The 249,245-nt window shown below is 40.5% G+C and overlaps 2 protein-coding genes, 2 long non-coding RNA genes and 1 pseudogene across 16 annotated transcripts; 2 read left to right on the top strand and 3 right to left on the bottom strand.

The window, feature by feature from the left end:
• Nucleotides 1–30,463: 30,463 nt before the first annotated feature.
• Nucleotides 30,464–127,476, bottom strand: DENND5A (DENN domain containing 5A). 11 transcript variants are annotated; one of them, XM_081540714.1, is made up of 24 exons: nt 127,034–127,476; nt 91,697–91,786; nt 82,326–82,397; nt 81,449–81,558; nt 78,668–79,325; nt 72,936–73,123; nt 63,305–63,622; nt 61,793–62,008; nt 61,061–61,295; nt 58,111–58,261; nt 56,226–56,319; nt 52,822–52,953; nt 50,668–50,820; nt 43,999–44,083; nt 42,350–42,434; nt 41,469–41,597; nt 37,773–37,894; nt 36,446–36,591; nt 35,755–35,873; nt 35,203–35,384; nt 34,507–34,589; nt 33,902–34,025; nt 33,143–33,311; nt 30,464–31,482 (listed from the first exon to the last, which is right to left on the bottom strand). In XM_081540714.1, the coding sequence occupies exons 1-24, from the start codon at nt 127,143–127,145 to the stop codon at nt 31,299–31,301; spliced, it is 3,957 nt and encodes a 1,318-aa protein (XP_081396840.1). In that variant the 5' UTR covers nt 127,146–127,476; the 3' UTR covers nt 30,464–31,298. The 11 variants fall into 11 exon arrangements, with proteins under 11 accessions (XP_081396840.1, XP_081396842.1, XP_081396849.1 ...); XM_081540716.1 differs by having other exon boundaries at nt 33,177–33,311; nt 127,034–127,394; XM_081540723.1 differs by lacking the exon at nt 127,034–127,476 and adding an exon at nt 126,688–126,937.
• LOC145526063 (uncharacterized) lies at nt 106,785–110,904 on the bottom strand. The gene is made up of 2 exons (XR_014068658.1): nt 110,706–110,904; nt 106,785–110,142 (listed from the first exon to the last, which is right to left on the bottom strand). It is a non-coding gene; the product is annotated as an uncharacterized LOC145526063 (long non-coding RNA).
• Nucleotides 127,473–131,570, top strand: LOC145526062 (uncharacterized). The gene is made up of 2 exons (XR_014068657.1): nt 127,473–127,688; nt 131,414–131,570. It is a non-coding gene; the product is annotated as an uncharacterized LOC145526062 (long non-coding RNA).
• Nucleotides 131,571–143,354: 11,784 nt separating this feature from the next.
• LOC145525252 (G2/mitotic-specific cyclin-B1-like) lies at nt 143,355–144,752 on the top strand (annotated as a pseudogene).
• Nucleotides 144,753–158,503: 13,751 nt separating this feature from the next.
• On the bottom strand, nt 158,504–197,529 carry TMEM41B (transmembrane protein 41B). Of its 3 annotated transcripts, XM_081540712.1 has the most exons (8): nt 185,073–185,381; nt 175,969–176,092; nt 173,210–173,327; nt 170,940–171,068; nt 164,598–164,691; nt 163,861–163,965; nt 162,577–162,715; nt 158,504–160,871 (listed from the first exon to the last, which is right to left on the bottom strand). In XM_081540712.1, the coding sequence occupies exons 2-8, from the start codon at nt 176,006–176,008 to the stop codon at nt 160,702–160,704; spliced, it is 795 nt and encodes a 264-aa protein (XP_081396838.1). In that variant the 5' UTR covers nt 176,009–176,092; nt 185,073–185,381; the 3' UTR covers nt 158,504–160,701. The 3 variants fall into 3 exon arrangements, with proteins under 3 accessions (XP_081396838.1, XP_081396836.1, XP_081396837.1); XM_081540710.1 differs by lacking the exons at nt 175,969–176,092; nt 185,073–185,381 and adding an exon at nt 196,791–197,529; XM_081540711.1 differs by lacking the exon at nt 175,969–176,092.
• Between the last annotated feature and the right edge of the window lie 51,716 nt (nt 197,530–249,245).

Below are 249,245 nucleotides of genomic sequence, written 5' to 3'. Positions count from 1 at the left end.
CGGAAAGTGTCCTGAGCTGCACAGTCCTACAGTCCCCAAACCCCGACGCCACCTACGGGACTTGACCTTCTCTCCGCTTAGGAGGGGAATGTGGATGGAAGGAAAGTGATTCCGCGTCCTTCGGAGCCTCAGAAGGCTCACTGGAGAGTGGGACCCTAGCGTCTCTGCTCACCTCAGCAGGCGCTCTGTCTACACCCTTCTCCGTGCTGCCCAAGCCAGGACTTCCCTGATTCCCTGGCCCAAAGTACTTGGATGACAGTGGCCCACTTGTCCCCTCCCCACCCCACCCCCCACAGACACTGCTGAGACTGTCCCTCTCCTAACAGAAAATGTTCATTTCATTGAAAACTGGTTAAATGTATTTTCGGAGCCTAAAGTGAAGGGAAAGGGGGACCAGAAGGTCAAGGATGAGCCACCAGGAACGAGAGACAGCCCAACAGGGGTACAAGTGGTGTGTGCGACCACCTGAGCTAATAAACATCAGGTCTGGCCAGCTGCATATACAAGGCAGTACTTGTCACCTGGCCCTCCAAGCAAGACATCCTTACAAGAGAACACACCTGCACAGGGCCCTCCCACACCGTCCTAGGCACAGGTGACTGGAGCTCATGATGAGCAGCATCTGCATGGCTCCAGGAGCAAAGGTAACAGCAGTTCCCAGATGCAACAAAACACGGTACTCAGGGATTTCAATGTTCTTTGAGCTTCTCTGTATTTATTAAATTTTCTCCTTTGAATATATGCGTACATACATATGTGTATGTCTGTGTGTGTATATATTCATTCCTTTGATAATCAGAAAAAAATAAACATCACAAAAATCCCCACCTAGCTCTGGCACAAAAACATGTCTCCCCCGACTCAGCACCTCTCCTCTTCTGCCTCTGCCCCGCCCATCCCCACAACTCCCAGGATGAGACTGCCTCTTCACCTCTTCGCTCCTAGTTCCTAGAGCTGCTCTCCGATGGAGAATCTGAGAAAATAACTTTTCTGTGGTTGTTTTTCTTTTGAACTTTTCATCCCCAGCTAAGGCAAGCAGGTTGCATCCCTTCTTCTATCTTTCCCCCATCCTTCCCACCCCCTTTTGTTTGGTGCTGAGACACTCAGCTATTTCTAGTCATAAGGGTGGGTTTTTACACATTTGTAAATCTTCACTTAGTGAAACATTCTCTCCGCCTTTGTCTTTGTGTCCTTAAGGGTAGCCATAAATTACCGCCTTCTTTTTCTCTCCAGCTGCATCAGGCTTCATTGCTTTTGAAATGATCAAAGTTATCTTCTTTGAAAATCCAACTAGAAACTGCCCATTGTGTGGCACAGATCTCGTTAGCTCCAGTCAAAGCATATAAATAAATAAAGCTGCCCGTTAAACTCTATGGGAGCCTCCTCCAGTCCTTGTGACTGGTAAGAAATAAGACGCACTGTTCTTTCCCTTCACCATTTCCCCAAGTTTATATGTCAGTAAGAATACATATTAATTGTAAGACCCAATGCTTCTTTGCCTAAGAGAGTCAGTTTTCCGTCCTGTTTCCTGGAAAAGTTTACCACTGGCACAGATTGCCAAAAATGTTGTGAATCCTATTTTGTTTGCCCAAACTTCCATACAAACGTTCTTTCAGCTGGTCGGCTCCCAGATTCCTGGGCAACCTTTCTGACGCTTCAGATTAAAGTCAATATGGTTTGCAACCGGGAATTTCCATAGGGGAAAGGCTTCAGGGGAAATTTGTGCTCAAATATCAATGTTTTCAGTGTTCCAAAGTCAGGGGGTACTTGGTGGGCCCTGAGGTAGCTGCTGTCTGCCCTCCATTGTCTCACTGAGGTCCCCACACTGTCCTTGGACTAAGGCTGTACCACCCTCTCACCTCCCTCAGGCTAAGAGGCTGTGAACCAGACCGGAGGGGAGAGAGAATCCAGCCAGCCTTGTCTCACTGGTGTGGGCTTCTGGCACTAAGAAGACTGTGGAAGCAAAAACTGCGAGTGCCCCTGAACTGCATACGGCTGAGGTAAATTCTGTATTCGCTGGACACTTTTTTGCCCACTTTTTTGACTCTTCAGCAGTTTTTGGAAACTCCTTTTAGAAATTCTCCCTCCCTTGGGTTTTCATGGCAACAGGCAAGCTCCTGATTTTCCAACCTCTCAGGAATTACCTTCTCAGTCATCTTTTTGAGATCCCCTTTCAACACCCTCTCCCTCATGGTCCATTCATTCTCTTGTTTGTATAATAGAAATCTCCCTTTAGCTTCAGTTCTGTGCATTGTCTCCAGCTGTCTACTGGATACCCTCACCTTGATCACCCACAAGTCCCTCAGATTCAAGATGTTCAAAACGGAGTTCATCTTCTTCCTCAAACATGCTCCTTATCAAGTGCTTCCTCTTGATAGTACTTGATAGAAAGGCACCATCATTCTGCCAACACTAGGTCAGAGACCTGTCAGTCACACCAGAGTCCATCTTCTCTCTTCCCACAACATACAAAATACAAATCCCCATGTCAACCCAACCTTCTTAACATCTCTCAAAATCATCCTCTTCCTCCATGCAAGCTTCCAGAGCTCAGGACCTCATCATCCCTCACTTGGTCTGTTGCTCCTAGTCTGTGGTTCTTTATTGATCTCCCTGTTTAGAATCTTACCTTCAGTGCATCTTCACAGTGGCTTTGGGAGTAAAATGTAAATTTTGTCACACCAATCCCAGTCTCTCTCAGGCTAAAGTCCAAATTCCCTTAATTCAATCACTCTGGAAAATGTTTGTGCAGTGTCTACTCAAGCAAAACATGACTACCTGCTTTTAGGTACATACCCAAGAGAAATGAGTGTCTACCAAAAAAAACACATACAAGAATGTTCATAATGAATGTATTCACACTAGCACAAAACTAGAAATAACTCAAATCTCCATCAAATAGAGGATGCATAAACAAATTGTGAGATATTCATTCAGTAGAATACTGTAGGGCAATAAAATGAACAAACTCTAACACATTCAGTGACACAGAGGCATCTCATGATTACTTATATTGAGTGAAAGAAGCCAAATACAAAAGAGTACATATTGTACAATTCCACTTCTATGAAGGTTAAGAACAGACAGAACTAATGAATTGTGATAGAGGCCAGGATAGTAATTCCCTCTGGGAATGGGTATTGACTGGGAAGAAGCATGAAGGAACTTTCTGGAACACTAGAAATGTTTTAGATCTTGATCTGGGTGATGGATGTATACATATGTAAAAATTCACTGAGACATTGGCTTACACTGAAAACACTTTATGAACCTTATTGTATGTGTTTTACCTCAAAAAGTAAGTTAAAACAAGAACTGCCTAGCCAAAGACCTTTGTGGTCTGCCTGACACCCTCTGCCTTTCCAACTTCTCTCCTACCCACAAGCTATGCTCCAGCGACATTGAACTACTTGTATCAGGAGTTTGTCATTTCCCACCTCATATATCTTTTCTTTTGCTCACACTCTTCCCTTTGCCTAAAAGACACAAAGTGGGTCTCAATAAATAAAATGCAATGTCTTGATTAACAAATGATACTACACCCCAGGGGAAAGGTGTTTGCTGAGATGTCCCCCAGACAGCAATGAGATATGGATGAAAGTACTAGAGTCTGCAGGTTAGCAGGTCCTAATGAGAACTAATGCAGAAAAGAAAACCCATCAGCTCTCACACACACATTCATTTCTCCTCCATGGATGGCTTTCATATCTCCTGAAAAACCTTTCCAGTATGTTTGATCTGGGCCCATCTCCATTTGCTCTTTCGTCCTTCGCAACAGATGTTTTCCCCTGCCCCAGACAGCCCTCGTTCCTCGGAGGGAAGCTGCCCCACCTTCAACTTCAGGCTCAGGAGATGGTTTAAGAAGATCAGTACTTTCATTCCATTCCCCCTGTGACAATCATTGGTTCAGGGATAAACACATGACAGTGTTCCAATCAGAAGCAATTTCAGTCTCTTTGCTTGCAAGGTGGGAATGGAAGAGTCCTCTTTTCTTGCTATGATATGGGTGTGGTGAATGAGAGACTGTGGCAGCCATCTTGATACCAACCCAAAGAGGGTAAATCAAGAGGAACATTGAAGCCAACCCACAGGTATGCCCCACCTCAGATCTCCAAGTATGTGTGCCAGTACACTTCCTTATTGTTGTTGTTAATTTTATTTATTTATTTTTGGCCGTGCTGGGTCTTTGTTGCTGTGCGGGCTTTCTCTAGTTGCAGAGACGAAGGGCTACTCTCTAGTTGTGGTACACCAGCTTCTCATTGCAGTGTCATCTCTTCCTGCAGAACATGGGCTCTAGGGCACTCTGGCCTCAGTAGTTGCAGCATATGGGCTCAGTATTTGTGGCTCCTGGGCTCCAGAGCACAGGCTCAGTAGTTGTGGCATGCAGGCTTAGTTGCTCCACAGCAAGTGAGATCCTCCGGATCAGGGATCAAACCCTTGTTTCCTGCACTGGCAGATGGAGTTACCAGGTAAGCCCCATTCTTATTGTTTGAATTGATTTTTAAAGTTATTCTTTATTTTTTAATTGTAAAAAATATGTAACATAACGTTTACAATTTGAACCATTTTAAAGTACACAGTTTAATGTCATTGAGTATATTTACACTGTTGCACAACCATCACTACCATCCAGATCTTTTCTCATCTTGCCAAACTGACACTCTGTACTCATTCAACAGTAATTATTCACTCCTCCACCCAGCCCCAGTTCCTGGCAACCACCGTTCTACTTTCTGTTTCTATGGATTTGACTACTCCAATCAAGATTGCCGGGAGAAATATCAATAACCTCAGATATGCAGATGACACCACCCTTATGGCAGAAAGTGAAGAAAAACTAACGAGCATCTTGATGAAAGTGAAAGAGGAGAGAGAAAAAGTTGACTTAAAGCTCAACATTCAGAAACCTAAGATCATGGCTTCTGGTCCCATCACTTCATGGCAGATAGATAGGGAAAAGTGGGAACTGTCAGACTTTATTTTTGGGGGCTCCAAAATCACTGCAGATGGTGACAGTAGCCATGAAATTAAAAGACGCTTACTCCTTGGAAGAAAAGTTATGACCAACCTAGACAGCATATTAAAAAGCAGAGACATTACTTTGCCAACAAAAGTCCATCTAGTCAAGGCTATGGTTTTTCCAGTAGTCATGTATGGATGTGAGAGTTGGACGGTGAAGAAAGCTGAGGGCTAAAGAATTGATGCTTTTGAACTGTGGTGCTGGCGAAGACTCTTGAGAGTCCCTTGGACTGCAAGGAAATCCAATCAGTCCATCCTAAAGGAAATCAGTACTGAATATGCATTGGAAGGACTGATGTTGAAGCTGTAACTCCAATACTTTGGCCACCTGATGTGAAGAACTGACTCATTGGAAAAGACCCTGATGCTGGGAAAGATTGAAGGTGGGAGGAGAAGGGGACGACAGAGGATGAGATGTTTGGATGGCATCACCGACTTGATGGACATGAGTTTGGGTAAACTCCAGGAGTTGGTGATGGACAGGGAGGCCTGGCGTGCTGCAGTCCATGGGGTTGCAAAGAGTCAGATATGACTGAGCGACTGAACTGAACTGAACTGAAGTACCTCATATGAATAAAATCATACAGTATTAGTGACTGTCTTATTACATGTAGCATAAATTCTAAGGCTGAATTCCATTGTATGTGTATACCACACTTTGCCTATCCATTCATCTGTCAATGAACAATTGGGATGCTTCTGCTTTGGGGATATTTTAGTAATATAGCTGTGAATGTGGGTGTACAAATATCTATTTGTATGCCTGCTTTCAATACTTTTGAGCAGATATCCATAAGTGGAATTGCTGGATCACATGATGTTTCTATTTTTAATTTTTTAGGAACCGCAATAATAATGACCATAGCAGCTAAACCATTTTACATTCCCACCAGCAATGCACAAGGATTCCAGTTTCTCCACATCCTTACCAAAACTTACTTTCTGTTTTGTGTTGTTTTAAACAATAGCCATCATAATGATTGTGAAGCAGTAGCTCATTGAAGTTTTTGAATTAGATTTTCTGTTAGTTATAGGCAAAAAATATTCCTATTCGGCTCCAGATAAGCTTCCATTAGGAAACTTGGCTGGGTAGCAGGTGACCCTGTGAGTAAGATGGGAGAAAGATAGTTGGGTAGGGTTGAATCCTCTTGGGAGCCTAAGTAACAAATGATTGTTTTATTCACAAAGTTGATGCTGCTGCTGCTGCTGCTAAATTGTTTTAGTCGTGTCCAACTCTGTGCGACCCCATAGATGGCAGCCCACCAGGCTCCCCTGTCCCTGGGATTCTCCAGGCAAGAACAGTGGAGTGGGTTGCCGTTTCCTTCTCCAATACATGAAAGTGAAAAGTGAAAGTGAAGTCGCTCAGTCGTGTCTGACTCTTAGCGACCCCATGGACTGTAGCCTATCAGGCCCCTCCATCCATGGGATTTTCCAGGCAAGAGTACTTTTTGCCTTCTCCAAAAGTTGACGCTTTCTTGGTCTAAATACCAGGACTCTGTTTCTACAATGGCTCTGAAACTTCACCAACGTTCTCTTTCGCTTACAGAGGATTAAAAATTCTTCCAATAAATTTTTCCTTAAAAGTGGTAATATTTGGGACTTCTTTAATGGTCCAGTGGTTAAGACTCATACTCCCAGCCTGGGGGCCTGGGGTTGATCCCTGGTTGGGAAACTGGATCCCACATACTGTAACTAAGACCCGGCACAGCCAAGTAAGTAAATAAATTTTTTTTTAAGCGATAGTAGTTAACATTTAAGTGAATACTAAATGTCAGATACTAACTACTTCACATGCATTAGCTCATTTAATCCTCAAGGAAACTCTACAAAGTAGATATCATCATTATCCTTATTCCACAGATACAGAAACTGAAGTGAAGAGAGCTTCAGTAGTTTGCTAGGAGGTGGCAGAACAGGCCTCGGTGCCAAGATACCTGGCATCAGATCTTCCTTCCTAACCACTTCCCGGTGCAGCCTGAATGTGCGCCAGGTGTTGTGCTAGGCACTCTGGGAGTTACAACGATGAATGAGAGGCAAGCCCTGCTGTCAGAGAGCTTCCAGTCCAACAGGAAAGAGACATAATGAGTATTTATCCTCAACAGTTCTGTCAAAATCTAAACATGATCATTCTTTTTAAAAAAATATTTATTTATGATCTACGTATTTATTTGGCTTTGCTGGGTCTTAGTTTTGGTGCTCAGGATCTTTGATCTTCATTGTGGTGTGTGGCATTTTGTTTTGGCGTGTGAATTCTTAGTTGTGGCATGCGGGATCTAGTTCCCCAACCGGGAATCGAACCCAGGGCCTCTGCATTGGGAGCACAGAGTCTTAGCCACTGGATCACCAGGGAAGTCCCTAAGATAATTCTTATTTAAAAAACTTTGATGCTCCCCTGCCTGCATTATTTGTACCATAGACCAAACACGTGGGCAGAACCAGCTCATAATTTGCCGTTGTTGTTTTCTTTCACATTTCCTGTAATTTGTGAGGGTCATTTAAGAAACCAAAAATGGCTTCATGATTTGTGTACAATTCAAAATACATGTTTATATATTCATTGCTATATCTTTAATTACAAGGAAAATTAATTTTAAAATTGTCTTCCTTGTTAATAATTGGTTGAGCAGAAGCCTCGTATGTAAAAATTGTTCTTTTTATCTACTGGAATGATTTTTATATTTGATTTCTATTTCTAAGCTTGTGACCATTTGCCTCACAATGTTGCAGTAGTTTTAAAAACCAGAGACTCTAAACTTGAACAAGTAGAAATATTACATGCTCTTGGACAGGAATATGAAACATCATAAAAATGTCAGTTCTCCATAACTTAATTCAAAATTTTAATGTGATCTATTAGGCTTTTAAAAAATTAGATAAGTTGATTCTAAAGTTATATAGAACAAGAAAGGAGCAAGAACAGTGATAAAAAGTGTGAAAACGAAGAGCCATGGCAGGGGAGGAAGATCAGCAGTACTAGTCCTAGTAAAAGATATTATCAAATCTCAGCAATCAGCACAGTGTAATGCTGGCTTATACAAAGACAGGTAGGCTAATGGAGGAGAACATAATATCCAGAAATAGTCACAAAATCATACATAGACACAATGTAATAAAGCTGACATTCAAATCATTGGAAAAAATATGGACCACTAAATAAATGGTATTGGGACAAATAGGTAGCCACTTAAACAAAATGAAGTTGAATACATTCCTCATGCCTCACTGAATTAACTTCAAAAGAATACAAAATTTAACTTTTGGGGAGTTCCTGGTTGCCTAGTGGTTAGGATTCTGGGCTTTCACTGCCATGGCCTGGGTTCAATCCCTGTTTGGGGAACTGAGATACTGCAAGACATGTGGAAAAAAAGAAAAAGTTAACTTTTTAAAAACCTCAACAGTTTTAAAAGAAAAATGGGAAAATACCTTTCATCTTATAGTAAGGAAAGTCTTTTTTGTCACCCCAAACCCAGAAGCCATAAACAATTAATAAGATCAACCATACAAAAAAAAAAAAATACTCTAATGTTTAACATTATAAGTTAAAGAATAAATAAGAAATTGGGAGAAATGTTTTCATATCAGATCACAAAAGAGTAATCTCTTTCATATGTAAAGAGCCCCTAGGTGTCAATAAGTAAAGACCAGTTACACAATAGAAAAATGGCTAATTAGAGAAATGTAAATAAATCTTAAACATATGACACAAAAGATCCAAAGTTTAACAACATTCTCATGGCAAGTCTAGGGAAACAGGTACTTTAAATATTAGTGGTGAGGGTATACACTGACATAAGTTCTACAAAAAGCAGTCTTAACATATCTATTTAAATTAAATAAACATTTAATCAATCTGATTTTGGTATTGACCATCTGGTGATGTCCACGTGTAGAGTCTTCTCTTGTGTTGTTCAAAGAGGGTGTTTGCTATGACCAGTGCATTCCCTTGGCAAAACTCCATTAACCTTTGACCTGCTTCATTCTGTACTGTATACCTTCTTCATTCTGTACCTGTCTCTTGAGAAATCTATATGCAGGTCAGGAAGCAACAGTTAAAACTGGACATGGAACAACAGACTGGGTCCAAATAGGAAAAGGAGTACGTCAAGGCTGTATGTTGTCACTGTGCTTATTTAACTTATATGCAGAGTACATCATGAGAAATGCTGGGCTGGAGGAAGCATAAGCTGGAATCAAGTTGCAGGGAGAAATATCAATAACCTCAGATATGCAGATGACACCACCCTTATGGCAGAAAGTGAAGAAGAACTAAAGAGCTTCTTGATGAAAATGAAAGAGGAGAGTGAAAAAGTTGGCTTAAAACTCAACATTCAGAAAACTAAGATCATGGCATCTGGTCCCATTATTTCATGGCAAATAATTGGGGTAACAGTGGCAGACTTTATTTTTGGGGGCTCCAGAATCACTGCAGATGGTGACTGCAGCCATGAAATTAAAAGACACTTACTCCTTGGAAGAAAAGTTATGACCAACCTAGACAGCATATTAAAAAGCAGAGACATTACTTTACCAACAAAGGTCCATCTAGTCAAGGCTATGGTTTTTCCAGTAGTCATGTATGGATGTGAGAGTTGGACTATTAAGAAAGCTGAGCACTGAAGAATTGATGCTTTTGAACTGTGGTGCTGGCGAAGACTCTTGAGAGTCCCTTGGACTGCAAGGAGATTCAACCAGTCCATCCTAAAGGAAATCAGTACTGAATATTCATTGGAAGGACTGATGCTGAAGCTGAAACTCCAATACTTTGGCCACCTGATGCGAAGAACTGACTCACTGGAAAAGACCCTGATGCTGGGAAAGATGGAAGGCACAAGAAGGGGACCACAGAGGATGAGATGGCTGGATAGCATCACCGACTCAATGGACATGAGTTTGAGTAAGCTCCAGGAGTTGGTGATGGATAGGGAGGTCTGGCATGCTGCAGTCCATGGGGTCCCAAAGGGTTGGACACAAATGAGTGACTGAACTGAACTGAATTCAGTTGCTCAGTCATGTCCGACTCTTTGTGACCCCATGAACCGCAGCACGCCAGGCCTCCCTGTCCATCACCAACTCCCGGAGTTTACCCAAACTCATGTCCATTGAGTCGATGATGCCATCCAGCCATCTCATCCTCTGTCACCCCCTTTTCCTCCTGCCCTCAATCTTTCCCAGCATCAGGGTCTTTTCCAATGAGTCAGCTCTTTGTATCACGTGGCCAAAGTATTGGAGTTTCAGCTTCAACATCAGTCCTTCCAGTGAACACCCAGGACTGATCTCCTTTAGGATGGATTGGTTGGATCTCCTTGCAGTCCAGGGGACTCTCAAGAGTCTTCTCCAATACCACAGTTCAAAAGCATCAATTCTTCCGCGCTCAGCTTTCTTTATAGTCCAACTCTCACATCCATACTTGACTACTGGTAAAACCATAGCCTTGACTAGACGGACCTTTGTTGGCAAAGCAATGTCTCTGCTTTTTAATATGCTGTCTAGGTTGGTCATAACTTTTCTTCCAAGGAGTAAGCGTCTTTTAATTTCATGGCTGCAGTCACTATCAGCAGTGATTTTGGAGCCCAGAAAAATAAAGTCAGCCACTGTTTCCACTGTTTCCCCATCTATCTGCCTTGAATTGATGGGACCAGATGCCATGATCTTAGTTTTCTGAATGTTGAGCTTTAAGCCAACTTTTTCACTCTCCTCTTTCATTTTCATCAAGAGGCTCTTTAGGTCTTCTTCACTTTCTGCCATAAGGGTGGTGTCATCTGCATATCTGAGGTTATTGCTATTTCTCCTGGCAATCTTGATTCCAGCTTGTGCTTCCTCCAGTCCAGTGTTTCTCATGATGTACTCTGCATATAAGTTAAATAAGCAGGGGAACAATATACAGCCTTGACGTACTCCTTTTCCTATTTGGAACCAGTCTGTTGCTCTATGTCCTATTCTAACTGTTGCTTCCTGACCTGCATACAGGTTTCTCAAGAGGCAGGTCAGGTGGTCTGGTATTCCCATCTCTTTCAGAATTTTCCACCGTTTATTGTGATCCACACAGTCAAAGAACTGAAATACTTAATACATGTTAATTCTCACATGTACGAAATGACATTATGTACAAAGATATGCATCACAGCATTGTTTGTAGCAGCAAAAATTAAAAGCAACTAAATGGCCAAAAATCCCAGGCAGAAATCTAAATTATATGACATACATAAAATAGAACATTAACATAGCTATAAAAAGGAAGGAGGAAACTATGTTTGCATATGAAAAGATCTCCAAGATATTCTTTTAAATGAAAAAAAAAACAAACTATGAAACAATGTGTATATATTTTTTTTACCTTTTGTGGGGGAAAACAGAAAGAAAAACAAGAATCTATATTTGTTTGTTCTTGTATATACATAAAGAATTTATAGAAAGATATATTAGAAATTAGGAAGATGGCTGGGTAGGTGGAGGTAAAGGATGGAAGGGAAGTTTCAGAGATTGTCTTTATACTTTTTAGTTGTTGAACCATTTAACTATTAATATATTGCAATAGAAGGAGGAGGAGGAAGAGGAGGACTGGAGCAGAAGTAGTTTTTATTGTCATGACCACAAAAGTAACTTAAAATTGAATGAAATCTAGATTCCAGCCATTTTTGAAGCTCATAGCACTTTTCAATGGGAGTCTTATTTGTAGTTCATTTTCAGTCGCAGAGTATACATGCATTTCTTATGCTGCCTGAAAAACGTGGACACCTGATTATAGTGAGTTATCATCCTGGACCAATTTAGTCTAGACAGGCAACAGATAACATCTTCTAAATTCTTGTGGCCACATTTTTAACTATTGCCTAAAGCCTGTGGGAAGAGAAAGGGCAACCAAAACACACACACACACACACACACACACACACACACACACACACTGTTCAGTCATTAACATCATCACATAAGATTACTGATATGAGAGATGCTGTAAAATCCTTTTAAATTAGCTCATAGAGCCTATTAATAAGATAATAAATTAAGATGTGATCTGTGATTCCTTTCAATTATCTATTTTACTGCAATTTTACTGCAGATAACTAGCTCTGCCCTTTCATATATTAAGAGGTCAACACAAACCAGTTTGTCAATTATTTCTCATTTCTGAAATATTGTTCATGCCATTCAATTTTTTAAAAAGAGAAAAAGAAAGAAAATAGAGTTCATATGTCTTATATCAAAAACTGGGCAGCGTATATAATAGAAGAAGCAAAGACTTTACAATTATGTAAATACACATGTAGAAAAAGTGGCCCCTGCTTCCATCCTGCTACCATGACACCAAAGGGATGATGACAAAGTTTCTACAATGAACATACATTACTTTTGTAATTAGGAGAAGAACATTTATAACTGTAAATGTATATATGCCAAGTGCGCAGACAACTCTAAGCATCTTGATCAGGTCCTGTTAACCTCTCAGATCCTCAGTTTCCCCGTATGTAAACTGAAGGTAATTATACCTGCCTTGCAGGGTTACACCAAATCGTGGATGTGGTACGACTTTTGAAGCAAAGAACACAAGTGCTGGCAGAATGGGCACACAGTACAAGCAATTCTCATCCCACCACACACCCACTGGACCCATGTAAGCCACACCTGGCTGGTGTCCTATTTGCTGACTTCCTCTATCAGGGCTCTTCTACAGCTGTGCCAAAGCACAGGTACTTGCCCCTGCTTGTTGGGAGAAACTTGGCTATTATTCCATACCCATAGCATCATTGTAATTAGGAAACCTGGAATTTGGGGAGATAGGTTGTTTCCCTTATTATGTTAGTGAGAAGGTTTCAGTGCAGGAAACTGAAGTAGCTCTGAAAGTATATAAGAAAAAACTAAGCACTTACAACATGTTTGGAAGCAGTGAATGGGGTGAGGTCTAGGCTGGGTCTTTAGGATCAGTACCCAGACCTAACCTGCCAGGGAAGCAACAACTGTGCAACTGTGGCAAACCTTGAGAACTCTCCAAATAGCTATGAATTCAGACACCTGAGCTTGAACTCTGTCACTTTTTGTCTATGTACATTTAACAAGTTAATTCAACTCTCAAGAATCAAGATGAGAAGGTTGCCATCATAGCAACTGCTTCTCAATACCTGGAAATTGGTTGTCAGGTTTATCTCCATAGACTTATTCATGACCAAAGCCAAACAAACAAAACCAGAAGCAGTTGGAAAATAGCCTCTGAATCACTCCTACTTTTCAATCTCATGTAAGTACATTTCACTGGCAGGACATAAGTCACATCCAGGATCCTAGCTGCAAGGGAGCCTAGAAATGCTGTTTATGATGAGATTTTTTAGCTTGTCAGCTTACACAGTGCAGAAAGGCATTCTAGAAGGACTTGGAAGTCAGTGCTGACTACCAAACAGACAAATTCATCACAGAGAGAGTTATTTAGTTCCTGCAAAATTGAGAACTAATTTCCCTGCCAAAACCTGTTTGTGCTGCAGGGGCTCCAAGAGTATTCAAAGCTTAAATTCATTGGAAAATGTAGTGGATATTTTTTGTTGCCCTTCAAGCATCCATTACCCATGATCTCTTCCTAACAATGCATGGACTTTCATTCATTCTTTTCATTCAGGTATCCACTTCTCCCCTAAGCCACCTGTGTGCTTTGGAAAAACGACCCCAACCCCATCTCCAGGAGTGTGCCTTCATTGTTTTTGACAAATTAGCACATTCCATCTTCTTGGCCATAGTCATCGGTACAAAGGCAAGTCTCTTAAAAGGAGGTAACTTAAGTCTCACATTCTCTCTCCACACATTCCCTCTTCATAGGATCCAAATGGTGAGAGTACAGTTTACAATTTATCTTTTTCAACTGTAGATTTCTTTGCTATTGCTAGCTCTTCATCCATTCCTACATCCACTTCTTCATAGTCTTGCTCTGTGTCTTCCTTATACATGTATATAATGTTATATTATTCAGCCTTAAGAAATAAGGAGATTCTGCCATTTATGGAAATGTTGGTGAACCTGGAGGATATTACATTAAGTGAAATAAATCAGGTAGGGAAAGAAAACTACTGCATGATCTCACTTATATGTGGAATCTAAAAAGGTTAAATATATAGAAGCAGAGAGTAGAATGGTGGTTACTAAGGGCAGAGATGTGGAAGAAATGGGGAGATGTTGGTCAAAGAGTACAAAGTTACAGTGATGCAGGATGAATAAGCCCAGAAATCTAATATACAATGTGATGACTACAGTTATATAATACTGTATAATATACTGGAAATTTGCTTTAAAAATGGATTTCAGGTGCTCTCACTACATACATAAAACTCAAAAGTTTGTATTTATAAAAATTCACCATTAATAGAGTAAACTATAGAATGGAAGAAATTATTGCAATATATATTAGCAACTAATAGTCATATCCAGAATATATAAAGAATCACTACAAGTCAATAAGAAAAAGATAGTTAAATCAATGGAAACATGAGCAAGAAGCTTGAATGGGTACTTCATCCAAAAGGATATCCAAGTAACCAATACACTTATGAAAAAGCAATCAATATCAGTCATCATGAAAATGTAAAACCATTTTGCATGAGATAAACCACAGTGAGATACCACTGCACTCCTAGCAGAATGGCTAGAAATAAAAAGATTGATGACATCAAGTGTTGTGTAGGATGCAGAGCATGGAGAGCACTCAGACCCTGCTGTTGGCAGTAAAAATTGGTACAACTGCTTTGGAAAAGAGCTTGACTCATACTGTGTACCAGCAATTCCTCTCCTACATGTACAAACCCTGCAGAAATGTGTGCACATTTTCACCAAGATACTCCAAAAGAATGTTCGTAGCACCATTAATCATAATAACTAAACACTGGTAATAGCACAAATGACCATCAACAGTAAAATGGATAAATAACTTCATACTATAGGATACAGTCATACTATTCAGTAGTTTAAATGAATGAACTTCAGCTACATGTTTTTTAAAAAAGGATAAAGTTAATTTTGAACAAAAGAAACCATATACCAAAGAGGAAACACTGTATGATTCCATTTGTTTTCAGTTAAGGAATAGGCCAGTAGTTCTCACCACCATCAGCATCACCTGGGAACTTGTTAGAAATGAAAATTTTTAGACTCCAACATAGACTTACTGAATCAGAAACTCTGAAAGTGAGTGCCAGAAATCTGTTTTAACAAATCTTCCAGGTGATTCTGATGTCAGCTAAAGCTTGAAAACAACAAAATTGATTTATGGTGTTAGAAGTTAGGGTCATGATTGTTTGGGGGAGGAGAGTGACTTGAGATAAGGTGCTGAGATAAGTGCATGAGAGAGATGCAGGTAATAGTCATCATCTACTCTTGCCCTGGGTTGGAGCTATGTAAGTGTTTTCAGTTTCTGATGAGTCACTGAGCTAAATGCACACTTGTGATTTTTACACTTTGCTGTTTATGTGTCAGGTTTCCTTTTAAAATTGTACTAGAAAAGTGCTAGATGATAAAACTGAGGAAATTTTCCAAAAATAAAAGCAAAAAACCAAAAGATGGAAAAATGAGTGAGTGGTAAGATGAAGTACAGAACATACAGTGTCTTAATCATAGACATTCCAGGAAAAATATAAAATGAAAGAGAAAAAAGAGAGGAAAATATCCAAGAAAAAGAATTTAAGAAAATTTCCTGGGAATGAAGCCCATGAATTTCCAAATAAATTGAAAGGGTCCCTCATGTGCCTACAATGGATGAAAGAAAATATGCACAGAGGCAAATTTTATCATCAGAAACAGAAAAGATTCTACAAGTTCTCAGAAAGGAAAAACAGGGCTCAGAAAAAGGTCAGATATCAGGGTGGTTTTAGACTTCTCAGTAGCAATGCTGGAAGCTAGAAAGCACGAGGCAATGCATTTAAAACTGAAAAAAAAAAAAAAAAAGTATTTCCAAGCCAGAAGTCTTTTTCCAAACTAGGAATCTGTAAGCAAAGAATGACAACATTTTCATATATTTAAGATCTCAAAAAAAAAAAAATGTAGCCCATTATTCTACTTTCTGTGGATGTGACTGGAAGATATGCTCCATTAAAACAACAGAATAAACTAAGAAAGAAGAAGGCATGGAACACAGGAAAACAGAATATCCAATACAGGGGAGTACAGTGAACCAGAAACATCTGTACAATGGGATGCCCTGAAGCCCAGGGTGATGTTGAAACAAGAGCCCGGAATGACAAAAGCCCCAGCAGGGGCTGGAGTGCAGTGTAGTGCAGCCGGGAGTACCAGTGCAGCCTGCAGTAGGTTCAAGGGTCCAGGAGAGACTTCTTTGAGAAGATAGGAATTCATTGAAAATCTGGTGCAAACTAATGCATTGAGAGGAGATTTTGCCAACTGACCAAGGGTTAGGGGTTAAATGAGTGACTAATGCATGAAAATGAACACTGAAGGGACCATTCCTAAGTTACCCTCTGGCTCCAGAGCTCCCAGGGCACTAGTCAAGGCTGTGCTCAGCCTGCATGGCAGTCTGACTTCTTTCTCCCCTAAAACCTCAATTCTGTCTGCTCGCCCTTTATCCACAGGTGTTGATCCTCAGGGCATTCTTGTAATAAACATCCTACACCGAGATCCATCTCAGAGTTTTGTCTCCGGAAACACCAACCTGCAACACAAGGCAATCCAGAGAAAAGAAAATCTATGGGGGAAGAGACAATTCATCATATTTTACTACTCCATGCAGCCATCAACAGTGTTTATATAACCATAATAATGTAAACTCTACACATTGATCTAGCCAAAACTACCTTATCATTTTACCAGGACATAGGGAGATGTCTCCTGGGAATATAGGAGGAACGTGAGATAAGTCCTCAATTTCCACATCAAGAAGTGAAGAAATCATACCTAAGATGAAAAATCAACAAACAGCAATTCGAGGCTGTTGTTCAGAGGTGCAGAAGTAAATACCAAAGTAATTAGCTTAATAGGATGGACGTGAAAGTGGTTGCTCTGCTCCTGGGCAAAGAGGGAGAATGTGTAAGGGATTGCTATCTTTCATAGCAAGATTTATAGAATTATTTGACTCTTCAAACTATAAGCATTTCTAACTTTCATAAAAATACAACTAAAATCAAAACATTAAGGCTTGATTGTCAACTCTAGTATCTTCATACAAGCTATTACCCAGCCCCTAGAAAGATACAAGATGAATATTTATTGAAACAGAAGGATGTTCATAATACTATGTTAAGAGGAAAAAAGCAGACTTCAAAATTATGTGCACATAAAATTGACTTTTAAAATTAGATTCATAACTGCAAGGAGATCAAATCAGTCAATCCTAAGGAAATCAACCGTGAATATTCATTGGAAGGACTGACGCTGAAGTTGAGGCACCAATACTTTGGCCACCTGATGCAAAGAGCTGACTCATTGCAAAAGACCCTAATGTTGGGAAAGACTGAAGGCAGGAGGAGAAGGGGATGACAGAGGATGAGATGGTTGGATGGCATCGCCTTTTCGATGGACATGAGTTTGAGCAAGCTCCGAGAGAAGTGAAGGACAGCAAAGCCTGGAGTGCTGTAGTCTATGAGGTTGCAAAGAGTCAGATGAGACTGAGCAACTGAACAACAGAACTACATATGTGCAAAGAAAAAAGTCTGAAATATATCTGCCAAAATGTTTGGAGTTATTCTCTTTACCTGGTGGAGAGGGATTTTTATTTTCCTCCACTTGTTTATCTTGTATATCTCTGTATCCTGCAGTCTTCCAGCCTCACAGAATCATCCTTTCTTCTAACATTTAAATAAAAATGGCTGAAACCATCACCCTCTATACTAAGGAAAGTATATAGCAAATGTATGTAAGCAAGTATACGTATGTGCAAATTCCAACGCCCTCCTCCACACTGGTGTGAATTTCCAGATGCCTAGTTCTCCTGTTTGGGCTTCCCTGGTGGTTTAAGTGGTAAAGAATCTGCCTTCCAGTGCAGAAGACGTGGGTTCAATCGCTGGTTCAAGAAGATCCCCTGGAGAAAGAAATGGCAACCCCCTCCAGTATTCTTGCCTGAGAAATCCCATGGACAGAGGAGCCTGGAGGGCTATCATCAATGGAGTTGGAAAAGAGTCAGACACAACTGAGCAACTAAACAACCACAACAAGTTCTCCTGTTTACTCTCATTTCCTCTTCCTGCCAGTCTCAGTTTCCCAGACATCTCACTTTTCACAGCTGTTCCTGTCTCTGCCCATAATTAACACAAATATGAAACATTGTCCCTTCTCCTTGATTTCTCTGAAGAATATCTTGCAGGAGGCACTGCTGAGGGGCTACTGCTCTGCATGGTGTGGTAGACAACTTAAAATCAGCAGGAGTGTCTGTGTTCTAGGGTGTCCAGGCTGATCCTGCTTCTGGTGGGTTCTCACTGGACATTCTTCTTCTCTGACCCCTGCCTCTCGCAGGTGGCTGGGTCCCTCTCTGGATACTCTCACTTCTGCCCTGGGGTCCCACTTTGTGTCCTTACCTTTCACTGAGCCACTAAATTCTTTAAGTCTTTTGTTTTCCTATACAGAGTATGAGGCCTCCCTGTGGAATGTGCTTTTTCTGGCAGGAATATCCTGACCTTTCATATCCTAAAGACCATCAAGTACCCTTTAAAAAGTCCCCTCCTCCAGGCTGAATTTGCAGCTAGAACCAGCTCTTCTGCTTGTCTTTCCATTACGTGTGTAATGGCTGTGCATTTTCTATAATGATGCTATTGGTTTTGTAATCACACTTTCAGGAGGAGAAGCACCATGGAAGTTAAGAGTTCAGGCCATGAGCAAGTGGAAAAGTCAAGCTCTTGGACCCCAGCAACAACTCACAAGCTCCTGCTCTGTGCTAGGCTGAGGAGATGCTCATTAGGGCAGTGTGGGACTTGGAGGCCATGGCAGGCCCAGAGTTCCATGGGGCTGCTGAATCCAGTTTAGGCAGGTCAGCAACAGGATTCCAAGGAGACCTGTGGCCACTGTAGTCAAGGTCACCTTGCCCCAGCTGACTACGATGCCTGCCCCTTTTCTCTCTATTGATATCATCAGCCAAGTCCTGGCACAGGTACAGCCCTTCCCCTGCAAGTTTTCCCCACCCACTCTCTCAGATGCCCTACTGTTTATCAGCTGTGTGGCAAGTTAGTCCATCTCTGCCTCAGTTTCCTCATCTATGAAATGGGGTTAATATTTGTAAGAATCAAATGAGTAATACTTATAAAATGGTTGGAATGGTGCTTGACTCAGAGTTAGCACTCCATAGTGTTAGCGATCACCATCATCATTCTTGTCACCAGGTCTACGGACTCTGCCCTCAGTGAAGACGTCACATGGGCAGGTGTGGGAGGCTGCCCAGGGGAGAGCCTGGTTATGATTTATCTGTTATCATAGCCACCACAGGCACCAGGTGGGATTTATGCTCAATGCCTATTTGACTAAAACTTTGGAGAGAAGAAACAGCCTGGCTGAGAAACCACACATGAGCATTACCTTCCCTGAAGCCCATTTTGAGTTCGTTTTTGTATGTGGTGCTAGGTAGGGGGTCCAACTTTATTCTGCATGTGGCTATCCAGTTATCCCAGCACATTTGTTGAAGAAGACTATTCTTTCCCCTTTGAATTATTTTGGCAGCCATGTCAAAACTTAATTGACTGTAAATGTGAGAATTTATTTCTGAATTCAATTCTATTCTACTGATCTATATATGTCTATCCTTATGCCAGTACCATAGTCTTGATTACTGTAGCTTTGTAATAAATTTTGAAATCAGTAAGTGTGAGTCCTCCAACTTTGTTCTTCTTTTTCAAGCTTTTTTTGGCTATTCTAGGTCTCTTGAATTTCCACATGAATTTTCAATTAGGATCAGTTTATCAATTTCTGTGAAGTCAGATGGAATTTCGGTAGGAGCATTCAACTGTGGAGCTTCCCAGGTGGCGCTAGTGGTAAAGAACCCATCTGCCAGTGCAGCAGACATAAGAGACACAGGTTCAACCCTGGGTCAGAAGATCCCCTGGAGGAGGAAAAGGCAAGGCAATCACTCCAGTATTCTTGCCTGGACAATCCCATGGACATAGAGCCTGGTGGGCTACAGTCCATAGGGTCACACAGAGTCAGACATGACTGAAGCGACTTAGCAAGCACGCACACATTCAACTATAAAGATCAGTTTAGGGAGTATTGCCATCTTACCAATATTAAGTCTTCTGATCCATCAACATATTCTATTTATTTCCATCTTCTTTAATTTCCTTCAGTGATGTCTGGTATTTTGCATAATATACATCTTTTGTTAAAGATTCTTAAGTATTTTATTCTTTTTGATACTGTTATAAATTGTTTTAATAATTCACTTTGTTTATTGCTCCTGTAGAGAAACACAATTCATTTTTATATTGATCTTGTATCCTGAAACCTTACTAAGCTCATTTATTAGTTTTCATAGTTTTTAGTAGACTCCTTAGAATTTTCTGTATACAAGATCATGTCATTTGCAAATAGAGACAGTTTTCAATTCCAGTTTCTGATATGAATGCTTTTTATTGCATTTTCTTTCTTAATTGCTATGGACTTGTTTTCAAAAGGCATTTATTTGCTAGATCCTTTCCTCTTTAGCACACAGGAATAACACAAGGCTAAACTGCTCATTTTATATACAAGGAGCAGGAAGGCACACTATCTGGGTATGTGGGACCCACAGTATTCTAAGACTAAAACCTACCTACTTCAGCTTCCCAAATTAAATCCTGCCTTTGGGGTTCAGCAACCTTATTCAAAGTAAAGCATTATCCATGAGCATCACCCACAATTGTGAATTCAGCACACTGAATCTGTTGCAAATAAAACCAGGCACCAATTTTAATTCAATTTTATGATTACTTTTTCCTACAGTCTATAAACCCATGTGTTCTCATGATACTAGAGGGTTAAGCTTAGCAAATCACACAGCCTGATGAGTAACAATGGTGGGCTGAGGTCACAGAATTCCAGCTCTTGCCAGAGGTGCCTCCAAATGCCAAAACCAAAATAATGAAGCACAACCACAAAACTAGGAAGCTTTTACACAATCTTGCACGATCTGGGCTAAAGGTTTCTTTACTGGAAAGCTTGAGCCTACTGTGTTCTGTGTTTTGGTTCTCCGGTGTAACTAACATTTTCAACAAGTGAAGCATCATGATTCAAAGAGCTGCCTGGCCCATGGCTGCCTTTAGAGGTAGGGATGGTATTACCTGTCCCCCAAGGCCAGAACTTACTAAGGCAGAGCAGGAGATCAGGAATCAAGAGTTTGAACCAAGATAGAAAATAACAGTTTGGTCCAGGGATGCCCTTGGACTAGCTCTGGGGTCAACATTCAAGCTATCAAAACCAGGTTCTCAGCAATTAATCCTGCAGTTCTGAGATTGCTGGAACTGTCCAGCTTGTGAAGCTCAAGTTAAAGGTCAGACCCTATAATAAGCCTCTTTCGGAAGTTGAGATCACTGAGACCCAAATCTAAACAGAAGTGTTCAGGGACTGCCCCACCCCGGAGGAAACAGCAGAGTCAAGGCAAGGGCAGGAAGGGACCTCAAGCTCAAAAATTCTGTTGTGCCCAGGCAGTCCCACCTCCTACAGAGTTAGTACGAGTCAAGGAAGCTCAAAACAGATCAAGTTGTCCCACAGGTGAGTGAAGCACAGGTAGGTGTACTCACCATTACCCCACAAATTTTAGCTTGACTAACAGAACAAGTCTGGGTGTAGACGCTGCACCCCTAAAGCCTAGGAGACAACCTTGATCATTCCTCAGCTGTCAGTGATCAAGTCCTGTCAGTCTTGCCTCTGAGGCAACTGTAAAATCCTTTCCTTTCCCTCTAATTCTACCACCATTAGTTCAAGCTGCTCTCATCTCTCTTGTCTCCTCTTTGGCCACTAGCTGGGAGGTTTACATCACTTCCTCAAAATGCAAATCTGAATGCATCATCCACCTCCAGGAAACCCTTGCATGACCTCTCAGGGCTCCAATCAGTTCAGTTCAGTTCAGTCTCTCAGTTGTGTCCGACTCTTTGTGACCCCGTGGACTGCAGCACGCCAGGCTTCTCTGTCCATCACCAACTCCCAGAACTTGCTCAAACTCATGTCCATTGAATCAGTGATGCCATCCAACCATCTCACCCTCTGTTGTCCCCTTCTCTTCCCACCTTCAATTTTTTCCAGCATCAGGGTCTTTTTCAATGGGTCTGTTCTTCGCATCAGGTGGCCAAAGTATTGGCACCTCAGCTTCAGCATCAGTCCTTCCAATGAATATTCAGGACTGATTTCCTTTAGGATTGACTGGGTTTGATCTCCTTACAATCCAAGGGACTCTCAAGAGTCTTTTCCAACACCACAGTTCAAAAGCATCAATTCTTTCCAATGGTAAAGACAAAACTCCCTCAAGGTGGTCTCCATGGCCCCGCATAGCTGGGCTCCAGCAGTCACTCAGCCTCATTCCCACCACGTTCCCTACCAGCCTCTGCTTCAACTGAACAAACCTCCTTTGGGGTCCTGTGTGCTCTGTGCTCCTTCCCACCACAGAAGGAGACACTTGGCAGAAGGTTGCTCCTTCTCCCTGTAAGTTTCTCTCCTCCTTCCCCATCTGCCTAGTTAACTTTGACCTTCAACCTCAGGGAAATCCTCTTGACTCCTCATGTAGGCTCTTATAGCACTGGATATCTTCAAGGGAATTATCAGAGTTGCAGCTTGACATTTATGTGATTTTTAAAAATTAGTATCTAACTCTTCATTAGACTGCAAACTGCCTAAAGGCAAGAACCATATGTATTTTTTAATCTTTTTATTATGGGAAGTTTCAAACATACAGAAGTAGAGAAATTGGTATAATGAACCTCCCTGTTCCTCACCCAGCTTCAACAATTAGAAACTCATGGCCAGCCTTATTTTCCCTATACTCTCACCCACTCCCCTTACCTTAGATGATTTCAAAGAAATGTATTTCACTATATAGTATCTGCTCACAATTTCTTCCTAAGTCCCTTGAACAGTGGCTGACACATCTAACAAATATCTGTTGGAAAAGGGAGTGAAAATACTCTTGGTGTTTTAATAGTCAGGCTAGAAGACTGGACTATGCTGACCTACTGGACCACCTATGAACAAGACCTTTCAGTGTGCAGAGTGGCAGTAGGCCCATATGGAACTACAGGAATTCTGATCAGCAGAGAAGATGCCAACATGGTGTCTAAAATTTTAAGTTGGATTCAAACCATGAAAGGTATGACCTGTGTCAGAGTACTTGTTTCCTCCAAGATGGGTGTTACAATCACAATGAAAGGAAAGCTACCCAAGGCCCTCACATTGGAAATGCAAGTGCACACTATGTACCTGAGACCACTACCTAGGGCAACCAACACCAAGATGTAGTTTAGTAAAATTACTCAACTTTAAAGAAAAAGGAAAAAATATTTTGAGCATTTAGGGAAAAAAAAAAAAAAAACCCAGCAGACTCTATAGTGTTGGAAGTGGCAATGATGGGGAAAGATGCAATCTAGAGCTCATGGCAAAACCCGGCAACAGAATCATAAAGTTGGCCCCTGTGAGTCTGGAGCAAAGTCATGTCATCTACAGCAGAGAATTACATACCTTTTGAGAAGCAGCTCCTGGCATATGACTGGGCCCTGGTTTAGATGAAATGCTTATCCATGAGCATCAAGTGAAAAATACGTCAAGAACTTCCTGTTATAAACTGGGTTCAATCAAGCTGGCCAAGACGAAGTGCAGCCAGCAGTAGTTAATTGTACGATGGAAACGGTAACCTCACTTGGTTTGCAGATGGGTCAGCTTGGTATGTGGGTGGAAGTCAAAAAAGACAGGGGCTGTGTGACAGTCATATCCAGGAGTTGCCTCGAAAGACAGTGGGAAGCAAGGGAAAATCTTCCCAAAGCTGCAAATGGTAATGATCAAGCAGACTCTATAGTCTTCCCAATTAGCTGTCCCTGGTAATGGAAGTAGAAGTGTATACAGGAGGCTAGATACACATTCTTGGGCAGTGGTCAATGGTATAGCAGGCTTGTCAAGGGACTGGAAGGGTCTGGAAGACTGGGGACAAGAAGGTTTGGGGTACAGACATGTGACTGGACATTTAGAAGGAGGCAGGCAGTATGATTTTGGTGTCACTCGTCACCACTCACCAGAGAGCATCCATCACAGAAGAGGACTGAACTAAGCAGATTAAATGACTCAGCCACTTTGTCACTGGCTATCCTGGAACTGGCACAATAAGCAGATGAATGGAGTTGTCTATCACAAGATAGACATGAAGGCTATGCATAGGCCCACCAGCATGGATGCCCAAGTACCAAAGCTCATCTGGCTGCTGCTGCCTTCTGCCAGTGAAAGAAACCAATGCTGAGCCCCAGATATGGCATTATTCCTTGAGGAGACCAGCAAGTCCCTTGATGGCAAATCAACTAATCTCAGGTCCCTTCCATCCAGGGAGGGTCAGCAGTTCATCCTTGCAGGGATAGAGATCTGCTCTGGAAATAAGTTTGCCTTTTCTGCCCAGAGCCAGTCAGCACCAATACCCAGAAGCTTAGAGAGTACCTGAACCCCAGCTATGGAATTCCATCGCATCCAACCAGCACACCCAGTTTGTAGGGAAGGAAGTTAGGAAGCGGGCCTATGACATTAGGATCTACTGGTGATTGACAGATACACAGTCATAGTTTTTTTGATTGTGCCATCCAGAAGATACCAGCCCCAAAGAGCCCTGGAATGGCCTTCTGAAGGCACCTGAGGCAATAATCTGCAAGAATGCTATGTCATCCTTCAGGATCCAGCATATGCATTAAATCAGAGAAGTTCAAGTGCTGCTCTGTCCCTATGGAAGAATACCTGGTTTCAGGAACCAAAGGGCGTAAGAAGTGGCCACACTTACCCTCACTTCCAAGAGTCCAAAGGGAGCACATGCTTGCCAGGGGACACAGTACTACATTCTACAGGTCTCAGTCCATGGAACTACAGGTTCCAGCTGCCACCAGGGCACTTTGCATTGCATGTTTCTCAGGACCCATAGACAAGAAAGGAGTCACCACCTTGGTGGAGATAACTGAGGCTCAACAGGGGGCATGGCAGGACTGCCTTTGTACGTGGGGGCAAAGCACATGTGAAACCAGGGCTTCTTAGCGAGAGAGCTGATTCCAAGTTTAGGATAGAAAACATACAAGAGGAATTTAGGAAATGCCAGAAAGCAACCACTAGAGTCATGGCAAACAACTCAGGAGCCAAACTGAAGGGACTCCCAACAGCCAAGATGGGACAATAAAGACAATAATTGTCATGAACTGAAACCCATCAGGTAGCTTTTAATTTCTAAGTTCATAACGATTGTTTTAAATAGCCACTTTCTGAGGATAGCAGGGAACCAGTCCAGTTCATTATCTTCAAAGTTGAGTAAATAAAAGGAAAGAATTAAATATTTATCCTACCTTTCTTATACAAACTCTATTCAGAAATCAAACAGATGAGAGGGTAGCATCTCCTTGTAAAACTACTCCCTTTAATAAATGAAAACAAAATGATAGCTTAGAATATATCCATATTGCAACCTCCAATGCATTGGGTACCGGATATAGGTGTTGAACATCAGTGGCTGCCAACACTACTAGAAGTGAACACCAGACATGATGTACCACCTGGTAAATGAACACACACTGCCTAGAGTCTCATTAGTTCAGTTCACTTCAGTCGCTCAGTTGTGTCCGACTCTTTGCGATCCCATGAAATGCAGCACACCAGGCCTCCCTGTCCATCACCAACTCCCAGAGTTTACCCAAACTCATGTCCATTGAGTCAGTGATGCCATCCAACCATCTCATCCTTTGTCGTCCCCTTCTCCTCCTGCCCCCAATCCTTCCCAGCATCAGGGTCTTTTCCAATGAGTCAGCTCTTCGCATCAGGTGGCCAAAGTATTGGAGTTTCAGCTTCAACATCAGTCCTTCCCATGAACACCCAGGACTGATCTCCTTTAGGATGGACTGGTTGGATCTCCTTGCAGTCCAAGGGACTCTCAAGAGTCTTCTCCAACACCACAGTTCAAAAGCATCAGTTCTTCTGCACTCAGCTTTCTTCATAGTCCAACTCTCACATCCATACATGACCACTGGAAAAACCATAGCCTTGACTAGACAGACCTTTGTTGACAACATCTCTGCTTTTTAACGTGTTGTCTAGGTTGGCCATAATCTTCCTTCCAAGGAGTAAGCGTCTTTTAATTTCATGGCTGCAATCACCATCTGCAGTGATTTTGGAGCCCAGAAAAATAAAGTCTGACACTGTTTCCCCACCTGTTTGCCATGAAGTGACGGGACCGGATGCTATGACCTTAGTTTTCTGAATGTTGAGCTTTAAGCCAACTTTTTCACTCTCCTCTTTTCACTTTCATCAAGAGGCTCTTTAGTTCTTCTTCACTTTCTGCCATAAGGGTGGTGTCATCTGCATATCTGAGGTTATTGATATTTCTCCCAGCAATTTTGATTCCAGCTTGTGCTTCTTCCAGCCCAGCATTTCTCATGATATACTCTGCATATAAGTTAAATAAGCACGGTGACAATATACAGCCTTGACGTACTCCTTTTCCTATTTGGAACCAGTCTGTTGTTCCATGTCCAGTTCTAACTGTTGCTTCCTGACCTGCATACAGGTTTCTCAAGCGGGATCCAACCTGAGGTGAATCAGGTCTCTGGCTCTAGCTGCTGATTTGCAGGAAATGCAGAGAATAAAAGTTCAGCAAACTGAACTGTACCCTCAGCGTAAAACTTACAAAATCCAGGCTGTGGAAAAACTACAGGTCAAACAGCCCAGGTTCCTCAACAGATAAACTGTAAGGAAAAGACAGGGATAGAGGAGACTCTTCAGATTAAAAGAGCTGCATCAAGTTAAAAAACAAAAACAAACAAATAGTAAAACTAACGAGTTCCCTGGTGGGCTAGTGGTTAGGACTCCGCGGATTTCACTGTCGGGGGCCCAGGTTTAATCCCTAGTTGGGGAATTAAGATCCCATAAGCCGAGAGGTGAGGCCAAAAATATAAATAAATAATAAATTGGGTTTGTTTTTAAAAAAAAAATAGTAAAACTACCCTATAGAGTATAGGGATGCACATGTGGGTGATAAAATAATAAAAGAAACTCAAGGAAGTGGTTTCGGTGTAAGTCAAGAAGTTGGAAGGAGGGGAGTGGGGAACCTGGGGATGTGGGTAAAGCTTTATTCCTGGCCTGGTGGTGGTTACAAGGGTGCTCACATTCTAACAATTCACTGAGTTCATCTGCTTGTTTATTGACCAGTCCCTGAAATCTCAGAGTCTGGGAAGCACTGATTTATTAGCACAGGTGCAGAAGCCGAGGCAGGAAGGGCTGCTTGCCGAGCAAACTGAATGCATTTGACCTCCCCGGAGCTGCTGGAGAGGCAGTTGACTTTGGTTCCTTGAAACACGGAGCTAGCGAGCGTGTCTGTTCTTTTCTACCATGTCATTAGAAAAGGATTTGCAGATTATAAAACAAAACACAGTAGAAAGTGAGACACTCACAGTACAATCAGCTGTTAGAAGGGGCAGAGAGATGGATGGTTCCAGGAGAGCCCTGATTTGTAAAATGTGATTCACACTTACCTTCTCAGCAGCATCTGCTAGAAAGGGTGTTGTTTCTCCACTGCTTTTGGCTGACTGAGGCCACCAGCATCCTCTGCTGAAGCACATAACCAGGAGCAGGGTGCCGTGCACCCACCACACATAGCCAAGACCCACCGGACCGTTTCGCAAGTCAGACACATCACCACATCCAGGAAGGTCATTTATCTCCAACTGGCTTGAGCACTGGCTCAGGTAATCAGCACCCACAAGCTGGAAGGAGGCAGAGGAGAGATACTCCCAGGTTACCTACACGATACTGCCCCCTCTTGCTGCTCTGAGATGTGGTCCTGTCATGGGTGAGTCTCCCCTGAGTTAGACCATATACGTAGTTATGAGCACATACTGCAGGTGACCTGTTCAGACTGCACACTGCACTGGGGACATGCAGTTGTCATGTCTTAGCCCAGTAGTTTCGCTCTGACCCCAGGTTTCCATCCACGTATCAGACAAGGAGGGCTCGGAGCAGCAGCAACATTCTTCACAGGTGTACATGTGCACAAGGAGGGCCATGTACAGGTGGCATGGCTTTGGTTTTTGGTGTCTGTAGCGCGCGTTCGTTCGTTCATTCAGTCCACATCTACTGAGCGCCAGCAACATTCAAGGCCCTGGGATACCTGTCAGCCTTTTGTCTCCCATTTTGTGGGCCCACACATCTGCTCTCCTCCCTGTCTGACTCTAGTACTAGGCTTCCCCAAGCATCCCAGTCGGGAGGGCACATTGACATCGCCATGCCTTCACCCATGCAGTTCACTCTACATGCAATCTCCATTCATCCGAAAATCCTCCATCCTAAGCAGATATGGTCATGGTGAGCAGTATCTCTCCTGATGTCATACTCCCCCCGAATACTTGAGCCTCTGAGGTCTCTGAGGACAGGGGGTCTGGGTCATAGGAACCAGGACAGGGCTTGATACAATACAGTAATAACAATGACCAGCATTTACCCACACTTGACCTGTTCTAGGTATACATGCAGAGTTATTTAGTCCTCACAACAAGCCTATGACACAGCCACTATTACTATTCCCATTTCATCGACAGTGAGTAAACAGCTTGCTTTCTCAGTCCCAGTAGCAGAGCAAGGATTCAACCAAAGGACTTTGGCCCACAGTTTGTGATGTTAACAACTGCCATTGAATTCATGTATTCCACAGACACCTATTAGGTACAAAACAGGTGCCAGTTAGTACATCATGAACAAGTTGATCGGGTTCTTCCCTCATAAAGCTTATGTTTAAAATTAGCAAATAACTAGTATTTGCAGGTTACAGGTGTTAGGAAGGAATATAAAGCAGAACAGGCAATAAAAAGTGACTTGGTATTTTAGAGTGGTAAGGACATCTGAGCAGAGATCTGAATCCAGTAAGGGAGCAGCTCCAAAGCCACAAGCTTGCAGTAAACAGTTCTGGTAACTGCAGACAACTTACGTGATGTGTGGCCTTGGGCAAGTGACTAAACTTCTCCAAGCTTCAATTTCCTCACCTATAAACAGAGAATAATCTACATTTGCCTTGCGAGTTGTGAGGAAAAGGGAGAGGTGTGTGTGCAAAGCATCTGGCTTAATGTCATCTCTGGTTGAGCGCCCACAACACATATATATGCTCTGAGGCACTTTCCCTCCCATTCCCCCAGCCCCAGCTTCCAAAAACAGCTGGACTCCCGTGACCCGCTCACACCCCCTGCTGGCAGGACGGTGCACTGCGGCTGCCTTGAAACCTCCAGTTGCTTCACCTCTTCAAAAAGCCTCACCTGAAGAATGCCTGTCACCAGGGAGGGAGATCAACCATTGACCCTCTCCACCCTGTAGAAACTCGGTCTAAAAAGTGGGCCCAATGTGAAAGCAGACAATGCCAACCCAGAAAGGAAGTCCTAGCATCTAAGAAACTACAGGAGCACAACGAAAGAATGATTAATGGTGCCCAAGGAGTCACTAGGTGATTCCTAAAGTAAACCCTGAACAAAGAACACAAGCGGACATGAGGGTAGGCATTCCAGGCAGAGGGAACAGAACATGCCAAGTCAGGGAAGCATAAAAGAGGACACTGATTGGCTTGAGGGGCTGTACATGATTGTGCTACACCTCTGGAGCTTCCTGCCAAAGCAGCTTGGTTGAAAAATAAAACCAAATCAAGCTGACTTACGGGGCTTCCCCGATGGCTCAGCAGGTAAATAACCCACCTGCCAATGCAGGAAACAAAGGAGACACAGGTTTGATCCCTGGGTCAGGAAGATTCCTTTGAGGAGGCAATGGCAATGCACTCCAGTATTCTTCTCTGGAGAATCCTATGGACAGAGGATTAGCACACCAGACTGTAGCCTGATGGGCTACAGTCCATGGGGTCACAAAGAGTCAGACATAACTGAGCACACCACACACAAGCTGATTTCTGGGAATCTAACAAAGCTCTATCACCTGCCACACTGGGAAAAAGCTTTCTTTCCCGAGAGCAGACAGGATCTCATGTGCCCAGTGTTCCCACATTTGGTCTTTCTTACCGTCAAGAAATGGCCCATCCTGTCTCAGTCAAGTGACCACCTTTGCAACTTAGGTCTTTTTCCCCCTGCCTCAGCCTCCTCCTCTGGAAGGTGGGAAAATAACCCTTGTCTGCCTTCCTCTCAAACAGCCATGGAAGCTCCTGGCACCACAGTGGGTAGGACCCAGGACCCAACGCCCCTCACCCCTCTGGGCAGGCCTAGTAGGGAAGGGAGTGCTACAGCTCCTTCCCCTCAGATCAAACTGTGCTCTCCACCACCACTCCTCACAGCCCCCATGCCAAAGTCAGGGGCCCACACAGTTTCGTTTCAGGTGTTTTATTAAGTGGGCCATACTGCAGCTGGTTTCTAAGTTGCAAAACAACATAAATTTAACAGTAATAACATAGCCAGTTAGACTGGGACAGCTTTTTTTTCCTTAAAAAAAAAAGAAAAAAAGAAAAGAAAAAGACTTAAAACATACAATGGAGGGTTAAATAAATAATACATTAAAAAAAAAAACCTGTTAAAACATGCTTATATTTACTTCTGTGCAACTGTGTGCCAAGAGGAAACATGATTCTCTGCACGATGTTACATCCCGGCATGTCTCCTTCCCAAATAATACTGACAAAACAGAAAAGACGTAGGGCTGACTTATCAGTGCTTACAGAGGCACTACGAAAAATCCCTTTGATTGGAGCATGGGGATTCCTGCTCAGCACACCTGTGTGGCCCGTGAAAGCCAAATATCCATAATAATGTTAATATAGAAAACATTAGTTTAAAAACAATGTGGAATGGCCTCATTAACGCGGCAGGGTGAGGAGATGGAACTGCCCCACGGCGCCGCAGGCTCAGTCCAGGGAGGCCGCAGGCTCCAGCGTGGCCACGGCGAGGGAGGGCACCAGCTTCAAAATAAGCGGCACCAACCTCATCTCCCTCTCCCTATCACTCTTTCACATGAAAGTGTGTAAAAAGCAAATCAGCAAATAAACTCTAAAATAGATTATTTATTCCAAAAATCCTCTACTTTTCTTTTTACAGTGAGTGTACATCTCCTCTCATCTCCTGCACAACTCGCTTAGGTCCCTCTGGGAAGAAGGGGCGAAGTTGCAGGCGAGTCTCTGGGTCCTGCTGCTGGCTGGTGCTGGGAGGTCAGATGTCGATGCCCTTGACCAGAGACGTCTCCAGCGTGATGTTGAACTCCTGCAGCGTCTGCAGCACGCGGATCAAGGAATTGACAAGTGTGTGGTCTTTGATCAGCGCCACATCCTCATACATGTGTGCAGTGATGGGGCAGTCGGCCAGCAGAGCGATCCAGTGGTGCAGGAGGTGGTCTCTGGCAGGGAAGGATCCATTCCAATGGGTCAGAGGGACAGGAGACAGTTAGCAAAAGCCCAAGGGGAGACCTGCTCCATCACCCCCTGAACCAAGTGTGAAGCAGGAGAAGCAGGTCTCTCCCCACAGTCCACTTCCCCTCCCCGAAAAGCGCCTGATGAAGATGTCTTATGAGGCTTTAAAAGGCTCCTACTGGGGGCTACCTGGCTTCCCAGGTGGTTCAGTATTAAAGAGCCCGCCTGCTAATGCAGGAGACTTGGGTTTGATCCCAGGGTCGGAAGATCCCCTGGAGAAGGGAATGGCTACCCACTCCAGTATTCTTGCCTGGGAAATTCCATGAAGCCTGACCAGCTAGTCCATAGGGTCACAAAGAGTCAGACACGACTGAACACGAGCACAATCAGGATCAACGTTGGGGGGCTACCCAGCCCCAGGAATGCCAATCCAAACAGACCCTGTCATCCGCACAAGGCCTGCTCCTCCTCCCCTGCTGCCCCCTTTTCCCTCCAGACACACCATCAACCAGACACTACGTCCCCTCAGCATCAAATCCTCCATCTCCTAGAACCTCACTCCTCTCCACAGCCACCACCACCAGGAATACACAACAAACTGACACACAAATAGCACTTAGCATGTGCCAAGCCCCTTTATAAGAGGCAACCTTCATGACAACCCTATGATGTGAGGGAGTTGCTATCAGTGCTATTATTATCCCCACAGGAGAGATGAAGAAACATCTACTGGTTGATGAACATAAGCAGTTTATTCAAGAGCACACAGCCAGTAAGTGGCTGATCTGCAATGTGAACCTGGTGATTCTGGTTCCAGAGTTTGTCTTTAACCACTATGCCAACTCCTCCCTTCCATGGCCTAAATAAACTGCCCTGTTTATCTGGTCTTTGTGCTCTCACCTGACCCCTGGAATAACCCCTAGCAATCTTGTCCTCTCTGATGTGTACCATCCCTGATATCAAATGACTATCATTTCAGTCCCCTGATTAAAATCAACTCTGTCCCAGCTCCTCAAGGCTCCCATCCTACTACCGCCCTTCCCACATTCTACCTGCTAATTCCTAACCCCACATCCTCTGCTTTGTTTAGGGCCTCTCTGCTAGTTTCGTCTGCTTCAAGCTCCCTCCTGACTTCTATCCTTTTGTTAAGGCTCACCTCAAATACCACCTCCTCCTCGAAGCCTCCTCTGATCTTTCTCCTCTACATTTTCAGCAAACCTTATGAATGAGTACTTTTTCAAACTCTCCCAAACTTCTGCTTTGTACTGTACTTAATTACGACAAGTGAGGTTCTAAATGGTAGGAACCATGTTTTATTCAGCTTTATTCCCACACCCTCCATGAGGCCTAGCACGTTCAAACATTTGTTGAAGGAGTGACTAGATACATATACTCTGCTTCAGATTTTACCAGGGGGGCAGTTTTATTCCTCTCATCAAAATGTGGCCCTTCCTCCCCAACTAGACACATGTTCTCATCCCCACCCCACACACACACGGTACATGAAGGAAATTAAGGGCCTCCACCAAGCCCACAAGACCTCACCCGCCCAAGGGCATCTGGTCATAGGATACTCCCCACCCCCGGCACCTCCAGCACCACCTGCAGGGCTGGCTGCCTGCACGCCGGGCCATGGGGTTGCAGTACCTGGCTCCCAAGCACACCAGCATCTGAAACTTGCCATCCTTGCCGATGTTCCGGGGATTATTGTTGATTGCCGTGACAAATCGGCAGAAGTTCCGGGCCCTCATATGCCAGTTTTCCTCAGGCACAAGTTCGTTCTGCTCCAAAGTCTCATAATAGGTTTGTGCTTTTTCTGTGAAGAGGAGAAAAGTTTGCTAGTGACAGAGGCTTTCAAAACGAACCTATCCCTGACTGTCCTACCTCAGGCCCCTCCATGTCAATGCAGGTAACTCAGTGAGAACAAGGGTGTTCTGATGTCCCTGGTCACAGTTCAAAATGATCCTTATGTTTCCTAGCTCTGTGTTCTAAATTCCTTCATGTGACCCTTGATACAAAGATGGTCCTTTCTCAACAAAACTCCTGAGGAAGAAGCTTCTTGCATCAATTTCTCCAAGTGGGTCTAACAAAGGGCTTGGACTTAAGTGCTATCAACTGGCCTCTTGGACCTACAAGCAGGAAGTGTGAGGGGTCATTATATATAACAGATGCCTGGAAAGAGTCTTTCCAATCCAGTTCACAGGAGATGAGGGGTGAAAGGTGGGGTAGGGGTGTTCTATCATTACCTTTGAGAAAAGCCAGGGCCATCAAACAACAGATCTAACCCAAGACTCACTTGATTTGGCTTCCATATCTCAGACCCTGGTGGTCAGCACCCACACATTAGGCTGATGATCCCCTCATGTCTGCATGTTTTTCCCACCCTCAAATCCTAGACCAACTCACCCAAAAAATCCCAGATGAAGACATTTTTGAAGAGCCGTGGTGACTTAAATCCATGCTGGAAAGCCTGTTCGAGGGCTGAGACAAGGCCACATTCTCCACAAAGCAACAGCGTCAGACTACCTCGCTATAAAAGGAAACAGGGGAGAGTGCCAGGCTAGCCTTGGTCAAGATGCCCTCCAACTACTACACCCCAAGCCCACCACCCACACCTGGGAGGGCAGCAACACACAGGCAGGGACCTTGTCTAGCCTCCCAGCACCTGGAAGGGCCCAACTCAGAGAGGTCTCAGTGAAAAGCTGTTGAGTGAACAGTTGATGGTTCTGGGCCCCAACAGGGGACAGAGCCTGTGTGGCCACTGGGAGATGCAGACAGATTCATAAGACAAGAGAAATACACACAGCTCACTGGACTCTGCTGTGTTGTCAAAATGTAAGGAAAACAGGGTAACTCTAGGCACAGGTCCCCAGACGAAGGAATATGCTGAATCTCAAACTAACTGAGGCACATCCTCTACATGCTGGGCTGTCCCCAGCACATGAGCCTGGAACAAGGTTATTCTCTCTTACTCAATATAAGGCCCTGGGCTGGAGGGTAGGGAGACTCACCTCTTTCTCAGGCTTATGGAAGTGCTTCACAATGCCATTGACTGCCTCACCGATGGACTCCTGGATCTGCCCAGTGTTCAGCTCTGATAAAAATCAAGCAGATATCCAATCTCAGAGGTTAATAGTGCTTGGCTGACAGAGCAAAAGACTCAGGACATAGGGAAGGCCCACAGGAGAGGTGGGGCAGCCTGGACCTTGGGAAGAGTTGAGTTGCTCTTGGCTCACCCAACTTCGTGGAGCTAGCTCTTCCTAAAATCTTAAGACAAAAAGCAACAGCTAATACCTTGGAGTCTAGTCTCTAATAGATGCTAGTAAAATTTATTCTTTGCCCTGGAATTCTAGTGACCAAAAGTGCCAAGCCTTGACAGTGAAGCCAGGAACTTGATAGTGAAAACAGGGAAGGCCAGAAAGCAGACTCCTCTCCTCCACAGGGTCACATACAAATAGCACAGAGCACTGAGCCTGGCTCCAGGAGCTCTCCCCTCTCCTCCCAGTCCTCTAACCAGAGTGCCAAATCCCTGCACTACTTCATGAGAGGAGGGTGGCAACCCCTGATGCTGCTTTGCCTTTGTCAGCAGAGGTGGTCCCTGAGGCAGCTGTGCAGGCACAGATCTAGGCTCCCTCATCAGGGCTCCCAGAAACCTGCCCACTCTCCAGGCTGGGCAGCGTGAGGGCCCAGCCCCACCTTCCACTTACTGGGTCTGTTGTTGGGTGAGATGGTAACGAGCCTCCGGATGACGCTGGGAGACTGCTGCAGGGGCGGGGTCCGGCATGGCCTCTCATCCACCTCAGGCTGGGATGTGAGCAGCTCCCCAACCAGGACCCGCTCCAGGCTCCCGTCATCCATGCCCTTCCCCAACCAGCGGCCACATGGAAACCTGAGGTTCAGGCAACAGCCTGTCAGAGCTGTCAGCTCCGTCAGCGTCCTTCCCCTTGCTGATCCACAAAGGCCATCAACAAAGCCAATCCCTGGGGACAGGCTCTGAAACTGGCCTGGGACCCCTCATGGTCCTGCTCCTCATCCCACTGTGTAGCATCAGGGAAGCCACCTGAGTGATGGGTGGCCTGGACAGTGGTAGCAGACACTTCCACTTGGAAAACCCTCCTTTTTTGGCTTTTCCAACAAGAAAGCTCAGCCTATCACACCTAAAAGGTCTCCTTGAGAAGCCCACATACCCAAGCATCAAACACAGCACCTGGTAGTACACCAGGCCCCACTGTCTCAGGGCAGGGCTGAAGAACACTTACTTGTAGGTATGTCCAGTGATCTCATTCCTGACCATCACATACTCCACCAACCATTTGGCGTAGAGTCCAGAGTTATCATGGCCTATCTGCACAGTAGTGAGTTTCCCCAAGTTCTGGCACTGTGAGAGAACAGGGAAACAGAGACGACAGGAAGGTCAAGAAAATAGGAGAAAAGTGCCACACTGCTCAGAGGCACAGATCTGACTGGCTGCCTGCAAGCTGGCCCCACTATCTGCAGGGGCAGAGCTCATGGCTCCACCTGCCACCAAAGCTGGCAGTACAGTACGATCTCTGAGGAACGATGCTGAGAAAGAAAGAGACTACAACCTAGAGGAAGAACTAGGACCTGGGACAGAAGGCTCTGGAAGTGGCAGAGCAGTCTGAGGTCCCCGTGAATCCTTGGGTTCAGCAGCTGAAAGAACTCTTGAGAATTCTTCAACACACCATGGACAGGGAGGTTTGCAAGTCCAGATGGGTACCTTCCAGCCAGAGACCATTTACACAGGGCAGGCTCCCTCTCCTCAGGTCAACCCTTGGCTCTGGCCTCTGATCATCCTGGGACAGGTCAGCTGTGCTGAAGCATAATACTGTATAGAGCAAGGCCTCCATAAAACCCTGGAGGAAAGTGCCAAAGTAGCAGCTGAAACTCAGACCCTCAGAGCTGGGGATGTGGTCCCTGGGTAACACATACCTCGAAAGTCATCTCTAACAGGTTCCTGGGAATCTGCAGGATCTGTGTCTCACCCAGTTCTCCTGAGATGCAGATCCATGGGTTGGCGGTGAACATAGAGCCCCCCAGCTTCTTGCTCGGTATGATCAGGATGTGGTAAGGAATCACTGTTTAGGGGAAGGCACAAGGCATTGGAGGGGATCAGGACTCCCTCCCGTACCTGAGAAGGCCCTGACCTGCCCCAGGTGTGCTGGCATGTCTGCAGCTCCTGGTGCAGAGCCTGGAGCAGCAGGGCCTGAGGCCAGTTTAGAATATTAGCCAACCTTCTCAATCTCACTCCTCCCAGGGTTATTACCCAAACATCACACCCAAGCCCATCTGTGAGCTCAGAGCTAAGAAAAACTGTCCCTTAAACATCGCCAACTCAACACTGTACTGAATGGCTTTTCAGAGCACTTCTCTATCTGTCATCTCAAGGACTCTAGTAACAATCTCCAGAGAGGCCAGGCAGGTATCACAATCCTTTCCTGAGGCAGTTTCCCTCAGGCCTCCTACATTTCAGTCCAGTGCTGCTTCCACCAAAGCCTATGACCCTCTTCTCTGGGGAGGAGGATGAGTGTCATATGAAAACAAGAGTCCACACTGCTGAGTCGGGGCCAAACAACTAGCTATGGGCAAATTCAGACTCAGTTCAGTTCAGTCGCTCAGTCATGTCCAATTCTTTGCGACCCCATGGACTAGAGTGACTGTTTACCTAACAGAGCATCCTGGCACTAAAGAACAATGAGGCTCCAGGGGCCTTTCTGAGACCATTTCGATCCCTTTCCCTCACTCTGCCAACTGGGAGATGGAGGACCACTGCAGGGGCAGACACTGCTCACAGATCCATAATGAGTTAGGGTAGAACAGGGCCCAGACCCAAACCTCCCACAGCCATCTGGAGTTCTTCCTGCTACTTCAGGAGCTGCTTTTCCCTGGGGGCCAGTCTGAAACTTTCTGATATTGAATGACTTTCTCAGCCCAAAACAAAAGGGAGATTTCTTTACAGGTGTGCAGAGCGGGCAGTGAACTTCACCACCACCACCCCACTCCATCTTAGGCCCCCAGAGCTGTGCCCAAGACCACAGTGATAACACAATGGCCAAAAGTATGAGCATCCTAGTTCAAAACAAGAAGAAACTTCAGAGAAAAAACAACCTCCAAGGAGGGCTAGTAAAGACCTCTCTCCCCACAGAAGAAAGGACATGTGATCATCTTCTTTATTTACAAAAGGGACAGTAAGTTAGCCTCCAGTAGGTTCATGAAGACTGGCATTGGGAAGGCTAGTGGGGAGCAGAGGGCCACTCACGGATAGTTGTGAAGACATTGGTGAAGCAGAAGTAATCGACGGCATTGAAAGAGAGGAGGTGATAGAGGAACTGCTCCTTCTCGTCGTCACAGCGCAGGAAGGCGTAGCGCTTGTAGAGTTTTCTGTCGGAGAGGAGGTAACACGTCAGCTCTCAGCCAAAAGTGGGGGAAAAAGGCTAGAAGTATAGTTCTGGAGGGAGATGGCTAAGAAAAGAACATGAGGGCAAGCCTCAAAGTTCTGTAGCCACCTAAAAAAGGAACAAAGCCAGCAATTCCACCTGAGGGCTAGAGCAAAAGTGGCTTAACCTACAGAGGAACAACACAAGCCAAGCTCTACTCGTGTCCAAGAGCTGACGTTACTATAAAGTGTCAGAGGTGTGGAACCTCTTTCCTAACCTGAAGGATTCTAGAGGGCATCATCCCAGTGTGTGGCGTGCAAGTAGCAATGGCAGGAGGTCTGTGGTCATCATTCCTACCAGGGCTAGCCTCGAACCGTCAGCAGACCTGAGACCCACAGGTCAGAACACCGCTCTGAACATGTCAGAGGCAAGGAATGGAATGATCCAGGTCACAGACAAGGAAAAGCTGTACAGAGAATGTTCTTACCCTCTTTTCAAACCTCTTCCCATTCCCATCCATCATCCATTGCTCACTCCTGTGCTGGACACTGCAGGCACAGAGGGCCTACCTTCCCCAAGCATCAGGGACACAAAGAGCCCAATGCAGATAACCACAGCACAGAGAAACACACAGAGAACAAAGCAAGGTCCCTGTCCTGCCTGCCCAGACTGCCATCACCATGCCAGAGAAGTGTGGGATTCAGCAGACCTGTGAGGTTCTACCTAGACAGTTTATACAGTTCTTCACACAGATAATTCACCAACCGAGGAGCCAGAGACGAAAGCCTATCCTCAAATACAGTCTAGATGAATAAACCTGCTCAAGGCCACAATATATAACATAACAAGTTGCCAAATAAAAGGCTCTAAAAGGCTCTCTCTGGAAATTGCAAGAGCTTTGATGGTCCTAGAACAGAAGGGGCCTGAAGGACAGCACACATTCAGACAGGGGTTGCAGAAGGAGAAGGACAGGGTACAAAAGCCAGTTTGGCTAGAGTTGAGGGCTCAGGGAAGTAAACAGTTAGCAATGAGACTGAAAAGTCTGGCTAGGGTAAAATGAAGGCAGGCCTAAACATTCAGGCTAAAGAGTTTGCAATCTGCCCTATAAGTAATAGTTTTCTTAGAAATAAAGGGAAATACATGACCAACTTCAAGAAATTTAAATTTAGCACAGCTGAAGGGTGAAAGGGGCATGAAAGTGAAACCCAGGGAGTGGCAATAAATAAGGAGACAGATGGAACAGCAGCTAAGGACCTGAAATGTGTACGTGGGAGGTAAAGCTAAGCACGGAGTCACACTGACTCAAAACCAGGAACCTAAGTAGGGAAAATGCATACAGTGAAAGGTGTATGGTTCACACCTCCAAAGAAAGCAAATTTTAGTAAGTGGCAAACAAATAACAATAATGATAACACATCCCACCTGTGGTATAAAAAAAAAGGAATGAACAAGTACTGTAACAAATGCTATGGGTGCCTGGGGAGGAATGGACCAGGTCGCTGGGGTATCTTGGCAGATTCCAGCAAAGAAAACTTGTGACTAGGCCCTGAAAGAGCTTAACACATCCTGAGAAGTGTGAGGGGTCTGAAGTGGGCTGTAAGCAAACTGAGAAGAAAGATGAGAGGGGTAGGATGGAGGAGTAGATAGGTTTTGATGAAGTACATCTTTCTCTCTCCCTATACCCCACTCAAAATGCAGTCTGTGGCAGCAAAACTCTCCTTATTTTCTAGTCACTGGAGTAGCACAGGGGTCAGAATATCATGTGAGAAGTTACTATGCAGTAAATCAATTCTGAGCTGTCGTCCTCTAACAGGGCCACAGTTTAAAAAAACCAAAATTAGCCTCCTCACCAAGGTCTGTGCCCTGTCTGCTCCTGCCTAGACCTTTAGGTTCACAGGCCCTAGACCTATCTACTGCCCTGGACTCTATCATAAAGTTCCTGGACTGGGCCCCTTTCAGCTACCTCTGTATCCTGTCCTCCTGCCAACCTGCAGCCATCTCCTAGCAGACAATGCTCACACCACCCCCACAGGAATCTCTCCTGTCCTGTCAGACCCCAGTGCCCACACGGCCACAGATTTTTCCAGGACACACAACTGGCCTCTAGACACTGGTATGCAACTGATTCCCTTCCAAACTCCAGGCTTAAATGTTCACTTGTTTTCTTTTAGTTGTCTCCCAGTTTTCAAATTTTATTCCTATACGTTTTCATCCTTAAAGGGAATCAAATTCAAGCACTTTAAGAACTGCTATTTCACAACCTCTCAAAATGAGCTCCCTAACCTATCAAGCTTTTGAAACTAGTTTCTTGCTGTGGTTTAAACATACAATAAAGTCTTTTAAAAATCACAGTTTTGCTTTAAATAAAAACAGATTCTGCAGGTATAATCAATTCACTTATGCAAAATTTCCTCAAGATCTGCTTCTCTGCTTTATCATCAACAGGCAAGTCACATAATAAAGGATACCATTAAAAGATGCCCAAGGAAATGCCAAAAAGAAAAATGCCCAACAGGTTTGCTGATGATGAAAGAATCAAACATATTATATACAGGAGAAGACTGAGAGATGATAATCAGAGAAGGGGTACAGCCTTCTTCTCCCTCCTGCTCTAGTAACCTGGGTACAGAATGAAAGCAAACACAAAATCAAGAGAAGGGAACTGAGGGTTAGCGGTTCTAGGAGTGAGAAAAAGCAAGGACCTAGCTACTTTGGGCTGGCCCTAGGCTCAGGAGAGAACAAAAAAGATAAGCGGATATATTAGAAGTTTCTTTTTGATTCTCCGATCCTTTCTCCCTGAAGACAAGGAAGAGACCAAGAAAACATCCTATGCCCAGGAAGTATGCAGGTCATTTGAGTGCCACAAAGAGAGGAGGATCCCCAAAACTCTGAGGTACCCAATGAGGATTCCATTCTTCTCACTACCTCTGCAAGAAAGCTATTTGGGAAGGTGAAAGATGCAGATTGAGAAGATAGGAAGAATAGATTACAGATAATAACAGAATTATTCTTCTACAGATAAACAAGGAGAAGAAGAAATGCTGCATCACAAAAATCACCCAAACAAGAAAAGTCCTCCCATCTTCTTTATGGGAAGTGACCCAAGGTAGAACTCAACAAGAGCTCACTGGCTGACCAATGGCTGAAGGAGCCAGAATAGACCACAAGAGGTCCCATAAGAGGAACCAACGGCCAAAAGGGAGGACCAGTGCTTCCTGTGGTGGTTGTGGCTTAGTCTGAAGACTCCAGGCCTTCAGAACTCAGTTCACAGAGCACTCAGTCAACTGCTTATGTCTGAATGTTCCTACTAAAACAAGCATGCTGTGTTGATCACTGCCAAAAGAGTTATTATTCATCAACAGGAAAACAGAAAACATATTTTGCAGTGTAAGTACACAATAGTGTTCTACACAGAAAGGAATAAAGAAAAAGAAGAAATGCTGCAAAACCTTCACATGCAATTTGAGTTTAGCTGAATTCAGCAGTAATGATACACCACATACTCTCCTTTCCCATGGGTTTCCAATCCCTCCCGCCACTCCCAGGAGCTGGTTCTACTCCAAGTGGAATGGTCTTACTTGGTGAGCTCATGGTCTGAGAGAAGCTGCTTCAGGTGTCTGGAAAGTAACTTTTTTTCCATGGACAGTCGCACCCACGCTCTGGCTTTTCCCACATCAGTCTTGATTTCTCCAATGTTCTGGATGTGCCTGAAGGACAAATGGGGAAAGCGAAGTGGAGGGTGGGGTGGGAAATGAACTCACTACCAACACCTCCCCTGTAATGACAAAGGAAGCCTGGTGAGGCAGTCCCATCCCGTCCTGAGAGACTCCATCTCTCTTGTTCTCAAAATCCCGAGATTCCAAGAAGCTTTGAAAGATAGGCTCACCATAATTTAGGGGGTTGGTGAGGAAGACAGTATAGCTTTCAAAAAGCAAAGCTAACCCCAGAGCTCTTAGGCCTTGAAACACTCTGGTGTTTCTCCAAAAATGTACGGAAACACAACTGCTTGTACAGCTCTACCAATGCATCGTGAAACACAGGACCAATGAGGAGGCTTCCTGGTTAAATGAGAGCTGTAGGAGCCCAGGTCACTGCTGCTGCTGCTGCTGCTAAGTCACTTCAGTCGTGTCCGACTCTGTGCGACCCCACAGACGGCAGCTCACCAGGCTCTGCCGTCCCTGGGATTCTCCAGGCAAGAACACTGCAGTGGGTTGCCATTTCCTTCTCCAATGCATGAAAGTGAAAAGTGAAAGTGAAATCGCTCAGTCGTGTCTGACTCTTAGCGACGCCATGGACTACAGCCTACCAGGCTCCTCCGTCCATGGGATTTTCCAGGCAAGAGTACCGGAGTGGGGTGCCATTGCCTTCTCCACCAGGTCACTGAGACTCTGCTATTTAAAGTGGACTCCTAAGCAGCAACTGAAAACAGAATTTGAGTGTCTAATGAGCCCAGACTGACCTCATATCCTGAATGAGGGAGATTCTCAGGGGAGACATGACAGAGCTGGCATCAGACTTCCTCCGTTCTGAATCAAGAAATATTCCTAGAAAACAAAAAGTTGCTTAAGTCCAAAAAGATCTGACTACCGAAATAGCTAACTACTCTTCTTATCTCAAACCACAAATTTCTACAGAAAAAAAGCTGGTTACTTTGAAAACACTTTAATCAATCATTTCATGAACATTAAGTAACTATTAGGTACCAGATTTTATACTTTTATGCATGTTGTATCACTTAGTTCTCTAACAACTTATAAGATAGCCATAGACAGTATCACAGAGGAGAAAACTGAAATTCAGAGAGGTGAGCTGCTTTGCCCCCAGTAAGCAAGCAGCAAAGTTGGGACTGGAAGAAACACACATCCTCTGGCTCCTAATCCAACATGTTCTCATCAAATCCCTGGAATCAGTGCTTCCGGTCAGAGCTATACTCATGTCCTACTCCTGCCTCAAAATGGACTACAGAAAGACCAAGGGAATGTGTAAGGAATGCTTAGGACTTCTAGACACAATACCTGTATATCCCCACGTCTGGCCCAACGTTTAAAATTAGTATCCTCATCATTCAGCTGCTGAGACTTTTTGGCTATACTTTATCCCTTGGTAATAACTTCCATGGCTTTCCTAAGAAGATTCTGTTCTCATACCCAGAAAGTGGACTCAAAAACTCCTTATGAGGTTACTCTGGGAGCTTTTGAATCTGGTTTTTTGCGAACTATTGATATTTTCCCCACATGCAGTGAGTGCTTGTTGACATCAACTAGCTCAAGGGCAAAGACAACAAACACTGAGTTCATGACTACCTTTTCACCTCCACTTAAACTGATTTTTACCATTAGGACAAGAACATTTAAGAAAAGTAAACAAACTCCCTGGCAGAGAGAGGAGAATGAGGGATGGTATGAAGAGGAGATGCTGCCAAGAAGAAAAGGAAGAAGGGAGACAGTCCTGGAAAAGACACTGCATGAGGTTATAAAGAACAGCAGACCAGGAGACGAGAGGCCTGACTCCTGATCTGGCCTCTTCTATCAATTCACTGTGTGATCTTAAGTACATTCAGTTCCTCTCTGGATCCCAGTTTCTGCCTCTTGTAAAATAAGGGGGCTGGACTAGATGATTTCTGGGGTCCTTGCCAACTTTGATATTTTTATTAAATAGAAACTGAAAGCAGCTTCAAGGGATCATGCACACCAGGCCTTGACTTTGAGAAGTTCCAAGGCAGGACACTGACAAACAGGCTCTCTTAATTGATAGGATAAATCATCTCAACACTCATCTCAGAGAAATAAAACCAAAGAGCCTGAAAACACTTGCTCCAAACACAGGACATCAGTATCAATCCAAATTCATTTAAAATCCAAATTTATTCTAAGGGTGGCCTCTTGCTGATATAAATCTTCTATCTCACTGATCAAAAGTGTGTAGAAACACATAATAAAAGCAAACCCCACGGCCCTGGCATGCTCTGTGGTCCAGAGAGTCCTGCGGCTTAAACACTACAGAGTGAAGGCTTCATTGACGTGGAACAGTCTGCTAAAGAGGATCACTTCAGTGGGGATGGGAAAGTGAGTGGAAGGAGCTTGCCCAATGGTGCTGAGACCATCTTACCTGAGGTACTGAGGCTTCCTGATGTGAGTTTTCTCTGCCGGTTTTCCTGATAATGTAACAGGTGGGACCACAAGGCTGATTTCCCCTGGAACCAATGCAAGGGAGAAATATCTATCAGTTTAGATTTCTAAGGGGAAGTCATCTAGTGAGCAAAGTCAGAGATAATTTGAACATACAGATGTGGGCTTTTGCTAAAACGTATCTGTCCTATTTTTTATCTCAATATATGCCCAGATGCAATGTATATAAATATATATCCTCTACCTAAAATTCAGGAGAAATAAAAAGAACTGAAGGGAACAGAAAAAAGAAATGGTCCCCCACTGGGAATAGGAAGGACATGATCAAAAAAAGAGCCTGAGAATGGACCAGTGGATAAGAAAGAAAAAAGCAAATAACTTATCAATCTCTAAATGGTCTGTTGGTTGAAGGTCAGCTTGGGTAGTAAATGATGGCTTTTGCAGAGGAACAGATACCCAGCCTACAAAATTCTGTAACAGCTCCCAAATTTCCTAAAATATTTAAAAGCATTCCTACTCTGCAGCCTAGGGAGAGTACATCATCACAAGCATGAGGATTTACTGTGGAAGGTATTTTGAAGAAGCCTGCAGAAGAGGCAGCTGGTACTTAATTAACTGCATGTCTAAGATATACTACTGTCAACACAGCAGAACCTTGGCACTTGAAAATGTAAAAGCTGCAGCTTTAACTGTTGAAGACATGTAGTAGTTTGTCATTGTCAGTTCAGTTCGGTCACTCATTCGTGTCCGATTCTTTGTGACCCCATGAACTGCAGCACACCAGGCCTCCCTGTCCATCACCAACTCCTGGAGTTTACTCAAACTCATGTCCATCAAGTCGGTGATGCCATCCAACCATCTCATCCTCTGTCATCCCCCTCTCCTCCCACCCTCAATCCTTCCCAGCATCAGGGACTTTTCCATTGAGTTAGCTCTTTGCATCAGGTGGCCAAAGTATTGGTGCCTCAGCTTCAGCATCAGTCCTTCCAATGAATATTCAAGGTTGATTTCTTTTAGGATGGACCGGTTTGATCTCCCTGCTGTCTGAGGGTCTCTCAAGAGTCCTCTCCAACACAATTCAAAAGCATCGATTCTTCGGCACTCAGCTTTATAGTCCAACTCTCACATCCATACATGACTACTGGAAAAACCATAGCTTTGACTAGACGGACCTTTGTTGGTAAAGTAGTGTCCCTACTTTTTAATATGCTGTCTAGTTTGGTCATAACTTTTCTTCCAAGGAGCAAGCGTCTTTTAATTTCATGGCTGCAGTCACCATCTACAGTGATTCTGGAGCCCCAAAAAATAAAGTCTGACACTGTTTCCACTGTTTCCCCATCTATTTGCCATGAAGTGACAGGACCAGATGGCATGATCTTCGTTTCTGAATGTTGAGTTTTAAACCAGCTTTTTCACTCTGGTCTATCACTTTTATCAAGAGACTCTTCAGTTCCTCTTCACTTTCTGCCATAAGGGTGGTGTCATCTGCATATCTGAGGTTATTGATATTTCTCCTGGCAATCTTGATTCCAGCTTGTGCTTCATTCAGCCCAGTGTTTCTCATGATGTACTCTGCATATAAGTTAAATAAGCACAGTGACAATATACAGCCTCGATGTATTCCTCTCCCTATTTGGAACCAGTCTGTTGTTCCACGTCCAGTTCTAACTGTTGCTTCCTGACCTGCATACAGGTTTCTCAAGAGGCAGGTCAGGTGGTCTGGTATTCCCATCTCTTTCAGAATTTTCCACAATTTATTGTGATCCACACAGTCAAAGGCTTTGGCATAGTCAATAAAACAGAACTAGATGTTTTTCTGGAACTCTCTTGCCTTTTCGATGATCCAGCGGATGTTGGCAACTTGATCTCTGGTTCCTCTGCCTTCTCTAAAACCAGCTTGAACACCTGGAAGTTCATAGTTCACGTATTGTTGAAGCATGGCTTGGAGAATTTTGAGCATTTCTTGACTAGCCTATGAGATGAGTGCAATTGTGCGGTAGTTTAAGCCATTCTTTGCCATTGCCTTTTTTGAGGACTGGAATGAAAACTGACCTTTTCCAGTCCTGTGGCCACTGCTGCATTTTTCAAATTTGCTGGCATATTGAGTGCAGCACTTGAACAGCATCATCTTTCAGGATTTGAAATAGCTCAACTGGAATTCCATCACCTCCACTAGGTTTGTTTGTAGTGATGCTTCCTAAGGCCCACTTGACTTCACATTCCAGGATCTCTGGCTCTAGGTGAGTGATCACACCATCATGATTACCTGGGTTGTGAAGATCTTTTTTGTATAGTTCTTCTGTGTATTCTTGCTACCTCTTCTTAATGTCTTCTGCTTCTGTTAGGTCCCTACCATTTCTGTCCTTTATTGTGTCCATCTTTGTATGAAATGTTCTCCTGGTATCTCTAATTTTCTTTAAGAGATCTCTGCTGCTGCTAAGTCACTTCAGTTGTGTCCGACTCTATGCGACCCCAGACACAGCAGCCCACCAGGCTCCCCCGTCCCTGGGATTCTCCAGGCAAGAACACTGGAGTGGGTTGCCATTTCCTCTCTAGTCTTTCCCATTCTATTGTTTTCCTCTATTTCTTTGCAGTGATCACTGAGGAAGGCTTTCTCATCTCTCCTTGCTATTCTTTGGAACTCTGCATTCAAATGGGTATATCTTTCCTTTTCTCCGTTGCTTTTCACTTCCCTTCTTGTCACAGCTATTTGTAAGGCCTCCTCAGACAGTCATTTTGCTTTTTTGCATTTCTTTTTCTTGGGGATGGTCTTGATTCCTGTCTCCTGTACAATGTCACAAACCTCTGTCCATAGTTCATCAGGCACTCTGTCTATCAGATCTAGTCCCTTAAATCTATTTGTCACTTCCACTGTATAATCGTAAGGGATTTGATTTAGGTCATACCTGCAGGGTCTAGTGGTTTTCACTACTTTCTTCAATTTAAGTCCGAATTTGGCAATTAGGAGTTCATGATCTGAGCCACAGTCAGCTCCCCATCTTGTTTTTGCTGACTGTTTAGAGCTTTTCCACCTTTGGCTGCAAAGAATATAATTAATCTGATTTCAGTGTTGACCATCTGGTGATGTCCATGTGTAGGGTCTTTTCTAGTGTCATTGGAAGAGGGTGTTTGCTATGACCAGTGTGTTCTCTTGGCAAAATTCTATTGGCCTTTGCCCTGCTTCATTCTGTACTCCAAGGCCAAATTTGCCTATTACTCGAGGTGTTTCTTGACTTCCTACTTTTGCATTTTGTCGTTTTACCAAGACACAAATCTAAACAGCATTTTCAAGCCTAATGTTAAGGGAGCAATTTGCCTATAAAGTAAGTGAGCCCAGCGGGCCACCTAGCAACTGCTTTGTTTCCTTAGTCTAGTCATCCTTCTGTACATAGAGACCCTTGTCTCTAAGTTAACTTGTTACAGGATTAAAAATTTTACTCCAGATTCATGATAAATGTTCTTACATAGCAGATATAATATAAACGTAGTATAATTTTAATAGTAGGATTTATTATGGTCATTTTACAAGTGATTTAGTTCTTCATTTTACAAGAGTAATAATGATAGAAACTACCATGTCTTGACATTTTCTATGAACTAAGCACTATGTTAAAAGTTTAAAATACAATATTTTATTTAATACTTCCAACAATCCTACAATGCAGGTACCTCTATCCTCATTTTCTTTAGAAAAGAACAAACTGAGAATCAACTAAGTAACTTGTAAATGATCATATAACTAGTAAGTAGAGTACTGGGATGCAAGTTTAAGTACAGCTAATATTAGAAACATTACTGTTAATAATGATGCTATACGGGGAGCTTCTAGAAGAGAGCATTTAACTTCTGAAGTTGTATTTTCTGAAGAAAATTTTACATTTGAGAATGAATGTGGGGAATTAAGGTCTCAAGATTTTTCCCATGAGAATATGGAGAATCTGTTTTATTTTTATCCACCAATTAACCTGATTGGGGGAGGGGGGGAATCAAGCATCCGAATGGGAAAAATCCCCCATCTACAGATCAGCAAACTGTTGACATGAACTTTCTGTATGTTTGGATTTCCTACAAGATTTAACCAACTTAAAACCCAACAAGCTTAATGGCAGTTTTTAAAAAAACACACAACTAGAAAAGACCATTTTTTAAATTCACTGAAATACCAAATGTTTGAGAAAAAAGATGTTCAACAAAATCAATGAGACTTAAATTCTTATATTGTTACAAACTGGTATATTAATACTATATAAGTAGAAGACAATATGAGAGCTCAAAATATTCACGGTCTTTGATTTAGTTAATTCAACTTCTAGAAACCCATATATCCATCCATTTACCAAAACCATTATTAGCTCCTGAAAAAGTAGAGACTGCCTTACTCATCACTGTATCCCCTAAATCTAGGCGGACTAGGAAGGCAGCCTCCTTTAACACAACTGTCTGGATGTGACACAGAAATACAGCTGGTCACCAGAGTCCTCACATGTAATGATGCCAAAGAGCCAAAGGCAAGAGCAACACCAGCCACGGTGCCAGAAGGACACCCAGGCGCTCAGTGATTGCAAAGGGACTGACTGGGACTTCAAGATTCAATACAGCCCAATTACCCATTTGGGAATGTGGCCAAACAATATATAGCACCAGATTCTCCAAGAACGTCACACCCATGAAAGATGAGAAACAACCCCTTTTCACTCACCAGTCCTGAAATGGCAGCAGTTACTAAACCAGTATGAAAAAAACCAAACCTCAGAAAAACATACTAAAGGAAGTCCATATCCTTGGAAAATGTCACCGGAAGCTGAAGAGCATGGTGAGGTTAACACAGGTTCTTATGAGGACTTGCTGAAGGCAGCCTTTCAGGCAGGCAGCTGGTAACAAACTGAGACTAGCAGCAAAAAAAACTGTGGTTTGGGTTCTCTTTGACTTTCTAAGCAGGTAAGCAGTTGTTCAACAAGGTGCCCCCAGAAGGGACTGAGATCACTCTTTGCGAATGAATTTGGTCACAGTTGGGTACATGATTGAGGGGACCAGGGAGCCAGGTTATAATCACTGGACTGGAACATAACTGAAGAATTTCTCAGCAGGAGAGAAAAGTGGTCTAAACAAAGGTTAACAAAATGGAGGCCCAAGGAGAACACGCTGTAGGGATTTCAATCCCCAGCTGAACATGTGTCCCTGCCAGAAGGCACAGATCTTCAATTCCTTCTGTGACACTGTCCATGCTTCACATTTAGAGCTCCAAAAGCAGAACTCAGAACAAAATGGAAGCTCAATTGAAAAGTTCCCACTATTCTGTACTGGTTGCTCACCAGTAAGTAGCCTCTGTCTATCCAGACTGAGAGGGGGATCAAATGGGCTCCAAACAAAATTCCCCAGGCTATGGGAATTCCTAAAGGATATGGTTGCAAAGCCTCAGGGGACAAGCTTAAGACACCTGTGATGATATGGTATTACTATTTTTTAATGCCTAACTCCCTAAAGACTTTTATGGAGAATAAGAAGTTTAGGGGGTGAGGTGGGGGGAGCATATATTTTACTAAAAAACTGAAAGAGCTCAACTATATTGCCAGGTTTGCTAAACTTAAAATAAAATGATAAAATGATCATACATAGTCTACTCATTTATTACAGAGAAAAGGAAAGAAACATAAATCCATCACGTAGAACCTGGCATATTAAGAGTTATTGTATGTTGCATACCCACCACATGCCAGGTAGTTGTTTTTTTTTTTTTTTTTTTACCATATCTAATTATCATTACAACCCTGAAAGCTAGGTTTTATTAACTCTGTAGTATAGATAAGGAAGATGAGACTCAGAAATTGCAAGTCACTTAAAGTTATCAAGAGGAGCTAGGATTAAAAACCAGGTCTTTCTGATTTCAATGCCTATAGTGTTGCTACTCTACTACAAAACTGAACAATTTAGGGATGTGATACACAATTATTAACATTTTAAAAAGCTTATAACCACAGTGCTGTTCTTAATACTGATAAATCAGAAATAACTTAGATGACCAATAATAAAGGATTGATTTAAGTACTGCACATCTATACAGTGAAAACAGTAATTAAAACTGAACTTTTAGAAGAATAACCACAAACATTTTTAGAGAACCTCCCACATAACAGGCTCTCAACTTAGAGCTTCACACAAATTATCTTTTCAAATCTTCATAAGACTCCTATGGAGGTGTGTTCTTTTACAATTCCATCATGGGCACAGGAAAGAGAATCTTACAGAAGCTAGGTACCATGCTCAGTTTCAGACTGAAAGCAGGAATTAAACCCAGGACTATCTGATTTATAGTCTCATCTCTTAAATACTTACTATACTATCACCTAAATTAGTTAAGAACATGGAGAAGACATTCTGAGGCAAGAAAAAACAAGTTCCAAAATATTGTGTACAAGATGATCCTATTTGAATTGAAAAAAAAAACTTTATTGAGACACAATTCATATTACCATAAAATTCACACTTATTAGGTGTACAATTTTCTGTACCAAAAAAAAAAATCAATTTCAAGTCTCACGCCACAAGCACGTGACATTCTTCAAAGCCAGCCAGCTGGAAAAGTGGGGAAACTAGTACGCAAAAACAGGAAGACAGTCTGTTCAAAAGGGCGAGGCCAGACATTCATTACCTGTTTCACCTGTAGCCCATGACTCCAAATCCTTTCCAGTAGGTCACAAAGACTGGCAATCAAGGTGTTCTCTTCCACCCCTGTGATGTTCACTTCCCCATGTCCTAGTTCCACAGCCTCTCGCCCCATCTTCTCCACCAGCATCCTCTTGGTCTATAAGAAATCAGTCGGTAAGATTAGACACCCACAAGATAGCCAGATCACATTCAACTAGACAGGCTTGTGGCCACCTGCCAGGTACATCTGTTGGGCTGAGAGGAAGATCCACAGGTAAAGAGTGTATTTATTTTTCACCATATCGGTCAGGTTACATAGTAAAGTGCCTTCTCTAAAGAAGATAAAAACACAGAAATCACTGACCGTGGACATGTGATTTCATCACTCTGGATTCAGTTTTTTTACTTATGAGATGAAACGAGTTGAATAAAACCCTTTGGTTATGCTCATCTCAGACATTCTCTGATTCTCACTGCCTAATTGACCTTTCAAACAAATCTTTAAAAGCATTTAATCCTAGAAATATATCTGAAGTACCTGCCAAAGGGATAAAAAGTTGAGGAGTAATTTACTTTTAGGTAAAAAAATTTTCATGTGCTCACTATAAAACAAAAACCATGCTGTATAATGATAATTGCAGCTTTCATTACTATGTGCCAGGCACTGTACTAAGTATAACATTATCTCAGTTAAGCCAAATAGCTCTGTAAGAAGTTATTATTTTTCATAATTTATTGATAATGAAATTGAGGTCAGAGAACTTAAATAACTTGCCCAAATTCACACAGCAAAGTAGTAGCAGATCTGGTCTTTGAATCTAAAGCTGCCTGAATATTGAATCCAAGTTCTTAAGGAAGATTTAATCATGTTATAAATGTGTGACATATAAAAATCTGAGCAAGGAAAAAATCATCCCATACTCTACCTTGCAGAAGCAACAACTCTTAACACACTTTAGCATGCTTCTTTTCCGGTGCTACTATTTTTAACATTTTTATTGTGAAATATATCTCATATACATACATATATATGTGTTTATGTGAGTGTATACTATTAGACTAACATGACCTAAGGTTAAGAAAAAAAATAATGCCCATCTATACATTTGAAGAACCCCATGTGTCTTCTGCAATCACCTTCCCACTCTAGAAGTGATCACTGTTCTGACTTACACAATAAAACTACAGAAAAGCAAGGAAATGATTAACAATGTTTATTTTCTTTTCTTTTTTCACTCAACTTTATGTCTGTGAAATTCATCCACACTGAACAGATCTGTTGTGCAATTTAAAATATGTTAAGAGGATAAATCTCATGCTACATTCTTAGCACAAAAAAAAAATTGCAAAAGAATATAAGGAAATTTTTGGAAGTGACAGACATCCTGATTGTGCTATTGGTATAACCAATGTATGCATATGGATATACATGTACCTATGGCCAATTTGTGTTGCTATATGGCAGAAACCAATATTATGAAGCAATTATTCTCCATTTAAAAATAAATAAATTTTAAAAAAATTTTAAATCACCTATAGATACCTCCAAAAAAAAAAAAGATCAAGACATATACATAAATGTGTGCCATTTTTTATATATCAATTACATAAATGTGTGCCATTTTTTATATATCAATTACCTCTCAATAAAATACCTTTAAAAAAATTACTATTCTTGTAGAATGGCAAAAAACATGCCAACAGCAAACAAACTGAACAACACACTTTGGTCTGGCACACAGTAGGCACTCAGCGAATTCTTTTGTTTCTAGACACATGAGATCAATGTTATCAGATTAAAATTAGAGGGGCAAAAATATCTGCATTTGTAAAATTAATCTGTTGACAGTTTAACTACATTAAAACTAATGATTTTAAGTAAGTAACACAAGATGTCTAAAATTAAAAACTACCACTGTCTCTCAGCTTTAAAGAATACATATTAAATTTTTATCACGCAAACTATGCTTGCTCTCAATCAATGTTACATTTTATGTAAAACAAATACATCTAATTCCAAGTTAACAGGATCTTAACATTAGTACTGTCTCATTATATTAACAATATTTAAAAATCAAGAGAAGAATGGTCAGAGCTAAGCCTTGGTCTCACCTTGGCTGCCAAGAAAAATACACATTCAGAAGAGTCCACAGCTCACCTTGTTGCGGCATTCCTTCAGCAGACCTTCCACAAACTTCCAGTTGGTCTGGGCAATCACTGACGGGGAAAGGTTGGACAGTTTGGGCTGGCGGATGGTGCTGCCCATATTCCTGGCTTCCTGGATGTACTTCTAAAGCAAAAGGAAAAATCAAAGACTTTGTGCCCATGCATACAAATCACAGGCAACCAGTACAGATGAGTGCCTGAAGAGGGCACTATCACCCCGCACTATCTTACTGCCTCATTCTTAGGCTCAGGGCAAAGTTTAAAAAGCAACACTTGTATCTCAGGGAAAACAAAGAGAACAGGGTGAATTAATTCTGCTTTTTCTGACGTAAAGCACTCTATGAGTGCTGGAATTATCTTGGCTTTAATGACACAAAAGGTAAAAAACACACAGCTGAAACATGTATGAGTGTGCAAACTCCTATGCGTGGACAAAGCAACTCAAATCTCAGAGTACTATTGAGAAAAATCATTTTCCCCACCAAGTTGAGAGGAATTTAATCCCTCTGCTCATATCAAAGATATCCATCTTTACTAAACTGTTGTAAAGTTGTCTCTGACTTTTTGTGACCCCATGGACTGAAGCATGCCAAGCTCCCATGTTCTTCACTATCTCCTGGAGTTTGCTGAGGTTCATATCCATTGAGTCAGTGACGCTAATCATCTCATCATCTGCCACTCCCTTTACCTTTTACCTTTAATCTTTCTCAGCATCAGGGTCTTTTCCAATGAGTCCACTCTTTGCATCAAGTGGCCAAAGCAGTGGAGCTTCAGCATGAGTCCTTGCAATGAATATTCAGGGATGACTTTCTTTAGGATTGACTGGTCTCATCTCCTAGCTGTCCCAGGGGCTCTCAAGTCTTCTCCAGCACCACCATTTGAAAGCATCAGTTCTTCAACACTCAGCCTTCCTTATGGTCCAACACTCACATTCGTACACTACTACTGGAAAAACCACAGCTTTGACTAGACGGACATTTGCTGGCAAAGTAATGTCTCTGCTTTCTAATATGCTGTCTAGGTTTGTCATAGCTTTTCTTCCAAGGAGTAAGCATCTTTTAATTTCATGGCTGCAGTCACCATCTGCAGTGATTTGGGAGCCCAAGAAAATAACATCTGTCACTGCTTCCACTTTTTCCCCATCTATTTGCCATGAAGTGATAGGACCAGATGCCATGATCTTAGTTTTTTAAATGTTGAGTTTTAAGCCAGCTTCTTCAGTCTCCTTTTTCACTTTCATCAAGAGGCTCTTCAGTTCCTCTTCCCTTTCTGCCATTAGAGTAGTACCATCTGCATATCTGAGGTTGCTGATATTTGTCCTGGTGATCTGGATGCCAGCTTGTGACTCACCCAGTCCGGCATCTGGCATGAAGTACTCTTGCATGTGTGCACACTCAAAACAACTGCATTTTCTGCTTTACTATAATTTGCTGGTGATTCCCCACATGCTCGGTTTTAACACAGAACCCACATCAATGCAATAAACTGTACACTGACACCTTCTTGGTACCCCAGTTTCACAACCAACATTTGTACCCAACTTCTTTCTTGCCCATGTTTATTCCAGAAGTACAATTCTCTCCTTTCTACCTTCTGGCCCCTCATTCTGCCCCTACTACCAACCTTCAAGATTAGGCTTCAATTACTATCACCTGCACTACCGCTATCTGCTTCCTAACTTGCTAGCTACCTTCAGTACCTCTTGCTTCCAAAATATTCTGCCCACCGTCTCCTTTATACAATCCACCACCACACTTTGGGTCCTGCCATCTCCTCTACTTGCAATGCTCATCTTTGTTCCTAACAATCCTATCATCCTCAAGACTAAAACAGATGCTAGTTCCTCTAAGCAGTCTTGTTTGAGATTATCCCAGACAGAATGGAACTCTAATTTCTCTAACATCAGTAATCAAACACTGGCATGCCTCCCATACAGCTCTTTCAAAAGACTCTTCTACTAAAGACAGTTGCATACCTGCCTTTGCTCCCTTAATAAACTGGCATTCCCTGAGGACAAGGCTATCTCCTTGTCATTTTTATATTTCAAAGTGTTTACTATAGTGATTTTGACCAAGAAAACGTGCTCAATAAACCATGCTGAAAGAAATATTATGGAGGTTAGGTGGAAGACCTAGACCCACCAGTGAAGCTGCTCAGTTGTGTCCAACTCTTTGCGATCCCATGGACTGTAGCCTACCAGGCTACTCCATCCATGGAATTTTCCAGGCAAGAGTACTGGAGTAGGTTGCCATTTCCTTCTCCAGGGATCTTCCCAACCCAGGGATCAAACTCAGGTCTCCCGCATTGCAGGCAGACGCTTTACCGTCTGAGCTACCAGGGAAGCCCAGGAGACTTTAAAAATAACACCCACACCCTACACCCACTATGCCATCCTCACAAAAACACTAAGTGTAATTGTACCCTATAAACCAGCAGTTAAAAATTCAAGACCATACTTTGCAATTTATTCATTTAAAAAACAGCAAAAGCAAAATATTTTCCCATCCAATGAGGTGCTAGACACATATGAAAATAATATGCTTTACTTAACTTTGTATAAAATGCAAACTGCAGGGTCTTTTCTTAAAGAGAAGTTGCTGAAATAGGTTTCTGAAGCTTAAGCTCCATTTTCACAACTTCATTGCAACTTAGTAAGGCAGGGTCTGTAACTTGAGGTTTATAACTAGAAACTTTACCGGGAACAAGTTACAGCAGTGCTGAGAAACTCTGCTTACAAAGCAATGAGGACTCAGGTCAATTCAAGAATCCTCAATCCCCAGGCACCTGATGATATTCTCTTGGCTCCTCTGAGAAAAAAGTCAAGACTACCTCTTTTAAATTAAGATGAAGAAAAAAAAAATAGGTAAAAAAGGCTTCTCCTCCGCAGGTTCAGAGATTTACAGCATTAACCCAAGTTCAGCTTCTCCTCCATCCCACTCTGACAAATTAACTTCTTTTCAATCATACCAGACACACATAAAAGCCTCAAGAATTTTCAAAGGAATTTTTCCAAGTTGCCAAATCTTATCTCCTGATGTTCCTGTCACCCCTCTCACTCTCCCTACACCTGGGAGAGAGTGAGTATCATGCATGAGTGACTACTGAAACAACAGTGAAAGGCTTTCTTCCAAGTACTGGGAGCATCACTAAACACAAGTGCAAGTCTGGCTCAGGGAGAAGATGCACGTGGTTTCTGGCTGCTGCCACTTGTGAACCACTGTACATTCTAGATTTGTCACAAGCCAGGCCCATATCAGGTATCAGGAACTAACTCATTATTAACCCTTCCCTGTGCAAAGGATATTTGAATCAGATCAGAGACCAAGGACATAAGAAAGAGAAGGAGGGTACAGCATGGTAACAGGGTCATTTCTGATCATTCTCAAGGTGTCTTACCTCTCTCTGGTCATTGTCTAAACGCAAGTGTTCTGTGTGCTGCTTCTGCCGGTCTTTACGCCTCCACTGGGCAGGAGCATTCCTTTTTGTCCACCTAACAGAATCAAAGCAGACGATTAAGAATATTCTGCTAAGAAAATAAGGTCAACTTATAGGAGAAAACTTAAACATCTAGGGACCAATGGGAAGCTACCAAGAAGTCACCAGAGGTAGCTCAGAAACCTTGATATAAAGGCAGCTTAAAGATCGGTGACTGGGCAATAAAGAGATATCTTTTTCCAGGGAACTGAGACGTTCTCTCTCTTGAAACATCTACAGAAACTGCACTTGCAGATCCAAAACTATTTTCACTCATCTCTGCCTGGCCTTTGATAAACTTATCTCCAAAAGTTAACAAAGAAAGAGCAATCCTGCTAAGTTACTGAGTTTCAGTTCAGACTCCAATTATTTCAACCACCACTTACTCTGCCCCACCACTTAGAGTGCTAGCTAGGTGCTGTCTGGGTCCAGTTATGAGATTTGCAGATGATTTCAACCCATCTGCAGTTTGGCCTTTTACAGGTCCTGAACATCTATTTCTGCTTTATTGACTATGCCAAAGCCTTTTACTGTGTGGATCACAATAAACTGTGGAAAATTCTGAAAGAGATGGGAATACCAGATCATCTGATCTGTCTCTTGAGAAACCTGTATGCAGGTCAGGAAGCAACAGTTAGAACTGGACGTGGAACAACAGACTGGTTCCAAATAGGAAAAGGAGTACGTCAAGGCTGTATATTGTCACCCTGCTTATTTAACTTATATGCAGAGTACATCATGAGAAACGCTGGGCTGAAAGAAACATAAGCTGGAATCAAGATTGCCGGGAGAAACATCAATAACCTCAGATATGCAGATGACACCACCCTTATGGCAGAAAGTGAAGAAGAACTAAAGAGCCTCTTGATGAAAGTGAAAGAGGAGAGTGAAAAAGTTGGCTTAAAGCTCAACATTCAGAAAACTAAGATCATGGCATCTGGTCCCATCACTTCATGGCAGATAGATGGGGAAACAGTGGAAACAGTGTCAGACTTTATTTTTCTGGGCTCCAAAATCACTGCTGATGGTGACTGCAGCCATGAAATTAAAAGACGCTTACTCCTTGGAAGGAAGGTTATGGCCAACCTAGATAGTATATTTAAAAGCAGAGACATTACTTTGCCAACAAAGGTCCGTCTAGTCAAGGCTATGGTTTTTCCAGTGGTCATGTATGGATGTGAGAGTTGGATGGTGAAGAAAGCTGAGCGCCGAAGAATTGATGCTTTTGAACTGTGGTGTTGGAGAAGACTCTTGAGAGTCCCTTGGACTGCAAGGAGATCCAACCAGTCCATCCTAAAGGAGATCAGTCCTGGGTGTTCATGGGAAGGACTGATGTTGAAGCTGAAACTCCAATACTTTGGCCACCTGATGCGAAGAGTTGACTCATTGGAAAAGACCCTGATGCTGGGAAGGATTGGGGGCAGGAAGAGAAGGGGACGACAGAGGATGAGATGGTTGGATGGCATCACCGAATCGATGGACATGGGTTTGGGTAAATTCCGGGAGTTAGTGATGGACAGGGAGGCCTGGCGTGCTGCGATTCATGGGGTCGCAAAGAGTCGGACACGACTGAGCGACTGAACTAAACTGATACATGGAGCTATCCCAATTTGCACAGTGGAGACGGGAGCTGATGATGCTCTGTCAACTGCCTTGTTTAAACAAGTGAACAACCTGGACAGTTTGTATCTTCTCCACATTTGCTTTACAGAAGTCAAGGTCTTCTAAAAATGACAGTCTAGGTCTAGATATTATATGACCACTGTGACCTGGGAGCTGGACCAGGGAATCTCTGGGGTGGACTTACTTGTTGCTGGCTGGCCCAGTGGAAAGCACATCAGACTGCAGCTTAGGGAAGAAGCCTGGCTCATACTTCCCTTGTCCAATCTTCATGTCAAGTAAATGGGGATGAACTGCAGTATGATCAATTTTTGCCAGTCGCAGCTCAATTGCTTTCTCTGGATAAGAATGAAAAAGAAAGTCCAATACTTTAAAAAATGTATCAAATTCTGGGCCATAAAACAAGTCTCAATAAATCTGAAATAACTTGAATCAGACAAAGTCCTATGACCAACAACAATCATTAATACCTTAAAACTAAATAACACATTTCTAAATAAACCAGCGGTCAAAAAAGAAATCAAAAATGGAAATAAGGTATTTTGAGCCGAATAAAAAGGAAAACACAAGATACCAAAATTTATGGAACTTCATTCTTTAAAAAAGAATTTCCAAGATCCCATCTAAATGTCACGTTTTAAAGAATCTCTAAAAAGTCGCCATTAGTTATGTTTTTTACCATTTTCCAATCAGACTGATTCAAGAAACTGAGATGTCCATGCAGAATGAGATGAGGTAGCTGAGCTACTCTAGGCTAGAAATCTGAAGCCAGCGGGAAGAACCCTGAACAAGCATTATTTGGAGTACATATCTCAGGAATATACCAATGGCATTACTCCTGGGAACAGTGTGTAGTTGCATGGAGGGTCTTTGATAATCATTTTTCTGAAATGAGTCATGGAGATGAGGGTTAGTTAGCTCTCCTGCCATATCCCAAACCCCACATCATAACAAGACCACAAGAATTCATGTCCTGGCCACAAATGAGACCAGAGTAATTCATATCAGTATTTGGTATTCAACAAATGGATTACAGATGGGCTGAGGACTGACTGCCTCAACCTCTGGGCAGGAGAACAAGGCCTCAAGTCACTACAGCCTCTCATTTTACAGTCTCCAGTATAAGCAGACTCTCCCTTTAGTCCCACAATGTTAAGTCGCTTCAGTTGTGTCCGACTTTTTGTGACTCTATGGACTATGGCCCGCCAGGCTCCTCTGTCCATGGGATTCTCCAGGCAAGAATACTGGAGTGAGTTGCCATTTCCTCCTCCAGGGGATCTTCCTGATACAGGGACCAAACCTGCATCTTTTATGCCTCCTATATTAGCAGGCAGGTTCTTTACCACTAGCGCCACCTGGGAAGCCCTCTGAAACCACAGAGCTATCTACAAAAGCAGGCTCCTGCTCTGGACACTCTTGGCTGCAGAAACAGACACACATCCAGGCACGCCAGCTCTGCACACAGCGCCAAGACCACATGTGTGTGGGCATGCAATCCCTGCTCCGTGGGGGACCAGCCTGACCAGCTCTAATGGGCAGACCTGGAAAACACTTCAGGATGTGGGTCTCCTGGGGAGAGGACATGCATCCTGACCAAGCAGGCCCAGATTCAAGGCTTCCTGGCCTTAAGCGGTAGACCTGGGCTCTCAAAGTCATATATAAATATTGTCATTTTCAAGTGTAACACAACATGAAAAGATTGGGAAGTCCTGCTTTAAAATGATGGTTTAGGAGATCACCTTGCTCCTCAGGACCAAAGCCTTAGGTGGGGTTCTGGAATCTGAAACTGAATGTGCTCTAGGAGGCAAAGATGACTATGTCAGAGTACTCCACCTGCATGGGCAACACGTCCTCAAGTCTTGGCCAAGAGGACTGTCATCTTAATGAAAGGCCTGGAGCATGGGCTGAAAGATAAAGTCAGAAGGCTACCAAGCATAAGGTTGAGGAAGGCAGGATTTTGTCCAAACTGTCACCACTTGTATCTTCAAAACCTAAAAAAATGCCTGGCATATTCATTCATTCATTTAGTAAATACTTGGTAAGCACTTACCATACACTGGGCATGAAGTATTTACGTTTAGTAAATGAACAAACAAAACATACAAATTAGCTACAAGGACAATCAATATCACTCACAGAAGTGAGCACACTACTTAATTTGACACCTCAGGCTGAGACTATTCTCTAGCTAAACTGATCCAGACAGAATCTCTGTGAACAAAAAGGTGTACTCCACCATGCAAGTAGCAAACAACTTTTAACATTTATATGTTCTAGATACAATGTTAGAGGACTGGGAGTAAGACGACAAGTAAATACAGTCTCAGATCTTAAATTGCTCCCTGATAATGATACCTCAGAACAGAGATTATAAAGGAGAGGCAAGAACAAGGCACCACAGAGGTTAGTGAAGAAATCAACTCAGCCTGAGAGCATCAGAGAAGGCTTCAGAGGAAGAGAAACATCAGCTGGATTTCTGTTAGCAGCTTACTTACCCATAACTCACTCACCTTCTTTCTTGCTAACAGAATCTCAATACAGTTTGGGCTAACATTACACCAGGTCAATACTCACTTTCATAGCCTCCCTTGCATTTAAGGATAGTGACATAATATGCTTCTATGAGACAACAGAAGCTTTTGGGAATTTCTGGGAAAGCTTTTGCTTTCTGATATGAGGGAAAATACAGCTGGCATCAACTTTCCCCTTTGCTCTGAATATGAACACAGAAGGCCTCTTGTAACAATGAGGCAATAAGCATGAATATAATAAAAGTCAACATGTTAAAGATATCAGAATGAAAAAATAGAATTTCATTTCCTGATAACATTTCTGAGCAGCCGAACCACCACCAATTCTGCCCTTCTCGATAATTTGAGAACAATAACCCCCATTTATTTAATGCGTTGCTAATTACATTCTCTAGTACTTATAGCAGGACCCATTCTTAACCGACACAGTGTTAAAGGATGAGAAAAAGTCTGCCAGGCAAAAAAGATAGGGGAAAGCATTGCAGGCAATGGGAACAACTTATGCAAAAGCAGAAAACAAGAGAAAGAAGCTGACATGTTTAGGAATAAGGACATGTTAGTGATTAAATCCAAGAGACTAGAAACCTAGCGACAAGGAGGCCTCACTTGCTTCATCCACAGTGGTACACTTCTGGTACATGGATGTGCGCAGAGTAGGTGTCCGAACATTCAACAGCCTGATCTTGTCTACTCGGGAGTCAAACACCCGGAGCACAGGATCTTTATCATCATCGTCATGACACATGATTTTGTTGTCAATGAAAGAAGCAAACATCTGAGTCTCCAAGAATCTTGAGAGGAAAGGCAGGTAGGGCTCAGGCTGATCTGACAGAAAAGATGCCTGGTGGGACCAAAAGGAAAGAGAGTCATCGAGAGGGAAGAGATCATGTCAGCTTCAATCAACCAAGCCTACATATCCATAGGATTCAGTAGATTAATTGTTCTCTGAAACTTCCCAGGTCTTTATAAAAAGCAAAGAGCAAAACCTCTTCATCATTTTAAAAAATTTATATATTTCAGATATCCTGAAACTTTTGACACACTGGCCTAAACTTACTCAGGTAACCTACTGTGGCAATCAACATTCCCAAAATCCTAATGGTCAACCTGCATGTGCATCTTTGCCTAAGAGAGCTCTGACTGAAGGTAAATCACCTGATAGCAATAACCAGCACTCTGCTCTAAAGCAACCAAACATTTTACCAACATCAGAAGGACCAAGAACTTGTTTCCTGCACGTTTTATGGAAAAAAAACCCATCTTCAGTCACATCTTTGAGAGAGTCTGGCATGTTCTCATTTCTTACCACCTCCCCAGCAGGACTATATTAAAACTTACTTTATCAAAGTTTTGCATCTGCTCCCTGTTGGTAAACCAGGACTCCTTATCCTGGCTGGGCTGAATGACAAACACCTCATAATCTGCAAACATCTGAGTGAAACGATTTGCAAAAACTTCCCGGATCTGAATGTTTAGCTGGTAAATCCTGAGTTCTTCTTCATCACACTGAACTTTGAGATCCTTATTGCTGCTGGGGTCTTCACGCACTTCCAGCTACAAAAACAAAACAAAATAGTTGAGAACACCCAAGTTTTTCTTTTTATCCCAAAGAAAGGCAACTCATCCTTTTTCTCCCCACAAGAGTCATTTACTTTGTAGCAAATGGGAGAAAAAAAAAAGAGACAGAAAATGGGGGGAAAAAAAAGGAAAGGAATTCTGACATGAAGAAGAGATAAATGAGGGTGTTCCACTTGCAGGAATCCAGCAACTCAATGAAAGTGGAGAGAAACTCATTATAGGCAGAGAAATAGCAATAGAAGAAAAGGCACTGGTTATCTCAAGGGTCAGAAAAGAAGGAATTTGGGAATGCAACAAGAAAACGATAACACAAAGCACCAAGGTCAGACTCTCGTTCTCCCTTCATCTCTTTTTCTTCCCCATATTAACTTTCCCTTTCTCCCTAAAAATTTTTCCTTATTGGTCTCTTTTAACCTTTTTAATCTCTCTAAATATTTCTCTGCTCTTCTTTAACTGGCCATTATTTTTCTTTTTTAATATCTGTGCTACTAACAAACCAGGAAAATGAAATGTTTCACACTGCACTAAAAAAAAAGCTCAACAAAATGATTACCCTATTTTGTTTATATGTAATTTAAGAAAGTGATACAACAGTGAGAATGGGGAGGGTGAAGAAATGAGTAAACAACTATGGAAAGCAGAGAGTCGCATCAAAGTCAGGCAATGGAAAGCTAATACATCCCCAGGAAGAGCAGAGGACTAGAATTCAAAAGGACCAGGTTCTAACTTCAAGTCAACCACATAGAGGTATTTAATCTTAAGCAAAACACTCAGGCTCTCTAAGTCAACAATTCCTGCTCTACGTGCTCTAGGTTGCTGGGACATTCACATGGCAATGGATCTGAAAGAGGTTCAAATTCACACAGCCACCATCATCCCTCCAAGTCTCTCTGCTGCAGTGTTTACAGATAATGACGGCAGTTTCTCCTTGATGTCCAAGTGAAAAGCTACCCAGATTTAGATTCAAGTAGCGTTCACATCGGAGAAGGCAATGACACCCCACTCCAGTACTCTTGCTGGAGAATCCCCATGGATGGAGGAGCCTGGTAGGCTGCAGTCCATGGGGTTGCTAAGAGTCGGACATGACTGTAGCGACTTAGCAGCAGCAGCAGCAGCGTTCACATAGGATCATGTTTGCCAGAGCCAAATCCAGAGTCTCCCACACAGAGCATCCTTTCTCTACTCGCACTGCCCTGAACTGGGTACTTCCTTATCCTACACTTCACTTCACCCGGTCATCACCTTAGCTCAGACCCATATACAGCATCTTACCTTCTCCAGGCTCACCCCAGTCCTCTTGACCAAGGCCTGCAGGCGGGCGATAGTTTCATTCTCCTTGAGGAACTCATAGGAATGTAAAGGGGAGCCTGCGATGTTTCCATTCCTCTTGTCAGAGACGAGCTCAGAGGCCCGGAGCCTCTTCAGCTTGGAAGCACTCTCGCTACAGTGAAGGTTTCCTTCAGGGGGAATGCCAAATGCCATGAGAATCTCAGACACTTCCTGGACAAACTCCAATTTGTTGGGAAACTGAGGCAAGTCCTCTGGTAACTCAATGAAGTGGTTGTCAATGTCCACAAAGCAGAGGTTAGCCTGGTAGTCAAAACAGGAGGAAGACTGTGAACAACTCCAGAGTTATTAGAGGAATAACGAACAAGAGAGAAAACAGCAAACATCTGCAATGGGCATAAATTAGGTGCGGCATAAAGATGGGGTGGAAGGAGGTTGACCTGAGTTCCAATCCTGTCCTGATGCTTTCCAGTCTTGGGATCCTGGGAAAGTTATGAAACTCTGTTTCCTCAGTTATAAAATGAAGATAAACATATATCTTAGTAATAAGGATTCTATAAGTACATAGATCCTTAGCATCTAGCACCAAATTCTCACATAGTAAATGCTCATAGAATATTTGTTGAACTCACAAATCCTTACAACAGTAGAAAGAATACTAGGAGAGTGTCAGAAAGTCTGGGTCCCAGATCTGACTCTGTGACTATCTCCCCATATGGCCCTGAGCATGCCAGTATTCCTTGCTGAGCCTCATCCCTGATTTGTAAGATTTGGTGGCTGGTCTTGATTTCTGTGCTTTCTTCTGGCTTTAAGACTGCTTCTGAGAGGATACAGCAAGACAGTACTTTCATACACTGCTGGGGGGATAGGTAATCTGGATAAACAAAAAACAACCTGGCAATAGTTATCCTTATTTTACAGACAAACTGACACAGAGAGGTTAAGTAACTTGTCCAAAGTCACACAGCTAGTAAGTAGTACAGCTGGGATTTGAACTCAGCTAGCCTGACTTCGGTTGTACCCTCAAGCTCTTAACCATCCACTCTTCTCCTGAGAGGTCTTATACATTTCTTGTCCAATTTAACTTAAATATTTCATAGTTCTCATTCCTGTTGGAATTTTCAAGTAATGCAGCTATAAATTAGAAAAGTCTTCTATCTTTGTATATTTATCTTATAACCATGAACCTGTTGTAGCCAAGACAACTGTCATTTGCTTCACTGCAGAGCATTATTATGTGCTTAATTAAGCATTTGTTATAAAAAGGATAAAGAGACAACCAACATCAAAGATTTAGGACAGTGTTAGTATACAACAAACGTCAATCGACACTGTTATTATCACTGTGGAGTATAAAATTTCAATAAATGAATATACACAGAAGTACACACTATATATTATTAAACAGGAAAATTCCATAATGAAAAGATGATAATAATCCCCACATTAGTAAATTTAATGTAAAATGGTTTTAAATTCCAGAAAGATTTTTACTTTTTTGAAGGGCATATCTGATGAACTGACTGAATCTTACCTAAAAAAATAAAAGAAAAAAATAGCCAAGAAAATTCTGAAGCCACATTTACGGCAGAAAGCGGAGAAGAACTAAAGAGCCTCTTTGTGAAAGGGAAAGAGGAGAGTGAAAAAGTTGGTTTAAAACTCAACATTCAGAAAACTAAGATCATGGCATCTGATCCCATCACTTCATGGCAAATAGATGGGGAAACAATGGAAACAGTGACAGACTTTATTTTCTTGGACTCTAAAATCACTGTAGATGGTGACTGCAGCCGTGAAATTAAAAGACGCTTGCTCCTTGGAAGAAAAGTTATGATCAACCTAGACAGCAAATTAAAAAGCAGAGACATTAGTTTGCCAACAAAGGTCCATCTAGTCAAAGCTTTGGTTTTTCCAGTAGTCATGTATGGATGTAAGAGTTGGACTATAAAGAAAGCTGAGTGCCGAAGAATTGATGCTTTTGAACTGTGGTATTGGAGAAGACTTGAGAGTCCCTTGGATTGCAAGGAAATCCAACCAGTCAACCCTAAAGGAAATCAGTCCTGAATATTCATTGGAAGGACTGATGCTGAAGCTAAAGCTCCAGTACTTTGGCCACCTGATGTGAAGAACGCATTCATCTGAAAAGACCCTGATGCTAGGAATGATTGAAGGCAGGAAGGAGAAGGGGACAACAGAGGATGAGATGGTTGGATGGCATCACTGACTCAATGAATATGAGTTTGAGCAAGCTCCAGGAGTTGGTGATGGACAGGGAAACCTGGCGTGCTGCAGTCCATGGGTCACAAAGAGTCGGACATGACTGTGCAACTGAACTGAACTGCCTTGTTGGATTCTAATACAAATGTAAAACAACAATGTGTTAGAAAAGAACAGTCTTGAACAGACCAATCTATTGCAGGTGGATCATTCAATAAATGTTTGGGGGACAAATGGACATTTAGAAATGTTAAAAGTATAATCCCATACTCAAAAATAAATTTGAGATAGACTGAAGATTTAAATATAAAAAATAAAGCTACTTTATGTCATAAAAAAGAATTTCTACCTTTTAGAGACACATATGAAATATATAATGACATAATAATGTTGTGTGAGATTTGCTTCAAAATAATCCAGTAGGATTCATCCAGTAGGGTAAATGGGGAAAGGGTGGAGGATACAGAAAGAAGAATGGCCATGAGTTGATGATTATTGTGCAATGATGGATGTTAGTCTCTCTATTTTTACATATGTTCAACATTTTCCATAACAAAAAGTGAAAAAATAAAAACATTCACAAAAGTATTAAAAGAAAATATAAATGATTATTATAATGCCTTAGGGTAGAGAGTTGGGCTTTTTAAACTTTGGTGGTGGTGGTGGTGGTGGTTTAGTCGCTAAGTTGTGTCCAATTCCTGTGACCCCATGGACTGTAGCCTACCAGGCTCCTCTGTCCATGAGATTCTCCAGGCAACAATACTGGAGTGGGTTGCCATTTCCTTCTCCAGGGGATCTTTCCAACCCAGGAATCAAACCCGGGTCTCCTGCACTGCCGGCAGATTCTTTACCAACTGAGCTACAAGGGAAGCTTTAAACTTTATACAAGGTTAAAAACCTTGTATAAATACTGCCATTAAAAAATTTAAAAATAATCTGGGAAACAATAATTGTCATACATAACATGTAAAAGATTAATATTCAAAGACATTATTGGGATAAAGCTAATTTACACAGCTGGAAAATGGTTATGAAAGGCAAACAGGAAGTTTCTGTTAATCAATTTCAAATATATGAAAAGATGTTCAGTTTCACTAATAAACCAAGAAATGCAAACAAAATATTTTTTACCTACTAGGCTAGCAAAAATGCAAAAGATTTACAGTGTCCAACACTGGCAAAGTTACTAGGAAACAAACACTGTTACTGGGAATGTGAGTTGACAACTTTCTAAGAACAATCTTAAAGACATTATTTTTTTTAACCAGTCCAACCCAGAAACTAGAAATTACCAATATTTTTATCTACCAATGTACTTCTCCCCAACCTACACAGTTTCACCCCCAGGTAATCACTATCCTGAATTCTATGTTTGTTATCTTTTTGCCTTTTTTCATTTATCACATATGTATATACACCTTTAAATTTTTTGCTTGTTTTTAAATTCTGTAAAAGGATCATTGTGCTTTAAGTAGTCGTATGGTACTACTTTTCTTCATTCAACATTAAGTTACTAACAATCAGACATTTTGTTTGATGTAACTACCCATTATTTATTTTCACTCTTACACAATATTCCACTGCGTGGATATACAACAAGTTATCAATCTTCTCATCAAAAGGCCTTCAACTAGCTCCCTGTGTATTGCTTTTACACTGTTATACATGTTTTCTTGGACACATGTGCAAGATCTTCTCTTGGTTATATCCTAGGAGTGAAACTGCTATGTCATAAGGTATGCAAATGTTCAATTTTACAAGATAAGTCCTAGCTGTGTTCCAAAGTGGTTATAACAATTTACATTTTTGCCAACAATCTAAAGTGATCCTACTAATAATGCAAGTATTTTCCAAAACTTGGTATCATCAGATTTCTTAACATACCCACTTGAGTTCAGTTTAGTTGCTCAGTTGTGTCCAACTCTTTACAACCCTACGGACTGCAGCACACCAGGCTTCCCTGTCCATCACCAACTCCCGGCACTTACTCAAACTCATGTCCATCAAGTCAGTGATGCCATCCAACCATCTCATCCTCTGTTGTCTCCTTCTCCTCCTGCCTTCAATCTTTCCCAGCATCAGGGTCTTTTCCAATAAGTCAGTTCTTCACATCAGGTGGCCAAAGTATTGGAGCTTCAGCATCAGTCCTTCCAATGAATATTTAGGACTGACTTCCTTTAGGATTTTAAGGTTTGACCTCTTTGCAGTCCAAGGGACTCTTGAGTCTTCTCCAGCACCATAGTTCAAAAACATTCATCCTTCGGCACTCAGCTTTCTTTATGGTTCAACTCTTACATCCATATATGACTACTGGAAACACCATAGCTTTGACTAGATGGACCCTTGTCGGTAAAGTTAATGTCTCTGCTTTTTAATATGCTGTCTAGGTTGGTCAAAGCTTTTCTTCCCAGGAGCAAACGTCTTTTAATTTCATGGCTGCACTCACCATTTGCAGTGATTTCGGAGCACAAGAAAATAAAGTCAGATACTGTTTCCATTGTTTCCACTTGAGTGTATACATTTAATTTATACTTTCCTGATTACAAGAAATGTGTATTTTTTTTTGCAATCCCTCTTCATATGTTTAGCCCATTTATCTATTGGGTTGCTCATCTTCTTACCGATTTGCAAGAGTTCTTTATAATCTCCTGATGCTAACTCTTTATAGGCTGTATGTGTCCTACACATACCTTCTCCTAGCTTTTATCTTTTCATTTTAAAATGTCTTTTTCTTAATTAAAAAAATCAAATTGTCAATCTTTTATTTTTTGGAAAGTGTTTTCTTCATCTTGTTCACAAAGTCCCTACCACAAGGTCAAGAATGTATTAATGTTTTCTTCTAGAAGATTTAAATTTTTGCTTTTGACATTTAAATGCTTATTCCATCTCAAGTTGATTTTGTTATATGATTAAGGTAAGAATCTTTTCCTATGGACAAACAATTTTTCCAGCTCTATTACTAAGTTCTTTGGCATGGTATGTTTATTGTATATCAAAACGCTGTTCCACTGATTCTGCTATTTATCCCTGTATCAGTAAGCCTTATATTCTAGGAGGCAGGAGGACCATATAGTTAAGTCCAGCTTTATCTAACTATTCCACAAACTCTCAATCTATGAAAACTTCATGTTTTAACATGTCCATGTGTCATGTATGCATTCTTTCAATACACATTTGCTGAGTGCATAAATTATTCCATTAACAAATCCATAACTGAAGAGAACTTTCCCATAACCAAGATTCAAAAATTAGAAGAATCACTTTAAATTCCACCTTCCAGAGTTCCTCCACTAGAAAACAACTTTAAACCCTTCCTTCCTTGTTAAAGAGCCAATACATGTTTAACACCTAGAAATAACACCTACTTTTACGTTTATTCCTTTAAGATTTTAAAATCATAAATACCTTCAGATCAAGCAATTAAAAAATACAGTAAAGACAGAATTAAATCATCTAGTCTTGAAAATAACCTGCCTCACAAGCCCTGCCCATACAGCTAACAGAAGAAAGCACTGTGACCCCTCCCCCCAGAGGCACACAGTGCAATTATTTATCCTCTTGGTTCTCCTCTCTTTAGAGGGGGGGAAAAAAACAGTTTGTTCAATAGGAAACACAGAGGCAGCTAAACACAACTACATCCACTCAACAATGCTTGGCTGCTGTTTCTCCCACTGCTCTCGACCAAACACAGAACATCTGTAAAGAATCTGATAAACTCCAAATGCTGTATCCACATATTGCAGATACTCCTGGACAGAGGTGGCCAGAGAAAAGAAAGCAGCTCAGGCACACTTCAGAGGTTAAGACAGGAGCCTCTGAGACAACATTACTAGCCATTCTTCACAGAGCTGGGCTGAGGCCGGTAGGGATAAGAAGGCAAAATGAAAAGAAGGCCATTCAGCTACCAGCCTAACACAACTTCGTGCTCTTTCCTGTCAGGACACAGAGGGCTCTGACAAACAGAAATAACTTGCAAATCTACCTCAAACCCCTCTCCTCATCTGAAAAGAGGCCAGCTCCTACAAACAGCTTGAGGGACAGGAAGAAGCCTGGAAGAGGCACTGAACCCAAGTGATCAGTTTTCTTCAGTTAACCTTCTGTCTCATCCAGAGAGGCCAAGGAAAGACTTAGCTACTCTGGGGCAGTGATCACATGGATATCTCAAACCGCAGAAGTTTCCCAAATCCCTTCCTGCAAAAGGTCACAACGGTCTTTCCCAGCCCTGAGTTCCTAGCACCAAATCACAGACAGCCTCACTGGTTAGTCTCAACAGATTACTGGGGAAAAGCTACTGAAAAAGTATCCTGAGAAAGAAGGAAAGAAAGAGGGACCCAAGACAGAAAGAAGTAACACCCTCTCCTCCCACACAGTTGTGGAGGAACTGCCTCCTTCCTGTGCTCAGACAATGAAACCCAAAAGAGAAGCACAGGACAAAGAAAGCTTCACAAAAGCAGCACAGCACTCTCACTTGCTCAGGGCCAGCTGAGCTCATGTTGGTGTAAAAAGAAACAAAGGACTTTTCACAGACTTCTGATGCCCAAAGATGGGGCAGCAACTGATGAAGCCTGACTTAGGGGGGTTAGGGAATGTACATTCTTTATGCCTCTGGATAAAGTCTCTTTTATACATCAAGTGTGCCCGTCCCCAGTACCCCAATGATGCCCATTTGCAAAGGCCTAAGTGAATTTCCCAGCCTTAGTTATCTCTGGGTGGTAAAAGCTGAAGTAATTTTTCACTTTATACCTCTGTGCACTGTTGGAATTTGAAACTATAAACGTATCATCTGAGACATCCTAAAAGAATCTTTCAAAAATATTATCACTCTCCATTCATCATATGTACCTTTGATGATGCTTTACTCCTTGAGAAACCCTGTCATTCCTTACTACCCTAAAGTTTCCCAGGGGGACTACACAGACTCAGATATCCCAGAGGTCATTTGCTAAAAATTAAGGTAGAAAATATCCAGCTGTGTAACTATCCGCACAAATACATGATCTTCAGAGGGACTGGCTGGATGAAGTGGGACTCTGAAACCCTAGAACTGCTTATAAAGTACACACAGATATTCTCCAATCTACCACTCCTTCTCAAGGGGACCACAAGGAGAGGCAGAGTACAAAAGATGCAGCAATGGTGGCGGTTGCAAAAGTGGAGGCTCCAACATCCCAGAACAGAGTGAGATTCTGGGTTTCTCAAACAACCCACAGTTTCTCAAACAGTCCTGTTAAGAAAACTGCTGGTCTCCCAGCAGCCTCTTCACAAACCCACATACACGAAGCACACACAGAATGATACTGAGAGACCCTACAAGAAATAGAACTTGACCGCAAGTGTATAGCCAGCTGATATGCCAAAGATGAAAATAAAACAGAAATCTGGCTTCTTGCCTAGTGACCTATTTATCAGATTATGAATGCCTCTTTGCCTTTCTACCTTCAATCATTTCTATTGTCATTCTTATTTGACTTTTACAAAATTATAGTTAGGTTTACCAGTAAGAAGTGTCAATATTAAATATGCAATCATTTAAAGCAACAACAAAAAGCTCTCCACACTCCAATCTTTGGTATCTACTCTTTAGGCATATTTATCAGTAGACAAATACATATAAAAACCCAATACCCCAAAATGCAATGGTTTTCTCCATCATTGTTAAAGTCAAAATGTAGTCAGTATTGCTGAGAGAGATCTCTAAAATGGAGTCAGGAGGCCACTAAGGAAGTGTCATGTTTGCACAACTCAGTCTGGATGGATTCAGACCTTTTGGCCTGATGAAGTCACCCAGAACACCTCCAAAAACTCAAGATACTAAAAGGCCCTTACCCTTAAACAATTTGTGACAGTCTATATATTTATAGGACCCCTACCCTAAAATAACTTGTGATTTCTTAAGGACAAATATTCTGACTTAGGTTAGAGTCGATCACAACTCTCACAGGGCAACTTTTAACAACTTCATGGTTTTTTGTCCTTATAAGGCCCTGAACACTTCTCTTCCTTGGAACACTCTTTCAGGGTTACCAAATCTGAGTCTCCCCAATTGCAAATATTAAGTCCCCAAATAAACTCTGTTCTTTTTGCAGACGCCTGAATTTTTTTTTTTTAGCTGACATCATTTAGATCTTTTCTTTCTTAATTAATCTTGTCCCACCCCAAAAAGCACAAAGCACTATGGAATCAAAGAAGCAAAGCAGGTAGAAAAGCAAAAACTACAAAGAAGACATTTTGATTCTAAAACCAAAGGAGAGAGAAAAGGAGATGCATCTGAATATAATTTAAATATTACAGGTATGATCTAATTATCAGGATTGTTCATCAAGGTGGCTACCCAGACATGCCCAACAACATAAGGCTGCTCAGATCCAATTCCATGAGAATGGTCTCTTCTTTGGAGGTCCTTTTACTCATATTCCTCAGTTATACATAAAAATCTTCCCCCAAAAATCACTGGTAGAGGGATGAGACCATTATGTGAATACTCCAATGTGTTCTTCCCAGGCCTTTCCACTGACTATGAAATTCGGAGTAGTAAAGCCCAATTCCCCCAGCTAGTTTCATACCAGCCACCAAATGACCAAAAGAGGTAGACGAGTTTTACCTGTAATTCTAGGAAAATAAACGGCAAACAATCTTATTTCTAATGGTGCTTTAAATTTACTTTAGAATGAAGTACTAAATAAACAAATACATATTTTTAATCAATTATTTTAGTATTTGAAACAATAGAAAAGACGAACAGGCCATTCTCACAGCAAGAGAGGAAAAGCATTATCTTAAGGCCTTCAGTATCTTGAGCAAGGAAAATTTTCAAAGATGTCTCAGTACTACAAGAATCACTATGATCTGGTCAACTTTTACAGAGCAACTGTGGCCTATAAAAGAAAACCAGTGATTTATTAACACAAGTCTGGCTACTAAAGTAGCTATAAAATTATATTATGTGGAATTTCTTTAAATAATATGAAATAGTATAGAAATAAAATACAATTTAAATGTATGATAACTGTTGAAGCTAAGTATTGAAAACAGATTCATTATGCTACTCTTCCATGCAAATTTAAAATTTTACATAATAAAAAGATTTTCTAATAAATGTCTTAAAAATATGTAAAATACTGTGTTTGAAAAAATGTGCATGAAAAAGGCAGTTTATAATAGTATAAACACAGAGATTACAGTAAATGTATGTCAGGTGATAAAGAAGTGTTTCCAAAATGGTATAAATTGAGCTAAATGTTCATTATTTTTACTTTTTTCCTGGAAAGTTATTTATGTTCTCCAAAATAAAAGAAAATAAACTTGGTGATACCATCCTGGACTCATCCCAAAGTGCTTCTCTCCCAAATCTTGTATCAGGGTCACAGGCACCAGCACCCAAGCTCCACATTTCTCTTACCTCTTGAGGCAGCTCTAGTTTTGACCGGTCATCCAAGCCATTGGAATGCAAGCCCATCAGGTATGGCACAGGAGCATCTAAGAAATGTAGGAGAGAAGCCGGGAGAATAGGAACATAGACATGCTGCCACTGGAAAGGAAACATGAGAGCTGTAATTGTCTCCGCCACAGTCATCAGTCTCTGGTAATCTAGGTCAAAAAAATAAACACATACAAACAAACCAGTCAAAAACAAGGCATCTGCTTCTCCAATAGTAATTAAAAATTTTTAATACAATTCCACATGTAGAAAGAACAGATTAAACTTCAGCAAGGGTATGTTCACAGCATGATTCCCTTATGGGTATCAGAGAGACAACCCAGAAACCTCAGTGGATCACATGCTGAAGTATATCTCCCACATACACAGGTCCATGCTCGTTATAAAATTTAATAGAAATACAATAGAAATCATAAATGGCACCTCGCTCTAAATACTAAATGAGAATGTTAAGTAGATTCTCTTAAGTAGAAAGAAGGCAGAGAACTAGAACAAAAAGAAAAGGAACTGTGGTCTGGTCTCTATTCAGCATGAATGCCAAACACCTCATTTACCACTTACATGTGTCTGCATTCTATAAAGAGCTGATGTGAACTTTGCCATCAAGATCAAGCCCAAAGAACCACCAAGCAAGCAGAAGCTGGTTTTCTACTCTTAGCCAAATCTCCCCCCCATCTGACAACCTAGCCTGAACGGAAACAGTATGAAAGTGTCATTTTAACACTTTGATAAAAAGCTTCCCTAGAACTTGACAGACCCAGAAGACTGATTTTCATTACTCAAAAGCGTATTCGAGGTCAGAGAGCACAGCTTGGAGGAGAAGGCTTATGCTCCAAGTTTAGCTTCTCTTCAGGACGCAATTTCTAGACTTGTTTTTGTTTTTTCTTGTTTGTTTGTTTTTTGGAGTTGTTTTATTTTTAAAATGAGCAAAGCCAATACAATAAATTTATTAAAATTTAACAAGTTACTATTTACAAATGGTATGATGGTTTCAGATACTTAAGGATAAAGTAGGAACAAAAATTTTAAAACCATATGAGTAATATCCTCCTGGAACAGTTGATTTCAAATGAGTGAGTTTTCACAGGGGTTAAACAGCTTTATGCACTAAAAACTCAGCCCACCATTTAAGCAAATCACAGCTTAAAGGAGTTATAAGTAACAAAAAGCTTTCTAGAAAATGAAGACAAATGAGTAGGAAGTGAGCAGAAGCTGATATGCATCAACTAGATAGAGAAGTTTTAGCAAAGCATCCTGTGTGGTCACCAATAAAATTCTGGAGCAGCTTACACGTTGTTCCTGGCTAAGCATGACCTGGAAATAGTTTTTGGGTTTGTGTTTAACTAGTAATGCAATAATTAAAAACTGATGACTAATACTTCATCATCTCAAACATTTACAGGTGGTCCTCTGCTTCCCTGATGGCTCAGCTGGTAAAGAAGCTGCCTGCAATGAGAGAGACCTGCGCTCAATCCCTGGGCTAGGAAGATCCCCTGGAAAAGGGAACAGCTACCCACTTCAGCATTCTGGCTGGGAGAATCCCATGGACTGTAGAGTCCATGGGATTGCAAAGAGTCAGACACGACTGAGCGACTTTCACTTCACTTCACTCTCTATCCACAGTTCCACATCCAAGGATTCAAACAACCATGGATTGTTCATTCTTATAGTACATATTTATTGAAAAAAATCCACATATAAGTGTATCCATGCAGTTCAAACCCATGTTTTTCAATGTCAGCTGTTTCACCCAGTTTTAGTCAAGAAACATGGGCTTCCCAGGTGTCACTAGTGGTAAAGAATCTGCCTGCCAATGCAGAAGACACAGGTTCCATCCCTAGGTCAAGAAGATCCCCTAGAGGAGGGAATGGCAACCCACTCCAGTAGTCTTGCCTAGAGAATCCCAAGGACAGAGTACCCTGGCGGGCTACAGTCCATGGGGCCGCAGAGTCAGACACGACTAAGCGACTGAGCACAGTCAAGAAACAGTAACTAAAAAAGCAACAAGACTTACACAAGTCTATACATCATCCAGAGACAGGAGTCTGAAACATCATTATTTAAAACAAGTTGCAAAGTGAGGCCTCAGGAACCACACTCAGTCAACAGAGGCTTTTCTTGTTTGTTCTGCAGTGTTTAACAAGAACATTGTTACCAATGTTTAAAAATCAAAAATTTCACATAAAAAATCTGGGTCCTCATGAAAAACTGGAAGATCTAGAAACATCAGGCCAGGATTTCCACAGGAATTAACTGGAGCTAACTACTGGCTGTCCATTTTAGATGGGGTATATGCTCTTCAATTCAATACAGTCTCTATTACTTGAAATCGTATCCAGAATCCAACCATTTCACAGCACTTTGCTGTTACCTCCTTAGAGAAAAGACAACATAGTGTCTCACTTCGATTATTACAATGGTCTCCTAACTAACATTATTCAGACTTTGCCCATGGACCAGATCTGGGACAATCTGACCCCAAAATAAAAAAAAATTAATTATAGTAATGGACCATATAACCTACTGAATAAAATAAAAATCTATGAGTCCATACAATAATAAACAAGGGAGAATGAAATGTTCTTCCTCACAGTAAAAAGCAACCAGCCTGGTAACTAACTCAGACTAGAATTATCAAAGGATGCTAAAGCTATTAGGCAAAACTTTGAAGAGCAACAATAAATTTATAGGGTTTCAAAGTATCAACCCACAAGTTAGTTATTAATTACAAAGGGAAAAAATGATAAAGTTCAGTTAAGAAATTCAGCAGACATCATCTTAACCAAGCGATCAAATTAACATTATCAAAAATGGGATAAGCGAACATCATGTGCCTCCTATGATAAAAACAGACATGATGTGCCTCTTGATATAATGCACTGAGAGAACCACTACATCACTTCTGTGATATCACAGCCAAAAATGTATAACCTGAATCTAGTCAGAAGGAAACATGAGAAGAAAAACCCAAATGGAGGTTCATTCTACAAAATACCTTGCCTGTACTCTACAAAAATGTCAGTCATGACAGACATGAAGAATTGACTACTAAAAGCAATATGCATACTGCATATGTTATTGGACTCAAATTCTGGATCAGGAATTTTTTTTTAATTATCATTCACTTTTATGTGGAATCTAAGAAATTAAACTAGGTTATAATAAAAAAGAAACAGACTCATAGAGAACAAACAAATGAGAGGTAAAAACTATTATGTATAAAATAAGCTACAAAGACCTATTGTACAATGCAGCGAACACAGGGAATATTGTCTGTATTCACTGAAAATATTTTATAACAACTACAACTGGAATATAACCCTTAAAAATCATGAATCACTATGGTGTACACCTGAAACTTATATAATAGTGTATCAACTATACCTCAATTTTTATTTTATTTTTTTTGAAATTTACACATTTTATTAAAAGAACGAAAAATAAACAACATGGAAATAGCATACTAAAATGAATTGCATAATGCACACTTCCAAACACAAACAAGCAGTATACAACTATAACTTGGAAAAACAAAAACAAAAAATCAAAGCATCTGACCTGATAACAGTTGAGGAAATGAGCTATTGCATTTTGGAGGCAAAATATTAGGGGAACAGTTTATATTTATATTATGATCATTTAAATCTATAATTGTTGCACAGGGCTAATAATTTTCATATTGTATGTGAAAAAGTGAAGTCGCTCACTCGTGTCCGACTCTTTGCGACCCCCTGGACTGTAGCCTACCAGCTCCTCCATCCATGGGATTTTCCAGGCAAGAGTACTGGAGTGGGTATACCTCAATTTTTAAAAATTTATCATAAAGGACATTATTGGACAATGGTAAATAAAACCTGAATGCAGTATTGTTATTTTATCAATGTTAAATTTTCTAAATTTATTAACATATTATGGTTATATTAAAAAAATGTTCTTGTTCTTACAAAATAAAAGCTGAAGTACTAAGGAGTCAAGGAACATGGAATCTACAATGACTCTCAATGGTTCATTTATGTTCACACACATAGAGAGACACAGAGGGAATGATAAAACAATACACCCAAATGTTAACAATTGGTGAATTGTGGGAGAGTATACAAGAGTTCTTTGAACATTTCTTACAACTCTTCTATAACCTGGGAATCATTTCAAAACAAAAAGTCAAAAATCTTAAAACCTCCAATGACTAAACATCTCAGAGTAACAAAGTCCTTACAACGGCCTACAGGACTCTACAATTTGGCCTCCTGTTAAGTCTCTAACACCATCTGCTACTAAGCTCCTGCTTTCTCACACCATTATATCCATCAGACACCCTCACTGTTCCTGGACATACGAACTACATTTTTGTCTCAGAACCTTTCTATTTCTTGTGTTCTTTGCCTGGAAAACTTTTCCTACAAACATTAACATGGGTCACTCAGAGAGGCCTAATCTAATCACTCTATTAAAAACTGGAATACCATCCTCTTTCCTGTTTAACTTTTTATTAAAATTACTGTATTATTTTTATTAGCACCTGACATACTATACATTTATCTATTTAATCACCTCTTCAAAAAAGAAAGGGGTAGGGGGAATTCCCTATAGGTCCAATGATTAAGATTTGGTGCTTGCACTGCCAAGACCTAGTTTCTGGGTTTGGGTTAGGGTTGGGGAACTAAGAGCTCACAAGCCAAGCAGCCCAAAATCACCTCTCTTTCCCACTAAAATGTAAGTTCTATTAAAGCAGGAATGTTTATCTATTTTGTCCACCCTGAATCTCTAGCCCCTAGAATAATGCCTGGCACATAGCACACTCTCAGTAAATATGTACTGAATGAACGAATTTTATGTTACTTAATTCACTCCCTTAATAAATATTTTTTCCTTCTGTTTTACTTTATTGTTTTGCCCAAATCCACTGCTCAAAATCACTTAACCTCTCATTTATAAAAACAATCCAGTTATAACAAACAATAGAAAAAAGCAACACATCCTCATTTTCTCGAATATATTTTTTTCAGATATATGAAGGGTCACCATCACTGTCAGGCTGAGGAAGGGGCAGAAACAATTCTGCAGAGTGATAGTACAAACTGGTGGAAAGTGTGTCCCACAAACATCAACTCCTGCCTCCCGTTTTCAGCATCAGTCAGACTTCAGGAGGCAGGGTTCCCCTCCCAGACTGGAGAGTCCAGCAAAAGGCCATGATGATAGTCAATAAAAAATGGTAGACCTCTTATGTTCCATTAGTTTGCCATCAAGCGTGTGTGCACGCTAAGTCACTTCAGTTGTATCTGACTCTTTGCGACTCTATGGACCATAGGCCACCAGGCTCCTCTGTCTATGGGATTCTCTAGGCAAGAATACTGGAGTGGGTTGCCATTTCCTCCTCCAGGGGATCTTCCCAACCCAGGGATCAAACCCACATCACTTATGTCTCCTGCCTTGGCAGGTGGGTTCTTTACCACTAGCGCCACAAGTTAATTTAGTTGATGCTAAATAGGGAATTCTGTATTTGTTCTTTGCAAGTGGTTGAAAATTCACATACTTGGAATTTACAAAAGCTGATGAGTCGTGGAAAGCAAAAGATCTGGATTCTGTTCAAACTCTAATAGCCCTTGGCCTTTACAGTCACCCCCACTGTTACCTGATATGGAAAAAAAGAGAGGCCCTATGCAGGAAGAGAGCTCTAGTAAGCACTGACTTACGCTGTGAGTAGAGCAGGATTTGAAACTCCAGAAGGGCACAAGTAAAAAGTTGAAACACATTCTCCACCCCAAGCAGTTCAAAGACCTCTTTGACAGGAAAGTCGAATAGGGGAAGCTCATTGGTACTTGGTCTCTGGCAGACAATTGGCCCATAGACCCCGGAAAACTTCAAGGACCGGCCAGGAGGTGGGAGAGGCACCTCATATAGTACGTTGTATATGTAGCTCTCAAGGGGCAGTGGAGGGGGCTGAGGCGAAGTGACTGCCTGGTGAAGCTGTTCCAGCACACTCCGACATGCTTTCATGAAGGACATGGGCGTGATGAGGCAGATGCACTTAGAGACGTAGAGTGTATCCCGGCTAATGTCATAGGAGTTGAAGCGCTGCAGCTTGGTCCCAGGAGTGCCATCACCATCCTCCATGCCACTGAGGTCTCGGCTATCAGCAAGTGGAGCATGGAGGACATCATACTCCGCATTATGCATGTGGTAGAGGGTCTGCATTGCACTGCAGATCTGCTTGCTAGTCACCTCCTCATAAAACGTGAGAGCAAACCCAAAGGTCCGAGAGCCATCCTCCCTAGTGATAATAAAGGCGTGGAACTGAGGCTCCCTGGGATCAGCCTGGGTCTTGAATGCCAGCCCTTTGGGCATGCATAGCTGTAAAAGACAACAAGAAAATGAGTGAGAACACACTGCTATTCCTCTTCTCAGAACACCATCACTACTTATTTATTAACACTTAAAGAGCACCCTACTATGCTGTGTGTCTGGAATATCAAGTCCAACACAGCAAACTATTTGCCCTAAAGAACTCCCATTCTAAGACACACACATAACTAAAATTATAATGTGGTTATCAAGGCTATATAGAAGTATACACAAAGTACCAGAGGAACACAAAACAACTTAGTCTCAGTCTTCATCAGAAAAGTCTTCAGAGATGAGCTTATGCCTGAATTCATTAGGTAGACAAGAGAAAGAAGGGTATTTCATGGGCACAAGGAAAATGCACAAAAGAGGTTAAAGAAAGCTTGGAGAATTTAGGTAGGTGGTTAAGCATGACAGCATGTATTAGGTGATGATGCTAGAAACATATCTAAAAACCAGATAGATGCAACTTCATACCTAAAAATAAACCAAGTTTTAGACTCTATCCAGTTCACAAGATTCTGTCATCAACAAAATCTTCTCTTTTCAGAGGAAAAAAAAGGGGGGAGGGGGGAGATGTTCATTTCATACAATGCAAAGAGATGACATAATCAGGATAAAGATGTACTTTTTTCACTTTATGGGTTATATAAAGAAACTGAATAGCTACTCAAACTGACCTGAATCAATCAGTTTTCATTTTCCACTTTTCCACCAACCTAGTCATACAAATGGACTTTGAGGAGCCTGGGTTAACAAGTACAAGGAGCTACATTATGGTATTTCCATTATTCTTGAACTTGACTTCTCAAAGCCTAAATGTTTCTAGAATATACCATGTTAAAAGGAAATAAGCACCAGACTAAGAGTCAAAACACTTGAGGCTCTCTAGACTCAGATTCCTCCCCTGTAAAATGAAGGTAATACTGTTTATTCTGCCTACTTCACAGGTTTATTGTGTCCATCAAACAAGATCATCCTCACAAAGCTATTAAAAAATAACAAAAGAAGTACAAAGATGTGATCAAGGGCAGAGTTCTGGAACTAATATTTAAGCTTACTCAAACAGTTCCTTAGCCATGTGACCTGAACACATTACCTAACCTCCCTGGATCTTAGTTTCCTTACCCATAAAATATGTGTGTCTGTGTTTATTTAATATTATCTACGTGAAGGATTTCATTTTTTGCTGTTTAGTCACTAAGTTGTGTCCAACTCATTGCGACCCCATAGACTGTAGCCCACCAGGCTCCTCTATCCACCGGATTTCCCAGGCAAGAATACTGTAGTGGATTGCCATTTCCTTCTCCAGGGGATCTTTCCAACCCAGGGATCAAACTCACATCTCCTGCATTGGCAAGTGCATTCTTTACCACTGAGCCACCAGGGTAGCCCACGTAAGGGGTACTATGAGAATTAAATGAGTTAATTCATGTAAAGTACTTATCACAGTGCCTAGCATAAATTGAATACTCAATAAACGTTATTCATGGTAGTCTTCTTCTCGAGATTAGAAGTGCTGCCCTATCTGTGTACTAAATCACTTCAGTCACGTCTGACTCTTTGCAACTCCATGGACTGTAGCCCACCAGGCTCCTCTGTTCATGGGATTTTCCAGACTAGAACAGTGGAGTGTGTTGCCATTTCCTCCTCCAGAGGATCTTCCCAACCCAGGGATTGAACCCATGTTTCTTAGGTCTCCCGCACTGGCAGGCAGGTTCTTTACCACTGGCACCAGCTGGGTGCTAAAATTACACTAAAACAAAAAGATTCATTTCTGCCATATTACTCAGATATATACAGTACAAATTAAGAGGAAACTACGTTAAATTTCATCATACAGTATCAATGCTATAAGCAACCAACAGCTCAATCTCACCAAAAAGTTCACTAACCCAATTCCAAGTACTTGTTTGACTCAACAGAAGCACACTGTGACTTTTGGTATATCTGATATATTCTGAGTATTTGATACAGTAATCAAAATGCAGGATCATGAACAACATGCATATTACCCCATCTTCAGAAGTTACTGATACTTGGTGGCATCACAGCTATCATAGTCTGAACTCACAATCCTACTGTAAATTACTCTGTAAATTATCTCACACTTGTAGCTAACAAATACTAACCATTCCCACTGCATCTTGGTCAAAGGGATTCCAGTCCACATTCTCAGGATATCGTGCAAGGACCTTAGACTTGAATGTTCGTCTCAATGGAGTCTGCTCAAAATTTTCTCCTGCAAGAAAAAGAACAAAGCAAATCATCTCCACAAAGTCCCTTGAAACCACAGGGTTATGAATATCTGAGCTTGGCAGTCCAGCAAGGTACAGAAATGAAGGCAAAGGGTTAGTATGTCAACCATCTAAGAACAGGAAAGGCATTATAGTTATTAGATTATAGATCAGTAAAGAAGCTGGAAAAGTTTAGCATGGTTAATACTGGACACTGCTAGATACCTTGGCTTTTCTTTAAAATGAAATCATTACTACAAATCCAACAGTTAATCTTATTGGGAGAAGAGGGGAGAAAACACAAGGAAAGATGAAGGATTATATTGTTTTTTTCCCCTAAAAGCAACATTTACTTTGGTAAAAGTCAACTGAAAACATGACAGAAGCATAAATTATTTTAAATTCAAAATAAAGTATGCATTTCTGTGATCTCTGAAAAAATACAAGGGGGATTAAAAAATTCAAGAACATTAAGAAAGCAGACTTCAGGATAAATGAGTTATTTGTCAATTGAGAATCATTTGAAATTTCTGAAATCCTCCTTTGTTTCCTCCATCCCCTCCTAAAAACATTAGAGTATACAGAAATAAGAACATTAAGGAGAAAAGAGGAAGAATCAAAGAACCCACCACCTAGAACGATGGGAATATGAAAAACCTATTGGTCAAAAAAGGCATAAGAAAGTTAGAATGTCAAAGGGTACAAAATGCCCCTGGAGAGGCTTATATAAGAGCCACCAGAATGCTATGGGTGTTTTCAACTTTGTTTTTACCTTCAGTTGTACTTGAAATGAAAGGGCTGGCACCATCCCTGGCTTTAGAAGCCTGTATGTACTGGCATAATGCTACATGATAGATAAAATAACACAGGATTACAATAAAGCAATGTTATTCAAACTTTTTTGACCATGACTCCAGTATGAAACAAAGTTTACATCATGAAGCAATAAACACATACATGATATGTATACATAAATCTACTTAAAACAAAAATTTCACCCCAAAAATACTTACCTTACTACATGAGATGTCTTTTCATAATTTCTACTCTATATCATTTAAAACCAAAATGCTACCTGCAGACCTACTAGTGGCAACAATTCACAGTTTGAAAAACATTACAATATAGTATAATGGGATAAAGAGCTCAAAAGATGTTAAAGTACTATAAAGCCACTAGTGCTTTCTCTGAAAGTATACCACCAAATATTGTTTTTCCCAAGGAATGAGGGAGAAGGGGACAAATTAAATGCACCTAAATATTTCAGACATATAAATTTACTAGGAATCATGGAAAAATATGTGGGAAACATGACCAAGGACAATCCAATTGAATTACATATCTATTTATTGAGTAATCGTGTTATACAAGGGCCTTAGGTACTGTGGAGGATAGAGATGAACCACCTATCCTCAAGAACCCTTCCATCAAACGTATATGAAACATTCTATAGGAAAAAGAACATACACAAATAACAATTTTGCAGGGAGGTTATTAGGTGGGAGGCTCCAGCTTATGTGGTCTATCCATTCAGAGCACACTTGCACAGGATCCTGTTCATGTGCTCCAGTTGACAGAATAAATTCTGCTCCAACTAAAGTCTTTCTAAGTTGGCTGAGAACCCCAGGAGGCTGGTGATTATTAATGAAGATGCACTTCTCACCAACAGAAGATTGGGATGAACCTAAAGTCAGATAGTCCTTCACTTTAAATCAGCCTAGAGGCATCTTGAAAGCTTCTGGGAAAAAGTTTATATTAATTCTAAAGCACCTGTTCCAGAAACTAATAATTGTTCCAGTCAGAAAGTTACTGCTTTTATAATTAAAACCTTCACTTCCATTTTCTGTCAGGTTCTGTCCATCACTGTCATCATAAGCCCACTTATTCATAATTTTCAACTTCTGACAAGGCCCAACCTTCTTTCTGTTAATAAAGCAAGTTCTACAATTTCGATTTCTCTCACATCCAATCCCTTCTTCCAAACTGATTTTTCTGAAACTCGTATCTAGCAAGTTTCATTTCTCAAAATACATTTGGTAATCTTCACTGAAGAAAACTTGCAAAATCAGCAGGCAGCTGGTGATACTGGAAGCAATGCAACAAAGCCCTACTACAGCTATGTCAAGCAAGTCTCAGAGCTTTCACTGACACCCGCATAGTGCAAAGAGCCCACCCATGCAAGCCTGCACTCACTGTACAAAGTAATTAAACTGCAAGCAGCTGACAAAAGATCTTGTCTACATTCTGACATTCTCAGAATGTATTTTTAAACTGCATCCAATTCTGAGAGAAGATAAACTATTTCTTCCTCATAAGCTTCTTTACTTTTAATTGCCAGTTTTCTCGTTTCTTTCTTAGTAGGCTAAAAAATCCCCTCAGTAAAAACCACAAAACATCTGAACATACACAGGAGTCAGGGCGGTTAGCAATGTCCTTTATGAAAGCCTTCAGAGAAAGATCTTTTCCTTAGATTGCTATGAGGTACCCCCTAAGACCTGAAGAGCATTCAAAAGATGGAACAGGGGACTATTTAGGGGGAGAATTTCAAAGCAGTGAGATGAAGAATGGAGCCAAAAGTGAACATGATGAGCTGACCTGGAGTGTAGACAAAGAGGAGGAGGAAAGCTATGATCACAGAAGTGGTCTTCAGATCCTCTGTCCCTACCACCACCTCTCCACCTCCTGCTCCTTCTTTAAACAAGCTGAGTAAAGAAGTCTTGTTAAATAGTCAGGTTCTGAGTAAACACACAGCAGACAGTGCCTCTTAGACAAAAGTTCTGCTGTGTATTAAGACTGAACCAGAGGCAGGAACATAGTATTTTCACTGCAAGGGGAAAGAAGATGTGTAAAGAACAGGTATGAGGGCCCTGAGGCCAAATCATGTTCATTATAGACACCATATGAAGTGTTATAAAGTAATAGAAGGAGATCACAAACCTAAGATCTTTTTATTGAAAACAACTTAATTGTTCATCATTTACTGAGGGCTGAGTTTTTCAGAGAATAAGCAACACACACATATTGCCTAAGGAACATCTAGATAGCCCTACTTCCTCAAACCTACACGTGTCACAGGTCCCTTAAATCCTCAATTATTTAGACCTCTGGAAATTCAAACAGTACCAGGAATATGACATCACAACCACAGCTGTTTCACTGTCCTATAAACAACAACTAATTATTTGCCCAACACAAATGTCAGCAGGTCTGAACATCAAAGCTAAGACCCATTTCTAACAACTGAAAAATTAGTCAACTAGGTATCAATCTATACTTGTGAATCTGCCCCCTGGAAAGTACAGTTCAGATAAAATCACAACAGATTTTCTTTAAAAGCCTGCATGCCTTACAAGGACTTCTAATAGGTTCTTTGTTTACTTGTCTTGCTTTGGCCATGCCAGAAACAAACCGACATTTGTATTGCTATTAGCTTCTTGGTACTAGCTTGATTTGAAGAACCCTGAATGAGGGATGCTGATCCTGAGAAGCTTCAAAGGAACCCCTAAACTCTGCAATGCTTTACAAATTTTTGTAGGGAGACGTCTACATTTTTCTGGGGAGAAATCACAATTTCTATCAGATTGCAAAGGATTTCATGACTCAAAAAAGTTAAAACCACAGCTCCAGATATTTCTCCTAATTTGGGCAGAAAATATTTTGACCACTTAAAGTTAACCTAAATGAGCAGGTTTTCAGACAGTCTAAAATGAAATACACATACTACTAAATAACTGCTTTCCAGGTTGATAATGACCCAAATTAAGATATTATTTTCTCCATTCTTACCATGAAAAGCCTATGTTGATTGCTTCATGTGAGCAAGTTAAAATAGAAAATATCCTCAAAACTTCTGTCTGAAGTCCAGGTCATCAGAAAATATTCATCAAGACCTCCACATTTATATTAAACTTATTATGTCTGTGTTTCTAAATGGTAGAGCAGATATGAAAAGGTAGGTCTACCTGAGGAAGACCCAATATAGTTAAATCTCAACCTGGTTTATGCTGAACCACCTAACTTCTCCAGATCATAGCGTTAGCTTAGATTCAAGCAAAATAAAAGTAACCATTATTTCCTGCGAAACTGTTATGGAATACATCTTGGATTAGATAATTAGATACACCAAATAAAATGAATATTTCAATGTCTAAACTATCAGTAGTCAGAGTTGGGATAAACTAAAGGAGCTTTATATAAAATTTGAAGTTTTTTAAAAAAAAAGCTAAGAACATTTTTATATCTGGTCCCGTGGAGGACATACGGAGGATAATATAAATATCAGTGAAACTAAAACTAAAAAAAAAAATTAAAAAAAAACTGACTTTGTCAAAAGAGTAATTTATATCTCGTTTGATGGAAGTTCTACTTTCAGCCATGGCAGAAAGTCTCCTATGACACCAACTCTCTTGCAGATAAACTACGAACTCCAGACAAAATATAAAAAACAACTACCCAAAGGTGTGCATGTGTGTGTTAGTAGCTCAGTCTTGTCTGACTCTTTGCAACCCCATGGACCATTGCCCACCAGGCTCCTCTGTCCATGCGATTTCCCAGGCAAGAATACTAGAGTTGATTGCCATTCCCTTCTCCAGGGCATCTTCCCACCAAGGGATCAAATCCTAGTCTCCTGCACTACAGGCAGATTCTTTACAGTCTGAGCCACCAGGGAAGCCCATCCAAAGGTAATAGAGAACAAAAAACAGGCAGATTATGAAAGCAGATGGAGGGTCAACTCTGGGGAAAAGGTAATAACACTGGAAAAGAGTCCCCTTTTGGCTAGGCAGGTCCAACTCTGTGCCATGAGAGGTGGCTAAAATTCAGATAAAAATCCAGTCTTATTAGCTTGAAGAACCAGAGAACAGACTTTAAAGGCAACCACAATAGCTGAGAAGTGAGGGAGGGAAATTCCAAGAAGAGCCAGAGAGGGGGTACCACTAACTGTATAAATGCTGCTCAAGTCTCTGACTGATCCCTGAACCGTAAGTGCATGGAACAGACCCCAAGCAGCTAAATTAGGGCTAAAAGAACTGAACTGAGATTTAACCTGCTGTTCACTGCTGGGAAACGAACAAAATTCAATGTTCTCTGGAGGAAAGTGACAGAATTCCGAGTCTCTATAACATACCATACACAATGTCAAGGACACAATCTAAAATTGTTTAGCATATAAAGAAACAAGAAACATGACCCATTCTCAAGAGAAGAGTCAAAAGAAACTGACTTTGCATTGACCCAAATGTTTGGATTAGCAGGCAAGGATTTAAAAGAGGGGTGTTCATAATGAATGAAAAGCAAGTAAATCTGAGCAAAGAAATAAATACTATAATTAAATGGATGGGAAAAGTAGAATGGAGATGCAGAAGAGTTAGTGAACTGAAAAACAAATCAACCACAAAGTAACCAATCTGTAAAACAGAAAGAAAAAAGATTAGACAGAAAAGGGGGGCCAAGGGAGGGAAACCAGAGATATGGGAGACAGCAAGTCTAACATACATATAATAGGAGCCCCAAAGGAAAGAAGAGCAAATGAGGTTAAAAAGAATATTTGAAGAAATAATGATCAAAAATTTCCCAAATTTGGTAAAAGATATAAATTTACAGTCAAGAAGCTCAGTCAAGAATTCCAAGCAGGATAAATACCAAGAAAATGATATGCAATCAAATTCTTGAAAAAAGAAAATTTTTAAGAGAAAATCTTGAATGGAGACAAAGAAAAAGAATACATTATATTAAGAAGAAAAATGATTGAAATTACTACAACTTTTTACCAGAAATAGTGATTATAAGACATGGAAAACATTCTACATATACTAAAAGAAAAAAAAAAGCCTTGTCAACCTAGAACTTTACAAAAATCCTTCAAAAATGAAGGCAAAAATTAACACATTTCAGGTAAAACAAAGCTGAGAGAATTCACTGCTGCAGACCTGCACTTACAAGAATGAGAACAGGTTATATACTGTATGATTCCATTTATATAACATTCTTGAAATGACAAAATTATAGAAATGAACAGATCAATAGTGATTTTCATTCATTCATCACAGAAATGAATGATCAGAAGTCAGGGACGGGTGGAGGGAGGCTATAAAAGAGCAACTCCAAGAATTCTTGTGATGATAGAACTATCCTGTATCCTGACTGTATCAGGATGTTAATATCCTGATATTAACATGTATCAATGTTAATATCCTGGTTGTGACAGTATACTACAGTTTTTCAAGATGTTACCATTGGGTAAAGGAAACTGGGTAATCTCCCTGTATTATTTCTAACAGCAGCATAATTGATTCTACGATTTCCTCAAATAAAAAGTTTAATATATTTAAAAAGTGTACTTTTAATTTTAAAAAGTGTTTTAATGTTTTAAACAACCTGCCAAGGTTTTAAAGCAGAAGCTGCAGGCAACACAAATCCAGTGTTCAAAGTTATACCTGCGACAGAGTTCTTTGAAGACAGCTATGTTCTCCCTCTCTCCAGGCTGAAGACAGAAGTGTCACATAAACTGCCTCTCCTCACCACAACACCACCAATCCTATAAGGTCTAGTTTACATTATCTAAAGCAAAAGTGATGAAATTTTTTTCCCTAGGAATGGATGCATGCATGCGTGTGAGCATGCTCAGTCGCCCGCCAGGCTCCTCTGTCCATGGGATTTCCCAGGCAAGAATACTGGAGTGGTTTGCAATTTCCTTCTCCAGGGGATCTTTCTGACCCAGGGATTGAACCTCATTCTCCTGCATTGGCAAGTGGGTTCTTTATGACTGAGCCACCAGAGAAGCCCTTGGGAATGGATATAATCAGATGATTATGCTATCCTTTGCATAATGACAACCTGGGATGTCCTAGAACTGATCCTGTTAGTGACACTGGTCACCAATTCAGTACTACTCATGCTATAATCAATTTCTTTCCTGCATGAAAAGATTTCACTATATTTTTCCTGTTACAAACATTTCTGAAATTGATTGCCCATCTGAATAGTATCACTACCAACTTATACTTAAGGTTTTCAGTGCATGTTGAAAACCAATTGTTGTATCTTCGATTCACTTACTGCCCCAGCATTTCAATTTTCCCTGTCTTCTAGATAATTTCTGAACTTGTGCACATATCAGAGATCACCTTCTGTCAACTCTAACAGGACACAATGTAGAAAGAGGAGGAATGCAAATTTCTAACTAAATTGTTATTACTTTTAGATGACTACTTCATTACTATCAGCACTTTTTAAATAGAGACAGCTTTAAAATAACACAGACTAACAAGCAGAGTTTTGGTAGCTAAAGAAAACCATCTTACACGTCTCTCATCACTGTCTTCCTTCTCTCTTGTACACACAAAGTTGAGGTAAATTCACAGCTCCTGCATTAAGTGAAGAAGACAACCACTCCTTGAAGACACAGCCTGTACCTTGGCCCCCATCATCAGATGACGGTGGTGCTCAGGAGACAGACACTCACAAATATTCAGAATGCAGACAGTGAGCTGCCCCCCATCTGGACAAGCCACACGCCTCTTCTAAGGCACTATTAACCCAGGAAAGCTGTTTACCAGGCTTTCAAAGAAAGAGTGACAGAAACCATCTGTTACCCCTATGTGTTCCCCTGAGGCAAATTTGTTCCCTTTCTTTCTCAATGTATTTTCTTTGTCAGACTAACTTTAGATTTGTACATATGGCCACTACCTTTATTGATGCTTTGCCTCCTACTTGATATCATCAGGGCACCATACCTAGTCCAATTCATGCAATTAGTATTCTTTTTTTTTTTTTTTTACATGAAACATGGACAAGCCTTTGCTTTATTTTATTCCTACACAGCACAGTTCATATTTAATGATACATAAGATCTGAGAGAACAGATTCTTTAAGTTAAAGACACTGATGATGTTTCAAAATTCTGGTTGGTAATAAGTGTGACGTGGAAGATGACGGAGTTGTAAGAAAGGAACAAGTTGAAGTCTAGCAAGAAAATGGAACAACTGTGTGTTCTTAGACTCCTCTGCAAAATAGAAAATAACTTAATGAGATATTTTATAACCTAATGTGGCAAATTAGCAGGAAAACTCCACTGTCTGGGAAGGCCTGCAAAAAGTCTCCATGTTGTCAGCTTTAATATGCTAAATGCATTGTAACGCTGAGCCAAGTCGGAAGAAATGTTGCCCAATACAACAGTGCTACCAGTTATAGACTACTTTAAGTAGTACTGACACCTTTAACAATATTGTCTTCCGATCAAGCACACAGAATGTCTTTCTGTGTATTTCTGTACTCTTTATTCTCTAACCCGGGAAAATAACAAGATTCAAAACTGAAATATGGTTTCTACTGAATGCATATTGCCTTTCCACCATCACAAAACATAAAAATTGAAAAATCATCAGTAGAACCATTGTAAGTCAGGGACTGTCTGTATATATTTCAGAATTCATCAAGATACAACTTTGACTAGGAAAACTTGAAAGTTGTTTACTTTGCTGCCTGAATAAAATGTGAGTTCTGTTACTAAGATACAATTTATAAAGATAAATCTGTGTATGTATTAATACACAACTACTCTCTCATATAAAATATTTTTCCCGTTTACCCACAATATTGGACCACAATATTCTTGTGTGATATTGTGATATATAACACATATATATTTTAGTCTTTGTCCACGGCTCCTGGCTCACAACTCCCCAAATTCTTAGAATTTCCTAATCCATAAGAGCAATGGGAGCATCTTTTGTTATAATACTTTTGTCTTTTTTCCTCAGTTTTTGAAATTTCTTCAGAGCTATCAAAGTGAAATGAGTGTCTTGATATTCACATTAAGCTCCTTTCAACCACAACTGACTTCATGTTAATGAAGTGGCCTTAACTGATTTTGTTAATGAGGTGACTTTTGGAAATCTTCTAAAGATGGGGAACTAGTTGCCCAGGGAACCGACCCTGATTAGAGGACTGAAATTTTCAACGCTGCATCATGATTTTTAGGGAGGGGAGAGGAGAGGGGCTGGAGTTTGAATCAGTCACCAATGGGCAGTGATTTAATCAATTAAGATTATGTGATGAAGCTTCCATTAAAAAACCAAAAGGATGGGAGGGTTCAGAGAGCCTCTAGGTTGATGAACCAGATCACATCCATGGGCTGCCTAGCCAGATCTAAACTCATGAGCACAGAAGCTCTTTTGTTTTAGTCCTATGTATGTCTTCATCCAGCTGTTGATTCTTTTTTTTTTATAAATTTATTTATTTTAGTTGGGGGCCAATCACTTCACAACATTGCAATAGTTTTTGCCACACATTGACATGAATCAGCCATGGGTTTACATGTGTTCCCCCTCCTGGACCCCCCACCCACCTCCCTCCCCATCCCATCCTTCTGGATCATCCCATACCTAGTCCAATTCATGCAATTAGTATTCTTAAAATGGCTGAACTTCTCATGTACCCAATGTACAAGAGACTGAGATCTGAGAACCTATCTAAAGAGGACTGCTCCAAACCACAGATAAGACAGAATTTAGGTAGCAAGGCATCAGGTGCAGACACTGCCTCCCTTTCAGCCCAGCTGAATATCCTGCAGGGGACACATCTGTTGAGCTAACATATTGAACTAAGATATATAATCTGCTGGTGTTTAGTGGGGGGAGTAAAAAGCTCTCAAATTCATGGTATTTCAGGCCAGTCTAACAAACCCAGTCCTGTGAGCTGGAAATACACATACTGTTCTAAAGAGAGTGAGGGCTCCTAGAGGCTACACATGTACATACACTGGCACTTTTCTCTAAAAGCTGGGCTGTCCAGAAGACCAGGCTTAGGCAAAAAAACTGGACTAGAATCTCTAAGAAAGAAGTAGCAGAGGACAAATCTGAGCAACGGTTCCCATGCTCTCAATACCAAATTTTAAAATAAGCAGTCTAAACTGAGGGTAAGAAACTAGGGTAGAAGGCAGGAGAGAGGGTCAAGGTCCTACCTTGACCACCAGTTGTATGACCCTTAACAATTTACTGAGTTTTGTGGGTCTTACTTTCCTCAACCGAAAGATTAAAAAAAAAAAAAAAGTGAAGAACTAGTTGGCAATCTGTAAAGGTTTTTCCAGCTCGATCATTCCATGACTTAATGACTACTGGGTCTGACCAAGCACGGAAATCTTACCTCTCAAATTGTGAGCATTGGTTATTCCTCTGCTGCCTTTCTCTTCCCCAAATCCCAGTGAAACAACAGCAGAGGTGGGGAGGCATAAACCTACAGAATGAAAAAGTGAAGATAATCTCCAAAAAGCTCAGGAACTTGTAGCATCAGGTACTTATGGAAATAGGGTTTAAGATGGGGCTAAAAACAGAAGGACTAATTGAAAGTCTATTTAAGAACCAGCTGGCATCAACTCATGAACAGATAATACAAAGCGTTGTATAACTACACAATGGAACATTATTTGGCTATAAAAATAAATGAAGTACTGTTATATGCTACAACACATATGAACCTTGAAAACATTATGCTAAGTGAAAGAAGCCAGACACAAAAGGCCACATGTTGTGCAATTTCACGTATATGAAATGTCCAGAATAGGCATATTCATAGAAACAAAAAGTAGTACCAGGGGATGGACTGCTAATAGCTATGTAGTTTCTTTTGGGGATGATGGAAATGTTCTGGAACTAGATAGTGTGATGGTTGCACAACATAGTGAATACACTAAAAACCACTAAAGTCTACACTTCAGAATGGCACATTTATATTACATGAATTATATCTCAATTAAAAAAGAAAAGGACCAGCTGGACCCATCCCATCCCACCCCACCCCACACCTTTCCCACTCCACCTGGCTCCTCCATTGCAGAAGAAAAAGGAAAGTTTATCCTTTACAATGGGTAAATAAAACAATGAGTGGGGAGGGCAAAATGGGTGGGGGTGGTCAAAAGCTACAAACTTCCAGTTACAAGATAAGTAAGTCCTGGGGATGTAATTCACAGTGTGGTAACCATAGTTAACAGTTCACTTCAGTCATTCAGTTGTGTCTGACTTTTTGCAACTCTTGGAACCGCAGCACGCTAGGCTTCCCTGTCCATCACCAACTCCCAGAGTTTTGCTTAAACTCATGTCCACTGAGTCGGTGACGCCATCCAACTATCTCATCCTCTGTCGTCCCCTTCTCCTCCTGCCTCATCTTTCCCAGCATCAAGGTCTTTTCTAATAAGTCAGTTCTTCCCATCAGGTGGCCAAAGTAGTGGAGCTTCAGTTTCAGCCATCAGTCCTTCCAGCAGTTAACAGTAGTATACTATATATCTAAAAGCTTTTAAGAGAGTAAAAGTTCTCATCACAACTATGTCTGGTGACAGATATTAACTAGATTTATGTGAGATCATTTCACAATATATATATAAGGAGGGGGTGAGCCACCTTGGTGGCTCAGTGATAAAGAATCTGCCTGCCAATGCAGAAGACATGGGTTCAACCCTGGTCAGGCAAGATCCCACATGCCACTTGGCAAGTAAACCCATGCACCATAACTACTGACCCTGCACTCTAGAGCCTGAAGCTTCAAAATACTGAGCCCACGTGCCACAACTACTGAAGCCCACATACCCTAGAGCCCGTGCTTGGCAACAAGAGAAACCACCACAATGAGAAGCCAGCACACCGCAACTAGAGAGCAGCCTCTGGTCTCCACAACCACAGAAAGCCTGTGCAGCAACGAACCAGCATAGCCAAAAATAAACGAACAAATAACATTATTTTTAAAAATAGAAATAGGGAAATAGAAAATTTACATACTGAACATTGAGACCCCCAGAGCTCTTCCCTTGGCCTCTCTTCAAGAAACGCTTATGTGAACCTGACCAGCACAAGAAAGAAGACCCAGAGATACTGGTGGCCTAGAGAAAAAACTATGTAGCCAAATCAATTCTATAGTTAACCTCTCAGTAACCAAACCCCACCTACGAACACAGAGGTTCCCAATCAGCTTCCTGGTGCATTATTCTCAGATGTGAATGCATAGCCAGAGATCATGAGGCATTTGGGGAAAGACTACGATTAAAGAGAGACATCAAGGGCTTCCCTGGTGGTTCAGATGGTAAAGAATTCACCTGCAATGTAGAAGACCTGGGTTTGATCCCTGGGTTGGGAAGATTTCCTGGAGGAGGGCATAGCAACCCACTCCAGTATTCTTGCCCAGAGAATCCCCATGGACAGAGGAACCTGGCAGGCTATAGAGTCCATAGGGGGCAGAGTCGGACACGACTGAGCAACTAAGCACAGCACACCCAATTGAACAATTAATGCAACTCTGAGAAAATAGAAAATTATATAGAAAAAAAAGTTTCAAAAATACTATTGATCAGGCTTAGAAGCAAGAGTACCCCAGTAACAATGAGCACAATTAATATCGAGATCTTGGTTTCTAATATCATTCTCCAATAAAACGACTCAAAGCTACTTAGAGAAACAGCTAGTTCTTTAACTGAGCAGGAAATATACAGGAGGAGCCTGGAGCATCTTGTAGTGCCAAAAAGTAAGGAAGTGTTCAAAAAAGTCCCACAATGATTCAGGCACATCAGACACAAGAGCCCACTGAAGCATCTTCCAAGGGCCAAAGCTCGAATAATTTGAACAAAATAAATAAGCTGAGGGAATTTCCTGGCGATCTAAGAATTAGGACACCATGCTTTCAGTGCTCAGGGCCAGGGTTTGATCCCTGGTCTGGGAACTAGAATCCTGCAAGCTGCTCAGCATGGCCAATAATAGTAATATAAAAAGAAGTTGAATTATAACCCAAGGAATAAAATCAATATCCATGAGTGATGAGTGATACTAATATAAATAAATCACTAAATAAATAGAGGGAAAATAGACAAATCTCATGTGCAGAAAAATTCCAAATAATTTATGTAAATAAATACTCTGCTCTCAAAGAGGTGGAAAATAACTCCCCTCTCCTTAAGTATGGGCTGATCATAGGAAAAATCTGACAAACACTACCAAATGTGACAAATCTAAAAAACATTGGAAAAATCTGATAAATGCTACTAGGAAATCAAGATAAACGTCAACAATGATTAAGTCGTATTCAGAATATGTGTGTACTCCTGATATACATACCTCTGTAATCTTCCTCTCAAAACACCATAATTCCAGTCTAATCAAGAAGAAAAATATCACATATATCCCAATTGAGGGACATTCTACAAAAAAGTTGACCAATATTCTTAAAAACTGCTGAAGTCATCAAAAAGAAAATAAGCCAGCTGAACGATTATAGCTAAAAGAAGCCTAAGCAAACATAGCTACTATTTCTAATACGGTATCCTGAATGGGAATACTGGAACAGAAGGAGAGTTATGCAAAAACTAAGAAAATATGAATAAAGTATCCAGTCAGTTCAGGAAATCTAATATCCAAATAACAGAATCCCATAAAGAGAAAATAAAGGGGAACATCAATAAAATAATTCAACAAAATCTCCCAGAAATGAAGTGCATGAATTCCCAAATTTGAAAGTGCACTTCAAAGATCTAGCAGAGTGGATGAAAACAGATCCACATTTTAATTAATAATGTGTCAATACTGGCTCACTAATTGTGACAAATGAGTGTAATGATATTACTACTAGGGAGCAATTGCGTGTGAAGCATACAGGAACTTCCTGTACTATTTTCACAACTTTTCTGTAAGTTTAAATCTGTTCTAAAATAAAAAGTTTATTTTAAAGATTTTAAAAATTACATTCCTTTTAAACAGAATGTCCAGAATAAGCAAATCTGCAAAGACAGAAAGTAGATTTGTAGTTGCCTACATTGGGGGGATATGAACTTCATGGTATGTAAATTATATCTCAATAAAGTTGCTTAAAAAAGAGAGAGACAACAGCAAGCTTTGTGGAAATTTAAAAGGTTCTCTGCCAAAACTAAATTAACCAAGAAAGATGTATATATGAGATACAGGAAACTGGATCTATCACAGAAAAGTGTCACAAGTGTAACTTCAAGATAAAGTAAAAGGACAACCTAAGGTATTAATATTAGCTGTGCAATAGGCAAGCCAAGATTTCAAATGAAACAGATTGACAAAGCTAGAGCAAGGATCCATAGTTTGTATCAGATTCTCAAAGGGATCTGGGAACCAACAGCTACCTTAAGTTCAAGTATTCATCACAGGTCTCACTCAAGAGTCAAACCACAACAAACTCCTATAACAAGAAGAATCTTTCAGATGCTGCAAATCTCAAAGAGAAGAAATACAGAGAGTAATAAAGATTAATGCAGTTTTCCTAATTAGATATGATCATGTAGAAATAAGAAAGAAAACTGAGGCACAGTTAAAGCACTCAAGAAGCCTTGTGAATATCACTTCAGATGAAACTTGGTACCTGACTCTACAGAACTTAAGACATCCTGAAGATAGTGGTTATTTTATTTAATTTTGTGATTTCTGTCCCACCAATCTCAAAAAATAAAATGACATATATAAGAAAAATCATATAAAAAATTTAAGTCATAAAAAAGAACATAAAAGCAAAGAAATAGATGTTCTTAAGTACCTATAACTTTCCCATAAATTGCAAAAAATGATAGTTTGCTTACTTTATTTTTTATTGAAGTATAGGCATGGCAACATACTGCAGTATTGGCAACATGCTGCAGTATTCTCACTTAAGAGAATCCCCATGGACAGGGGAGCATGGTGGGCTGCAGTCCGTGGGGTCGCAGAGAGTCAAACACGACTGAGCGACTAAGCATATAGTTGATTTACATTTCAGGTACACAGCAAAGTGATTGTTTATATATGTGTGTGTGTGTATGTGTGTGTGTGTATTCTTCAGATTCTTTTCCATCATAGGTTACTACAAGATACTGAATACTGCTCCCTGTGCTACACAGTGTGTTCTTGCTGTTTATCTATTTTATATATAGTAGTTCAGTTCAGTCACTCAGTCGTGTCCAACTCTTTGCGACCCCATGAATTGCAGCACGCCAGGCCTCTCTGTCCATCACCAACTCCCGGAGTCTACCCAAACCCATGTCCATCGAGTCAGTGATGCCATCCAACCATGTCATCCTCTGTTGTGCCCTATATAGTAGTGTGCATCTATTAATCCCAAATTCCCAATGTATCCCTCCCCCCATGTTTTCCCCTTTGGTAACCATAAGTTTGTTTTCTATGTCTAGGAGGCCATTTCTATTTTGTAAATAAGTTCATTTGTATGATTTTTAGATTCCACATATAAATGATATATGATATTTGACATTTGTCTTTCCCTGTCTGACTTTACTTAGTATGATCGTCTCTACGTCTATCCATGTTGCTGAAGTTCAATTCAGTTCAGTCACTCAGTTGTGTCCGACTCTTTGCGACCCCATAACTGCAGCAAGCCAGGCTTCCTTGTCCTTCACCAACTCCTGGAGCTTGTTCAAATTCATATCCATCAAGTCAATAATGCCATCCAACCACCGCATCCTCTGTCATCCACTTTTCCTCCTGCCTTCAATCTTTCCCAGCATCAGGGTCTTGTCCAATGTGTCAGTTCTTTGCATCAGGTGGCCAAAGTATTGGAGCTTCAGCTTCAGCATCAGTCCTTCCAATGAACACCCAGGACTGATTTCCTTTAGTATTGACTGGGTTTGATCTCACTGCTGTCCAAGGGACTCTCAAGAGTCTTCTCCAACACCACAGTTGAAAAGCATCAATTCTTCAGTGCTCAGCTTGCTTTATGGTCCAACTCTCACATCCATACATGACCACTGGAAAAACCATAGCTTTGACTAGACAGACCTTGTCATCAAAGTAATGTCTCTGCTTTTTAATATGCTGTCTAGGTTGGTCATAGCTTTTCTTCCAAAGAGCAAGCATCTTTTAATTTCATGGCTGCAGTCACCATCTGCAGTGATTCTGGAGCCCCCCAAAATAAAGTCTGTCACTGTTTCCATTGTTTCCCCATTTTTTTCCGTGAAGTGATAGAACCAGATGCCATGATCTTAGTTTTCTGACCATGTTGCTGCAAATGGCATTAATTCATTCTTTCTGTGGCTGAGTACTATTCCATGGTGTATACATGCCACATCTTCTTTGTCTATTCACTTCGCAAGAGACATTTAGGTTGCTTCCATGTCTTGGCTACTGTAAATAGTGCTGCTATGAACACTGAGGTGAATCACAATGTATTTTTAAGTAATTCAACACAGAAACAATTATGGAAAGAAATACACAAAATATTAAACATGGCTAAGTTACTTCTGGGCTCCCCTTGTGGCTCAGCTGGTAAAGAATCCACCTGGAATGCGGGAGACCTGGGTTCAATCCCTGGTTTGGGAAGATCCCCTAGAGAAGGGAAAGACTACCCACTCCAGTATTCTGGCCTGGAGAATTCCATGGACTGTATAGTCCATGGGGTTGAAAAGAGTCAGACACCACTGAGCGACTGTCACTTTCAAGTTACTTCTAGAAGGCTGGACTATGGGTGATTGCTATTTTTTCTTTATGCTTTTATCTACTTTCTAAATTTCCTACTTTGAGCACGTATGATCTCAAGATAAAGAGATGATAGTAAAAAAATATGCATAATAGCACATTTCTCTCCAGTTGGTAAGAGATTCTTTTCAACTTGGATTTATAATACTAACTTATTCCTAATTTCTATACTGCAAAACTTACATGTCTTAATAATATTAAAGTACAGGATTAAAAGAAAAACTCAGGATTCCCTTGTGGTTCAGTGGTTAAGACTCTGTGCTCCCAAGGCAGGGGGCCTGGATTCAGTCCGATCCCTGGTCAGGGAACCAGATCCCACATGCCACTACTAAGACCCGGCACAGCTAAATAAATAAAAAAAATAAAAAAACAAAGAAAAACTCTTCCTATTTATATATACCAATTTAAGGGTGACTATTAGAAGACTAATGTATCATGTAGTTCTTTTAAACCAAAGAAACATGTATTAAAATAGTTCCACAATATTAACACAGTATTTGAAAACTGAAATGAACAAAACTTAAAATTTAACTCAAAGCCAAAACAATTGTAGGAGTCCTGACTCATCACCTACAAAAGGGACTTGCATAGTTATATTACTCACTGACAGCAAAAAGGAGAAGAACCATCACTTCCTGCCTTGTTACTAAAATTCCTCTCAGGAGGAAAAAGTATTTGAAATTCATGACCCAATACTACCTTATAGTGAAAACTCTACCAAGACTCTAAGTTCAGTTTCCAACTAGACTCAACATGGTTCTGCCTTCGCAGATTACCACAAGTGAGTAAAGCATGAACTGCAGCACACCAGGCTTCCCTTTCCTTCATTATCTCCCGGAACTGGTCAAATTCATGCCCACTAAGTCGGTGATGCCATCCAGCCATCTCGTCCTCTGTCGTCCCCTTCTCCTTCTGCCTTCAATCTTTCTCAGCATCAGGGTCTTTTCCAATAAGTCAGCTCTTCGAATCTGGCGGCCAAGTACTGGAGCTTCAGCTTCAGCATCAGTCCTTCTAGTGAATATTCAGGGTTAATTTCCTTCAGGATTGACTGGTCTGATCTCCCTGCAGTCCAAGGAACTCTCAAGAGTCTTCTCCATCACCACAATTTGAAATCATCAATTCTTCGTCATTCAGCCATCTTTACAGTTCAACTCTTACATCTGAACATGACCCCTGGAAAAACCATAGCTTTGACTATACAGACTTTTGTTGGCAAGATGATGGCTCTGGTTTTTAATACGCTGTCTAGGTTTGTCACAGCTTTCCTTCCAAGGCGCAAGTGTCTTTTAATTTTATGGCTGCAGTTGCCATCCACAGTAATTTTGAAGCCCAAGAAAAGAAAATCTGTCACTGCTTCTACTTTTTCCCCTTCTATTTGCCATGAAGTGATGGGACTGGATACCATGATTTTAGTTTTTTGAATGTTGAGTTTTAAGCCAGCTTTTTCACTCTCCTCTATCATCTTCATCAAGAGTCTCCTTACTTCCTCTTCACTTTCTGCCATACGGTGGTATCATCTGCATATCTGAAGTTGTTGATATTTCTCTCCTGGCAATCTTGATTCCAGGTGTGATTCATCCAGCATGGCATTTCTCATGATGTACTCTGCATAGAAGTTAAATAAGCAGGGTGACAATTTATCACCTTGCTATACTCCTTTCCCAATTTTGAACCAGTCCTTTGCTTCATGTTTGGTTCTAACTGTTGCTTCTTGATCTACATACAGGATTCTCAGGAGACAGGCAACATGTTCGGGTATTCCCATCTCTTTAAGAATTTTCCACTGTTTGTCATGATCCACACACTCAAAGGCGTTAGCCCAGTCAATGAAGCAGCAGTAGATGTTTTTCTGGAATTCCCTTGCTTTCTCTATGATCCACCAAATGTTGGCAATTTGGTCTCTGGTTCCTCTGCCTTTTTTTTTTTTAATTGGAGGCTAATTACTTTACAATATTGTGGTGGTTTTGCTGTACATTCACATGGATCAGCCATGGGTGTACATGTGTTCCCCATCCTGACCCTCCTCTGCCTTTTCTAAGCCCATTTTGTACATCTGGAATTTCTCTGTTCACATACTGCTGAAGTCTAGCTGGAAGGATTTCGAGCATAACCTTACTAGCATTCAAAATGAGTGCAATTGTACACCAGCTTGAGTATTCTTTGGCATTGTCCTTCTTTGGGATGGAATGAACATTGACCTTTTCCAGTCCTGTGGCCACTGTTGAGTTTTCTGAATTCACTAACATACTGAGTGTAGTACTTTAACAGCATCATCTTTTAGGATTTGAAATAGCTCAGCTGGAATTCCATGACCTCCACTAACTTTGTTCATAGTAATGCTTCCTAAAGCCCACTTCACACTCCACAATGTCTGGCTCTAGGTGAATAACCACACCATTGTGGTTATCCAGGTCATTAAGACCTTTTTTGTATAGTTTTTCTGTGTTCTTGTCACCTCTTCTTAATTTCTTCTGCCTCTGTTAGGTCCTTATCGTTTCTGTCCTTTATTGTGCCCATTCTTGCATGAAATGTTACCTCGATATTTCAAATTTTCTTGAAGAAATCTCTAGTCTTTCCCATTCTATTCTTTTCCTCTACTTCTTTGCATTGTTAATTGAAGAAGGCCTTCTTATCTTTCCTTGCTATTCTCTGGAATTCAGCATTCAGCTGGGTATATCTTTACCTTTCTCCCTTGCTTTTCGCTTTCCTCAGCTATTTGTAAAGCCTCCTCAGACAACCACTTTGCCTTCTTGCATTTCTTTTTCTTGGGGATGATTTTGGTCACTGCTTCCTATACAATGTTATGAATCTTTGTCCATAGTTCTTCAGGCACTCTATCATATCTAATCCCTTGAATCTATTCATCACCTCCACTGTATAATCATAAGGAATTTGATTTACGTCTAGTAGTCTGAACGGCCTAGTGGTTTTCCCTACTTTCTTCTTTCCTTACTTTCTTAAGCCTGAATTTTGCAGTAAGGACAGAGTTTTCTATATATCTTTTGAAGTGAAAAGCACTCCTCTTCAAAAGGTCAATTTCATGAACCCAAATTTTTCATAATTATCTACACATTACTTCTGCATATTTCCTACTCGCTTGGCAAGATATGGAATGAGAAACCTTAAATGAAGAAAAAGGAAAAAACATATATACCACCTGCTGCTGCTGCTGCTAAGTCGCTTCAGTCGTGTCCAACTCTGTGCGACCCCATAGACGGCAGCCCACCAGGCTCCGCTGTCCCTGGGATTCTCCAGGCAAGAACACTGGAGTGGGGTGCCATTTCCTTCTCCAATGCATGAAAGTGAAAAGTGAAAGTGAAGTCGCTCAGTCGTGTCCGACTCTTAGCAACCCCATGGACTACAGCCTACCAGGCTTCTCTGTCCATGGGATTTTCCAGGCAAGAGTACCGGAGTGGGTTGCCGTTGCCTTCTCCATATACCACCTGAAATCCACTGAAAACATTTTCACATTGTATATTATTTAATTAAGCTTCCCCACAACCCTCAGAGGGCTTTTACAGATAAGGAAACTGCCTCAGAGATAGTAAGTCACCAATGAGTATAAGGCAAAATGGGGTTAGAAACCCCTCCAGACATCCCATCTTTACACCTACTGCACAAGAGCGGATGTCTCTTAAAACTTTAGAATTTAGAGCTGTTAAGAAGTACAATATTGATGTTAAGAGTAAGTAATCTTCATTAGAAGGTTAAAAAGCCATAAAACTTCAAGTTCTACACTGTGATACAAAGCAGTATCCTCAACCCACAGGTCATAAGAGGGGTTCCTCCCAACTAAAGCAACCCAAGTCTCCTGGATCCTTTCACTGCTCCAAGCACCATCAATCTCCAAGTTGCGGTTACGACAAAGATGGCCCTTCAGAGTCTTCTCTTGGTACTAGAGATCCAGAGAGAGTAATAAATGAGGTTAAACTGGGGGCCCAACCTGCCAGTAAAAGAGTTTAGTAAGAGTAACATGAACACATAAGACCAGGGCCTTCTATCAGTCCTTGGAAGAAAATCAAGACTAAAATCCACCACTGTTGCCGAAGCTTTAGATGAAAAGCTTCTTAGAAAGAGCCCAAGAAGAAAATGTTATTTCATTTTTTTTCCTCTCCACCTTCTCAATGTCCATTGTCTTCTGTATCTCTCACAGTCTCTTATCTGAAGAGACTATGAAAATGAATCAGTTCCACCTATATCAACAACCCTACAAACACTGACCCTACTTTTCCTAGAAAATCACACGTCTGCTAAAATGAGGACCCTAGCAGAATGACTAACAGAGTAGTAATTTTCCTGCAAGAGTTATTTATAGAAGCAATAGTGGCAGCTGATAGTCTTCAAGCTATTACAGTCAATTACCATCATTTCTTTTTTCCCACTATTATTTTTTCACAATCTACCTGGTATACTCTTATTTATTTTACTTGTTCCCCTAACTAACTCTTTAATCCTAGCTTCCATTATTGTACTCTAAATAGCATATGTTATGGCCAAACAGTATGACTCAAGATTGCCTAAACATGCCCCAGAGTTCCACATTCACCCATCTTTTACCTATCCCCACCATCTTCAGGCTTCCCCAGTGGCTCAGCAGTAAAGAATCCACCTGCAATGAAGGAGATGCAGGTTTGATCCCTGGGTCAGGAAGACCCGCTGAAGAAGGAAATGGCAACGCACTCCAGTATTCTTGCCTGGGAAATCCCATGGACAGAGGAGCCTGGTAGGTTATGGTCCATGGGGCTGCAAAAGAGTCGGACACAACTTAGTAAAAAACAACAACTCACATCCTCAAGTTTAAGTCGTTCCTATCCTTCAATACTTCATTCAAATGCCACCTCTGATATACAGTTCTCTAATTAAGCTAAACAGCAATATCTTAATAAACTGACATCAAGATTTACAGTTAATGCATTTCCATCCTTCCACCTGTTTCCAATGAAAGCTCAATTCTTTGAATAGATCCAATTTATCATTTTTTCGAGACTGTTAACATGCCTTAAAACTCTGGTTCAGCAGTCGAGATTTAAACACTGAAGTGGTTCCAACCCACAAAGTGACACCTTTGAAAGAAGGTCAACCAAAGTAGCACCACATCACAAAAACTGTTAAAAAAAAAAAAATACCCTTTGATCTGCTAAATCCACTAAAATACCACCCAAAAGGCACCAGGAAAAAAACTACCCCCACTAAAATAGCACTCAAGGAGCATTTTTTAGAAAAGCTATTTCTCATAGTAAAACTATTTATAACTGCAAGAAAAAGAAGAAAAGCAAATGCTTTAAAAAAGGATAGTTCGGTACATTAAGGAAAAGGGATACAATCTAACCATTAAAGCAATATACACAGGAAAAGAAAGAATTCCTTATTAGTTACAATATTAATTACAATTGAGTTGCTGCTGCTCCTGCTAAGTCGCTTCAGTCGTATCCAACTCTGTGCAACCCCACAGACGGCAGCCCAACAGGCTCCCCCGCCCCTGGGATTCTCCAGGCAAGAACACTGGAGTGGGTTGCCATTTCCTTCTCCAATGCATGAAAGTGAAAAGTGAAAGTGAAGTCACTCAGTCTGTCCGACTCCTCTCGACCCCATGGACTGCAGCCCACCAGGCTCCTCCATCCATGACATTTTCCAGGCAAGAGTACTGGAGTGGGTTGCCATTGCCTTCTCCACAATTGAATTAAGAAGTCTAAATACAAACAAGGGTGATCAAAATTTTTAGAGCCAGGGAACTTCCCTGGCAACCCAGTGGCTAAGATTCTGGCCTTCCACTGAGGAGGACAAGGGTTTGATCCCTGGTCAGGGAAAGAAGATCCCACATGCCACATGATATGGCCAAAAGATAGAAAAAAACTTTTTTTCGAGTTAATGGCTCCCAACTAGAGTCCCATAAAGGAAATGGTAATAATATGGGCACCACTTTCAATATTTCAAAAAGCTACACTAAAACATATTTTTAAATATTACATAAACGAAAAGGTCAAATTTCTTTGCCTGTAGCTGGAAGTACAGACATGCTTGGGCTTCTCAGGTGGCACTAGTGGTAAAGAACCCACCTTTCAATGCAGGACACATTAAGAGACATGAGTTCAATCTCTAGGTCGGACGATTCCCTGAAGGAGGGTATGGCAACCCACCCCAGTCATCTTGGCGAGAGAATCCCATGGACAGAGGAGCCTGGCGGGCTACAGTCCATAGGGTCACAAAGAGTCGGACATGACTGAAGCAACTTAGCATCCACGTACACAGATAAACTTGAGACAGACTGTGAGTTTGGTTCCAGACCACCTCAATAAAGCAAAGTATCACAATAAGGCAAGAGTAAATCACACGAATTTTTGGTTTCCCAATGCATATAAAAGTTATATTTACGCTACACAGTAGTCTACTAAGTGTACAACAGTATTACGTCTAAAAAATCAATATGCATATTTAAATTAAAAATACTTCATTGCTAAAAACTGCTAACCATCATTAAAGCCTTCGGCAAGACAAACCTCACTACACAGATCACCAGAGCAAATATAATAATAATGAAAAAAGCCTGAAATATTGCCAGAATTACCAAAATGTGACACAGCAATATGAAGTTAGCAAATACAGTTGGAAATATGGTGCTGACAGACTGTTTTGATGCAGTTCAATTCAGTTCAGTCACTCAGTCGTGTCCGACTTCTTGCAACCTCATGAATCACAGCACACCAGGCCTCCCTGTCCATCACCAACTCCTGGAGTTGACCCAAACCCATGTCCATTGAGTCGGTGATGCAATCTAGCCATCTCGTCCTCTGTCGTCCCCTTCTCCTCCTGCCCTCAATCTTTCCCAGCATCAGGATCTTTTCAGATGAGTCAGCTCTTCTAATCTGGTGGCCAAACTATCGGAGTTTCAGCTTCAACATCAGTCCTTCCAATGAACACCCAGGACTGATCTCCTTTAGGATGGACTGGTTGGATCTCCTTGCAGTCCAAGGGATTCTCAAGAGTCTTCTCCAACACCACAGTTCAAAAGCATCAATTCTTCGGTGCTCAGCTTTCTTTATAGTCCAACTCTCACATCCATACATGACCACTGGAAAAACCATAGCCTTGACTAGACGGACCTTTGTTGACAAAGTAATGTCTCTGCTTTTTAATATGCTGTCTAGGTTGGTCATAAGTTTCCTTCCAAGGAGTAAGCATCTTTTAATTTCATGGCTGCAATCACCATCAGCAGTGATTTTGAAGCCCAGAAAATAAAGTCAGCCACTGTTTCTACTGTTTCCCCATCTATTTGCCATGAAGTGATGGGACCAGAGGCCATGATCTTAGTTTTCTGAATGTTGAGCTTTAAGCCAACTTTTTCACTCTCCTCTTTCACTTTCATCAAGAGGCTCTTTAGTTCTTCTTCACTTTCTGCCATAAGGGTGGGAGGTTATTGATGTTTCTCCCGGCAATCTTGATTCCAGCTTGTGCTTCTTCCAGCACAGTGTTTCTCATGATGTACTCTGCATAGAAGTTAAATAAGCAGGGGGACGATATACAGCCTTGACGGACTCCTTTTCCTATTTGGAACCAGTCTGTTGTTCCATGTCCAGTTCTAACTGTTGCTTCCTGACCTGCATACAGGTTTCTCAAGAGGCACGTCAGGTGGTCTGGTATTTCCATCTCTTTCAGAATTTTCCACAGTTTATCAATATCCACAAAGTCAAAGCCTTTGGCGTAGTCAATAAAGCAGAAATAGGTGGTTTTCTGGAACTCTCTTGCTTTTTTGATGATCCAGCAGATGTTGGCAATTTAACCTCTGGTTCCTCTGCCTTTTCTAAAACCAGCTTGAACAACTGGAAGTTCACAGTTCACGTATTGTTGAAGCATGGCTTGGAGAATTTTAAGCGTTACTTTACTAGCATGTGCTGCTGCTGCTGCTAAGTCACTTCAGTCGTGCCCAACTCTGTGCGACCCCACAGACGGCAGCCCACCAGGTGCCCCCGTCCCTGGGATTCTGCAGGCAAGAACACTGGAGTGGGTTGCCATTGCCTTCTCCAATGCATAAAAGTGAAAAGTGAAAGTGAAGTCGCTCAGTTGTGTCCGACTCTTTGCAGCCCCGTGGATTGCAGCCTACCAGGCTCCTCCGTCCATGGGATTCGCCAGGCAAGAGTACTGGAGTGGGTTGCCATTGTCTTCTCCGTACTAGCGTGTGAGATGAGTACAACTGTGCGGTAGTTTGAGCATTCTTTGGCATTGCCTTTCTTTGGGATTGGAACGAAAACTTAACCTTTTCCAGTCCTGTGGCCACTGCTGAGTTTTCCAGATTTGCTGTCATATTGAGTGCAGCACTTGAACAGCATCATCTTTTAGGATTTGAAATAGCTCAACTGGAATTCCATCACCTCCACTAGCTTTGTTTGTAGTGATGCTTTCTAAGGCCCACTTGACTTCACATTCCAGGATGTCTGGCTCTAGGTGAGTGATCACACCATCGTTATTATCTGGGTCATGAAGATCTTTTTTGTACAGTTCTTCTGTGTATTCTTGACACCTCTTCTTAATATCTTCTGCTTCTGTTAGGTCCATACCATTTCTGTCCTTTATCGAGCCCATCTTTGCATGAAATGTTCCCTTGGTATCTCTAATTTACTTGAAGAGATCTCTAGTCTTTGCCATTCTATTGTTTTCCTCTATTTCTTTGCATTGATCACTGAGGAAGGCTTTCTTATCTCTCCTTGCTATTCTTTGGAACTCTGCATTCAAATGGGTATATCTTCCCTTTTCTCCGTTGCTTTTCGCTTCCCTTCTTTTCACAGCTATTTGTAAGGCTTCCTCAGACAGCCATTTTGCTTTTTTGCATTTCTTTTTCTTGGGGATGGTCTTGATTCCTGTCTCCTGTACAATGTCACGAACCTCCGTCCATAGTTCATCAGGCACTCTATCAGATCTAGTCCCTTAAATCTATTTCTCACTTTCATTGTATAGTCATAAGGGATTTGATTTAGGTCATACTTGAATGGTCTAGTGGTTTTCTCCACTTTCTTCAATTTCAGTCTGAATTTGGCAATAAGGAGTTCATGATCTGAGCCACAGTCAGCTCCCGGTCTTGTTTTTGCTGACTGTATAGAGCTTCTTTATCTTTGGCTGCAAAGAATATAATCAATCTGATTTCAGTGTCGCCCATCCGGTGATGTCCACGTGTAGAGTCTTCTCTTGTGTTGTTGGAAGAGTGTGTTTTCTATGACCAGTGAGTTCTCTTGGCAGAACTCTATTAGCCTTTGCCCTGCTTCATTCTGTACTCTAATGCCAAATTTGCCTGTTACTCCAGGTGTTCCTTGACGTCCTACTTTTGCATTCCAGTCCCCTATAATGAAAAGGACATCTTTTTGGGTGTTAGTTCTAGAAGGTCTTGTAGGTCTCCATAGAACTGTTCAGCTTCAGCTTCTTCAGCATTACTGGTCAGGGCACAGACTTGGATTACCGTGATATTGAATGGTTTGCCTTGGAAACAAACAGAGATCATTCTGTCGTTTTTGAGATTGCATCCAAGTACTGCATTTCGGACTCTTTTGTTGACTATGATGGCTACGTCATTTCTTCTAAGGGATTCCTGCCCATAGTAGTAGATATAAGGGTAATATGAGTTAAATTCACCCATTCCAGTCCATCTTAGTTTGCTGATTCCTAGAATGTCGATGTTCACTCTTGCCATCTGTTTGACCACTTCCAATTTGCCTTGATTCATGGACCTAACATTCCAGGTTCCTATGCAATATTGCTCTTTACAGCATCAAACCTTGCTTCTATCACCAGTCCCATCCACAACTGGGTGCTGTTTTTGCTTTGGCTCCATCCCTTCATTCTTTCTGGAGTTATTTCTCCACTGATCTCCAGTAGCATATTGGACACCTAGCGACCTGGGGAGTTCATCTTTCAGTGTCCTATCTTTTTGCCTTTTCATACTGTTTATGGGGTTCTCAAGGCAAGAATACTGAAGTGGTTTGCCATTCCCTTCTCCAGTGGACCACATTCTGTCAGACCTCTCCACCATGACCTGTCCATCTTGGGTGGCCCCACATGGCATGGTTTGATGCAGGGTTGCCATAAATCTTCACTTGGTAAAAACAAAATATCTGTGAAGCCCAATAAAGGGAAGCACATAAATGAGGTATGCCCATATTAACTCCAAGTTGTACTTCTAATTATTTCAAGGCAATCAGAAGTTATAATTGCCAATAATATACCTTTGAAAAATTTTGAAAATCCAATTATATTTATAAATTTGGGGGTTTAAAAATACATAAACTTTTTATAACTTTTTATTATAAAAAGTACAATGAATTATCTTGTATCCATCACCCAGTTTCAACAAATATCAATGCATGTCCAATCTTACTTTATATCTGTACACCCTCATACCAAATTATTTTAAAGCAAATCTAGACATATCTACAATATTTCACCATGTGTCTCTAAAAATAAGATTTCTTTTTCTTTTAACATAACCATAATTCTATTAATACACCTAGAAAAATCTGACCAAAAGAATACTTAAAGCTAAATATCTAATCAGTGTTCATATTTCCTTAATTGCCGCATAAATGTTTGAAACTAGCTTTCCAATCACTAAGTGGACCTAAAGGAAAATAGTACATAGTGGTGTTAATAATTTAAAAAATTTTGTTTCCAGGAATTTTTTTAATATTCATTTATTTGGCTGCATCAGGTCTTAGTTATGGCACACAGGTTCTTTGTTGCAGCATGCAGCATTGCAGCATCAGATCTGCAACTCCAGATCACATGCTATCTCCAGGGCATGTGGGATTTTTAGCTCCTCGATCAGGGATCGAACCTGTGTCCCTTTGCAGACTGGTCAAGTGGTTAAGAAAGCAGATTCTTGACCACTGGACCGTCAGGTAAGTCTCTCCAGGAATTTTTTTAATAAAATTATTTAAGAGCCTGAGAAGAAAAGGCAGCAATTTCTCTGTATGAATAAACCACAAACAAATTAGAGAAACTTGTGGTCTGGCATAAAATGAGGAAAGATGGATGGTGAGAGTTAGATATGATTCTCAAAATAGTTAACAATCAATACAATGTGGGCACCAACCGGTCAGGACAAATGCTGGCCATATACATATTCACATATAGTACACAGACTGGACATCAACCCTGGATAGAACTGTGACTAAAGAACAAACAGAGAGGCCTCAGGAACTTGCTTTCCATGTGAAATTCACCCCTGTCTGCAGTGGAACAACAAGTTACAACCACAGCAGTCACAAGCAAAGTTACCACAAGGTCTTGATAAACTTATCTTCTACTTTGCACAGCTGTAACTGATCACTATAGCTGCAACTGTTAATCCAAGAATCTATTACTTGAACTAGGCAAAGAAAGAATCCTCTTTTAAACAAATAGCATGGGAAAGTAGAAAGAGTTCTTGATTCTAGCATGACCCAGAATATAGGCTGCTGGTCTCTAAAAGTTAAAACCATATCTGGCACTGATAACTGGGAAAGTTATAGTGCTTATAGGTCACAGCTACTTAAGTTCTTTTATCTTATTAAAGAATGTAAAAGATAGTCTTACATGATTATTTAGAATCCTTTCATAAACACAGGGCATGCCCTGGCCATTTTAAAGTAAATGTAGAACAACATACCTAAAGAAAAGAAAGATGGAGCGAACTCCTGAAAGGACACAAGAAAGCCTGGAATTCCAGGCCTGGTTCAATACACAATCAAGACTTATGCAAATCTTCCTGGATTCCAGTTTCTCCACCTTCATATACACCACCTGCCAATTTCCCCACTTTTACCTCCTGTAGCCCACCTCTCCCTCTTTACACAGCATCTGTACTAACTCACTTGTTCCTCAAATGTGGCATGTTTTTTCATGCCTTCATTCTTTTTGTAGATGCTATTCTCTGCCCAGAACGACCTTCATACCTTTCTTTGCCTGATTAGCCAAAATTTACATTTTTTCAAATGAATGCTATCAAAATCTACGGTATTCCAACAATGTTGCCATTTCTCCAAGTTCTTCTGGAACTCTTCTGTGGGAGCTATTGTCAGAGCTATTTACTGGTCAAAAAACAAATCTGCTCCTTTGAAAGTAGTTCATATCGTATTTTCAGGTCCCTCGCCATCTGAGCTCCTATAACTAAAATCTATCTATGACGAATGGATAAGGAAGCTGTGGTACATATACACAATGGAATATTACTCAGCCATTAAAAAAAATACATTTGAATCGGTTCTACTGAGATGGATGAAACTGGAGCCCATTATACAGAGTGAAGTAAGCCAGAAAGAAAAACAACAATACAGTATACTAATGCATATATATGGAATTTGAAAGATGGTAACGATAACCCTATATGCGAGACAGAATAAGAGACACAGATGCATGGAACAATTTTATGGACTCTGAGGGAGAAGGTGAGGGTGGGACGTTCTGGGAGAATAGCATTGAAACATGTATATTATCATATGTGAAACAGAACACCATTCCATGTTCGATGCATGAGACAAGGGCTCAGGGCCGGGGCAATGGGATGATCCAGAAGGATGGGATGGGGAGGGAGGTGGGTGGGGGGTCCAGGAGGGGGAACACATGTAAACCCATGGCTGATTCATGTCAATATATGGCAAAAACTATTGCAATGTTGTGAAGTGATTGGCCCCCAACTAAAATAAATAAATTTATAAAAAAAAAAAAAAAACTAAAATCTATCTAGATAGATGTGGTCTAACATCGTTTAAAACAACACTATCCACTCACTCTTTCAACACTAGCTGTTAATGCTGGCTAAAACCACAACTTTTTGTCAACCAAACCACATTTTTGCCATAAATCCAATTTACAGACAACTACAAGCCTTACATTTTTGTGGTGCTATTAAGTCACACCTCCCTTCTACCCTTCTACCACACCATACTTCTGCATCACCTATTTCTTCCCCCCACCCCCGCCTCCTTAGGTTCCTTCCTCCCCCACCCCACCCCGGCCCCCCCTACCCCCGCCCCAGCGGCTTGCAGGATCTTAGTTCCCTGACCAGAGACCGAACACAGGGCCATGACAGTAAAAGCACAGAGTTCTAACCACTGAATCACCTGGGAACTCCTTGCATCATCTATTTTTTCACACAACTCAAATCTCTTATCCCCAACTATATTCTAATCATTCCCTTCAAAACATTCTTGAATCAAAAAATGATAGCTGATGGTATTCCCCTCCTCCAGAAGTCTAATCCCTTAATAAAGAAAAGGTGGTTATTAAGTCACCAACAAATTCCTAGTGGGTCTGTGTTGGCTCCTCATCATCACAGCTTCCTTTTCTAAATCCTCATACTACATCCTTAATAAACCATCCAAGATTTTGACTAGGAATATGCCAAGCTCTTACCTTCTTCTCAGACTTGAAAATATGTCTACTGTGGTAATTCTATGATTCCTTAAAGATTACTGACAGTGACTAATCATCATTATAATCATCCCCAAATTCTTTCAAAACACTAGGGTGTAATTTGTCTGGGTCATGAGACTTGAATTTATTCAGAGGAATTAAATGCTTCTATGTAAATGCTTAATGATCTCAGGTTTCAGTCTCCTCTTACCAATTCAGTTCTATCCTTCCCAATCTACTGATAATTTACTCTGACAATGGGCAGTGGGGGGAGGGCTTCTGGGGCCATTTCAGTCTTGTGGAGATATTTTTTTCAAATGTGGTTATTTGGGATTTCCCATTTAGAGTATCATCCTGCATAAAACATCCTTCTTGAAGAAATATTTATCACAATAAAACTTTCTTTTTTTTTTTTTTACGGTTCTTCAAAGCAAATCCATAAAACTGTTAGAGGAAGCAGAGATGCTAATTATAGCACAGTTCTTCTTACCACAGCAGCAAACACCAAACCAGTCAATGTATTACAAAATCAGGCTAAAGAAGAATTCTGAAAATGAATATACTACTGCCGCAGACAGGGAAAAAAAACATGTCAAGCCAAAAATTTTATTTGTCTCTCAATGTGAAAATATCCCCACAATTCGTCAACATATAAACCCACAGATATTTACTAAATGTCCATGGCATTTAATCAAAACAATTCATTCAAAGCCTAACATCATACTCACACCCTCTCAACAAATCCAAGCTATAAACATAGGCAGAGAATGATGTTTCTCCACTCAGCCACCATGAGACAGAGACACTGTCTACCCCACACTTGCCTGTTCTGTGACTCTACTACATTACTCCATACTCAAGCAATTTCTCAACCTTCACTGAGTTTCTACTGTGTAGCACCTAGCTCTAGGCTAAGTGCTACAGAGACACAAAAATTTATCATTCAAAACCAACCCCTCCTGGAATTCATGAACACAATTTGAATAAACTTGTATCTCTTTCTCCAAGAGATACAGACAGGCCTCACAGATCTGAATGGGCCTCTCCTCTAGAGGAAACTAAGGAAGGTACAGTGTTACAGATACTATAGCGGAACAAACAGGATTTTAATGACAGGCAAATCTAAATTCAAATACTAGTCCCATGTCTTGCTGAATTTTAACTAATCTGGCCAAGGTCTCTCTCCGATAAATCTCAGTTTTGTCATCTGGATCGTATAGATAATAATACCTATTTCACAGGTTTATTGAGAGGACTGAGTGTGTAAATATGTGTAAAGAATATGGGAAATATTCCTTATGACCATATTCTTGTATGGAGCACAGAGGCAAAAAAAAAAATCTATATATGCAAGTGAAAGTTGCTCAGTCATGGCCACCTCTTTGCCACCTCATGGACTGTAGCCCCCAGGTCTTCTGTCCATGGGATTCTCTAGGCAAGAATACTGGAGTCGGTAGCCATTCCCTTCTCCAGGGGATCTTCCCAACCCAGGTATGGAACCCACATCTCCTGCACTGCAGGCAGATTCTCTACTGTCTGAGCCACCGGGAAGTCCTAAACATGCAAGAATCACATCTAAATCTTTAACCATGGAAACAAGACACAGAAATGCCCCGGAAATTTTCAAATGCCTCACCAAAAGGAAGCCTGTACTGCATGAAAGTGACTGTATATATCAGCTTCACAGAATGAGTACCGAAGCAGAACTCAGAGAAGGAAACATGGCTGCACCAAGAACACTAATATGTCCCTAAATTCAAACTTAAAACCACAGCTTACCAGGAAGCACCTAACAGTCTTCTTCCCAGGGTGAACAGATTTAAGAATCTGTGAGCCTCCTGTCAGGTTACCCTCAATGCTGCTGCTGCTGCCGCTAAGTTGCTTCAGTCATGTCCGACTCTGTGCAACCCCACAGATGGCAGCTCACCAGGCTCCGCCGTCCCTGGGATTCTCCAGGCAAGAATACTGGAGTGGGTTGCCATTTCCTTCTCCAGTGCATGAAAGGGAAAAGTGAAAGTGAAGTCGCTCAGTCGTGTCCGACTCTTAGCGACCCCATGGACTGTAGTCTACCAGGCTCCTCCGTCCATGGGATTTTCCAGGCAAGAGTACTGGAGTGGGGTGCCACTGCCTTCTCCATACCTTCAATGACAGAAGAGAATTATCTTCACCCGTAAGACCTTCCATCAGTCCGTCAGTTCAGTCACTCAGTCATGTCTGACTCTGTGACCCCCATGGACTGCAGCACACCAGGCTTCCCTGTCCATCACCAACTCCCAGAGTTTACTCAAACTCATGTCCATCGAGTCAGTGATGCCATTCAACCATCTCATCCTCTGTCGCCCCCTTCTCCTCCCACTTTCAATCTTTCCCAGCATCAGGGTCTTTTCAAATGAGTCAGCTCTTCACATCAGGTGGCCAAAGTATTGGAGTTTCAGCTTCACCATCAGTCCTTCCAATGAATATCCAGGACCGATTTCCTTTAGGATGGACTGGTTGGATTTCCTTGCAGTCCGAGGGACTCTCAAGAGTATTCTTCAACACCACAGTTCAAAAGCATCAATTCTTCAATGCTCAGCTTTCTTCATAGTCCAACTCTCACATCCATACATGACTACTGGAAAAACCATAGCTTTGACCAGATGGACCTTTGTTGGCAAAGCAATGTCTCTGCTTTTTAACATGCTGTACAGGTTGGTCATAGCTTTTCTTCCAAGGAGCAAGCATCTTTTAATTTCACGGCTGCAGTCACCATCTGCAGTGATTTTGGAGTCCAAGAAAATAATGTCTGTCACTGTTTCCATTGTTTCCCCATCTATTTACCATGAAGTGATACGACTGGATGCCATGATCTCAGCTTTTTGAATGCTGAGTTTTAGCCAGCTTTTTCACTCTCCTCTTTCACCCCCAACAAAAGGCTCTTTGGTTCCTCTTCACTTTCTGAATAAAGGTGGTGTCATCTGCATATCTGAGATTATTGATATTTCTCCCAGCAATTTTGATTCCAGCTTCTGCTGCAGCCAGCCTGGCATTTCATGATGTACTCTGCATGTAAGTTAAATAAGCAGGGTGACAATATACAGCCTTGCTGTACTCCTTTCCCAATTCTGAACCAGTCTGTTGTTCCATATTCAATTCTAACTGTTGCTTCTTGACCTGCATACAGGTTTCTCAGGAGGCAGGTAAGGTGTTCTGGTATTCCCGTCTCTTTAAGAATTTTCCACAGTATGTTGTGATCCACACAGGTCAAAGGCTTTAGCATAGTCAATGAAACAGAAGTAGAGGTTTTTCTGGAATTCTTTTGCTTTTTCTATGATCCAGTGGATGTCGGCAATTTTGTCTCTGGTTCTTCTGCCTTTTCTAAATCTGGAAGTTCTCGGTTCACATACTGTTGAAGCTCAGCTTGAAGGATTTTAAGCATTAACTTGCTAGCACCTGAAATGAGCGCAATTGTACAGTAGTTTGAACATTCTTTGGCACTACTCATCTTTGGGATTGTTATGAAAACTGACATTTTCCAGTCCTGTGGCCACTGCTGAGTTTTCCAAATTTACTGACATATTGAGTGCAGCACTTTCACAGCATCATCTTTTAGGATTTGAAATAACTCAGCTGGAATTCCATGACCTCTACTAGCTTTGACTAGAGTAATGTTTCCTAAGGCCCACTTGACTTTACACTCCAGGATATTTGGCTCTAGGTGAGTAAACACACTATCATGGTTATCTGGGTCATTAAGACCTTTTTTGTATAGTTGTGTATTCTGTGTATTCTTGCCACCTCTTCTTAATATCTTCTGCTTCTGTTAGGTCCTTACTGCTCTGTCCTTTACTGTGCCCATCCTTGTATGAAATGTTCCCTTGGTATCTCTAACTTTCCTGAAGTATGAAAAGGCAAAAATATCCAGAATAGGCAAATCCAAAGAAACAGAAAGCAGGTCAGAGGTTGGCAGGGGCTTGGGGGAGGGAAAAATAGGGAATGACTGTTCAATGCACGCGGAGGTTTCCTTTTGTGGTGATGAACCTGTTAAGCACTTACGTAATGATGATGGCTGCACAATATTGTGAAGTGTACTAAATGCCACCAAACTGTACATTTTTTAATGGCTAAAACGGTAAATTTTATGTTACATGTAATCTACTACCCTCTCTCAAAATAATATATATATAATTTATATATATATAGGGTGAAATGATAGCATGCGAGAAGTGAGCATAAATTGGCATAGCACTTCCAAGAAGAAATTCGTCATACCTATGAAATGCCCTTAAAGGTTTATCTAACTTAATAACTGTCTTACTGTTATATATACTAGAGAAACAGATACAGATTTTTATAAAGTATATATGTTGTAAAATTACTTATCATAAAAGAGTATAAACAAACCACCCAAGTGCCAGTTAATCATTAAAAATTGTATAGTTCACTCACACTCTGGATAACAAATTAGAAATAAAACCAAGTAACAATTTGATTTGTTAAAAACAAATAATAATTAAAATCATGTTTATGAAGAATATTTAATGACATGGGAAAATATTCAAGACATTTAAAAATATGGAAAAACGATCAACATATAATAGTAAATTTAAAAAGCAGGATACATTTTTTCTCTTACGATCTCAATTTTATAAATCTGTATTAGTGTCCATACATTTTTTCCACTGCAAGTGTTTTTGAAATATTTCCTGACAATCAACATATCCCAAAAGACAGTTTATGCAAGTCAATGAGAAAAAGATAAACACAAAAGAAATCATGAACAAAGGACTAAACAGTAATTCGTTGAAGAAATACACAAGTGTACACGAACTATATGAAAAGATGCTCAGCCTCACAAATAAATTTAGATTAAAAGACATTTTCTTCCTAGAAGACTGAAAACACTTTAGAAAAGCAGCTAATATTCCATTACAGATGTACAGAAAAAAATTGGGTAGCATCTTAAAAACCGTAGGGTCATAAAGAGTCTGACATGACTGAGTGAGCACAAAGAGTCTAACCTTTTGAGGAAGGCGATTTGGCAGTATCTCTCACTTTTACTTTCACTTCATTTTTAAAATACACTTGTTTATTTAGTTAGCTATTTTTGGCTGCACTAGGTCTTCATTGCTGCACGTGGGGTTCTCTAGTTGTGGTGCAGGAGATTCTAATTCCAGTGACTTCTCTTGTAGCAGACCCAGGGCTGTAGGTGTACCAGCTCCAGCAATTGTGGCACACTGGCTCAGTAGTTGAAGCTCCTGGGCTCTGAAGTGTGGGCTCAGTAGTTACTGGTGCTTTCGTAAACTGTAAAGAGAGGATAATGTCTTGTGGTACCTAGCAATGAAATCTATTTAATAAATAATATCTGTTAATTTAATTATTAGGCATGGACCAGCTTACTCTAGCCTCATTTCCTTGACTGTGTTCCCCATGACCTAGTGTACTTATGAGTGGGATGATCAGCAGAGGGTAGCATAAAAATGGGTAGAACAAAGCTAACTGGTCCTTAGGAAGATTGATTCAAAGACCTTGGCCTCATTAAACTCATCACATTCACTACCAACTGAGCTGAGCAACCAACAGAGCTAGACCAGCAGATCATCAATCCTCCATAAAACACTAAACATTCTTCTAGAAGATAAAACTACAAATGTTTAAATATCAACTTTTCAAACAATAAAACTGCAGCAAAAAGAAAGTGTTTCACAGTGGACGTAAAGGATGAATACTAGATAATTATTTAGCAAAGAAAAGGATTAAAAACCATTTGAACATACAGCACAACTGGTTAGTTTAGCAGGTGATACTTCTAGGTTTTTGTTTTATTTTTCCCAACAAGAGACTGTAATCCTAAGTCAACTTGTCAATAGGACTGGTTAAATAACTAAAACTATACGGATTCACTTAAAAAAAAAAAAAGTTCATCCAAACTATTATAAAATTTAGCTCTATTAAAAATTACAAAAGAATCACAGTGCAATACAAAATACCTCTCCTATCACCATTTTATCTCCAAATCTGCGACTGACACTTAGCTTTTTGAGTATGGGAAAACAATCATTGCTACTCTTCTACAAACCTCCACATTCTTTATTACTCAGCACTTGGAAAAGCTGTGGAAGTCTGGCTTATTTAAGTTTTAAAAAGTTAAGTACTATGCCTTATATCAGAAAAAAAAAAAGCATGGTTACATACAATTCTTTGAAAGCCCAAATAAGCAGGCTTTATCTTTTCATAATTAATACAAATATTTATCAAATACCTACTATATAAAGCATGGTCTTCTAGCAAAGCTAAGAAATTTGTCTACCTGACTCTAGGACAAGTGAAGTTATAACATGGTTCTGTAATGTTTTAATTTGTATAAAGACCTATGGTCTTTATAATCAGGAAAAAATTTTAATGTAATGGTCACTGTCAAATAAAGACCCTGCGGAAAGAAGACAAGAGACATCTAACATACTCAAAACTTTTGGTTTTCTTCAACAAATAGCAATAATTAATACCTATCTTCATGACACTGTTAAAAAGCTATTCTACAACTACAAAAAAACAAGGGGAGAAAGGACACTAGAGATGACACAACTGAGAAAGGAATTCTTCTGACATTCCTGGAAAAGTAATTCTAATGTTTTGTTTTTTTTTAATGAATCTAAGTTGTTGTAAATTGGGCTTATCCACTTATTAATTGTGGTTTATGATTATTATTTCTAAATCATTTTCTTCTGTCTTTCTGACTTTAAAAATCCTAAAAGTTTCTTAGTTGCTTTCCATATCCTTTCATTATAAAGAATATGGTAAATCAGAAGTCCCAACCAGGCTTCCCTGGTGGTTCAGTGGTAAAGAATCTGCCTGCCAATGTAGGGGACACAGGATTGAACCAAGATCGGAGAAGATCCCACATGCTGCGGAGACCAGCTAAGCCCCTGTACTGTAACTATTGAGCCTGTGCACTAGAGCCCGGGAGCCACAACTACTGAAGCCTGCATACCCTAGAGCCCTAGATCTTCAACAATAGAAGCCACTGCAATGAGAAGTCCATGCACTGCAACTAAAGTAGGCCCCACTTGCCGCAACTGAAGAAAAACCCTGGCAGCAACAAAGACCCAGCGCAACCAAAAATAAACAAAATTATTTTTTTAAAAAAAGAAGTCACAGCCAGCACCCAATGACAACCAGAAAAAGATGCAAACTGCAGGCTACAGGGAGGGATTTCTGAGGTTAGCAAATGCAAACCTTTTTTTTTTCTTTTCAAAGAAAACTGACTTCAGACAAAAAGCATAAAACATCCTGAAACAGATTCACAAAGTAGAGCGTCTTAGAAACAAAGCCCCAGTAACTATTTGGTCTTAAAAAAAAAAACATTTCCAGAACTGATAAGAATGGGGAGATAGGAAAATATATATAAAAAAATACCAACCAGCCTCAACAATTCAAAAAACAAGTGACCTGACTCCTCTCCTGACAGAGCTCCTCTACTGCATTGTGGTTTGGGGAATGAATCAAAGAGGCCACACAACAGTTCTGCTACTCACTGATTAAGCTATTGCTTCAGTTAGTTCAGTTCAGTCGTTCAGTTGCATCCAACTCTTTGCAACCCCATGGACTGCAGCACGTCAGGCTTCCCTCTCCATTACCAACTCCCCAAGCTTGCTCAAACTCATGTCCATAGAGTCAGTGATACCATCCAACTATCTCATCCTCTGTCAACCCCTTCTCCTCCCGCCTTCAATCTTTCCCAGCATCAGGGTCTTTTCAAATGAGTCAGCTCTTCGAATCAGGTGGTCAAAGTATTGGAGCTTCGGCTTCAGCATCAGTTCTTCCAATGAATATTCAGGACTGATTTCCTTTAGGATGGACTGGTTGGACTTCCTTGCAGTCCAAGGGACTCTCAAGAGTCTTCTCCAACACCACAGTTCAAAAGCATCAATTCTCAGGCACTCAGTTTGCTTTACAGTCCAACTCTCATATCCATACATGACTACTGGAAAAACCACAGCTTTGACTAGACAGACTTTTGTTGGCAAAGTAATGTCTCTGCTTTTAAATATGCTGTCTAGATTGGTCATAGCTTTTCTTCCAAGGAGCAAGGGTCTTTTAATTTCATGGCTGCAGTCACTATCTGCAGTGATTTTGGAGTCCAAGAAAATAAAGTCTGTCACTGTTTCCATTGTTTCCCCATCTATTTGCCATGAAGTGATGGGACCTGATGCCATGATATTAGTTTTCTGAATGTTGAGTTTTAGGCCAACTTTTTCACTCTCCTCTTTCACTTTCATCAAAAGGCTGTTTAGTTCTTCTTCCCTTTCTGCCATAAGGTTGGTGTCATCTGCACATCTGAGGTTATCGATATTTCTCCCGGCAATTTTGATTCCAGCTTGTGCTTCATCCAGCCCAGCATTTTGCATGATGTACTCTGCATATACGTTAAGTAAGCAGGGTGACAATACACAACCTTGACAAACTCCTTTCCCGATTTGGAACCAGTCTGTTGTTTCATGTCCAGTTCTAACTGTTGCTTCTTGACCTGCATACAGATTTCTCAGGAGGCAGCTAAGGTGGTCTGGTATTAGCACTTAAGTCATTGCTTAAGTATTGACAAATCTATAATTTCAAAATAATAATCTCAGGAATTCCTTGGTGGTCCAGTGGTTAGGACACTGCACTTTCACCGCCAAGGGGGGAGGTTTGATCCCTGGTCAAACCCCAGGTAAGATCCTGCAAGTCACTTGGAATGGCCAAAAAAAAAAGGAGTAATCTCATCAATGGTGAGAAGCAGACAGAAGACCTGGATTCTAACAGTTCTTTCTAAATTACTGGGGAACAGTGGGCCAAAAAATATATTCTCAAATGGGGCTGAAAGCATTAAAAAGTGTTTAAAAACTATTATGTCATTTATAAATATTAATCATTACCATATGTCAAAAGTGGGAGCTAGACTATCTCAGATCTACCTCTGACAGTTTTTGATTCTATGACCAAGATAAATGAATTCATACTCATATTATGTTTTCCCAACTAGGAGTAGTTTAGAAAACAAAGAATTGGACCCATACTCACAGAGGGATGAAGCTTAATAAGAGGAACCTCCACACATTCTCTCCCTGCTCAAGGCCCCTCAGCACTCCATGAAAACATTTTAGATTAATGCAGCTAGGTCAGTCCATGAGTACATCACAGATGGCGTAGCAAAGTTTTGACCTGAAATGCCCATCACACTAATGAACAAAACAAACAAATTACTAACTGGCTTTCTTTAACAGGAAACTATGATAGATCCCATGGATGACAATCAAGCAAATATCCTAAGTATAATATTTGAAAACTTGATAGTCTAAACCATAGCCGCTCCCGTCTAACTTCCTGGAGCCATAGCCGACTCCTAGGAACCACACTGAAAATAGCTTGAGAGCAGGTGCATGCCCTCATTTTCCACCATGACAGGACTCCCAACATCCAGGGTTCTACATACTCCAAACTAAAATCAGTCATCACAAAACATCTGGAACACAGACACTTAACCAGTATCTGCTTCACTTAAAAACTTTTGAGAACTAAATCTAAAAATCTAGTAGAGATAGCCTGCATGTTATCAATGAATTCCACAAGAAGACACCAGCTTCCAAAAGGCAAGGCTTTCTCTCTTTTACTAGGTCCTATGCCTATCCAGCAGTAACCTAAAACATATCAAGTACAGGTCCCCTTCTGTGTACCCAGATTCCTGAGAGACCTCTAAGACTACCTGACAGTAATTCAAATCTAAGGATGGCAACAGGAATTGAGGAGTTGAGTCAAGTCCATCTTCCACTAGAGTTAGCCAAAAAAACAAGGATATATAAAAGGATATAGGACTAGACTTATAGAAGGATACAGGACTGGAAATGGGTATTACCGAAGGAGGACCGAAGCTAGAAAAACTTTATTTATAATCTACTACAGAAGGAAGGAAGGGCTAAACAGAGTCTAAGAATTTGGTTTAAACACCAAACACTGTTACTCAGGATTTCCTCCTAAGAAAAGGGGAGCAGAGCCCTAGTGTTATTAAAGTGAAATCCACTTACCTTCAATGTGATCCTCCCTACCTAAGGGTGTGTGAAGTAGGTGTTCTTGTGTTAAGAACATAGTCTCTCCAACTAAATCTAGCATATAATTCTAAACTGCCTTGGGGCTGCTCTGTAATTGTTTTCTGTGTGTTAGTCTCTCCTCCTGACTTCTTATTTGCTCTAACTTATAAAAGGAAACACATGACCTAACTTAAGAACTCTCCTCCTCCTATCCTGACCTCTGGAAGTATCCACAAATGCCTGAGGTAAGCCATTGGGATTTGAGTTTTGCTTAAGCGAGGCGTCTGAGTTTCAGAGAAGATGCCTTTATAAAATGACCATTTTATAAAAATGGTCATTTTATAAAGAGAATCTGAGAGAATCTGCCCAGAACTGACCAGACTGGTACAGGAAAATAAAATCTAAGGTTAGTTCAAATTGACTACCTGTTTGAAACTGGCTCATCAAACTTTTTATACTCACTTCATCTCTGAGAAGAGATAAGCTTTTTTTTTCTTTTAAGTAAAATATCCTTCTGAGTCATCCAGGAATATGCAAATCAAAACCACACTGTGATAGCACTTCACACCCCCTAGGCCACCCATGATCAAAAAGATACTAAGTGCTGGTGAGGATACAGAGAGTGTAACCCTCAAACACCACTGCTGCTGCTGCTGCTAAGTCTCGTCAGTCGTGTCCGACTCTGTGCGACCCCACTAGTGGGAATGTAAAATAGTGCAGCTGCTTTGGAAAACAGTCTGCAATTTCTCAAAAGGTTAAACACTGGCCATTAACGCAGCCATTCCACTCCTAGGCATATACCTAAGAGAAATGAAAATATACATACACAAATGTTCACAATACCATTATCTGTAATAAATGAAAAGTATATAAATAACCCAAATGTACATCAACTTATGATAAGCAAAAGGTGGTATATCTATACAATATCATTCTGCCATAAAAGAAACAATGTACGGATACATGTTACAACATAGATGAACCTTGAAAACATGCTAAGTAAAAGAAGCCAGTCACAAAAGACCATATATTATATGATTCCATTTGTATGAAATATCCAAAATAGACAAATCCATAAAGATCAAAAGTAGATTAATGGTTCCCAAACAACCTGCCGCCCTCAAACTCTCTTCTTTCTCAAATTCATCAGCACTTGTTTTTACAAAATTATAATTACAATAATAAGAGTACCTTTCATTTTAATAAAAGGTCTAGAAGAATCTATATTAAAATGTTAACTACTATTTCTGCATGAAGAGATTATTTTTCTTATACTATGGATGTGAATAATGATGTGAACTAGTATTGATTTGGTGATAAGAAAATAAAAGGTTTTCCCCCACAAAAAACAGTAGAATAGTGGGTGCTTACAGCTTGGGTGTTAGGGAGTTGGAAGGATACAGGTAGTAACTGCTAATGGATATAGGTTTGAAGGGCGAGTGATGAAAATATTCTAAAATTGATTGTAGTAATGATTGCACAACTCTGTGAATATACTAAAAAACACAGAATTGTGTATTTTAAATAGAAGACGTATCTCAATAAAGACATTTTTATATATTAGAAAGAGAAAGATGATGCATACTAAGTGATAAGGCAAATGGAGCAAACTGTTAACACTGAATCCGGAAAAAGGATGCACTAAAGTTCTTTGTACTGAATGACAACGTTTGGTGTGAAGTTACATCAAAAGAAAAAACTAAAAAAAAAAAAAATATGATCTCTCTCTTGTTAATCACACACAGTATCTTTGCTTAACATGAAACAGAAACCTGCCCTAGAAAAAAACAATCTTATGTCTGCTCCTGCCAAACAAACGTTTTACTGTCTCCCTACCACCCATCAAATCCCTGCAAAGCATACAAAGCATCACTCTAAGAGAAGAAAAAAAGGATAAAATGTAGCAAGTGAGGCAAATATTCCCCAACTTTTTCAGGACCTCAGTTTCCTCATCTGTAAAAATCAGGTTATATAATCTCTAAGAGTGCTTCCAAGGACTTCCCTGGTGGTCCAGTGGTTATGTATTCGCCATGTAATATAAAGTCCCACATGCCTTGGAGCAACTAAGCCCATGCACCACAACTGAGCCCACATGCCACAGCTAGAGAGTCTGCGCACAGTACAGCAACAAAAATCTCGCATGATGCAACAATGATCCTGCATGCCACAACTAAGACTTGATGCAGCCAAATAAATACATTATTTAAAAAAAAAAAAAAAGGTGCTTCCATGTTGACATTCCATGATTCTGTTGTTCTAACTTCACTGCCCAATATAGTTAAGGAGCAGTAAGATCTGACCAGTCCTCTGGCTTTCCTAGACAGTGAGCCATTTTTCCTCTTTTAATGATGATATTAAAAGATGATTTCAGGGTACTGTCTGTGTTCTAAGCAGGTTCATACAGGACACTGGCTAGTTTCCCATCTATGTTCCCAAGCCCTCTCTTTAATTCTTGGCAAGACCCACTTCTCAGAGCCTAAGAAACTGGAGTAGCGGATTCATGAACCTAGGATACTTATATCTCAATGCTGGGTGCAGGTCAGTGAAAAGGAATGTAAAGATTTCAAAGTAAGAAATAAGTTACAAGCATACCGGAAACTTAACTCGCAGACAGAGATAGGGAAAGTTAACTCAAGAGTCCCATATCCTGGTAAAACTTCTGCTGCAGTCACCTGGTGGTGATCATAGGAAGAAAAAGGGAAAATGAAGATGCCCATAACACCCATCTATCAAAGAGGTAGAAAGAGAGACTGGAATCTACTATCATCTGCCTCCCCACTTAGAACGGGCCAACAAAATGGGTCAATGTTTTGTAAAATCAAAATCAAAAATGTTCCTTCCAGAATTGCTTATCTCCTTGACAAACTCAAAACCCAAACAAGCAGATACCATTTCTTCCAGTTGGCTAGACCTGTGCTTCACCAACAGATTACCTTTCTTTCCTTCCGCCCGAAGTACTTCCTCAACTAACTCAAAGCGAAACAAAATAAATTTTCATATCTTCTTCACTTCCTGCACAACAAGTAACTACATGACTTGCCTAAATGCTTAAGTCTACAAGAAAGAGGAGGAGGTGACAGGGAGAGACTTCATATAAAATTAAATGATCAAAGTGTTTTTTCGACAGTGCGAGTTCTATGGTTATTGCTGCAAACAGAAAAGAAGGAATCTTAATTTTTCTCCATAAAGCTAGAAGAACACAGAGCATCTTTTATCTGTTTGTTCTGGATTCACTTACTAAGAGTATAGAATCTATCTGACTTAATTTGTTTGAAGAGAACATAGACTCCTCAGTACCTCCCTAGGGAATCTGGGTGCAACTCACAATTTCCTGTAGTTTCATTTACTATGACATCATCAGTTTGGGAGCTATAAGGCAGAGAGAAAATGCACCCTGGAGAGCTTCAAGACTGACCCGCATAGAGCTATTTGTATTGTTTTGTTTTCCTTAAAGATTCCCTCTGGGTAGTCTAGATTCCCCTATCAACCTACCAGAAAAAAAATGGAAGAAAAAAAAGAAACCCTTCAATCAGTGCTTATTCTAGCAAAGGCCACCTATTGAATAAACAGTCTTGGCATTCCACTACTGCAACCATATTTAAAAAGAAAAATACCCTTCTTTACACATTTTATACATCTCATCCCCCCTCTTTATTCTCTCAATAAGCTTTCACAAGGATATAATTTTAGCTTCCTGAAAAGCCAGATAATTAACAGATATTCACTAAAAGAGAATTAACATTTTTGAGAGTCTACTTGATAAGACACTTTTTATTTACATTCTCTTTTTTAGAGATGAGGACCCCAGAAGTTATATAACTTGGCCTCCAGTCACAGAGATAGTCAACAGCAGAGTGAGAATGTTTAACCCCAAAACCCATGTTCTCACTAACAAATCAAATCATTCCCAGTTCCACTCATAAGCTTTATCATCTGCAAATCATTTTCTTTATTTTTGAAAATCAAATAGACACTCAAAAGCACAGCATAAAAATAACATTGGTTTATTTCACCAATTTAAAGTTTCTTTTACTGAGGAGAACTGTGTCATTTTAAGTCTTTTTATCAACATGTTAGTGTTTTCTAAAAACCCAGCCAAGCAATGAAATGCAATTTATGGCACAAAAGGGGCACTGGATCAAAGTGAGGCAATTTACTGTCCTTCGTGGGCTCCTTTTCTTCTCTGAGGTCCTTCCAGCTCCAGTACCATGAACTGAATTCCAACAACTATATCTCAAAGTCACAAATTCAACAAATAGGAAACACAGATGAAAAATTAGCAACAGATTACAGGAATTCAAAGACCTAAAAAAGAGAACTTAAAACTACCCCAACAAAAGACCAAGTATTAATTAGATCAAGTATTAATTGTATTACTGTTTCATGATTTTTTTCTCCACCTGCTATTAATTTGAGGAGGTAGTGTATTTGCTCTGACCTTGTTAAAGGTCATCAATTTATCACTTTTTAAAAAGACAGTCCATTTTGATGTATGCATCTAATTTTTTTTCATAAGAAACACTGACATTTTTCTGGTGGGGGGGCGGGGAAACACACAAAACCTGTCCTGTCATCTCTGAAGCAAAGGAAAATTAGTCAACAGGATATTCGCTTTCAGGAGAAAAACTTTACAGTAAACACATCATGACAGAACAGTAAAAAGGAATATCTCTCATCAAAGCAGGATGACACAACAAACCTCCACCTACATAAAACCTGCAAAGTGGACACTCCAGACGAAAACTTTTCCAAAACCAATGACGGTGCAGTGGAATTCGCGGGGACTTTACAACTCTGACACCGGTGCAGTGGAATTCACGGGATTTTACAATTCTGACACTCGCGTGCAATTAGCGCCAGATCTGATCTGGGCCCTATCTTCACTTCCCCACCACTTCCCTTTGAAAGATGACTTGAGAAGCATCACTACGCAACCCAGGCTCTCTAACTAGGCTGCTGCCCTTTTATTCACCAATGACGCTGGTCTCATAAAGGGCATAAATTATTTTCAATTAAAAAAAAAAAAAAAACGGCACGGCCCCGGGTTACGAACCCTTTCCAGAACGGAGTTCTCGCCCTCCTTGGTGTGGCGCAAGTTCACTTTATTACTTCACGTCCCATCAACTCTGGGGGCCTAGCCCAGGGCTGGTTAGAACTGTTTTGAGGAACTGCGATCACAGGTTTCTTGGGAGGAGGCCAGATAAAACTCACCAAGTTTTTGTTTTCCTTTTTTCTTAAAAGTCTGGGTGGAACTTACTTTCACCAGGAGTGGGATGCCTTCTTCCCTCCCTAACGGGTGTTCGAGAACAAGCTTCCCTTTTATTTTACACAAAGTCACTCAACCTTCACCGAACTGAGAACACAATCCCTTCCCTCCTCATCCGGGAGGACCTGGCCACAAGCGCAGCGGGGAACAGGGACCGTTCGGACCCGTTACGGCTCTGAGCCCCTCTGCCCGTTTCCCCTCCTCAGCCCGATGCCCCCTACCCCGCGCTCGCCACTCGCCCGCCTCCCGGGACAAAGCCAGGGTTGGGGAGGATTTCTCGGGGGTCCCCGACGGCCGCGGGCGCGGGGAAGCGGCCCTGGACTCAGCGCGCACTCACCCGACAGCTCGTCCGGCTCCAGCCCGGTCTCGGTGTCCAGCCCGCAGATGACAAAGTAGTCGGCGAAGCGACTGGGCGCCGAGCCCCCTCCGCCGCCTCCGCCGCCGCTCATGGCGCCGGGGCCGAGCCGGGCCGGGCCGTGCGGAGCGTCGAGGGCCCGCACCCGGGCGCCCGCCCGCCCTCAGGCCGCCCCTCCCGCCGCCGCTGCCGCTACCGCGGCTCCGGCCGCCGCCCCCGGCCTTGGCCCGGTCCCCGCGGCCGCCGCGGCTGCCGTGACGGGGCAGGGGGGCACCGGGCCGCCCCGCGCCGCATCCTGGACTCCTTCCCCTCCGCTTTGCGGCCGCTGTCGCCAGCCGAGAGCGCCGCGGCCGGAGCGAGCGCGGAGAAGGGCGGAAAGCGCTGAGGAGAGCCCCCACCGCGGCTCCCTCCCGCCGCGCCCGCGCAGGCGCCGTTGGGGAGGGGGCGGGCTCCTCACGGAAAGGATGACGTGATGCTCTTCTGGCCCGGCGGGCCGCAGCTTCCCAGGCGGTCGCCGCAGCGCGGCAGGCAACTGCTGGATCGTCCGCACCCGCCACCCCCTCGGGGCTGCGACTCCGTTAGGAAGGGCAGCGGAGGTGCGAGATGAGTGGACGCATCCTTCAGAGCCTGGCCCCTGGTCCGTGCTCCGCCCCCACCCCCGACCCCCATTGAAGGTCCAACGATCTCCTCCGTAGCCCGGCCCTGTGTCGGGAATAGGTCTTAAGGTTGAGCTAGGAAACCCAGCTCATCCTCTCTAGGAAGCCTACTGGCCTAAGCCGCAGATAGCCTTCTTCCCAGTCCCGCTCCCTGACGTCCATGGCTGGCCTTTTCTCTGGGGATGTCTCCTCTTTCGCCAGAGGTGAATCAGCCCGCTGTATATTTACCCTTGGCTTATAAATGGGGAAACTAAGGCTCAGAAAGAAGCGAGGCCTTTCCCCATGGTTCCGTAAAGTCTGAAAGACAAAGCCTGGAGTTGAATCCTGGGCTTGTGATCAGTCCCTGACCTCTCACCCCCACTCCAGGCAGGCCTTTTCCCTTGCACATGGCTGTGCCTTTCTCTCTTCTAGAGCCTCCAGAGGCCCCTGTCATTGCGAGCTTCCCTTCTGCTTCTGACAATTCTCAGTTCCATCCCTGAGCGAGTTCTCCTGAGGAAGTGGGGGACCAGGAGAGAAACTTGCTTCCTGGTACTTGGATTGGGACCCTCCGATTTGATTTCCCACAGAATCTAGGCAGAAAAATGGAGATCAGAAATCAAGAAGGCAATGTGTATAGTGGTTACTTCTAGTAGGCTCTAGAAACAGAGTGCTCAGATTTGAAATCTGACTTTCTCATTTACTGTGTGACCTTGGGCAGTTTCCAGGTGCCAGCCGTCATGTTTCTTGTGATTCCATAAGATGAATGCTCATACAGGTTAAATGATTAGAATAGTGTCTGGAAGTAGTAGGCACTCAATAAATATTAGAGATTATATTATTATTCCAACAAGAGGTATGCCTAGGGTCTGCTCTGACAGGCTGCTGCTAAAGGCCTGAGAAGGCAGCTCGCTTCCCCAAAGGCTCACCCTGAGTTCTCTCCTGGGTACCTCTCTCAAGTATTGGTTCCCACGGGGAGGGTGACTTGGAAGTCACAGCCAACGTCACCTGGAACCATAGCACCTGATCCTCTTTGTATGTAACCTGCCTGAACCAGTAAGAAAAAAAGTGCAGAAAAGGTAGCTTTACAAAGTGCATTGAGGGTGGTGCCTCACCCTCTCTTGCATGCTGGGGACACAGAGACAGGAGAGGAGGCTCAGAGAGCTAAATGGTTACAATGCATGGAAAAGGGGCATCCTTCCAGGGTGGGTGATGATCAGGGAAGGCTTCCAGGAGGAGATATAATCCAACCTGAGTTCCAAAGGATCAAAAGAAATTTCTCAAGTAAAACAGGGAGGGAAAGATGTTTCAGACAGCATGTGCAACAACACACAGGGAGTGACAGGTTAAAATGGTTACATAGGAGCAACAAGATGTAATTCATTTCTCTGGAAGACAGAGAATTAAAAGGTGAAACCAGGGAGAGAGAAGAGGGACAAAGCAGGAAAGGCTTCAAATGCCAGGCTAAAGAATTTACCCTGTGTCAGAGGAATGGTAACCTGGAGGAATTTAAGCTGAGGAGTGACAAGATCTGATTTATATCTTAGAATGATCACTCTGGGAGTCATAGGGAAGAAGAGACTTGAAAAAGGCTTGATTAGTCTCAGTTTGAAGTCTAGAAACTTTTTATCCAATGTGTCCAGGGTGATCAGGTGCTAGGAGACCTCTCACACTAACTCAACTCATAAAACATGTTAGAAACAAAAGACTGTATTAATTTGCCCTGGGAAATGTAACTGCTCAGAGGCCCAGAATACTCAACTGTAAAGTAATCTCCTTCCATTAGGAAATATGTTTGGCAGAGTGATTGCTTCTTCCAGATTCAGAGGAAAACAACAGAGCTGCGTGCTCTTAAGTTTTAGATTAAATCCTCACTTCCACTCTTGCTAGTTATGTGAGCAGAGGTACATCAGTCAACTTCTCTGAGATGGGAATAATCATTCTTACCCCCACAAGATTGCTTTCAAGATTCTTAATTTTTTTTAACGAATGAAGAAAGGAATTTAAATATCTGGAACATAACATACTCTTTTGTTCTTAAACCAATGTTTCTTTTTAGTATTTATTTATGTGTTTGGCTGCACTGGGTCTTAGTCATGGTGTACAGGATCTTCGTTGTGACACGTAGGCTCAGTAGTTATGGCTCAGGCTTAGTTGCTCCGTGGCATGTGCGATCTTAGTTCCCTGATCAGAGATCCGACCCATGTCCCCTGCATTGCAAGATGGATTCTTAACCACTGGACCACCAGGGAAGTCCCCATAACATACTCTTAATAAGCGGCAACTTGGGGCACCCATTTCAGCACCGAGGATCTGAGAGAGAGCAAGTCGATATCTGAGGGAAGGTAAATACAGGAAATACTCCTGGGCTTCCCTGGTGGCTCAGATGGGAAAGCATTCTGCAATGAAGGAGACCTAGGTTCAATCCCCGGTTTGGGAAGATCCCCTGGAGAGGGTGTGGCAACCCACTCCAGTATTCTTGCCTGGAGAATCCCCATGGACAGAGGAGCCTGGTGGGCTACAGTATAGGGTTGCCAAGAGTTGGACACAACTAAGAACAGCACAAATAAGGAAAGGGCATGAGGCAAAAGTGTGCCTGGAGTGGTCAAGGAACAATAAGAAAGCTAGAGTGGCTAGGGAGTGTTGGAGGTGGGAGGAGTGAGAGAAGATGGGCTTACAATTCACCAAATAATCATGTTTCCCCTGTCACGGTGTGTGGAGTTGTCCCTAGGAAGCAGCTGCCTGGTCAGGGAAAACGTTTCCCACCCTACTTGCATTCAGATATTGATCATGTGTCTGATTCTCACCAATAGAATTTGTGAAGGACTTTATGTATGTCACAGCTAGATTAGGGTACTTAAGAAGCAAAAGGGAGAAAAGGGAACCTGCCTACACTGTTGGTGGGAATGTAGGTTGGTGCAGCCACTATGGAAAAGTGTGGAGGTTCCTCAGAAAAATGAAAATAGAATTACCATATGATCCAGCATTTCCATGTCTGGGGATATACCTGGACAAAATTGTAATTCAAAAAGATACATGTACCCTATGTTCATAGCAGCACTGTTCACAATAACCAAGACATGGAAACAACCTAAATGTCCATGACTGATGAATGAATATAGAAGATGTGAGGTATATACATATATATATATATATATATACACACACACACATACACACACAATGGAATACTACTCATTCATAAAAAATGAAAATGCCATTTGCAGCAACATGGATGCAACTAGAGATAATCATACTAAGTGAAGTCAGAAAGAGAAACACAAATACTATATCACTTATATGTGGAATCTAAAATATGGCACAAGCAAAGCTATCTATAAAACAGAAGCAGACTCACAGACATAGAGAACAGACTTGTGACTGCCAAGAGGGACAGGGTGAGGAAGGGAAGGACTAGAAGTTTGGGGCTGGCAGACATGAACTATTTCAGGATGGACAAATAACAAGGCCCTACTGTATAGCACAGGGAACTATATTTAGTATTCTGTGATGAACTATAGTAAAAAAGAATATTTTTAAAGAGAATGTCTACATGGTGTATAACTGAGTCACTGCTGTATAGCAGAGATCGGCACAACATTGTAAATCAACTATACATCAATAAAAAAATAATAAAATTTTAAAAAGAGGCAGATGAGATTAACTAATTAATTAAAATTTTAAGAAACAAATGAGACTTTTTCCATCTCTCTTTTTTGCCTTCCACCAGCTAGAAGTAGAGAATTCGGAGGTTCTAAGGAATGGCAAAACAGAAGACAGAGAAACCTGGATCTCTGAATCAACTACATGGAGGAAAGGCTCTAGCTGACCAAGAATACCCCCATAGGACTGTTTGGTGAACAGAAAACAGACTTCAGTTGTGTTAAGCCACTGGTAGTGTGTTGTTTTTTGTTATGGCAACTAGCATTACCATCACTCAAGTAGAAGATATTGGGGTGGGGGAAGCAGATTACAGAGAGCCTTGTAGGCACATTTTAAACATTTTACCTTTGTCTCTGAATAAAATGAAAAATCACTGGAGATCCACTATGTGGATCACAATAAACTGTGGAAAATTCTTAAAGAGATGGGGATACCAGACCACCTTACCTGCCTCCTGAGAAATCGGCATGCAGGTAAAGAAGCAACAGTGAGAACCCAACATGGAACAACAGACTGGTTCCAAATTGAGAAAGGAGTACATCAACGCTGTATATTGTCACCCTGTTTATTTAACTTAGATGCAGACTACATCATTTGAAATGCTGAGCCGATGACTCACAAGCTGGAATCAAGATTGCCAGGAGAAATATCAACAATCTCAAATATGCAGATGATACCACTCTAATGGCAGAAAGTGAAGAGGAAGTAAAGAGCCTCTTGAGGAAGGTGAAAGAGGAGAATGAAAAAGCTGGCTCAAAACTTAACATTCAAAAAACTAAGATCATGGCATCCGGTCCCATCACTTAATGGCAAAAAGATGGGGAAACAATGGAAACAGTGACAGACTTTATTTTCTTGGGCTCCACAATCACTTTTGCTTGTGCTTCCCTGGTGGGAAAAAATCAGATGGTAAAAAATCTGCCTGCAATGCAGGAGACCTGAGTCTGATCTCTGGGTTGGGAAGATATCCTGGAGAAGGGAACAGCAACCCACTCCAGTATTCTTGTCTGGAGAATTCCATGGACAGAGGAGCCTAATGGGCTCTCGTCCATGGGGTAGCAAAGAGTAAGACACGGCTGAGCGAATACACTTTCACTTTCCAAAATCACTGTGGATGGTGACTGCAGCCATGAAATTAAAAGACACTTGCTCTTTGGAAGGAAGCTATGACGAACCTAAACAGTGTATTAAAAAGCAGAGACATCACTTTGCCAACAAAGGTATAGTCAAAGCTATGGTTTTTCTGGTAGTCATGTATGAATGTGAGAGTTGGATCATAAAGAAGACTGAGCACCGAAGAATGGATGCTTTGAAATTGTGCTGTTGGAGAGGACTCCTGAGAGTCTTTTGGATAGCAAGGAGATCAAACTAGCCAATCCTAAAGGAAATCCACCTTGAATATTCATTGGAAGGACTGATGCTGAAGCTGAATCTCCAATACTTTGGCCACCTGAGGCGAAGAGCCAATTCATTGGAAGAGACCTTTATACTGGGAAAGATTGAAGACATAAGGGAAAGAGGGCGGCAGAGAATGAGATGGTTAGATAGCATCATTGATGCTATTGCATGTATCAATATTGATATTATCAATAGACATGAGTTTGAGCAAATGTCAGGAAATAGCGAGGGACAGAGGAGCCTGGCATGCTGCAGTCCATGGGGTTGCAAAGAGTTGGACACGACTAGGCCACTGAACAACAAAAGGTAGCATTTTAAGCATTTTATATATGTTATCTCTGCCTAGAACATGTCCTAATCTCGAGATTTGTATATCCAACCGACTTCTTATCGTATAAATCTGGAAGTCTAAGAGACATCTCAAAGTTAACATATTCCAAATCAAATTTCTAATTTACACCCATAATACGATGCCCCTTCCACATGCTTTCCCTGTCTCAGTAATTGGCAACTTCATGCTTTCAGTTCAGTTCAAAAACTTCACACTCATTCCTCTCTCTCTCTCTTTCTTTCCCTCCCTCCTCACACCTATATCACATGCACACAAACACACAGACACACACATATGCACACATACCACGTCATATCCATTAGAAAAGTCTATTGCTTTTGAAAATTTTAACAATGAGTAAAGCATAGCAAGTTGTCTACTTTTAATCCTTGTTTGGTTCAGAAAGTTATAAAAGGAAGCTGGAGAAAGAACAGGTTTCTGAAAGTGTGAAACATCTTGGTTACATGAATTCCAGAAAATCACTAAACATGGTTTGAAAAATATTGGGTTGGTCAAAAAGTTCATTCGAGTGTTTCAATAACATCTATTGGGAAAATCTGAATGAACATTTTGACCAACCCAACACTTTATAACTGTATCTTATAAGTTACCCATACTTTTAGTTAGTATTGCTGGATAATGATATAAATAATGGAAAAACCAAGGACAAACACAAATTCATATTGTATAAAATATAATGATAAATACAATAATAAATCCTTTATTTTTAATATAAAGAAAAAAGTAGATAATTTTATAAACAAGTCAGTTTATTTCCCTTTGCTTAATACATAGTCAATAAACATTTTTAAAATTCCAGTTTGAAATACACAGGGTTGCTTGCCTTATAACTCCCATGGGTGTCAGTTCTTCCCTAGAGAAATGTAGGAACAGCAGGGCTAATCTTGCAAGTCTGTACCTTACATAGAAGCACCAAAGTAAAGGGAGAGAGGGAGGATGTGATCCCAATAGATTATCTCAAGAACAGAGCAAGTGAGCCCTTAGGAATGGTCCACGCAGGTCTGCTTACAGAGCCAAACATTCCTTTAAAAGCTGGAATGAGGTCATTGGTGTATCTTGGATCAACACTAACTGCAAAATTATATATATTTGCATTGCAGTATTGTTTGTAAGAGCAAAACAAACAAAACCAACTGGAAACAATCTTAATATCCAGCTTTAGGCAACAGGTTAAAGAAACTACAGCTTGCACAAATACTGAAATATGCACCTGTAAAACAAAACAAGAAGAAAAGGATAAAAGACAAGAAAAAAGGAGACTTATTAGATACTGATAGAGAAAAAAATACAAGTTGCTTTGCTAATGTAAAAAGCAAGGTGCAAAACTGTATGTATAATAGTTAAAACATGGAAGTAATGTAAGTATCCATCAGTAGGTGACTAGATAAGCAAAACATGGTATATAGATACAGTGGAATATTATTCAGCCTGGAAAAGGAAGGAAATTTTGACATATGCTACAACACAAGTGAGGCTTGAGGACATCATGCTAAGTGAAATAAGCCAGTCACAAAAAGACAAATACTGTGTGATCCCACTTATTTAAGTACCTAGAAGAGTCAAAGTCATAGAGGCAGAAAAAGAATGGTGGTTGTCAGAGGCTGAAGCAGGGGGAGAGGAATGAGGAGTTTTTGCTTAATTGGCATCGAGTACCTATTTTGCACAATGAAAAGAGTCATAGATGATGATGATGGTGGCACAACATTATGAATGCACTTAATGCCTCTGAACTGTACACTTAAACATGATTAAAATGATAACTTTTATGTGTATTTTATCACAAGTTCTCAAATTAAGAAAAAAAATACACAGTAAAAATAAAATAAAAATTCAAGGTAGACTTCTGTGGTGGTACAGTGGATAGGAATCTGCCTACCAATGCAAGAAACACAGGTTCAAGCCCTAGTACAAGAAAATTCCACCTGCTGTGGAGCAACTAAGCCGCTAGAGCACCCATGCCACAGCTACTGAACCCCTACGCCTCAAGCCTGTGCTCCGCAACAAGAGAAGCCAACACAGTGAAAAGCCTGTGCATGCAGCAAAGAGTAGCCCCTGCTCGCTGAAACTAGAGAAAGCCCAAGCAAAGCAACAAAGACCTAGCACAGCCAAAAACAAATAAATAAATAAATAATTTCAAAGTAACTCACAATTCTTCAGTTATTCTGAACTTATTTCCTGGACTGCTGCTGCTGCTGCTAAGTCGCTTCAGTCGTGTCCGACTCTGTGCGACCCCATAGACGGCAGTCCACCAGGCTCCACCGTCCCTGGGATTCTCCAGGCAAGAATACTGGAGTGGGTTGCCATTTCCTTCTCCAGTGCATGAAAGGGAAAAGTGAAAGTGAAGTCGCTCAGTCGTGTCCGACTCTCAGCGACCCCGTGGACTGTAGCCTACCAGGCTCCTCCGTCCGTGGGATTTTCCAGGCAAGAGTACTGGAGTGGAGTGCCATTGCCTTCTCCGATTTCCTGGACACTGGTTTTTAAAAATGAGAAGCTAGATGTGAGCTAAAGATACAATTAAAACGTGGAAGAAAACAATATACGAGTAGAGGATTAAAAGATACAAAATATTAGGTAGAAAATACGCTACAAGGATATATTGTACAAGGGAATACAGCTAATATTTAATATAAATTAAATTACCTAAGAATGTTAAAAATTGTGAATCACTGTCAGTTCAGTTCAGTCACTCAGTCGTGTCTGACTCTTTGCAACCCCATGAATCGCAGCACGCCAGGCCTCCCTGTCCATCACCACTCCCGGAGTCCACCCAAATCCATGTCCAATGAGTCGGTGATGCCATCCAACCATCTCATCCTCTGTCATCCCCTTCTCCTCCTGCCCTCAATCTTTCCCAGCATCAGAGTCTTCAAATGAGTCAGCTCTTCGCATCAGGTGGCCAAAGTATTGGAGTTTCAGCTTCAACATCAGTCCTTCCGATGAACACCCAGGACTGATCTCCTTTAGGATGGACTGGTTGGATCTCCTTGCAGTCCAAGGGACTCTCAAGAGTCTTCTCCAACACCACAGTTCAAAAGCATCAATTCTTTGGCGCTCAGCTTTCTTTATAGTCCAACTCTCACATCCATACATGACCACTGGAAAAACCATAGCCTTGACTAGACGGGTCTTTGTTGGCAAAGTAATGTCTCTGCTTTTTAATATGCTGTCTAGGTTAGTCATAACTTTCCTTCCAGGAGTAAGTGTCTTTTAATTTCATGGCTGCAATCACCATCTGCAGCGACTTTGGAGCCCAGAAAAATAAAGTCAGCCATTGTTTCCACTGTTTGCCCATCTATCTGCCATATTGTATACTTATAACTTGCATAATTTTTGCATCAACTCTTCTTCAAAAAATAAAAATAGATGAAATGTAGAAGAAGCAAACTGACTTATTAAAGAAGAGCTCTGAGTGGAGCTCTAAACAAATCTCTGAAGTCTGACACCCAAGGTTCAAATCTCAACTTCACCATTTATGAAATCTGTAATTTTAGGTAAATTTCTTAGCCTCTCTGTGCCTTAATTTTTTCATCTGTAGAAGGAAGACAATAACATTATTTGTCTCATATGTTTGTCATGTGACTTTAAGTAATACACATAAAAAAGAATGTGCATGTATTGGGCTATCATCTGTGTAAAAAGGATAAAAGAAATATGTACTTTATTCTTTCTTGTATATGCATATACTATTTTTGGAAGAATAAATAATTTTGTTAAAATGTATTGTTCTAGAAATGGAAACTGACAGGGATCAAGAATAGAAGGGAAATATTTCATTATACATTGTTCTGTACTTTTTGACTTTTGAACCATAAGAATGCATTATTTACTCGAAAGACAGACAATATTAAAACTTTTAAAAATGCTATCCCCTTCCTCCACTGGCCCTACTCACACAGCAAGATTACTCCTCCGGACACATGGCTCTAGTCATGCCACACTCTGCCACTCAGAGTCCTTGGTAGGGCACAAACTCTTCCCAGTGTGACTGCTAAGGCTTTGTATGATCCAGGCTCAACCCACCCACCTTTTAGTCTTCCAACATCCCCCTTCATACCATCTATCTCCAGTCAAGATTTACTACTCACTACTTTCCCAGCAGTCACCCCACTTGGCACGAAGTACCCGTAACCAGTCCTCATTTGGATAGCCCAGAGTTAATCACTCATTTGTGGCTCCTCCTCTGTTACCCACCCAGGCACTTGGACCCTTTAATCGACATTCAGGCAAGGCTTTATTGGGATTCCTGCTGCAGTACAAGGGAGTGAAAACAAGTAATAGGTGCTCTTGCTCACTCCCTGAGAGGAATGAGTTGATCCCTTAAATGGGATGAAGGTAGGGGCAGATCAGTGGGTTGGGCTTGAAGGGTGGCTTGAACCTGCCCACTCCCAGTTCACAGTACAGCATTCAAGAAAGGCCTGCGGGTGAACTCACAGGTGCTCAAAACCCCTCCTCTCCAAAGTTCAGTGAAGAGTTCACCATGTACAAACTGAAATGAATCCCACTGATTATATAGAAAAATGCAAGCTTCATGATACAGGCTTTCTTCCTTTTAAAAAAAATTATTTATTTGGCTACGCTGGCTTTTAGTTGCAGCATGCAGGATCTTGGATTTTCATCGTGGCCTATCAGGTCTTTAGTTGTGGCATGTGAACTCTCAGTTGCGGCATGTGGGATCTAGTTCCCCTGGACCAGGGATCAAACCTGGACCTCCTGTGTTGGGAGCTCAGAGTCTTAGCCACTGGACCACCAGGGAAGTCCCAATACAGGCTTTCTTAACACAAGAAAATGCAAACACTGCTGGATATAGAGCGACACACACATAACATCTCAGGCAGTCAAGTCCCTGTGTACACTGATCTATGCCCTGCTGTTCCATCAGCCCCCAGTACCTCATTCATAACCAGCATCAGGCTCCTCATGTCGCTCATTGATGCAAGAGCTCTAAATTGGTTGAAAATCGGACATCACATTTAGCCACCATAACTCATAGCAACCAAGAAGACCCAAAGAAGAGTCAGCAGCAAGCAGCATCTCCTGCCTCGTGGCCTGAGGAGGTATAAAGTTGAGCAACAGGAAGAACAAATTGCCAATAATGTTCACAATGATGAAATGTTCCCAGAAGTTGTGCATGATCATGTGCATGTGTTTATCTATGTATGTGTCTGTTTATTTATATGTGAGTGAACATTTGTATACAGAGTTGATCATGTATATGTAGGCACTTAAATATTTTAGATGTGTCTTCATATTTGCATGTGTTAATAATTGTATGTGTGTGTGGTGTGTGTGTGCATGTTGTGTGTAGTGTGTATCTGAGAAGGCTGAGCAAGTTGCTAGACCAGATAAGCAGAGGCTCTTGACAAACCTAGGAGTGACTCACTGGTGGTCCCTTCTGTCCCCTCTTCCTTTTTATCCTCCTAGACTGAGAGTCTTTTGAGAGTCTGGGTAAAAGACTAAGTGTTAGTCACTCATTCGTGTCCATCTCTGCGATCCCATGGACTTTAGCCCGTGAGTCTCCTCAGCCCATGGAATTCTCCAGGCAAGAATCCTGAAGTGGGTAGCCATTCCTTACTCTAGGGGATCTTCCTGACCCAGGGGTCATACCCGGGTCTCCTGCATTACGGGCAGATTCTTTACCATCTGAGCCACCAGGAAAGGCTGACAGTCTGGGTGGATGACCTTATATGTGCTGCATCCCTTAGGCTGTGAACACAGCCCCTTACTATTCCCATCAACTCGAGAGCCAAGAGCTTTCTGGGAAAGGCCAGATGGTCTGCTGAGGGGAAGTGAAAGGCCTTTGGACCAGATCCCAAGAAGAAGATATATTTAACTGTGGCTGAGCTCGCAAAGATTTTGGAGGGGGAGGTGATGAAATTGTTATCTATCTTAATTGTGATGGTGGTTACATAATTGTGTATGTTTCTCAAAACTTACAGAATTGTACACCAAAAAAAGTGAATTTTACTGTAAACCAAACCTTAATTAAAAAATAGGAAAAAGTCTGTACAATTGAATAATTTAGTATTTTTTCAGCTATGAATAAAACCAGTGTCACACTATCAATTTGCTAGTTTATATCAATTTGTCTTTAGTATGGCAGACAAAAAACCATATAAGAGTAATTACACATAGAAAAATTAAAGAAATTTGATTGTTGAAATGATTAAATTTATAATAATGAATTGACAGAATTAAACAGCACAAGACTTTTAACACATCAAGTATTAACTATAATCAAACTGAATTTCTAAAAAAATTCACATAATTATGCCCTAGTTTATATTTGGAGAACTCTTTGTTTTTATTCACACATAAGAAAATGTTCCTTTTTTTTTTGGCCGTGCCACACAGTGTACCAGATCTTAGTTCCCCAACCAGGGATCGAACCCATGCCCCTTGCAGTGGAAGCGCTGAGTCCTAACCACGGGACAGCCAGGGAATTCCCGAGATGTTCTCTTTTAAGAGTACAGTTTAATGTACTCTGTGGACAAAGAAGAGATATTATTGGGTTGCTGGTAACTGTGGAGCTTGCAAAAGGATTATTAATAATTGCTATTCAATGCAATATACTCACAATGCTCAATAGATTTTAGCAAATGTTAAAGAAATGGTTTGGGTTTTTTCTGAGTCTGAATAAAAGTTCATAAAATTTCAGGAAGAGGACAAGGAGGAAGAAAGATGTAGATGCCGCTCCTGGGGACTGGAAACACTCAGTGAATGACACTCAGGAACCAAGGAAACCCAGGTTAGAATCCTCACTACGCAATGTGTGCGGATGATGTGACCTCGGCAGATTTCTCATTCTCTCAACTCTTTGGCTTACCCAGTTTTACAGAGAAGTACAGCTTCTAATAGCTGCAATTTTCAGTCCTTTTATTGCTTTCCCACCTCAGTTCAGTTCAGTTCAGTTGTCACTCAGTCGTGTCTGATTCTTTGTGATCCCATGAATCGCAGCACACCAGGCCTCCCTGTCCGTCACCAACTCCCAGAGTTTACCCAAACTCATGCCCATCGATTCGGTGATGCCATCCAGCCATCTCATCCTCTGTCATCCTCTTCTCCTCCTGCCCCCAATCCTTCCCAGCATCAGGATCTTTTCAAATGAGTCAGCTCTTCACATCAGGTGGCCAAAGTATTGGAGTTTCAGCTTAAACATCAGTCCTTCCAATGAACACCCAGGACTGATCTCCTTTAAGATGGACTGGTTGGATCTCCTTGCAGTCCAAGGGACTCTCAAGAGTCTTCTCCAACACCACAGTTCAAAACTATCAATTCTTCAGTGCTCAGCTTTCTTCACAGTCCAACTCTCACATCCATACATGACCACTGGAAAAACCATAGCCTTGACTAGACAGACCTTTGTTGACAAAGTAATGTCTCTGCTTTTTAATATGCTATCTAGGTTGGTCATAACTTTCCTTCCAAGGAGTAAACCTCTTTTAATTTCATGGCTGCAATCACCATCTGCAGTGATTTTGGAGCCCCAAAAAATAAAGTCTGACACTGTTTCCACTGTTTCCCCATTTATTTCCCATGAAGTGATGGGACCGTCCCATGATCTTAGCTTTCTGAATGTTGAGCTTTAAGCCAACTTTTTCACTCTCCTCTCTCACTTTCATCAAGAGGTTTTTTAGTTCCTCTTCACTTTCTGCCATAAGGGTGGTGTCATCTGCATATCTGAGGTTACTGATGTTTCTCCCTGCAATCTTGATTCCAGCTTGTGCTTCTTCTAGCCCAGCGTTTCTCATGATGTACTCTGCATAGAAGTTAAATAAGCAGGGGGACAATATACAGCCTTGACGTACTCCTTTTCCTATTTGGAACCAGTCTGTTGTTCCATGTCCAGTTCTAACTGTTGCTTCCTGACCTGCATACAGGTTTCTCAAGAGGCAGGTCAGGTGGTCTGGTATTTCCATCTCTTTCAGAATTTTCCACAGTTTATTGTGATCCACACAGTCAAAGGCTTCGGCATAGTCAGTAAATCAGAAATAGATGTTTTTCTGGAACTCTCTTGCTTTTTCGATGATCCAGCGGATGTTGGCAACTTGATCTCTGGTTCCTCTGCCTTTTCTAAAACTAGCTTGAACATCTGGAAGTTCACGGTTCACGTATTGCTGAAGCCTGGCTTGGAGGATCTTGAGCATTATTTTACCAGCATGTGAGATGAGTGCAATTGTGCGGTAGTTTGAGCATTCTTTGGCATTGCCTTTCTTTGGGATTGGAATGAAAACTGATCTTTTCCAGTCCTGTGGCCACTGCTGAGTTTTCCAAATTTGCTGGCATATTGAGTGCAGCACTCTGACAGCATCATCTTTCAGGATTTGAAATAGCTCAGCTGGAATTCCATCACCTCCACTAGCTTTGTTCGTAGTGATGCTTTCTAAGGCCCACTTGACTTCACATTCCAGGATGTCTGGCTCTAGGTGAGTGATCACACCATCGTGATTATCTGGGTCGTGAAGATCTTTTTTGTACAGTTGTTCTGTGTTTGATTCCCACCTCAAAGACCCTATAATTAGAAAGATATCTCTGAAACAAATTGCATAGATAGTTTTCCCATTTTTTATTAATAAAAGATACATTAATTTTATGTTCAGACCTTTTAATTAACACAAGATATGTAGACCACAACATGTTAATGTAATTCTAGCCAAAAGCAAAAGAAAAGGAAGCTTGGTGGGTTTTTTTAGCTTGCACAGGCTTCTCCTAGATAAAAATATTATTCTCCCCCACTAGACTTTCTCAAATGTTGGAATTGGCCAAAAGCCCTCACCAAGATAATTTTCATAAGCTCCTAGGGGCAAGGTGAATATAAAGTGAAGAACTGGTTTTGATTCTCAACTGGATGTCTCTGAAGCTGTTATTCAGAGGTGTGCCTGGGCCACCCCTTGGTCTATTGTCTCAACTGCTGCCTGCTACTCACTAAGTTTGCTAAGCTCAGGTTATTCCCACTCGTGACTCTGACTCCTGGGGACCCTGAGGGTTACAGGCAGGGCTGCCATTCACAAGTATACATACAGACTGAGCTCTGCCCAAGAGATACCATTCATTGTGGTCACTATTCATTCACATAGTTATTATGACAGTTTCCCAACAGATGGCAGTAAAGTATCTTAAGAAAGGGGCATCTTTTTCTAGTTCACCCCAAATCACAGCACGAACTACCAGTGAAGCTCCATTTTCTCTGCATCGCCCAATGTAGTGCTGGTAAACAGCAGGACACACGAAGTAGAACTGGGCCTCAGAAAACTAGAAAGTCAACACCAGTTTCTCTCTCTCTCTTTCTCTCTCTCTGTGTCTCTCTTGGCTTCTTTCAGTTCCTCTGCTCTTTCTTCCCCTGCACCTTCCATCCACATTCCTTACTCATCTGTTTACAAGTGCACTATACTGGATATAGTAATTGAAGTCTACAACCATTCTTACCGCCTTCTATCACACCCAGGGCCACCTCCATGAGTGTATGTATGTCCTATGCACAGGACTCTGTGTTGAGAACTTGATTTAATACTGGGTTGTTGCCAGCATTAAATTTTTATTTATTTATTTTTTTGGTAGTTTCAAGGGGCTTGCTGAATCTTAATTCCAGGATCAGGGATGGAATTGGGCCCTAGAAGTGAGTGTGCCAAGTCACTGGATCGTCAGAGAATTGCCTTAAAATTCTTAGTAACTTTATCTTTGAACTTTTGTAAGTGAAGTCTAATGGGATGAAGGAGCAGGCTCATGAGCAGATGGTGTTCCTTGCTGTCTCATTCCCGTACAACCTCTGCAGTACTACATGGGTGGTGAATTCCGATGGACCTATTATGCTCGGTAATTCATGAGACTCAAAGCCAGTACAAGGCAAACTCATGATGTCTACAACTGTATAAGCAGGGGTGCTGACTATCCCGACAGGGTGTGCTTTCTGTTCAAACCAACTTGCTTCTAACACAGAAAGAAGGCAATGGCATAATAAGAAATGCAGGGCTTCCCTGGTGGCCCAGTGGTTAAGAATCCCCCTTGCAATGCAAGGGACACAGGTTCCATCCCTGGTCTGGGAAGATCCCACATGCTGAGGAGCTGCTAAGCCCATGTGCCACCAACTTCTGAGTCCACCTACTGCAACCACTGAAGCTCTCATGCCTAGAACCCTTCTTCCCCAACTACAGAAACCACCACAATGAGAAGCCTGCACACTGCAACTAGAGAAAGCCCATGTGGAACAATGAAGACGCACTATAGCCCAAAATTAAAAAAAAAATCTTTTAAAACACAGACAATGGGTTGGCCTGAGATGCAACCATCAAGCTCCAGGCTGGTCTGGGGCTCCAGTGCTCTCCTTCTCCTCACTGAGCTGCTGCCTGGTGCAGAAGAAGCCACGGTGCTTCGGATCACGAGGAACATGAAGATTAATGCTGAAAATACGCTGAAGATCAGTATGGCAGGGGCAAAGCGCTTGCCTGTGGCCACTGTTGCAACCTCTAAGCCTGGGCTGAGGCCCTGAACAGCGCTTGGAGACATCGGTAACAAAGTCAGTGAACAGCCGCAGGCCAAACCGCCCCTGAAAAAGAAAGCAAAAACTTGAGCTGCAGGAAAAGTTACTGCTAAAAAAGCAGCAAAACCTCTGGAAAAGGCTCCTGTACCTGTGCCGGAGCCCCAGCTGGGACCGGAAATAGAACCCTAGCCTGTTAAGGAAGAGAAACTTTCTCCTGAGCCCATTTTGGTCGATACTCCCTCTCCAAGCTCCATGGAAACATCTGGCTGTGCCCCTGCAGAAGAATATCTGTGTCAGGCTTTCTCGGATGTAATTCCTGCAGTGAGTGCTGTGGATGCAGAAGACGGAGTGGATCCAAACCTCTGTAGTGAATACGTAAAAGATTTCTATGCTTATCTGAGACAACTTGGGGAAGAGCAAGCAGTCAAACCAAAATACCTAATGGGTCGTGAAGTAACTGGAAACATGAGAGCCATCCTAATTGACTGGCTAGTGCATATTCAAATGAAATTCACGTTACTACAGGAGAACATGTACATGACTTACAAAATTGATCGGTTCATGCAGGATAATTGTGTGCCCAAGAAGATGCTGCAGCTGGTTGGAGTCACTGCCATGTTTGCTGCAAGCAAATATGAGGAAATGTACCCTCCAGAAATCAGTGACTTTGCCTTTGTGACTGCCAACACTTCACCAAGTTCCAAATCAGACAGATGGAAATGAAGATTCTAAGAGCTGTAAATTTTAGTCAGGGTCGCCCTCTACCCCTGCATTTCCTTCAGAGAGAATCTAAGATTGGAGAGGTTGATGCTGAGCTACATACTCTGGCCAAATATCTGATGGAACTACCTATGCTGGACTACAATATGGTGTGCTTTCCTCCTCAGATTGCAGCGGGAGCTTTTTGCTTAGAACTGAAAATTCTTGATAATGGTGAATGGACACCAACTCTACAGCATTACCTGTCATACACTGAAGAATCCCTTCTTATTGTTATGCAACACCTGGCAAAAATATGGTCATGGTGAATCGTGGGCTTACAAAGCACATGACTATCAGGAACAAGTATGCCACATCTAAGCATGCTAAGATCAGCACAGCTGAATTCTGCACTAGTTCAAGATTTAGCCAAGGCTGTGGCAAAGGTGTAACTTGTGAACTTTGGAATACTATCTGCAAATAAAATTGGCACCATGTGCCATCTGTACATGTTATATGTTACATTTATTTACTTTTAATAAAGTTGTATTCCTTTTTACTTATCCCTTAACTCATTTGAGGATAAAAGTTGTTTTAAAGGTATGGTGGAGATTGTTTAAAAACAAACAAACAAACAAACAAACAATTTTCAGTTACCTGGGGACCCAACTAATATGTACAATTGGTTCTTCTTGATTTTTGTTTTATGTGCCTGGCTTTAAGATGATTTACTAAGCTCTTGAAGGCATTTAAAATCCTGATGTACTTTATATATCATACTGTATGTAAGTCCAAGTCATCTTAAGAGACTCTGCTGCCTAGTTCTACATAAGGAAAAGTCTGCCATCTCATTCCTAGTCCTCCTGATTGTTATTTCCTCTGGTGGTTGCTGCCATAATTCTAAGTAATCTACTAGTACTGCTTTCTTAAACTATTAACTTTAGCTAGCATCAGCATTTTCACTTGGAAAAATAAGAATTTTAATTTATATTCAAAGCTTAGTTTTTGTTTATTAGTTAAAATAAAACAGTACTTAAAACAAAATTTAAAAATGCAGACAATGGAAGAACCCTAGCATATTCTTATTTATGTGACTTCCTTGTAGTAACCAATGACTTGCCAAAACTGGTGACATAAAAGGAAAGAGAGAAACAGGGCAACCAATAGTTCTTTTCCTTTCAGGCCTTTCTCATTTATCAATAAGTCAAAGAATATTTGTAGAACATGTGCTCATCAAGAAGTGAAATAAAATCAGTTGAGTTACTTTTTGCAGTATTTCCACTATTCATGTAAGAATAAAATGCATATGCCTGTATGAGTTTCAAAGCAGAACTGTATAATTTTGGCAAATCTATATGCAGTAAAACCCTCTGATATTTGCATTTAAAACTGCCACTGCACAATATAAAATTAAATATAAAATTCAAGCTAATAATTTACTATTTTAATTTTTCTTTGCTTAGACCAACATTAAATAAAAACGCCAAGACACATCAAGAAGATCCTGGAAGGAAGGAAAAACCTCTACATTTTAGTGCTTTCAATAGCACTATTTCTTTCCTGCTTTTTGAAAAGGGAGCTCTGCATTTTGTTTTCTTTTTAATTGAAATATAGCTGATGTACAATACTATGTAAGTTTCAGGTGTACTGCTGCTGCTGCTGCTGCTAAGTCGCTTCAGTCGTGTCCGACTCTGTGCGACCCCATAGACGGCAGTCCACCAGGCTCCACCGTCCCTGGGATTCTCCAGGCAAGAATACTGGAGTGGGTTGCCATTTCCTTCTCCAGTGCATGAAAGGGAAAAGTGAAAGTGTACTACATAGAGATTTGACGTTTGCGTGCGTTATGAAATAATCACCATGACAAGTTTAGTACCCATCTTTCCCCAAACATAGTTATTCAAATATGATTGACTATATTCTTTATGCATTTTGCATGATGTACTCTGCATATAAGTTAAATAAGCAGGGTGACAATATACAGGGTGACAAATTGGTTCCAATTTGGAGCCAATCTGTTGTTCCATGTCCAGTTCTAATTGTTGCTTCTCGATCTGCATACAGATTTCTCAGGAGGCAGGTAAAGTGGTCTGATATTCCCATCTCTTGAAGAATTTTCCACAATTTGTTGTGATCTACAATCAAAGGCTTTGGTGTAATCAGTACAGCAGAAGTAGATGTTTTACTGGAATTCTCTTGCTTTTTCGATGATCCAACAGATGTTGGCAATTTGATCTCTAGTTCCTTTGCCTTTTCTAAATCCAGCTTGAACATCTGGAATTTCTCAGTTCACACACTGCTGAAGCCTGGATTGAAGAATTTTGAGTATTATTTTGCTAGCATGTGAGATGAGTGCAATTGTGCGGTAGTTTGAACATTCTCTAGCATTGCACTTCTTTGGGATTGGAATGAAAACTGAACTTTTCCAGTTCTGTGGCCACTGCTGAGTTTTCCAAATTTTCTGGCATATTGAGTGCAGCACTTGAACAGCATCATCTTTTAGGATTTGAAATAGCTCAACTGGAATTTCATCACCTCCACTAGCTTTGTTTGTGTGATGTTTTCTAAGGCCCACTTGACTTCACATTCCAGGATGTCTGGCTCTAGGTGAGTGATCACACCATCGTGTGACTGTGTAGATCACAAAGGATCATTTGACTATGTAGATTGCAACAAACTGGAAAATTCCTCAAGAGAGGGAAATACCAGACCACCTTACCTGCCTGCTGAGAAATCTGTATGCAAGTCAAGAAGCAACAGTTAGAACTGGACACAGAACAGCAGATTGGTTCCAAATCAGGAAAGGAGTATGTCAAGGCTGTATACTGTCACCCTGCTTATTTAACTTATATGCAGAGTACATCATGAGAAATGCTGGGCTGGATGAAGCACAAGCTGGAATCAAGTTTGCCAGGAAAAATATCAATAACTTCAGATATGCAGGTGACACCACCTTTATGGCAGAAAGCGAAGAAGAACTAAAGAGCCTCTTGATGAAAGTGAAAGAGGAGAGTGAAAAAGTTGGCTTAAAGCTCAACATTCAAAAACTAAGATCATGGCAACCAGTCCCATCACTTCATGGCAAATAGATGGGGAAACAATGGAAACAGTGAGAGACTATTTTTGGGGGCTCCAAAATCACTGCAGCTGATGACTGCAGCCATGAAATTAAAAGATACTTGCTCCTTGGAAGAAAAGCTATGACCAACCTAGACAGCATATTAAAAAGCAGAGACATTACTTTGCCAACAATGGTCCATCTAGTCAAAGCGATGGTTTTTCCAGTAGTCACGTACAGATATGAGAGCTGGCCCATAAAGAAAGCTGGGTGCCAAAGAATTGATGCTTTTGAACGGTGGTGTCGGAGAAGACTCTTGAGAGTCCCTTGGACTGCAAGGAGATCCAACCAGTCAATCCTGAAGGAAATCAGTCCTGAATATTCATTGCAAGGACTGATGCTGAAGCTGAAGCTCTAATACTTTGGCCACCTGATGCGAAAAACTGACTCATTGGAAAAGACCCTGATGCTGGGAAATATTGAAGGCAGGAGGAGAAGGGGACGACAGAGGATGAGATGGTTGGTTGGCATCACCGACTTGATGAACATGAGTTTGAGCAAGCTCCAGGAGTTGGTGATAGACAGGGAAGCCTGGCGTGCTGCAGTCCATGGGGTCGCAAAGAGTTGGTTACGACTGAGGGACTGAACTGAACTGATGATAGTTCCATGTTTAAGAAACTCCAAAACTGTTTTCCAGATTAGTATACTATTTAACAATTCCACCAGCAATGTATACACAAATGATCTAGCTTCTCCACATCCTTGTCAATGTTTAGTATCATCACTATTTTTTATTTAGTCACTCAGATGGTTGTGTAAGAATACCTCATTGGGACTCAATTTGTAGTCCTCTAATGATTAATTGTGTTGAATATCTTTTCATGTGCTTATTTGTCATCTGTATATCATTTCTAACCAAATATTAGTTCATATCTTTCACCCATTTTCTAATTGCGTTGTTGGGTTTGTTTTTTTTCACTGTTGAATTTTGAGGTTTCTTCATACATTCTAGATACCAAGGCTATTTTGGATATGTGGCGTGCAAATTTTTTTCCAATTCTGTAGCTTGTCTTGTCATCCTCATAAAAAGATCTTTTGTAAACATTTTAAAAATTGAAGTACTATCTATCAGTTCTTCTTTTCATGTATCATGCTTCTGCTGTCAAGTCTAAGAACCTTGCCTAGTTTTGGGTAATAAAGACTTTCTCTTATATTTTTTTCTAAGTTTTAATTTTACATTTTATGTTCAAGTTATTTAATTAGGGTTAATTTCCGTTTTGAGGTTTATTTAGAGGATTTTTTTTTTTTTTTTGCCCATGAATGTCCAAATTGTTCCAACATCATTCGTTTAAAGGGCTATCTTTCTTCCATTGAGTTGATTTTCCACTTTTGTCAAAAAATCAGTTGGGTATGTTTGTGTGGTTCTCCTGTGTTCTCTATTCTGTTCCATTGATCTATGTATCTGTCCCTCTGCCAATATCACACTGTCTTGATTATTGTAGCTATATAATAAGTCTTGAAATGGGGTAGAGTGATTCCTCATACTTTATTCTACTTTTTTGAGATTGTGTTAGCTATTCTAGTTCCTTTGCCTTTCCATTTAGGTTTTAAAATATCTCATCTATACCTACAAAATATCTTGCTGAGACATTAAGAACATCTTTATAATGTTGAGTCTCCCAATCCATGGTGATGGTATGTCTCTTCTTCTTTCTCAACAGCATTGTGTTGTTTTCAGTGTACAAGTCCTGTACATATTTTGTTAGATTTATACTTATTTCATTTTGAGTGATTATAAATGGTATTATATTTTTAATTTCAATTTCCATGTGTTCAGTGCTAGTATATAGAAATGAAACCTTAAAAACTAAAAGAAAAAAAAAAGAAAGAAATGCAACCTTGCTGAACTCACTTATTAATTCTAGGCTTTTTTTTTTGGTCAATTTCCTTGTATTTTCTTTGGAAATTATCTTGTCATATGCAAATAGGGACAGTTTTGTTTCTTCCTTTCTAATCTGTATGCTTTTTATCCCTTTTTCTACCTCATTTTACTAGCTAAAACTAACACTGTTAAATAAAGTGGTGAGAGTGAGCATCCTTGCCTTGTTCCTGATCTAGGGGAAAACATTCAATCTTTCACCATAAAGTGTAATAGTGGCTGTATTTTTTTAGTTAGCTGTTGTTTTCTATAACTTAAAGTTCCTCTCCATTTTTATCTTTCTGAGAGTTTTTGTCATGACATGCTGCTGAATTTTGCCAAATGCTTTTTCTGCATCAATTGAAACGATAAATGAATTTTCTTCTTCAGACTGTTAATATAGTAGATTATGTTGATTTTTCAAATTTTAATGTTGTTTTCTGATGTAATATTTAAGTGTGTTTAATCAATCTTACTTTGAGTGCTATGCTTGTTGTGTTCCACAAATTTTAACATATTTGTTGTCATTCAATTTCAAGTATTTCATAATATCCTTTATGGTTTCCTTTACTACACAAATTGGATTTTTAAGTTGTCTTTTTGTTATTAATTTCTATATTCACTGCAGTATAAAGATTGTCTGATACCAATCTTTTGAAACTTCCTTTGTGGCCTGTTTTTGGAAGATTTTGCTTGTGTTCAGAAGGAATATGTATTCTTTTTTGGGTGCACAGTTCTACATATGTATCATACATATGTGCACACATGTGTGCTAAGTCACTTCAATCGTTTCTGATTCTTTGCAACCCCATGGTCTGTATCCCGCCAGGCTCCTCTGTCAATGGGATTCTCCAGGCAAGAATACTGGAGATGGTTGCCTAGCCCTCTTCCAGGGGATCTTCCCAACCCAGGGCTCAAACCTGTGTCTCATCTCCTGCATTGGCAGGCAGTTTCTTTACCACCTAGCACCACCTGGGAGGCCCATCATACATATATATACTTTAATTTCCTTTTCATATATTCAATGTTTGTTTATCAGTTTCTGAGAGGGATGTGTTAAAATCTACAACCACGATTAATCTATCCATTTCCCCCACAGTTCTATAGGTGGTAGCTTTTTATGTTTTGAAACTGCTGCTAAGTCGCTTCAGTCGTGTCCGACTCTGTGCGACCCCATAGACGGCAGCTCACCACGCTCCCCCGCCCCTAGGATTCTCCAGGCAAGAATACTGGAGTGGGTTGCCATTTCCTCCTCCAGTGCATGAAAGGGAAAAGTGAATGTGAAGTCGCTCAGTCGTGTCCGACTCTTAGCGACCCCATGGACTGTAGCCTACCAGGCTCCTCCGTCCATGGGATTTTCCAGGCAAGAATACCGGAGTGGGGTGCCATTGCCTTCTCCGATGTTTTGAAACTATGTATGGTTTTTTTGAAGTTATGTTTTTAATGCATCTATGCTTAGAATCATTGTATCTTCCACTTTGTTCTTTTTTCCTAGTATATAATATGCTTATCAGCTATGGTATTTTTGCCTTTAAGTCTATTTCGTCAAATACTCCAGCTTTCTTTTTTTTTAAGTTATTTATTTTTAAATTGAAGGATAATTGCTTTATGGAATTGTATTGGCTTCTCCAAACATCAACATGAATCAGCCATAGGCATTCCAACTTTCTTTTGATTTAGAATTACGTGGTATATCTTTCAATTCTTTTACTTAAAAATATTTTCAAGTATTCACCTATTATATTTTTATTTCAATTATTATATATCTATTTAATATTTTACCTAGTTCTTTATGATTTCTTGTTCCTACATCATGTTAATAATACATTTACCATTTTGAATACGTTGTTTAAAATTTATCTGATCCAATAATTCTGTTTTAAGCATTATACATTGTTCAATTTTTTGTCTTTCTTTCATAGTGATTTTTTTTCTTAGGTGTTTAGCTGTCTTGGTTAATGATCCCATGGTCTCCTGGTATTAGTTACTCTTTCTGTTAATATCTACTGTGCAGGGACTGAAGGCCGAGTCTCAGTATCTCTCCTAGTGAATTTAAAGAGAGAGGATGGAATAATTTTCAGGGTAGAAAGCCTTAGATAGCAGGTTCCTTTAACTGCCACTTTATTAGGCCACTCCTTAGGTCAGGGATTTACTGATAAACTGTTGAAAAGAAACTCCAGTGTAGGAGGTAGTCTCCTTGGTTTATGATTTCTCAGTCCTGGATTGGGGGTTGTCGGGGTACACGGGTGGAGAGAAGTGAATGTTGAGAACTGTTAGGCCCTGTATTCTTCAATTCTTCACCCAGCAGCACTTACACACTATCCTCTTGTTATCCCAGTGGTACAGGGAATCTGGGCTATTATTTAATGCAAGAAAAGGAAAAATATAACTTCAAAACTTTTAACCCAGGACATCCCTGGCTGCCAGTGGTTAAGACTCTGTTTCCACTTCACGGGGCATGGGTTCAGTTCCTGGTAGAAGAAATCTCACATGCCTTGTGTCATAGGCGAAAAAATAAATAGTTCTTTTTTTTGCGGCGGGGGGGTGCTGTGGTGGATCTCCACTGTAGCACTTGGGCTTTCAGTTGTGGCACACGGGCTCTCTAGTTGCAGCGCAAGGGCTTGTTAGCCTCGTGGCATGTGGGATATTAATTCCCTGACCAGGCATCAAACCCAGGTCACCTGCATTAAAATGTGGATTCTTAACCACTGAAGCACCAGAGAAGTCCCTAAAGTGGTTAGTTCTTTTAAAAAAAAGTTTTAACCCATCTTCTCATTGCTCTCCAGTCCTCCCCCACTGCTCTAGCTATTAATTAGTACTAGTGAGCACAAGTGTGCAGGCACACACACTGAGAGATTAAAGCTTTCATTCACCCCAGAGATTACTCATGATGTTTGTGCCTCTCTCTTGCTTCTCTTATTTTTCTATGGGCTGATTTTGGATAGGATGCCAGCAGGCTATGCTATTCACAATCTTGATAGGTAACTTGAGTTTTTAAGAAGTCATGCTGGCTGCTGCGTAGAAAATGGAGGTAGAGGAGTAAGTCTGGCAAAAGGCAGACAAATGAGAAGGTTATTGAAGTTCAAGATAATGATGAACTTGGGCTAACTGCAATGCTAGCAATAAAGACAGAAGAAGTAGTTGGATTCAAGAGTTCTGGAGGTACAAGTAATAAGTTGTGCTGATGAATTGAATTTGGGATGAAGAATAAAGAAGAGTTACTAAATGTTTGACACAGAAAACTGGATGTATGAATGGAGCCATTTTTAGGAGAAAAGACTGTCAGAAGAGCAAAATTGGGAGCTCTCAAGCTTAGACATTAAGAAGTCTTTCTGGATAAAACAGCACAACCTCCAAATTGGGCGAGTTCCCAGGCAGGGTCTTCTGCCACACTCTGCACCCTCAGAATCAGGTCCCATTTGTCTCTGTCCCACATCCTGATAGTGCATGTCATCAGATGGGCTTCCTGCCTGCTTCAGTGTCTTATTTCAGAGTCTCTATCACTGTTACGGAAGAGGATGTGTATATATGACCTTCAAACTTTCTGACCACCGGTATCAAGCACTCTAGCTCCTCTCGTTTCCAATTTTCCCTTTGTGGCTTTTTCCTTACGTTAAATTGATTTTCCCTTCCTATCAGCATCCCAGTTTCCTTTAGTCTGGTGGCTAAGTGGTGAGTATGTGACCCCTGGAATGTAAATGCTGAGCAAATGCCTACAAATACGGACAGTTGTACTTTATTCGTTCCATTGGCAGTAGCTCTACCTCTATCCTGTTTTGAGGCTATCCCAGTGCTTCTGGGTCCTAGCCTCTAGAGGTACCAGTGAATCCCCTTTTGCTCAAGCCAGAGTTGGATTTTGTTGCTTGCGATAGATGAATTCTAATAACTAACAAACAGGACATGAGTGCAGTTTGCCCCCAACAGACTGCTTGCACAACAGTAACAAATGGGTTAGTGTTTCTGCTCTACCCACTCTCCTCCTCCACTCCCCTAATTAAGCAGCCCTTTGTTTTCTCAGAGCCTTCCCCAAATATTCCACAACTTGCTAGGCCTGTTTCATTTGCAATCAAGCCTTCCCACACACTCACAACTGAGCCAAATTGATGTCTAGGGCTTCCTTCGGTTCAGTTCAGTTCAGTCACTTGTGTCAGACACTTCGCGACCCCATGGACCACAGCATCCAGGCCTCCCTGTTCATCACCAACTCCTGGAGTCTATTCAAACTCATCTCCATTGAGTCGGTGATGCCATCCAACCATCTCATCCTCTGTTGTCCCCTTTCCTCCCCACCTTCAATCTCTCCCAGCATCAGGGTCTTTTCTAATGAGTCAGCCCTTCCCATCATGTGGCCAAAGTATTGGAGTTTCAGCTTCAACATCAGTCCTTCCAATGAACACCCAGGACTGATCTCCTTGCAGTCCAAGGGACTCTTGAGAGTCTTCTCCAACACCACAGTTCAAAAGCATCAGTTCTTCGGCACTCAGCTTTCCTTATAGTCCAACTCTCACATCCATACATGTCTACTGGAAAAACCATGGCCTTGACAAGACGGACCTTTGTTGGTAAAGTAATGTCTCTGCTTTTTAATATGCTGTCTAGGTTGGTCATAACTTTCCTTTCAAGGAGTAAGCGTCTTTTAATTTCATGGCTGCAGTCACTATCTGCAGTGATTTTGGAGCCCAAAAAATAAAAGTCAGCCACTGTTTTCACTGTTCCCCCATCTCTTGGCCATGAAGTGATGGGATCGGATGCCATGATCTTAGTTTTTTGAATGTTGAGCTTTAAGCCAACTTTTTCACTCTCCTCTTTCACTTTCATCAAGAGGCTCTTTAGTTCTTCACATTCTGCCATAAGGGTGGTGTCATCTGCATATCTGAGGTTATTGATACTTCTCCCAGCATCTTGATGCCAGCTTGTGCTTCTTCCAGCCCAGCATTTCTCATGATGTACTATGCATATAAGTTAAATAAGCAGGGGGACAATATACAGCCTTGACGTACTCCTTTTCCAATTTGGAACCAGTCTGTTGTTCCATGTCCATTTCTAACTGTTGCTTCCTGACCTGCATATAGATTTCTCAAGAGGCAGGTGAGGTGGTCTGGTATTCCCATCTCTTTCAGAATTTTCCACAGTTTATTGTGATCCACACAGTCATGACCCAGATAACCACAATGGTGTGATCACTCACCTAGAGCCAGACATCCTGGAATGTGAAGTCAAGTGGACCTTAGGAAGCATCACTATGAACAAAGCTAGTGGAGGTGATGAAATGCCAGCTGAGCTGTTTCAAGTCCTAAAAGGTGACGCAGTGAAAGTGCTGAACTCAATATGCCAGCAAATTTGGAAAACTCAGCAGTGACCACAGGACTGGAAAAGATCAGTTTTCATTCCAGTCCCAAAGAGGCAATGTCAAAGAATGTTCAAACTACCTGCACAAAATTATACTCATCTCACACACTAGCAAAGTAATGCTCAAAATTCTCCAAGCTAGGCTTCAACAGTACATGAACCAAGAACTTCCAGATGTTGAAGCTGGATTTAGAAAAGGTAGAGGAACCAGAGATCAAATTGCCAACATCCGCTGAATCTAGAAAAAGCAAGAGAATTTCAGAAAAAACATCTACTTCTTCACTGACTATGCTAAAGCCTTTGTGTGGATCACAACAAACTGTGGAAAACTCTTAGAGATGAGAATACCAAAACACCTTACCTGCCGCCTGAGAAATCTGCATGCAGGTCGGGAAGTAACAGAACCAGACATGGAACAACAGACTGGTTCCAAGTTGCGAAAGGAGTAGAAGGCTGTATATTGTCACCTTGCTTATTTAACTTATATGCAGAGTACATCATGTGAAATGCCAGGCTGGATGAATCACAAGCCGGAATCAAGATTGCAGGGAGAAATATCAATAACCTCAGATATGCAGATGACACCACCCTTATGGCAGAATGTGAAGAACTAAAGAGCCTCTTAATGAAAGTGAAAGAGGAGAGTGAAAAAGTTGGCTTAAAGCTCAACATTCAAAAAACTAAGATCATGGCATCCGATCCCATCACTTCATGGCCAAGAGATGGGGGAACAGTGAAAACAGTGGCTGACTTTTATTTTTTGGGCTCCAAAATCACTGCAGATAGTGACTGCAGCCATGAAATTAAAAGACGCTTACTCCTTGAAAGGAAAGTTATGACCAACCTAGACAGCATATTAAAAAGCAGAGACATTACTTTACCATCAAAGGTCCGTCTTGTCAAGGCCATGGTTTTTCCAGTAGACATGTATGGATGTGAGAGTTGGACTATAAGGAAAGCTGAGTGCCGAAGAACTGATGCTTTTGAACTGTGGTGTTGGAGAAGACTCTCAAGAGTCCCTTGGACTGCAAGGAGATCCAACCAGTCAATCCTAAAGGAAATTAGTCCTAAATATTCATTGGAAAGACTGATGCTGAAGCTCCAGTACTTTGGCAACCTGATGTGAAGAACTGACTCATTGGAAAAGACCCAGATTCTGGGAAAGACTGAAGGCAGGAGGAGAAGGGGATAACAGATGATGAGATGGTTGGTTGGCACCACTGACTCAATGGACATGAGTTTCAGCAAGCTCTGGGGAGTTGGTGATAGGGAAGCCTGAAGTGCTGCAGTCCATTTGGTCGCCAAGTCAAACACGACTGAGCAACTGAACTGAACTGAACATGACTAACAGATAAGGAAAGTATTTATTTCCATTGCCCAGAACTCTACTCATTGGGTCTGTAAACTCAATTCCAGCTCAATTTGAACTGATCCCTCTCTTCCCAACAAAGCTGGCTAGAATTGTTATCTAAATATAATGAGTGTGCCATCCTGCTTCTCCACCCAAATTTGAGACCTAAGAGATGATTCAAGTGTCTCCCAGGCCTCAGGCTGAATGTTAGTTTTCACACTTAAATGTCACTAAAAATGAATCCTATGTTTGACTCTAGCTAGGCCTGAAGTCCCAAAATGTATCTGATAGCACCTTTATCACATGACTTGAGGCAAAGTCTCCCAAGTCTTCCATATAGGTAGAGATTTTTCCTATTTTTGTGTAGCCATAAACTATAGACAAATTCTGACAATTATCCACATTACCAAATATCTTAAGGACACATGCTTACCACTACCTTGACATAGACATGTACACCTTTGAGACCACATATAATTCTTGATGACCATGTATAATTCTAATTGTTTTTCTATCAATCACTATTGCTTCATCATTTCCAAACTCCATCAGAAATTCCAATTTTCCTCTGCAATACCGATCACTATTTCTTCTCAGTATGTCCCCAGTTAACAGTGTAGCCTCTTAGCTCAGTTGGTAAAGAATCCGCCTGCCATGCAGGAGACCCCAGTTCAATTCCTGGACTGAGTAGATCCACTGGAGGAGACAGGCTACCCACTCCAGTATTCTTGGGCTTCCCTCATGGCTCAGCTAGTAAAGAATCTGCCTCCAATGCAGGAGACCTGGGTTAGATCCCTGGGTTGGGAAGATGCTCTGGAGAAGGGAAAGACTACCGACTCCAGTATCCTGGCCTGGAGAATTCCATGGACTGTACAGTCCATGAGGTCGCAGATGGACACGACTGAGCGACTTTCACTTTCACAACAGTAGACTATAACCTTGAATTAGGACTCTCCAAAGTAACAGAACCAGTAGGAGACATGTATATTTTAAAGTATTGGCTCATGTGATTATAGCGACTGAGAAATCCTATGATCTGCTGTCTGCAAGTTGTAGACCCAGGGAAGTTAGTGGCATAGTTTGAAGGCCTGAGAACCAGGAGTACCCAGGGCAATTTGGCACATATAATTACACACACACTTTGACTGCTGTTCTAACATGAATTCCAATGCAGGTCTCGGAGTGCTCATCCAGTCACCAGGAAACCCTGTCTCAAAGGTGAAAGTGAGGTAGGGGTCTTGACTCAGCACACTCATGTCTGCCTTGGGCCTGTTAGCTTTCCAGGAAAGACAGGTTTCTAGGAAAGAATCCAATTTCTTCAGGTGATGCTGGGCAAAAGACCATCTTCCATACTGATTTTGTGATGAAGATTTTCACAGATTCACTCTAGAGACAGTGCTATAATGTGAGTGGTTTTCCATTCAAAATATACAGTGTATTTCCCTCTCTCCGCTTCCAGTTTTACAATATTGATCTCGAGTAGTTTTCAAAAATCCCATTAGACTTTCAGGTGGTATTCCAGAGCTATCAGAGGCTAACACTGGATCAATTTCTACTCCCCAGCACTCTTTATCTAACAGTTCAGTCATGATGATGAGTGCTCACTTGGCAGATCTCCAAATGCTAGATGATACTGAACTTTAAAGCCCCCAAAATGTAATACAGGAGTTCAGTGAGTTCCCCATTTTATTCTCAAAGTACCATCCCTGCTAACTCGAAGTCGTCATCAAACTTAAGATTACAGTTTCTCTTTTTAATACCAAGTCTTTGCTAGGATGAAGACTCTTCAGAAGAGTCCTTTTACAATTACTATTTTACCCTGCTTTATACTAGTAAAGCAACCAAATGGGAATAGCTTTTGCTTTGTTTTCTCAAGTATTTCATTACAAATGGAATGGTTAATTTACCTAAATGTGATGATGTGAAAGCACACTGTCAGCTACAAAACAAGCTAGACAAAGGAGTGCTTAATTTAGTATTTTTAGTTAGAAGAGCCTATTAACACATCTTGTTAATTTCAGAAAACCCTATCATGTCTGAGCTGTAAGAACCTGGGGTTCACTTAGTCCAGATGAGAAAAATGAGGCCTAGAGCTTCAACAATATCCCTTTAAGTCACCCAGTTTAGCAAATTTTTCCCAGGAAACGAAGAAAAAAGGGAAAAGGCAAAAATCAGAATAGAACATTGAAACTGCAATAAGACCCACCTTCAAACACCTAAACTACAATCAGTGAACGATTATTTAAATACCAGGAAGTTTCACCCCTTTTGACTTATTCTACTCATTTTCAAAAAGCCAAAGAGAACTTTAAAAAGATGCCTTTATAGAGAAATCATTACATATACTACTTAAATAAATGTTAACTTGTACTTACCTCTACAATTTAAAATTTAAATGCTTTAAGATTCTCCAAAGCCAACTATAAAAATTAAAGGTTTAAAAATTTTTTTCTTTGTTCTTACAGGTGAAAATGTGCATCAGAATTTCAAAAGAATATTTTTGTTCAAGGAAAATTTTTTAAAATATAAATACTTCCACGAAATAAATCCCAAGCACTATATTTGAGGTTTTTTCAGTACAATTTATTCTTCTTACATTTTAATTTACATTTATTAAATGCCTTAGAGATATTACACTCAAAGTAATAGACTTCCAGACAGAGACCATTAACTAAAAAGGAGTAGTCTCACTAAGTCAACTTCCCCAGTTAGTTTGCTGGCCTCCCCACTATTCACATGCTCTCTGGTGCTTATTACTATGTAATTGTCTTCAAGATGTGGCTGAAGCTTGAATCTACATCTGGCATCAGGCCAAGTCTGTGAATCCATGAATACAGGCCATCAACTGCATTTAGGGTACAGCCTGCAGAAAGCTCTTTCTTGACAGTCAATGATGATGAATGTAGAAATACTGGCTATTCTCTTGGGAGAAGAAAATATACCCCACCTTAAGTGACAGCTACGTTTTCTAACAGAAAAAACAATTAGGAGAGGGAAAAGATCAATGATAAGAATAGGGAAAATACTCCGAGAATAGAGTAAGTACAATATATACATAATGGAGTAAATAGGCTGTTCCTGAGTCCATACTCTTATTTTTATTTTTAAAAGTCTGATAAAAATTTACTCAATTACATTTTATACAGTGTATTTAGTGAGCTTTGTCCAAAAAGACTATGTTTTAAGTTTGCTTGTAAAAATAACAAAAGCTTTATCAGTCTCTGATCAGTAAGAAAGGAAGAAGATATTGCTAGAAATAACAATAAATAATTTCACACAAAATGCCAGGTGACATATAGTATATTAATGAATATATTTTCTTTGTATTTACAATAAATCCATTTGTTAATACTGTGATAGAAAAAATAATCAGTCCACATTATACAGTAGAAACAGGCTTTGAGGCTGATCATACCTCTCACAATAAAAACATACAAGGATTTCCTCCACAGCTAAAGTACTTTTCAACATGACTGTCTTGGGTGAAGGTAAAACTGACCAAGTACTTCATGTCCTAGAATCAAGGAATCGAGGGTATTACCATGAAGCAAGCAGCAAAAAGCTGTTTGGTTTTTCCAGGACTATTTAAATATAGTAGTTACCATAAGAGAATTTAATTTTACTTTGAGATATAAAAAGTAAAAACCCTAAATAGGGAAACTGCATTAATCAAAAGCAGCCCCAAACAATAAAGCCATCAATAGAGAAATGAAACAAGGCATTCTTATGTATCATGCATAAAAAGGATAATTATATAATACATACTTTAAAGACCAGACTAGTAAATAAATGTGATAAATTTTACAGTCATTGGAACAAATAAACTATGTTCAACCACTTAAGTGTTATACTGCCACTGCTTTTATTTCAAAATATTAAGTAATATAATTAATCTAACATCTAAAAACTGCATACTTTGAATGTTTGCTTTTTTGATCCCCTTTTGAGATAGTAAAGGGGAACCGTGTAATAAAATATTATCTGAATATAAATTATCAACACCAGTATGATACAATTATCATGTAATTGGAATTTTGTATATGCACAGTGTAAATATTTTGAAAACTACAAAAAGATGAAAACAGACTGGTCAGAATTTTAAATTTCAGACTAATCCATGATAATCTAGAACAGAAGACAAAAATAAAGTTCACCAAACAGATATAACTTGATATCGTTTACAAATTCAGTAGTCCACTGAAGATGCAACTTCTAAACAAGTCTATTATCTCAAAGGTAAAAAGAGGAAGAAAATTTAAATCTCTTTTGAGCTTTAGTTTTCAAGTTTATGCTCTCAAAAAAGGCTTGACATTAGTCGGAAGAGCAATACTGTATCTTTGCTTTTGAACTTTGTATTTGCTCTTCCTATTTTAGCTATAGTACTGAACAGAGAGAAAAATATTAAATTATCAAGTCAAGGGTAAGTATTTATGGCAAGCTCATGAAATATATTAAATTGAATTAATCAGCTGAGTCAAGAATTTCCTACTATCCTGCTATGTTTAATACCTATAGTCTTGGAATAGTAATTTAGGAGATGTCTATCATAACTACTGACAGCACTTTTCATGGTATACCAATTTCTACTTTTACTTTCTTCTCTCCTTTGCCACTTAAATGCATTATTTTAACCATATGATAAGAAATTTTATTTTACAAACTCCTGTTCCAATTACTGAAGAGGTGATTGTAACACATAAACCTGCCAATCCTGAGATGATGATGATGATGATGGGAAAACTAAAAGCCAGAGGATTATTCACTCAAATTTCTGCTTTAGTTTTTTCTGGAAGATGGCTGGGAGAATAGAAAGAAGAGCCAAAATCATTAGAACAAATACTGAGTTCCAGGAAACAGCTTCCCCTGCTGTTGTAAGCTGGTATAGTGTCGTTCCTGCCTTAATTGCTACAAAAGAGGGAGGTGCAACACCTAAAATAAAAAGTAAAAACATACGTTAAAAAAACAATCAATTCTTTTTAAAAATTAAAATTCTGAGTGTATAAAATTTCTTGTAAGAATACAGTGACTTACATTTTTTAAACTTTTAATTTAATTTAAAGCCCCTCAAGTTTATTTCCATATAAAGAATTCAATTTTTCATAATCACCTCTTAAGGATATTGAATTAAAAAACCCAAGGAAAGTTTCCAGAAAATAATTTTACAAAATTTATCAACAGCCTTAAAAAAAGAATGTGCTATGATCCGCCAATTTCAACTTTAGGAGATACTAATGTATATAAGCAAAGATCTGGTCTCAAGGATGTTCATCTAAGTGAGTGAGTGAGTGAGTGAGTGAAGTCGCTCAGTCGTGTCCGACTCTTCGCGACCCCACGGACTGCAGCCTACCAGGCTCCTCCGTCCATGGGATTTTCCAGGCAAGAGTACTGGAGTGGGGTGCCAATGCCTTCTCCAGGAGGTTCATCTAAGAATTATAATAAAAAATCTGGGGAAAACCTCCATCTTTGAAAATAAGATTGAGTAAATTTTCATTCACTCCTGACAGAGTATATTAAAATAAAAATGAGTGGTAGGAGATACTCAGAAATAGAAAGATACTCAAAATATATGAGTAAAAAGGGCACTTTATACAAAAGAATGGTGAAACAACCATATTTTATTAAAAATCAGAACTGGAAAAATTATTTTAACCAAAGCTGAAGTTAATTTTATCTCTAGGTATTTCATCTGTAAAATAAAGAGACAGTACAAAAATTCTCTCTTCTGATCCCATAAATGTAATATTATTTTACAAAATCCAAAAGTACTCCCACTAAGATACTTTTTCCACTTTTATGGAGACCCTACTAAGACTTTCAGCTTTGTCTATGAATTCTTCTAAAAGTAGCAATAAAAAATTAAGTATTAACTTAAAGGTTTAATGTAACAGACATTCAACAATTGAGGAATCTGCTCATTTTGTTGATATCTAAACAATTCAACTTAAATTTAAAAGAAACGTAGACTATTCTTAGTAAAAGAACTACCAGAATTCACAAAATAAATAAATGAATCTTTACGTCCACTGATTAAATTCAAAATTAAGTGTTAGCTCCTCAAAAGCAAGAATCTTTTTGTTGATCCTTATTTCCCCTATACTTTTGGTAATACCCATAATGAGTACTATGTCAATAAAAAGAAAGATAGGATCAATTCTCTGTTGGAAATTGAAGTTCATTATTTAAGTACTTGATTAGAAGACAAAGGAGAAAGCACTCAAAAGAGGCACTTTCATTTTTTTTCCCTCCACTGAGGGAGAGAATGGAGTTAAGAAGTCCTGCATAATTCTGTATGACTAAAAGAATATCCAGCAGACAGTGCTCTTATTTTTAAAAAGTAACAAAAAATATTTAAATCAACACAATCCAACAAACATTTCTGAACATCAATTTACATAGGCCAGGCTCTGTGACCACCAGTTATATATGGTGCTGGCATATTTGCAAACAGCATAAACCTATCCCAGTTGGACACTGCTAGACATGCACACGATGAGTTCTGTAACGTGCATGAATTCATAGGCAAAGATAAGTCTTAGGTTCTCCATAAAAGTGGAAAAAAAAATCTTAGTGGAGTACTTTAGGATTTTGTAAAATAATATTACATTTATGGGATCAGAAGAACAAGAGGCCTTACCTAGAAAAGTGCCAATAAAGAAAACTTTCAAGGGCACATTTATCACAGGAGATGTAATATTAATAAACCAATTAGGCAGAAATGGTGTTATTCTCAAAAATATAATGTAGTTAATGAGATGTTCTCTGTGACGTTCAACCTGTGACAAGAAAGAAACAAATTAGGATGAAGACAAAGCCAATCCTGGAAATAAATTGCTTGTTATAAAATACCTTATTTCAAATTCTTATCCCTGATAGCTCAGCATTTACCCAACAGAAATTATCAAAAAAGGAATTTGAAAATGACAATGAACTACTCATCAAATGTTCATTATCAGAGCTAAATAACATCAGATGAAAGTTTTTATGATTGTGCTTATAGCATAATGTTATACACTATTAAAGATGGTTCTACATCAGCTGAGATAATATGGCTCAACAACATTTTAACCTAAAAAGGCAAAATTAAATTTATAACTATATATAAGATATCCAATGGTCAACTTTTGAATGCCTTTAACTTCCTATAAAGGAAGGGCTAGTATAGTACATCAATAAACCCAGCCTCCACTTTTTAAAAAAATTCAGATAATCTTTGTTATTACAATTTACTTCACATGAGTGAATTCATTCATCATTGATAAATGAGATTAAATAAGCAACATTAAACATTCAGCTGATTAAATAAAAGCACTGATTGCAATTTATACTTCCTAGATCTTGCTATATAAATAATGATTTTTATTTTGGGCAAAATGCTTAATTTCTCTTAATTTCCTAGCTTATAAAACAAAGGGGTAAATATCTAAAATTTCTCTGATTTAATAATCTGTTTCTTCTGCTTTTTTCTTAGAAATACTATGTTAGACTTTCCTGTGTAGTAGTGTTTATGTCAATATTTATCAGTGGTAGTCTCTGCAGAGATCCTAACAGAAGATAACAGTTCTTCCCACTGATGAAATGCATTAAAAGAGTTGGCTGATATAAGCTTTTCAGAGACCCACTGACAGCATCCTACATCAACACAAGTGAGGTGTTTAAATACACAGATGCCTTTACATTGACACTTTGATTTTTCTGCTCTGACTAAACTTACTAGGAGTAAAGAATTTACTGTTATAGACACAAAAACTTCATATTTGAAATTATTAACATTCATTATTTGCCTACCGCTTAATTTTATTTTGGCCAAAAGATCATTTTTATCAAAGCCCTGAGTCTGAGTTCATTTATGTAGATATTATACACTGACCTCCCAAGCAGCCAAAGAATTACATCAAATAATTTAAAAATACATGTTTACCTGCTGTGACCATTTTACTGCTTTCTCTGTTAGGTATTTATATACAACTGGCCTCCCAACTAAATAGGAAAGCATATAGCAGAATGAGGCACCGAGTCCAGAACACTAGAAAATAACAAAAACTCATAAGCATTTTGTACTTTTCCATGGATATATTCATCTAAGGCAAAACTCAACTAGTTTCTTTCTTTTGGGGTACAGGGAGGTTATTTTGCATAACGCCTCTTATACAGAGACCAAGAACCCATCTAATCTAGTCCTTTCTCTCACCAAATTATAACTAAAATGAGACCAGCTAGAACAAACTGGAACTTGTGATTAAACTTAGAGACTATATCCAAATAGTTCACGTTAACCATTAGCCTATGAATAAAACCTCACAAGCCAATATTTTTTCAGCTGCTATGCTTGAAAACACCACCCCCAGCCCTGGGACTTAACTCCTTGTGCCCACCAACAACATTCTTGAAGGACTACTTGAATTACAGAACAGTATTGGAAGCAAAAGCTAGAACAGAGCCTGTAAATGCAATTAAGTCTGTGATATCCCTGTTCTAGAAAAGAAACAAACTATAACATCTCCTTATGGAGGGACTTAACAAATATCACTTTAACACTAAACACCTCTTAAAACTAATTAAGTTTATGCGTCCAGAGACTAGGATGCCATCATCATTCCAATCATTCTATTAAGAGTTATTTTTTTCTAGCCTCTCAATTTCATTTTAAATACTTACCAAACAAACAAGAAATAGGGCTAGTGGAAAGGGATAAAGAAACCCTGAGAGTATACTGAGAAATATAGAGCCCGGAATAGCAAATGTTTGCAAGCTGTTAACTTCTAAGTTAAGGATTAAAACATAATTAAATGAATTTTTCAACCACAAATCCAACAATCCAGAAAAAAAGTATCAATGCAGAAGTTACATGTTAATAAGATTATATCCATATTGCAGTATTAAAAAATTAAGTCAAATTACACCCACAGTTTAAAAAATATGCAATTACTCAGTTGTAATACCTGTAACTTGAAGTTTACAATTTACTAACATTACCAGAAATCAATGCTAATTAGAGTACGTTACTAAGAGAAAACCGAGAAAAATGCCAAATGTGTATGTGACAGAGGAGAACTAGGCATTTTAGGGGAACAGGGACACAGAAAAAAGAATGAGAGAGAACAGTAAAGGTCTTCAGTAACCTTGTAAATAATATACTTCTCTAATACATTGGATTTTTATTCTCAAATACTTTTAGGAAACGTGATTTCTGCAGACACACAAGTACATAGAAGATTTACCATGCCTAATTCAATGTGTGGACATTTACCTCAACTTACTACTCATTAAAAAAAGGACAAGGGTTACAAAAGAGTAAAGTCACAAACAAATCTTATTTTTAAACAAGACCTTCTTTCTACTTCTCTGGTTCCTAGTTTGGGCCTCGACCTCTGCATCAACCATAACATGATTTACTTACAAGTCAGACAGAGTGAATTCCTTCAACATCTCTGTACTTTAAAATTTCTATCTTCACTCAACCTGTTTGTTCCCTCTCGTTTGCACTTGACTCGTGCTTTTGTTTCTATCTCCTTCTTCCTGGGTTCTTTATCTTTAACTTCTTGCTCTTTGACAGATTCCTCCTTCATAAAACCATTCAGATGCCTACAAACTAAAGAAAACCTGGGCTTTTTCCTTGAGCAAGGTATCCTATCCAGCCTCTCTCATCTTCACTGCCTTAAGATTCTCTCCTGTCCCTTGCCACCTGGCTTACCCATCCGCCACTCTACTGAAACCTCCTTCTGGCTGAAAGTAATGACTTTTTCTCAGTAAGAATTTTTTAGTAATCCCTGCATAAGATTAGATATCCTTTAATGTGAAACTCACCTCCAGTGAACTATATTTTTCGATATTACAGATCATTCCTTCCCTAGCTTTTTTCTTCTCCTCACCCTTAAATCTGGGATTTCTCTAACACTGTTAGCCCATCTCCTCTCACTTTTGATAAATTCAGTTATTTCCATGTATATGGATGCACACATGGCTTCAAGTATATGGTCATCTGTATCTATAATATTGAATTCTCTTACCACACTCAAATTTCCCAGCTGTCTACTGGACGCCTCCACTAAAGCGTTTAAAAATTACACTTATTTATATCAAGGCTTTTTAGAATCTTTTAATGGCAAGTCTCAAACACATACAAAAGATGATAAACTAGCACTATGATGCCCTATATACCCATACACAGTCTTAACAATTAACATACAACCAATCTCACTTTCTCTGTATCCCTTACACGCAATAAGATTGAAGCAAATCCCAGACATACCATTACAAGTACAACTTTAATACCTTTAAAAGATAAGGATTCCTTTTCTTAACACAACTATAATACTATTGTCAGAAATTAACTATAACTTCCAATTGGTCTAAGTAGCTACTTAGCGTGTTCACAATTCCCATATGCCCCCCCCCGCTTTTGATGGCTGGTTTGTTCAAATCAGGAATGAAAGGGGTCCACAAATGGTATTTGCTCACCATTAGCAAATAAATACAATTTTTTTTTCCCCTTGCAATTTACTTATTGGAGAAATTGGGTCATTTGTAGAATTTACCACTTTTTGAACTTTGCCTATTGTATCCCGGAGTAGGGTGGTTTAATACGTTCCTTTGTCGTTTTTTAAAATTAGTTTTTGTTGGCATACACCTGATTTACAGGGGCATCCCCGGTGGCTCAGTAGTAAAGAATCTGCATGGCAATGCAGGAAACATGGGTTTGTTCCCTGGGTCTATAAGATCCCCTGGAGGAGGAAGTGGCAACCCACTGCAGTATTCTTGGACATCCAATGGACAGGGGAGCCTGACAGGTTACAGTTCATGGGGTCTCAAAGGGTTGGACACGATTAAGCGACTGAGCACGCACACATGCAATTCATTTACAATGCTGCATTAGCTTCTGCTGCATAGTAAAGTGAATCAGCTATACATACATTTATTTACATATATTGTTCCTCTGTCATTTATCTTGTAGTAACAAAGCCATTTTCTCTGCACAGGGATATAATTTGACCTTAACTTCTCAGCTCTGTATAGATTGTGTATTTCTTTCCTCTAACAGTGAAAAATCTTGGTTCTTAATACTATAGCATAATTAGCTATCTCCTTACATATTAATATATATATATATACACACATATATGTATGTGTGCACATATATGGGCTTTCCTAGTGGCTCAGACACTAAAGAATTCACCTGCAATGCAGGAAACCATTAGTATTACATATTTTAAAATTTCAGAACAATACAACTAAAAGTGCTTAAGATTTCTTTCAAATTTGTTTTGTCCTTAAGATTTATCCCAGAAGGGACACATAGCCAAATTAGTTTTTTCAAGGAAATAACTAATTCCTCTTGATAGCCAAATCCCCATCAACTCAATATATTGCTAAATTTGTTTCATTTTGCTTTAGATTTCTTAATTTTGTTAAAATATACTGAACATAAAACTTACCATCTTAACCATTTTTAATGTATGGTTCAGTAGCATTACGGAGAAAGCAATGGCACCCCACTCCAGTACTCTTGCCTGGAAAATCCCATGGACGGAAGAGCCTCGTAGGCTTCAGTCCATGGGGTCGCGAAGAGTCGGGACACGATTGAGCGACTTTACTTTCACTTTTCACTTTCCTGCATTGGAGAAGGAAATGGCAACCCAACCCAGTGTTCTTGCCTGAAGAATCCCAGGGATGGAGGAGCCCAGTAGCTTGCCATCTCTGGGGTCGCACAGAGCCGGACACGACTAAAGCGACTTAGCAGCAGCAGCAGTAGCATTAAGTACTTTCACACTGTTGTGAAAGCAATCTTCAGAACTCATCCTGCAAGAGTGAAACTCTATACCCACTAAATAACATTTCCCATTCCTTCCTCCCTCACCCTTCTGACAACCATCCTTTTACTTTCAGTCTCTATGAATTGGGCTACTCTTATGTGTATGCCTAGTCACTCAGTCCTGTCCGACTCTTTGCAACCTCATGGACTGCAGCCCGCCAGGATCCTCTGTCCATGGGGATTCTCCAAGCAAGAATACTGGAGTGGGTTGCCATGACCTCCTCCAGGGGATCTTCCCAACCCAGGGATTGAACCCAGGTCTCCTGCACTGTAGGTGGATTCTTTACCATCTGAGCCACCAGGGAAGCCCACTTTTCATGTGAGTGGAATCACAGCAAGTCCTTGTGATTGGTTTACTTCACTTAGCATAAAGTCCTTAAAGTTCATCTATGATGTAACATGTTTCAAAATTTCCTTCTTTTTTAAAGCTGATAATATTCCATTGCATGTATATAGCACACTTTGTTTATCCATTTATAGGTTAAAGGACACTTGAGTTGCTTCCATGTTTTGGCTATTATGAATAATGCTGCTATGAACAAGGGTGTACAAATATCTCGAGACCCTGCTTTCAATTTTTCAGGTATATACTCAGAAATGGGACTGCTGAATCTTGTTTTTAATTTTTTGAAGTAACATCATATTGTTTTTCATAGCAGCCATACTGTTTCACACTCCCATCAACAGTGCACAGTGGTTTCAATTTCTTCGTATCCTCACCAATACTTGTGACTTTCTGGGATTTTTGTTTGTTTTTTTGATTAGTAGCCATCTTAACAGGTGTAAGGGTACTTAAGATTTTTAAGATTCTTGTTTCTTTTTTCATTTTGATTTAGTTGGTTTTATACCTGTGTGAAATTATTTACTTGGTTCTAAAGTCAAATCTACACAATGAAGTACACTTGGGGAAGTTCCACTTCCATCCATTTCATCTCTCTCTCTCCCCCCATAGGTAAACATTTTTATTAATTTCTAAAGATATCCTTTCTATTGTTATCCACAGCTCAAAAGTCCTCAATGACTATCCAATACCAAATAATATTCTAAATTCCTTAGCCTAGTACTCAAAGTCCTCTACAATCTGAGTGCAACATCCAGCCTATCTTCCTAAACTTATTTCTCAAATCCTCCCCTTCTCACTTCCTATACACCAACACAACTGGACTAATGATCATGCCCTTACCATGCCCTGTGCTTATAAGCTCTGCTCTAGACTTGCTGTGTCTAGAATGACTGTACTGTATCTCTATCCATAATTCTCATTATTCCAGATGGAAACAGTTGTTTTGCTTTTGAACACTTAAACTAGACTGTACTTAGCATATAATTAGTACTTAAAAAAAAAGAAAACTGGCTAAATGGATGAAATCTAAGTTAAAATTAGTGATTATAACATAAAAAGTAATGGATATATGAGTTTGAATTAGGTATTACCAATGAAAGTACTAGTACTGCACTGCTGAATTCAATGACTACTAGCCACATGTGCTGTGGAGATGAAACATTAAAGTGTGCCTGGTCTGAACTGAGATGTGTTATGAGTGTGAAATACACACATTTCAAAGACTTGGTACAAAAAAACAAATATGAAATATTAATAATTTTTATGTGGTTACATGTTGAAATGATATTTTTGACATTTCAGTTCAAATAAAATATATTATTTTACTGGGGACTTCTCTGGGGGTCCAGTGATTAAGACACTGTGCTTCTAATGCAGGGGACACAGATTCCATCCCTGGTTGGGAAACTAAGATTCCCATATGCTGTCTGGCCAAAAAAAAGAATATGCCAATATCATTATAATAAATATTTTAAAAAATTGTTACTTTTTCTAATGTGCTAACTAGAAAATTTTAAAACTGCATGTGGCTTACATTATACTTCTATTAATCAGCACTGTACTATTAATAATTATATGCCTTATATACCCTAAGATAAGTCTTCTCTTGTACACTGAATTTTAAAAAGTATCTTTTTAACACTCAGAGCTTAAGATTCCAAAGTGTAAAATAAATAGAAAATTATAAGAAAATATAGAATTAACACATTATCCTATAAAAAAATCTAAAACAATGCAGAATCATTACAATTAATTATTAAGCAAATAGTTAACCATATGCTGTAAAACATGAACTGACAATATTAACTAATGATTTGTTTTTATCAAATGTACTTATAGTAACAAACCTACTCCTATACTTTCAATTCACTTTCTACAAGGCACTTTATTCTTTTCTACTAATTTGCAATGAATATTAAAGACAACTAGGCTATAACATTTGTTCTCCCATAGATGGTCAAGATTCACTTCTGCTAACTGGCTGACTTGCCATATGGGTGGGGATCCCTTTTATCCTTCAGCCATGAATCCTTCCCAAAGCTAGGGGGCAAAATTGGACAGAAAAGATGATTTTCCAAAGTAAACAGAAACTATAGGTCTTGTTCACAAAATGTTCACAAAAACCTTATAAAAAGCCAAATGAAAGGGATGAATCAAATTTGTTTCTTCTTTGCGGAAAATATTTTATTTTATGGCTAAAGTTTATAAATGTAAAATAACCTACAAGCCTAACACTCTGGTTTTCACAAATAAGTGATGAAATGGAAAGCAAATATCAAGAGTTAATGTCTTTCATTAATCAAGAAGATATGGAAAATACACAAGACTAGAATAAAAGATATAAAAATTAGAAACTAACATTCACAAATTGGAAGGTTAATCGCCAGTTGCACAGGTAGTTTGAAAATATATAGAAAGAATAAAGCTATTTCCCTGCCTACTTAAATTATAACATTTTTCTATATAAAACAAAGGAATACATACTAAGAACTGTAAAAAAAAAAGATATATCTTTTACATGACTAATTATCCTGTTTAAATTAAGACCATCGATTAACTAATAATCCTAAATAAAGTGATTATCTTAATAAAAAGGAAAGAAAAAAGTTTATGGTAAGTGAAATAAGCAGAAAACAGAAAAGCAGGTAATAAATATTCAGAAATGACAACTGAATTGAAGAGACAGGATTAAAATGAGAATTTTTTCATTCTCATTTTTCAATATTTTAATGTTATACTGCGTTAGCAATTTTTAAAAGGAAAAGTTATGTTTAACTGAGCAGCATATCTTTCAAAACCTTTTTCTTAAACAAAACTAGAAAACATTTTTCAGTTAAAAGGATACAAAATGTATGTAGCAAAATAAGCTACAAGTACTTGTACATAAAAGGTGTCCTTATATTTGGATAAAACTTTTCCTAGAGCCTTGGCATCATCCATATCTCTGGGAACCTTCATATTCACTCTTTCTTCTCTAAAGAAATAAAATTAAAGTGAAAAAAATTTTAAATAGAAATTTGCCAAGATAATTCATATCAAAGTCAAGTTCAAAACATGAAGTTTTATCCAAAATGATTTTGATGCCTTGATCTGTAATATGCTAAGTATAAATTCACAAAATTTAACTTCAAAGTCTATATATCATTTGCTTTTTAATGCTTTAATATAGTTTTATGAGACATATAATTCATATGAAAATTCAGGATGACCCAAATTAAAGGTTAAAAGCATTTGCTCAAACACTGGAGTAAATTTTGAACTAAGAAATGAACCTACTGACATTAGCATATTTAAAACATACTAAACATCATTTTGGGTAATTCTCATGATAAGCTACAGTCAATAATTAATTACAACCAAATTTAATATAAATTTCAATGAATTTACAGTTCATATCTTTTCTTTTACAGTTCATATCTTTTCTTTAAGTATCCCAGCTTAAAGTTCAGATAAAAACTTAAAACACTTGTTACTTTCTATCAATTTTACTTTACATTTGGTGCCTTGTTTGGAACTGAATGTTCTGTTTATAAAAACCCCAAATAATCACCTTTGTGTTTAACATATATTGTGCCCATTTGTTTACATGATAAAATTTAACCTTGCAGAACAATGATAGAAAGCTCTTAAAACTCCTATAAAAATAGCAGGTAAACTAAAAAGGGTTTTCTCTATAAGTTTAAAAGCTAAAAAAGTTCTTTATGGGGAGACACATACATCTCATACATATACATGCACAGAAAGAATAAGCAGAATATAGAAGATTTATAACAGCACATTATTATATAAAAGTGTTATAATTCTTAGAGCAGATTGGAAGCAAACAATCTTAAATTACACTCTATATTCTTTTCCTCTTCCAGTCAGCTCTTTATTTCTTACTCCTTTGATAAAAACAAGAAAGGATCTAAAACTGATACTAGTATTAATGAAATGACATGCTATCCTCCCAAAGGCATTTTCATTCATGTAAGAAATTAAACGTATTAAAAATAAACATGTTTAACTATAAAAATTTCAAATATAAGGAACTGTTAATGAAAGAAATTAAGAGGAAACAGGAACTTCCTGATACCCTGAAATCACATTTCACAGTTATCCGTTATCACGCCAAGCTGGCCCTGGTTGAAAGTCTAACTATTTACATTTTAGTAGTCTCTCACATAATCTGTGATTACCCAAGGGTGTTATTATTGTGGTTAAATAACCCAGGGATATTTCACCCTCATAAAATATGCCTCAGGTCTATAATCTTTTCCCTGAAATTCAAAAAGCTCTGAAAACCAAAAGTTCTTTGTAGCTTGTCAGCAAAAATTGATCCACATGTATATAAAGTTATTTATAGTCTTTTATGATAGAAGTTTTTCTATGTATTTGATTATGGGGTACTGCTCCAGATCCTGCTGGAGATACTACATAATATACAGTATTTATTCCATGTTATTTTTCCAAAATAGAAAAGCTCTAAATTCTGAAATACATCTCACTCCCAAGGTTTTTGCTAAGGAATTGTGGCTGTATACTAGATAGACAAGTCTTTTTACAAGGTGCATTTCACAGCAAAAAGTATTTATTCAAGTCATATCATTTCTATAAAACAGGGACCAGAAAAAGAGCCAGTAGACAGAGATGTGGTAGGGAAGTAATTGGACTGAATAGAGGCAGACAGAAACTGATCAAAAGGAAAAGTAGGAAGGGAGAAAACAATAGTGGAAAAAGGGAAAAAGCAGAGAAAAAGAACATTAGTATTTCTCAAACTGCAGGTCAATACCTATTCTAGATTGCAAGCTAAAATTTACTTGGTCACTACTAGCATTAAAAAAAAAATAAAATGCAATAAATTAATGTGGTTTATTTTCCAAAATTGCTTGAAAGCCATTAGAAAGATGCCTTAGAGAAGAGCTAGAAAAACCAGGCACAGAAAATCAAGAGACATATTTGCAAAGAAGTATTTAAAGACAGTGTCAATATGAACTTGTTACAAACCATGAGAGCTGATATACAATCATTATGACAGTTCTGTTGCTTAAAATTAGTTGAACTTTTAATCCACTTTCATCTCTATAAATGCCTTTATAGACATTTTCTTTTCTTTTTTTTTTTTAGTATACTTACTCACTAAGCTGAGGAAAATTTTTATATACCAAAAACATAACAAAAGCTGCAGATAAGAAAATGGACACCAATATAAGAAGTGACATTCTTGCTGAGCCAGCTTCTGCACAGGCTTTCTCTGAAAGGGGAAAAAAAAGTTGTAATTAAGATAAACATAAAGGAAGAGAGTATTCCGAGCCAGTAAATAATTTCCTGCAAGATTTTCCCCATGAGAAACTGTTCACACTTTTGCCCAAAACACTGTAACATAAAATTTTAAGTACTACCATATTTGATGTTTTATGAACTGGCTATAGTTCTTCTCACTGACATATGCATTTTAAAAGCATGAAAAAACAGAACAGCATAATTTGTAGCACTGATTTGTGGATAAGCTAAAGGGGAAAAAATGGTATTCCTGACTTGGAATTTTATGTATCTACATTGGGAACTGACAGCATAGGCAGAATGGCTTCATAGGAAAAATAAGGTAATGTGGCAGTTACTTCAACTATCATAAGAAAGAACCTGGAGATTAACTAATGCAACTGGTGAATGTTACACTTTCTGTTTATTATCAAAGGCTTCAGAAATGTTCTGGGTGACTCTGTTTGTGACTCCCAGAATGGGAGAATATGTTTGTGGTCTCCAATAAGGTAATCTTAGTGTTATCTTAAAAAAAAAAAAAATCTTATGGAAGATGACCATATGACATGAGAGCCAGGATACTGCAAGCAGAAGAATGAGCAGGGTGTTTTTACTGCAAGCAATCAATAGTGAGGAGGCAGGGATAGCTTATAGTCCTCACTGGGGAAGAGGTAGGAGAGGGTGGCTCAATTTGTATTACCTACATTTACCATAATCCCATGTTTATACTGATGACATTCAGGGGACTAAGAGACAAACATGTATACTATAATTAGGATTTATTATTTTTAGTTCTCTGAGGATGGATCTACCACTATGCCCCTCCCTCCCCTAGCTACTGCCTATATAACTTTCAATCATGCTTTTACAAAGCACCCTAAACAAAAGTACAGGACTACCTGTATTCAATTCATTAATTTAGCAAATTATCCTTCAGGAACATTTATAAAGGTGCATTAGGTGTCACTGCCTACTCCACTAATGCTCCCTTCTCTGAGGCCTAGCATCTTCAAGTCTCCCCCACTCTACAAAGGGGCTAATCACATTGGCCCTATTCTTACCACTGATGCCAACACACTACCCTCCCAACACACAAGGCTGACTGACCCATGGGCACCTGACTCAAGTATTGGGATGGCCAAAAATGTCCTTTGGATTTTTCTTAAGATGGTACAGAGAAACCCAAACAGACTTTTTGGCCAACCCAAGAGAAACAATTCATTATTGGCTGACCACATTTTCTCTTGAGAATATGAACTAAGAAAAAGAGATATACTATTGTCAAGGTGTGGTGGATCTTGGGGCCAAAATGTCAAACAGCAAAAGGACATAGTCAAAAGACATGGCAAGCCAAAGACACGTATCAGAAAATCCAAGAGGACAGGTTCGAACGGAAATCCAGAGAGTAGTGACAGGAGAGGGAGCTAACCTTCTTGTTGATTTCTAACTTTCCATTTCCCTTGAAGCTTGGTGAGAATTCATTTCTTGCTCCTGGATACCAGAGATACTCATAGTCTTAGAGAACAACCTCGCTTTTTATTTCTGTTGGTTTAAACTGACTCCTGTTCCTTTCAAAGGAAAAAGTTTTAACTTTTTATACTCAGTTTATCCCTTAGCTCATTATGGCAGTTTTATATATGCTACATCTGAATTAGTAGAATTTTACTACATTCAATGTTGAACACACAGCAATAGAAAACCATCTAGTCTCTCGCTATTCAGTGTGTTCTGTGAACTACATGAATAAGCACCATCAATGAGTTTGTTAGAAATATAGATTCTCAGGCTAACATCTCCGACCTACTAAATTAGAAGCTGTATTCTAATAAAATGCCTAGGTGACGGTATATTAGAGAAGCAAAAATCTGGCCCATCCTTCCCATTTTTCGCTAACAGAGGCCCAGAGGAGACTGCACTATTTTTTAAAAAGTCTTAAGCAATGAGATAGTGTGAAGTATTAAATATATTCCCAAAGCATTTTAATATCTATTTATAATCAACTCATAATTTCTGCTGAAATGAACTGCTTAGGTTAGTGCTTTAATATACTAAATATAAATTATTTTTATTGGTTCATTAAAGTATGTTTTCTAAAAGACAATATTAGGTTTACTGAGTTCTAGTATGTGGACACTGAAGTTAAATTTTTTTAAAAATATTTTCTAATTTTCTATAGTCTAAATGTATCACTAATCAGCCCAACCTCCCAACTAGGCCCTATCATTTTAACTTTGTTTCATCTTAATCTCAAAAAGGACTTTACTTTGGGGAGAGAGGAGGGGGTGGGGTTCAGGATGTGGAACACATGTAAACCCATGGCTGATTCATATCAATGTATGGCAAAAACCACTACAATATTGTAAAGTAAGTAGACTCCAATTAAAATAAATAAATTTAAAAAACAAAACAAAAAAAAAAAGGACTTTACTTCAAAAACCAAGTCACAGATAGAAGCTTATCTGTTCACATCACACTTATAAAATTTATTGCAGGAAAGAAAGGGATGATAAAACAATACAAAAGATGTCTTGAATGGAGTAATAAAGCAGTCATGTGCATGTGTGTGTTGCTCGCTCAGTCGTGTCCAACTCTTTGTGACCCCATGGACTGTAGCCCACCAGGCTCCTATGTACCTGGGATTCTCCAGGCAAGAATACTAGAGTGGGTTGACATGCCCTTCTCCAGGGGATCTTCCTGATCCAGGGATCAAACCCGGGTCTCCCACATTGCGGGCAGATTCTTTACTGTTTGAGCTACCTGGGAAGCAATAAATAATAAAAGTCATGCTTGCCTCTTAATACTCCAGTTCATTAACCCACTTATATATTTATATGCATGCTTTGTTGAGACACAGAGAATTAAATCAAGACTTTAAACATCTGAGGTGGGTCAAAAGTGAAAAGATCTCTTCAGAATCTTATGATAACAAACATGTAATTTCCCATTACTTTTTTGCCCTGATTATGATACCTAATTCAATGCACACCTTGAGGACTCCTAATAAATCAGATCTACTCAATCTAAAAGGAAAAAGAGTAATTAGCCAAAAGTTACAAAACTATCAGTGCACTAAAACCAGTTATATGAAAAATGCAGTTTTAGTTTCTAAGTAGGAACCCTATTGAAATATAGACTACTCTTAAGGCTGAAATGGTTAGTTTCTTACTTTATAAAATAAAGAAGTACTCTACTATAAAAGAAATAAGGGTAATATATAGGTACTGAGTTTAGGGGCATAGTTTTCTATAGACTGATGTCAAAGCAAAGACATGAGAACATAAATGGTCTGTATAATTTTTCCAGAGTCCTATTACTTCTTAAAGATAGGGAATTAACTTGCCCCAGCCCTCACTTTTCACTTACTTTCCTGCTAGAACCAGGTCTAGAGTACAGAAAAGACTGATATAAATAATTTAACATTATGGGCATCTTTTAAAATCTTTAAAACCATTAGTTTCTGTTTGGTTTTTCATCCTGTAGATACTTATGGACACAAGCATCACAGCTAAGACTAAATGGCTGATTTCCCCTCCTTTCTGGGAACATCTCTTCAGGATCTCTATTATGCAAGGATTGCACACAAAGGCAGAGCTGCATAGGACTGTCTGCTGAGCATCTATATTGTACAAAATGTTTGGTCAATCTATGCTAAGAATCTGGTAACACCATTAGCTAGATTCCCAAGGAATGGGACAAATGGGGTTTGAGATTATAGGAAAGCAAGGTTACTGGGCTGGAGGAAGGCAAGATTCACTAAACAGGTAGAAATTTAGTTGATTAAAAGATAAGTTTACAGTCTTCTAACCTATACTGGAGCTAAAAGTATATTTAAAGAATCCAGTAGGTGACAGTCCTCCTTAAATTACACAAGATATTTTGCATAGTAACTCTAAAATTTAACTATAATATTTTCCTCCCCATCATTATTAATTCACCAGTCTTAACTGAGAGGTCTGAAGGGAGAAAGGTGTAAGACATTTAAGTGGACTACAGAACACTCTGGCCTCCTGATTTCACTAGACAAGTCCCTGATACTGGGAAAGATTGAAGGCAAAAGCAGAAGGGGGCAGCAGATGATGAGATGGTTAGATGCATCACCAACTCAATGGACATGAATCTGAGCAAACTCTAGGAAAGAGGACAGGAGCCTGGCGAGCTGTGGTCCATGGGGTGGCAAAGAGTTGGGCATGACTTAACAACTGAACAAGAAAAACAGAATACTACCCTGAGTCTTCCTTGAGTACACATTTCTCTGATTGCTACTTGTTGCCTTACAGTTGGATCATGAAATACGTAAAGTATTTGTTGAACAAAAGTAACCTCCAGGTTTAACTCGTATCTATTTTTTCACTCTCTAAAATGAAATGCTTTTTCAAGCGTTGTACTCAACACAATGTAAACACAAAAAAACAGTTGATAATGCAATAAAACTAAGTGACAGTCAACTTTAAAGCTCTCCATTCTTTCACACAAAACTTGCAAGTAGGGAATGTTGCCTATTACAATTCAGTAATTCTTTCTGAGTACAGTTCTAATAAATCCAGAAGCTAGCATGTAATTCATTTAGTTCAGAACCTAGATTAAAGTTATAAACTTGGGAATTCCCTAGCAATCCAGTGGTTAGGACTGTGCATTTTCACAGCCGGGGGCCTGGGTTTGATCCCTGGTAAGGTAACTAAGACCCCACAAGCTGTGGCACAGTCAAAAAAAAGGGTCATAAACCTTGTTTTAATGATGATTCAACATCTAAATGTGTAGCATACATAATTATAATGCCTCCTCCTTCTGGTTGCATTAGACACATGTTATTTAGCATTTAGAGCTTCCGACAACAGTGCTATATACATTCATTAACCTCCAAATCTTCCAATATACTAATTCCCATTCTCAATTATCCCATTATCTGTTTGCCAATCTCCTCCCAGGCCAAAGGTACTGCAAGAGAAAGATCACTGTGCTCTCTTGGCTGACAAGTTCATAGGCTTCAAGCATTTCTCTCTTCAATTAAGGTTATCACTGGCAAACAATAATGATTTTACAGTACCCTCCAAAAAGACTACTTCAAGTTTCTTCAAGCCTTTAATTCTACTTCCTCCTATTCTCAACCAGCGAGGCTGCCTCCACAGCTTCCCAATCTCCATCTCAAGATCTATTCTTGAATTATCTCCCCTGGCCTCTTTCCCCTTATTTTTGCATTAAATGCCAGCACACTTCCTTCCAGATCTTGCTCTCAGAACGAACTCTTCACTGAATATCTTCAACTCTTCCTACTAACAAAGCAACTTTTCTCTAACTTCAAATATGCTTATATTCATCCTGAAAAACCAAAACTTGCCCTTAATGCCCCTGTGCTGTTGCTGCTGCTGCTAAGTCGCTTCAGTCATGTCCAACTCTGTGCAATCCCATGGACTGCAGCCCACCAGGCTCCCCTGCCCCTGGGATTCTCCAGGCAAGAACACTGGAATGGGTTGCCAGTTCCTTCTCCAATGCAGGAAAGTGAAAAGTGAAAGTGAAGTCGCTCAATCGTGTCTGACTCTTCGCGACCCCATGGACTGCAGCCTACCAGGCTCCTCCACCCACGGGATTTTCCAGGCAAGAGTACTGGAGTGGGGTGTCATCACCTTCTCCATAATGCCCCTGTAGTAGCTCTCTATTTCTTATTACTTTCATATTAATACTTTTTGAAGAGCAAAAAGTATTATATCTACAAGATCTTAGGAATCACTCTACTGCTCTTCTAGTACTCTAGTTCTCAACATTCAGCGTTTTCTAGACCTACATGATCCTACCATGGAGGAAGCAAAAGACCCATCTCTCCTGAAGACATAGTTTACAGGCACTCTAACAAAAGTTTTTTTATGGTTACAAGTATCTATTATAACACTGCTGGAAGTAAATTTTATTTCAAGAGCTTAGAATTCTTTAAAATTATGCATTAATAATCAAACATGGTAGTTTGATCTAGTATAAATTTAAACAACTAAAATAACTTTTTTATAAAATACAAAGAATTAACAACTTTAAAAATACATACAGGAGAAGAAATAGCACCACCTGTTTTGTATGAAAGCTCATTCTCTGATGTTTATGCCCTGCATATCTGCTACCATTCAACACACAACGCTCATGCACGATCATCAACCACTTTCAGGACTTCTCCTTAAGAGGATAACAGGCAGGAAGGACAGGGGTCTCCAAAAGGAGGAAACAGGCTGCAAGTGTCATTTTTTTCTCTCTCCCTTAAGCAGCAGGAGGAAACACTCTTCATGGAAATGTTTTTCTTAAGCTATGTTAATGAAACTATGTATTTGCTTTGGAATTTGCCTTTCTTCAAAATGGTTCCACCTAAGACTAACTTTTTCGTTTTCCCAAACCTTGGGCTGATAATAGCTCAACAAACCAGTATTCATATCAATTGTTTTACGGCTGGGGGATGACACACCTCGTGCCATCCTATCTCAAAAATGCATATTATGGGAGAGGGGGCTCAGTAAAACTCCGTCAGGTTTTGAGGTGTCTCTCTTACCTGATTAATAGCTTTCTAACAGACATAAAACAGCTTGCTAAAACTAGCACAAGGGGCACTCTCCATCCCCCTTCTGATGTCAGTCAGAAGCTTTCTCTGTCCCTTTTTATACTTTAATAAAACTCTACTACACAAAAGCTCTTGAGTGATCAAGCCTGGTCCCTGGTCCCTGGTCCCTGGTCCTGAAGTTAAATCTTCAGAGATCATGAATCAGACACCGTTCACAGTAAACTATCACCCTATTCAGCAAAGACTAAGACCAAGCTTCAAGTAAACTTCATAATCCTGAAAGATACCTCCATTTAGAAGACTTACTCAGCCTCAAAATTCTAAGACTTTTATTTATATTCAACTTTAGCCACCCACTTCCAGAGATAAAGTTCTCACACCACCTGAGACTGCTCTACCTTCAACATGCCATTCTTTGATCACCTCTGTTCTTTCATGAGCTTAACACCTTTATTTTCTCCCTTCTGTTGGGCTCCTCGCCTCTCTTCCTTCTATGCCCAGCCTGTGTATCCAACACCTTTGATTTAGAATCCTTACCTTTCCTTATAGCTAATCTAACCTGAAATCAGTGTTTCAAGCTCACTTTTTTCACTCCCATACCAAGATGGCTGAGCACAAATATAGAAAAATCATGAGTGACCCATTACAGAGATCCATGTCTTTGGGAGAACCGACTTAGCCTCATTCCTACTTCCTTGTTTAGGTGTTGAATACACATCAGATTGAGCCAATTAAGTTATTCTTACCCTCTGACAACAGCGATAGGCTCAGAGACAAGCATTTTACCTGAGGCAATCTTATTGGAGTGACTAGACTTTTATTGGTAATACTAGGAAAAATAGGCTCAAAATTATCAAGGAAGCATTTAGCTTTACCTGGACCTTCAAGAGAAATCAACCTTAAGTAAAGCTGATATCAAGTAAGCAAAAAAGATATGAAAGAAATCTGATCCTGATGATATTACTGAGCCACTGGTTCCAGACTAAAGCCAGTGAATCCCACTTAATCTCTCTACTTTTTAGTTATATGAACCAATAAACTTCCTTTCAGCAAAGGTTTCAATTGTGTACTCTACTGATTATAAGCAAAAGAATCCTGATACATAATATCTGGGTTGAGTCTGACATCAACACATCATACTAATATACCTTGGTTGATGTCCAATTGCCAATTTTACTCTTAGTTCCCAGTTATCAGAGCTTCCTTCTTCTTCCTCTAAGCTAGTACTTAGCTTACAGGAGATGCTCAAAGGATATTTGCTGAATCACATTAGCAAGGCAGAACCTGGAACAGGCATCTGAGAAGGATTTATTATCCAAGTTCAAACAATACTGTCTTCTAAGAGCAGTAAAACCAAATTCAAGACAGTGTTTCTCAAACATTTTTGGCTGCATTCCACAATAAGCAATGTATTTTATACCATGATCTGATACACACAAAACTATATGACTGAAAAATAAAATTAAGAGAATACTTACCCCCTACTACATGCAAAGAACTCTATTTTTCCTTCAATTTTTTAAAATGGCTCATGATTACCTATCAAATTCATTTCACACTGCTTACAAGGGGATGACCTATATATTGAAAAATGTGGCCCTAGGAGTTCTCTTGGAGAAGGAAATGGCAACCCACTCCAGTGTTCTTGCCTGGAGAATCCCAGGGACAGCGGAGCCTTGTGGGCTGCCGTCTATGGGGTTGCACAGAGTTGGACATGACTGAAGCGACTTAGCAGCAGCAGCAGGAGTTCTCTTAAATCAAAATGGGGAACTTTGATGATTTGCTAGTAAAAAGATCAGCCAGGGCAAACCAAAGAAAATAAAACACCTGGTCCAGGTACTCTTGCACAAAGAGTAGGTCAAGAGCCTCTTAAGTATTATTACCTCTTGTCTCTCACCTTTTCTAATCATGCAAGAATTAGACTTTCAGTGTTACTGCCCTGCTCAAATCCTCACAGTGGTCTTCAGTGTATAAGACTCAAATGTCAGACTAAAGTCAAGGTGAAAGTGAAAGTCGCTCAGTCCTGTCAGACTCTCTGTGACACCAAGGACTATACAGTCCATGGAATTCTCCAGGCCAGAATACTGGAGTGGGTAGCCTTTCCCTTCTCCAGGGGATCTTACCAACCCAGGGATCAAACTCAGGTCTCCTGCATTGCAGGTGGATTATTTATTTATTTTTTAAATTTATTTTTCTTTTTATTTTAATTGGAGGCTAATTACTTTACAATATTGTGGTGGTTTTGCCATACATTCACATGAATCAGCCATGGATGTACATGTGTTGTTCCCCATCCTGACCCTCCCTCCCACCACCCTCCCCATCCCATCTCTCAGGGTCATCCCAGTGCACCAGCCCTAAGCATCCAGCCTCATGCATCGAACCTGGACTGTGCAGGTGGATTCTTTACCAGCTGAGCCACAAGGGAAGCCCAAGTCAAGGTGAGGAATCCACTAAATGTACCAAATACTGCATGTGAGGTGTAAAATATTTCTTTTTTAATTTGGCCGCTCCAGGTCTTAGTTGTGGCATGTGAGACCTAGTTCCCTGACAAGGAATGGAACCTGTGCCCCCTGCATTGGGTGGGTCCAGTCATAACCACTGGACCACCAGAGAAGTCCCTAAAGTATTTTAAACACACACACAATGACAACTACTATTCGTCAAAGTTATGTAGATGTATCAGTTAATAAAAACACAAACTTATTTAAAGTATCATGGAATTTACAGAAATATTCAATTACTATGTATGCAAGAGTTATTGCATTTTTTTCCTCCAAAACTTTTCCTTTCTGAATACCAAGTTACCATCTACAATTAACAAAAATTATTTTTCATAATAACTTGGAAAATCGGTTGCTAAGTGGTTACTACTGACATCACATCACCAGCTAATTAGCCATGCCCTCCTCCAGGGATCTTCCTGACCCAGGGATCGAACCCAGGTCTTCCACATTGTAGGCAGATTCTTTACCATCTGAGCCACCAGGGAAATCCAAGAATACTGGAGTGGGTTGTCTATTCCTTCTCTAGGGGATCTTCCCAACACAGGAATCGAACCAGGGTCTCCTGCATTGCACACAAATTCTTTACTAGCTGAGCTACAAGGGAAGCCCAGCTAATTATCACCAGCAAGGAACTTACACCCTATCATGTAAGGGGTCCACAAAATCTTGTACACAAAGAGAGAATTCCTAACACCAATTAAAAAGAAAGAGAGAGGCAGAGGAAAAGAAAAACCTGAGAATCATTAACAAGCAGATAGATCAAAAAAACATCCTTTGCCTAGGACTTAAAGCTCTTTACACTAACATCATTTTGACCACGGCCAACATTATCTCCTACTACCACCCAACAGAACTAGTCCACTCTTGACAAGTTTATCTCTTTATAAACACACATGTATGGTTCACAGTAACTTTCAAGTCTAATGTCTCCTTTGCCCAGAATCCCCTTTGGGTCTACTAATCCAAACCCTACTTCTCTGTGAAGGCATACCTTCACATCTCTACCCTCTGTCTTCCTACAGATTTGTAGTTTCTTGACAGCATCACAAAAATAACTGTGGTGGATGTGTTTTTCTAATGATAAAATAAGATAAACAATTGTAAAAGAGCTTTGGAGGTTTCAAGGTCTTATTTTCCGAACAGCTTTAAGTTAAAAAAAGTAATAAAGCAATTGATTGCTATTTCAAACCAAATGATAATCTTTAGGGATGACTTATCTGGTAAACACTTTTTCAAAAAACCCTTGGATTACTGTCACTCTCAATCACAGCATCTTCAAAAGAAGATTCCTGTCATTTACAGTGTATTTATACTTTGACAACAATTCATTTCTGGGTTTTTGAAGTTATTTGGCTCTATGTCTATGAGATGGAAAAATATACAAATATATAAAGCTGAAAGACCCAAATCAGACTGGAGGCATCTTAAAATATCTTCAAGTAAAATAACATTTTCTGCAAGACACTTTCTAAATTTTTCATATATTTTACATATGATTCAAAAAAATTCAGCTGAATGTTAAACATTATCTCCATTAAAGTGTACAATACTTTATTATTGACTATAGTTAACAATGTTGCTAGACACTCTTAAGATTCTCTCTTTACCCATCACTGGTGGTGGAACACACCAGCGTGAGCTGTAGACAACTTAATGGAGACAACTAAACTAACAACTAAATGGAGACATCCATTTGCTACAATCGCTCCAAGTTTACTGGACAGAGGAGCCTGGTGAGCTACAGTCCATGGGGTTGCAAAAGAGTCAGACACCACTTAACAACTAAACAACTCCAAGTTAATGGGCTTTAAAAGCATTTAAAGAGTTTAATCACTTTAACTGCTGAAAATTCTAGCTCAGATGGCATCAAAGTATTTAGTTTCTGGGTATACTTTTTTCTTAAAATAATATTTAAAGCCCTGAGAAATTCCAAGATGGAGTAATGCAAAAAAAAAACTTAAGAGATCTTAACTATAATAGTAATTACTAACATTTATTTAGCCTTCACTTCAAATAAGTCAAACATCACTCTAAATCCTTTACATGAATTATTTTGTTTAATCCACACACCAACTGTAAGTAGATATTATTATTATTATTATTATCACCCCCCACTGTACAGTTCAGATACTGAACTTTTAAAGGATAACAAGTCCAAAGTCATAAGTGGTAGAGGAGGGACTCAAACTCAAGTGTTCTTGCTACCTGGAAGTGGCATCTGGACGTATTAATAGTTAACTCCTTGCTTTTAGCCACTACTTCACTACTCTGGCTTTGTGACTTTGTGTAAGTTATATATCCACTCTGGGCCTCAGTTTCTTCATCTGTAAAAAATAAAGCAACGAATGCTAACGTTCCTTCCAGTTCTGCCTGGCTTTAATATTATCAACATTACAATCTCCCTGAGCGTCAACAAGCCAGCGTTTCATTCCTTTTTTTAGTTGAATTCAACCGGAAAAAAAAACCAAAACATTTAGGAACCCACCCCATTTAGGTGTCTGGCCTTATGGATAGTGGGCACAAGGTGGGCACTGGCCGGAGACGAGGTCTCCCAATATCTCTGCTCCAGCTCTTGGATGCCCGCTTTTCACCCGCAAATCCCCGGTACCCGCTGGGGTCCTTGCTCCTCCGAAACCCCTCCCGGCACACCTCCGCCTCTGGGCCAGGCCCCACGCTGGTTCCCAGGTCTACTCACCTTTCAGGTGGTCTCTGCTGCCCGGCGTCGAGGGACCCCGCGTCCCCGCTGCTTTGTCTCCAGGAGGGGTCGAATGGAGTGCCGCCGTTTGCGATCTTTCGACCGCTCTGCCTTTCGTCATGGTTGCTTCAGGGTAGGTGGAGGAAGCGGGATAAGGCCGCTCCCCCTTAACAACAACTCCACTGCAGGATCCTTACAACACCCAGGGGGCCACAGCACAGCCACTTCCGGGGCGACCACCTCACATGAGACAACCTCAGCTCGGCGAGCAGTGACGCCGAGCTGAGATCTGCAGCGCCTACTCGGGCTAGGCTCCGCCCCGCCCCGCCCCCAAGGCTCGCGCGCTCTCGCCCGCCCAGTAACCGCGAGACAAGTCAGGGTCCCCGCCCGCCCCATTTGCTGCCCTGCCCGGCTTCTTGACTGCGCGGAACATGCGCAGTCATGCCACCGGCGTCCGCCGGTGTGACTCACGAGCTCAGGCTTGTAACGCGCATCTCGAATTATCCGGAAGTGCGGTCCCAGACACTTAAATCCCTTTGTCCAGGCAGCCGGAAGTGGCCAGGAGTGATTAGTTAGCGTTTCACGGCAGATGTTGATTCCGATCTGCACCAGTTAGAACACCTGTCTTGAATCTGGAGAAGCTAGACAGTGCTTTGTGTGGAGATGTTGGAAAACATAAAGGCTAAAGCCGAACCCACCGAATTTCAGGAAATTAAGACTCAGCTGGCAGCTATAACCTGTGAAGGTCACAGGGTGGCAGAAATGGGTTTAGAGGGACTTCCCTGGCCGTCCAGTGGTTGAGACTCCGCGCTTCCACTGCAGGGGGCATGGTTGGATCCCTTATCTGGAACTAAGATCCCACATGCCCCACAGCAGGGCCAATAAAAAGGAAATGAGTTTTGAATCCTGTTCCCAAGCAAATGCTTTCCCACGTCATTGACCTGTCACCCGTCACTTGTAAATACAGGACGGCTCATTTATCTTTTCCTTTTCCTGACCCTAGTTCAGTTCAGTTCAGTCGCTCAGTCGTGTCCGACTCTGCGACTCCATGTATCGCAGCACGCCAGGCCTCCCTGTCCATCACCAACATCCTAAGTCCACCCAAACCCATGTCCATTGAGTTGGTGATGCTATCCAGCCATCTCATCCTCTGTCGTCCCCTTCTCCTCCTGCCCTCAATCTTTCCCAGCATCAGGGTCTTTTCCAATGAGTCAGCTGTTCGCATCATGTGGCCAAAGTATTGGAGTTTCACCTTCAAGATCAGTCCTTCCAATGAACACCCAGGACTGATCTCCTTTAGGATGGACTGGTTGGCTCTCCTTGAAGTCCAAGGGACTCTCAAGAGTCTTCTCCAACACCACAATTCAAAAGCATCAATTCTGTGGTGCTCAGCTTTTTTCACTGTCCAACTCTCACATCCATACCTGTCGACTGGGAAAACCACAGCCTTGACTAGACAGACTTTTTGTTGGTAAAGTAATGTCTCTGCTTTTAAATATGCTATCTAGGTTGGCCATAACCTTCCTTCCAAGGAGCAAGGGTCTTTTAATTTCATGGCTGCAGTCACCATCAGCAGTGATTTTGGAGCCCAAGAAAATAAAGTCTCTCACTGTTTCCATTATTTCCCCATCCATTTGCCATGAAGTGATGGGACCAGATGCCATGATCTTAAGTTTTCTGAATGTAGAGTTTTAAGCCAACTTTTTCACTCTCCTCTTTCACTTTCATCAAGAGGTTCTTTAGTTCTTCTTTGCTTTTTGCCATAAGGGTGGTTTCATCAGCACATCTGAGATTATTGGTATTTCTTCCAGTGATCTTGATTCCAGCCTATGCTTCATCCAGCCCAGCATTTTGCATGATGTACTCTGCATATAAGTTAAATAAGCAGGGTGACAATATACAGCCTTGACATACTCCTTTTCCTATTTGGAACCATTGTGTTGTTCCGTGTCCAGTTGTAACCCTTGCTTCTTGACCTGCATACAGATTTCTCAGGAGGCAGGTCAGGTGGTCTGGTATTTCCATCTCTTGAAGAATTTTCCACAGTTTGTTGTAATCCACACAGTCAACTATGAGGGCTTACATCATACCTCAGTGGGTAAAGAATCTGCCTGCAATGCTGGAGACCCGGGTTCGATTCCTGGGTCAGAAAGATCCCCTGGAGAAGGAAATGGGAATCCACTCCAGTATTCTTGCCTGGAAAACCCCAAGGACAGAGGAACTTGGCAGGCTACAGTCCATGGGGCTGTAAGAGTCGGACACAACTTAGCGACTAAACCACCACCACAGTCAAAGGCTTTGGTGTAGTCAATAAAGCAGAAGTAGATGTTTTTCTGGAACTCTATTGCTTTTTAAACTTCCAGCTTGAACATCTGGAAGTTCACAGTTCACATACTGTTGAAGTCTGGCTTGGAGAATTTTGAGCATTACTTTGCTAGCGTGTGAGATAAGGGCAATTGTGCGGTAGTTTGAACATTCTTTGGCATCGCCTTTCTTTGGGATTAGAATGAAAACTAGCCACCAGGGAACTCCCTAAAAAAAATTTTTTTTAATACTCTCAGGCAAGTGTATGCTGCAGGCTGAGGTGATAGATGTCAGGCGAGTGTATGCTCCTTGGTTCTTGTCTCGTCACAACAAAGATTTGGAGTGATGGACATTAGAGCCCTTAGCGGGTCACGGCTCTCAGACAGACCATTATAGCTCTTAGACAAATCATTGTTACAGCTCTTTTATTTAGATAATAACAGGGAAATCCATCCTCAAAGAATGAGGGCATGCCTACCATCGACCCAAAGACACTAAGAGAAGAACTCCCCAGTGCATGGGAGAGGGAGGGAGAGGGAGAGAGAGGGAGAGAGGAGAGAGAGAGAGAGAGAGAGAGAGCGCGCGCGAGAGAGAACGCACGCGGGGGAGAGAGAGAAAGAGAGCACGCACGTGGGGAGGGGGGAGAAAGAGAAACAGAGAGGGAAACAGAGAGAACTCGTGCATTGGCTCCTTCTTTTATGTGTTTTTTTCCCTCCCCCTGGGCCTGCTCTATGCAAATCGGGCTTAGCCAGGAGTGCTGTTCTACCTGAAGTTCTCACTCCGGTCCTCGGACCTTCCTTTGACCTTACTTTGTTCCATTTTCACGGGCTTTTCCCTTCCTTGTCTTTTAGCCACCACCATTTTGGACTCCTGTTTCCTATTCTAAATACCTAACAATACCAAACAATAAACTCTAAAACCTAGAAACGGACTGAGAAGAAATATTTGCAACATAAATAAGAATTACCACAAATCAGTAAGAAAAGTACAACTCAACAGAAAAGTGGACAAAATGTATGCTCCTCGGTTCTTGTCACGTCACAACGAAGATTTGGAGTGACGGACATTAGAGCCCTCGGCGGGTCACGGCTCTCGGGTCTTGGACAGACCATGTTATAGCTCTTAGACAAATCAGTGTTACAGCTCTATTTTATTTAGATAATGGCAGGAAAATCCATTCTTGAAGCATGAGGGCCTGCCGACCCTCGACCCAAAGAGACGAAGAGAACGCCCCAGCACACGGGAGAGAGAAAAAAGAGCGAAAGCGCTTTGGCTCCACTTTTTATATGTTTTTTCCCTCCCCCTGAGCCTGCCCTATGTAAATTGGGCTTAGCCAGGAGTGCTGTTCTACCTGAAGTTCTCACTCCGGTCCTCGGACCTTCCTTTGGCCTTTCTTTGTTCCATTTTCGCGGGCTTTTCCCTTTCTTGTCTTTAGCCACCGCCATTTTGGACTCCTGTTTCCTATTCTAACTACCTAACAAAAAGATGTGAATAGTAAATTCACAGAAGAAAAATTAAATGGCCAACAAATTAGGAAAAGATGAACAGGCTTATTAATAGTGTGAGATGACACTGATTGAGAGGCGCCTAGATTGCAAAAGAGAGGAGTGTCTGAATTAGAATGGCGCTGCAGTGAAGGTCTAGGAAGAATGATTTTTAAACTGGTTTAAAAGATGAGAGGGAATTAACAAAAGAAAGGAGGAGAGAACAGTTTTTGCAAATGCTAGAAGGTACTGCTTATCTTTGAATGGGAGCTTCAAGAAAAGAATAGGAGAATGGGGAAAAATGAGATAAGAAAAGGGCATTATCACAAAGTGCTAGAAGTTTGAGGTTAATCCTCAATGATATCTGAAGGCATTGAAGAACTTTTAACTGGAGAGAAATGTATTAAGATTTGTATTTACGAAGCTTATTCTGACTGCCCAGTGACAGAATTAGAGGAGTGCCACACTATCTGCAGGAAGAGAAGTTAAGAAGTTATTGTAATAAACCTGGCTACACCCCTAGTATCGGACTGGAAACAAGAGATGATGTCAGATATAAAATATGTGAGAAAAGCTATTTTAAAACTTTTACTTAATTACGTGATTAAATACATACTAGTTATTCCAGAAAAATACTGAAAAAGTAAACTATCAGACAGAAAAATATAAAAAAGCATCTTTAATACCACAATCCATAGATAATCATGATGTTTGGGATTTATCCTTCTGGAATATTAGAAGTGTTAATTAAGGAAGTCAAATTAGGGGAGTAATGCCATAATTAGACAAGGATAATAAGTGAGACTGAAGAGGTTAGGTGTTTGGGGAATTTTTGGCTTAGGAGGCTGAGGGGAATATCTGTGTCTAAGGTTGCAGGAAGAGGAGTCACATTGGAGAGAAAGATGCTGAATATTGTTTTGGATACTGCCTATCTATACTTTCTTGCTTCCTGACTTCTATCATCTTTTCTCACCTGAAATTCCTCTCCTTATAGTCACTAGTGAGCATTTCATTGGATTCAGTTTTTAGTCATTTGCTACCTTTCTCCATTGCTTAATACATTAACTGCTCCCTCCTTCATGGTTTCCATGACAATTCTCTGACCTCTTAGTAAACTCTTTTTGAAAGAAACATTTCTTTTTACTTTACCTTAAATGCTGGCATCTCCCCTATATATCCACTCTCTTCTCAGTCTACAGACTTTTTCTAGGCAATCTTAGCCATGACTTCAACAACCTCATATAGATAAAAAGATGATAAATTTTTATTTCAAACACCAGAATTACACACAAAATACTTATTAGACATTTATACCAGGGTATACCACAAGCACCTCAAACTCAAATATCCAAATCTGAAATTAAATTTATTCTTCCAGGGACTTCCCTGTTGGTCCAGTCATTAAGAATCTGCCCTCCAATGCAGGGGACGCAAGTTCGATCACTGGTCAAGGAACTAAGATCCCCCGCGTGTGTGTGCGTGTGTGTGTGTGTTCTAAGTTGCTGAGTCGTGTCCAATTCTTTGTGACTCCATGGACTGTAGCCCACCAGACTGCTCTGTCCATGGAATTTTCCAGGCAAGAATACTGGAATGGATTGCCATTTCCTACTCCAGAGGATCTTACTGACCCAGGGATTGAAACTTCATCCCCTATGTCTCTTATATTAGCAGGTGGATTCTTTACCACTGCACCACCTGGGAAGCCCCAAGATCCCACATGCCAAGGGTCAACTAAACTCATGAGCCACAACTAGCTCTGGAGCCTGTATGCTACAACTAGGGACCCTGTGAGCCACAACAAAGACCCAACAAAAAAACTTGATCCTCCCAAACTTTAAACACTTTCTGTATTCATGATCTTGGGGGATGGCAACATCAGTTCCTATTTTGCCCAAGTCAGAAACCTAAGATCTCTCATTTCAGTTCAGTTCAATTGCTCAGTCATGTCCGACTCTTTTTGACCCCATGGACTGCAGCACACCAGGCCTCCCTGTCCATCACCAACTCCAAGAGTTTACTCATTTAACTCAAGAACTCTCATTTAACATTCACTAATTTCAACTTGTTAAATGAATAATTAATGAATGTGAATTCCACTTGTTTTTTACTCTCCATCCAAACACTGGTCTGTCACACCTCCATTTCCTCTTCCTTACCTTCCTCACTCAGATCTCATTATCTCTCTTCTTATTCTCCTGTAAGCAAGTTTCCATGTTATCACTAGACTGGTGTCTAAGAGACCATCTCGAAGCCCTTCATGATCTGACACAAGCTTAAATAGCTGACTGTGAATCCAACATGAATTAACAAATAAATGAATAAAAGGAACCATTCTGGGGGATTTCCCTGGTGGTTCAGTGGTTAAGAATCCACCTGCCAATGCAGGGACACAGGTTCGGTCCCTGGTCCAGGAAGATCCCAGATGCTGTGAGGCAATTAGAGCCCATGCTCTGAGACATGAGAAGCCACCACAATGAGAAGCCTGGGAGCCGCAACTAGAGAGTAGCCCCCACTCACTGAAACTAGAGAAAGCACACAAGAAGCAATAAAGGTTCAGTGCAGCCAAAAATAAATAAATGAAATAAAATTTTAAAAAAGAAACTATTCCAAATCACATGTAGTACCATGAACACGCCATACTCATTTGTGCTGCTGTGCCCTTGCAATAGTTGTCCTTCTGCCTTTAAATGTCTTCTCCCCAGGGTTTTCCTCTGATCAATTACTGCTTATCTTTGAAGAGTTCTCCTAAAGTTAGCTACCAGCCATGACAGGCAGTCCCTCCCCTGGACTGATTCTATTTTAGTAATTATCTAATTCTATTTGTTTACTCTTGTAGGGGGAGCACACGGCACAACATGTGCGATCTTAGTTCGCCAACCAGAGATTGAACCCATGCCCCCTACATTGGAATTGAGGCGTCTTAACCACTGGACCGCCAGGGACGTCCCCTAATTGTTTATTTATTATCTACCACAGAAACTACAAACCCCTTTGGTGATCCAGCATGGTGCCTTTCTCAATATGTTTTTGTACAGTGAATGTCTTTGAGGCACATGAAAGCTCTCCAAATACATACAATTTATTGTTGTTGTTCAGTCACCTAGTTGTCTCTGACTCTTTGTGACCCCATGAACTGCAGCATGCCATGCTTTTATATATATATATATATATACATAGTTAGTTAAATGGGTAAATGAAAAAAGAAGACTGAAGGGGTAGACCTGTACCAGCAAATATAAAAGATGTTATAAAGTAATTAAAACAGGCATGTACAGGGTCAGGAAAAATGTAGGCAAATACATGAGATCAAATAGATTCACATAATCATAAGGATTTGTATATAATGAAGGAGGAATTTTAAATTAGAAGAAAAAAGGATTATTTAATAAATGTTCTAAGATAATTATCTAACCAATTTTTAAAAATCAGTTACCTATCACATCAGTTCAGCTCAGTTGCTCAGTTGCGACTGACTCTTTGCAACCCCATGCACGCCAGGCTTCCCTGTCCATCACCAACTCCCGGAGCTTGTTCAAACTCACGTCCATCAAGTCGGTGAAGCCATCCAACCATCTGATCTTCTGTCGTCCCCTTCTTGTTCCATCTTCTATCTTTGCCAGCATCAGAGTCTTTTTCAATGACCAGTTCTTCACATCAGGTGGCCAAAGTATTGGAGTTTCAGCTTCAGCATCAGTCCTTCCAATAAATATTTAGGACTGATTTCCTTTAGGATGGACTGGTTGAATCTCCTTGCAGTCCAAGGGACTCTCAAGAGTCTTCTCCAACACAACAGTTCAAAAGCATCAATTCTTTGGTGCTCAGCTTTCTTCATAGTCCAACTCTCACATTAATACATGACTACTGGAAAAACCATAGCTTTGACTAGATGGACCTTTGTTGTCAAAGTAATGTCTCTGCTTTTTAATATGTCTAGGTTGGTCATAGCTTTTCTTCCAAGGAGCAAGTGTCTTTTAATTTCATATCTGCAGTCACCATCTGCAGTGATTTTGAAGCCCCCAAAAATAAAGTCTGTCACTGTTTCCCCATCTATTTGCCATGAACTGATGGGACCAGATGCCATGATCTTAGTTTTCTGAATGTTGAGTTTAAAGCTAACTTTTTCACTCTCCTCTTTCATCAAGAGGTTCTTTAGTTCTTCTTCGCTGTCTGTCATATGGGTGGTATCATCTGCATATCTGAGGTTATTGATATTTCTTCCAGCTCTCTTGATTCCAGCTTGTGCTTCATCCAGTCTGGCATTTCCCATGATATACTCTGCATATAAGTTAAAGAAGTAGGGTGACAATATACAGCCTTGACATACTCTTTTCCCGATTTAGAACCAGCCTGTTGTTCCATGTCCAGTTCTAACTATTGCTTCTTGACCTGCATACGGATTTCTCAGGAGGCAGGTCAGGTGGTCTGGTAGTCCCATCTCTTCCAGAATTTTGCACAGTTTGTTGTGATCCACACAGTCAAAGGCTTTAGTGTACTCAATAAAGCAAAAGTAGATATTTTTTCTGAGCTCTTACTTTTTTGATGATCCAGCGGATGTTGGCAATTTGATCTCTGGTGCCTCTGCCTTTTCTAAATCCAGCTTGAACATTTGGAAGTTCAGAGTTCACGTACTATTGAAGCCTGGCTTAGAGAATTTTGAGCATTACTTTGCTAGCATGTGAGATGAGTGCAATTGTGCGGTAGTTTGAGCATTCTTTGCCATTTCCTTTCTTTGGGATTGGAATGAAAACTGACCTTTTCCAATCCTGTGGCCACTGCTGTTTTCCAGATTTGCTGGCATATTGAGTGCAGCACTTTCACAGCATCATCTTTTAGGATTTGAAATAGCTCAACTGGAATTCCATCACCTCCACTAGCTTTGTTCGTAGTGATGCTTTCTAAGGCCCATTTGACTTCACATTCCAGGATGTCTGGCTCTAGGTGCTTGATCACATCATCGTGATTATCTGGGTCGTGAAGATCTTTTTTGTATAGTTCTTCTGTGTATTCTTACCACCTCTTCTTAACATTGTCTGCTTCTGTTAGGTCCATACCATTTCTGTCCTTTATTGTGCTCATCTTTGCATGAAATATTCCCTTGGTATCTCTGATTTTCTTGAGGAGATCTCTAGTCTTTCCCCTTCTATCGTTTTCCTCTATTTCTTTGTACTGATTGCTGAGGAAGGCTTTATTATCTCTCCTTGCTATTCTTTGGAACTCTGCATTCAAATGGGTATATCTTTCTTTTTCTCCTTTGCCTTTAGCTTCTGTTCTTTTCTCAGCTATTTGTAAGGCCTAGTCAGACAACTGTTTGGCCTTTTTGCATTTCTTTTTCTTAGGGATGGTTTGATCACTGCCTCCTGTACAATGTCACAAACCTCCATCCATAGTTCAGGCATTCTGTCTATCAGATCTAATCCCTTGAATCTATCTGTCACTTCCACTGTATAATTGTAAGGGATTTGATTTAGGTCATACCCGAATGATCTAGTGGTTTTCCCTACTTTCTTTGATTCACCTATGACATACTATATACAAAATTAATTGTAGATTACATTAAAGCTTTAAATTTAATAAGAACTATGAAAGTACAGAAAGATAAAATAGAAAAAAATGTTTTTATTACCCTGAGCAAAAAGACCTTTCTTAGTATAACCTATAAGAAAGCCTCTGATTTTACCCCTGTGAAAACTTAAAACAGAATTTAGCACTTTGAGTGATAGTCCCTCAGTCATGCCTGACTCTTTGCATCCCCATGGACTGTAGCCTGCCAGGCTCTTCTGTCCATGGAATTATCCAGCAAGAATACTGGAGTGGGTTGCCATTTCCTTCTCCAGGATTTAGTACTTTATTACACACCCAAAGGAAAATCCACTCCACAAAACAATAATGAACAATGTAGACATTATTGAATTGTTTGAAGAGAAATAGAGACACAGTAAATTCTTTTAGACATTATTGTTCCTCCCTCTCATTGTGAGCACATCCCTTTTTCTCCCCCCCCCCTAATCTCTAGAGCAAACACAATCCTTTTCCATGTTTAATCTTGACTCATAGGCTCTGGAGGTCTAGCCTCTGTGCAGGCATTCCAAATATTTATCTAATAAAAGTTGAAGAGCTTTTTTGAGAATCTAAAACTAATACTGGAATAAGGAAGAAACTGAAGTTTTTGTTATAAAGAAATGTGGGCATAATTTAAGTTTGCAATTTGCTGAATATTCACAAACTCAACAGGGGAGTCTCTAAGAGACAAAATAGTACCAACACCCAGAAAACCCCATATTTCTTTCCAAGTCACTATTCACCTTCCCAAAGAGACACTGGAAAAGCCTCTTAAGCAAAACCCAAAGCCAGTTTCACATTTCTCTATCAAACCATGACAAAGGAATTGGGGACTTCTCTGGAAGTCCTGTGGTTAAGAATCTGCCTGCAAGTGCAGAGACATGGGCTCTATCTCTGCTCCAGGAAGACCCCACATGCCGCAGAGCAGCTAAGCCTCCTCGCCACAACTCCTGGTCCTGGTCTCTAGAGCCCAACTACTGAGCCCACGAACTTTAATTATTGAAGCCCAAGTGCCCTAGAACCTGTGCTCCTCAACCAGAGAAGTCACCGAAATGAGAAGACCGAGCAGCACAACCAGAGAGTAGCCCCTGCTCACTGCAACTAGAGAGAGCCTACACAGAGCCATAATAAAGAAACAAAATATTGGTAAAAGTAGCTTTATACCTTAAGGAGCTAGAAAAAGGAGCACATGAAAACAATAGCTAGCAGTAGGAAGGAAACAGTAAAGAATAAAATGGAGACTAATACAATACAGAATGGAAAAACAATAGAGAAAATCAATAAAACCAAGAGCTTGTTTTCTAAAAGAAAAAAAACTAACAAAATGCACAAATATTTAGCTAAAGTAAGATACGAGGCAAGAGAAATCAAAGTGTTAAAAATCAGAAAATAAATCGTTAACAGAACTAAGTTCGTGTGCCCAGCTCACAGTGAAGCCTAATAAACTGAAACATTGGAGCCTGGAGCGGAGAAAGGTTTATTGAAGTAGGACATTTCTACAGATTTTACAGAAATGAAAAGGATTATAAGAGAATATTATGGCTTTTCATGAAGATGGCACCTAAAGCAGAGAAGGAAGTCCCTGCCCCTACCCAAACTGAAGCCAAAACAAAGCGTTTGAAGACCAAGAAAGCAATGCTGAAAGGGATCCACAGTCACAGAAAAAAGATCAGAAAGTCACCCACCTTCCAACAACCCAAAACACTGCAGCTCAGGAGGCAGTCCAAATATGCTCAGAAGAATGCTCCTAGGAGAAACAAGCTTGACCACTATGCCACCATCAAATTCCCCTCACCACTGAGTCAGCCAGGAAGAAAACGGAAGACAACACACTGCTATTCTCTGTGGATGTCAAGGCTGACAGGCCCCAGATCAGACCGGCTGTGAAGTTCTATGACACTATCATGGCCAAGGTAAACACCCTGATTAGGCCTGATGGGGAGAAGAAGGCATATGATCAACTGGCTCCTGACTATGATACTTTGGATATTGCCAACACAGTTGGGATCATCTAAATTGAGTCTGGCTGGCTAACTTTTCATGTAAAAGTTTTCACTGAATAAAAAAAAGGGCGAGAAGATCCTGTAAACAATTCTCTTCAGGGAGAAGAACTGGGTGGCAGGGGAACAGTGAGATTTTACTTTTTGAATTTTGTCCTGTATGCATGAATAATTAACCAATAACAACAATAAACACATGAGCCCAAAAACAGATAAAAATATAAATTATTTTTAACTGTATTTTCTAAAGTATTTGCAATAGGTTTATGTTACTGTCATGATTTGAAATAAAAACAAAAAAGATTTTCTGGGTGTTTGTAGTGTTAGTGTGCATACAATTTTGATTGTGTATCTTTAATATCAGGTCTTACCTCTTCTTTGACTGAAGGACTTTTTGTGGAAACAGCATCTTCTTCTTGGCTGTGAGCAGGAACTGGAATCCCTAAGTTTTGCATCCCCAGATGAGGAGACCTCAGTCTGAACTGGGAATGGAAACCGTTCAGAAACAGAAAAAGAAGAGTAGTTTCTCAGGAAGCCAAAGAAGGAGGATGTTATCCTAAAAATAGGTTGGAATGCAGTGGCTGGACTCAGGCATTTAGAACTCATTTTTAAGTCCCAGTGTTCAGGCAGCTGTCAGACAAGGCAGGACAGAAGCCAGTGAAAAACAGCTGGTAAAGCTGGAAGGAAGTAGAGGCTATGCACGTGGGGTAGGCATGGCTGGCACCTTCACATACTGGCACAACAATGAGTTCTGTCCCCAAACTGAGTGGGAAAAGGCCTGGGCTCCAGTCAAGAGCAACCAGCCAGGTCCAACTCTCTGGATTGACATCACTCTTGTGCCAAAAGAATGCAGGGAGCTCAGACTGCCTTTTCATTTGTGCTGGGTGGAGAGAATGTTGGCAAAAGTCCAAATGGTTCAAGGCTTTGAGGCTTGGCCCTCTGGCCCGTTTCTGTTAGTGCTGCTATTTGCCCAGGCCAGTAAAGAACCCTGATCTCTACAGAGTCAAGATTATCTGAACAAATCAGAATAGAATAACTTTTAAAAATGAGAACTTTTTTTGGGGGGGGGTCTTCATTGCTGCACACGGGCTGTTTCTAGTTTCAGCAAGCAGGGGCTACCCTTCTTTGTGATGCATGGGCTTCTCATTGTGATTGCTGCAGAGCACAGGCTCTAGGGCTTCAGTAGTTGTGGTGCATAGGCTTAGTTGCCCTGTGGCATGTGGGGTCTTCCCAAACCAGGGATTGAATCCATGTCCCCAGCATTGGCAGGAAGATTCTTAACCACTAGACCACCAGGGAAGTCCCTAAAAAAGAAAATTTTTATTTTTAAAAAATATTTTTTCCATGAGCCATGTCATCAATTATCATTATATTATAATAGCACATTTGTATAGATTTTTAAATTTTATATTGCCTCCCCAGTTGGAATGTAAGCTTCATGAGGACAGGGGATTTTTCTGTTTCATTCACCACTGTCTTCTCAAAGCTCAGAAGGATGCCTGACACAAACTGTTGCTCAGAAGATTTTAGTTTAGTTACCAGAAAAAAAAAAATCACTACCAAAAAATTGTTAGAAAAAGTTCAAACAGTAAAGTTCAAAAAGTGAAAATTGAGTCTTTGTCCATACCTCTAATTTTACCCACCCCCTATATAACCATTATAACATTTTTGTGTGTACGATAGTAATCCTAGAACAATCTGTCTTTTTATTTCTGTATATCTTAAGCAGAGCACAATGCCTGGCATAGAAGAAAGTATTTGATAAAACTAGTTGAAAAGTCACTGAAAGAGTGGTAAGCAGTCTTGGAGTTAGGGTGGAGTGGCTAAAAAAAGGGGTTTGCTGCTATAGGCTATTTCCTCAACAAGTTAGGGTGAGTTCCTTAAGCATTCATCTATATATCACACATATCACAAGAAGAGTGCCTAAACAAGACCAGTTATTATTTTTTGTTTGTCTTTGAATTAATTTTTATTGGAGTATAGTTGCCTTACAATGTTATGTTAGTTTCTACTGTACAGCAAAGTGAATCAGCTATACAAACACTTACATCTCCTCTTTGTTGGATTCCCCTCCCATTTAGGTCACCACAGAGCATTGGATAGAGTTCCCTGTGCTATACAATAGGTTCTCATTGTTATTGTTGTTCAGTCGCTCAGTTGTGTCCGACTCTTTGCAACCCCATGGACTGCACCACACCAGGCTTCCCTGTCCTTCACTATCTCCCGGAGCTTGCTCAAACTCATGCCCATTGAGTCGGTGATGCCATCCAATCATCTCATTCTCTGTCAACCCCTTCTCCTCCTGCCCTCAATCTTTCCCAGCATCAGGGTTTTTTCCAGTGAGGCAGCGCTTCACATCAGGTGGCCAAAGTATTGGAGTTTCAGCTTCAGCATCAGTCCTTCCAATGAATATTTAGGACTGATTTCCTTTAAGATTGACTGGTTTGATCTCCTTATAGTCCAAGGGACTCTCAAGAGTCTTCTCCAACCACAGCTCAAAAGCATCAATTCTCATTTGTTATTTATTTTATACATAGTATCAATAGTGTATATATGTCAATCCCAATCTCCCCATTCATCCCACCCCCAGGACCGATTATTTATTAAGCACGTCCTCTATGACCCAAGCATACAATGAGGAGAAAGGTTTGATTCCCCAGCCTGCTGCACTATATCTGGCTTCCTTGAATAAGACTACTTGCCCCATTAAACTGGCTCAGTGCCTTTCTACCTGAGCATGCTGGCCCCAAGGCAGAACTCCCATCCCAAGGGGTTCTCCAAGCATTTTGGCTGCTGGCAAGATGGAATGAGAGGACTCTTCCATGCCAACAGACACAGACACCCACACTCATGCCCAGCATGTCGAGATGGAGAGTTGCCCAGTTAGGACCTCTGAGAGACAGACATCTGTCAGCGTTTCTTTGTGAGGGTGTCTCAGGGGATTTGTCTGAGTGCTAGCTTTTCTATGGAAAAGGCAGTCAAAGCCAGAAAAAGCCAGCCATTCAGTCACACTGAAAATACAATATTGAAGCATTCAGCTGGAATGTGGCGATTTACAGCTGTCACACCACACTCTCTAAGTGAAATCACATTTTGTGCCAGACTTCCAAAGACAGAATCACATGAAAACTATTTTTATTGCCTTCATGCATGGTTACAAGTAGTTTGCCACAAACGTAAGAAAATCTACTATGGGATCTCTGTTGAGAAACAAATGCAGGGAGCAAAGTGTGTATTCTCTTTCACTTCAGGAAACATTTAGTTATAAATAGAGTGATGCGCTTAAGCACAGAGGAGTGACTTAGGGTGGATTCCTTGCTGATCAGTAACTTTATTGAGTCAATGAAACTAAATTTCCCAGAATTCACCTTAATGATAGAAGATTTCCTTAGTGAGTCTTTTAGGTTCCAATTCAGCTTCATTTTCTTCTTGACTTCTGCTTATTTCCTTACCAGATCTTTCACCTTCTAAAAGTTAAGTAAAATATTCCAGTCTTACACTACACTTACCATGGGGTTCTCATGGGAGGGGCAGGGGTGAGAGATGGGTGTTGAAGAGAGGGCCTGCATTTTTTGTAACCAAAACGTTAAAAGTTGCCACACATGGGACTTCCCCGGCATTCCAGTGATTAAGACTCTGCCTTCCAATACACTTTCACTTTCCCATGCAGGGGGTATGAGTTCCATCCTGGTCGGGGAATTAAGGTCTCACGTGCCTTGGGGTGAAGCCAAAAAAAAAAAAGTTTGCCACACATTTCCTCAAGCCCCTGCATCAGCTTGTTTTTTGGTTTGAGAGGCTCTTTTCCAAGTCTTTGAGTGGCTGCCACCTCATCATTTCAGTCAAATGTCAGTCCTTCCTGACTATCCTATTTAATATTACCCTCCTCCCATGACTCTGTCTCATGACATTTAGTCTTATATTCCTCACACTACAGCATGTGAAATTTTACTTATTGGATTACTGTCTGTCTACCTAGGTTAGACCTAAGCATCATGAGAGCAAGTAACTTGTCTGCCTTGGTTACCATGGTACTTCAGCACATATACTAGTGCCTGGTACAGAGCAGGCTTCATGTACATGCTTATTCATAATTGGATAGATGGAGGCTGGTAGATGGTAGTGATTAAGTGTAAAAGCTTCAGAAGAGTGATTTGTTTAAGGATTTAAAAAGAGAATTTTAAATTTCCAGTCAATTACTGTCTTACCAAAAAGAAAAAGAAAAATGAATTGGGATTATCGTGTCCATTGTCAACTTCTGATCATGCCCTTAGCACCAGTTTCTGTAGTTGGTATAAGTGTATCACACACAGAGTGCTGGTTTTACCACTTGGATCTGAGATCAAAGGAAACCAGAAGACATTAGCAAATCCCAGATAAACCATAACACATGTTTTCCTTAATAGCTCTTGGGAGAGTCACCCTAAAACACATTGTTGCTCAATGGAATATGTAAATTAGTAATGAAAAAGTTCATTCAATTAAGGTGAAGCAATATATGTGTATAGAGAAGACACATTTTAAAGGAATAGAAAAAGTGCCTATTGAACTTAGCAACAATAAGATCATTCTTTTCTTCTCTGTAGTGAAAAAACTGTAAGGATGGCCAAAAAAATTGACAGTTTATGGTTCTTATGCTTGTGAATTGATACAAAGTAAAGACATATATTTGCATCAGAAAAAAATTAACATTAGCAATCAGAGCTATATCCTAAACGTCCAAAATATGACTTTGTTGGAGAAGGAAATGGCAACGAACTCCAATATTCTTGCCTAGAGAATTCTGTGGACAAAGGAGCCTGGTGGGCTGCTGTCCATGGGGTCGCACAGAGTCGGACACGACTGAAGCGACTTAGCTAGCTAGCTAGCTATGACTTTGTTAATATTACCTCTCTGAAATCTTAACTAGTTTTTTTTTGTGGGGGGCCGCTATAGAAATTAGTTAAGAAACAGGGCTTTCTTTGCTATAAAGCTCAGGAAGCTCAGCTCGGTGCTCTGTGATGACCTAGAGAGGTGGGATGTGGGTAGGGTGGGAGATCCAAAAGGGAGAGGATATATGTATGCATATGGCTGATTCACTTCACTGTACAGCAGAAACTAACACAACATTATAAGGCAATTACACAACATTATAAGGCAATTATTTTCCTTTTTTTTTTTTTCAAAGAATGGGAAGCAAGAGAAAAAAAGAAACAGGGCCCTAAAATAATGGCAATTGATTTAATACCTCTTACCTTCACTATCCTCATCTGTAAAATGGAGCTAATAATCCTTATCATATAGAATGGATAGTGTGTACTAAGTGCCTGACTTCAGTATATATCCAATAAATATTATTTGGGGTTTTTGCTCTATTTAAAGTGCTTGAAATCCAGAAGCTCTTTGAACAGCATCTGGTCTGTGATTGCTAACCTTCTTCAGCCATTCTGAGCTCTATTATACATCCTCCCTGGGAGGTTACTCAGCAGGCACTGTGGGAAATAAGAGTTTGTTCTGATTGTAATCTGCCCCTATTTGTCAGAACAATAACAACAATGAAAACATCAAGCCTCATTTCCAGTCTCCTCTCCAGCACCAACTGTGCTTCAGTAACCTAACACTGGGCTTCCCAGGTGGCTCAGTGGTAAAGAATCGTCTGCCAATGCAGGAGACACAAGAGACATAGGTTCCATCCCTGGATGGGGAAGATCCCCTGGAATAGGAAATGGCAACCCACTCCAGTATTCTTGCCTGAGAAATCCCATGGACAGAGGAGCATGGCAGGTTACAGTCCATGGGGCTGCAAAGAGTTGGATACAACTGAGCATTCTCACTCACACAAGGTAACACAAAGAGGTATCTGAGCTCACACTGAGCATATGCCTAAAGAGACTGTGTACCCATTCAGGTGAGACTACCCCTCCACAGAGGCCACAGCAGTAGCAGGACAAAACTGAACCAGAGTAGTAATTTCAGGGCTGCCTCCCCAACAAGAGTAAACTGGCTACTAAAGGAGCTCCAAAGGCTGCCTCCCTCTCCCTGACCCCTTCCTGAGAACAGGGAAGGGGACGAGGTGTCCCAGGGTGTGACTCAGCTTCCACCTGTCCTTCCAGGGCACTGGAGTGGGAGGAGGATTTAAAAAGTCCATGGATCTCCTCTGCCATAAATCCAGCTTGTACCAGGGGACGTGGAGAGCTTTGAACCAATCTTGAGATGGACATTTTAAACCAGACTGAACTGAGTTTTAGTTGTCATATTACAGAATCAGTCCAGTATGACATTAAGGTACAGGTGAGGGGGAATTGCCACATCATATGTGAAAGTGGTAATCAAAAATAATAATATCTAACAGTTACTGAGAACTTACTATGTATTAGCCTGTTCAAGAACTCTACATATATTGTCTAATCCTCATAATAACCTTGTGAAGTAGATCCATTACAATCTCCACTGGACATGAGAGGAAACTGAGGCACAGAGGAGTTAATCTGACAAATACAGACTCCAGCAGTCCTGCTCCAGGGTCCTGCCCCAGACCATCATACTCCACCACTTCTTATGCCCTGATAGGGTGAGATTTCTTCATAAGCCTGTGCTCAGGTATGTGGGCTCCTTCATTTATCAAGACCCTATAAGCTGTCAGTGCAGAGTTCTCTCTTTTGTTCCCTTAAAGAACAAAACCTCTCAAGACATCTTAACTAATGCAACCAGACCTTTCTGTTCTTGTTGTTTTGTTTGTTTTGACTGTGCTACACAGTTTGCAGGATCTTAGTCCCCTGACCAAGGACTGAGCCCTGTGCTGTGGCGGTGGAAGCGCTGGGTCCTAAGGGAACCGCCAGGGAGCTCCCCAAGCAGATGTTTTAAAGGCAAGGCTACACATGGCCATTCTACAGCTTCTGAGAATGTACCGCCTCCACTCAAGCAACATGCAAATACTGAAGAGAATTTCTCAAATTCAATCATAGCTTCTGATGGAACACATATCCTTGAAGCCAACTCCAACTTCATCAGACTTTAGAGGAATGAAACAATAACCTTCTCTTTTTCACCTGGTCTGAATTGAGTTTCTGTAATACGCACTTGCAAGAGTTCAGAATTTCTGATGGTAAAAGTTATAAAGCTCCAGAATGCATTCCAAGAAAGGTTTCATTTCTAAAGAAACTCTCTCCAAGAATGGTCTAGAAAGGACAATTCTTTCTTTCAAAGGGCCTTAAGTCTAGATTTTTCCCTCTAGATTTCAAAAGCAAGTAAATTAGAAATAAATCAATTGTCTCATCATCTCCCTGGAGAGGCAGACAGATATTATTATCCCAATTTGATAGGTTCAAATAGGCACAAAAACACTGAATTACTTTTTGTTGTTATCCACCAAGTCAAGAGACCTGCTGGGAATGGAAAATACTTTTTAGCCTCAAGACAACACTTCTCCTTTTAAAAAGAAAACATATGGAATCTAAATCTAAAAGAACCTAAAAAAGAGGGGATATATGTATGTGTATAACCGATTCACTTTAGTGTACACCTGAAACTAACAACATTGTAAATCAACTATACTCCAATAAATTTTTTTTAAAAAAAATGAAGAAAGAAATCTGCAACATATGAACACTTAACCAAGAATAAAGGTTAACTTCTAAATCTCATTTATTCCACCAAAGTAAACTCTAGCCACTCCCTTAGTCAAGTACCAGACATAGTTCAGGCAAATGAACGCATGAGCAGAAAACATGGCTGGGAATTAGATCCTTTAGCTTATCACCTTTTCGCCCAGTTATTTCTGTATACGTTTTCTGCTTTGAATACTCTTTCATCATTTGCTCTTCAAGGAATCTAATCATTGAGTTGCCTTTTGAGATATAGTTGTGAGGCATCTGGAGTTCATGGTGAGAGCAAGATTTCCAACTGTGAGAAAGTTATTTTCCTAATAACAGCTGTTACCTCTGTGGGGGGTGGGATTGTACAGAACTTTTTTCCTAAATTAAATATTTCTGAAATGTTTGAAATTTTTCAATGAGCATCGCTTGCTTGTGTAATTAGAAAAAAGTAAACACATATTTCTTTAAATGTTCAATGCCAAAAATAAAAAGGCAGCCCCACAAAAGAGAAAGATATTTTACCTACGGAGTTCTCCAAGGGTATAGTATTTCTCTATCAGTTCAGTTTGGTTGCTCAGTCATGTCCAACTATTTGCAACCGCATGGACTGCAGCACGCCAGGCTTCCCTGTCCATCACCAACTCCTGGAGCTTACTCAAACTCATGTCCACTGAGTCACTGGTGCCATCCAACCATCTCATCCTCTGTCCCCTTCTCCTCCCTCCTTCAATCTTTCCCAGCATCAGGGTCTTTTCAAATTTCTCTATCAGCAAGTGCAATTTGTCCTTTTTATCTCCTAATGATGAAATCCTATGTTCTTCTTAATATCTGTGATGTCTTAACAGAATTATAATAACCCCAGATCTCTGCTTCCAGTCATCCTTTTCAAATCATTCTCCACACTGTTACCAGAGGGATCTTTCTAAAACAGATCTGAAGAAGTTACATTCCTGTTGCAAATTTATATGAGGCTCCTCCTCCTCTGCAGGGCTCTGCTGCTGCTGCTGCTGCTAAGTCGCTTCAGTTGTGTCCGATTCTGTGCAACCCCATAGACGGCAGCCCACCAGGCTCTGCCATCCCTGGGATTCTCCAGGCAAGAATACTGGAGTGGGTTGCCATTTCCTTCTCCAGTGCATGAAAGGGAAAAGTGAAAGTGAAGTCGCTCAGTCGTGTCTGACTCTTAGCGACCCCATGGACTGTAGCCTACCAGGCTCCTCCATCCATGGGATTTTCCAGGCAAGAGTACTGGAGTGGGGTGCCATTGCCTTCTCCACTGCAGGGCTCTAGGGGCTCCATAAACCAATCTCTCTACCTACCTGCTGCTTCTCAGCTACATTGCCCTTTACTTGTTACCTTGCTCTTTAAAGCTCTCCAATCCCAGACTAAGTTTTAGGGACACCATCTCAAGGCCCAGACTGAACCATCCCTGTGTCTGTCTTGATAAGAATGCACAAAGATCTCTCTAAAAAGCTTGACTTGCTGGGGCTGTACTCAGAGGTGCTCCTGTGAGTAGGATTGAGGTCATAGAGATTGAGACACGAGAGCTGGCACTATAGTGGGTGGAGTGTCTTGCAACAACATGGACAGACATAGAGGGCATTATGCTTAGAGAAGTAAGTCAGAGAAAGACAAATACTCTATGTTGTCACTTATTTGTGGACTCTAAAAAAATAACACAAATGAATGTATATAATGAAACAGAATCACAGACATGGAGAACAAATTAGTGGTTACCAGCAGGGAGAGTGAAAGGAAGAGGGGCAAGACAGGAGGAGATTAAGAGATACAAACTGCTATGTATAAAATAGATAAGCTACAAGGATACACTGTACAGAATAGGGAAATGTAGCCATTATTTTGTAATAATTTTGAATAGAGCATATTCTGTAAAAATATTAAATCACTGTGCTGTACACCTGAAATAATAAAATATTGTAAATCAACTAGACTTCAATTTTTTTAAAAGGTGAGTGGAGAACCATCACTTTGCTGATCCTCTGTGACCATCTCGTCACTCCTGTCTTAACAACAGAAGAATCACCAGCACATCTCTATATCCCTTGATACTGGTTTTCTCTGTGACTTTAGAGGTTTGATATAACTCTCTGGTGGCTGCTGTGATGTCTGCTAAATGGATCACTTGGTATTTCTAGCCCAGAATCAAACTCATAGTGAGTGCCATGTAGACCAGAGGCTACTTAGCTCTGCCGGGCCTCCTGAGTTCCTGTTGTTGCTGAAGCATCAGGAAGGAGACTTAAGAAGGAAGAGACGCCACACCAGAGTAGTTCAAAGGCCAGCTTGTTCCTTGCCTGCTCTCATTATGCAATAATTGGGAGCACCCCAAGCTTTGACTTCTCTTGATCATGCGTGGGATATGAACTGGGGCTTGTAAGGACACAAAAAGCATGTGCTAGTGACTGCAACTGGAGCAAATATGCAGATGGGTGGTCAAGATCTGGCAAGGAATTAGCCAAAATACAATTAGTAATGTGTCAGGTTAGTGGTATTATAGATTACTAGTTCTTTTTAAATTTTTAAATAATTTAACTTTAAAAAAAATAATTTTTGTTTATTTAACTTTTTGGCTTTCCTGGGTCTTCGTTGGTACAAGGGCTTTTCTCTAATTGTGGCGAGTGGGGTCTACTCTCATGGCAAAGCTCGGGCTTCTCCCTCTGGTGACTTCTCTTGTTATGGAGCACGGGTTCTAGGGTGTGTGGTTTTCAGTAGTTGCAGGTCCTGGGGTCTAGAGCGCAGGCTCAATAGTTGTGGCCCACAGGCTTTGTTGCCTGTGGGATCTTCCTGGACAAGGGATCAAACTTGTGTCTCCTGCATTGCCATGGGCTTCCCAAGTGGTGCCTCTTCACCACTGAGCCACCAGGGAAGCCCTAAATAATTTATCTTTTAAGTACTTGTTAAGAGAAGAGGGAGTAAGGGAAGAAGAGAATGTTGCACCCTTGAGACCTGAATTTCTAGGGCTTAGTGTAATGGGATATATATATATACAATAATCCATCCCACAAGTCACTATAGAGCTCAGCCAAATCCACTCATAGAATTAGAAAGTCATTGAAGGTACCTTTGGGGCACCTTAAAGAGAGTCTAGTCCAATTCTTCCTTTTATAGAAGAGAAAACTGAGTTTCAGAGAGATCAAGCAGTTTTCTCCACTAGCACAGCTAATTTGTGGTAGAGCTAAAAGGAGAGCTCAGGCTTACCTTTCCACCAACGAAAGGAAACATTTTATTCTTTCTTATTACTGCCTTCCAAACACATTCTGTCAGTTCTCCCTTCCCAGCCACTTAACCTACCATCTTTGGTGCTCCAGCCAGCCTCTCACATAGCTCTCAGGTGAGAAAAAAACATCGGTCTCTCTCCACCACAAGTCAGGGGACTCTGGTCAGATTGTCCCAAGAACTCCGACCACACTCTGCTCCAGGTCTCGGTTGCCTCTTGGCAGGTCTTCCATTCAGCACAGCCACCCGGGCATCAGTCTCTCCACTTGGTAGGTCCCTATGGTTTCCTTTCCTTGACCAGAGAGAGAGAACCACAGTGCTTTTTAGTTCTCTTCAAAATAATCCTCATTTTTTTTTTTCATATTTTAAGTCTTAAAGCCATCCTCATTTTTTAAACCTCTTCCCTTGATCTTCTTCCCTCAAACCAAAAGTGGGAGTGACAGGTTACAAATGTCAGAACCAACGTGGGGGCCACCCCTTGAGCACGTTGAGCATAAACAACCTGACAGGTCTCCTTATAATATGAGGGTACTTGCCACCTACTAGCCTAAGCTCTGAAATGAAGAAAAGAAGGAAATCTCATTTGACATCTTGGGGAGGCAGGTTGAATTGGGAGATTGGAACTGACATATATGCACTACTATATGTAAAACTAGATGACGAATGAGAATCTACTCTACAGCACAGGGAACTCTACTCAGTGATCTGTGATGACCTAACTGGGAAAGAAATGTATAGCAGATTCATTTTGTTGAAGTGGGAACTAACACAAAATTGTAAAGTGATGATACGCTAATAAAAAATTTTAAAAAACACAAAAAACAACAAAAAAAAATTGCCTCTATTTCTTTCCTGGTGTCTTTGTCTATTTCTTTCCTGGTGTCTTTGTTTTAGCTGAATCTTTTTTCAATTTAATTTTTATTACATTAGGCATTCCAATGAGAGAATGCATGTTTCAGATTTTTTTTTAGTTGGTTGGATCCTATTGTGGAACCAACTTCTGTCTCCCTCCTTCCCCTCAGCTGAGACTCTCAATAGCATCTGCAGAACCCTGCACAGAGGCAAGAGGAATTTACAGTACGTCCATCCCTCACTCTAGGGTTTCCTATCAAGGTTGTCAATCATCTAAACTTAGGTCCCGGTCCTATCTGTTATCTGAACTTCAGTCTTATTCTCGAGACTCAGCCCTCCTGGCCCTGCCAGGGACACTCCAGACCTAGTCCATGGATTTTTGCCTAGTCTAGTGCCTTAGCTCCAATCCTGACTCCCTGCCCAGTCTCAATCCCCCTGCAACTGGCACATGCCTACCCCTTTCAATTTCTTAAGATTGGACTGGCCCTGAACTTTAGTCCAGTGGCTAGGGTCCTGCTACCTGCCGACCAAACTTATCTGTTTATCTGAAATCCTGAGTATTTCCTACCTCAGAATTTTCTGTCTCACATTAAGATGTGTCATGTTCTGTTTGGTCCCGGGAAATAACTGCTTGCCCATGCTACTGCTTGATATTTGCTTCTGTGTCCTCCCAATGGTGGAGCTGGCCTGCCTAGGACTATTTCAGTTGACACTGTGTTCCCTGGTGGTATCAGATCATAGTCTCTTCTTCTCAGTTGGCTGTAGACTATCACAGGACTCCAGCCAGGCATAAACCATTTCCAGCGAGTAGAATGTTTTGTTATATAACTGCTCTGAAGAACAGCACTACCCTTGGGACTAAACCAGGAAAACACTCTTATGCAGTGAGCCATTTGAGGGCAGACCATGGGCTTCCCAAGTGGTGCTAATGATAAAGAACTTGCCTGCCAAAGCAGGAGACATAAGAGACACGGGTTCGATCCCTGGGTTGGAAAGATCCCCTGGTGGAGGGCATGGCGACCCACTCCAGTATTCTTGCCTGGAGAATCCCATGGACAGAGAAGCCTGGTGGACTACAGTCTATAGGGTCACAAAGAGTCGGACAAGACTGAAGGGACTTAGCACGCACATATGGACTCACCTACTGTCTCTATTCAGGCACAGTCAACATGGATCACAGACTGTTGAGTCCTAGCTCAGTGAATGTATGTATAATGGACATTTATCTTGCCTGTACAGCATCTCTTCTAATCTGGTACCATAATTTTTCCTTTCCCATTCTCAACCATAGAGTTCTAGTAGGGTTGACCCAAACCTCAGGCTTACCCTGGCCAATCGGAGAAACACAACACTCCTCAGACAGTGATTATTTCAGGGATGTACATGTGATCCAAGCTGGGCCAAGGACAGTCTTATTGGGAATGTTACTGGACCTATCAGAAAAGAGGGGCTATCTTCTGGGGTTGTTAAATTGGTACAATGTAACCTGGAGCTACTGGGAGCCATCTTTGATATCATACAGGGAGATACTGCCCTGTAATGAAATCAATTTAGAGGAAAACGAAACAGAAAGCCAAAGGAAAACTTGTTACAACATTGATCCAATCCTAATGCCTGCAATCCACCAATGGACTCCTTGGTTTATAAACCAATAGATTTTCTTCTATTGTGTAAGTCAGTAGGAGTCGGTTTCCTATTCAGTTCAGCCAGGCACCCAGTCATGTTTGACTCTTTGCAACCCCATGGACTGCAGCACGTCAGGCTTCCCTGTCCATCACCAAATCCCAGAGCTTGCTCAAACTAATGTTCATCGAGTCAGTGAAGCCACTCAATCATCTCATCCTCTGTCATCCTCTTCTCCTCCTTCCTTCAATATTTCCTAGCATCAGGGTCTTTTCCAATGAGTCAGTTCTTCACATCAGTTGGCCAAAGTATTGGAGTTTCAGCTTCATCATCAATCCCTCCAATGAATATTCAGGACTAATTTCCTTTAGGATTGACTGGTTTGATCTTCTTGCTGTCTAAGGGACTCTAAAGGTCTTCTCCAACACCACAGTTCAAAAGCATCAATTCTTTGGCACTCAGCTTTCTTTATAGACCAACTCTCACATCCATACATGACCACTGGAAAAACCATAGCTTTGACTAGATGGATCTTTGTTGGCAAAGTAATGTCTCTGCTTTTTAATATGCTGTCTACGTTGGTCATAGCTTTACTTCCAAGGAGCGAGCGTCTTTTAATTTCATGGCTGCAGTCACCAGCTGCAGTAGTTTCCTATTACTTGAAACTAATACAGCTGGTAAGAAAGACTGATTGGTATTTCCTTCTGCTTTACCAGCTCAGTAAACCTCCAGGAAGGAAATATGCCAAAGAAAAGCCAGTTGAAAAAGTGCTCAAAAATGTATTCTTCATTTATTCAACTATTCAGTTTAAGAAAGCAGCATTATACAATGAAAACAAAACAAGTTTCAGAGCCTGTCAGAGCCCTACTCAAATCTTATTTTTATTTTTCTTCCAGTTTTATTGGGATATAATTAGCATACAGCACCATATAAGTTTAAGGTGTACAGTGTGATGATTTGAATTACATACATTATGAAGTGATTATCACAATAAGTTTCCTGAATGTTTATCATTTCATATAGATACAAAATTAAAGAAATTTAAAAAGTCTTTTTCTGTAATGAGAACTCTTAGGATTTACTCTGTTAACAACTTTCATATATAACATACAGCAGTGTCAGTTATATTCGTTATGGTGTACTTTAAATCCCCATTACTTATTTATTTTGTAACTAGAAGTTTGTACCTTTTGACTGCTTTCATTCAGTTTCTCCTTCCCCAACCCCTCCCCCTCAGGTAACCACAAATCTGATCTCTTTTTCTGAGTTTGTTCATTTTTGAAGCATAATTAACCTACAACATGATATTAGTTCCTGTTACACAATATAGTGAGTTGGTATTTTTATATATTTCAAAATGATTACCAGGATAAGTTTGGTTGTAATCTGTCAGCATACAAAGATATTACATAATGATTGACTATATTCTCCACATTGTACATTTTGTACCCATGACTCATTTATTCTGCAGTTGGAAGTTTGTACCTCTTAATCTCCCTCACCTATATACTGGGTGGGTTAATTAATACCTCTGAGCCTCTATTTCTTCTTTTATAAAATGGGAATAACAGTACCTTCATCCTAGGGTTATTATGAGGAATAGACATGATGTATATGGTGCCTAAAAAAGGCTTTCAATACTTGGTAGTTATTTTAATTATCATACACCTTGATCTGCAAAGTGCTTTGGCCTAGTTATTTTAGAGGGATTTAAAAAACAAAAACAAAAGGAAAAAACTTGGTCACTACCTCCAGAGATTCAAAATCTAACTAGAGGAAGAGATGTTAGAGAGAGAGAAAAAAAAGAAGCTGTCATGTGACTGGTAGAAACCTTGATAATTGAGAGGAAGGAGCTACTTTCTTCTGGGGTGAACACAAAAGTCTTCGTGGAATGGAATTTGGAGCCTAGAATGAACAGTATTTTTGATAAGCAGAGATTGAGAGGGAGAGCATCCCAGAAAAACAAAGAGTGGGAGGAGTAACAAAATGCAGGGCTATGTCTATGGGAATACAGAGCATATCAACATGGCTGGAGTCAGACATATCCATACAGGAGAAAACGCTGAAGCTGCAGAAGTTAGCTGCTGTCAGAACCAAGGTGTGGGATGTGCTAAGGTATATGGCTTCTATTGTATTCTCAGGGAATAAAACCAGGCAATGGGAAACTTTGAACCCTTTAGGTTAGTGTTTGTACAAAAGGAAAGTTATGATTGGTCAGAAATCATTTAGATCTTCTTTTAAACTGCACAGTTCAACCAGCTACCCTTAGAATGCCTGCCTCAGTGAACCACTATTACTGAGAAGTGTATGTTATAACTCTCAGCTGTGACTTGGAACATGAAGGATGGCTGGCAAACATCATCCCAGAGGCAGAGACGCTATTCCAAAGACTATCGTGTATGATCAAAAGGGCACCAGGGTCAGTAATGCTTTAAAAAAACGGAGGGAATGTGGGAAGAATCTATGTTCATCTCTTGCTTGGACTCCTACAATCATTTCCTCCTAACTGCTTTCTCTGCCTGTGATCCTTCTCCATTTCAAACTATTTTATATTTCATGCCCAGATTAATTTTTCCATCCTGATCCTATCATTCCAACTCCAAAACCTGTAATAACAAGCCACTATCTACAGAACAGACTGAAGTTCTTATTTCCCTTGGAAGGCTCCTTTTGAATGAGACTTTTAGACCATGCTTCCTGCTTTTTTGTCATCAGGTACTTCTGCTCCACTAAGCAACTATTCCAGAATCCCTTGTTTTCCTGTTTCCATGCCTTTTTCATGCTGCTCATTCTACCTGGAGTATCGAATCACTCCACATTCCCTTTCTTATCTATCTTCATTTTTTCCATCCTTAAAGGCTTAATTCAGGTACCCTTCCTGAACCCCTCTCTCTCCCACTCTACCTTTGATAATGTCTCTCCATTCTGAACTCCCATAGAACTTTACCTATATTTCTCTTTAGCCATGCATAATTTGCTTTTTAAAAGAGACTCTGAAGTTATTTATTTTTTAAAAAATCAAAAATTTAAAGATAGTGTAATAAATAAAATCACACATACACCCACCCCCCAGAAGCACCAATTTTTAACCTTCATATTTCTATTCATATTCTTTTTTCTTTTTTAAATTGAGGTATAGTTGATTTAAAGTGTTTCAGGTGTACAGCAAAGTGATTCAGTTGTATATATATATACATATATACAAATTTGGAAAACTCAGCAGTGGCCGCAGGACTGGAAAAGGTCAATTTTCATTCCAATCCCAAAGAAAGGCAATGCCAAAGAATGTTCAAACTACTGCACAATTGCACTCATCTCACATGCTAGTAAAGTAATGCTCAAAATTCTCCAAGCCAGGCTTCAAGCCACGGTTCAATACATGAACTGTGAACTTCCAGATGTTCAAGCTGGATTTAGAAAAGGCAAAGGAACCAGAGGTCAAATTACCAACATCCGATGGATCATCAAAAAAGCAAGAGACTTCCAAAAAAACATCTACTTCTGCTTTATTTATCAAAGCCTTTGACCATATGGATCAGAACAAACTGTGGAAAATTCTTTAAGAGCCGGGAATACCAGACCGCCTTACCTGCCTCCTGAGAAACCTGTATGCAGGTCAAGAAGCAACAATTAGAACCAGACATGGAACAACAGACTGGCTCCAAATTGGGAAAGGAGTACGTCAAGGCTGTATATTGTCACCTTGCTTCAGTTCAGTTCAGTTTCTCAGTCGTGTCCAGCTCTTTGTAACCCCATGGAATGCAGTACACCAGGCCTCCCTGTCCATTGCCAACTCCCAGGGTTTACTCAAACTCATGTCCATTGAGTTGGTGATGCCATCCAACCATCTCATCCTCTGTTGTCCCCTTCTCCTCCTGCATTCAATCTTTCCTAGCATCAGGGTCTTTTCAAATGAGTCAGTTCTTCAAATCAGGTGGCCAAAGTATTGGAGTTTCAGCTTCAGCATCAGTCTTTCCAATGAATATTCAGGACTGATTTCCTTTAGGATGGACTGGTTGGATCTCCTTGCAGTCCAAGAGACTCTCAAAAGTCTTCTCCAGCACCACAGTTCAAAAGCATCAGTTCTTCAGTGCTCAGTTTTCTTTACCATCCACCTCTCACATCCATACATAACTACTGGAAAAACCATAGCTTTGACTAGACAGACCTTTGTTGGTAAAGTAATGTCGGACCTTTGTTGGTAAAGTAATGTCTCTGCTTTTTAATATGCTGTCTAGGTTGGTCATATCTTTTCTTCCAAGGAACAAGCATTTTTTAATTTCATGGGTGCAGTCACCATCTGCAGTGATTTTGGAGCCCAAAAATATAAAGTCAGCCACTGTTTCCACTGTTTCCCCATCTATTTGCCACAAAGTGATGGGTCCAGATGCCATGATCTTAGTTTTCTGAATATTGAGCTTTAAGCCAACTTTTTCACTCTCCTCTTTCATCAAGAGGCTCTTTAGTTCTTCTTCGCTTTCTGCTGTAGGAGTGGTGTCATCTGCATATCTGAGGTTATTGATATTTCTCCTGGCAATCTTGATTCCAGCTTGTGCTTCATCCAGCCCAGTGTTTCTCATGATGTACTCTGCATATAAGTCAAATAAGGAGGGGGACAATATACAGCCTTGACGTACTCCTTTTCCTATTTGGAACCAGTCTGTTGTTCCATGTCCAGTTCTAACTGTTGCTTCCTGACCTGCATACAGGTTTCTCAAGAGGCAGGTCAGGTGGTCTGGTATTCCCATCTCTTTCAGAATTTTCCACAGTTTATTGTGATCCACACAGTCAAAGGCTTTGGCATAGTTAGTGAAGCAGAAATAGATGTTTTTCTGGAACTCTCTTGCTTTTTCAATGATCCAGCGGATGTTGGCAACTTGATCTCTGCTTCCTCTGCCTTTTCTAAAACCAGCTTGAACAACTGGAAGTTCACGGTTCACGTATTGCTGAAGCCTGGCTTGGAGAATTTTGAGCATTACTTTACTAGCGTGTGAGATGAGTGCAATTGTGCGGCAGTTTGAGCATTCTTTGGCATTGCCTTTCTTTGGGACTGGAATGAAAACTGACCTTTCCGAGTCCTGTGGCCACTGCTGAGTTTTCCAAATTTGCTGGCATATTGAGTGCATCACTTTGACAGCATCATCTTTTAGAATTTGAAATAGCTCAACTGGAATTCTATCAACTCCACTAGCTTTGTTCATAGTGATGCTTCCTAAGGCCCACTTGACTTTGCATTCATCATGGGAAATGCCAAGCTGGATGAAGCACAAGCTGGAATCAAGATTGCCAGGAGAAACATCAATGACCTCAGATACACAGATGACACCACCCTTATGGCAGAAAGTGAAGAACAACTAAAGAGCCTCAATGAAACTAAAAGAGAAGAGTGAAAAAGTTGGCTTAAAACTCAACTTTCAGAAAACTAAGATCATGGCATCTGATCCCATCGTTTCATGGCAAATAGATGGGAAACATGAGAAACAGTCATACTTTATATTTTGGGGCTCCAAAATCACTGTGGATGGTGACTGCAGCCATGAAAATTAAAAGATGCTTGCTCCTTGGAAGAAAAGCTATGACTAATCTAGACAGCATATTAAAAAGCAGAGACATTACTTTGCCGACAAGGGTCCATTTAGTCAAAGCTATGGTTTTTCCAGTAGTCATGTATGGATGTGAGAGTTGGACGGTAAACAAAGCTGAGCACCAAAGAATTGATGCTTTTGAACTGTGGTGTCAGAGAAGACTCTTGAGAGTCCCCTGGACTGCAAAGAGATCCAACCAGTCAATCCTGAAGGAAATCAGTCCTGAATATTCATTGGAAGGACTGATGCTGAAGCTGAAACTCCAATACTTTGGCCACCTGATTTGAAGAACTGACTCATTTGAAAAGACCCTGATGCTGGGAAAGGTTGAAGGCAAGAGGAGAAGGGGACGACAGAGGGTGAGATGGTTGGATGCCATCACTGATTTGATGGACGTGAGTTTGAGCAAGCTCCGGGAGCTGGTGATGGACAAGGAAACCTGACGTGCTGCAGTCCACGGAGTCACAAAGAGTCGGACATGACTGAGCAACTGAAGTGAACTGATAGATATATACATATACGTGCATGTTCTGTTGCTCAGTCGTGTCTGATTCTCAGTGACTCTATGGACCCACCAGGTTCCAATGTCGGTGGGACTTTCCAGGCAAGAATACTGGAGTGTGTTGCCACTTCCTCCTCTAGGGGATCTTCCTGACCCAGGTGTTGAACCCGTGTCTCCTCCAGTGCAGGTGGACTCATTACTACTGAGCCACTGGGAAAGTCTAATATGTACATACACACGTACACATATTCTTTTTCAGATACTTTTCTATTATAGGTTATTACAGCATATGCATTTATATCCCTAAAAGACTGAAATATTATAGATAAAATTATGTCCTTTAACCACACACTTTCCCACTCAGTCCCATTTCTGCTCTCAATGTCCAGTGGTAACTGCTACCATGAATTTGGGTTGTATCCATCCATTTCATTCCCTATAGTTTTATCTGAGTGTGTATATGTATCCATATCCATCACCAGTGGACTGTGATGTTGTGTGTTCTTAAATTTATGTTAATCGTATCATGATGCATGTATCAATTTGGCATCTTGCTTTTATCACCCAAAATGGTTTTTGAGACCAGTTTAGGTTGATATATAAAATATACTGGATTGGCCGAAAAGTTTGTTTGGGTTTTTCTGTAAGATGTTACAAAAAACCTAAATGAAATTTTTGGCCAATCCAATACTACTTTTATTTTATCCATTCCTTTTTGATAAAAATATAAACTATTTCCATCTTTTTGCTATTATAAACAGTGCTCCAGAGGACATTCTCATACTTGTTTTTTTGTATATATAGGTGAGAGTTTCTTTGAGATACAAACCCAGAAGTGTAATCGCTAACTCAAAGAGTATGCACCTTTTAAAAAAATGTTTAATTGTGGTTAAATACACATATAACATAAAATTTACCACCTTAACCATATTTAAGTGTGCAGTTCAGTAGTGTTAAGTGTATTCACAATGGTGTGCAATCTCCAGAACTCTTTTTATCTTGCAAAACTGAAACTCTAAGAGTATGTACATTTTTAACACATTATTATGTTCATGACTTATTTTATCTACTTAACTGTGAGCTTTATATGATCAATATCTTATTAATTTCTATACCATGTCTACTACCATTGTTCAATAGGTAAATGCATAACAAATGTTTGTTGAGTAAATGAGAGAGCCAAGCAATTAAGAGGAGTAATATAATTTTCACAATTATAGTGAGACAAAATCTCCTCATTACACAGATGAGGTACTGGACTCAGTTCTGGGAACCTCAACTATTTGGAACTTAGCCTATAAGCCTAAAAGGGACAATCATGACCTCTGAACAGACAAAATAGCTGACCAAAAAAAAAAAAAAGAATCAATGCTCTAAAGTTTATGTGCTTAAGAGGATCCCTCCTGAACTTTTATTTGGGGTCTACTTACTAATTTAAAAATTTTATTATATAGCATTTTTGATGCCAAAATTAGATTATAAAAATATACAAAATAGGCATTTTTAAATAATCACCCTTTGTTGTACATAGAGAGATGCACTAGTCAGATTCCCCCTTGAGAAACGGCTTTTTGCCCAGCTGCAAGAAAGGTGATGGCCTTCATCTGTTAACTGCTTGATCATTCTTATCTTTCCAGCCTCTGTCACTCTCTTCTTAGAGTGACTCAAACCAATGACCATGGAAGGTGGTGGTACAAAGTCCTGGCTATTACCACAGATCACAGGACACTTCCAGGAAGGCAATCTTTGCTCCAAAGCTCCCTGTTGACAGCAGAGATTTTGTACCACATCTGACCACTACACCTACCCAATCTGGCTTCCTCCTCTTTCTTTTCAGAGGAGTAACTTCCCAATGACTTTTTCCACTTGTAACTTCAACCCAGCATTTGCTTCCTAAAGAAACCTAACTCTATCCTAATACTATAATTCCAATTCCCAGAGATAATACTTCCTTCCAGTCTGTTTACTATGAATATATGTACCTTTTTTATTTTAGGCTGCACCAGAGGCCTGCTGGATTTTAGTTCCCTAACTAGCGACTGAACACAGTCCCTGGCAATGAAAGTGCCAAATCCTAACCACTGGACAGCTAGGGAATTCCCTGAAGACACATACTTTTGCCTTTTATTTTCATTCATTTAAAATTAGCATTTTACTATGAAATTAAATAATTCTCAAAACTGTGATTTAATAAAATCATCATATGAATGTACCATGATTTTTTAAATTATTGTCTTATGTTAGACATTTATGTTATCACTAGTTTTTAAATAAATAATCCTGCAATGACTATTGTATATAAATCTCTGCTCATATCTGTATTTATCACCTTAGTATAAACAAATAGAAATTATATTACTGGGACAAGTTTGTATGCTTTTATTTTTACCACATTAAAAATGAATGAAGTTTAAAAATATCTCACTGGAAATATTCCTTGACATATTGAAAAATATTTCAATACTTCAGTACCCTAGACAAGATAGAGTGAAAAACACTTATCTTCTGCCTCATTCCTCTTCATAACCCAAAGACAACCAGTTTCCACTTTCCATGTTGCTTCAGGTATTTACCACCATATATTAAAAAGAAAAATGTGTTTACGTTGCTGTGTGTTAAACATGCTCTATTGCCTTCCTGTTGTGGTAGATGAGGATGTAGAACTCTGACAAATACACCACACACCCAGCTCCACTTCTTCTTCCCTATATTCTCAGAGTAGTTAAATCATAATTTTAACTTACTTAATTAATAATCAATGCAGATTCTTTACTGTCTGAGCCACAGATGGCAATCAATGTTTACATTATGATCCATACCTATAATTTTCAAAGTCAAAAAGTGAACTCTGACTCCTGTATTGTAAAACTCTAGTGAATAAGAAATCTGTACCAATGCAATGACTTTTTAAAAAGAAACAATGTTTCTCTGGGACTTCCCTGGTTGTCCAGTGGTTAAGAGTCTGCCCTTCCACAGCAGGGGGTTCAGGAACCAAGATTCTGCAAGCCTCCTGCCACAGTCAAAAAATTTAGTAACTAACTAAATAGATAAATAATTTTTTAAAAAGTAAAACATGTTCACGATGGAAATGTTTAATTAAGAAAGAACCTGAGATCAACTGTAATCGAAGTCCCTGTGTAAAATGCTCCTCTTGCCACCTCTCTGATCCCTGTCTTCTTTCCAAGTACTGAATCGAATCAATGCTACCTGGGCTATCTGCAGAGTGTCACTGAGATGTCCTTCACCCTGAGGTCCCTTGGAGCATCCACTCTGCCAACTTGCAGATCTGTGCTGCCCTTCTCTCTCTGATCAGTTGGAAAAGCCTGTCCCTTTCTCATGCAAAGCTTTTTTTCACGGGGAAATCCCACAGCAGTGTGTGCCCTGTGTGCCTAACAATTCACTTCTTTCAGGGAGCTACCCAGAAAGGTACGTGGGCTCCTGGTGAGTTGGCTGCTTCGTTTTAGTACACAACCTTCTCCTTCCCTGGACTGACTGGAGTCAGGTTCAAATACAGCTTTATAAAAATCCTCACAAACACCATTCCCTAGCATTCAGGTCCCGCGGCTGATTCCACCCTCTATGGAAACCCCTTCCTCAGTTGGAGACGTTTCCCTTAAGGAATTCGTTACTTCCCACAATCTGTGTTTCATCAAGTGATGTTCATTTTAAAACTCAAATTTTATTTTTCATAGTACTTCTGGATCCAAGAAAATCAAGGAAAGGGGCTGTTTCAGACATCGTGTAACAACAGTCCAGAGCCCAGAATGACTTCCAGGTTCTGCACCAACCATGACACTGATATATAACGATGATCAGAGTGCTGGCAACTCCGCCAAGCCGCCAGTTACCCTCCGTATGTTACTTCCTCTGTGAAACTTCCTGTTCCCCCTCTACTCACTGAGTTGCTTCCTCTCTTGTCGGCCGGCTTCCCTGGTAGCTCAGTCAGTAAAGAATCTTCCTGCAGTGCAGGAGACCAGGGTTCGGCCCCTGGGTCAGGAAGATCCCCTGGAGAAGGAAATGGCAACTCACTCCATATCCTTGCCTGGAGAATTCCATGGACAGAAGAGCCTGGCAGGCTGCAGTCCATGGGGTCGCAAAGAGTTGGGCACGACTGAGCGACTTTCACTTCACTTTCACTTGTCCGCACTTAAAGCAGAGCTCTTACTGCATGTATACACCCCCTCTCAGCTCTGCCAGGGCAGAAACTAGGTGCCACAATGCAGGACGAAGAGTAAGCATAAATATTTACAGGAGGGATGAGGATTTGGGTAGTCCAGGCTACATTCTGGTGCTTAAATACCAGGAAAGGGACTTTCTACTCAAGTCAAAAAAACAACAAGGAGGTGTTACGTTTTCTTAGGCAGGGCAACTGGCTGGAACAACGCAGCGTGCCTTAAAAATATGCCAGGTCATCGAGTGAGAGTCGGATGGGAATGCGGCAAAACCAGTTAGGAAGTCACCCGCGGTGATCCTGCATTGAGATGTGAAGTGCAAGAAGGTTGAGGTGGCGGGGAAAGGAAGAACTACATCAGAAAGGTATTTCAAAAGAAATAATAACCAAGTTAGATTTGCTAAGTTCTCGCTATTTGCTAGGCTGGGCCAACAGCACCGAAGTGGGTGTGGACTCAGCTCTATTTCGCCCAAGTGCAGAGTGAGGTTGACCAGATTCCATGATTCTCTAGGGGTGACCCACCCGACAAGTGGCAACGTCGAGCTTCCAACTTAGCTTTTGGGGCTGCCAAAGCCTCAACTGACCCAGCCCAGTCACCCATGCTCTGCACAGCGGGCTGTGGACTCTTCTCCTGAGCTCAGTTCATTAAGAAGAGCCTCGCAGGGCCCTGGAGTGCAGGGCTGCTTTACAAGCTGCCGAGCCCTGTCGGGACCTTAGAGCTCGGCGCCTACGGGGGGAAGAAGGCTAGTGGCTGCGGAGGCTGGAGCAGATCGGGGCCCCGCGGGGCGGAAGCGGCTGAGTCACGGCAGGGCCCCTGCCGGAACGCAGTCAGCGCGCAGCGGCCTGGTTGCCGGCAGCTTCAGCTTACTGAGCCGTGACGCTCGGCGGCCGCACCTGCGGAGCAGTCGGGAACCCCAGCTGACCCGAAGCGATGAGTCAGCCCAGGTGACGCCCGCGGACGTCCGTGCGGAGGGCGGCCGCGTGGCTCCACGGCTTCCGCGCCTCCGGCTCCCGAGCGCTGCGTCCCCGCGGCCCTTCGCCTAGGGCTGCAGATGGCGGATCCCAGGCCCTCCCCGCACCTCCGCTCCGCAGAGATTAGGCGCAGGTTTTCCACGATCCCGCCCTGGGATTGGAATCTGAGACGGAAATTTGACATCTTCAGGACGCCCCAAACAACAGATGCTGTGTGCAGGTTCCAGTGGAAGCTCCTGACTTTGTGAAAAACTCCTGATCTGTGTGTCTCAGAGACTGAGTGGATGTTGAAGATCAGAGGGACTTGCCCAGAGCCAAAACCGATTTGCGACTCAGTTCCCAAGTTTAGTAAATAATAATGAAAACAAAACGCTCACTTTTTTTTTTTTGATGCAATGGAAGAACTTCCAGAATTCCAAGAGAAAATGAACCTTGGTTTCTGAGATGACATCCCAATACGGTGGGAGCATGCCAGAGGGAGCTCCAGAGATCCCTGATAAACGTGATCTGAAAGTCTTTCTCCAGTTTCTCCCCACTTGTGCAATGCTGAAGCCAGAACCCATTTTAGTATAATGATGTTTTATTGTTCCTTGTTTATTTTTTAGTTAAAAGATGACACCACAGAAATTGCTGCGGGGGAGAGGAATGACACCTAATTACAGTCCGTCAACCAGAAACCACAATTACTTCTGCTTCTCTCTTTACATTACTGTTCATAAAGAAGAGATTTTTCACACAGCTGCAACACAGCTGTCATTTTCTATTTTACCGTTGTCAGGTAATGTTATGTAAACATTGGCCCCTGTCGCACAGACCTTCAGGATCATTCTTTTAAATTACTGGATTATGCTTACCACATAAACTACTATCTTCCTATTGCTATGCTTGTAGGTTGTTTTGTTGACTGTAGGATGTTTACTGCTCTCATTTCTAATTGTCAGTCTTTGTCCTCCATCCGAAAACGTTCTCACTGGGCAAAATGAGGAAACTTATGAGGAAAAGTGGCTGCCAACCATTGCCTTACAGGAAAGCTTATTTTCTTTTTAAGAGTTGGCATCATTTCCCCAAATAGTCTTTTGATATTTTATCCCACTTGAATCATCACAGCATTTTTTAATGTTGTTCGGTGTACATTTTAAAAGACAAGGACTTTCCAGGAAGTCTGACAGAAGGGGGATTCAGAGTTGTATTATGAGACATTTTCAGATTTTCATCAAGCAAGTTTGTGTTAAATTGCCATTGTTTACTGTCTTCTGTATGACTCAGAACATGTTATTCAACCTCAGTCTCAGTTTTCTCATCAGAAAAAAGGGGATAATAATAGTACATAGTTCATAAATTGTTGTGAGAATTAAATGAGATCATATTTGCAATGTGAGTGCTTAAAATGCCTGAACAGAATACTCAATAAGTATTTACTTTAAATAGTATCATGTTTTTGCTGTTAAAGAGAGAGCAATGGCTCTATACTAATGACGGGCAACCATGGCTACCAAAGCTGAAATGGTAGAAGTGTTTCCTTACAAACTTTCCGCACCCTTTGAAAGTCAACTCCATGTATTAAGTCTTCTTAATCAGATCAGTAGTTTCATAGAGAAAATGGATAAAGCTGAAAATAGGTACATAATGTCATCTGATTTTTTTTAAGGTTTTTTTCTTCATTTATTTTTTGGTTGTGTTGGGTCTTTGTTGCTACGTGCAGGCTTTCTATAGTTGTGGACAGTGGGAGCTACTTTTCTTTGTGGTGCACAGGCTTCTCTTGCAGAGCACAGGCTCTAGGCACACGGGCTCAGTAGTTTCAACTCATGGGTTCCAGAGCACAGGTTCTTAGTAGTTGTGGCACACAGGCTTTGTTGCTACTCAGTATGTGAAATCTTCCCAGACCAGGGATCGAACCCATGTTCCCTGCACTGGCAAGCAGATTTTTATGCACTGTACCACCAGGGAAGTCCAGATCTTTCAAACAGTTTTACCTTTAGAAAGTTGGACCTATCTGGGGTAAAGACTGAAGGTGGGAGAGAAGAAGATAAAGAAGCTGTTAGGTTTCATTTTAGACTCTTCTGCACTATTTTGTCACCGTGCACACATATTACTTACTTTTTCATCGTAATTTTGTGTAGCCTGAACACTAGCTTTGAGTCAGACAGTCTGATGGTTCTTCAAACTGAAAACTAAGACCCAGATGTGATTCTGGTATAAAACACACTAGAATTTTGCTTTTTCATTTTTCTGTCTTAGGCATTGTTTTCAACTACTGCTATTCATTCATCCATTCAACATATATTTGTTAAGTGGCTATGAGGTGTTGGGCACTGCTCTTGTTGATTAAGACATTCCTCAACAGGCAAATAAAGTTGAAACACGTTGTGTGCCAGCTACACAGAACGGATTTTTGTTAACGACTTCTGTAATTGTTGATCCTTGCACTTGTTGCTACTTAATCTTGAGATGATCTGACAGAATGTAGCTTTCTTTGCAACAGAGCTGGACCTAAAACATTCTATTTCAGACTCCAGAGTCCTGCACATATGAAATAGAGATAGGATTGACTTTGGGCCCTGTGGTGAGGCAAATTCTTCCACAACACTACTTTTCTGGAGTTCTGCCCAAAGATAATGTTATATCGAAGGGCCCTGTGGGCACACTTTGTTGGAGAAATTATTTGATTCAAATCAATTCAATTCAAAATCAAGTATTGAGTGCCTACTATTAAAGCACTGGGGTAGGAATGGGTGTGCATGCTAAGTCACTTCAGTTGTGTCTGACTCTTTGTGACCCTGTGGACTGTAGCCCACCAGGCTCCTCTGTCCTTGGGATTTTCCAGGCCGGAATAATGGAGTGGGTTGCCATGCCCTCCTCCAGGGGATCTTCCTGATGAGCCAACTATGGAAACAACCCAGACCTCAAAGCTCATTATCTTTTAGGGCCTTAAATCTTCGTGAAGGGCTTCCTTGGTGATCTAGTGGTTAAGAATCCCCCTGCCAGTGCAGGGGACACAAGTTCAATCACTGCTCCAGGAATATCCCACATGCTGTAGGGCAACTAAGCCCATGTGCCACAACTACTGAGCCTGCAAGAGAACCACCACAATGAAAAGCCCACGCACTGAAACTAGAGAGTAACCTCCTCTTGCCACAACTAGAGAAAGCCTGTGTGCAGCAACAAAGACCCAGCACAGCCAAAAATAAATAAATAAAAAAAATTTTTTAATGTAATCTTCCTCATTAAAAAAACAAAATCTTCCTGAAGATTGTTCTGATCTAGGTACTTCTCTTTTTTAAAAATCTTGAATGGATCTCTTTTGCTTTCAAAAAAATTAGTTTTTCATCTCAAAAAATGCTAAATGAGTACTGGACACTGTGCTATGGGTTGATGATACCATTTTTAAAAATTACCATTACTGCTTGCATTATTGTTGATGGCATCTCATTCACCAATACAATGCACTTAGATCAGTCTGAATTGTAGCCAGAACAGGTATAATTTTGTCTTGTATTGCTGCAAGCATCTGACCACTGCTTTATGACTTCTAGTGTAGCTGTTCTATGAGAAACTGCATATTGAAATATACATTATTTTATTATATCACTTTCCTTTTATTTCTTCCTTGTATTAAAGCATTATATTGATTCTCTAAAAATATGTGTATTTAGTCTATAGTATTTATAATCCTTATTGAAGAATAGCATAGAAGACATTACAAGAAGATGTCTGATAAAATTGAGAACAACTGGCCTAGTCAAATAAATCTAAATGACTCATTTTGGCACTTATGGCCATCATTGTATTGTCTCAGGTTTATTTTTCTTTGCTATACCTAGGATCAGGCGAAGGTGCTTCACTTGATATTACCACTTTTGGAGCAGTGACTTCTGCTCCCACAGCTCTGAGGTCACTTTGTTCTATGCCACTGGGCTTTGTCAACTTTGACACATCCAATTGACCAGTCTATTCATAGTCTGTCCAACTGCCCAAGAGAGATATTCAATAGGAATGACAATAATTAACCAGATCAATCAAATTTTCTCTTGCAAATATTGAATTTGAGACCCAGACAGATAATTAGTTAACAGCAGGATCAGAAGATGAAAAACATACAGAGAAAAAGCTGTAACTAGATATTATGACACAGTGGAAGCCAGGAGTAGACAGAAGTTCTTGAATATGCAGAAACAAAATGAGAAGCAGTATTAGCAGGAGCACCAGATACAGAGAGAGTGTCCCTATCCGGTCTGTGGCAGACCCTTAGAAAGGGACCCAGACAAAGTACGTGTTCCCTTGAGCTGCCTTGGATCGAGTATAACCTTCCAGTTCCCAGACAGAAGTTAATCCACAAGTTCTTAGTCCTATGTGACTGAGATTCCTGTCTTCTTTATTCTTCCACATTGCCTTGGAGAAAACTATCACTTAGGATAACGTGACCTTTGCAACCAAAGATCCTAACTACCAGCTACTCCAAATCATGCTCTCCCATTGCTATGCCCCTGCCATCGCCTCTGTTTACAATGTTCTGCCCACATGGTCTCCTTGTTTCATGATTCGGTGTCATGTACAGAGTCCAGCTCAGACTCCACTTCCTCCATCCTGAATCTTAGCTGCAAGTAATGCTTTTCTCTCTCCTTGGAGCTCCCATTTCTACTTGTCTTAAGAATATGTCTCTCTCCAACTCTGTTACAGAAAAACATCACATTTATCAGGCTTCCCTGGTGGCTCAGACAGTAAAGAATCTGCTTGCAATGCAGGAGATTGTAGTTCAATCCCCGGGTTGGGAAGATTCCCTAGAGAAGGGGCTACCCACTCCACTATTCTTGCCCAGAGAATTCCATGGACACAGGATCCTGGCTGGCTACAGTCCATTGGGTTGTGAAGAGTCAGACATGACCAAGCAAATTACACTTTCACTTTCTAAGACTATTTCTCACTCCCAACTCTGTTACAGAAAAACATCACCTCTATCTATGAGTACCTTGAAGTAAATACATTGACTATTTTATCACTGTTACCCTTCACAGCAGAGCTAAACATAAAGTCATGCATAGAATAGATGCTTAATTCTTTGCTTCTCCTTCTACTGATACATTGCCTATCTTCTCCCTATTTCTCAGTCTTAGTTTGTTCATGGTGTCAGTTATTTTTAAGAACATGGCTTTGAGGGTGGGAGGGAGGCTCAAGCAGGAGGGAATTATAGCTAATTCACTCTGTTGTACAACAGAAACCAACACAACATTGTAAAGTAATTATACTCCAATTAAAAAAAAAAAAAAGAACATGGCCATTGAACCCAAACTGGTTTGTATATAGTTTTACTTGATATCTAGGGCAGCATCATGTCCTATGCACTGGGCATCACAAGAATATACCCAGATATTTTAAATATTTTCAGTAGCCCTGAAATATTTTCAGTTGACAGTTCCTACTACTTCATTAATGGTTTCTTCTAATGGCATTACCACTCTCCAAATCACTCAGATTTAAAAACGTTGAGTCATCCAAACAAACAAAACCCAAAACCGAACCACTATAACAACAAAACCAAGCTGAATTTGACCCATGAGCCATAGTTTTCCAACACTGGATCTGGAACCCTAGAAACATGTGGCAACTCTCTTTTTGAGCTTGCAAGAGACTCTGTACAGTGGTTTTACTTGCTGTGGACACCTCTGGCATATCACATCTACTGAGTCATATGACCCAAGTGGCAGAATAGCTTGCTCTGTTGCTTGGACTTGCTACAAAGGATACAGTTACTTGGACCTCAGTAGCAGGTCCCTCTCTTGCTCTTAGTCTCACTCAAAAGTAGGAGCTTTCCTAGATACTCAATAAATGAGTAAAGCAGTATTTCCAAAGTGGCTTATGCTGCTCTCATAATTGAAAGATGTCCACCAAGCATAGTTTCTTTTGCTTTCTTTCCTCGTATAAGGTGAAGCAACTTGTCCTTTAACTTTTAAGCGATGCCACAAACCACTGGATCACTAAACACTTCACCAACGTGGTAGTTTTAAATTCTCATGAGTTTACATGGCCTACATATGTATTACTAGGGCTTTGGGGAGTATTTATCACTCCTGCTCACCAGATCCAATTAGTATGATGTTCTGACTACAGTGATGTTCTGTAGAATGTTAAGAGATCAAGGTCACTGCAGACTATATATACAGTGACAAAGCAGGAGAATTATATAAAACTGCCTTGGGGCAAGACACTAAATGGGTACTAATGTCTTTTCCACTAAAGACAAAATGGTTTGGGCCCTTACCTTCAGTATAGCCATAACCATTTACTAATTGCTAGAAGCTGTGTTGATGTGTTGACAGTTCCTTGTATTCAAGCTTCGAAAGAGCCATCCCCAGCAGGATATTAGGACCAGCTCCGAGTGTGCTCCTGCCAGAGAGCTGAATCTGAGTCTTGGGTGAGAGTCTCCATGTCAGTAAATTCTCACCTATTTGGTTTAATAGTCCACTCCCTTGCTCTAACTCTCTCAAGATACGCTCTTTTGGTTTCTGTTGTGACATATTAGCCAAGTCCTATAGTTCTTTTGCTGTGTAATTTATTTTCTCTTGGAGCAGGAAGACTATTTTACCTCCTAGGCTATCCTGAGACTTAACCCTGGCTATCAGTGTTATGAGCCCAGAGCAATGAGGGGTGACAAGGATGGATCTTAAGAAGGACAAGTCATCTTATGAGGCATCTCCTCAGGTTAAATCTTCTCAGGGTCCTCAAGGGAGGAGAGGTTTCTTTCCTTCAGCTAGAGGAAGGAAGGGCTTCTGCTAAGCTGGAGGACTTAAGAGAATCCAGGGGTTCAAAATTCTCATGCTTGTCCATCTAAGTATCTTTATCCTAGTTTTCTTTTTTTTATTAATTTTTATTGGAGTATGGTTGCTTTACAATGTTGTGTTACTTTCTGCTGTACAGCAAAGTGAATCAGCTATATGTATACATATATACCTTCTTTTTCAGATTTCCTTCACATTTAGGTCACCACAGAGCACTGAGTAGAGTTTCCTGTGCTATGCGGACAGTTCTCATTAGTTTTCTCTCTTATACATAGTGGTGTATATATGTCAGTCTCAATCTCCCCATTTATCCCACCCCTCCTTCTCCCCTTGTTGTCCTTACGTTTGTTCACTACATCTATGTTTCTATTCTGCTTTGCAGATACATTCATCTGTACCATTTTTCTAGATTCCACACATAAATGATATTATATGATATTTTTCTCTTTCCGACTTACTTTACTCTGTATGACAGTTTCTAGGTTTATCCACATCTCTGCAATTGGCAGTATTTTGTTCCTTTTATGGCTGAGTAATATTCCATTGTGGTCAGGAAGCAACAGTTAGAACTGGACATGGAACAACAGACTGGTCCCAAATAGGAAAAGGAGTACGTCAAGGCTGTATATTGTCACCCTGCTTATTTAATTTATATGCAGAGTACATCATGAGAAATGTTGGGCTGGAGGAAGCACAAGCTGGAATCAAGATTGCCAGGAAAAATATCAATAACCTCAGATATGCAGATGACACCACTCTTATGGCAGAAAGTGAAGAAGAACCAAAGAGCCTCTTGATGAAAGTGAAAGAGGAGAGTGAAAAAGTTGGCTTAAAGCTTAACATTCAGAAAACTAAGATCATAGCGTCTAGTCCCATCACTCCGTGGCAGATAGATGGGGAAACAGTGGCTGACTTTATTTTTTTGGGCTCCAAAATCACTGCAGATGGTGATTGCAGCTATGAAATTAAAAGATGCTTACTCCTTGAAAGGAAAGTTATGACCAACCTAGACAGCATATTAAAAAGCAGAGACATTAGTTTGCCAACAAAGGTCCGTCTAGTTAAGGCTATGTGGTCTTTCCAGTGGTCATGTATGGATGTGAGAGTTGGACTATAAAGAAAGCTGAGCGCCGAAGAATTGATGCTTTTGAACTGTGGTGTTGGAGAAGACTCTTGAGAGTCCCTTGGACTGCAAGGAGATCCAACCAGTCCATCCTAAAGGAGATCAGTCCTGGGTGTTCATTGGAAGGACTGATGTTGAAGCTGAAACTCCAATACTTTGGCCACCTGATGGGAAGAGCTGACTTATTTGAAAAGACCCTGATGCTGGGAAAGATTGAGGGCAGGAGGAAAAGGGGTTGATAGAGGATGAGATGGCAGGATGGAACCATCGACTGGATGGACATGGGTTTGGGTGGACTCTGGGAGTTGGTGATGGACAGAGAGGCCTGGCGTGCTGCGGTTCATGGGGTCGCAAACAGTCGGACACGACTGAGCGACTAAACTGTACTGATATATGTTTATATGTACCACATCTTCTTTATCCATTGTTTTGTTGACGGACATTTAGATTGCTTCTGTGTCGTGGCTGTTGTAAATAGCACTTCAGTGAACACTGGAGTACACGTGTCTTTTTGAATAATCATTTTCTCTGAGTATATGCCCAGAAGTGGGATTGCTAGATCATATGGTAATTCTATTTTTAATTTTTTGAGAAATTTCCATACTGTTTTCCATAGTGGATGCACCAATTTACATTCCCACCAACAGTGTGGGAGGGTTCCCTTTTCTCCACACCCTCTCCAGCATTTATTGTTTGTCGATTTTTGGATGATGACCATTCTGACCCATTGTGAGGTGATACTATCCCAGATTTAGTGACCTACCTTCTTCCTATCAGGGACTGACTTTGACTTAAGAGATCTGATGCAGCTTTGAAACAATGCTACCCTTCTGATGAGAACCTAGACCCAGTTTTCAGCACAGACTGCTCTATTATTTCAGGTGTTTACAGTCCACTGAAATATATCACAGAGGTCCTCCTGCATTCAAAGCTTAGTTAAGTTGTCAAGGCTAACAGAGGTTTGTCCTTTTCATTTTTTCTTCAAGTCTTACAATGCTAATAAAAATGAAGTCCCTCCACAATCTTCATAATCATCATAGCCCCAAACTCTTCAAGCATCACAGCCACTGTAGATATAGCAAACACCTCCCTTTCACCTGCACCTCATCCCAGTCAACCACAGGTGAGAGTCTTAGTAAATGTGATCCCAGGGAGGTCAGAGGTATCACTAACCCAGTTTTCAACAGCAGGAAGTCCTCATTAGGCGATGCAATTCTTTCCCAGAGTTCTGCTTTCTAAGACCGTTTAATGCATCGCTGTTCTTAGGCTGGATTGCCCTGAGAGCAGAGCTTAAGACAAAGGCATACACGATTATTTCAGAGCACAATACCAGAGGGCAAAAGTAAGGGACAACAAGGGTTAAAACATGGAAAGAGAAAGAAGCCAGTATAAAGGGGGCTCTGCAGTTAGCTATTGTTCTGGACGACTGGGTGCTAGATTCTGTGAGGCTGTCTCAGCAGTTATAGGAAAGATATCTCAGGACTATCCACCTGAGGGAAGAAAGCGAGAAACATTGTTTTTTGGTCCATTCCTGTTCTCATTGCTTAGGGTGTCCCCACAAGGCTTAAACTGCTCTGGGCACTTTTGGATTATGACATGGGAATACTCGAGCAGGTGCCCACAGGATCCTAAGGAGTGTAATCTGAGACGTCCTCGGACAGGAAGTGAGAGGTAAATTACATGCCTGAAATGAAACGTTGTCAAACTGCACCCGCATGAAGGTGGTTGAAACCACACAGAATTGGTCACTACACCTAAAACTAAGAGGATTTGAAGTAGTGCATAAAAAGTATAGGAAAGACTCAGGAACTTTACTTCCTGAAGTATCACTCTATAGCAACACTTAGATCCTAATCATCTCTCACCTTGACTGCTGCTGCTGCTAAGTTGCTTCAGTCGTGGCCGACTCTGTGCGACCCCATAGACGGAAGCCCACCAGGCTCCTCCGTCCCTGGGATTCTCCAGGCGAGAACACTGGAGTGGGTTGCCATTTCCTTCTCCAATTCGTAAAAGTGAAAAGTGAAAGTGAAGTCGCTCAGTCATGTCTGACTCTCAGCGACCCCATGGACTGCAGCCTACCAGGCTCCTCCGTCCATGGGATTTTCCAGGCAAGAGTACTGGAGTGGGGTGCCATTGCCTTCTCCGCTCACCTTGACTACTACAACTCATTTTGTCTGATTTATCTGCTCTTAGTCTCACTCCTTCCAAGTCAACTCATTATTACCAGAATAATCTTTCTAAAACACAGGTAATTCTCTGGTTCAAATAATAAAGCATGGTGATATGATGATGAAGATCACACATACACATACACACAAATAATAACTATCATGTCCTAAATGTGTACTATATGCCAAGTACACATTTGGCGTATAGTACACACTATAGAAAGGTATCCATGCAGTATAGTACACTGTATAGAAACTGTGACAGATTTTATTTTCTTGAACTCCAAAATCACTGCTGATGGTGACTGCAGCCATGAAATTAAAAGATGCTTGTTTCTTGGAAGAAAAGCTATGACCAACCTAGACAGCATACTAAAAAGCAGAGACATTACTTTACCACCAAAGTCCATCCAGTCAAAGCTATGGATTTTCCAGTAGTCATGTATGGATGTGAGAGTTGGACCATAAAGAAAGCTGAGTGCCGAAGAATTGATGCTTTTGAATTGTGGCGTTGAAGAAGACTCTTGAGAGTCCCTTGGACAGCAGGGAGATCCAACCAGTCAATCTTAAAGGAAATCAGTCCTGAATACTCATTGGAAGGACTGATGCTGAAGCTGAAGCTCCAATACGTTGGCCACCTGATGCGAAGAACTGACTCATTGGAAAAGACCCTGATGCTGAGAAAGACTGAAGGCAGGAGGAGAAGGGGATGACAGAGGAAGAGATGGTTGGATGTCAGCACCAACTCAATGGACCTGAGTTTGAGCAAGCTCCAGGATATAGTGAAGGACAGGGAAGCCTGTCGTGCTGCATTCCATGGGGTCACAGAGTCAGACATGACTGAGTGGTTGAAGCCAAATACTGTGCTCAGAGGTTTATGTGCATTTTCTCATTTCTCACAAGTCACTCATAAATATTATTATTTACTCTCAATGAGAAACTGAGTCTCATTGAGAGTAAATAACTAGCCCAATGTCATACACCTGCCTTGTGGTGTGGTTCAGATTCAAATCCAAGGCTTTTAAATTCAAATCTGAGCTTTTCAACCACTCTACAGTACTGCCCTAAAAATTACTTTCACCTGTAAAGCACAAATTCTAACATGATACTTTTACATTTTGGCATTAACTGAGCTTTCTGAATTCATCTCTCATGATTGTCCTCCCCTTTCCACTCTCAAACACCATGCACTCTCATTATTCTACGTCCCCATACCGGCTATGCCTTCTTCCTGGAATGCTCTTCATTCTAACTGCATTTAAAGTGGTATCTCTCATCCTCCAAGTTTAGGGATCATGAAATGTAGTAATCTGAAAATCCTCCTGGACTCCTTGAAAATTAATAATTTTGACCTATATAGTCCTTCCTTCTATCTTTCCAGCCTTACTTTTTTCCTTCTTTTCCTCCTAGCTTTTGGATCTCAGATGTGGAGACTTGAGTTAATTATAATCTCAACTCCTGGCACATTTATCATCAATGGTCTTTATTAGATTCCCTCCTTTTATCCCCCTTTGTTTATGACTCTCATTAGCATCTCTTTCCCTTCCATGGGCAACCATTTTAATATGTTTTATATGTATCCTTAAGTAATTATTATGCTTGTAAAACATAAAATACTATTTTTTGTGAGTGGGCATTTTTAAATGTCAGATAAAAGAGACTTTAATGGAAAAAAATTACTCAGCCAAAGACAATCATTTCATAATGGTAAAAGTTTCAGTCCCCCAGTAAATAGCTTAGCCCCAAATATCTAATACAAGCCAACTGATAGAATTACAAGAGAAGTTCAATGCATGATACAGGGCACTCGGGGCTGGTGCACCAGAATGACCCAGAGGGATGGGATGGGGAGGGAGGTGGGAGGGTGGTTCTGGAAGGGGAAAACATGTACACCCATGGTGAATTCATGTCAATGTATGGCAAAACAAATACAATATCGTAAAGTTAAAAAATAGATAAATAAACTAATTTAAAATTAAAAAAAAGAATTACAAGAGAAAATTTAAAAGTCCACAATCATAGATGATTTAAAATTTTTTTTTAATATTTGAAGAAACAAAGAGGAATTAGGAAAGAAAAAGAAGGACAGAAGATGTTAAACGCTAAACAGTGTCCTCCCAAAATTCATGTGATGAAGCCTTAACTAACAGAATGTGACTATATCTGGAAATAGGGCCTTAAAAGAGGTGAAGTTAAAGTGAAGCCATTAGGACTTAATCCAACTTGTCTGGTGTCCTTATAAGGAGAGATTAGGACACACGAAAAAAGAGACACCAGGGACACAGTGTCCATGGGGGAAACACCATGTGAAGACACAGTGAGAAGCTAGCCATCTCCAAGCCAAGGAGAGAAGCCTCAGGTGAAATCAACCCTGCTGACACCTTAGTGTTAGAATTGTAGCCTCCAGAACTGTGAGAAAATAAATTTCTGTTGCTTAGAAGGGAAAAAATGTGACAATGTGGGATACTGTTTCATTATTTTTGTATTTTTTTAACTTTTAATTTTGAATATTTATTATTTTTAATTTTAGTTTTCAGACTTTATAAAAAAAAAAGTACAAAAATTCCCATATACCTTTTACCCTGACTTCTCAAATGTTAACATTTTACCACGTTAGTCTTATCATTCTCTTTGCATATGTTTCTTTTTTGACAATAAATTGCAGACATGATATCCCTTTATTTTTTATTTTTTTGTAATTTTATTTGTTATTTATTTATTTTGGCTGTGTGGGGGTCTTTGTGCACAGGCTTTTTCTCTAGCTGCAGTGAGCAGGAGCTGCTTTCTAGTTCCAGTGCACGAGCTCCAGTAGTTGTGGCTCCTGGGCTCTAGATCACAGGCTCAGTAGTTGTGGTACACTGGCTTAGCTGCTCCAAAGCATGTGTGATCTTCCCAGATCAGGGACTGAACCCGTGTCTTCTGCGTTGACAGGTGGATTCTTTACTACTGAGCCACCAGGGAAGCCCCCTATTTTTTATTTTTTAAGAGAAAGCGAGTTTGTTTAGAAACATACACATTCCATAGGCAGCATGCGATCTGTCTCAAAAGGTAAGAACAGCTTACATGACACCCCTTTAATGCTAAACTCTTCTATGTGTATTTTCTAAAAATATATTGGGTTATTTTTGAGGGTTTGTTTTTAGATTTTATCAAGTTGAATCTAGCAGAGCTTTTTCTTTAAGATATGGTCCTTATGGCTAAGGTGCAGATGTCCTAGTGTCTCTGCTGAAGTCCAGGGATGTTTAATGGGATCTCTTTACTCTGTCAGGGTTGGAACTCCAGTGACTCCCAGACAACTTGGTCTCTACCATCTCTGGTCCATTCTCTAGCTCCTGGGAGCTTCTATCTTTCAAGCCTTGGATGCTTTCACTTCATATGCATACAGCAAAACCCTCAGCCATGTTCTCACAGGAGACCATCACTACCCAGACTTCTGTGGCTCACCTGTACACAGCTGCCGCTTCTGGGAAATCTCACCCCCCAAATTCCAGCAATTTCTCCTAGCCTGAGCTCTAATCTCTGATTTCTTAGATCAGCAGGATCCCTGTGTTCTGCCAGAATCCTCTTCTTTAAGCTGTAATTAAGAATGATCTTCAGACAGAATAGACTGGTGGTTGCCAAGGGGGTTGGGGGTTGGATTGGGAGTTTGGGATTAGCAAATGCAAACTGGTATGTATAGAATGGGTAAACAAGATCCTACTGTATAGCACAGAGAACTGTGTCCAACATCCTGTGATAAAGCATAATGGAAAAGAATATGAAAAAGAATGCATGTATATATATGTGGGCAGTAGTTCAGTGGTAAAGAATCTGCCTGCAATGAAGGAGACTGCCTGCAGTGCAGGAGATATGGATTTGATCTCTGGGTCTGGAAGATCCCCTAGAGAAGGAAATGGCAACCTATTACAGTATTCTTGCCTGGGAAATGCCACAGACAGAGGAACCTGGCATACTACAGTCCATAGGGTCACAAAGAGTCTGACATGGCTTAGCAACTAAACCACCACATATGTATATGTGTAACTGAGTGACTTTGCTGTACAGCAGTAATTACCACAACATTGTAATTCAACTATACTTCATTAAAAATTTTTTTTAATTGAAAAAAAAAAGAACTATCTTCAGACAGATAGGTGGACAACCATAAGGCTCACTTTGTAAGTTCCTTTTCTCTCAGGGATCAGTCTTACACTGTCTTTTTCTTTTCTTTTACCTGAAGATGAATATCTTATGTATTTTGTCCAATCTTATAGTTGGTTACAGTGAGATGGGTCGTCCCCTAGTTACTCTGTTTTGGTCAGAAGTGGCATGTGTGTGGGTTTGTAATTTACATTGATGTCATTATGCTGTGAATTTCATTAGATTGCTTCCTTTTTCACACAACACTGTTTTCCAGATCTGTTCATATTGCTATAGATACATTGAGATAGTTGCTTTTAGCTGCCTCATAGTGTTCCAAAATGTGAATTTACTACTTTTGTCTTTTCCACTGCTCTTCCAGACCTTCCACTGCTCTAATGATAGATACCTGGGTTCCCTTCTACTTTTCTCTGAAAGAAAACTATGAAGATTTTGCTCTGAATTGCAGACCTAGGACTGGGAGCACTGCCTTATAGTATGAAAGCACTATTTGCTTTTGCTAAGTTCTAACAGATTATTTTCCAAAATAGTTGAAAAAGGTTATACTTTCATAAGCAGTACACAAGAGCACCATTCTTCCCATATACTTGTATTGATAAATACTTGGTACTATACTACTTTATGTTTTTTTGTTGCTGTCCCAGTGGAATAAAAAGTGGCATTTCATTGTTTTATGTTTCACTAATTACTTGTGACCTTGAGCATTTCTTTATGTCCCATTTAGCAATTCAAGCTTCCCCTTCTATGAATTGCCTCTTAATACTACATTTCCATTTTTCTTTGTGGTCTTAATTATACTGATTGCAGAAATTCTGCATATATACTTGATAATTATCCTCTGTGGGTTTTAGACGTGGTAAATTTCTATATAGACTCTGCCATTAACTTTGTCTCTTGTATCTTTAATTGGATAGAAATCCTTGTTTTTATGTAGATACATTTTGGGTTAAAAAAAAATTCTTTTACACTTTTTCTTTTAGCTTTACGGTTGTGCTTTTCAAAGATATATCTGGCTACTTCCTTGGTGGTCCAGTGTCTAAGACTCCCATGTCCCAGTGTAGGGGGCTCCGGTTTGATCTCTGGTCAGGGAACTAGATCCCACAGTCTGCAACTAAGACCCAGCAAAGCCAAATAAATAAATAAATATTTTAAAATTGCTACAGAATTATATTTGTAACAACATATATAATAGAGTGCATTAATCTTAAGTGAAGACCTAGATAATTTTTTAAAATATTTGTTTATTTATTTTTTGGGCTGCATTGTGTCTTGGCAGTGGTAAATGGACTCTCTAGTTAAGGCATGTGGGCTAGTAATCCAGAGGCATATGGGATCTTAGTTCCCTGACCGGGAATTGAATCCATGTCCTCTGCACTGGAAAGCAGATTCCCAACTACTGGACCACCAGGGAAGTCCTAAGACCTAGATAGTTTTTGCATGTGTATGTAACTGTTGTAACTACTATTCAAACCAATACACAGAACATTTCCATCATCTCAGAAACTTCCTTGTTAGCTCTGTCAGTATCCTCTCTAGGGGTAACTACTATTCTGACTTCTACAACTACTGATTAATTTTCTACACTTTTGAATTTTAATGTAAGCAGAGTCATACAATATATACAGCATCTATATGTGTGACTTCTGTCATTCAACATTGTCAGGGAGATTCATCCATATCATGTGTGTATCAGTAATTTGTCCTTTTTTCATTTCAGTGTAGCATTCTAGTGCATGAATTTATTTATCTATTATATTAATAGATATTTGAGTCTTTTCAGTTTTGAACAGTTGTAAAGAACACTGCCATAAATATTCATGTGCAAGTCTTTTGATAGACATAAACACTAATTTCTTTAAAGTGTATATCCAGTGTCATCAGTTCAGTTCAGTCACTCAGTTGTGTCCAACTTTGCATGGACTGCAGCACGCCAGGCTTCCCTGTCCTTCACTATCTCCCGGAGCTTGCTCAAACTCATGTCCATTGAGTCGGTGCTGACATCCAACCATCTCATCCTTTGTTGTCCCCTTCTTCTCCTGTCTTCAGTCTTTCCCGGCATCAGGGTCTTTTCCAATTTGTCAGCTCTTCGCATCAGATGGCCAACGTATTGGAGCTTCAGCTTCAGCATCAGTCCTTCCAATGAACACCCAGGACTGATCTCCTTTAGGATGGACTGGTTGGATCTCCTTGGAGTCCAAGGGACTCTCAAGAGTCTTCTCCAACATCACAGTCCAAAAGCATCAATTCTTCGGCACTCAGCTTTCTTTATGGTCCAAGTCACATCCATACTTGACTACTGGAAAAACCATAGCTTTGACCATATGGACTTTTGTCAGTAAAGTAACATCTCTGTTTTTAAACATGCTGTCTAGGTTTGTCATAGCTTTTCTTCCAAGGTAATTCTATCTTATGGTGGTTTAATTTGCATTTCTTTGATGACTTAATGATGTTGAACACCTTTTCATGTTTATTTTTCATATCGTTTTTTCTTTTTCTGTTTAGTGAGACATCTGTGTAAGTCGTTTGTAGACTTTTTGAGTTTTTTTTTTCCCCCAGTTTGCAGGAATTCTTTCTATATTCTCAATATAAATCCTTATGTATTTGACTTATGTATCTTATTAACTTGCCACTATTCATTATTTTTTAATAAACCTTTTATTTTAGAAGATTTTGAGCAGGAGAGGAGCTAACTCTTCTCTAAACTTTAGCTAGAATTTGACTGTGAAACCATCTGGCCCTGAGCTTTTGTTTTTGGAAGGCTTTTTGTTTTTTTTTTTAATCACAGTTTCAATTTCAGTGTTTGTGATTGGTCTCTTCATAGTTTCTGTTTCTTCCTGGTTCAGTCTTGGAAGGTTGTATTTTTCTAAGAATTTGTCCACTTCTTTCATGTTGTCCATTTTATTGGCATATAGTTGCTTGTAGTAGTCTCATATGATCTTTTGTATTTCTGCATTGTCTGTTGTAACTTCTCCTTTTTCATTTCTAATTTTATTGATTTGAGTCATCTCCCTTTTTTTCTTAATGTATCCGGCTAATGGTTTATTAATTTTGTTTATTTTCTCAAGGAACCAGCTTTTGGTTTTATTGATCTTTGCTATTGTTTCTTTCATTTCTTTTTCATTTATTTCTGCCCTGATATTTATGATTTCTTTCCTTCTAATAACTTTGGGGGTTTTTTCTTTGGTTCTTTTTCTAGTTGACTTAGGTGTAAGGCTAGATTTTTTATTTGACGTCTTTCTTGTTTCTTGAGGTAGGCTTGTATAGCTATAAACTTCCCTCTTACTGCTTTTACTGAATCCCATAGGTTTTGAGTTGTTGTCATAGAATGAGCCTGTGAGTGATCCTCCCTCTGCAATTTTTTGGAAGAGTTTAAGCAGGATAGGTGTTAGCACTTCTCTAAACTTTTGGTAGAATTTGAATCTTTTATTTTAGAATAGTTTTAGGTTTGCAGAGTTACTGCAAAGATAGAACAGAGTTCACCCATACTGCACATCTAGTTTCCCCTATTATTAACATCTTACATTAGCATGGTACGTTTGTCACAACTAATGAGCCACTACTGATACATTATTATGAATTGAAGTCCTTAGTTTATTCAGATGTTCTGTTTTTCCTAATGTCCTTTTTCTTTGTTAAAATCCTGTCCAGGATGCTACATGGCATTTAACATTTATGTCTACTCAGACGCCTCCTGGTTACAATATTTATTATTTAAAAAATTTTTTTTTCTTTTTTGTCTGAGTCATGCAGTTTGTGGGATCTTAGTTCCCTGACTTGGGATTGAACACAGTCCTACGGCAGGGAAAGCACAGAATCTGAACCACTGGACCACTAGGGAACTCCCCCTAAACTTTTTATTATTATGCAATTATAGATTCACAGGAAGTTGCAAAAATGGTACAGAGAAGTCCTATGTATTCTTTACCCCATTTCCCCATTGCATCTTGGATGTTAGCACAATATTAAAACCAGGAAGTTGACATTGGTACGTGTGTGTATAGTTCTATGCCATATTATCACATGTGTTGACTCATGTAGCAGCCACTGCAATCAAGATTGAGAGCTATTCCGGGGACTTCCCTGGCAGTCCAGTGGTTAAGATTCTGGACTTCCACTGCAGAGGGCATGTGTTTAATTCCTGGTCAGGGAATTAAGATCCCACACGCAGTGCACCCAGAAAAAGAAAAAAAAGATATGGAGCTATTCCATAATCACATCTCCCTTAGTGTTTTCCCTTTTAAAGTCACATTACTTCTTTTCTTTCTTGTCCACCACCATCTCTAACCCTTGATAACCACAAATTTGTTCTCTACTTATATAATTTCATCATTCTGCCACTATTGATTTTTTAATTGACTTTAGTTTTTAGAGCAGTTGTAGAATAATAGAAAAAGTGAGCAGCAAGTACAGAGAATTCCCACTTGCCCTTTCACCTCTCCCCATTCAGTTTCCCCTGTCCTTAACATCTTGCATTAGTGGGTACATTTGTTATAGCTGATGAGCTGATATTGATATATTATTTTTTTTTTTTACTACTTAATATTTTTTAAAACTTTTTTAGTTTGTATTGGGGTACAGTTTGTGTGTTTGGGCTTCCCAAGTGGTTCAGTGGGTAAAGAACTTGCCTGCAGTGCAGGAGACACAGGAGATATGGGTTTGATTCCTGGGTCAGGAAGATCCCCTGAAGGAAGTGACTGAGCATGAGCACAGTGTATGTTTAGTCACTCAGTTGTGTCTGACTCCGCGACCGTTTGGACCGTAGCCCACCAGGCTCCTTTGTACATAGAATTTTTCAGGCAAGAATACTGGAGTGAGTTGCTATTTCCTTCTCCAGGGAATCTTCCTAATCCAGGGATCGAACCCACATTTCCTGTGTCTCCTGCATTGCAGGCAGATTCTTTACCCACTGAGCCATCAGGGAAGCTCCTCTGAAATGGGGTATAGACGATGAATAATGCTGGGCTTCCCTGGTAGCTCAGCTGGTAAAAAAATCCTCCTGCAACGCAGGAGATCCAGACTCAATTCCTGAGTCGGGAAGATCCCCTGGAGAAGGGATGAACTATCCACTTCAGTATTTCTGGGCTTCACTGGTGGCTCAGATGGTAAAGAACCTGCCTGCAATGTGGGAGACCTCGGTTTGATCCCTGGGTTGGGAAGATCCCCTGGAGGAGGGCATGGAAACCCACTCCAGTATTCTTGTCTGGAGAATCCCCATGGACAGAGGAGCCTGGTGGGCTACAGTCTGTGGTGTCTCAAAAGAGTTGGACACGACTGAGCGACTAAGCACAATGACATATGATGTTGAGCATATTTTCATATACTTATCTGCCCTCTGTATATCTTTTTAGTGAGGAGTCTGTTCAAAGTGTGTGTGTGTGCGCTAAGTCACTCAGTAGTGTCCAACTCCTTTCGACCCCATGGAATTGTAACCCACCAGGCTCCTCTGTCCATGGAATTTCCCAGGGAAGAGTACTGGCATGGGTTGTCATTTCCTACGCCAGGGGATCTTCCTGACCCAGGGATTGAATGGCAACTCTTGAGTCTCCTGCACTGTCAGGCAAATTCTTTACCACTAGAGCCACCTGGGAAGCCCCATCTGTTCAAATAACTATTGGTTAAATTACCTTACATTGTTTACTCTGTGTGCAGGGCTCATACTAGTTGTTTGATATATGTGACCTTATAACAATCTAATGATAAAATTGCTGTTGTTCCTGTTTTATAGCAAAAAATCCCCTTAGCTTCTCAGTCATGTCAAAACTAGGAAGTTGTAGGGTTAAGATTTAACCCAAGTTTGTCTCTTATGCTAATACATCTTCTGCTAAACTATAATGGTACTGAAGCTCTATGGCTGACGAGAATAGTTTTTGCAGCTAAAAGCTAGGTGTTTCTGGATCAGCTCTTAATGAGATTGCCTTCCTAGAAAGTGAAGTCTACCAAACAACAAATCACAGACCTCCTTCCCAGGAAATGAGGTATTCTGACCTCAGGACAGAGTTTTCTGGTTACTGAGGCCAACATCACCTCACATGTGTTCTGACTGCTTTCTCCCTTTCAATCTGCTTGTTGGGCTAGATCTGCATATAAAAGGACTGTGGAAAGTATGTACCAAATTTCACCCATATTATGAGTGAACAGGTAAAAGGAAACTTTTCCATTGTGAATTAAAATAATAATCTTCATATGTGATTTCTCTTTTGGTTCTAATGGTTATCCTGACTACTTTATGTGATAAAGAGAGTATCTCTACCTGTCCACAGTAGCTAAAAATGACAGTCTTCTGTTTTCAATCTCATTGGAGTAACAGTGAACACCTCCTGCTGTAATAACTAGAAACTGGACAAAATATATGAAACAGCTGCTTTCAGACTTCAAACAAGGAGAAGGATTGTGATCCTTGAAAGAAAGAAAATAAATGAGGCAGGCCCTATAGTTTCCCCAGTTTTCTGTCTGGAGGCAGAGCCTGAACCATAGGGCAGAAAGGGGGTTACCATAAGGAGTATTGTGGTCTTACTGAGTCATAGAGACAGAATTTGAACTTTAGAGAGGTCAAGGTGATTGAGATAGCAAAGTAAGGTTTCTGAAAGGAGAGGACTTTGCAGAAAAAGAACCCAAGAAATCCACATGAAGTCCCCCTGAATCTTTGTTGAATATTACATAGTTCAATGCCTTCGAAATATGGTGCTGGAGAAGACTCCTGAGAGTCCCCGGGACAGCAAGGAGATCAAACCAGTCAATCTTAAGGGAAGGACTGATGCTGAAGCTGAAGCTCCAGTATTTTGGTTATCTGATGTGAACAGTTAACTCATTGGAAAAGTCCCTGATGCTGGGAAAGATTGAGAGCAGAAGAGGACATCAGAGGGTGAGATGACTGGATGGCATCACTGATGCAATGGACGTGAACTTGGGCAAACTTGGGAGATGGTGAGGGACAGAGACGCCTGGGATGCTGTAGTCTATTCCTATCAGCCAGACTGCAAAGACCTTGTTGATCACTTGGGACATTAATACAACCCCAAAAGCCACGCCTTAGTTTTACCGTAAAATAGCCCTATAATAAATGATGACTTCGACTTACCCTTAGAAACCTTGTAAACAAGGCTTGCAGGTGTCAAACTGAACCCCAGATAACTTGCTGCCTACCAGGACAGAGCATTCATTAAAGAAAGACAAAAAAATTCACTTAGTCAGCAACATAAATTTTACTATATTATCCAATAAAAAATTACCAGATCTGGGGTTCTCCTGGTGGCTCCTGCCAATGCAGGAGACACGGGTTCAATCCCTGATCTGGGAAGATCCCACATGCTGTGGAGCAACTAAGCTCATGCACCATAGCTACTGAGCCTGTGCTCTACAAGAAAAGCCACTGAGATGAGAAGCCCGCACACCACAATTAGATAGTAGCCCCCACTCACCACAACTAGAGAAAAATCCTGCACAGCAATGAAGACCCATACAGCCAAAAGTAAACAGATTAAAAACTATATATATTTATCAAACCTGGCAAGAAGTAGCAAAATGTGATACAAATTCCTAGTAACAAGAGTGAAAGAAGGAATGTCACTACAGATACTGCAGACATTAAATGAATAATGTGAATATTATAAACCACTTATTCTAATAAATTAGACAACTTAGATGAGAGAGACAAATTCCTTGATAGACACAAATTGCCAAAACTGATTTAAGAAAAGTAGAAAATCTGAATAATCCTATATCTATTAAAACTTAAATTCATAATTCAAAATCTTTCCAAAAAGAAAAGGCTCTGATGATTTCACTGTTGAATTCTACCAAATATTTAAGGAAGAAATAATACCAGTCCTATATATATTCTTTCAGAAAACCAAAGAGGAAGGAATATATTTTATGAGGCTAGCATTATCCTGATACCAAAACCAGGTAAAACCATTTAGGAAAGGAAGACTACTGAACAACATCCCTCATTAAGATAGATGTACATATCTTAAAAAAAATTTAGCTAATTGACTACAGCAATATACAAAAACAACAATACACTATGACCAAGTGTAGTTTATTCCTGGAAACCAACATATGAAAATCAACTAGTATAATTTACCACATTAACAGAATAAAGAATAAAATCCATATGGTGATATTAATAGTCCAAGAAAAATATTTGACAGAATTCAACACCACGTTCATGCTAAAGACTTTAAAGAAATTAGGAACAAATGGGAACTTTTAAAATCTCGCAAAATGGGCTTCCTTGGTGGTATGGTGGATAAGAATCCACCTACCAATGCAGGGGACATGGGTTTGATTTCTGGTCTGAGAAGATTCCACTGCCTTGGAGCAACTAAGTCCATGCGCCCCAACTACTGAGCCCAAGCTCTAGAGCCCTAGGGCCGAAACTGCTGAAGCCTATGCGCCTAGAGCCCATGCTCTGCAACAAGAAAAGCCAGAACAATGAGAAGCCTGTGCACAGCAACGAAGAGCAGCCCCTGTTTGCAGCAACTAAAGAAAGCCAGCAAGCAGCAATGAAGAGCCAGCGTGACCAAAAAAAAAAATCTCACAAAGAGAATCTGAAAAAGAATAAAAAAGTTGAGAGGATTTATACCACCTAGGGCTAAGCTAAAGAGTAGGGGGGATGGAGAATGTATCTGGAAAATGCAAATAACCTAGAATAATCTAAACATTTTGAAAAAGAGTAAAAAAAAGTTAGAGGATTTATACTACCTGACTTTAAGACTTACTAGTAACCTACAGTCCATGGGGTTGCAGAGTCTGATACGACTGAAATGATTGAGCATGCACACAGTAACCTATAGTATCAAGACACTGTGATATTGGCATTCCCTGGAGGAGGGCATGGCAACCCACTCCAGTATTCTTGCCTGGAGAATCCCATGGACAGAGGAGCCTTGCTGGCTACAGCCCAGGGGGTTGAACAGAGTATGACACGACTGAAGCGACTTAGCGCACACACATGTGATATTGGTATAGGGACAGATAAACAGATCAGTGGAACAAAATAGACAGTTCAGACATAAAGTGAAAGTGAAAGGTGCTCAGTTGTGTCCGATTCTTTGCGACCCCATGGACTGTATAGTCCATGGAATTCTCCAGGCCAGAATACTGGAGTGGGTAGCCTTTCCCTTCTCCAGGGGATCTTTCCAATCCAGGGATCAAATCCAGATCTCCCACATTGCAGGTGGATTCTTTACCAGCTGAGCCACAAGAGAAGCCCAAGAATACTGGAGTGGTTAGCCTATCTCTTCTCCAATGGATCTTCTCGATCCAGGAATCAAACCGGGGTCTCCTTCATTGCAGGCAGATGCTTTACCAACTGAGCTATCAGGGAAGCCCTCAGACGTAAATCTACACACATATATTTGGTCAACTGATTTTCAACAAAGTGGCTAAGTGAGTCAATGATCAAAGAGTAAGCTTTTTAACAAACTGTGCTGTACTAACTGGCTATCCATATGCTTACCTCACACCATAAACACAAAAAATTAATTCAAACTGGATCATAAATGAAAACATGAATGCTAAAACTATAAAAATTCTAGGAGAAAATGTAAGAGAAAATCTTTACATTCTTGAAGTAAGAAAGATTTCTTATATAGAACACAAAAGGCACAATTATAAAAGAAACAGATACACTGGACTCTATCAAAATAGAAAACTGCTTTTTGAAAGAAATATCAAGACAATGAAAAGATGCATACTGAAAGATTTACAAAACAGAAATCTGACAAAAAGAATTGTACCCAGAGTATCTTACAACCCAATAGCAGTAAGGCAACAACCCAATTTTAAAAACAAGCAAAACATGGTATTCCCTGGCAGCCCAGTGGATAGGACCACAGCCCAGGTTCAATTCCTGGTGGAGGAACTAAGATCCCAAAAGCCACATGGTGTGACCAAAAAAAAAAAATACAGGCAAAACAGACACTTTTATAAATATACAGATACTACAAATAGCTATTATAGCACATGAAAAGATGCTCAACATTAATAAGTCATCAGAGAAAAGCATCGTGTACATATTACACATCTACTACAGTAGGTACACTTAAAAGACTGAGAATTCAAACTGTTGATGAAGATGTCCATAATTGCTGGTGGGAATGTAAAATTATACAACCAATTTCAGAAATGACTAGGCAGTTTCTTATGAAGTTACATATACACTTTCCATGCAAACCAGTTTTTCCATTCTTAGCTATTTACAGAGAAATGAAAATATATCCACACAAAGATTCATACACAAATGTACATATTATCTTTATTCACGATAGTGAAAAACTGGAAATGACCAAAAGAGCCATTAACAGATGAAAGGATGATTGTTGTATATCCAGTCAATGGAGGGCCGTTTAGCAAAGAGGAAGGAAGACCTATATACTCAACATCATAGAAATAATCTCAGAAACACTACAGTGAGTGGGGAAAAAACGCCAGACATAAAAAGTGCTTACTGAATGCTTCCATTTTTATGAAACTAGGAATGGCAAATCTAATTGATAGTAATAGAAAGCACATTAAAGGGTTTATGTGTCATGGGGCTGAGCACATCAAGGTTGAGTAGGAAGGGCTAATGGATAGAATCTATATGTTGATTATGGTGGTGTTACATGGTGTATGATTTTGTGAAAATTCATTGATTTTGTGTAAATTATACCTTGATGAAGTCGAGCATCAGAAAATTGTTATATGGTTTAGGACCTAAACTTCGATTTTATGTAGGTTGGTGTGTTTCTGAAAGCTTGGCCTCTCTGTACAAATACCAGGGCCGAATCAAGTCCTGGAGACAGGGTTTTGGATGAAATAGAAAAGGATAGCTTTATTCCACTGCCAGGGAAAGGGAGACACACCAGGCTTCTGCCTCAAAAAGCTATGTATCTCAACCCCAAAGAACTCGATGAGGGTTTTTATAACAGTAAATCAAAGGTGGGGTCTCTGACAAGATTAGGGTGTGTGCAGGGTCTCCTAATCTTGATGAACTTATCTGGTCCCTTTCATCTTGTCTCGGACAATTTTTGGTTGCTCCTTCCTTAATTAGCAATTGTTCTAATCTGCCTTTTGGAACTTAAGGTCATAATGGCTGAAGTCTTGCCTACAAGAAATGGAGGGCAGAAAGGTCTCTAAGCCTGGAAGCCCCTCAGGGCCCTGATTGGTTTCAAATGTACTTAAAAGAAATGCAATAATAAAATTGACAAGGGACCTGCCTAGTGGTCCAGCAGTTTAGAATCTGCCTGCCAATGCCGGAGACATGGGTTTTATCCCTGGTAGGGGAACTAAGATCCCACTTGCCGAAAGGTGACTAAGTCCACAACCCACAACTACTGAGCCTTGTGCATTCTAAAGCCTGCACACACACCACAACGAAGACCCAGCACAGCCAAAAAGAAAAATTAAAAATAAAAATAAATAAAATTGACAAGATTGTCTTTTATCTTTCTTTGCATATACTAAGTTTATAAAGACACATATGTACCAAACGGCTGAAACTGCAGGCTTACTGCTGGAAAGGATGCTTTGCAGAAAGTTCCCCTTTCTTCACTTTCTTTCAGTTTCCCTCCTTGCCTTCTCCTCAGTCCTTTCCTTAATACCAATAACAATTTATGTTTGTAATGAGCTTTCTAATTATAAAGCACTTTCCAACCTCATTTCATTCTCAGAATAACTTTGAGAGTCTGGGATAGAATTATTTCTTCATTTTATATATGATGAAACCAAAATATGAGGGCCAATGGGATAAAAAACATTTTACCAAAGGCAGCACAGTTCGTATGTGCCTCACAACATAATCAATAGCTTTTGTCTTAGCTTCCATGCCTTTTTTTTTAAACCCCTCTACACTTTAAATTGTTTAGAGTAAAAATCTTCCCAAGGTGTGAAAATAAATCCCACTTAATAACAAATATATATGATGTCTTTTAAAACAAATATTCATTTATTTGACTGCATCAGTTCTTAGTTGCAGCACATTGGATCTTCGATCTTCTTTGCATAAGTAGGATCTAGTTCTCTGATCACAAATCAAACCCTAAGGGATCAACCCCTCTTAGCCACTGGACCACCAGGGAAGTCCCATAGAATGTCTTGACAAAATCCAGTCACCTCAGACAGATCAGTCTGGGCCTTAATATGCCCTTAGGTGCTAGGTACTTATGATCAAGGGACTTGACATTGGTGTTCACCCACAAGAGACTCCAATGGAGAGCTGAAAAGGGAAGATTAACTCTTTCCATTTCCTTATAGGTATTATGGTCAGTCCCTCAACAGCCCCCCTCCTCCCGTTTTTTCCTCTCTCTAACCTGCAGCCAGACAGGTTTTTTCTGTTTGAGCAACAGAACCCTTGTTTATAAGATCAATTGACCAAATCACTCCTGGATTGTTCCTTTATCTCTTCCTGATTCTACTTCAAAACTATTGACAGCTCTGAGCTCTAGAACCCCTGTGCTTTGTACTTCTCTAAATTCCTCAGACTAAACTTCCCTTCTGAGGGCAGGAGGAAAAGGGGGTGACAGAGGATGAGATGGTTGGATGGCATCACCGACTCAATGGACAGGAGTTTGAGCAAACTCCGGGAGATAGTGAGATACATGGAAGCCTGGCAAAGGAGTTGCGAAGAGTCAGACATGACTTAGCTACTGAACAACAACAACAGAATGTACAAATCAATGCTGGAATCTAAAATAGCTATGCAGGGACTTCCCTGATGGTCCAGTGGTTAACAATCTTCCTGCCAGTGCAGGGGAAGATGGGTTTGATCCCTGGTCTGGGATGATTCCACATGCCTTGGGGCAACTAAGCTCTGTGCACCACAACTACTGAGCCTGAGCTCTAGAGTCTGCCAGCAACTAGAGATAGTCCCCACTTGCCCAAATTAGAGAAAGCCCTTGCACAGCAATTTAGACTCAGCTTGGGCAAAAATAAATAAATTTAAAAATAAAATAGCTATGCAGTAATGCAAAGATGACTGGCTTTGAAATCATGAAGACTGAGGTTTCAATTCTGGCTCAGCCCTGACAACAAGTATTTGTTGAACTCTTAGTAGACATTCAAGCTCTGTGATAGGTGAAGATGCAAAAGTGAATTAAAACATAATCATCATTTTCAAGGCCCTTACATTTGAAGGATGGAACAGGGAGATGAAATTCCTAAACAGATTGTATCAGTACAATAATAGGTCTAACTAAAGGTTATATTATGAAAATCTTATGATCTTTCACAATCTAAGCCTTGGAGTCTTCATTTGTAAGTCAGGAATAATTATACTTCACTTCTAGGCATTATAGCTGGCACATAAGAGATTAATATTGCAAGACCTGTTATTCCAGGGAAAGCCTTTTGTGTCCTCGCTTCTCCTTTCTGTAAAGAAAAAACAATAAGTGATCTTTCAACAAACTGCATTTGAAGGCTTTAACATAAGATTCACTTAAAGTAAATACACTTACATAACTTTATTACAACAACAACAAGAGGTGTGAAATGGAATTACTCAAAATCTCACCATGCTAGAAAATCACTTACTTTCCCTTGCTAGTCTTATTTCCCAGTTTTTGTCTGTTACAAAGCTGTATCTATTTTTAAATGTTTTAGTGTCGTTACAAGGTATACAATACTTGTAATTTTTGGTGGCTGTTTAAAAATTTAATTGACTGGATTCCTGTTATTTGCTTAATCATTCCACTATGGTTCCACATTTCTCTTGAGAGGCAACGATTCATTGGAGAGAATGAAAACTTTGAAAACAGAAACTTCCTAGGTTTGAAGTCCTAAGCGAACCTCTTACTAAGTGATCCTGGGTAAGTTATTTAACCTTTCTGAAACTGACTGTTTAAAGAAGGTGGATTTTAATAAAAAATTACGCTTTTATTCTGCATTTAGAGGTGATCTGTATAAAGTCTGTGCCAAAATTTGGATACTCGAAATAAATCATAATTTTAATATTTAATTATCAGTATATAATGTGATAAACACCTTTAACACATAAAGCTCATTTAACCCTTTGTGTTACTTCCTTAGGATCAAGCTTCAGATGGGATTACTTGGGTCAAAGATTATAAACGGCATTTAGAAACATCTCAAATTGCTTTTCAAAAGACTTCCTTCAATTACACAACTACCAGGAAC

This window comes from Giraffa tippelskirchi, chromosome 11 (assembly GCF_054371585.1).
Source record: "Giraffa tippelskirchi isolate mGirTip1 chromosome 11, T2T-mGirTip1v1.2.pri, whole genome shotgun sequence".
NCBI classification, from domain to species: Eukaryota; Metazoa; Chordata; class Mammalia; order Artiodactyla; family Giraffidae; genus Giraffa; species Giraffa tippelskirchi.
The sequence above is the reverse complement of the archived record's forward strand: the minus strand, read 5'-3'. Positions and strand labels throughout refer to the sequence as shown.

Excerpts from the sequence above, each read along its gene's own strand:
- TMEM41B (XM_081540710.1), bottom strand. The coding sequence starts at position 197,025 with ATGAGTTCTAAATGCCTGAGTCCAGCCACTGCATTCCAACCTATTTTT. Across the intron at positions 171,069-173,209 it reads AATTTTCCTCAGCTTAGTGA|AGAAGAAAGAGTGAATATGA; the intron begins GTAAGTATACTA and ends TTATTTCTTTAG. Across the intron at positions 163,966-164,597 it reads CCCTATTTCTTGTTTGTTTG|TGTTCTGGACTCGGTGCCTC; the intron begins GTAAGTATTTAA and ends GTTATTTTCTAG.
- DENND5A (XM_081540714.1), bottom strand. The coding sequence starts at position 127,145 with ATGAGCGGCGGCGGAGGCGGCGGAGGGGGCTCGGCGCCCAGTCGCTTC. Across the intron at positions 36,592-37,772 it reads CAATGTCTTCACAACTATCC|TGATTCCTTACCACATCCTG; the intron begins GTGAGTGGCCCT and ends TCCCCTAAACAG. Across the intron at positions 34,590-35,202 it reads CTCACCCAACAACAGACCCA|AGCTGAACACTGGGCAGATC; the intron begins GTAAGTGGAAGG and ends GATTTTTATCAG.